This window comes from Amphibalanus amphitrite, unplaced genomic scaffold (assembly GCF_019059575.1).
Source record: "Amphibalanus amphitrite isolate SeventyFive unplaced genomic scaffold, NRLGWU_Aamphi_draft 000263F_arrow, whole genome shotgun sequence".
In the NCBI taxonomy this organism is placed as follows: Eukaryota; Metazoa; Arthropoda; class Thecostraca; order Balanomorpha; family Balanidae; genus Amphibalanus; species Amphibalanus amphitrite.
The window spans coordinates 351,584-637,677 of NW_024881758.1; the positions used below are offsets into that span (position 1 = coordinate 351,584).

Here is a 286,094-nt window from a genome sequence, read left to right on the forward strand (position 1 = left end):
GATCTGTTCGCGGCCACAAAACATGGCTGCCGCGGGCCGGCGCGGTGCCTCGCCATTGGTTACTGGAGCTGGGGAGAGCTAACTGCCGTTCGCCAGACATCGGTTACCGGAGCTCAGCTGCGACTTATACGCCTATCGATCCGTGGTCGAGTTGTTGGAAGAATAATAATTACTGATCTGCATAGTGCAGCCCGGTAAGATGGCTGGTTAGGCAATAGGGCGGGTCATCCGAGAACTTTTTTTCGAGGACACATAATGAAGACCGAAATTCCTACGGAGCATGTCACAAGAAGACTGTGTGAATTTTTTCAATTTTTTTGGTTGAGGTTGCGGGTCGCCGCAGCCAATTAATCAACCGTGTTTTTCGCTACATTTTCACTGCACGCGAGTTTTGAGCACAAATATCATATGATTAATTATTTTCAAATATATACCTCGAAACTTCAGCTATTCCTCAACCTATTCTGCAAGTCTGTTGGCTGTATCTCTTTAACTTTGGCCATGGTGCCATGCTCTCTGCATCGGTTTTCCGCAACTCGATCGCAGCGCCATCTCTTGAGAGGACTTAACCTTGCGTCGACCGAGACAATATGCATTCTGCTGATGCGATCTTAGGACGCTGATGAAAAAAAAAAAACGTAAGGCACAGGAGCATATATAGCGTGAAAGCCGTCAATTGCAATTAAAGTAGCCATGAAATGTACATCTTGGGGGTTCACCTGACTTAAGCACAGCCATTATGCGCCAAGTGCGATAGTGTCCGCTGGACCAATTAGTCATTTGATTCTGCGCTGAGACTTCAGCAGCATTATTTTCAGTTTTGGCTTCGATTATTTCCTTGCATGTAAATTTAACCTTTCTTTTTAAATGCAAACCTAGTGTTAGAACTGAACAGTAGCAGCTAAATTGCAGAATAACTAAATACTAAGTTAGCCTCGTCAACTTAGCCCGGCTTCATCTGACAACAGACTGAGGATGAGTTGCGAGGTATCCTGCTGATCGGCAATCCGCGTATCATATCACTGCCCGAGTCGCGCGTTCTCATCGGACCATCAGATCCTATTTTGATGACCTATTGGGGCGCGGCCACCGCAACAAGCAGTGGAGCATCGAGCTTTGAGGGAAACTGACCTCATAATAACCGCGGTAGTAGCTGCTAAGTGGTCTCCGACGCAATTTGTGATCCCAATCATGTGACATTGTTGCAGTTAGTGGAAAGGAGCCTCCATGTCGACACGGAACTAATGCCGCGTGGTGGTCCTCGGTGACACTTCACATTCTGTTCTGGGATAGGCAAGTGATTACAAAGGAAATGCCCTTCTGCATTTTACGTGCATAAGGATGCGTCGTTTATCATGATAAATAGGATAGCCGTGCTGGGTCATCGGCTATGACGAGCCTGTTGGACGAGCATATTGCTTCAGTAAATGAGCCCGGTAGTCAATGCTTATTCTATTTTACACCAAAATCAGACAAGGGCCAAACTATTAAACAAGTTTACAATACTTGTGGAAAAGCCACTGGACTATAAAGCTGCGCCGATCAGTGGACCATTTACCAAGAGTGCCTGTGCATCGAGCAGGAACCGTTCGTGCCGTTTCGGGCAACGCCATGCAGTCCAGATCAGAGAACACTTCTGAACAGCCCGGAAGCAGGCGTCACGCTCTTGACAAATCCTGAGGTAGCTGTCAGTAAGGAAGCTTGAGCCCTTGAATTTGGTAAAATGGCTTACGTTGGCAGCTTGCAAGCTCCGTTCCGTCGCGATCGCCATCATACAACATATATTGACCAGCTTCGAACTATCACCGAGTTCAATGTTGTTCACTATGTCCCAATGTGGTCCGAAATTACGGAGTAAACATTGCAGAGACGGATTACTCCAAAGCATCCAGCTATTGCGAGACCTCTCAGCTCACCGGTCTGTGTTATTCGCCCAGTGATCGACAGGAATAAGTACCGGGCCCACTATAGGAAACTTTTTTGGGCTGTACTGGCCGATACAGACAGCCAGCAAACAGTGCATACATACACTGCGATGCTTGCTGAACTAAGGAATGGTGATAAGAAGACTCGAGACACTTATGGCAAAAAAGTATAGGAAGCGAATGAGGCAGGAGACATAAAGATATGCGATTCTATCAGCATTTTGCAATAAACAAGTCATGCACTGCATGCAGCTCATAGATCGGTCCAAAGAACGCGTTATCAGAGTCACCAATAGCAATCTCGCTGGAAGAGGGTGGCCTTCTGCAATGCAACGCTCTCATGCCGGCGTTTGAATCAATTATCGAAGTGTGATTTTCTGTCCTAGGACGGTTAGGTGGCTGGCTACATTGCATTTAAAAATGAACATACGGTTTGGACTGATGTTATCTGTCTGCAAAACTTAATTTAACTGATAAACATATAGGCATCGAAGTTAGCATCTCGCTGTTTTCTTTGCGAAATCACTATAGGTATAGCTTCCGGAGCAATTTATGATTCCTGAAGTATTTCGGATCGAATGGGTACAACTTACCTAGTGTCAAATAAGGAACACCAGACACCTAGGAACACCAAAGAACACCATATACCCGACGTGGCAGCGGCTGCGTCAGCTTTTAACGGTCGGAAAGCCGTCAAAATCAATGTTATGCCAAACTCGCTCAATAGATGGCGCTGGTTTCGTTGCGCTCAGAGCGCCGATGCTAATCGCTATTCTGAGCACGATTCTGCCACTGGGGTTTCCAAACTTTGTGAAGAGGTGGGGGTAAGCATGTAGAGCTAGGAAAGTGGTAAATATAGTACCTTTCTCGAATTTTTCCCACTACATTTTGCAAACAACGAGAAAAATTAGCAAAAGTGGTCTCGAAAAACCGTTGACGGCGCGCCCAGTTCCTTTTCAAAAATTCGCAAAAAATATGTTTTAACCGTTTTATGGATCAGCCCGTAGGAAAATCGCTCTTCACTTGGAAACTTTTTCCATCGACCCGCCCTATTAGGCAAGCCACTGCTGAATGAGATCGTGGGACGCTTCGCTAGTTTCTCCTTCATGGCACGACGGTTATTCAAAGGAAATATTACAAATTCGTTGCAAGTGTAGATTTGAATAAGATGATGGGATGACGTCCAGAGATGGGAGGGTATTAGCCGTTTTCACGACGGGCTATCCGGCGAATGCACATGATTTGACCAAATCTGCACCTAATTTCTTTTACAGCAAATATCTTCATTTTATGAAGTTATTTCAGTGTTTTAATCGATGATGCTCTCTGATAATTTATGACAAAGCATGCATATAAGCAATTAGTGCAACCCTATAGCTGATAGCTGCTAAGAGACACACTGAACCTGATTTGACCAAATCTGCACCTAATCTGTACCAGATGTGCACCAAATGTGTACCAGATGGCCGTCGTGAAAACGGCTATTATGGGGAACTACTCGAAAACCAGAAACAGAATAGACAGATTCCAACAATAGAGGAACAAAGACGGGATAAACTCCTATGAGCGACCAGAGACAAGACTAAACTCCAACAATGGAGGAGCAGAGACGAGTGGACTACTGGATGACCAGACAGTGCATAGGTAATATAATCTAATAAGAGGCTAACACGGTAGAAGCTAACTCAGAACCAGGACAGAAACTATGAAACGACAAGCTGGACTCTACCGTATACTATGGGGGACCAGAGATATAAGACAAAGACAGTATGCTCTGATAAGGGACCAGAGGCAGGACAAATTCTAATGTAGGACCAAAGAGATGGTGAAGTGAACTCCAGAAGGGGACCAGAGACAGGATAAACTCAGAAGAAGGCCCTGCCAGGATAAATCCGACGGAAGGATGCCGGAAAGGCCTAAGAGTCAGAAATGGCATTATCACAGAGGCACTGCTCTGCGTTCGGCGCACACGCCACTCTCAGCTCACACAGACTCGCAGGCTTCGACTATGCATGTCATAATGGAGCCATTCTAATGCAGCCTGAGCGGACGGTAGCTCGGACGGAGTGTCAGGACACCTCCTTACCTGGCCTGACGCCGGTGCGTGGCGCGTGGGCCGAGAGCTGTCCTGGGGCCGGCACCTGAATCCCAAGTAGTCACAATGATAATAGCTGGCGTTATGGCAGCGGATTAGTGCCACCGGCGTGTATGCGCGGCAGGGAACGCTGGCCGTCCCATCGAGACAGGACGACCCGTCTGAATGATGTCTGGGATAGTCAGAGGCGTGTCATGTGCGACTAATTTGACTGTTTTGGATCATACATTGGTATCCCGTACCGTATGGTAATCGAAAGAAAACGTCAAGCAAATAATTAGAATAGATGGGTATTTATCTTTGCAAAAAAGATAAGATGTAGAGACGAAAGATGCAGAGCTAGCGAGAAAATCAATCGACACATATCGGCAGCCGCGGTCGGTGTGCCGGTTGATTCCCATCCATCGGCGGGTGCACGGGGCCGGGGCCGTCCTTGGCAGCGGGCTGTTTCTATGAACCGGCATGGCCCAGAGCGGAGAAACGGGAGCGGAAGGTGGCGTGTGTTGGTCCGCACCTCCCCTGGCCCGGAGCGGGTCGGGCTGAGCACGCCACGGGCGGGGCACGGAGCGGTAGAACGGACCGCAGTCTGCTCACCGCTGCATTGGATTTGCACGGCCGATCCGTGCACCCACCGCCGCCGGTGGCCGCATTTCGCCGCCGCCGCGCCGGAAATCGTCTCCGCCGCGAGCTGATGCGTCAGTAATGCCGCCGGCGCGCCGTGAGATCGCCAAAGTTGAATGGGGCCTGCAGTGATGCTGCCGGCGCCGGCCGGAGTCTCGCAGGGCCGATGGGAGCTCGCAGATGCGTGACCCAGGCCAGTGACGGTCCGCGAGGCCCGGCGGCACACCGCCCGACCCTGCCCCGCCGCCGCGCCGGCCAGATCACGGCAGAAGGCCGCCGTCTGCCGCTGCGATCAGCGGTAATCGGTTTAATTTAGTAAGTGGCTCCGACCGCTGTCCGGCGGACCGGCACTGGCGTGCAGTTTGGGCATGATGGGTGTGAGCAGACCTCAATAGCTTCCGTGCGGCGTCAGCCGGCGGCCGGCTATGATTATCCATCGATATCGCTCCATCAGCGCCGCCGGCTCCGGCTGTCCGTTATACGTCTCTGTTCATAGTACAAAGGGTGAGAAACTGCGCACCGTGCGCTAAACCAACAGACTATACAGGTGTGTGCTGAAATGGCCAACCGCGTCACAAATGGAGACACAGCGCAACTTTCAGTCAGCCGGCAGTTCGCCGCATTCCTTCTGAAAATAAATGGCTACCGCCACCAGCGTCGCACTGCGCCATAATGCATGCGTGCCGACCTACGGAAAACAATGCGGTTACGTGAAGGAAGCGCCGAGTACATTAGCATAAGCGCTGCTCGATGCGGCAGTTGAAAACAGATACCCAGGATAAGTGTTAAAGTGACGGAGTGTGCACCCGGGGTAGGCTTTAAAGGGACCCTCCCACCTTAACATTAGATTTGAGTTGAGCTAGCCAAAATGGGGTCCCTGGCTCACAATTACCGGTTTCGGCACTCACAACATCGAGAAATGCCTTAAATCAGAAATATTGAATTTCAAAATTGCAGCATTTTGATTCAGAGGGGCTAATGCTTAGGAATACCCCTCTGAATGTGTGACGTCAGCGCAGATATCTAACGATTTTTAAATGTTTGACTAAAACGTTTTGTAGCACGCGGTGGTATATGCTATTTGCGCGCAACATCTGCCGCAAACGCCGCACTTCTAAAATAAAGTCGCTAGAAACAGCGGAGATCCCAAAAAAGTAAACAAAAGTAAAAGTATAATATCTTGAAAACCGGTGAGTATTTTTCGGTGAAATTTGGTAGATATTCGTTTTCGCTCTTTCTGAACCGAGCGACATCACTTTCATGCCAATTCATAAACTTTTTTGAAGGTGGGAGGGTCCCTTTAAGCAGGTACTTCTTTTATGCATAGCAAACCACTGTGGTTGAACGGTGAAAAAGACAGTTTGACCATCACCCTACCTAACGGCTTTCTTGAAACGCTGAAGAGAGCTGGCATTGGGTAATCTGAGAGGCCTCTGTAACTTGCAGTGGCCCAGTTTTGTCCACGGCACACCGATGCAGTGTGTGAGCGAAGTGAGGTAGCTAGCTCTCTGCAGTGCCGGCCCTTCTGTACCCCTCCGTGCCAGCGCAGCACAATAAACCCCGGACACAGCGCAGAGCCGACCTGCAGTCTGCCACCGTGCTACGCCTCCCCCGCCGCCGAATACGGCGCACTGTACAAATACGGCGCACAACACAACCGCAGCGCACCCGGCCAAAACGGAGCCGCCGGTGTAGGCAAGAGGTGGACATCCTGCCGGGTGAATTTTTTACGTTTGGGTTGTTCCGCAAACATGCGAACTTGTTTTCAATGTAGGTACGTAGTGATGACGAGTGACGCAATCGGAATATGTGACACTCCCTCGATGAAGGAATGAACTTACGACGTTTTCTGGAGAATGGAGTAACGATAACGTATGACATGAACAACAATTTTGGGACGTGGGTAAAAAATAGGCAATGAATATATTGCAGATGTATAGTCGACTACAGAATGATGTTCCACTCCTCAGAAGCTATCAGTTGACCGGAGCGCTAAGTTGTGCCGTTTATCACGCAATTAAGCGTGTCGATTGTGAGCATTGGGACAAAGCTATAACTTGTGAACTCAGCCCGTGTGATGCGGCACAGCCTACCACTCCAGGCAAATAATTGCCTGTGAAAAGTGGAACATCATTCTGTAGTCGACACTCGACTATACCCAAATGCGGTAATGTAAATGCACCATACAACCCTTAGGAAGTTAACATAAAGATAAAGGTAATAGCATAATCCTCTATGTGTTCATAATGCTCCCATACCTAATGACTATATTATTCGGAAAAATTCACAGAAAACGTTAACATTTTAGGGAGGCTGCGAACTGCAAACTACAAAGCTCACACAAAATCATGCGGTTAGGCTTCAGTATGTTTCGGTAAGCCGAAGGTTGTGAGCACTAAGCAATGAGCAGGTTGAGAGACTGTGACCTTTAAAATTCAAGCATCGTCGATATTCTTGAAACAACTACAGCATTCTGCAAGCTAGGACGTCATTAAAATCCCACGTCCCATGGCAATTGCAGCGTCTAAAGTAAAAATGAATTTATCCAGAGTCTTCACCACACCAGAAAAAGTCAGAAACGGCTTTACTGAATTCCCACGTCTGTCAGCGCGCGGTCAGAGTATCGCATACCACACAAAATGACAGCGTCAGCATCTACGTCACTCCGGAGTTTTCCAAGATCGACCCGGCTAGGACTGTGAGTTTGATCACTCTGGAGCCAAACAACACTTTGGAAGCCACTACGAGGGGCATTCAAAGAGTTATCGGCCCAACCATGAAGGAGTTGGAATTTCGGCCTGCAACGCGGTGTGTTCAATGATGTGTTATTGGGATGTCCACTTACGTAGCCATTAACCAATCTGCCCTGTGATTGGTTCAGGCTGCTAATTAATCGTAACATAGTTTGCTATTCCCGGTCAGAATGGGTGACGCCCAGAAGAGAACAGTGATTTGGTTCATGTATTGCAGAAAAATGCACCAAACGTTATTCACGAAAAGCTAGTGCCAACACGTGTTGCGGTTTGTCTTTCTTACAGTAGCGTCAAAAAGTGGACATCTCTGTTCAATTTTGGTCAACAGATCATTAATGGTCACCCCCGCAGTGGCCAGCCATCAACAGCATTGACTCAAGAAAATATGAAAAATAAGCACTTCTTTGTGAAAAATGACAAATGTTCTGGTCTGAAACAACGCAGCAGAAGCGGAGTTGTCTATCAGGTTCCTCAAAGCCATTCTTCGACAGCGTATTAATATGTTTAAGCTCTCTGCAAGATGCATCCCCCGTTTGCTGACTGCAGAGGAAAGGCAAACTCGAAAGGAGGCGTAACGCGAAAATTTTGGCCCCTATATCGAAGATCCAAAAGAGTTCATTGAACTACTTGTTACCGTGGAGGGATTGTGGGTGTCACACATTGACCCTCAGGGCGTGACCGAGTTGCACAAGTGGAAGCACACTGAGTAAAGGCCACCAAATGTGTGCGACGTGTTAAAGTCAGACGGCAAGGTGACACTGACAGTGGTTGCATTTTTGGATGATGGCGGGGCTCTGCTCGTTAACTTTCTAAAACAGGGGCGCACAATTAATGATGAATGCTACACCTCCCTTCGATAACAGTAGCGAGCAGCAGATATCAAGGAGAGACTAGGGAAGCTGACTAAAAGTGTGCGCCTGATCCAGGACCACGTACCAGCACACATGAGCAGGGTGACGATCAGCGAAGCAGTGAGCTGTGGCTTCGAGTTGTTGTCACAGCCACTTTTTTCTTCGTACCTTGCACCCTAAGGTTGCCACCTCTTCCCCAACATAAGGAAATTGCTTAGCAGTGGCAACTTCGCTGACAGCAAGGAGACAAAAGCAGCCGTCTTGGACGTGCCAGATGCGTCCAAAACCCACTTGGCTATGGAGACCCAGGGGCCTCTCGCGAAGCGCAGCGCGAAATATTTTTGTCTGGTTATTTGACTGGTTATTTGACTAAATGAACATTTTTAGTCTAATGAGTCGACGTCGTATCTCTGCTCCTTCATGGTCGGGCCGAGAACTTTTTGAACGCCCCCCGTACTGGGGCGTTGATGGGGATGATCACAACGCTGTTAACCCGCGCCCCGCGGGGGGGCAGAATCTGCCCCCCCTCCCGTTTTTCGCCAATAACTTCTAAACGCGTTACGCCAGCGACGTCAAACTTTCAGTACCTTATCATACATCAATTTGACACGTTCCCTGAAAATTTGAGCAAAATCCGTCGGAAAATTTTTGAGAAATTGACGTTTTAGTGACGTCATGTTCGCCATTTTCGCCTCAAAAACGGCAAAATTTCAAACGCCGCTAACATCTTCATTTTTAAAGGAATCAAGACGTAACAAAAAAGGTTATACGTGATTCTACTTTGTCTATCAAAAGGCTATCTCGGTTTTTTGAAAATTTTGGATTTTGGCCAAAATTTTTCCAAAAAACTGACTTTTTTGGGAAAATATTTATAAAATCCAAAATTTTGAGTTTATCGAAAAAAACCGGAATATATGTCAAAGACGTGGTCTATGTGCACCTACATACCAATTTTTAGAAGAATCGGTTCAAAAATGTGGGAGTTATTCAAAATTTTATGACGTCATGACACACAAAAATTTTGAAAAATGATTTTTTGGAAGTTCTAGACCTCGTACGGAAACAAAAATAGCACCATTCGATTCGCCGTGAAAAACTGCATCGAATAGACACCTTTTTAGGCCTTAACAACCAACTTCAAAATTTGACCTCACTTGACCTGACCTTGACCTGACCTCGACCTGAAATTCATCCAGAGGTGGTCCATATCACTTATTGAGTGTGCCTATTGAATTCCATGAGTAAAATGACCCATAAAACATGTGTCGCACATGCCCTTTTCTATATTTTGTTTTTGGTGACCTGACCTGACCTTGACCTTGACCTTTGAATGACATTGTGTGCAATGAATATTGTCTTGGTAGTCTAAGAACACGTTTTGGGCAATCAGTCTCAGTCCATTCTTCGGCAACTACGGTGCAAGGCCGATACTGTAGAAACTTGTATTTTGTACCCTTGACCTGACCTTGACCTGACCTCTGACCTACTTAAGCAAAAAAAATTGGGCTCTTAAGATCCGCCTTGTTGAGAGCTTTCGATTGCCGTTTTCCCCGTCTTTCTACGACCATCGGTTCGGAAGTTAGACAGGGGGGGCAGAATCTGCCCCCCCCCCCCCCCAGCAGGGCGCGTATGGCTGAATAGCCCAGCGGGGCGCGGGTTAAGTGGTATTACACTTAGCTAGGTTCACACAGCACATCTGACACAGTCGGGTCACTGTGCAATATCCGGTAACACCACACTCCCATATGTGTCATCCCGCGCTAATCTCGTGCGGAGTCTTTCCAATCCCGCACCCTCCCTCCCCAGTGCCCGTCTCTGCGACGGGTCACGTCGGTCGGGGCCGCGTTTCCGGCCCGATTCACCGCTCGCGTGACGGTGTGACGCTCGATCGTGACGGCTGACCGCCGATGATGACAGACCGTCAGCGCCGATCGGTCAGCGCGCCGGATTAGCCGCGCGCGCAGCGCGACCGACGCGCCCGGTTTCCGCGGAGCTGGAGATGCCTGTGGCGGCGCTGTGGTCCCACCTGGAGCGGCCAGTGGTCCCCAACGCGAGCCAATTATCCGACACGTCACACAGACGGTCACAGGAGCGGGCACACGTCACACTGACGTCACGTGCGGTGACGCACCGAGTTTGAATCATTACAGTTGAAACGCAGCAGCTGAGATATTCGAATATCACAAAGATGACTCGATGCAATTTTTCATTGCGGTCTACCTCGTTCATCGTGCTTTTGCTGAAAATGTGAAAGGCACTGAGCAAAGCTGTTACCTATCATGGTTAGTGATCTGACCTGACCTGACCTCATCTGATCGCCAACCTAGTGAATAACCTAGCCATCAATCTAAATTTCACCTTGATCTGATCTGACTATAGGAACGGGCCGGGGTTAATAGGCCCGTCTGTTGACCAATTAGTGACTGTTTTTGTTGCGGATGTGGCCGTTAGGTCACTGTGGTACTTAAATAGCAGGTCACTCAAACCGTCACCAGGCTCTCTACACCACAGAGCAGGCATCGACCCATGCATTTGGAGTCACAGCAATTAGTGCAGTCTTGCCTCCAATCGATGGTGAACATGGCGTATTCGATTTATATATTTACCTAATTTACACATAATATTTCGTGAATATATATTCATATATTCACGATATTTTCGTGAAAAGGCATTCATTCAACGAATTATAAGACCTTATAAGTTGTACGGGCGCCGATTCATGGGTACCAAAACAGTAAACACGAATTGGATGCCTACCGTGGGAAATGCTATATTGTATCATGAATACAATACTGAACTAAAACTACAGCATTGGCTGACCTTACCTCATTGCCGTGTTGTTTTTATGTAATTATTCCGCTCTGACGATGTATTCCAGAAGAACAAACGTCACCGCAGTGCAGCCGTTATGTCAAACTTTATTCTTACTAATAATTATACATGACTTAAGTCCATATCCCTTTTAAAAAGTCTGGATTCAACACTTTCATTCATTAGATTTGTTCGTTTCTTCAGGTTATTGTCTGGCATTTCCAGTTCGCTCGCTCGTTTGCCTCTTCCGTTCCCATGTTTCGTTCGTTCTTCTGGTGTGTTTTGGCGGTTTGTTTTTATACCCCGTCCGTGAGCTCGGTTCGTGTGCTCGTTCGTTCACATGTCCACATGGTGAGCTGATAGAGCGTTGACATGCTATAACCGTTAGTTTGTAACACGCTATAACTGTTTGCCGCCTCAGTTGACAGGTCGGTAGCCAATCATGAATGTTAATACATCCCATATAGCGTGCGACTAGTAAGAAGCCATGGCCGTCCTTCCATATATCAAGGTGGCATATCGACATCTAATAGTCCCCTATAGACTCACAGATGTCCCCACCGAGCCCCGTTTGTCTGTCTGCCTCTCAGGTGCGCTGAAACAGGCATGCCATCAGCCTGCACTCTCACGTAAAGAGTTTCCGGGAGTTGACGTTACAGAGCCCGCACCCGGTCGCACCTGTCTACCCGAGCTGGGAGGAGGCCCAGTGTAACCCCTGGTCCACCATCACCGTCCCATGTCACACTCTGTCACGAAGAAGCGTCCGGCGTCGGGTGACACGGGCCCGCGACAGGGAGAAATCCGTCTGTCTGCTGGTGCGGTGAAGGTCACGGAAACTTCCGGTAGTTGGCGGCAGGGACTCGGAGAGTGCACAGACGTCGAGACAGTGCAGGAGTAATAGGAGTGACGGAGCATTGCTATGGGTGGTGCAGAAAGGGGAAGCACTGATTCTCCTCTAATCAGCACCACCTGTCGAGGCATGCACCCACAGGCCGTCCCAGCGGGATTCACCTCCGTCATCGGCCCAGATGAGGTGACTCACACCCATCCGAGCATGGCCGGCCGGCCGGTGACTCATCCCCTCCTCTCAGTTTCCCACCGTACCAGAATCACGGGCAGGCAGTACGAGATTTCACCACGTCGTGATGAGGGCGAAGACGGCCGGACGCGGTGTGACACAGCCTGAACGTGATCACAGTCGCTCGGGACATGGGTGACGATGTAATCCTGTCTGATGTCGTGTTTTCCGTCTCATCTCACGTCCGGAATGGCCGACACAGACATGAGGTGCCCTCAGCAATTTTTTCGGTGCAGCGAGAGAGTCAGGACGGCTATCAGCCGACGCACGCATCTGAGCAGGCTAAAACAGTCTTCTCCTGAAGCAGCGGAAACGCAGCAGGTAGCGGGCGGCCATTTTTAACTCAGCACGAACGGTAAATGCCGGACGGATGAGCCGATTCCTCATGCGATTAGCGGTTAGCTAGCGCAAACCAGCCTCTCTGGGTAGCGTTGACGGGATAAAGGTCGATTTGAAGCTAAACTTTTGACCAGGACGGACTAAACGTGTGCACAGTCTGCGCGTAAAGTGAACACGACGATTAGACATTATATAACCTATAGCCCGTAGAGGCGAGCATAGGGCAGTGGTCACTGAGCGAGCAAACATGGCGACACTCAGCGGTCGCAGAGCAATTGCATGACTTGGCAGATACACTGCCCATTGTGTGCAGCATGACACCAGAGATGGGAGCCAGACAGATATTAAAAAAAAAAAAAAACTGGGAGAACGGAGCAGTGCAACCCTTCCCTATGCATATGTGTATCATTGTACAACACACACACATATCGGCCCGACATCGGCCCAGTATCGGCCCAGTATCGGCCCAGTATCGGTCCAGTATCGGTCCGGTATCGGCAGGGGGATGACGGCGACCCCACGAGCTGGTGAACAATAGCCCCGGAAGCATGCCGGTCTCACGCGGTCCGGGAGGCGGCGGCGAACGGCAGCAAGGGAAGGAGGGCCGACGGGAGCGAGCCGGCGCAGTTTTTACCGACTCTGAGCTACCAGAGGTCAGTCCAACGGCCGGAGCCGCCTCACAGGACCAGTCGGGTCACATGTAGGGATTTATAATAGGGCCTTGGATTTATAGAGAGGTCAGTCAACAATCCCCGCGCTGGTGAACGGGTCCCAGTTTCGTGTCAGAAAACTGTAAGAACGAGTGTTCGCGGCGAGCTGGGAAGCTTGGTGGCTGACTCAGCCTTCTCTGTCTAAGGTAATGGCTGGTGCGAGTCTGCAGACTGAAACGGTGGGCATAATAATAACAGTGACCATTCTACTATTGACAAGTGAATGAAATGCACGCGATGGGCGGGTCGTATTAAATAAGCTGTGCTAGCTGACAACTTGTTCTGCTCATTCGGACGAGACCGTCTTCCCGACATCGAACTCTACACCGAGCCGTGCAGCGTTGTATCGGCCCAATTAAAGGTAGTGTGCCAGCTTTCCTGGACCGTATGGAGTTAATGGCCCAGATAAGGAGAACCGGATTTTTAGAACTTATCCATACCTTCAAAACTCATGGAAACGTCTTAAATTCTTCAAATTTTGAGTACCCCAGTGCGAAATTCGCCCCGACGGGTTGTCGGTCGTACCCCAACCACATTTCACACCACTATGAACAATAAATGCACACACTGAAATCGCTATTACCGATATGCTCATCCAATCAAGTTTCGATAAACCTGTTCATCATCATCTCCTGCGGTTTCGAACACGCCTGTTAGGTGGTGCGGTAGACCGCGCCCAAAGCCAGGGCCCCGGTAACGTGAGGTAGCCGAGTCGGGGCAGCGTGCGCTGACCCAAGCCGGGGCCGCGCGTCCTCCCGGTGTTATGTGATAGCCCGGGGCTGCCCGCGGGGATGCGGTAGACCGCGCCCAAAGCTGCGGCCCCGGCTTGGGTCAGCGCACGCTGCCCCGACTCGGCTACCTCACGTTACCGGGGCCCTGGCTTTGGGCGCGGCTCCTGCTCATACTTTGTGGTGCGGTGGTGATGCGTCGGGCCGCGCGCTCTGACTTCGGCCAAGAAAAATGCGTCAGCTGATCATTGTCATTTCTGCCACTTGCGTGTGGTGAAATGGGGTCATAACTTAAGAGACGGCTTTTTCATATCAATTATTTTACATAAAATCATATTTCAAACCATAAATAATGTTCGACAGCCAAATAAAAGAAACAATACCAATACAGGCTTACAGTTTAAGGCTCGACATTGTGTTGTCTACGATTAGACAGCTGATAACTCATTCCCGTACGTCGTAACTCTATAATGACCTTTGCTTATTGTCACATGTGCGCCGCATTCGCAATTGTTGCCGACGCCTGTTTGCAGGTGAGCCCACTACAGTTGTTATACATATCGAAAAACCGATAAACTTTTAGGCAAAAAAGGCACTATTCCAGGCCCATTTTTGATTTTTTTGCGATATTAGGTAAAAACAGAAGCTTCTTATCCTAGGAAAAATAAAATGGGAAATCTTTCAAAGGTAGCACACTACCTTTAACGTTGGCCCGCAGTATAAGCCCGACGAGCGAGTTTTTACGTGAGCTGACGACCATCGCCGCGCAGTTTCGAGCGGAGATGAGCTCGGAGTCGGAGCCGCTTCCCACCAGCTCCCGTCAGAATACAAAGGAGGCGGTCTCCTCAGCCGCCGGCGGCCAAACTACTGGTCGGCAGAGGTCATGGCAGAGCGGCCGGCCGGCCGGTGCGAGCGCGCTCAAACGAGCTCATCTGGCCACTCGTTCTGGCCGATTCACAGCTCACTACGGCAAAAAGGAGCCAGGATCGAGGCGGCTTCCAATTTACGGCGCCGCCACCGTGCTCGTTAAGGCGGCGTTACATCATACCCGAGGCGGAGAGGTGCACTGAGAAAACAGTGTCCCGATTTTCGGGCTCAGAGACCAGTTTTCGGGCTAATGTACCATATTCAAAACAGACAGCACATTTCGAGAATACTTTCTGAGCTAGCGCCACATGGGCTCATACGATCCCTTAAATCGGTATCATTGATCGCAGAAACAGAGCTCAGTCAGTACCCATTATCGGTGTCAAGCTCTAAAACTAGTCTCACTATGATACCAGTTTTCAGCCTGATCCCCATTTTCGAGCTCACCTGATTCCAGTTTGAGGGCTCAAATTGTGTGGTGAAGCCAATATTAGGGCTCACGTCATCGCTTTTCGGGGCTTTGGTAAAAGCTGGATTGCGTCAGCTGGCTGGCCAGCTGGCGACGCACGAAAGGTATTTAATTTTAGATATACCTAAGCGCGGTAGTAGGATGGACATAAATATTTCAAATGGCTTTAAATGAAAAATTGATTGGTAAATATTCATTCTTTTATATCTAGCATTGATATGTAAGAAGCTCTGCTAGCGCCACCATACGGCGCCAGCTGGCAAAAAATCCGGTTAATACCAGAGCCCGCTTTTCGTCCGATGCAGCCCCTCCTCCCCCCTCCCCCGTGTCCAGCAGCTGCGAATAAGACGAAGCCGCGGACAAACTTTTTTTTTGCTCGGCCAGCCTAGCGCCAGTCTCGAGCGGTGGGACAGTTAACCGGCAATTTTGGCCGGGATGCAAAAGTTACGTTAAACCGGTTTATGTTAACCCGGGAGCAAATAACAACGTGGGAGCCTATCTTAGGTGTGGCAAAGCTAACGGATTACTTACTTGTTGCCGAGGTGCCCAAAGAAGGTACTGGAACCGAAAACACAACATTGGTTCATGTATTTATTAACATTCATACACACAGTCATACTTGTGCAAGGTGTCAGTGTTCGGTTGTGGGGTGTAATAGCCAGGGAAAAAGTTCTATGAACTGAAAAACCCGGCGCCTATTACTTCGCAACATGGTTGTGTATTCAACATGAACTGCAAGGAGTGCAGACGACATTGCCTGTGCTAACTTAACGTCTCACGGGCAGCGCCGCGCTCTGACACCTTGGTCCCAGAAGCGGCGGCGTTTCTGACCGCAAATCGCCGGAGAGCCGGTCGACGCCGTTGAGGGGACTGAGCAGGCCGCTGCCAGCTCCACCTTCACGTCCGCGCGGCGCAGCTCGGTGTGCGGCGGCGGCTCATCGCGCGGGCCGCACCCGTCCGTCCGCTGCACGAGCCGCTTTTCGATCCGACAGCGCAACACCGGCACGCCATTGTGCTGGCTGAGCGGCGGCAGCGGCACGTAGGCAACAAAACAGTAGAAATCGATGGGCCTGGATCGGCGTTGCCAGCAACGCCGGCAGCGGCGCGGCGGGAGGCGCCAGTGCCGCCGTCGGGGACGTGTGCCCTTCGCTGCGCTCATTCGAGTTGGCCGGCCGGCCGCGCGGCGTAGTCCTTTTGACACGGTGCGAGAAGAGCCGGATGAAGGTGGACTTTTTATTGGCGTTGCTGGTGCTCACGCCGCCGGCGTCCAGTTTGGGCGGCAAGTCCGAGTACCAGGAGTCGGACAAGTCCCGCGCGAACGCCGCCAGCCGGTCGTCGTCACTGCTGGCGGCGGCCCGCCGACGGCGCTGCCTCAGAATCGGACGAGTCGGTGGTACTGAGCACCTCGCGGGACGGGTAGCTGGGAGTGGGCCGGCCGCGGCCCCTGCCAGGCCGCGCCACCTTCACCGGCGCAGCCGCCTTCAAACTGCCCTTGCTGGGCGGCGGGTTGGTCGGCGGAGGCGGCAGCGGTGCCTCGACGTCAGTCCGAGTCGCTGTCACTGGGCGGCCGCCGCGGAGACGGCTTCTGTTTGACCCGCAGCCGGCCTGGGCCGGCTCGGCGCCCTCGGCCGGCGGCGCGCGCCGTTTCGAGCGTTTCACCTTTTCACTGTTACTCTCGCCTGGTCCTCAGCGTCGAGCGGCTCGGCGCTGTTCGGTTTCATGTGGCCCATGCTGCTGGGAAACTCGGGTGGGGACAGCTTTCTGACTGGAGTGCCGTCGAAGATGGAGGAGACGGGGGTGCTCGCAGAGTCCTTGCCCAATGCCCATGATAGAGCCGAGGCTCCACTGGACGCCCAGCTTAATCGGGCTATCGCCGCCCTCCTTCTATGGTGGATTCTTCGGCCCCCTACAGCCACTAGGGCCATCATATACTCCCAGATGGCGGCACCTAGGGGATGAGGGGGGGGGGTGTCTGGGCCACTTGTCCACCTCGTGGCGTCGCCAGCGACGCCTGCGAGTCGGAGCAAATGATTATGGGGTCTTCCTCGAAGGACGGGTGCTTCAGGAGATGTTGCTTTGCCGTTTTGGGCGCCACCATCTCAGATCGGTAAATGGAGCAAATCCTCCCCGCCGCCTCCCGCAGTACCAATGTTGTACTGTCTGGGTGCTCGGTGAGGACCCCAGCGCCGCCTTCCTATTACTCCCCCGGTCGCAGACCCGTCGACCCAGGCCCACGTCGCACGCTGGGGGAGCGCTCCCAGTCACGCCTCCGCAGCACTCCTCCTCGCTGTCGCGGACGCCCCGATCGGCAGCAGGTCCAGGTGGACCGTGACGCCGTCTGTTGGCGTCTACGGGGGCAGTCTCGTGGATAAGCGCGCCTCGGCGGGCAGCGCCACTCCAGTGGTCCCACACCGCTCCTCCGAGCTCTCTCCAGCCGGTCACTGACTTCAGTCACGGTTGGGGGGGGGGGGGCTTCCGCCACGACGCGGCGGGTCCTCCGACGGGAGGGAGAGCGCCTTCGCCAGTAGGCGCGATGCCAGCGCATCCCTCCTCATCTCTCCATCGGCACGACGCCCGCCTCGGCCCTCACGGCGAGTCTTGGAGCATGGAAATCGGGCAGCCAGTGATGACTCATGCCACCATCAGCATCTCCGCCTCCAGGACGCCAAGATGTGTGGCCGCAGCCGCAGGCAGCCACGCCGACCCCGCTGCCCGCATGCCCAAGTAGTCTCGAATCGCTGACACCTCTCCTGAAACAAGAGTGGTGTCGTAAACTTAAACCCCTTGCTGGAGCCCGCCAGCCGCGACAACACCGCCACACCAATTTTTGTGACCCCGGAACTTTCGTCCCGAGCCTTATTTCACGGCACGATGCTACAGTGCGCTACACGTATTGTGGTATTCAGCTTCCATGGAAACATCAACTAATTTGGACGCTCAAACATGGGAGTCAGGAGTGGTTAAGGCCCAGAGCGTTCTGTCTGGTTTATAAAACCTTGGCCAGCAGATGTAAACGTGCTTTTTGTATAAGTGGCTTAATTTTGACGCAAAAGGGCACTAACCTTCGGCGCAAATAATGCAGAAATTTCAGCGCAAATTGCAAAATAGCTTGCGCCGAACTTCGGCGCATGACGGCTTCACGGGCGTCCGGCGTACCATATGGATGTTTTCCAGTTTGGGCTGCAGGTTTTAGCTCTAGGTTTTAGACTGTAGGTTTTGGGTTGGGTTGGGCTGGGCTGGGCTGGGCTGGGCTGGGTTGGGCTGGGCTGGGCTGGTTGGGGTGGTTGGGTTGGGTTGGATTAGGTTAGGTAAGTTGAACTGCCATATTCAAGCACCAGAATAAGTATGGACTTGAACCTTTTCCAGTCTGGATGCCTGTATGGAAGTTGTGCAAAATCATGCAGTTGAAGGTATTGTAACCACAAATAAGAGCTCATGACTCAAGTCTCAACTTCTCCATAATTGGTTATCTTGATGTATACTTGTAGACCCTTCCTCTTACTTGGCACACAGGCATGGTGTCACAGTGTTCTAAAATTGGATTTCAATTGGGTGTCCCAATAAAAAAATCTGAAGACAAAATGAGATAGATTTAGTCTTTCCGCAAAACTGCATAATGCCATTTTTACCTCAGATTTTGTCAGAACCTTCACAGGATCTGAAATGAAATGATGTAGAGTAGATGCATCAACTGTCAAGTCATGCGTAACCTGGCAGCTGGCTGTTGAATCAAACTTTTGACATATTTTTTTTAGCAAAGATGAAATAAAGCCACTTGTCATATTTTTAGGATGAAAAAATTTTCCCCATCATGTATGGTTATTCACCTAAAATTCTGAAACATGGAACACTGTCATACCAGCATTCCATCATGTCAACCAGCATTCCGCAGCATGTTAGCAGAAGCAGCAGCATGTTATAAGTATATGAAAGATCCAAATAGGTTGTAGGTTGGTAGGTATTGGTACTAAGTTTAACTTAATAGGTTAGTAGGCAAGGTTAGGATTAATTTTAGTTGAGCATCAAGATAACCATTATGAACAAGTAACAAAATCCTTACCTACCCTTGAAAGCATCGCTTCAATCACATCATCACGAAGAACCAGACAAAATTTTTGCACATTCTTACACTATTTGACATCCTGAATCCAGATATGATGCTTTCATGTGGCGCAAATACAAGAAAAACGAATAATCAAACCCGTGCGTATTCGTATCAACGGCGCCACAATTGTAGATCAGACCTTTTCTGAACAAATGCCACCACAATTTTAATTGATAAGGGATTAAAATGGCATGAGCATCAACATCTTGATTTTTTCTAAAAGATAGCGATAACTGATAACTAATAACTTACCATTCATTTTGAAATCACGGCGGTAGGTACACCAACACATGGCACTGAAAACAGCAAAAGACGGAATGGCGGAATGTCGTATGGAGCCCTAAAACGCAGCTCGAATTGAGCCCGAAAAGGAAGACGAACTGATGCCGCTTTCGGGGCTAATGTACTTTGAGCCCGAAAAGGGCGCCTAACTGATCCCGATTTTAAAATCATACAGATTTGAGCCCTGTTTTGGCACTCATATGAGCCCTTATTCAAAAATGTTCTCAAAGTGTTTTCTGAGTGTGGTAGCATAAAACCAATAGTCGATTGTGGACACGAACACGGCCAATTTGCGCCGATCGAGACGCGGAGCTGCAGGGAAACGTGCGGCCAGACGAGCTGACCTGCGCCGCTCGCCGAAACATGCAAACGAACTAGCCCACACATCATCCTAATTATGATTTCTGATATCGGTCGTGTCAGGGTTAGGCTGCGCCATTTTGTTTTAGCAGCTTGGGTGTCAATTACTGCGTGGCGATGCAGGTTTTGTTGCGATATTTATTAATGGGCGCGATAAATTTGCCTATTCGAACGAGAGGAAAGTTTGGGAGTAGAGGGTTCAGAGAAGACGTTGAGTCGTAACTACCTAACTACCGATCGATTAGGTGTGACGCAACGTCTCTGAGAAGTGAGATGAGACGGGACCGGACTGACTTGGGTGGACCGGATCGGACCAAATCGAGCCTGGTCCGAATGGGTGGTGGTCCGCCTCAATTAGCGACAGACGCACGCGCGTCAAGGCAGCAGTATCTTATAGATATCATCGAGACGCAAGGTCGTTGTTTGTTCAGTTTGCTACAGGCTACAGTGCAAACAAGAAAAACAGCGAAATTTACAAGTGAAACGTGCACCGAGCTGCAGTTAGGCAGCATTCATGTTTCGTAATCGCGAAATATTTTTTAGAAGAAAAAAAAAATACATGAAAAATATGTTTAGATAAGGTGAGAAAATGTATTTAGCTTCTCTGGAAGTCTCGGTGGTTTTCCTAATTGGTGACAACCGTGCCTGCAACATTCCTACTTTGACCTTTCTGTGTCAAGTGACCTTCAGTGTCCAATGTCCATGTAAACCGTTTGTTAGCGGACCTCCACAAGTCATGGAGTTGCCCGATAGCTGCCCCACGTTTGGGAGCTGTGGTATGACCGCGCGGTCTCCCCGATCTACCGTGCCGCTGTGCCGTGAGAACTGATCAGACCAGACAGGTCACGAACTGCCAGAGAGGAGACCTTGTTCTCGGGGACATCCGTGCTCTGAGTCCGGTACATCGGTCAGAGGCGTTCCCACGACTGTCGACAGCCGCCCCCGCCCCCGCCCGAGCAGCGATAGAAAGGCTGCGGCCCGCCCACCGGGTGCAGGACGCTCGAATTACCTCCTCCTCCGCTCCGCATCAGTCATCTCGATACTCGCAGAGATCACTGGGAGAAATAGCCGACGTGATGATCGTCCAGGCGGATGACCGAACCAGTCCGGTATCTACATAGGAACACGCTTCGGGGATAACCTCGGATGGTCTGAACATCAAAAGAACGGCGTGAGAATCACCCAAGAAGATGTCTATCGTCAGATGAAGATAGCACAAAACATACGGAGATTCTCTTGGAGTCGGGATTCTCTGGGAGTGGAACGAACATCATATTTAAAACCACCCTCGTCTTAAATTCTTCAGGTCACAGTTCAACGGCATACCGAAAAGCAGAATCACTGAATTTCATTGTTTGACGGCGCACAAAGGCGAACCGGAGCAGTTTTAAATCTCTCCTCTCGGTGCGCGGTGCGGACAGACCGGTGTGACGGGAGCGTCTGCCCACCGCGGGCGGGCGTTGGCCCGCAGCAGCAGAGCGGGCGCTGTTTGCCGGTTTTCGAGGCCGGGTGTGTACCGACTCGTGTTCCTCCGCCGGGAGATCTCCGATCGCAATAATGAAGATGGCTCGTCGAACCGGTGCGGCCGGTGGGACGGCGCGCCGCTGCGTGGGAGAGCAGACCGATCTCTGCACAGTCGCATACCGACGCTGCAGAGACGAGCGCAAAAATCGGCCGCCGCCGCCGCTAATCACCTGAAAGGGATTACCGCCGGCCAGAGGACAGGCGGCTGTTCTCCGTAGCCGCAGTTTTTACCACCAGAGCAGGTTGGCGAGACTGGGAGACTTCTGCGAAGGTGCAGGGCCTCTGTGAGATCGGCGACGGGCGGTCACAGCAGGTCAGCGGTCGGTGGTCGGCGGTCAGAAATTCCTGGGTCAGCGATCGGTGGCACTTCGGGTCAGTGGTCCACGAGTCAGTGGTCATCGTTCAGCAGTACTTACATACCTATTTCGAGTCAGGGTCGGCGGAACTCTGAGCTTGAATCCCGATTCAGCGTTCAGCACTATCCCAATTTCTGACCCTGCAGGTCAGCGGTCAATGCGGTCTCCGGTCCAAGCGGTCAAAGCGGTCCCCGAGTCAGCGATCAGCAGCACACCAATCTTTCTCCAATGCCCCGGGGTCAGCGGTCGACTCTCTGCGGTCTCGGGACCCTGTCCGACTGCCTTCTAATTCTGGCTTCGCGGTTAGCCAGACAGATGCAGGTCGAGTGGTTATTTGGTGGCGTCAGTTTTCCCTGCAATCTAGATCAGGGGTCAATGGTCAACCCCGAGTTTCGCGGCACCGCAGTCAGATTACCGGACGGGTTGTCGGAAGTGGCCTATACGAACTGGTTCGGTGAGTCGTCCCTCATGTCGTCTCCTAGTGGTTTTGGAGTCACGGCATTTGGAAGAGCAAATTTGAATTAAAATCTTAGGTACGAGTTTGGGAGACAATGACCTAACTAATCAAAAGCCACATCATAAATTCATAGTAAATGTAATATGAATGTTTAGAATTCAAAGACCGCGGAAAAGTAAAAGGCTAGTATTTTAACTTTATTTTCGACATTTAAGCCTGCAGATTTAATTGAAAATTTGTGCTTAGTGCTCAGCGATATACGAAAGTGGTAGCATTACATTTTTGTGCACAGGTAACAACAACGCGATGGAAAAACTCCACAACCTGCATAAATATAACATTAAAACACAACACAACTAGAATGTCCAGAGATGCACACATCCTCATACAACCGGCATCTGGAGAGTAGAAGATTCATCGAGGAATCATGACAGCCTTCTCCCGCAGAAAGAATTCAAGATTAGCACATCAGTCGTCTTGCACGTTCCGATTTACTTGTGCACGCCCTGGGCTGTGCTCCCACTGATATTTCCGTTTCTAAACATTGCATGTCCCGAACAGGACACTGATTGTCCCTCCTGTGACATTAATGACCTGTCCGGTGACCACCCCGGCTACCTTGCGGTCAATGCATTACCGAGCGGACTTGAGGAAGTAATGTGAGCGTCTACTAATGATGTCAAAGACAGGGGGACGGCAACGTTGTCAGAACCAAGTCGAGAGGTCTGCGCAGAACAGTTCGGGTTAAAGGATCTAATCAGATCGTTTCAAATGGAGGCGCAATGTCCATCCTATGGGATTTTGTAGAGAAGAAACCTTATGAATGCGTAGTGCCCACTATATTCAAATTTCTACACCTTACGCTTATGCCTACAAAGGTGGGAAGATGCTGTCCAGCGCTGTCTGCCTTCGTTCTTCCCTCCTCATCTCCAGGTTAGAACGTCCGCCTCAGATGCCCAGGAGCAGCTCGGGCGCGGCGAGTACACGCGCGTGGCGTGCACACACTCCTGTTCGTGCGGCGGGAGGTTGACTCGCTCCATTTCACCGGGGGGCGGCGCGGAGTCGGCCGGCCGACGGACGCCGCTGGGGGCGACCGGTCCCGGCCTGCCGCTGATGAACTGGTCGTAATTGACTGTCGGGGCTCGGACCAGCGAAAACAGGCCGGAGTTGGAGATCGGCGGCACGGCAGCGACGCCGTGGAAGCCGAGATAGTGGGAGGCGAGGAGAGATTCGAGCCAAGTGGGGAGAGAGCGCAAATTGAACGGTAGCGCTAGGACGAACAGAGTAGACCGCTGTCAATCTATCCCAGACAGAGCAGTGGCTTATCCCGCCATACTGACCCGGCCAGAAGCGGGTTATCTAACTGTCCTGCACTGACTGCTCCTGCTGTTGCGTGCAGTCGAATATCACCGCAGCAGGGTCAGGGCTGGTGCCCCGTTACCCGGACCGCGGCGGCCTGCGGTGAGCCGCTCAGTTCGCCGAGCTCCGATCATCCGACATCAATCCGTCGGCGTCCGGCCGGGAGCAGCGACCCGGTGGACCACTGACCTCCGACAGCGGCACTCGTCGGCAGCTGCGGCCCGTCCGTCGGTACATGTGGGCCTCGTCAGGGCTCGCGGAGGGCACTGCGAGCCCACTGACCGAAATACGCCCCCGCGGAGGCCAAGGCCGGAGGACGGGGCGGCTATTTGTGACCGCCGCCGCCCTCAGAGAGATGGATCGAGTCGCTGGCGACCGGAAATTGTCGCGGCACGCCGCGTTTGGAGACAGGAGAGGGACGCTACACGTGCCACGGTAGGGTGTGCCGCCGAAAACAGACGGGGGCGGGGTGCCTCGGACGGAGAACCGGGGCTGATCGAAGGACAGAACGTCAGAGCAGAGCCCAGAGGGTGCTGGGGCAGTGGGGCACTTGTGTCAGACTCAGCAACAGATTACTGGCTTCAATGACGGGAAGAACTAATTTACGTAACTTATTTCGATAACAAAGCCCGGATCTGAGCTGTACAGCTCATCGATAATTATTATCAAAGCAGAAACGCTCGTCAGAAGTAGCATTTTATAAACATGAGTCACGTATTTACTGTGTCTAATGCACATCGATCGCGTCACCTGTACAAATATGTCAACCAACACTTTGTCTACTTCCATATTATGTACACTGACGGACATCACTAAAAGAATGGACGGCACCAAGAAGTCCGCTTCCAGAGCTCCCAGTCACCATCTCCAACTGGGAGCCTTTTTATCCTCCTACTGACCTAACGTCCGCTGCATCGCCCTGCCTGTAACAGCCGGCCAATTACCGCCCATACGGACTGTTACTGGTAGCTGATACTCCCTGGAGTCTACCCGGGACCGACGCCAGTCCTATTTGCATAGATGCCGATCTGAGTAGCCTGCTCTGTGACCGGAGCCGTCACAGATTATTGGCTCCGGGCCCAGCTGGTGATTTGAAGCACATTCTGGTCGTCGGACGGGAGTCGCCACTTAGCCATTAAATGCCGCACACATATCGGGCCGGGCAGAAGGCCGTCGTAATTAGAGCCCGATCAGATTTCACCGCTCAGATTTCTCAGATATCTGACCAGATAGGCAGAACCTCTGAGAGTGACTGGTGACTGATATCATTGTCAGATACAGGGCGGCATGGAATAATGTATTTTTAACGATAAAACGTCTCACACGATTATGAAGTAAGAAATATATAAATGGGCTGGTCAACTCTCCGTGAATCTTGGAGATTTTAATTTTCAAATTCGTTACATGTAAGTAAAAAGGGTATATTTTATGTATAATACGTTATTGTATACGGGTATACAAATTGTAATTTAAAACTGTCAATAGCAAAGCTGTCATGAGCGACACAGCTGTCTAGATAAGCGACAAAACTGCATCTGGACACCATGGTGTCCAGTCCACCATAAGTGCACTTATTCAGCGGTCGTGATAGCCAATAACTCAAATGAGTCGTTTCTCACCGCGGTATGCCGACATATTCTAGCAGCATTGATCATACACTTCTCCAATCTAACCTGAATGCATTCCAGCGTTTCAAAGGCCACAAGTCGTACGGGCTGGTCTTTACCAGCCGTGTCAGAATGTGAGAAAACTCCGTCGTGTTCAGATCGTTAGCGACAATGAAAAATACGCGGGCAGGATGGCGGTGGTTTTTATCGCGGCTGCGTGCCCACAGGATTGCCGGATGAACAGACGCGCCGGCAGAGTTGTCTGGAACGACAGGGAGTTGTCTGGAACGACAGGGAGTTGTCTGGAACGACAGCGAGTTGCCTGGAAGACAGAGACATTGTCTGGAACGACACTCGACAGGGAGTTTTATGGAAGGCAGGGAGTTGTCTGGCACGACAGGGAGGTGTCTGGAACGACAGGGAGGTGTCTGGAACGACAGGGAGTTGTCTGGAACGGCATGGAGTTGTCTGGAAGACAGAGACATTGCCTGGAACGAACAAGAAGTTATCTGGAACGACAGAGTCCTTGTCTGGAACGGCAGAGGATCATCTGTAATGATAAATGAAAATATTACCTACAAACAAACAAAAGAGGAGCTGGCTGGACGGAAGATAGACAAAGACAAGAACTGTCTGGAGCAGCAAAGCTGTTGAATGGACACACGGAAGGGCTGTGTCTGGAAGGGTAAGATTGTCTTGATTAACGACAGAACAGCCTGAATAATCGCGGCAAAGCTGTCAGGACCGACGGCGGCGGTTGATCGGGGAGGACGGAGTCATACGCCACTATACCTACTATCAATTAGACCTAGCCCAGCCTGTAGCTACCCGGCCAGCGCTATCCCGTCAGCCCTTTGCCAGCCGGTACACCCAGTCCGTCCATAACGTTCGATCAGCGACGCTGGCAGTCTAACAGAGACACCGCAACAAAGAGCCAGACGAAAATTTGAATAGTTCATCAGTCGCGATTGGTCACGGCAGGCTACCGAATTCAACCCTTTGGCAGTGTCGGCCGCCGCCGCCGACCAAACGGCCCCCCGGCCGGCCCGGCTGGTCATTTTTTATGGTAAACCATTTCATGGAGAGCAGGCGAATCCACTTCATTTTCATGGATTGAGCCGATAGAGCAGCGCATAGACCATGTGCTAGAGAGGAGCCAGCAGGACAGCCGAGTGGAATTCAGCGCAGAGAGTGTGTGGGCCGTCCGGTCAAATACCGGGAGTGTCGTATACAGCATATACAGGCAGAAGGCCAATGTATACGTGAAACGTGCAAATGTCGACCAACAATCACTGATTCTTTGTGCTTTCGCTCAAGCAGTCTCTTATTTTCTTTTGTGTCTATGCTGAGACAAAATATTTCAAATAAGAGGGGCATACTCGCACATATATTATTTGACAAACATACATATCTGTCGACAGAATAAAGGCGTAACATATATAAAAACCGACTACGGAAGAAGATGAGTTTGAGATGAACATTGAAAATGGGGGGATATGATAACACGTAAAAAGTCAGGATTTAACTATGAATTACAATTATATGTAATTAACAGGCCAATAGTTAATACCTTTCCATTCAATGCATTTGTGCTGCTCATAGGCTAATTATTATGAAATTTAATTATTATTAAACCTACAAAGAGGCGCCACCACTATCAATCGTGAATCATCTTATCTCGCAGTGTGACTCAGCAGCCCATTTCGTGAAATACGATAAAACAAAAGAGCACAGTTTTCAGTAAAACCCAACAGTATTGCAGATGGCCTCGGCTCATCAGATGTCTTTTGATGGGCATCGAGATAAAGACGAACACAATGGTGCGGTGATGCGAAAATGTGCCTCGGTGGTGGCTCGAGATAAAACAAAATCTGTTATCGAAATTCGTGAGCAGACTAGCGATAACCTACATAAAAGGCATGGCACACAGAAAAGGCATCACACACAAAAGGTATCACACAAAGCATCATTCTCTAGCTCGAGTTGCCAGTATCACAGTTGTTTTGCTGGTTTTCTCGAGATTGGAAATAGAGATTCGGAAAACGGCGAGTTGCTGGCTTACAATCCGCGTTTATTTAGGTACGAAACAAACAATTAGATAATGATAAAAATTTACCGAACTTTATGCTAAGCAAGTAGCCTAAAACTTCAAAACTAATCAAACCGTTTAACTATTGTGCGCCCCGCCAAAGCTTCCCGGGCGCGGAGTACCAGGTACCGCCGGTTCCGGGCCTTTGAGTACACCTGCACCGCACCGCCCGCGGCTACGACTCGTGGCTCGTGCAGGCCGCCCATGGCCCGGGGCGGCGGCGAGTGGAGTGGGCTCACTGCCGGTGATGGTCCCGGGCCAGAGTTCCCACGGTAGCCGCTCGGAGCAGGGGTAGCGCGCCGCCGCTGCAGCCGCGCTCAATGAAGGGTAATGGTTCGGCCGGGCCGGCCTGACCCGGGCAGAGGCAGAGGGGACTGGCCAGAAGGAGAGAGCCGCCACGACCGCTGCCAGCTATAATTAGGCAGATTGATTGCCGACTTCTGGATATCGATAAAGGGGTCATCGCCGCCGTCTCGGTCGCGTCATCCGGGGTGGGTGGAGAGAGGAAGAGAGGGGAGAGAAAGGGAAGAGGAGAGAAAGACAGAGAGAGAGGGAGAGGGAAGAGAGCGAGAAAGAGAAGGAGGAGAAGATAGAGGGAAGAGGAAGAGAGAGAGAGAAAAAGAGAGAGAGAGAAAGAAAGAGAGAGAGGGAGCGGAGAAAAAAGAGAGGGAGGAAAGAGATAAATAGAGAGAGAGAGAGAGAGAGAGAGAGAGAGAGAGAGGGGGGGGAAGGGAAGAGAGCGGCAGAGAGTACGAGACAGCAGGGAGGAGAGAGTGAAAGAAAGAGAGTTTAATGTCAGGGTGCTCTGTTATTAAGACGGAACAAAACCATTTCAATAGACAGGTATACGACTCCTTAAAATAAAATTTTAATTCATTGGTCAGCTTACAAAATTGATGCCTAGACATTCAGGTGCACAGTTTTGGCAGTGCATCGGTTCGATTTCGAAACATGCTTAAAGTATGCAAGACAATAGTTTGTTACATGGTACGACGATACGGTTATTGCCCGTCTCAAATGCGATTGTAATCAGTGTGGCTGTGGATAAGCAAAAATAAGTCAGGGAAGCGGTGCCAGACTCACGCGTAAGTGGACATAAGCTGAATTGGTAAAGAAGCTCGATATAGTGTGATGAAACATCTGATGATATCGTGAGATTGTCTGTGATGGGCGATGGGCGAAATGAAGCCACACCTCCCCCTTTGAACAAAGGAGAGCCGTCTGAAGCAGACTGAAGCATGCCTAGCGAGACCAGAGCAAACCCATTGATCATATAACAGCTCGGCGCGGCGCTGATTGCCGCAGACTAGGTCAACCGTCTGTCCGCGGCCCGGCAGTACAGCGGTGTCCCGCCGGTGGGAGCGGTCAATGGGGCGCCCCTCCGCCGATCAGAGAGCGGCGCCCGGCGGGGGCGCCCTAACAGCAGTGCATACAGATGGCGCGTGACACGGCGCGCCATTATTGAACGCCTTGACCTGGCGGGGAGCGCCGCTGAGCGCCGGTCAACGAGCCACCGTTCAAAGAGAGTGGTCATAAACGGTCGGACGGTGGAATGGGAGCAGGCTGAAAGGGGTGCTGGGAGGTACAGACGTGACCGGAACGACGGCTGGGCACTGAGACAGCGCTGGTCAGCGCTGGTTACCGGTCTGTGGCCATTGGGCGGTTGTTAGTAGCCAGTAGTCTGTGGTGCAGGGGTCAGTGGTCATTGGGCAACGGTCACTGGTCAGAAGTCAGCGCCTCAGAGTGTATTAGGGGAGAGTGGGGTAAGATGCCCAGGGTGGGAAAGACGCCCCACCCCCTCTAGCGGCGAAACAAAGAATCGAACCTGGAAATTAATGTTCTTAGCGTAAAGCGGAAGCCTGCCTTGTTAATTGCACAAAAATTTGCGAAGCTCAGTTGGGCAACGGCTGGCTGGTGATTGCATGTTTTTTATTTGCTGCTTTCAAAAAATATTTTGGTGTCAAAACATTGTAAATATCAAAGAAGGATGATAATTTTTGCGTCCCTTGCTATAGTCGTGATACATTAACATGCGTGTACTGTGTCACAGACAGTTTGTTTCAGGGTGTAGTTTTATGGCTAACAAATTGTACTGATTTAATGTTACTTCGGTACCTTGGGGTAAGATGCCCCCAGTCCCGATGGGGAAAGACGCCCCCCTAAATCCGTAGGCTGTTCTTCAAGCAGCCCGTCAAATTATTTATTACATACTTGTGATGAGAGACAAAAGCCGATATGGGACTATTGAGAGCCCAGTACGGTCGGGTGCTCCCCATGCCGGTCTCTCGGCCCACACAGCGACTTTTTGGGCGGCATCTGACTCTGAGAGCCCTCACGAAGGCCTCTGTGGGCCCCTTTATTGGCTCCAGGGCCCCTCACGACATCCTTTGAGGGTTCCCACGTTGGCTCCACGGGCCGCGCTGGCATCTGAGGTCCCCACGATGGGCTCGAGGGCCCTCAAGCATCATGAGGACCTATAAGGGCCCCACAGTGGTCTCCGAACGCCACCACGGAGGCTTGTTTGGCCGCGCTGGACTATGATGGCCCTAACGATGACCTCTGAAGCCCCTTACGACTACTTTTGAGGGCCCTTACGATGACGTTTGGTGTCTACTGCAGGCTCGAAGAGACTACTGATTCGTTCAGGTGATTCACGTGCCCATTTATGTCACTTATAGTGCAGGGGGCATCTTCCCCAACGCCAGGGGGCGTCTTTCCCACCCTGATGGGTAAGATGCCCCCTTTCACTTCTTCAGGAAAATGCTTAATAGCAAAAAAAGTTATCATATTTCAGGCACGAAAGTGTGACATTTTTGGAGAAAAATGATGTCGGCTTCCATTGAAACTCAAGTTTTTGCTTTCGGATCGTCATTTTCGAATAATATATGACATAGTAAAACCCTGGGCATCTTTCCCCACTCTCCCCTACTAACACCCGAGAGACGGGCTGACCGGTCTGCCCGATCGAGCCGGGTCCGGGTCAGGTCGGTCCGTCAGTCAGTCCAGCCGGCCCGGCCGCCTTCCCATGGTTCGATGGAGCAGCTCGTTGTAATTGGAAACCGCATGCGGTGTGATACAAGAACCGTTAGACTTAGATACCTATAGCAGAGGTTTTACGCTCCAGCATATTAGTTTATCGTGGCTGTCCAGATAAAGAGCAGGGAATGAAATATTGCAATTTTAAGTTAAAACTCAACTAAAGACGAAATAATACTTATACGGTATGAAAACAATGCCGCGCACCTTATAACGGACGTCGTCGGTCGATGCTGCCTCTTCTAAATCGTATTTAACTAATGGCATTTGCTAAGCAAGTATGAAGTCTCGTCTTTTTTACTTTCCCGTCTCGACTGTAACCTTGTAAATGTTTCTTGCTGATTGTAAATGTTTCTGGCGGCAACGCCCCAGCAATTTGAAGACGGTAAGTATTCAAAATTGAAAACTTAATTCTTTGGAAATGCATTTCGGTTCTTTTCATGCAGTTTTATGAGGCCGGAGCACGGAATACCAACACTATAAAACGATAGTGCTTCGTGTCATTAACGAAAGATCAGAGCGATTCAACAGCCAGTCACTCTTGCCTTATATGTAAAGGCATTTATGTATCAAATACATATCAAGGGCATGCGGTCAGATACCTACCTGGCCAGACTATGCAAATATAATGATAAATTCCAGACCACTGACACCTGTTGGCTGTTTGTTGCCCTCGATAACATCTCTGGGCAGCAGATGGTCAAGGACGCCGGAGGACGCCAACACTTTCCTCGTTCTGTTGGCGGAATCTAAACCCCAAATGCATGCAATTTGGCGTCAGCATTAAGAGAATCTCACCCCTCTACCCTATACAGTCGTAGTAGTTTTACAAACTTCCTGACAATAAGCAACATTTGAACGTATGCACGAATATTGCACATACTTGCATGTCATGGGAGAGTCGGAGGCACATTCATAAATCCGCGACTAAATGCTAGTGGTCCAGCCGAACCCATTTCGCTGGAGGAATGAGGTGTGAGCACATTCCGGAGTCGCTCAGGCGTCTGAGCTTCCGTGCCAGCCGGGAACCGAGGTCCCGAGTGCCGCGCCCTGCCCAGGACCGGTCCCTGCCGGGGCTCAGAGGAGTGAGGACCTTCACCTGACCCGCGGTCCTGGTCCCAGACCGGTGGTCCGCGGTCCACACGGCACGGACAGCGACCATGAGCGAGAACGGCTGCACAGCGGCACCGATAGTGATCTGGACGGCAGCACGCCGCTTTCCTCGTGCCGCGCGCGGCGAAACACTACCGCCTGCCGGGACGGTCGGTATACGGACACCGACGGACAGGGGCGTGTTTTCAGGTAGGTCTGTGGACACCTTCCTACGGCTCATAGGTCTCATAAGAAGGCTGGTTACAAATATTGATGATACCATTCATCCATCTTTATCAGTGGTTGCAACCAATTTCGTTATGTAATGTTATAACCGCGGCAGCCCGCCGCGCTGTTCGCCGTCCCCTATCCCTACTGCACGGAGTATTTAGCCGATCAGTGAACGCCCGTTCACCGCCCCAAAGTGCTCGTGGGAGGACTGCTGCCAGCGGTGTGCAGCCGACAGGCGGACACGCAAACACGACACTCATCGTCCGTGGGACGTCGGTCACGCACCAAACTCGGCGTCAATAGATCGATCCGGACCGGAGATTAGTCACACTTACGGTAACAGCTATGTGGCGGGGCGGCCGTACGGAGAACTGTGTAGCGGTGGCAGTCACGGCAGGGTATGGACACTGTCACAGCTGAGGCACGGACACCGTCACAGCAGAGGCACGGACGTCACAGAAGAGGCACGGACACTGTCACAGCAGATATGCTGATGTGTGACAGTGAGCTTCAGAGACACGGACACTACACATGAGTATAGGTATAGTGAGTGGATTTCGCTGACAATCTGCTAATTAACTCGAACGATTTTACTGGGAGTAGACACTTTCAATGAAATATGACATTATGATTTATGAATATACGATTTTCAGCGTTGTAGCTTGTAACAAGCGCTAACCGTTCCGTTTACCAGGACGGTTTCAGCAAACAGCGATCGTTCATACTTAACAATTTATTTCTCGAGTACAGATTTATCTATTCGAGTCAGTAGCGTGGCAACTCGCGCTGATATGCTGACCGCAGCGAGTTGGGTGCGGTTCAAATCATCCCAATACCGGAATCTGAGCACACTGTGTTCATCAAGAGAGCATCCAACCACCAAGTCCACTGGCATCTGACGGCAGCATGTCGATACAGGAATCCCACTCCCGAGGTTCGTCAGATCGGCCTTTCATTGGCCGCGGACAGGTATGCGACCACCGATCCTGGGTATGTCCGTAGAGGTTTCACCCGACCATCGCAGGCGCATTCCATTCTTTTTAACTTTAACAGCAGATTAGGAGACGGAAGTGGCTAATTGTTCCCAGACGAAGACGCGTCTGATATCAGCGCCTCAGATCGCCGCATTCGTCACCGGCCCGCCGCGACCGTCGACAGAGATGCTCTCTCAGAGAAACCGGTCACCACCGGTCAGCGCGCTCCGGACACCTGATTCACCCGGAGGCGGACACACATCAGTTGTCCGGTTATTGGATTAACCAGGACACGCAACAGAATTGTCTGGATATCTGATTTACCAGACAGAGATCTCGAGTCACGAAGATGCCAGAATAAGGGCGGGCTCGTGAAGAACGATTGATTAAGCTTAACGAAATGAATAAACTGAATAACCGTTCTCACTAGTCACTAGGACACCGTGAAAACATTCATCATATTTAATCGGCCTTCCCTTCAAATGTTATTTCCCCTTTTAAGAAACTCAGTCATGACTGACCACTGAGACTGACCATCAAAACTCGCACCAGTCAACCAAACTAACCACATTGAAATAACCGTCCGACCAGCCCGTCGGTCCGTCCGACCGCTGGGGTCACGGACAACGCCACCGCTCCTCAGAGACCGTCTGCAGCCGGCCGGGCCGCGCCGATCCCCGTGAGAAAGTCGAGCTCGTTCCTTCAGTCACTCATCATCACCATCTCTTCGACCGGATTCCCGGCCGCTGCACAGGCCCTGTCGTGGCCAGTGTCACGGCGCCCTTTTTACGGACTCTGCAGAGAGCAGAGACGTTGCGGCGATTGGATCGGATACGGGCAGGTTGGAGTTTTAGATAGACATGGAGCGCGGAGCACTATGACGGTTCTTACATGGGTTCATGGCTGGACAACTGGTATGGCTGCTCAGTGTCCACGGCAGAGCAACGCTGGCATGGTACACTTGACGCCTTAGGTATGACGAATTGCCGTTTTTCTCTTATCAAAAGGTATCATGTGTTCACGGATTATCAACCGCATCGTTTCACGGTCCAAAAAGTTTTGAGTTTTATGGAAATAATTGATACTGGCCTTCAATCATTTCATGAGTTTCTTTTAAGAGCTTCGTTTTCGTAGTCGTGCTGATATTGCACTTTTGAGTATTTTGCTTCCTTCACAACCGTTCTAGTTCACGGCCTCAGGTAATGAGTTAATTCACTGAAGTATATAACGTCGCATTATCTAATAATAAGTGCATTGCGATGAAGCTGTTGACCAACAGCAACATTCATTTCCCAAGTTGCATGTCTCTTGACAAACGGCCACTCTCTCCACCCCTCTCTCTCCCCGCCGGTGAGCGCCTCCCTCCCTCTCTCCGCCGGGGGCAGCTCTCTGCCGCTGCAGACTCTCTCCCGGGCCGTTCGCCGGGTCAGAGGCCGGAGCCGGTGGCAAGGTAAGGCGAGGCTGCCGGGCGCCGGCGGCTCGCGTGTCTACCGACCACTGACCACCGGATGGTGGCGGCGGACGGTCCGGCGAGCGGTCAGCACGGCAGGAGGGGCGTCAGCGGCACAGCAGGGCGGTCAGATCTCACCAGAGGACAGAGTGCAACAGAGAGTAGCCACTACGGTTAACTCCCGAACAGTATATACCATCGAAACAAACACACACAACGAATAGCAGAAACAAATGTATTCACGGTCCTATCCCTCTGTCCCACACACCATCTCCAGTGCAAGTCGTCCAACAAGACAATAGTTAGCGCCGTCATGATCGCACTGCTCCGCTCACAGAGCCCCTTCGGAGGCTGGTCACACCACCCGCCGCGAACGCAGAGGCGAGCTCTCTTTGGTACGGCCTTATCACAACGCTGTCAATCGCTCTATTCCCCAGCCCCAGTAAATCAGCTCAGCTAGACCCCGTCCAGTACCACTCGGCTTAGAAGGACTCTAGTTCGGTCCGTGACCTGTAGTCGCCCTTCTCGCGGAGCCGGGGAACGATACATGTAAGAGACAAGAAGACTGGGCCAAGCCGTCCCGCATCTGTGGACCCACGGCCAGCCGTGTTACAGGTCAATGGTCAGGGTCAGGGTCACAAGTCATAGGTTACAGGTCATGGACCACGGGGCAGGTCCTCCAACAGAGACAGACATTTGGCACGGGCGGCCGTCTTAGACCAGCCGCGAGGTGACTCCGATCAACTCTGCGAGTCCTCGCATTAGGGCATACCGCAGGGGCCAGTAACCGCCACAAACGGCTAACAACGAACAGAGCCCTGATTGAAACCATTTACACATAAATAGACCAGCCGATTGTGATTACACAACATTGCCATCAGTGTTCCTTACCACGGGATTCATCCCGTACGGAAATACTCCACAATTCGGTGGTATGAATTATTCCATCTCTATTATCGGTGCTTACACAACCATTACTTCATCCAGCCGTCCCTGCCATTACAGAGGGACAACTCATAGACATTAAAGCGTCAACGGAGTGACCAATAAAAACACATATTATATGCGATGTCTGCCGCGGGTCCAGTGAACATAGCAGACAATCTCATAACCCCCGACGACAGCGAGCGTCCGTCTGCCACCCGACTGATTGGCGCAGTCCCTATCCGCTCACCGGGCTGAATTGTCCCCATGATTCGGCCAACCTCCAATTCCACAGCGAGCCGATAACGTGTCAGCTAGGCCGCCCACCAGCACGGCGCGTCTCCCAGCAGTACCTCCGGCGGGGCGCCCTCAGGTGAAGTTGCTGAAGTCCATGCTGAGCTTGATGGTGGCGGACGGTGCCTGCGGAGCGACAGGCTTCATCTCTGACCGCCGCGCCTGGGCGGCCTTGAGACTCTGGCTGGCGACTACTGCCTTCTCCAGACGCTGCCGGAGCCCGCCCGAGCCCGACAGCAGCGCCTTGAACTCCTGAGGAACCGGAACACGGTCAGTGGGTAAGTATACGGTACAGCGAGGCATGGTGACAGAGAAATGAACGGGGAAATCATATCCTCGCAAGCTTTGCCTTGAACTAGGTAACTGTTACAACCTTCTATTTTCAAAGAGATTCACTCGATGCAACGAAATCCTTTCATTGAAGCATTGATGCGACACGAGTTACATATGCCTATTATATAATTGAGCGTGGCACTGCTTGATAGCCAAAACATCTGTCGTCTACTTCGAAAGTGATAAAGCTCTCTTATTTGAACAAGAGAGATCCTGGCACCATCTTTTTTTGCAAAGAGTTTCGCATCTATCTAAAGAAGTGAAAGTTCGTTGACAAGAACCCTGCGTATATTGAACAAAGTGACTCGTTGTTTGCAAAAAATAGCAATGCGACTTTTATATAAGTTAAATTTAGACACCATTAACAGAGGTCACCCCACAGACCGCCCCGACCGGACCACCATCCCGCCGCGCGCCCCGACTGCGCGCCATTTTTAACCGCGTAATGAACCCGGAGATATGCGCGCAAAAACCGGCTAGCATGCATGGTTTCTTAATAAATATGTTCATTGTTCTCAGTACACCCAGTCCGGCCATCGTTTCATTACAGCGATAATGAGTGTTCAAATAGCGAGCTGTCCAGCCAGCTGAGCTCATATGACGAGAATGTTTGAGCAGCGCCACCGGCCGTCGAATTCAAACTATGCCTGACGAAACAATAGGCTATAATTGCTCGGCTAAAACACACCACCAGGGAATGCAATACCAGTCATAGGGCTATGCAGAAAAATCGTGAGAAAATAATACATATTAACCCTGTTGGAAAGGCCCGCCAAATGTTTGTTGGTGGTCATATGTTGAACCTGTTTATCGGTGCGCCCGATCTCAGTATTGGCTGATCGTGTGGGCGCCGCGGTTACCCACCGTTCCCAGGCACACATCCAGTCTCGGTCTTTCCACTTTGGTCAATTGGCGGCGATAAAATGTCTGCACCTGGTCTGTTGACGCTACCGTGATAGACAATTTCCAGCGCCGATCTAGCCTGGATAGGCTTCCTCAGTACTCGGGTAATCAGAATACAACAATTGACTTCATGATTCCGAGAACAGTGAGTGCCGCGTGTGAGCTTAATTATTTACAATGGAGAGTATCTTGATCTAGACCATATGTAAAAGTATTTATCTTTGGATAAATTTGTGTTTTGTTTGTAGCACCAACTCACGAAGAACTATTCATAGCCTCTTATCACGTACCACATTGGCCGTTATCAAAGACACCAATTGCACACTCGAGACGGGGATTCTTCGTAAGCAGAGCCATTTTGGGACTGACTAAACACAAACTGGCATCAGACAAAACAAATGCATTATGCCTGCGGGGAAAAGTGATAGCGATGACACACCAAATTATAAGAAATTGGACCGCTGAAAATAACAACTGTACCTTTTATTGCATTACCTTTGCACAGCTATCAGCCCAAATCAACATCAAAACAACGTAACTTTAGCCATGATACGGTTTCTGATTCAGTACTGGAATGAACACACCCTCCGCAGTGGCATCTCTCAGCCTCTTATCAGACCTCGATCACATGACCGGCACCGCTAGGATGCACACCCATCGCAAACGAACTAAGATAGAGTTGCGGGCAGAGACGTTTCTAGAAGTAAAAACGCCAGCACCGGGACGGAGCGCCGCTCACCGCGTCATCTATACGAAATGATCATACTGGCAGTGGCAGCCCGCAGCTCCAACTTGCGTGCTCAGCATCAGCTAGCTTTCTACTGTCCTCGTAACTAGCTAGAATTCAATTGGTTTCGTTTCATTGACTGAATGAGCTGACTCTGCTGCAGTATACCAAGAGGGTGAGCGTCTGTGATGGCCTGATCAGTAACATTAAGACTTCAGCCTCAGGTAAAACACAGGGCGGAATCCCAGCTCAATGCCGTTTCGCTGCCAGCGCCACCTACCTGTGGATACTGCGGGCCGATGGTGTTCAACTTCTCCAGACAGTGCTCATGGCGGGCCTGGACGAGCACCGGCGCTGCCGGCAGGGTCTCTCCGTCCAGGAGGAACCGCGCCAGCACGGGCACGTACAGACCGAGCACCTGCACTCCTGCGGAGGGACGGGAGGAGGGGTCAGCGGTGGATGTTACAACCATGAGTCTCTATGACCATATTGAGTAACATTAGCACTCTCAAGCAAGCCTTTTTATTTCAAACGATAAAATGGCCAGACGAAAAAATGAGGTAGATCGGTAGCATGAAAGAACGTCAGCATCTAGTTCTGAGATCCTCTCATGGTGGAATCGTTTTCAGAGTCTCACAACTTACCCTCGATCTCAGATCCTTGGCAGCGGTAGAAGACATTTAAAGTTGAGTCAACTCATTCAAGTTCACATCACTTACGTGTTAATAAAATCAAACTACCATCCGCAGTTCAACCATCCTATCCATACAAAGATATCTACCTAGCCATTGACGGTATGGGCATCATATATCAGCAGAGGATGCGAAGATAGCTCCCCAAGATAGCTGAACTAAAAGGAAACTCGCAAACAGCAATGGGCCCATCGGATGCTCATTGATGGACACCCGAGGGTTTGTCACAGTTACGACATACGACTTTTGCATTGCTGACTTTTGTAGGTACTGCGTTTGGATCCAGCAACCACAGAAACAAGCCATGGTGACTTTACCCCATACAAAACCCCCAACACATAACGGTTTTCCTGGTACAATAGCAGCCAGTTCAAAAGGGCCGAGCAATGCCAAACCATTCCCAGATACCGATAAATGTCGATGAATGATGGTCAGAAAATGTAACCGAGGACAATCTGCTCGTCAGCAGAGGTATTCCAAGGACCTTCGACCGCAATCAGTGCCGAACGGAAGCGATTCAGTTCCGGAGAACGGGACAGAGCGTCTGCCAACCGTTTCCACCGCACATCGGTGGAATTTACACCGGCTCGATTGAGGTTCATTAGTGGAATGACACTAATCTCGATAAAGACGCGAGGCTCCGGTAGTGCTCTGTCGAGCCCCGATTCAGTCTACAAAACAGGTGAAACATGCTCCGTACATGCAAAAAGGCCAATACTATGGCACAGTCTGAGAAAAATCACCCTTCCCACGTGAGTTACTAGTTCCTCACAGCATTCTTGCAAACTGTCCCGGAAGTTTTCAGCGGAGCATGTCATGTCTGCGGTTTTCCATTCACCGTTGTCGGAATAGCTAGCGGTTCGCATTAGTCGCGCCTGTCGATTTGAGCCGCTCAATGAAGTGTGCCGTTTCCCCGTTCCCACACTCCTCCCAGGGTACTCCTGCCGAGTGTACCCCTCTCTGCCCCCCTCTGACTCACGGTGTGCGGGGTCACAGACAGTGACCAGCTGTTCGAGCGCGGCCAGCTGCTCCAGCTGCAGCTGCAGCTCCGGCTGGCTGGCGGGCGGCGCGGCTCCGTGCAGCTGCTGTAGGAGCCGCGGGGCCAGCGCCTGGATGTAGGGCGTGGAGACGGCCCGGTCCTGGTGGCCGAACAGGGAGCGCAGCGTACGCACACAGTGCAGACGCACCTGTCGGAACGAGGGGCGTCATTGTGGATAGTCGAAGACGCACCTACCTAGCTGTAGACGAGGATGGAAAATGTTACAGGGGACGAAACTGAGTGCATGAGATAGCTGCAGCTAGGCAGTGGACTGCTAAAACAGGACACAAATATGGCAGGGTATAACGGAAAATGAGGTATACGTTGTAACGCTGAAGACGGATCTCCCTCTCTTCCTTTCATGCCTTCTTTCTCCCTCCTACCCCCTCTCTCTCTCTCTCTGCCTCCCTCCCTCTCTCCATACCTGTACGCTCTCGGCCTGTAGACAGGTGGTGAACTCGTTGACACAGGGGTACTGGAGCGCCGGGACCCGCACCACCGACGGAGGAGCGTGTAGAATGAATACTCCCATCGCCAGCAGCATAGTCACCTCGTCCAGTCGCATGTCGTCCGAGCCTGCCAGAAGTCAGACAATACGACGCCTCTGTCAAACGGCAACATAATAGACGACCTCACAATGGGACAATGCACAGAAACATGTTCTCAGAGCCTGGGCGCAAATCCCAATGTTCAATTAGAGGGATATCTTAAGGGCAAGGAATTCACAGTCATAGGTTATGAAAATATAATGGAAAAAACTATCCAAATATAAAATGGAGCTGGACACAAGTAACAACGATGCCACAATCAAACACAACACAACAGGATGTTAAATGCTAACTGCGTAACATTGGGCATGACGGGGGGGGGGGGGGATACTCACATGTGCGCGTCATGTCGATGACTTTGGCCAGGGCGCTCTCCAGCAGCTGACACCACTCGGTCGAGACGCGCTCATCTCGGCCGTACCTACCGAAACACATAGACAACTCTCAGACTGAGACACGCCGAAATCAGACTGCGATAAATGCAAGTTACTATAGTTTCACGCAACACCAGTCAAGGCGAGTCAGTGGTCACATTCGATAAGTGAGAACATTATGCTTCAGCCACAACCGCTAATACACATCGAAACCTTCTGCCAGTGTGACCTCCCCAAGCCTCAAGTCCACATCTCTTTCCCTCTAGATAACCCCAACTCGCTTAATCCCCTAACCTATGTGACACGATGACTCTTAGGGCGAGCATAGCCGAAGATCCCCCTTCCCTCACCTATGTGACACGATGACTCTGAGCGCGCGCAGAGCGGCCGCCACCGCCGGCCGGGTGGCCAGCACGGCCCTCTCGCTGACCGGTTTGGTAGCCAGCTGCCTGAGCACGCTGGTGGTGAGCAGTAGTACCGTGGGTAGCACGGCCAGGGCGCCGCGGGGCGAACAGAGTGACGGCACCGCCTCCAGCACGGCCACACTCTCCATCAGAAGCTGGTGGGAGTGTTCTGAGAGGCCGGCGGAGGGTGGGCGGACTATCCGGGCCGCCGTGCTGCTGTGGAGAGAGAGGATAACACGGTCAGGGACGGTACAGCTGGTGGGAGTGTTCTGAGAGGTCGGCGGAGGGCGGGCGGACGATACGGGCCGCCGTGCTGCTGTGGAGGGGGGGGGGGGAGGGGAGCAGTCAATGATGGTACAGCTGGTGGGAGTGTTCTGAGAGACCGGCGGAGGGCGGGCGGACGATACGGGCCGCCGTGCTGCTGTGGAGGGAGGACAACACGGTTAGGGACGGTAAAGTTGACTCCGAGATGCCAGCGGACGGCGAACGGACTTTCCGATCCGCGGAGCTACTGGAGGGAGGGGTGGTGACTGCATAGTATAACTAGATCGAGAACAACAGAATCAAGTAATTGTAAAATGTTAGCTTACAAACAAGCGCGATACTAGCTTGGGGAGTAATCATTAAATACATTATCTCCCTTCCAGTTTTTCCATTCTACATCAATTCAACAAAAGACTGACGAACAAAAGTCGCCATCCGGTCAGGCACAAGCTTTGCCAGCGTCGCCGTCAATGGTCAATTGTCAGCCGAATATGAGTGTCTCACCTGCCCTGGGCGGCCGTGTTGAGTGCCGGCACCAGTTTGGTGAGCAGGCACAGGCAGACCTCCAATAGTGCAAACACCACCGACTGGCCGGGCACGATGTCCCCGGCGGCGCCCCCCTCGCCCAGCAGGTCCGACTCCGGGTGGTGGCGCGGCTCCCGGTTCGCCGGCTGCAGGTCTGCGGCGAGAGAAACGGAGTGCAAGCGTACAGTCACTTCATCGGGGTGGAGGAGGACGATGGGTGCCCGACCTGCGACGGCGGAGTCAGGGAGGACGCGGAACACTTCCTGACGTCGTGCCCCGCGACGGTCCGCGTCCGTCACGACGTTTTCGGGAGAGAGGACCCGACGCTGCGGGAGGTCTTCGCTGACCCATGCCGGGTTATCGAGTTCCTGCGGCGCCTGGACCGACTATAGAGCGCCCACGGCGCTAGACACTCTGGCGGGGTGCTGGTTCCTCCGGCCCTACCCGGCGTCTGAGTCCGCCGGAACCCGCCCGGGGGCCTGCTGCCTTCCCTGCGCGGACGCCGCAAGTGTCGCCCCCGAGGGGGACTGGGGCCCTTCCGGGCCCCCCATGTGGGCCCACCGGGCCCGACGGCCGGAACGACAACAACAACAACAAGAGAAACGGAGTTAAATAGGTGGAAAAAGTGGAGTACACAACAGCTTTAACCCGGCAGGCGGTGGGCCTACCAGCCACCTTCCACGCGGTGGGGGGGGGGGGGGGCACTTTTTTGCCCCCCCCGTATCTCCGAAACTACTGGACGGATCCGGAAAATTCAAACGGCGTTCGATAGCCCTGTCAAATTTGTCGAAGGAAACCAAATTTCATTGACCTCGGGGTCACCGATGACGTCACAGGTCAGGTCAAAGATGAAATGTTTCACCGTTCACAGGGCTTCTAGGGAAAGCGCTATAACACCGAGTAAAACGCATTTTGTCGAAAATCAGCGATAAGGCGTCAGTTGTCTAGTACATATGTTGCTATTAGAGGTCACTGGTCATACCAGGTCAGGTCACAGGTCAGGTCACCAAAGGTCACCAAGGGTCACCACATGAGCCCAACTTTACTAAGGTGATGTGATGCATGTTTTATGGCCAGTTTTTCATTTCCAACTCAATGGTGTTGGTTATAAGACCGTCAGGTACGGTTTAGGTCACTTTCTGGTGGAGGTCAGGTCAAGGTCAGGTCAAAAAAGGTCAAATTTCAAAGTTGATATTTTTGCATAAAATGGGTATCGATTCGATGCAGCTCGTCATGGGGAGTCTAATGGTGGTCTTTGTTTTGCGCTACGAGGTCTAGAATTGCTAAAAATTGAGTTTGAAAATTTGACGTCATCAATTTTGAAGTTTTTTCGCTATAACTTGGCCAAAAAACGAGGTATCGATCTCAAATTTGGTATGTAGATAGAAGGCGGTAGGGACTATCACATATATTCCGGTTTTTTCGAAATTCAAAAAACTTTTTGGATTTTTTGGCTATTATATTCAAAAAATCTATTTTTTGATTTTTGGGGGTCAAAATCCAAAAAATTCGAAAAACCGAAATAGCAGTTTTGTAGCCCTTTTGATTCCACACCTTTTATGTCTAAAACATTTTTCTGTATCTCTAAAGCTGTAGGCCTGACAGCTCTTCCCGCGAAACCTTTTTTTTTGGGTCGAAAATGGCAAAAATGACGTCACTCTTACGTCATTAGCGGCCAGCCTATCATAGCCTTTGGAAAATTTTTGGTCACCATGTGCGCTAGCTGCTCCCGGGAGGGTACTGAAAGTTTGGTGACGATCGGCGCAGCGGTTCTCGAGATATATCGAAAAAAGTAAAGGGGGGGGGGGGCAAAAAAATGCCCCCCCACCGCCTGGAAGGTTAACCCGCGCCCTGGTGGGGGGGGGGCTATTTTTTGCCCCCCCTCCAGACTTTTCGATATATCTCCAGAACCGCTGCGCCGATCGCCACCAAACTTTCAGTACCCTCTCGGACATCAATTTTACACATCGTGACCAAAAATTTTTCCAAAGGCTATGATAGGTTGGCTGGAAATGACGTCAGAGTGACGTCATGTTCTGCCGTTTTCGACCAAAAAAAGGGTTTCGCGGGAAGAGCTGTCAGGCCTATAGCTTTGCAAATACAGAAAAACGATAAAAACATAAAAGATGTAAAATTGACAGGGCTACAAAACTGCTATCTCGGATTTTTGAAATTTTTGGATTTTGACCCCCAAAAATAAAAAAAATATATTTTTTGAATATAATAACCGAAAAATCCAAAAAGTTTTTGGAGTTTCGCAAAAACCGGAATATATATGATAGTCCTTACCGCCTTCTATCCACATACCAAATTTGAGATTGATACCTCATTTTTTGGCGAAGTTATAGCGAAAAAAACTGTTCAAAATTGATGACGTCAAATTTTCAAACTCAATTTTTAGCAATTCTAGACCCCGTAGCGCAAAACAAAGACCACCATTAGACTCCCCTTGACGAGCTGCATCGAATCAATACCCATTTTATGCAAAACTATCAACTTTAAAATTTGACCTTTCTTGACCTGACCTTGACCTGACCTTCACCAGAAAGTGACCTAAGCCGTACCTGATAGTCTTATAACCAACACCATTGAGTTGGAAATGAAAAATTGGCCATAAAACATGCATCGCACAACCTAAGTACCTAATGTTAGGTTCATGTGACCTGACCTCTGGGCTCTGACCCTTGGTGACCTGACCTGTGACCTGACCTGGTATTGTCAGTGACCTCTTATAGCAACATATGTACTAGGCAACTGACGCCCTATCGCTGATTCTCGACAAAATGCGTTTTCTTCGGTGTTATAGCGCATTCCCTAGATGACCCGTGAACGGTGAAACATGTCATCTTTGACCTGACCTGTGACGTCATCGGTGACCCCGAAGTCAATGAAATTTGGTTTCCCTCGACAAATTTGACAGGCCTTTCGAACGCCGTTTGAATTTTGAGGATCCGTCAAGTAGTTTCGGAGATACGAGGGGGGGCAAAAAATAGCCCCCCCCCCCACCAGGTCGCGTTATAAACAGACCCCACCAGGGCGCGGGTTAAGGGGTCTGAAGAGGTTATGATGGTGGATTTGACTTTTAGGTGTTCAAAGAAAGCAGGACAGGACGGGCTAAACACAGTCAATCAGTCAAACACCTAGCAGCGCATCCCAGTGCGTACCTTTGAGCCGTCTCCGCTGTGCGGCCTCCAGGCTCTCCTGGGCCGCCGTGATGACCTTCCTGACCAGTTTCATGACCAGCAGGTGGACGGCCGGGCTCTCCCTGGTCAGCAGCAGCCGGTGTTGCACGTTCAGCAGCTCGACAGTCAGCGCCGGCGAGCCGCTGAGCAGCCGCCGCGGCCAGGGGGAGCTGACCAGCCGACAGAGGGCGCGGAGACACGTTACCACCACCGGGACGGGCTCCGAGCTGCGCGGGTTGCACAGCGCCTCCATACAGATACCTGACGGCGGGGGACAGGGATCGGTCATAATAATCATGGTGCCACATTGACAACACAAGGTGAAAATAAAAAAACATTTATATGCAACAGTCGTTTCTCAATCATTCGTTAACATCCAGCTGAAGTTAATGAGCTTTTAGGGCAACCGTGAATATAACTGGCAATCAAAGGATGACAGACACATACAATAACGAAGCCAGACAATGAACGATAGAAAACGACAGGCCAGGCACCAAAGAACAAGTTGGACCAGAGAATAGTGAACGGCAGCTCAGAGAACACGATGGTGATATATAACGCACCGAACAGCAGGTGGAAGCGGTCCGTGTTGATGTCCTCCGGACTGCGGCCGGCCGCCGCGTTCGTGGGACCGATACCCAGGTTGGTGCTGCCCTCCACGTCAATACCGACCTGGCGGCGAAGAGATAGCACGGTCAGAGTCAGAGTTCACTACATAATCCACCAGGGGGTGGGGAATGATCACAAAACCGCATACCGGATGTCGTGACAACAAAGTTCACCCTTGAGGCCATATTGATGCCATCAGGTAAATGACTGCAGCTCTTAGCCCCAATCGTCCCCTGTCTGAATTAGCTACGGTCTAGTGCGGTCGTACCTCTAATTTCTTCATATTCTCCCATTGGCCCACTCCCAGTCAGTTCCCAATATGTATCCCATTGGCACCGAGTCCTCCTCCGTCTCTCCCATCCCAGCCCTCTCTCTCTCGCACCGCAACTGACCGGTCCCGCCCCACCCCCTCCGCAGTCCCCCTGCAAACATCTCCCCAGCCATACACCTCTACATAGAATCAGCCCCTCTCACCTACCTTTTCGGTCTGGACATTATCGAATCCGCCATTATCCAGCCATATGGCGGCGGCGTGCAGTACGGCCGGCCAGGCAGTCCGGTAGTACGGCCGGGCCGCCTCCACAGTGTCCATGGTGTAGAACGCGCCGCCGTCGTGCGGCAACTGAGAGTTGAACTCTGACGGGGGGGGGGGGGGGTAGTTAGAGAGGTCTCTGAGACTCCAGCATGGACAATAGAGAGATTGACAGAGATATAAAACACAAACACCAAGCACAGAACGCAAATAGTTTATGGCATGTTTATGGTTACGGAGCGAGCGAAGCGAGCGGAGTCTCATACTGAATTAAGGGAAAATCCTGAGTATGAGCGGCCGGCCGGCCGGCCGTGGGGACGCTCTTCAAAAGCTAATAGGTATCTTAGGAACAGGACATCCGATTGACAAGCGGTCTTCTTTACTGAATGTCACTTGGACGTAAAAGCTCTGTGGTGTGATGGCCACCATGCGTTCTTGCCAACCACCGCACGTGGCGCGTGGTAAAGTTGGACATTTTTTAAGAACCCCCAAATTGCAACCTAAATAACGGCACAACGGTTGGGCCGATTGAATTGAAACTCGGTACATAGTTAGGTCTCCATCAGATAATTCATCTGCATGTGTTAAAGTTGGGGTGCTACAGCACGTGCGCACGTGCAGGGGGCGCTCCCAGATCTCGAGAACGGCTGGGCCGATTGCGCTCAAATTTGGTACACGGTTGGGGACCAGTTAGTAGGGTGCCGTGCAAAAGTCAGTTTGGACCCCGCTTGCACGTGCGCACGTGCAGTGTGCCGCTTCCAGATCTCGAGAACGGCTAGGCCGATTGCGCTGAAATTTGGCACATCGCTAAAGACCGGTTAGTAGCGTGCAGTGCACAAGTTAGTTGGAGGTACCCCCTCGCAATTTCGCACGTGCAAGGCCCATCCTCTCGCTCGCTCCGTTGGTCGCCCAAAAGGCGTTTTACTGGTTTATAGACCCAATGTGATACTGTGGGCCTTACATGAACGGCTGTTACTTAGCAGCGCTGATGGGTACAAACAAGCCCTCATCCAAGATAACTGCTCCCCTACACATGACACAATCCTCATCCTCCCTTTCTCCCTCTACCCAGCACGCAGTGTCGCCCGGGCCTCTCACCTGGCGGCAGTGACAGCAGCGCCTGATCTTTGAGCGCCGCCAGCCAGTGTTTGGCCAGGTTGGCCAGCTCCGGACGCACCAGACTGAGCAGGTCGTCCGCCCCTCCGTCCTCCGGGTCAGTGGAGTCAGCCGGGGAGGTGGGGGAGGCGGGCTCACCGTCAGAGGACAGAGGGTCAGAGCCGCCCTCCCGCATCGCCACGATGTATACCTGAGGGGGAGAGAGGGAAGGAAGTTAAAGATTAAAAGGGATGGAGGCTGGAAATGGGACAATGACATCGCAAGCCTATCCGACCAATGTATCGTAACCGAAGAAGAATTGTCACCATATTAATATAGTAATTGCCGATCAACATATTGATCTACTAGCAGATATAATATTTAAATTCCTTACACCGAACTTCTTTAATAAATTTACTTTGTCTTTGTCTGACAATAACACCTCATTAGGAACCCCACAACATAGACAAATAACTTCAAAAGACAGTCGTTTTTCCACGCACCTCGGCCCAGGCCTTGAGTATTGCCAGCTTCTCCAGTGTCATGGCACTCTCGTTGTAGATGTGAGTGCCACGCCATTTCAGTTTGGCCAGTGACGAGACGAGCAGCTGATGGACTCGACGCAGGTCCGCCAGGTCGCGCGCCACGCCTGTCCGTAAGGTCAGGTCATCAATCAGGTCAGCTAGTTAGGTCAGGGTTAGGTCCGCAAGGCAGGAGGCTAACGGAAACAGGTAAATACTTCGGGAAATTTCTTATTGCAATTAAGAAGGCTCATTAATCAGCGCACTATCCTCATCCTCCAAGGTGTATTCAAGCTGGTTGAACACACCACCATTCAAAAACTTCCTCCAGAGCCGCTCACGTGACTGACCTGAGCCGATCCAGGCGGAGCAGACGTGACAGGCGCGAGCGGTCACGTGACAGGGCGTGTCGGCGGCGAAGGCCGGTCTCAGGGCGGCCGATACCTGGGCCTGGTACTGCAACACGCCCGGAGCGAGAGACGTCAGAGGGGCGGAGCGGTTATACAGCAGCGGGGGCTCAACAGTTCGTCACCTGCTCCAACGAGGCAAGGCTGGACGGGACATGGCTGATGCGAGTGATAATTAACGCCCAAAGTTGGGAAATTTATAGGGGTTTGATGTCTATTTATATCTTTTTTTTTTAGCAAGGACAGTATTTTCTATAATATCAAGCACCACGCATTTGTAGAACAAGTGACTCTTCAACGTATAATATGCTTTTATTAATCAAATCAAATACGGGTGTTATATAGTTGTAACGACAGTGTCAATGTTTCTATTTAATCGCGCGTCTCTCCGCACCTGTTCGAGGAGCAGGTGCCCGGGCACCTCGGGGTCGGGCGCCGCCGAGAACAGGTCAATCAGCTGGTGCAGCGTGTCCAGGCCGGCCAGACGGAGTGGGTCCGAGTCACTGGTGGCGGCCATAAACGCCACGCGAACCAGGTCCGAGAGGTGCAGGATGAACCAGTCGCCTGGAGACAGACAACACAGACACAGTAAAATACAGGTGCAGGATGAACCAGTCGCCTGGAGACAGACAACACAGACACAGTAAAATACAGGTGCAGGATGAACCAGTCGCCTGGAGACAGACAACACAGACACAGTAAAATACAGGTGCAGGATGAACCAGTCGCCTGGAGACAGACAACACAGACACAGTAAAATACAGGTGCAGGATGAACCAGTCGCCTGGAGACAGACAACACAGACACAGTAAAATACAGGTGCAGGATGAACCAGTCGCCTGGAACAGACCATTTACAGAGTCACGGTATACCAGGTCTGACAGGTGCAGGATGAACCAGTCGCCTGGAGACAGACAACACAGACACAGTAAAATACAGGTGCAGGATGAACCAGTCGCCTGTAACAGACAACAAAGATAGGTACACCAGGTCCGACATGCACTGCAATAGACAGCACAGACACGATACACATTACACACGGTCTGACAGGTGCAGGATGAACCAGTCGCCTGTAACAGACAACACAGACACAGTAAAATACAGGTGCAGGATGAACCAGTCGCCTGGAGACAGACAACAGATAAATTAGATGAATCTGATGAAACTCATGCCACCCTAAACCATGCGCTATCATAAAGTAAAATGGCAGCATACCTAACTAGCCCCCGTGCATAATTACAGTATGCTTCTATTTCAAACTCAGTACTTCGCAAATGAAGTAAGCTAGCAGCTGCTTGCGTTGATAGTTGATACTCGCTAAGGGTTTCATACTATACTCACTCTGCGGGTTGGCAGTGTGTGCCTCTTTGGCCAGCGCCAGGTCAAAGTGGGTCCTGTTCCCCTCACAGGTCAGCAGCATCTTGCGAACCATCTCCGCGGCAAACACACTGGGGGCGGGTCAGGGGTCATGTCACCGGGGTGAAACAAAATGGAGGGACACTTTGTGATTTGATTCAAATGCAAGACATTCAACCTCGGCGCAACTCATCACTCATGCAACCCGTGCGCCAAAAAAAAAAAAATCCTACTAAAACGCAGTAATTGGATCGAAACGTCAGCTGTGACTTGACTGAAACGCCACGCTTTCGATCCAACGCCAGCAATGCGAACCCAGTGCCACCAATTCGATCCAAAAGCAAGCCGCTCCGATTTCAGCGCCAGTAATGCGATCCGAACGCCGGTAATTTGATCCAAGCGCCAGTTATTCGACCCCAGCACTAGCAATTCGATCCAAGCGCCTGCAATTCGATTCAAGCGCCAGTATTTCGGTTCAAGAGCCAGTAATTCAATTCGAACGCCGGCCATTTCGATTCCAGCCCCCGCAGGGAAAGGGAAAGGGAGCCGGGAGGTTTTCCCACCATGTCCCCTTCCTTACCGCGTGGGCCACCGCGGCGGGATGGCCGGGTGCGTCTCCGGCTCGCCCTCCGTTGTAAACTGCTGCATATCGTCGTCGCCTCCCTCGTCATTGTTGGTCTCCTCACTCTCCGTGGAAGTGTCTGACGGCAGAGCAGGGGCGGATCCAGAAAATCTCCAAGGGAGGGGCCATTAGAAACCAGGAGGCCCCCCCCCATAATCCCACCTGTTGGAGGCCCCATCTTCCCACTTGTTGGGCCCCCCCAAAAAAACTGCGTCTATTGAGCTTATCTAGCTGTTCAGGCAACATCTCAACATCTGTGCAGGCTTGGAGGCCCTCTGTGCAGGTTAGGAGGCCCTGTAAAAGTGGTCATCTCTGTGAGTATAAGAGACCTCCAAGTTATGAAAAGCTTTACCAATCTTCTAACAAAGAAGTCTTCTCAGCTAGTCTTCTAAGAAATAACTAAGTGGGTAGGTTAAAAAAAAACTCATCGGATTTCGGCCACTTTATTTTCAGGAGGCCCCTTTTCAGCTTTTTAACTTTTTAACTTTTTATTTTATTTTTGAAAAAAAATCGGCCAAGGGGGGGGGCCATGGCCCCCCCCCCTTGTATCCGCGCCTGCGGCAGAGGACAAACAGTGAGGCGACGCTGAACGAGGGAATCCCACGCGCATGCGCAAAAACGAAAAGCATCGCCCAACGTGGGGCTCGAACCCACGACCCTGGGATTAAGAGTCCCATGCTCTACCGACTGAGCTAGCCGGGCATGCCGACATATGGTCCTAAAACGCCTTGTGATCAGAATGGGTTATTGAAATCCCATTCATCCAAAAATTAGAAAGAGTGACATCAACGGCAAGTCCATTCCTTAGCAACACGAACAAAATATTATGTCAAAATCAAAGGAACAAATGAAAAAGTCATCCTAATGTCAGTACGGATATTTGACGAGAATGACCCAAGCACCAATGCTGATGCATTGAACAATACACCAGCTATTCGATCTGAGCACACTGCGCACATAATTCGATCGACGTAATTAGAGATTGACATAATTAGAGACGCCAGTATTTTGATCCCACTTCCCAGCACCAGTACAGCAATCAACAAGCAATGTCATACGATCGAAACGCCTGCAATTCGATATGAACGCCAGTGATCCGACCCCAGCACCAGTAACGCGATCTAAAGGAAAGTAGGTAATTCGAACACAACACCAGTAGGTACCTAAATTTGATCTCAGTATCAACCAATAGATCAAAACGCCAGTATCTCGAAGTAAAGGAAACTATTCGATCCCAGCACCAGTACTTAATTTGATCAAAACGCCAGAAAGTCAAACCTTTCATCAGAATCTAACTCCATAAAAAATTACAGCTAGTAGACCAAAAGCGCCAGTAACTCAAACGAAAATCCAATAAGTCCGCCAAACACCAGAAGTGCCATCATAACACCAGTAATTCCGCCAAAGCATTAAAATCTTAATCGGCACCGAAACGCCAGTAATTCGATATTACGCCCAGCTATGCAGCCTAAGCACCAGTAAACCGAAACGCCAGTAATTCGACCCCTGCGGCACCAGCAGTTCGATCCTAGCACCGGCAATTCGATCTCAGTAGCCGTTGATATCGATTCCGCTCCTAGTCTTGGATGACCTTCTCGGTTCACGGTAAAAGCCAAGCGACTGTTCTTCGCTTTACTTCGGATGTTTACAGCGTGACTGTCCTTCATACCAACCATTTCGCTATCAAAGCACGGCACTTTGCTGTGAGGCACTATCACTCCGCTTCAATCCTGAGCATCAGCCCATTCGAAACAAGTTTTCAGTCAGGGCCATGATATCTGAGCATTATTTATAAGTGAAAATGGATAACTTTTCACCATGACTAACGCCTATGATGGGATGGACTACTGAGGATGCTGGAACCGGTGGAACAAAGCGGGTGATTTGGGCGCCGGGAAAGGTAGCGGGTTCGACGGACACCCCTCTACCGCAGTCTCGAAACGGAGTCGAGCTGGACCCGGGTCAGCCAGCGTGGGTCACGCGTGTGTCAGCGGGTCATCACAGGTCAAAACCACCGCCCACCGTGGGGCTCGAACCCACGACCCTGGGATTAAGAGTCCCATGCTCTGCCGACTGAGCTAGCCGGGCTTGCTGCAGACAGACATACCCAAAAAAACGAGCGGAGAGGACAGCTGACAGCTAAACCTTTGATTTCAAAGGTCAAAATACGTCACGCCCGACCCCCTCCCCACCCCTCCCTCCTGTCCTTACCGACTGAGGTTGTCAGCACGTCCTTGCAGAGTCGCAGCCACAGTGCCAGGTTGTCGTCAATGAGGGCCAGCATCATCGAGTTGAGCGTGTCGTGAATGTCGCTGATGAGCCGCTCGTCCTGCTCCGTGTCGAGCAGACCGAACAGGACCCCAGGGAGGCCGGTGTCGGACATCGTCACACCTGGGAGAGGAGGGGAGACGATCAGAAGGAACACAGGGACCGAGAACAGCCATTGAGGTCAGGAGCATACACTCAGACTTGGCGCAGACACAGACGAAGCAAGGACTCGGACACCAGACGCGAGGAAGACGTTGATTAGAGACCACAGCTGATCATACAGAGCTGCACCTCACAGTCCTTTATACATTCAGAATTTAGCACAAACATCTTCAACGCAAAAATTGGATATTATGTTTATGCTTACCAAATAACGAGGAACAGGGATATTATGCATTATGTCCTAATATGCAGTCGCACCTCACAAGTTTCCTACATACAGATGTCAGAGGCCCACGCGTAATAGCCTAAAACACGGTCCTGCCCAGCCATCTATGTATTCCTCCTCTGCCCCCTCCACCGACTGACCTGGCGTCTCTGTTGCCCCAGTCCCGGCGGCCGGGGCAGCCAGCGAGGCGGCGTGACGGCACACCTGGTGGGCCTCACGCTGGGCCAGCTGACGTAGGCAGCTGATGGCCGCCCGCCGCAGACTTAGCTGGTCACCGCACAACGACATCTGAGAGAACAGGTCACAGGGGGTCACGGGGGAGGTCAGCAGAGGTCACAGGGGGTCATGGGAGGTCGTATGGGGTTACGGGAGGTCACATGGGGTTACGGGAGGTCACAAGGGGTTAGAAAGGTCTTAGGGGCCAGCGAAGACCACGGGTGGTCTTCGCAGAGGTCACATCACATGGGTCTTCGCATGGGTCAGCAGAGGTCACAGGAGTTCACGGGAGGTTCAGGGGCCAATACATGTTGCGGAAGGTCATGGAAAGTTGGATACATGATGTAAGGTGTCAAAAGATCAGTTCACAGATCAGTGTATATTAAAAGGTTTCAGGAGCAGGACAGAGGACCAGAGTAGGTAATACTAGTGGTTGAGGTGGATTGGACACAGGCCACAAAAGGCAAGGATACGGGGTAATCGCAGGTGTCACATAGGGTAAAGGGACATACGACAGGGGTCAGAATGGGTTGGACATATGGAACACGGGGTCAGGGTAGATCAAAAGGGGGTCAGGCCTGACCTTCTAAAGAACTTTAGAAGGTCAGGCCTGGCCGCAGGGCCGTTGAGAGTCAGCCAGGTAGGTGAGAACGGTCGCCGTCAAAAGACTACAGTGGCTAGACGTTTGGTAGCTCACTGAGTCACGCTTGCAAAATGCGAGCAACACGACTCATTATTCATTGAGAAACGATAAATCACGCGGCTTTCAAGCGCGTAAATGTTCATGTGGCCCATGTGCGGAGCTACCTGCGAAAACGACCGCCCAACGTGGGGCTCGAACCCACGACCCTGGGATTAAGAGTCCCATGCTCTACCGACTGAGCTAGCCGGGCTTGGAACAGACAGACATACTAGTCAAACGGAGCAGAGAGCAGCGAGGCCGCCAATGAGTCATCTCAAGGACACACAGCATCAAATACTCACACAGAGCGTTGGCACCAGTGTGGAGAGGTTCACGTGGCGCGGCGCGAACATGTGCAGCTGCTGGAGACAGGCCATGGCGGCCGCGCGCACCTGACCGTCACTGTGGTCCAGCATCACGGCACAGGCGCAGAGCAGCGACGAGCGGGCCGCCGCGATCGAGTTACTGTTACCTGAGACAGGGGGGGGGGGGGAACCGAGTCAGCGGCCAAAATTGTCAATGTTTAGGCACTGCAGCAAGCTATAACAACACTTACACTATGTAGTACAACCAACGAGTACAGAGAATTCACCAACCTCATTAAATGACGTTCTTCAAAACACACACATGGATGCCACCCCACAAATCACAATACGGTCACATGATTCATCTCATATTGCAGAAGCAGATCTAACTAAGCAAATGATCCGCTTCATTCACCCAGTTGCAGCCAGCTGATGGTCTGGCACAACTTGTATGGCAAAAGTCCGCACAAGACTCAATCGTCCCTGTCAGTGTCCAATCACGTCATTCAGCTCTCCATGTTGTGTACGTACTACGCTCATGTGCGTTCAATCATCGAGTATGGCTGTGTCATATGGGCTGGAGCGGCTGCATCTCACCTGACAAGGCTCGAGCGAGTGCAGCACAAGTTTCTGATGTGGTTAGCTCGTTACTCTGACAGGCGCTCTGACGACCTGGACTACTTGGTTTTACTCTCACATTTTAAAGTGCGCTCCATCAAGTCTAGATTCATACAGTACGATATCATGTTTTTATTTCACATTCATCGTGGGAAGCTGGACAATGATGTGTTAGTCGGCGCGTTCGGTCTTGCCGTACCGGCACGGAGGACGAGGAGCACGGTTCTGTGGAACACACCGCGCGCGCGAGTGAACACTGTGCAACGATGTTTGTTTGTCAGGATCCCAGCTGCATGCAACTCATTCTTGCTCCATGACCCGACCACCGACTTCTTTACTGGTAGTTCATACTCATTTAAAACACGCGCTATCGGCTTCACAATTACGCAAGGCACTTTCATGTGATCTTTTACATCATACTCATGTGCTTTACTTTTATCGATCTTGTTTTATCGAACGTTTATTTTATGTAGGTACTGTCATCTTGTGTATTGCTTGTGTGTAACTGACTTCGTCAGTAAAAGGGCGATGGGCCTGTTGGCGATCTAATAAATACAGAATACAGAACACTGTACCAGCACCCCACAACTGACTTTCCCCCTACCCGACTTACCTTGCAGCTCGGGTCCCACAGTCGTGATGAGCGCCGCCAGACACATGCCCACACACTGGTGTACGTCAGCGTGCGCCGCGGGTACCTCGAGCAGCAGGCGGAGCGCCAGAGCCAGAGTGGGCTCCACGTATGTACGGAACATGGGGCCGCCCGACTCGGCGATCAGCGCCAGCGCGTGCAGAGCCCACACCTGGTGGAGAGACAATCAGCGGTTGTCAAGTGAATACACACTGGGGATTTTATGAACAGGCCGGTAAACGCCCTTAACTTTATAGCTAGGATGACGGAGAGCGTTGCTGGTTAGTTCAGCATAGGTGGTCACAACATATAGACAGGGGCAGGGGAGCGGCCACAGCTGACCACGATAATATGCCTGAGTCATCCAATATAAGCACATAACCAGCATAATGACTGAAAAAAACTAGCGACACAAAGTGAAAGTGACACAAAAAGTGAGTAGGCGACACAAAAAGTGAGTGAGTAAAACGACCCCACACACGAACCCACCACAGACGTGGATCGACATGTAACCGACCTGGACGACGGGCGAGGCCATGTCCTGTCCGAGCGCCAGCAGGATGCTGACGCTGGTGGTCAGGTGCTGGCTGCTGCCCATGCTGCCCACGTAGCGGTGCAGGCAGCCCAGCGCCAGAGAGTGGCCTGAGGACAGGAGTGAGGTCAGGTCAGGGGTCAGACAGATGACGGTGACTAAAGGTGGTCAGAGATGTCATAGATTCCTCTCCGGCAAAATGAGCTTGCAGCTTCAACGGAGCACACTACAGCACAGCGCATTCATAGAGCCGCAAGGAAAAACAGTTTGATCACCCGCCGCAACAAGAGAAGCATCAACCGTGATCATCATCTGAGCACAAAGACCATCCTGAGGTTCGCTCCATGGCGGCTGCACTAATATAGTAAACGTAGTAAAACCTAGTGTCATTCCCCCTCCCTTTCTACCGGTCCTCTCTCAAGACATCTCTCCCCTCCCTCTCCCCCCCTTCCTCATCGACTGACCAGTGCGACTGATGACATCCCGCGCAGACTTGAGCCTGTCGAAGCTGTTCTGAGCCATTTCGGCGATGAAGCGCGGGTCGCCCACCACCTGGGCCATTCGACCCAGAGCCTCCCCAGCGGCGCAGCGCAGCGTCGGGTTCGAGTTGGTCAGCGCGCCCTGCCGCGACGGGGGAGCACGGTCAGAGGTCACAGAGGTCAGAGTTTAAAGGACACAGAAAGGTCACAGGTCACATGTAACGGGAGACGAGACCTGAAGAGCCACAAGTCAACGGTGAGGTCATAGACCGTCGGATCAACAAGTCACAAATCATCATGGATCCAAGACCATCAGGTTACCTAGAGGTTATGTATAAGGACACATTGAAACCGAACGTAGGTTTGTGATACAACTACAAATAAGCTACGCCAATCGTAATTTACACCTTCCCTCCGCCCAAACCGGAACACCGCCTCACCAGTATGAGCTGCGTGGCCGAGTTTTTGACGTTGTCGTCCCCGAATGTGGCTTTTGCCTCGGCCAGTCCGCGGAGACCACTCAGCACAGCCGAGAAAATGTTGGTCTGGATCGCCTCCTGACGAATACCCTTGGCCTGGCGACGAGAGATCAACGGAGAGGTCAATGGAGGTCAACGAAGATCACTGGGAGGTCGTGAAAGATCAGCACACATGACTGACTGAACTCAGAGAAAAGGTAAAACATGTGAGGGCTCACTAAAGTCAGATGAGGATCAATGTTTCGCTCGATATTATCCAAGTAACTACGTGCTGTATTTACAGCACGTGTCTTTATGACAATCTTCAAACACACGACACAAAATTAACTCTGGGAGAAAACCATCACTCGTCATCCACCAACAGCCGGCGATGCCCCACCTGTTTGATGCACTCGGCGAAATGGTTGAGCATCTGCAGGCGGTGCTTGTTGGCCACCCGCGGGAACACGAGACCGAACAGGGTGACGGACTGGTCAATGACGGCGACACCCAGCGGCAGCGGGCCCGGCACCGAACGTAACTGAAACATAGAACCGGACAGTGGTCAATGACGGCCGCATCCAGCGGAAGGACCCCCGGCACCGACCGCAGCTGTCAACAACAGCAATAGAACACGTTACATCACGAAACCCAGCTGCTGTCATGGTTCAGCCCAAGATTACTTTATTATTAGTTCAGCCGGCACTGGCAGACATTTTTTTTACCGTACTCAGGCATGATCCCGTTTTATGATAGCCAGCCAGCTTGTCACTAATCACTGATAAAAACCTCGCTGGGTCAGCTGTCTTGTTTCTCTTTCACTAAATTCCTGTTACTTGTAGTTCTGTACACTTAATTGTTATAATTATGTTGACTACCTGTTGTCTGGCGCGGTACAGACAGGTGGAGTCGTGCTCCAGAGCCCCAGAGCCGGAGGCGCTGTTGGTCTGCAGCTGTGGAGTCAGGACAGGAAGAGGCACATCAGTACGTCAGTAACCAGCATATCGATTGACCAACCGGGGAGAGCTAGGACCCCCTGAGACAAGCACTCACACATTAGCTTGAAATGAAGGCAATAAATGACAACAACAAAACTGAGCTGCATTCGCAAGAAAATCGCCCAGCCAAATACAGTCCGGAGATTCTTTAATTCCTCGAAGACCAAATAGAACCCACACCATCCTAATTTATCTAGCCACCATCGCACCTGCTGAACTCACGGCATTTCCTGCCCTTCCTCCCCTCTTGTGTTTCCATCTCTCAACATCTATCCCACGGGTGCACGTCAGAATAGCTAGTGACATTTGAGCTAGTGACTTTTCAGCTAGTGCAAAACAGCTAGTGCCTCAAAACAGCTAGTGACAAAATCGCTAGCGTCAAAATAGCTAGTGAAACAAAATAGCTAGTGCTTCAAAACAGCTAGTGACAAAATCGCTAGAGTCGAAATAACTAGCGAAGCAAAATAGCTAGTGGATCAAGATCGCTAGTGGTAGAATAGCTCGAGTCAAATGAAAAAAATCCCTCTACTGAGATGGTAGGAAAGACATCGCGGAGGGCCCTAGGCTGGCCAAATTCAAAGTCAATTATACACGTGCGTTGTCGTAAATGACTTAGTTTCGTAGATTGTCGGTACCTATGTTGCCAAAAGTTTTTCCCAGAAGACGTAAACGTATACCCTCTGAGACCACCTGCGCCCCTCTAAAGCACCGCGTACAACCACGTTAATCTTGCATATTTGACTGAAACTGAAAGTCACTGGTCAGATTTTTGTCAGATCAGTAGCTTTCATGTCAGATCAGACTTCTTACCTTCGAGCATCCATGCATTTTTCTCCACCAATTCGTCAAACATCTGATCGGTCGCAAAAGTATGATTCGGTCATTAGGTCGTACTTACAACTGCTTCTCCTAGCCTAACAATTCTATTTTTTTCTGGCGTTTGGATTCCTGCTCTAGTAACCGGTTCTGGTGCATAGCCTTCGAGCCTTCTTCTTTTCCTTTGAAGCCTTAAATAAATGTTCGTGCATTTTGGCGCCATGGCCTGCACCTCAATGCCAACGTTCATGTCACAATCTTCTTAAAGGACCCGTCGGGAAAGAATTCACACTAGCTGCTCGCACTTCGTAGGCACTAGCTATTTTGCTTCACTAGCTATTTTGACACTAGCGATTATAGCACTAGCTGTTTTGAAGCACTAGCTATTTTGTTTCACTAGCTATTTTGACGCTAGCGATTTTGTCGCTAGCTGTTTTGAGGCACTAGCTTATTTGTACTAGCTCAAAAGTCACTAGCTCAAATGTCACTAGCTGTTTTGACGTGGACCCCTATCCCACCCCTATCCCCATCCTCACCTGATCTTCGACGCTGCGCTGGTCGGTGTCCTCGAGCCAAGAGCCGAGTATGACTGACTCGTCTGCGTGGCAGAGCAGCCGGAGCAGCGAGGTGGTCGTGTTGGCCGGGTTGTCGGCCAGCGTGAACTCGGCCACCAGCAGACGCAGCAGGTGCGTGTGGGTGCCTGTGATCGTCGCGGCAAGTCAGTTACATCATCACTGCCCATAAGTATGACGACACACTACAAACTGAATGCTGTCATATGGCGTTCAGTGAAGTCTGAAAAACACTGAATATTGGATAGCAATAAAGTTGCCACAAGAAGACGCAGGCTTCAGAAGTCTGAAAAAACACTGAATATTGGATAGCAATAAAGTTGCCACAAGAAGACGCAGGCTTCAGAAGTCTGAAAAACACTGAATATTGGATAGCAATAAAGTTGCCACAAGAATACGCAGGCTTCACGTCATTATTTGCGAATAGATTAATGCATCGTTTGAGCTTCACCAAGACGCGTAACGCACGACACTTCATCAGCTGACACTGTTATGACCAGACACTTCGTCAGCTGATACTGCAGATGCTGTTATACTGTTATGAATGAAAGGTCTCAGGCAGAGTTGAAATTTCAACAAACGTTTTACAGTTACACACATCCAGAGCAGGCAGAACCCTAATTGCAAAGCATCCCCTCACCTTCCAGTGCAGCGGCGGGCAGGAGGGAGAGAGTTTCGTAGAGTCTGAGCCGAACCATGGCCATGGCGGCCTTCAGGTGCTGGCCGTACGACTTGACCACCGTCGACAGACTGATGGAAAGTGGGGCGAGGTCAGGGTAGACTGACGGGGCTGTTACACAGACCCGATATAGTTTACCGAGGACAGTGATAATCAGTGCTGCGTGGAATATTCAGCCAGGGCAGCAATTGTGCCTCAGCCCTGACCCAAGCTTCTCCTGTAAGACTTTGGACTATAAGTGTCTCTCTCCGTCTTCTTCCTTTATTTCTTCTTTCTTTTTCTCCTCCCCTCCTTCCTCAGCTTCTCTACCTCCCTCTTCCTTCCTTTCTCCCTTGCCACACCACTCCCACCCACCTGTTCAGCATGGTGATGGCGGCCTCCAGAGGCACCAGCAGCCGTCGGACCTGGTCCTCGGTGACCAGCTCCGGACAGTGCTGGAGGAGGCTCTGCATGGCTGCCAGAGCGCCAGCACGGCCCTCCAGCGTTACCTGGTGGCGACGAGAAGGGGGGGGGGGGGGCTGTAGTAATGGCAGGTAGAACAGAGATTGCTTTGATGAGTGGTTGAAGTGGAACGGGATGGAAAGTGATATGTAATGAGAAAAGACACAAAAAACGAGCAACATGCGAAAAGTAAGGGCACGGATAAAACAGCTATTTAGAATGTTGACTAAGAGAAGCGCTACCACCTCAAGAACACATGAACAGTTCAACCAGGAGCTGCAGACAAGTCGTCACTGTTTATAGCTATCCCACACTGCTGAACAGGTGCCATTCAGTTGGTCACCCGTCCCCCTTCCTCCAGTGACCGTTTCAGCCTGGTCCGTCCGTCCGTCCGTCCGTCCCTTACCTGCCAGGTGAAGGCGTCGCCGCGCGCCTTCTCTGAGTCCAGCTCCTTACTGCTGCGGGGGAAGGCGTTCCGCCAGAGCAGCAGCATCCGCGGCAGCAGGCCTGCCGGCATCGCCACCGTCACGGGACTGACAGGGGTGGACGCGGCGCAGCGGCGGCGGGGAGAGATCGATGCATGCCAAACGGTTGAGGTAACACCACGTAGCGACAATTGGTATTGCCTAATGATTGGCATGGCTGTGCTCTGACTATGCTCAATGACGATGATGCTTGATGCATTGATCCTTTGACGTGAACCACAATTACACGCGACCTGCCTCTTATCTTGAGACATCCTTGTCCTATGACCTGGACCGGAAATTCTTTTACAATCTTCCCTTCAGACCAAAATAAGATCAAGCTGGACCCCATCCACACCTGTACCACAGTAGGCCACAATACGTTTTGTTTCTGCACTTCTTCTTTTCCACGATTGAACTCAATATCACCCCTATTGTAAGCTGTGACTAATCACCAGCTCTGACGACTGGGTGTCCCAGTGTAGAGACGGCTCCTATGAGCAGCCAGCCCTACCCCTGAATCCGCTCCCCTTCTGTGACCAGTGACCTCTCACCTCTGACGACTGGGTGTCCCAGAGTGGAGACGGCTCCTATGAGCAGCCAGCCGGCCTGAGTCCGCGGTAGCGACAACCGGGAGTTTTGCGCGGCGCTCCGTAGCAGGTCCTCAGCGACGTTAAATATCACCTGGGCGGGACGGAGTAGGCGTAAAGGGGAGACAGAGCCATACAGGTGCCTTGAGCGACGAGAGTCTCACACTAAATATTCAAAGATAGTAGGTTACTTGAACGTACCGGAGTGAAAACTGGGCTCACGCTGCAGGCATACGCACGCAGTGGCACTATACTAAGACATTATCTAACTGGGATATTTGAACTCCTGCACTCATGCCCTTGCTGTGTGGCACCCCCCAGCGGCGACAGATGTGCCGTATAATAGTGACCTTTCTCTGGCAGCGGAAGAGAGGACTAGTGTCTACTGACCTAGCCCTTGCAGTGCGGCACCCCCAGCGGTGATAGTGTACTGCGCAATGCTTCCTTTGTAGTGAGGTACCGACTACTGACCTTTCCCTTGCAGTGCGGCACCCCCAGCGGCGAGAGGTGTACTGCCCCCAGCAGGGCGGCCAGTGCCGCTGTGTAGCCCGACACGGCCTCCGGCGAGTTACGCAGACTGTCCAGACGGTCCGTGCACCTGCAAAATCAACACAGACATAGTAAACTTTCAGGACTAATGTAAAAACAAATCAGGACCAAATCACCGACCTCGAACAGTAAGTTCGACATCCTTAGTTACTTTGCGGAGAGCAACCTCAGCAGAGGTGATATTTCGCTTGCAATCTGACAAACTTAGGCTGACCTTAGACTGGGCTTCGATTAGACTTAGACTTAACTGAAAATAAAACGCTATTACTAAGCACGTCTTCAGCGTATACTGGATACTTCTGAACTTTGTGCACACACCCACGAGGACTGTGACTATGAACTACCATCTCAGCAGTAAAGCGCTGCACTGACCTGTCGATGAGCGGCGTGAGGTGGGACGGCACGGCGATACAGATGCAGCGCAGACACCAGGCGGCCGCGAACCGGGCCGCCTGACTGGGGTGCGTCAGAACCGAGACTACCGCGTCCAGTAGGTCTGAGACAGAGAAAGGAGACACCCGTCAGTAAGCATGTACAGAGCTGATATGATACGATAGCTGTGAACCGGGCCGCCTGGCTCGGGTGCGTCAAGACAGACACCACTGCGTCCAGCAGGTCTGTACAGAGAGGGCGGTGTCAGTGAGGATGCATAGAGTGTGACACGATAATGGCGGGGTGGGTCAGAACCGAGACCACCGCGTCCAGCAGGTCTGTACATTGTGGGAGAAAGCAGTGATCAGTATGGTTTGTATTGAGAATCTGACTGGCAGTGACGGCCGTGCATAAGATTATCATACATTTGATCGGCTGGAAGTACCTCGACTCAAGCGGTTGAGTAATGCTACAGACGAGCTCGACATGCCTCGAACATCGACGATGGCTACGTTTTATGCCAGTCTCTTACAGTCTAGTATGATGTTGAATTATCTACAGAGCTAAGCTCTTCATCCCCATTTCGACCAAGAACCCTCCAACCCCTGCTTCCCTCTCTATCCGGATTATCCGATCGGAATTACTCACTGACAGTGTTGTCGCTGATGAGGTTGCCGGCGGCCGTGCCCAGTCCCTGTACCAGGCCGCCGAGCTGCTGCAGCGCGCACACGATCGCCTGGTGACTGTTGTGCTCCGGAGACTCGCGGGACGCCTCCGCGGCCAGGTCTGGGCGGGATAGAGACAATTATATTGTGAGCAGGAGAACGATATCGGGTATGCAGGCTCAGGTACAGAAACATATAAATTCATATAAACTCAGATCAAATATCAGCAAAATAAAACGATGCGCTGACTCCAGTAGCTCCCAACGATATTGGGTAACGTAATTCAACACGCCATCAAATTGTGTGACTGTACAGATATAGAACGGCAGTTGGAAGCAATATTACTTTGCTGGAAGTATTTGCCAAAAATGCAGGGAAATCACTCCGAAAAAAAACATCTAAAAGAATACCACACAGTCAGCCAGTCAGTAATACCAGTCAGCTATTTCCACGGAGCCCAAGTATGGCTCGGACATGAGCACAATCAGCAATTATCTACACAATCCTCAATCCGTCCTCTCCCGCCATTGCTTTGTCACCACCAACACCTTGTAACCCGTCATCACCACTCACCGATGTTGACTTGTCTGCTGACAACGGCCACCAGCTCTTTGCAGGCGGCGAACTGAGTCTTCTCGCCCAGCATCCTGCCCAGAGTCGAGTGGAGGATGTACAGCACGCACTTCCGCACGTACACTGAGTCCACGTGGGTGACGGCCGCCTGAGGAAGACGGAGAGGGAGAGAGGGTCACATGACAGGCAGCCGATGGCGATCGGAATGTTGAGGATAGCAAACGGCTTTCAGACGCTATGAGAAAAGTTCAAGGAATGGCAATATCATATAAGTCAACTCCAGACAGTAAGTATCAGACTCCCTGTCGGCAACAATATGCCACAGGGACCGATCTGAGCGCTGTGATCTCGTCATACCACCCGGCAGCAGCTGTAACACTGCAAGTACTGACCCGCGGGCTGGCGGCCAGCTCCAGGATGTGTCCGATGAAGGTGGCCAGGTGACGCTCCAGCCACAGGCCTCCCAGCGTGTCCACCAGGACAACGTACGACTGCGGACACAGGGACACCAGATCAAAGGACAGAAATCCACAGCCACAGGCCTCCCAGCGTCACAGGCCTCCCAGCGTGTCCACCAGGACAACGTACGACTGCGGACACAGGGACATCAGATCAAAGGACAGAAATCCACAGCCACAGGCCTCCCAGCGTGTCCACCAGGACAACGTACGACTATAAGAAAGAAGACAAGGATAAAGGTAACATGTCAGGCAGATAGCTGAGAAGCACATCCACAGCCCGGTACAAGCATGTAAAAACTTATAATACATTGTGTGTTGAGAATAATCACCTGTAACATACAACAATGATGTGGTCCTAAATGATGCATTCCCTGGCATAATTGACACGCTCACTTTAGCGTGACCAAGTGCGCCAACCATGAAGTCTCGGCGCTACCATTGCATTAAACCTCCTTATCTCCCCAATACTCACATGAGTGATACCGACGCGGACCTCTCTGCTGACGGCAGGCGCGCCCTTGATCATATCTCCCGTGCCGCGGAGGAAGCCGCCGCCGCCCCGTAGGAACCCCGTCATAAGGAGACCCAGCGCCTCCTCGAGAGAGGTGAGACGACCACCCGGACGACCGGAGCCTGGAACAGAATAGGGGTACAACGGGTCATCAGGAGACCAAGCCCCTTCTCGAGGGAAGTGAGACGACCGCCCGGACGGCCTGAGCCTGCTGCAGGACAGAGCGGAGGTTAGGCCGGGGTTTATCCAGCGGGTATGTTCAATAGCGACGGATTGCGTTATTTTTCACATCTCATTCGCTATACCGTTGAACTTTACATCGAACCACTAATTGATCTCTGTAAGGCACGTCACTTGTGTGTTGACCACCCAGGTATCACATTACAACCACACCAATCCACAAATCAGACAACATCTTGCAATCTTAAAACGGTACCTGTGAATCACATAAGCAAGCAGTACATATGTACATTTAAGGACACACACAGACCAGATTTGTCTATGAAAAGTGCTGTTTCATCAGGTAATGGCGCCTCGACACTAGCATTTTTGGAAATACCAGTCCACTTTGCGTGTCACATAATACACAAACAACGGCGTCTGAGCGGCATTCAACAGGCAACACCACGACATGTAATGCATCAAAACGCCGACAAAACCGACATGAATCCGTGTCCTGCACACGAAATGCCGACTGGAATACATTATACATCCACAACATCTAACAATCTACAAGCCGCGATGAACGATCTACAAGGCAACTCAGTATATTATGTCAGCAAAACTTGTGTAATCTATACAAGCCAACTGTCAGGAACTCCTTGGTTTTCCTTGCGCCGCCAGTCGCCGCAACGCAAGGCAGAGTAGAGTGACGCTCTCGGCACACATACGGAAGTCATTACGTGCCATAATTGCAGCGGTTCCGGGGCGGCCGGGCCAAACGAATTGCCACCGTCGGGCAGGCGGCGTCCGCGGTATATATCGTCACAACGGCCATCTAAGTCTCCGCCGCCGGCCGCGCCAGCTGGGGCCGACAGTGGCTGTGTGGGTCTCGGTCTCTCTCTCTCTCTCTCTCTCTCTCTCTCTCTCTCTCTCTCTCTCTCTCTCTCTCTCTCTCTCTCTCTCTCTCTCTCTCTCTCTCTCTCTCTCTCTCTCTCTCTCACACACACACACTCTCTCCGGGTTGCTCTCCAGAAGACTGAGACAGACTACAGAAACGGACAGACCAGCTGACCGGCCAGCCACATCTATTCCTTAGACTACAAGTCGAGCGACAGCGCAGCAGCAGCAGACGGGGACAGATCCCTACAGAGGCCCTCGCCGTTACCGGACAGCCGCCACACAGCCCGAGGTCACCAAAGGTCACGGTCAGCCGCCGCTGGGGACGGCCGTGGATCGGTCGCAGAAGGTATATCACTCCCAGGAGAGTGCCATACCGCCCGGCCAGGCCGGCGAGCGGCGGCGGATGCCACCCCAACCACAGATCCGACAACCGTAAACTGACAACGTGACCGGGATATACAGCAGCTGGCAGCAGGGCAGGGCAGACTGTACCGCGATCCGTAATAGCTCAACTGCCGCTAACTGGGTAACACGACATGCAATAATTATAACCACGAGTCAAATGACAAGCATCGCGGGTCGCAGCCTCGAGATTCAAGTCAGTCTCAAATGAAGCGAATGACTATCGAATTCCACAAGTCAGACGCCATTTTCGCGGCTCAGACGCAAAATGGCGAGCTAGACGTGGGTTTCACTGGACGCAGATGCGAGTTGTTCGACACTCTCAGCCGTCAGTGGGCGTCGTTCACCCACCTTTGACGTCTTTGGCGAGATGCGGCGGCGGCGGCAGCTGCGTCTGGGCCACCAGTGTGCCGAGAAGACGGGCCACAGCCCGGCGGACCTCGTAGTTGGAGCCGTCGAACGCGCGGAAACACAGCGTGGCCACACTCTCCAGCTCGGAGGTGTAGAGGAACGGCGCGTGGCTGATCATCTCCTGGAGACACTGTGAAGGGAGGAGAAGGGGGAGTCAGGGGCGCCGCATCTCCTGGAGGCACTGTGAAGGGAGGGACGGGAGAGTCAGAGGTGGTTCGTGGGCCGTGACTATGGCTAATTAATGATCGATGATCATCTTCCGAAAATCTCATAAGAAAGGGATACAGAGAGTTGAGGACTGCTGAGGAGAGGATTTGTATTTGTATTTGTATTTGTAAAGGCACGAACTATCCACACGGATGTGGTTTTTACAGTTCTTAGTCATATGAGGTACATAAAGCGAGGGTAAAACGCGACACATACAAATAAAAAAACAAAAACATACATACGCGCCTATTCCTACTAAAATCAGCTTCAAGTGACCTGAGAGAGGAGCCGCCGCTGCAGCTGTCTCTTAAACTTCCCGACTGACATATTCTCGCAGTCGTATGGAAGTCTGTTCATTTCCAGAGCTGCGCGGTACGCGAAACGCCTCTTCCCGGTTTCGGTTCTGACTCTTGGTAGAGATAAAAGATTGTCCTGTCTGGTGTGTCGCAAACGATCGGGAATGTCGCGGTTTGTGGTAAAAAGGTCGGCAAGACTCTCCGGCCTACTGGTGCGGCGGACTTTGTGGAGAAGGCAGAGGGTCTGGAAAAGGAAGAGGTCAGGAGCGTCAAACCATCCCAGCGCCTCCCGCACACTTGAAACGTGGTCGAATTTACGTTTTCCGGAAACAATTCGAGCCGCAAAGTTGATGAGTTTTTGAAGGCGGTGCAGGTTTCCGGCTGCGCCAGAACCGTACACGACAAGGCAGTAGCGGATGTGCGAGAACACTAGGGATGTGATGATTTGAGGAAGGATTTCAGGCGGGAGGTAGTGACGTATGTGGGAAAGGCTGACAAGGATACCGCAGCACTTTCGGGAGACGGCAGACACGTGAGCGTCCCAGGTCAGTTGTTGGTCAAAGATAACTCCCAAGTTTCGCGCCTCAGGACGAGGGGTCAGGGAGGTGTCGCGAAACTTGACAGTGAATTTTGGGAGTGAGCGCAGATTTTGTCGTGAGCCAATGGTAAGAAGTTCAAACTTGGTTACGTTAACTTTTAAACCGTTGCTAAGAAAATAATCTCCAAGTGAGGCAAGAGCGGATTCCATGCGAACGATAAGTGTTTGAAGAGCAGATTTTGGTTCCGAAACCATGACCTGAGTATCATCGGCGTATTGCACGACGAGTGCATCCGCCGCATGAAGACTCAGGTCATTTGCAAACGCGCAGAAAAGGATCGGTCCGAGAGAAGAACCTTGAAAAACTCCTTGATTTATGGGACGTGGAGTGGAAGTTTTCACCTTGCCATCAGAGCCAGTGAAGCTGACACTCTGTGTGTGACCGTGCAAGTAATTTTGAAACCATGAGATGTCGATATTTAGAGTCCGAAGTTTTTCCAAAAGTTTCCCATGGTTAATTACATCGAAGCATTTACTGAGGTCGATCAAACAGAGGAGAGAGATTTTACCGGAATCGATCGCCGAAAGCAAGTGATCACTGATGAGGGTGAGCGCCGTCTCCGTAGAGTGCCGCGGGCGGAAGCCGTGCTGGGTGGGGGAAAGGAGATGGTTGGATGATAGGTAATAGTAGAGTTGGCGCTGGACCGCCCTCTCCACTATTTTGGCGATGACTGGGACGATGGAGATGGGACGGAAGTTTGAAGGATTGTTAGGATCACCGGTTTTGTGAATGGGGTACACGAGGGAATGTTTCCAGGAGGCAGGGATTTCGTTGGATGTGATGCAGGAGTTGACGAGGAATAAAAGAACGTGACCTATGGAGTTAAAGGAGAGCTTCAGGATGCGGATACAAAGGCCGTCCGCACCACGAGCCGGGGAGTTTCGCATGCTTGACACGATGCGGTGCAGAGCATTCAGGCTGATAGGGTGCAGGGCAAACGAACACGCACCCACCCTCGGTAGGCGGGTGGGGAGCGAAGGTGGCTGACCTAACGCTCTCAGTTCATTCGCGACGCTCGAGCCGACGTTGACGAAAAACTCATTCATATCGTTCGGTGACACTGTAGGCAGCACCTGAGCACTGGAAGAACGCTTACTGCCGATAATGTCCTTGGTAGTTTTCCAGCAGCTGGCACGGCCGCTCTCGAGTATGCGAGCGCCGAAGTACTGTCGCCTGTCAGCTCTAAAAGCGGCTCGAGCGAGACGATTCACAGAACGGTAAGATTCCGATCCGTGACCTGACATTCTGAGCGCCTGCGCACGCTGCATGATGAGTTGTCGAGTGTTGTCTGATATAGGTGGTGCTGACGGATTTCGCACAGTGACAGATTTCACAGGAGCATATCTAGAAACAATGGGTGACATGCGCTCCAGAAAGGCAGACCAGGCATCAGTCACATTCGTGGAGGAAAACACAGATGACCAGTCGGTTGCTAAGAGCGCGGATTCGAAACCAAGTAGGTCGAAACGTTTGAAAGAGCGGCAGGTAATGACTGATGGCTTAAAACGCGGACGAGGTATACAAAGAACGGCACGAATAAAACGGTGAGTACTAAAATGACAAACGCGGGTACCTGAGTGTTTAAAGTCACGGTTTGACATAAGAACGTCGAGTAACGAGCCAGATCTAAAAGTCGCTGTGGTGATGGGCTGATTCAAAGAGTAGCTAGAGATGAACTCAAGCAAGCGCCGTTTAGACTGGGAGTCAGACAACAGATCACAGTTAAGGTCACCGGCAAGAACAATGGGACAGTCAGGGTAATGGTTCAATACAAATTGGTACTGTGACTCTAGAGTATCGAAATCAGCTTGGAGAGCGGCTGCTGTGTGACGCGGCGGACGGTACAGTGATGCCACAATGATGCGACCGCTGTCCCATTTGAATAAACACCAGAGTGACTCGAGTTCCGAAGCGCTACTAACTCGTTCCGGAACGACTATGGGTTTGCACTGGTATTTATCGCGATACAACACAGCTACTCCACCATATCCTCGCGGAGGCCAGGACCTGTCACACCTCTTTATACTGTAACCCGGGAAGGTCAGTAATCGGTTTGGTGTGCAAGGTTTGAGCCATGTTTCCGATATACTGATAAAGTCGTAAGCGAAAAGATCAATCTCGTCATATAATTCGACAGACTTTGGTTTGAGCGACTGAACGTTTAGGGCGCACAGTCTGAGCTCGCGGGGGCCGGCCGAGCCGGTCCAGTCACATCGGTGACGTCTGGGACCCCGTTTGCGCACGTAGGAGCGTCTGCCGCGGTGGGTCGGCCGGTCTCGCCGCGCCCGGGCCGCAGCCGCTTGGTGCCGCTCGGCTCTGCTGGTCCGCCCAGATGCTGACTCCGATACATGGGTGGGCCGGCCCGCCTCGCTCGCCGCCGCGACCCGGGGTCGGGGCGGCAGAGCGGCGGGCGCAGTCGGGACGTCACAGTCAGCTGATCCGGTAGAGCGCCGGGAGTCCCACGCCAGCGGCCGACGCACGTGAGGCGGTGATTGGCCGTGAGAGTCTCGGACGATCGTGACGTCACGGCGGGCCGCAGCCGGAGGGCACTGTGTGGCGCTGTCTGGGTCAAGGTCAGCTATCTGGACGAGCAGGGCACCGGCGAGCCGCGGCTGACCGGTCTCAGGGACCCGGACATGGAGCGGCCGAAACAGGTCAAAATCAACTGCACGCGCCCCGCCATCCCTTAGTCGTGTCGACGGACGAGACAGGACGCCTCTGCAGAGTTGAACATCCGGTGGTTGCAGAGCCGGGTGGTTGTCGGAGCGATGTTTAGTCCATGGGTTCGGAGCCGGACAGGCGACGATGGTCAGCAGCCGCACCACGGCGAGGAGCGTCACGTACCGTAAGATGTCCTGATGCATGGTGACGCGTAATATGACGCAGCGGCACTCGCTCACTCTCGCTCACTAACCGACGGTGGTTGGATCACTTCTGTGTCTCAGTCATTCGGTCACAATAAGGCGCACTCACACTCAGGAAAGGCGCGGGGAGGGCTCACGGGGAGGAGAGCCACACTAGGGCGGCGCGTCCGCTCGGGGAGACGCGCACAGCCGGACTGACGCGCACAGCCGGACTCACGCGCACAGCCGGACTGAACGACACATGAGGACGAACGTTTGTCCGACGAACGAGGACAAACACCAACAACATCAAACAAACCAGCCAATGGGCTTCCACACCAGAACGTCCCGTAGTCGGTGGCCCATAGATCTCTAGATTCCCGGCAACGCACTGACCCAATATTCATCTCCCAACGACCGCCTCGAACAGAGACCGATGCTCCCGTTCGAACATCCTCTTTCGCCCTGGTTCAGGCTATGTCTGGCGCGTCCTTCGCTCCACGGTTAGCACTCCTCGCAGTCAGAAGGATCCTCTTCTTTCACTTCACATTCAAAACGAGAGACCCTTGTCCTTGCCCATGGACATCTCCAGCATATGTCCGTAATTGGGACGGCAGTACGTGACCGCTCCGCTCTCTCATCCAATTCCTAACTCATCTCTCATCTCTGCAGCCGTCTCCTTTTAGCACAGTTCGACTCTCGACCTTTACCACTAGCTCCGTGAGCGAACCACTAGCCCCACGAACCTCTGACCAGCCCTCCTCGCCAATCTTCAGTCTACGGAACTCCTCCTACCAGCCAGTCTTCGATCCAAGCTGACAATACCCACTCCACCAATCTATACTCTCCCGTCTACGACACTAACTTCTCCAGCCAGCCAGCCACCAGCCAGTCTTTGACTCAAGCTGACAATATCCTAATCCGCCAATCTGTTCTCTTCAGCAGCCCTGCGACCCGATTCCCTAACCCACCCTGGCCGCCCCCGTTCCCGATACTTACAGCGGCGGCGGCGCATCTGACGGCCATGACCCGGTCGGTCATACAGTGGCGCGCCACCTTGTAGATGTCCTTGTGGACGCCGGCAGCTGCTGAATCCATACCGGCACACAGCTGCTGGAGTGTGCGCATCACTTCGCAGCGCATCAGGGATTCGGCGCTCCTGTGAGAAGGGAGGTCAGGTCAGGTCAGGTCAGGTCAGGTCATGTCAGACCAGGGCACAGAGCTGCTGAAGTGTGCACATCACTTGGCGGCGCATCAGAGACTCCGCGCTCCTGGGGAGGGGAAGGTCAGGTCAGGCCAGGTCACAATGACACAAAACTGCTGGAGTGTCCATCATTTCACAGCGTATCAGAGACTCAGCGCTCCTGTGACAGTGGGAGGTCAGGTTAGGTTAGGTCAGGTCATCAGGTTAGACGGATGAAACGGTGACAGAACGTATAAGTCAAATTTTGTTTTGTTTTGTTGGGTTAGGCCCTTTCGGTCGACAAGACCATTGCAGAGCCGGAAGGATGATAGGAATTAGGGGGAGACATTGGTCTGGGCAGGCACCCTAGAGAGTCGCCGGGGCTGAGCCCGTCCAAATGGACAGGCCGATCAGCCCCCCAAGCACTCTCTGCACCCGGCTACGGGTGCAGCTCCCTCGGGAGCAGCGGTGCCGCTCCAAGGGAGCAGCCCGCATGAGATAAAGTTGCCTGTCCAGCCCGGAGGGGGGTTGCGGTGTGGAGGAGAAGGATTTCTGTTTCCTGAGGATAGAAGCACGGATAGGTGGTAAGTCAAATATACAGCGTCGGTCGTCCTACTGGGCAATGGGAGAGCGCTGATCACGAATCGTACGCCATCAGAGAGTTAAATACCTAGCCGAAAAAAGGAGGAGACAGTGTTACCCAGTGCTTACCAGTGAAGACAGTCGGGTCTGAGAGAACTGGGAGAGATCAGAAGGGACTGCCGAGATGACACCAGCACGGGGGGGGAGGAGGAGGAGGGCGGTAGCCATGACCGTCGGCCATCGATCTTCCCCTCCCCTAACCATCCGCTCGACCCCGTGCCCCCGGGGAGCGTCAGTAAATACACTACGCCCTGCCTACCGCTCACACTTAGCCCGTAAAACACCGCCCTCCGCCCCTCCGACAGCGGAGCCGGACACCGAGCGATCGGCGTCAATCCGACCACCGCCCGCCGCATCCGGGCGCTCACCGACCGACAATGCATCGCGGAGTCTGAATAAATCAGTCACTCAGACATACCGCCACTGCGGAGGAGGAGCTCAGCCATACAGTCAATGACGTGGTAAGGTGTCGTGTTGGTGCCGGATCCGTCCCAACACAGCAGATACCACTCCAATGATGGACTCAGTGTATCCGGCTCGGGATAATACCTTAGGCCGATCGCGGCTCGTTACAATTACAAAACAGTTCGGCCCCATGAGACGAGACCTACCTGCAGCGCGACTGTGTCGGGACTTCCTGTTGGTGGTTCAGAGGGAACAGATAGCCCCAGCTAGGTTGAAGCCCTGTCAGTCCAGTAGTCCCCACAACTGAGTCTGTCATGCAAATGCCTGGAACTTCAGGGTGGTGTGAATAGGCCCGCGGTTCCCCGTCTGATCCAACAGTGCTTGCTTTGACAGAAGCAATGCTGATTGCTGTGAGTCTGTGCGCATGCTTATCTGGGGCGTCCTTAGGTGCTCGGCTTTACGGTGGCCCTAGGGACGCCGCCAAAAGCCAGTATCAACGCGTTCGAGTCGATAATACCGCATATGAGCACCACACGGTCCTAGCCAGGTCTAGAGATAACGCAGCTTCCCCAAGCCTTCGACGCTATGCTTGATACAGTGAAGGGCATTCTACAAACCTGTGGGGGCGTCTGAAGGTATCAGTCGCCGCGCTCTTCCACCCCGTGATATCCTCTATGGGCCTGTGGCGTGCCCTTTGACCGTGACCATGTGGTATCCCCTGTGGGTCTGTGGCGCGCCCCTTTGACCGTGACCCTGTGGCGGGCCCTGTAAGCCGCTGATGAGGTCAAGAGCCCATTTATTACTGCCGGGTCGGCCCCGACCGTGTGCTAAATCCACCGCAATCGATACAAGGCCTGTTCATCGCCAGAGCCACGAACCGACCCACCAGACATTCTTTGTTGCCGAAGAACAGCTAAGCTCGATGCTAAGAAAAATTGACTTAGGAAAGGACGCTGAAGACAGGTCAGGGCAGTGAGGGGAATGTTCGACGTTTGGTATTTGTCATCAAGCACTCATTCAGATGTGTGCTGCAAACAGGAATTACTCCACTTTGCTTCAAACTAGGGTAGCGTTTGGTTCGCTGTTTCGTCTCCCCTCCTCTGGTATGCGGGTCTCTTCGAGCCATTCCTTTTCGGAAAGTTATCCATTCGGGCCGGTGGCTGGACGACATCAATACCTGTCCGTCTGACTCACGACCGTTGTCCTGAGGCACTGGAGCGGGGAACACTGACGGCAGGAGGTTCCAGGTAGTTACCACAGCGGAGACACACCGCAGCCAGGTGAGACTCCCGAAACAGATTACCTATCCAGCAGTCCACCAGTCCGCGGGAAGGCAATCAACTAATGCAGACAAATGGTTAACCGGTTCTCCCGGCAGTGTGGGCCAGGTTTCTCGGGTTAGGGAAATCTCGTTCGCCCTCGCGTACCGTATCATTCGTAGCACTAACAGTGGGCTAGACCCTTCCCAACAGCGTACTGCGTAACTCAACCACCCATCATGATCTCAAGAAGCCAAGCTGTCTGGCGCAAAGGCTGGCCTAAAGATCATCAGTCCAAAGATCAACATCCTGTGTGGCTGGATAGTGACCAATCATGATCACTCCATCCAATCGGCCTCGATCGGCTACTGGCCGCACTGGCAGACGCCGACTTTTTGACCCCACAGAACCAGACCACAGACCCAGACAGCTACCACTGACCCAGACCATCACAGACACCGACCAACACCGATCATTCTACCCGGGTCACGATCGCTGGCTCTATCCCACTCTGTGTGCTGAGAGACAACAGGGCAGCGGCGACCGTCCCGCCCGTCCTCACCCCCTATAGACCCGCCCGTCCCTCCATAGATCCACCAGTGTGACGGCGGTCCATTGTTGGATCTCAACGGTCCGTGGAGAGACGGAGTCCCATGCCAGGCAATGCACTCAGAGGTGCTACCTGGCTTCTGTGTGCCACGGTCCGAGGAGTCGTAAAGAACTTTGAAATGGAGACAGGTGCGCCGTAAATGTCCTCCTCGGTCGGTGCTGCCAAAGGTAAGCCCATCTATTCTGCGGGTCGGACAGACGGACAGGTAAGGGAGACCTGTGCTGTGTCTGTCAGGCATTGGATGAGACAGGACAGGCAGGTAAGACAGGCTCTGGAATTCTGGTAGACATTGGCCGGGACAGAACAGACACGTAGGACAGCACAGGACAGCCCCTGCGCTGTCTTCCTGGCAGCGGTCCGGACAAGTTACGCCGATGGACATGAAAGGCGGTAAGAGTTTGAGCGCTACCGTACCTTGCTTCCATCAGACAGTCAACTGAAACAGACCCTGCATGTGGCCGAGGCAAAAACAGAAATGCGTTACATATACAGTAACATACAATAAGCAACATTTACAGAAATGTGGAGCGGCAGCCTGCACAATGTGCACATCTGTCAAACAAGGCATGAAAGCACCGCAGTCCGGGTGGCTACGGAAGCAGATCGGCATATACGTAGGTCCGTCGGAGGGGACTAATCTTACAATGGGCAGCAGTGCAGGAGTCCTCCGGAGGCTGCTCTTACAATGGCCCACAGGTGAGAGGGTCGTGGGAACAGTCGGCAGGGAACGGGAGCGATTCATCACTGATGACCGATGTCTGCCGGCCCGAGAAGCGACCCAGACGGCCGAGACATGGTCGAGAGAGGTGGCTGAGAGGCGGTCGATGTCGGCAGCACCTGGTCGGTACCGAGACCGACCCTGGGTCACGACCGCTGACACCGACACAGAAAACGATGTTGACACCACCGCCGACAGAGCCACTGGTACTAAAAGTGGCACCGATGCCCAATGGCGATACTGACACACAAATTTGTATTGTTAACCCGCGAGTTGCTGGGGGGGGGGCGTTAAACGCCCCCCCCCCCGATTGTGCGCCAAATTTTGGGTACCTATAGGGAATTGATTGAAGTCTATTGTGACAAAATTTCAAAAAAATCGGTCGGAAAATTTTTGAGATATCGAGGTTTTAGTGACGTCATGATTTCTGAGTTTTCGACCAAAAACGGCATACTCGTATGTTGAAAAAATCATATAAAATCACAGAATAGACATACAGACATGCCGTAAACGGCATTAGACTGCCAATACCATGAACAATCAAATGGCTATCTTCGATTATTGATTATCGTTTCGCATTTGCCAAAATCTTGATCTGAATCTTGGCAATTTCTCGTGACTACTTCACGACCATGATACATACATTTCTTTAATTGAACTTTTTGAGCCAAACACGTACACATATGATAAAATGAATGTCACCATCGTGTTCTACGCCCCAAACTACCCATAAAACATGTGTCACAGGCTGCGAATATCAGTTTTGATTTTCGGGGATATGTGCCTACCGGTTGACCTGACCTTGACTGACCCCTACATGGGGCTGACACTCTTGTAGGCCTTATATGATGGATTGTGCACCGTTTTGACAGAGTTTATGACGAGAGGCGCTCATTGCGAAGTCCTGAAGTCCATGCTACTGAAAGCCCGATTTCAGGTGTTTGACCTGACCTTGACCCGACCTGTGACCTCAAAATTCAACTTAAAGTATTCATCTGAAGCGTCTCGTCGCGTTCTTTCGTTTGCCGCCTCGTGCGTTTCGCTGCGCCCATTGGTTCTCGAGTTATCGGCTGGGGGCGTTTAACGCCCCCCCCCCCCCCAGCAAACGGTGGGTGGCGAAATACCCCAGCAACTGCCGGGTTAAGTCACACACAGATCGGGATAAACGCAGACACTCGCACAACCTGATGATGGTGATAGGGGTGATACGAGATGAATGTTACGCCGAGACGGAAATCGGTACCTGTATCGGCACATTTAAGATCAACATCAACATCAACAGCAACAAGACATCAACATCAACTAATCGCCTGGAATGGATCCAATTTACAACAAACCACCACATCCGTCCGGCCGAACCCTCACCGATAATCCCCTCAATAGCGGGGCCGACTTCCGTTTGATCAAAGCCGTTCGGCCAGCCATCCATTTCTGGCAGAGTGGAGAGCATCAGCGAGGGGTGGGTCGGGTCGGGTGTGTTAGAGAATAACCGGGCGGAACAAACATTAAAACAAACTAGCGCAGACTTTCTTAAGACAGACAAGCAAGGAGCACAGACAACCCTCAGTGGAAGCAGTCCAGCCACCAGCAGCCCAATTGCATCGCCGCCACCGCTCAGGTGTGTGATGAGACCAGCTGATTTCCACACACGGGGCCGCCAGCTCCCCAGTCGCGGCAAACCACTCTCAGTCGGGTGGACCCCGCCCCTCCTCTCTCGGGCTGGCCGGTCAGTCATTAGCGGAGCTCCTACCGTGGGAAGCAGACCACCGCCTTCCAGACGGACCGAGACGGCAACGCCGATAAAAAGGATACACAGACGGACACGACTGAGACGGAGATGTGCAAATAGATAGGGACGTCTCAGCGAACAGACGGAGAAACAGCATGCAGACGGAGACGGTCCGAAGACCCGATTTGCAGTGCAGGTCGCGATGGGAATCACCGCGGCCATCAAGAACACGGCCATACACGGTACGACTAACGTTCAGTGCTATATTCCACTTTATAATATCAACACACCTACCACTTTCGGTACATGAATGCTTACAAGTGCGGATGCACATACACCTAGCCAGATACAATCAGACCCCGCTCAGAGCAGGGCAATGGATGGGACAATGGATCAAACCCGCGTCGCATGCGTCACATTGATACAATAGTGTCTGGGAGCAGAGCTGCCATAGACCGGGCGTGTGTTTCCCAGACACACTCCAGACTGGATGGCTCTTCACTTCTTTAGGCAATACTGCTGTTTATTCAGGGAAATAAGATACAGGATAGTTCTTCATACGATATCGCTGTTTGTTGGGGAAATATGAAACAAACACAAACTTGGCGGAGTGGACCAAAGATTTCTTTCAAAGGAACGTCGAGCGGCGAGCGCTATGGAAGGATTTCAAAGTTCCACACTGATAAGTCAGACGGGTTATCACTATTTGAGCACATACTTCTAGAATGTGCCCTGTCGCATACCCGTAGTAACATCATATCGAATGCTTACTCCAGCATGTCAGCATCGCCAGTCCATATTATGAAGTACTAATTGAACAAGACCATTACAACTATCTAGTCCAAGTAAAACTATTTATATACACTGTGAGTAAAACTAGCATACCCATAAAATCCAGCTACATCTCACAGCCCATTATTCAGCCACCAGCGAATCTGACGTCCACTGCAGTGTTTCCACGCTATGATTGCCTCCCGCTGCCTCCCCCATCGACCGCCGATTGTGACTATCCTATCCGGAGACGGACGACAGCTGTACGGGGTGTGGCCGCTCCCAGCCATGCCAGCAGAGGCGGGGACGGGGACGGGGACGGGGGTGGTCCTTACAGACCTCGGTCCTCCTCTCTCGTGCTGCGACATCGCCAAATATAGAACCGCCCTCATGTGGGAGGGGTGGAGCCAGAATTGGCGACTCCAGCGAGCCGCTCCACACAGGTCGGACAGAACCAAATCGAAGACAAAATCAAACTGCACTTGACCAGAACAATGATAAGACCAGATACATCAGACTTGGCCAAAGAACCATCTTAGACCGCACCAGAAACCAGTCTAGACCATCTAAAAAAGAGGCTGGACAAGAACAGTCTGCGACAACAACATCGGCACCCGGCACGCGGCAGCCAGGACACGACGCTTATGGACGTGGCGAGACGTTTTTGGACCGGCATGTCGTGACTGAAGTAATCAAAGGCGACCCGGAAAGGGAGGCAGCCAGGGATAGAGACCACAACGGGAGACAGAGGGCTGGCTACTTCACTAATTTATAGCTTCACGCTGCCTCCAACTCAACCCAGTGGCTCAGCCGTGGTCGAGCTTCGCCTTTCGCTGCGACCGTGAAATCCAGAGCCCCGCCGCTCGCGACACCGCCGGCCATAAACCGGGCGGGATTCTGGTGACGGCAGCCCTGCTGAGCCGCTGCCAGACACAGGCTTAGCACTGCCGCCGGCCGGGCGACGCGGGGAGAGAAACGACACGGGAAGAGGGTCGGACAAACATTGCCGAGACGAGAACAGGGTGGTGAGAAGAGGAAGATTGTGAGAGGAAAAAAAACGCGATGGAAGAGCGCGAGGTGCACAGGCAAGAGCAAAACAAAACTCGCCTGAACAATAAAATCCAGCGATTAGGTATGTTTTGCACAAAGGTGGTTGCGATGGGCTCGCTCGAAACAAAACAACAAAGTTCACACAATAAGTCCTCTATTACAGTACGACAAACTTCCCATCTCTGGCATTGAGAAGCAGAGACCGGCCAACTGGCCCAACGCCACCGCTGTCGACGGCACCCGAGTAAGCCGGTCATGACAGTCCACTTTGGTCTCTGACGACCGACCGTGCGCCTCATCATAGTGGCGCGGCCGCCGGCTTACCTCATGGACTTGGTGAGAATCTGCACCGTCTCCTCGTAGGAGCGGCCCATCATCCGGCCCAGCTTGGAGTACATGGCGCCGATGCAGCTCACCGCCGCACTGAAACGCGACGAAAGGAGGAAAGGGTCAGAATAATGCGCGGGACAAACGGTATGGACGATGAAACAGATGGCGAAGATGAGTTGACACATAGACCAAGAATGTTTAGATACACGACGATTATGTTGGAATAAGTCCGCATGAGTAGCATGCAATGATAAGGCCTTGCCATGTAACGAAAAAATTAGAGCGAACATTAATTCGTCCTTATGAAAATTATCACAGATATAGCATCAAATGAATGCTTGGCTATCAGGTGTATCCAGCGGAGCAGCCTAAAAAAATTAACGATTCATTAGCGTACAAAGAAAGCATATTGCATGCAGCAATTAGGTATGGAAACCGATACACGATATTACAAATGTTCCGCTCATTATGAGTGTTCCGAGAAGTCGATTGCAAATACCCACGCAACGGTCCACGTCACCTACGCTTATTTACCAGTACGGTCACCTAACCGAGTCCAACTCAGCCAAGACGTTACACGAGATGCCAAGTATAAAGATAATGACGGAATGACCGGATGCAATAATGATCATAAGCCGTCCATATAATTGCGCCATTTCCCACTCATGCATCTATCTAACCCTCAAACCACTCACAGTTTGGTGGCCAGGTAGCTGGGCGAGTCATCCTTGTTCCTGAGGATGTCGTTACATTTGTTGACAGTGTCAAATAGCAGGAAGGTGTCTCCGATGCTGAACAAGGTAGCCAGACAGCGGGCCAGGAGGCGGCGGGTCGGCGGCCCAGGAGCCTCCGTCAGCTGGTGGGTCAGCTGCTCCACCAGCTTCTTGTGGCATTCCTTGATGTCGGCCTGAGGGAGAACGGGAACATCGGTCAGAGTCAGAACCGGTGCTGGATGGCTGTCAACGCAAGGGCGACGGCACGGGTACAGTGGTGTTAAACATCAAGGCATACACGGTTGGTGTGTCTGTAATACTTAAGCTTTATCAAGAAGACAAGTGTGGTCGACAACAGCACTAAGCAGACATACAGGTCAGTCAACATCAAACACCGGTCCCGTCGCCGATACAGCCACGGCCCCATCCCCTCCATCCATTCAAGTAGTGGCATTCCTCACAGCCCAAACGGCGCCACCCACGTCCCACAAGGAGCCAATCATACAGACGACCAATTCAGACGGACCAAACGGCCTACACTTGTTCACATACAATAGGGAACGAGCGGCCCTACGAGTCCGAATGGACGGACAACCGAAGGTGCTGGGTAGAATGGAGCACGTTAGGTGATGACAGATGGGCAGGGATGGACATTGGACAAGGCACGGTACTGGGATGTAAAGATGAGCACCGGCCGGTATTGGGTAGACATATGAGCGTTGAACACCGACGATATGGTGCCGGCCCGGGAACGACCAAATACACACAACCCGTGGACAAGTGTGTACTCTGGCTTATGGAACCTCTCCAGATCGGTAGGAGACAAACGAGGGGCCCACTGGAGAGTTAAGTACAGATTGGACGAGATCGACGCAACTGTTATGGTGTTCGCAACGCTGGATGGCGGAAAAAGATACTGTAAACACAAAATGACAAGAGTATCCATCGCCGTTCCATAAACCTTAGGCTTTCTGATCATGCAGTAATTATTGTACTTACTTTCAGCAAAAATTAACGACAGAACTAAAAGTCTTAAACTATAACCTTAGCCAAACCAAAATGCAATAGCTAGGACTGCTGCGACGAACTAAAAACAGCGCTTTCTTCTGAACAGAGTCAACTGATTCACTGCTTGGCGTTCAATAACTTCAGTGATTATTCGCTACAAGGCGGTAGGTATATCCCACATCATATAACCCTGATGCATATCCCATACATACGCCGCGATCCTCTCACCATAATCCTAGCGTTCATTGTCATTACCAATGCGAGCAGGCCCAGTCGGGTCGCTCCCTGGGGACGCTGGATATGGGAGACTGATCCAGCGGATAGGGGTTGGGGGACGGGGTCGGGGGAGGGGGACCACTTCCCGTCGGTTCCGGCAGCCCGCTGAGAGCCCTTTATCGACGGTGACCGGGCGGCGACGGCGGCAGCACCGCGGGCTAATGTCTTTTGTCTGCACCGCACGGACAGTCTGAAGTATGGAGGCAGGGGTGAAAGGAGAGGTGCCCGGGTTATCGCTATCGTTATTCAGGATCAATCGGAGCCGGACACTTCATGGAGAGAGGACAGTGCGGGGCATATCAGGGCAAGACAGCACAGCACAGGTCACAATATGATAGCGAATGCAACATTAACATAACTCTAGACACCTGACAGCATATGCCCGGTAAGCTGAGTTGAACAGATGTGAGCTTATACCTAGCTTACAAACCAGTGAAGCGCCTCTCTTTCCCCTCGCCCCTTCCCTCTCCCCGTCCCCAGCATGTGCCCAAACCACTGACCTTCTGGGCTGCCACCAGGACCTTGTCGAGGAAGCGGAGCCACTCGAAGACGAAGACGGGCCTCTTGCTCTCGGGGATCTGTTTGAGAGCGGCCTCATTCAGCACCAGGCTGTGAGAGAGCTCCATCATCTTCACAGCTTTGGCCGCCTCCGCCTGAAGACACAGGGAAGGCATATGTGAGGGACAAGCATTGATAGAGCGTAACACTCGCTGGGATTTAACTATACACCGAAATAGAGGAAAACATTCACAGTACACAGGCGGGGTAGACGAGGGGCGTTTACCCGTGCACAGGATCCGACTCTGTTTACAGACAGTACACAGGAAACACCTCTGACGGCACTGTATCGCGCAACATCCGCCGGTCCTTTCTGAGAAGTCGCCATCAGACTACAGCCTGAATGCAGCCGATGCTTTACACGTCCCGACTCCGCATTACATACACTGAGGGAGTGCCCCTGTTTGGCGGGCGGCGTTCACAAATACTAATGTGCAAACGGTGGGTGGAGAACATCAGCGCATACCTTTTTGGGCGGCGACATTGTGACACTGGTGATAATTGAGCAGTTCAACAACGCCGCGCTTATCTGACTGAGGGGTATGGCAATCAGATAGCATGTAACATGGAGGGTAACAAGAAGCACAATAACACACACATGGAGGGAGAACCATTCCCCATTCGGGAGCACACAGTGGCTGCAGCTAAACACTCTGCAAAACAGGGACGGGAGTTCTCTGACCTGAGAACACATTAGGTGTGATAACAGAACACCACGTCTGAAAAACAGACCGCCATGAGATGGACGACCAGCCGCCGTCGCCACCGCCAGAACAGCCCACTGCGTGCATATTGCACGATATTACCACGGCGGGATGGCCGGATGGACGGTGCCATTCTGGGACAGACCAGACTAACGGCCCGGCGCCTGAATAGTTAACGGCGGCCGCCGGCTGTGCCGCGGACACTGCTCAGCAAGGCTGATCGCCAGGCGATTTTATAGCGGTCCTAGGTAGAACGCAGTTCGTACAACTGATCAGAACAGATGTCTTATGTAGGAGAGTGTCAGGGGAGGTGACCAGCGAACAGTTTCTATAAAATAGGAAAACAACGGAAAAAGGAGTTCACAGCCAAAGAGGTTTCTGAACACAAATAACACACACAGCTGGTGTTTACTGATAACTAAGTGATACAGGCAGCTGCTAGAAATAGCGCCGATCAATGCTCCAGAAGCGCTGTTTATCGTCAATCGCCATCGTAAGTTGAGTGCAGCGTGCCGACGGCTGCGGGAGATGTATCCGGCAGCCGGTGAGCCAGTCTAGCCTAGTCAATGCCTCAGCCCTCACTCCTCCAGCTTCCCTTTCTTAGACAAGCTCTCTGCTCTCTGAATGGGACGGGCAATGATAGGCAAAAGCCTCACTCCTTTAACTACATCGTGGAAGTAGCTCCAAGCCCGACACTTCTAAGGCAGCGCGGCGCCACAGATCACCGTGCTCCGTGCGCAGTGCGTTCTCCATGGTCACTCACCTCTCCGCAGTATATGTAGTTATCTTAGCTCCCGTACCGAGTAGCCGCACAGAGTCAATGAACGAAAGAAGGTAAGTCGTTACAGACAGCGCTCGCCAGTGCAGACGCCGGCGGAGGATCGCCCGGCGGCTCGTTCCACCGTCAGGCGGCCGGCTCGGAGCGCGGAGCGGCGCTCTAACGGCCGGTGGCCAAAGGTTACCAGGCTCAACTGCGAGCACAGTAGCGACTGTATAGGTCGGCGAGACTCAGCTAGCCTAGAGCGGAGTGTAGAAGAATCGCTGGTCATTTCGATGGGCGCTACCCTACAAATAGCCTGTGACAGATCTAGGTTTTGTAGGCGCAATTTGTGTATGCATCACACCCGACACTGACAGCAACACCATAAGTCGCCGCAGGTCCGTCCCGGATGGCCGGGCTCGGTCGTACCCTCAGGCCATTCAGAGGTCACCGGAAAAGGCCACGGCGTGCCAGAACACACCCTAATGGCAGTAATGGATCTAGAGAAGTTCACGACCCTCCCAGGCACCAACCGCCAGGGTATTTGGTGGAAAACCTGGTCATCACTCCAGAACGAGAGCGCAGCATTGCATAAATGAGATAAGGCGATGCCTGAGAAGAAACAATAATGTCTGACGAAAGATACTCGCGCAAGGAATAGAATAGGACAGCAGCTGCCTAACGAAAGGGCGACAGTTGACAGTTGTTTCTTTGGCAAGTATTTTAAGACTCTGGACGCCAAAATGAGATCGTTAACGACATAACCGTCTGATAGCAAGCGAACATTGAAAACGTGCTTGTCTGACAACTGAAACAGTGTCCAACTAACAACGGTGCCATGTCGACGGCATATGGACGTCCTGTTCCACTAAATTAGAACAGACACTTCGACGACCGGCTGACACGGGGCGTTGACGAGCTACATTCTAATCAACGCTCCTCTAGGGACGGACCCCATAATACACACAGACTCCCTCCCTCCCCTCTGCTCTCGTTCTGCTCTGCCGTCCCTCCCCACTCATAGCCTCTCTCTGCTCTTCTCCAACTCCTGACTCAGGACGAACTTGAGCCTCTGACAGGCGGATACCACACCGGCATTCGACGTCCCGCCAAGACATGTCTCCTGTTTGCGTTCAATATCACCAGACACAAAGACAGCTAGTGCAATTTGCAAACATAGCTGTGTGCAGCTTTACCAGCTCGATATACCCGGCGCTGGGCCCCCTGATGAGCACCGGCTGAAAAACGCCCGCCTCCGGCCGCAGGCAAGTGGCCGAAATTGATGATGTTGTTGCTCGGTGCTCGTGGTGGAGCAGCTGGCCACGCCACTTGCATCTGCGCCCTACTGGCGACTGGATAATATTGGAGCGGGCCGAAAAACCACCCGTCAGGTCATCGGTCTGCACACCGAGCCAACAGGTGCGGCACACTTGGTGGCGAACGTAAGCATCGTTTGCACGGCACGCTACTTCTCAGTGATAAATGAAGTGACTAGCTTTGATCGGGGCTTGATATGTGGCCAGTCAATACCGCGCCCCGATATCTTCATCAGCTGCCATCTTCTCACACAGTTGATGATTCATTGCACTGCCTTCGGCCGCCAGCTGGGTGAGATAGAGAAAAAAGGAAGCGAATATCAAATATGCCCGCTGCCGAACAGCCCCGTTATGCCAACAGCTGTTGTATGAGTCAGTGTACCCCGTTCCGAGCCACCCCTTCTCCAGCCGCTCTCAGCCCCATTAGCGCCTCTCATTTCGGGGCTCGGCTGTGCTGCGGCTGACAGGACGAGATGGATTGGTTCGTATTATGCGTCCGTTCACACCCGGGCCGGTCGTCGAGTGACCTGGGAGGTCGGCGATGGGAGCCGCCCGGTCTGCCGCCGCTCGTCCAGCACGGTAGTCCATCCATCACTGGACTGAGTGAATGCCGCACAACGTAACACAGAAGCACAAACTACAAAGATGCAGACCATCTGATTGACGGATTCCGACCAAACCGACCAAAATAGTTCCCAGGATCGGAGCATAACAAACCTAATTCGGCCACGTGACTGCATCAAACCAATCCGCTGTCGTGTCAATTGGATCACGCAACAGCCAACAGCTAGCAGCTACCGTTCTCACAACAAATCACAAAATAGAGTCCACCGGCTTCCTGCAGACAAGAACGCAGCCACGTATCAAATCGGAAGGTTGTCACCCCCGGGTCGGTACAGGTATATTCCATCTAAGCTTCTGTTTCCTGAGGGGACAGGACTTCGTTCCGGTTCCTTTCTCAGTCGCCTACGGATAGCTCCCGGGGGGAGTGTGCTCCGAAGGCAATCTGTCCGGTCTTCTCACACTGACTGGAATACGACCAGCGGACGGCGGCTGTGGGAGTGTGGGACCAACGGAGACCGACCCGTGGACCAGGCGGTCCAGGTAGACCATCGTGACCGGCGAGAGGAGCAGGCGGATCAGATAGAACCGCCGGTCAGTCCAGTCCATACCCGACTCAGAGGTCGACAGTGACACTGTTCAATACGTGAAATGTCCAACCAGCCACACAGGCAGCCCTGTGAGCCTAAAGCCCAGACTAGACATGACTATACACCAGCCCTGAATCCACAGCAGACCATAGAAGACCTCTCGGCACCACCCGGCTCTCGCCTGCCGGCCAGAGCAGTCTGCCGCCGCGCCGGCCGGTCGGCAGAGTCGCTCCCCAGAGACGGGTCGGCGATGAGCTCCGCCCGGCCGACGCCGCGCGGCGCTCACTGCATGCCGCTGCCGCTCCCCGGCTCCCGGCTCCGGCTCCCGCTCCCCGATGGGCCCCGGTGGACTGCACCAAATGACGCCCCGTTCCAGCGACACACTGCACGGCGGCACACGGTGCAGGCGAGTCTATCGTCATAGCATAGCCGTCGGGCACACAGGGAACGAGAACGGAATAGCAGCCGCCTCGCATGGCTATGAACTCATAACGGCCCAGCTCGACGCTTAAATAGTTGGTGAATGTTTGAAAATCGATGCATGGTGTGACATGCAATACGGTTGATCAGACGACTATATTAAGATAAAACAAAGGAAATATTGTTCATGCATCAAATAAAATAAACAGCTGGCAGGTTATATAAGCATCAAACCAAAACACGCAACATTAAGAAGCTTCAAGTGGGCCATCCCACGCAAAAAAAAAAGATTCCCGGAATGAGCCGTTGGAGGATCCTGTATTTTACCAGAATACGGCTAACTACCCTTAGTATGCGGCGGTCGCGCCTCCCTCCCTCCCGGACCGTCTGACGGGCAGCTCACCTTCTTCATGTGCTGGAACTCGGAGAAGGTCATGTGGCCGACCGTTTTGTTCCTCATGACGAATGTGTGCGCACAGAGAGTCCGTTTTCCCGTTCACCACCGCGGGACACCATTGAAAATTGGCCCGGCCGCTTTACGGACGCGCTCGCGACGGGAGGCGGCGTCGACCAAATGGAGCAGCCCGGGGCGCCCGGCCCGAGCTGCAGGGCGCCCGCGTTCACCGGGGCGCCGCAGAGGTCACGGGGGCGCCGCAGAGGTCACCAGCTGATGCACTTGTCACTCAAACACAACGTAGAGATAAAGCTTCTTATTGCAATCACTTATGGGTCGCAGTGTTTCAGGTCCGATCTTGTTACCTCTATTCCTATTACAATCTCTGATTGAGGAGGAATTTAAGGTCAGACGGTGTCAGCTACACGTAAACTATACCAAGACGGTGTCATAGGGTGTCATATACGCAGGTCATCCCCTTGAATATCAGGAGCAGAATCAGTCCCCTAAACGGTGTCAGACTGTTTCCGACTACAGCTATAGACGATTTATCTCATTTTCTCCCCTCATTCTACTTCCATCAAATTACTTCTGCATATGCTATATGATGAGACGTATACCATACTTTCATTTGTCTGGTGTCCGTCAGGCCAAGTTACGTAACCAAACCAGGCGCAGGGTTATAGGCAATTAATCTGTCCGGAACAATAACCCACATATTTCACTCATTTTCTCATAGCATTTATTAGACTGAAGGTAATACATCATTCAGGTTACAAGGGAGTCATCACAAAATGAAAATGCCAAGAGCCTAACAAGCTGCCCTAATTAGTAACACGGCGTCGAATATAATTGGGTCGCAATATAATGTTTCTCTTCAAAAGGAAAGGTGGCATGACGGGCGCGTAACCATTCAACAGTAATGTAAAAATATTTAACCAACATCAGTAGCATGCATACTGCATAGCACCCAGATAAATATTAAATACGGTGAGCGGCCAGTGAAAAATGCCCGCTGCCTTCCCGGGCTGGCTCTGACGAAGTGCCATTGGCTCGACCCATATAGCGCAGAAGCCTGATGGAAGTGGGTGTCTCGGGACTCGAGCACGGTTCCCCGAAAAACTCCGCCTTGCGCGGCTGCGTCGGTCCGTCAGACGGGGCGGCGCGTGTGTCAGCCGTGGCACAGAGTGACACCTCGGCGGTGTCAGCACTCCGCGGTGACAACTGACAACCCGGGAGTGTCTGCAGTGCCACCTCAACAGTGTCTGCACTTCTGCAGTCACCGAGTACCTATACGCAATGACAACTTCGCGTAAACGTGCCTACCAAGCGTTCACACCCGCTCAAGTGATCAATTCAACTGGGAGCAAAAAACTTGGATAGCCCTGACTTCTCTCATCCCTTCCTCCAACCCCTCCTCATGGCACCACACTGCAGCATCGCGCTTGCCCCAGCCATACCGTTTCATTGCAGCCTGGAATCTCTAATTTGCCTGTATATCAGACCGAACCAGACCAGCCCACCCTCTCACGGTGGTCCCGGACCATATTTGTGCCGTGGTCAGCACTGGCCAGACGGTCCCGCCCCTCTAATGCCGCCCACACAGTCAGCGTCGGCGGCCAACCGCTCACGGCACGCCACCAGAAAGGAGAGCACCACAGCCGGGACCGGTATGAGGAGAATCAACAAAGGTAGAGGCTTTGGTAAGGTTCAAACCAACTTAACTAAAGAATTACTGGGGACTGATGCTGCTGTGCAAGCATTTGCAACATTGGATAAAATCGGACATACCGTGCTCAGCCGTCACTCCAGCATCAGATCGCGACGATAACTCATGGTTCTCACCGCTACAGTGTGAGACCAGCTTAGGTGCAGATGGCCGAACGGTCACCCTCAGCAAGGCGTATCGATCAGTTCCTGTGAGCTCCACACAGCCAGACCGGGCCCTGTGACGTAGGACACCGCTCTGCTATCCGGTATATGGCAAATCGCGAAAAATGGTCACCCAGGGACAGACGGCAAACCGGAATGGGGCGACAACGAGGGACCGGTGACGGTGGCACATGGCTGAACGGCGCGGTAATGGCGTCCGCAGAGAGGGTCGGGACAGAGGGGAATTACGAACAGGGAGAGAGGAGTGTGGTGCGGATATTGTCACCCCTCCCCACCGCCGCTCGGGCTCAGGCACGTGGATAAGGCTTAGAGGAGAGCACAAAAACGAGGACTAGCGATCCAGAGCTGACAAAGGCACGCCAGTCATTTCTTTCTCTTCATATCAGGACAAAGCCCCCTACCAGACTTGGCCGTTATAAGCGATGAACATCATCGAGCGGACCAACGCACACCCGGCAGGCACAAACTCCACAAGCGGAGCCGACCTTAACAGCACCGACAACCAAAGGTGACACTGACCAGCATTCGACAGGCAGACACGACGAAAACCCTGACTGGCCTCGGCAGTCGGCACTGACCGGCATCATAGCACCCAATTAGTCTGTCGCGCCGGTCTGCCACAACCCGACCGCCCGACCTGACAGACACTGACCCAATACCGGTACGTTGACACTACAAACCTGCCCTTGAGTGTCACCAGCCACTACCGAGTACAGGAGAGCAGCGCTAAAAACTGGCTCTGTGGAGACCGACCGACTGGGCCGGGTCGGGGTGACACGACGCCCGGGGGACAGTGGTGGCGCGGCTGAGACAAACACACCGCTCTGTGCTGCTCCGGGCGGCGGCAAATTGAATTCGGCCAGAGCCCCACCGAGGTACCGTCCGGGCGGGACGGCAGCACTAGGGGGACAGGTGGGACGACGAAAGGGTGAGGTGATGGGATTGGGGGAAGTGATATCGGTGATGGGCCGAGGACAGTGATAATCAGTAATGGGATGGGACTGGGGAAGTGATATCGGTGATGGGATGGGACTGCGAGTGGGGACAGTGGTATCGGTGATGGGATGCTGACATGGTGAGATGGGTATCAACGGATAGCGGCACCCGCCACTGGTGACAGACGGCGTGATAAGAGGGGAAAATGCAGCACCGCATGAAGGAAAGAAGGTAATTAGGAATTAACATTCCTTGCGATACCCTATCAATGTAGGAATATTTGATCCGTAACCCATCATATAAACCAGCCCAATCCGTATCCGCACAGAAACTTGGATGACGCACCTGCTCATGGCGGCACCTGTAGACCAGTATCCATTCCAGTCAGAAGCCAGCGGGTTATCTAAGCCCTATCGGGAGTCAAGTTCCGGACGATCCGTCTCCATTCACGGCGCCCGGTGAAGTTCCCGGTGTCCAATTCCGAGGCGAGCTGATCCTGTCCCCAGCTCGCAGTCAAGTTTGGCCGGCGTGACTGACAGTGATAGCGTCAGGGACTCTGAGCGCAGTCCGCTCGGGACACGGGACAATTTTCCGGCGCGGCCAAATACAGCCGGACACGCGACGAGCGCTGCATCCCGAGCGGCGCCGAGCCGCCATCAGAGACACTCCCGGGAACCGCAGCGACCATTTTATCAGCCGGGCCGCGCACCAAACTCCGGCCTAAATGTCCACTTACACTTACAGAGTTTCCAGCCGGCCAGACAATCCCACAGAGCGGAGATCAAATCACCTTTATCCGGTCGATCCGCTCCGAACACCTCCAATGGGAGCCGCTGATGAATACCGATGGCCAAACACAACACGCGTCCAGGCAGAGTGTGTTCGGCCTTTTCAGGTGGTGCAGCACAGGTGCAGAATAACAAGAGCTCCTCCCGACTGGGTAAACAAGTTCCCTGCACACTTCAGGCAGGACGACATGATGAATTTTTAAGAGAGGGAAATGATATAAAACCAGAATCACCCGTAAAACCAAACAGTGATTCATATTAAATTAATATGCAACGTCACTTCCAGCATTGACCGATAGACTAGGAAATCAGTCAATCAAAATGTCAATGCATAAATGTAGGAGCATTGCAGGTTGCAAAATGCAGAACCCTACGCAATTGCAACACCGTTTCAAGCCACCCTTTTCCCAAGAAGCTTTGTCTTGCTCTTTGTCCATCCCCCGTTGTAAGGTTGAGAGTATCAAAATGGAGGAGGGAGGTGGCACGTGGCGGCACGTAAAGACTCGAACCACAGTCCGACCAACGCATAACCTCCGAGCGGGTCACCGTCCGCCGGCCCGGCCGGTGACGGACGCCAACGACCTGCCTCCGGTGCCCCGTCGTCTCCGACATTTCACAGAGCGCCACACCTGGCGCCTCTGATCTCGTACATCAGGGCGTCTGACAGCGGCATCCATCGCCCGGCCACCTCTCCGCGGCGGTGAACGCCCAGTGGAGCGGCGCCCGTCTGCCGTACGGCTGCCGCCCGGCGCCGGGCCGTCTGTCTCAGTAGCACCGTCACACCGTGACCACACTGCCGAGCGAGCGGCCAGCCGTGAGAGGCAGAGAGCTATGGACCGGTGGCGAGGGAGATCCATTTAATTCGCCGCCCTCCGCTCGGCGAAACGGAGATGGAGTGCCATCCCAGAGGGGACAGGGTTCGGAACTTCAGCAGAGGAAGCCGGCGAGGCGACGGGCCAGGCTGAATTGACCATCCCAACTGAATAAAAACACGGCGTTTCTTAGCTCGCTGATATCATTCACAAGTTCTGCTTTGTTGCGAATTACTTCAGACACATCACAGTGATTCTAGCTGCGACAGCAACTGGGAGCGTGCAACTGAGAGATAGTGCCACGGCAGCCGTTCGCTGTTAGCCGGCGATACCGAGTTGGAGACGGTGTCACTGAGGAGACAGCCATATATTTGGCCGGTCATGACGCGATTTATAGCCAGGATGATATACCGCCAGTTATAGACGAGATCCAGGAAGCCCGAACACCATTGCTATATCGAAGCGGTTTCATTGATAAGCCATTCAATATTATAAAAAAGCAAGCGTATTTCTCGGATCCCATACAAGTCGAGGGTAACTGGCAGGGAAGAATTTCATTTCAATTAAAAAGAAAAAAAAGCATTACTGCAGTGAAGTCGACTTTTTGCTACGATAAAACATGCAGAGAAATTGTGTTCACAAATAAAGATCCATAATAGCATTAATTAAATTTACCAGCTAGAAGAACGCAAACTGATGATAAATTGCACTGGATCGAGTAATTAATGCTTTGGTTAGTAAATACTAAATAATATGATAATTGATGCACAAATAAGCAAGCAATGAAAAGAAAACAAACGACGCACAATGGGCCTGAAGATGAGCGCTGCGGGCAGGCTGTTTGCGAATTCATTGGCCCGTCGGCAGCAAGGCTACAGAACTTCGTCGGCAGTATAAAAGGCCGGGCGGTGGCCGGTGAGTGAGGACCCGTTTGGCGTCGTATCAGCGCCTCACGGCCCAGCGCGCAGCTGACATCAGCAGGGAGGGCCGCTCTCTCCGGCCGTGACCCGCCCCGGAGACCGTCCGGAGACCGTCCGGAGTCCGGTGACCGGCCGATCGACCCGGACTCCGGGGAATCCGGCCGCCATAACCCCCCACCAGCACCACCACGCCGGCCACACAGATGGGTAAATAAACGCCCGACGGCCCCTCCAAATCAGTCTAACCGGCACCAGCCGCCGCCAGCCGCCGAGAAAATGATAACTTATCGCTTTCGGATGGCTGATTTATCCGCCAAACGCAGCGTGTCTCTCTCGCGGGTATCACCTTGGTGGAGGTGGGCGGTAAACAGATCTGCCGCTATCACCGTCCGTGGCGGATGGACCGGAGATCGGATGGCTACCTCGGACGGCGGAGAAAAGGAGGAGCAGGGTGGGGAGGGGAGTGGAGGAAGCGGGGCGAGAGGCAGCTCGGATGACCGCGCCCGATACATGAGAAGGAAGATAAGGGGGCCTTCGGTGATGCTCCGGGGATCATGTTCGTATAGACAGAAGGCGGACACCGACAACGGCGTCTGGCCTCAGCGATCATATATCCGGGACTCATTGGACTGCCCCAGGGGAGCATCCTGTCCCCTATTCCACCCTCCACCGCCACATGACAGCCAACACCGGAGCAATCACCGTCCCCAGTGGGACCGTCGGACCCGGGCGAGGGTCCGGCGGCGCCGCTGAAAAGGAAAACAGCTCAGGCCGACGCCCCACCTTCCTGAGATCACTGCGGCGCCGCGGCAGGATCCGATGGTCGCGCGGACGATTAATCAGGGACTCAATCAGAGGGAGGTGGGAGCTGATTGTGCTGCCGAGCCGCCGGCCAGCCCGCTCCCGCCGCTTCTGTGTGACCGGTGGGGGTGTGAGCGGTAGGCACTTATCAGCATCGGGCAGCACATGAATCGATGCCACGGACATAGGCGGCGGAACGGGGAGGGCACCGGGGCACCGTGCCCCCCTTTGATTTTGGCATTTTAACATTAGCCCTATGGACGTTGCATGGAAAGAATGGGACCAAAAGTCGGCAGTGCCCTCCCTTAGTTGAAGGTGTTCCGCCGCTACTGGCCACGGATTCTAAGCGAACACACATTGTATCACACCGGTGTATCACAACGGTGTAGAATGCAGATGGGGATCAGGAGAGCAAGCCTTGAAAACCACCAAGGGGATGAGGCTGTTCAAATCGAATGCTTGGAACTCGTGAGAAGGATGGCAGGCATACCAGAGGAAAATGACACTAGATCGCTTGAGTTCATGCCTGGATTCACAAAAATCATTGACCTCTTTAGTAACTTAGAGGTCAATGACAAAAATGATAATACGTGAATGCCGTTATGGTTTCGAAAGCTGACGCATTGTAGCTGTCTACCAGCTGTCTACGCTGGCTACCTTCATTATTATGCCCACCCACGTGCCTGAAGTTTTGTACTTGTTTATGCTAATAAGTTCTGAAACAGAACACACATTATGACTGATTAGATGCATTGGAAAGAGCATATTTTGACGCTTGTTAGTCCATATTCATCCTCCACGCCTGCATCTCTGGAAGGCGTGAGCGAGGTTAGCCAATAGCCGTCTCTCAAATATCCGTATTATCTGCACCGGCATAGCTGAAAAACCTGGAGTGAGGCTTCACAGCCACAGGCCTGTCCCGCATTCTCACTCACCGAAAGGATACACCTCTTCGGCCCCGACTGAGGCGCAGCGGTGCCTCTGAAATCCGACAGAAACGCCGAGATACATCCGAGTCTGAGATCCGACTGTCCGTGGCAGCTCCACCCTGCTGTAACAAATGGACGCCGCTTCTGACACCGGAGCCGCCCCGCGCGGCCCACCCGACCGCTCGCCACCACAAAAGTCGGGCTCAGGCCGACCAACAAGGCGCGCGGATCGGCGAACAAGGCGGGACTGATCGACGGACAATGGTAGAGACGGGGATCTGAACCGGAGGCCGGGATCAGCCGCCGCTGCGACCCGGGCTGAGCCGCTGAGATACTCAGGGCAGCGAGAGTTTCAAAGGACGACAGGACTAAGACGGAAGACGAGAGACTGAAGTCGACCGGGACCGATTTGAATATTCCAAAATCATGTTCACTAATTCGATGAAGCATAGAAACTGTGTAACACATGAATAACTGCCACATAAATCACGCAGCCATATTTCCATGTTTCCATGTTGTAGCTATGACTACTTTAGCAGCGAGAAAGATGAATGTATTTGTATTTGTATTTGTATTTGACATATGAACTATGAAACTTGGCTGGACAATGAACATTCCCATCTCTTCTTATCAACAAAGGACACAAATCATACACCCTCTTCAGATTATTCCATTTTTCTTTCAGTTCCCAAGCAAATTTCTAAAACAACCATCACGCCTCCTAGTCAGCGCGCCCTCTGCGGCGCCTCGGCTCTCATCCTCTGACCCGTCCCGTCCCGCCGTGTCGCCGGTGTGCTGTGCAGCGTCACCGCGTCCGGTCAGAGACAGGCCATGAATGGAGCGGCGGGCCGAGCTGCCCGGCCGGCTGGTGACAGCGGGGTAATGGCTCCTGCCACTCAGCGCGAGCCGCGACGACATGGAGCACGGAGAACAGGTGACGCCGCCGAGAGGCGCGACCGAAAACACTGACATAGGTCAAAGACGGACTCGACCTCAGGTCAGGGTAAATACAGAACATGTAGACATAGAGGAACAGAGGACATGCTCGGTTATCAGTCCAAAGACCCAACCGCAGACCAACAGACAGACCACAGACGGACCGCAGACCACCAGCGCTGCGGCAGGGGAGTAACGGCCTTCCATTACCACCCGTCGCCGGCCTCCCTTACTCGAGGCGGCAAATACTTCTTAAACACCCAAGACATCAAACCCGACGGGTAATGCGGCGGCAGGATCGCAGTCAGGGTCATAGTAACAAACCATAGCGTCAGACAGCGATCGCTGTGGAACGATCGCTAGTCTGCTGACCCAATCGACGATAGCCAGTCAGCTGGTTGTCGGTTTCACTAAAAGGTGCCCTCAGATTTGTATTGATCACCTGAGCAGAGAACAGATGCGGCCGGGTCGTTCCGACTAGTGGTTCCGCGTTCCCTTGAAACTCCACTCTTCATCGGAAATCAATCCATCTAATCCGCCGCCGGAAGCATTCACTGGCTCCAAAACACCACGGCAGTATACAATAGACTGGACCAGTGAAGGCCCGCCAAGCATATGCCGTTTAATTAGTGGGTTTCCAGCTGCCATATCTCAATCGCGAAATTCAGCGGCGATTTAGGAAGGACGTGGTGATAGGCACGCACCACACCATATCACTACGCCAAAGTTCTGACAACTGTTTTGGCAGAGTGAAACGTGAAGCAAGTTCGGTCCTAATACTTGTGAAAACTGCAGTCCGAACCAGACATACGTGGACAGATGTCCATACTGGCGACAGCGACGCTTTGACAGCTACGTCTCTGGAGATTATCACAGCACCCTGAAACACCGCGGGTCTAAGGATTCTTTCTGGTGCACTGTCCGTTCCCCGTCTCTGCGGCTATTAGTCCGTCACATCACGTGGCACAGTGTCACGTCACGTCACCTTACGTCCGTCACAGCAGGGCCAGTCCGATTAATAATGCAGCACACATCGAAATGATAGGATGCAGTCGGAAACACGAAGACAGCTCTAGACGTGAAGCAAGATCAACCACTGAACGCACTCCTCGCCAAAACACTAGCCGGCAGGGGCGTAGGCAGGGGGGGGGGCCACTGGGCCATGGCCCCCCCCCCCTTGGGCGCCGAAGGCGCCCTTTGCGATTGGAGGGCGCCGAAGGCGCCCTCCAATCGCAAATGCAATTGTGATATAATCGAATCGAAAAACAATCGCGACTGGAGGGCGCCCTCCAATCGCGAATGTGTTTGTACGGCCCTCCATGGGTCGTACAAGGAATGTGAGCCCTCCAAAATACGGTTGGAGGGCTCCCTCGGGCGCCCTCCAACCACATTTGTAGGCTGTAGCTCTCTAAGCGTAACGGTGGTCGCGTAAGCCGCTGTCCTGTAAATAAGCGCCCTCTCACCCGAAGGCGCCCTCCTGTAGGTCGCCACCCTGCTACACATTGCCGCCCTTTTGCTGATCGGCGTCCTCATAATTATTGGCGCTCTCCTACCTATTGCGCCCTCATGTAAAATTTTGAAGGCCGCCTTTCTCCCTTTTGGCACCCTCTTGTTCAGTGCCGCCCTCCAGGGGCGTAGGCAGGGGGGGGGGCCACTGGGCCATGGCCCCCCCCCTTGGGCGGCGCCCTCCAATCGCAAATGCAATTGTGATATAATCGAATCGAAAAACAATCGCGACTGGAGGGCGCCCTCCAATCGCGAATGTGTTTACAGGGAAAATACGGATGGAGGGCGCCCTCGGAGGACGCCCATTCCAAATACGCCCTCCAAATACGGTTGGAGGGCTCCCTCGGGCGCCCTCCAACCACATTTGTAGGCTGTAGCTCTCTAAGCGTAACGGTGGTCGCCTATGTAAGCCGCTGTTCTGTAAATAAGCGCCCTCTCACCCGAAGGCGCCCTCCTGTAGGTCGCCACCCTGCTACACATTGCCGCCCTTTTGCTGATCGGCGTCCTCATAATTATTGGCGCTCTCCTACCTATTGCGCCCTCATGTAAAATTTTGAAGGCCGCCTTTCTCCCTTTTGGCACCCTCTTGTTTCAGTGCCGCCCTCCAGGGGCGTAGGCAGGGGGGGGGGGGCACTGGGCCATGGCCCCCCCCCTTGGGCGGCGCCCTCCAATCGCAAATGCAATTGTGATATAATCGAATCGAAAAACAATCGCGACTGGAGGGCGCCCTCCAATCGCGAATGTGTTTACAGGGAAAATACGGATGGAGGGCGCCCTCGGAGGACGCCCATTCCAAATACGCCCTCCAAATACGGTTGGAGGGCTCCCTCGGGCGCCCTCCAACCACATTTGTAGGCTGTAGCTCTCTAAGCGTAACGGTGGTCGCCTATGTAAGCCGCTGTTCTGTAAATAAGCGCCCTCTCACCCGAAGGCGCCCTCCTGTAGGTCGCCACCCTGCTACACATTGCCGCCTTTCTGCTGATCGGCGTCCTCATAATTATTGGCGCTCTCCTACCTATTGAGCCCTCATGTGAAATTTTGAAGGCCGCCTTTCTCCCTTTTGGCACCCTCTTGTTCAGTGCCGCCCTCCTACCTATTGGTTCCCTAGTCCTTCCTGTTGAATGTTAATCGGGGCCCTTCTCCTATTGGCGCCCTCGTGTAGATCGCCGCCCTCCTAACCACTGGCACCCTCCTGTTGATCACCGCCCTCCTATCCACTGGCACCTTCCTGTTGACCAGCGCCCTCCGCACAGACGCCCTCCTGTTCGTGTGATCCTCTTGAGCAAAGGCGCCCTCCTCACCATTGCCACCCCCATTTTAATCGTCACCCTTCCGCTCATTGGCGACTTCCAGTTGATGACCGCCCTCCCACCTATTGGCGACCTCTTGTTGATCGCCACCCTCCTATTGGTGCTCTCCTGTTCCTCGCCACCCTCTTACTTCGTGGCGCCCTCCTGTTGATTGTTGATCGGCGCCCTCCTACCTATTGGTGCCCTCCTGTTGATCGCTGCCCTTCTATCCATTGGCGCCCTCCTGCTGCTCGCCAACTTCCTACCTATCGGTGCCCTACTATCGAAACTCGGGATGTTGATCGGGGCTCTTCTACCTATTAGTGCCCTCCTGTGGATCGCAGCCCTTCTACCTATTGGCAACATCCGTTGATCGCTGCCCTCCTATCATTTATTTACTCCTTTGGCATGTTTTTCAACTTAGTCGTTCTATTGCACATAGTTGATGTCTTGCCTGTGAAAACTGCCACAAATGAACGTGCATTCAGCACAATGAATGAAGTATCTATACCTACCAAAACTATCTACGCTCTACGATGCATAAAACACGTCTTTGGTCTTAACGTATTGATCCTACTTTACGTGCATCATGGCATCTATATGGATTACGATTAAGTATTGTCAACAGGTTCGGGCGCAACAGCAGGCATATGAAGTTTCGGTGATTGAAACTGGTTATGTGGGTACACTGTATGCATCTGTGAGAAGGCTATGAAGGCTGGTCTGAGGTAATTTGGATGATGTTTACGCATCTCGCGCTCCGGTATCAATCCGATACGGTGATCTGGTGCGTAGATATGCCACCGCCAATAAACTTTTATACATCGACACCCATGAGCCAAGCTTTCTGTACAGTTTGTGTGGCAGCGGCCCGACTAAACCTTAGGTATTTTTTACACCTTCAAATTTGGTAAAAGAGCGAGAGGAGCTTTGAACAGTGATCGTATAAAAGGCGTGCCTAAAAAGCGGAGGAAAAGGTTGTTTTCAAAAATTTCGCGCGCCTTCGGCGCAGCATTTCAAGAACACTTGACCTTTTGTGACCTGGAGTATAAAGAATACACACGATGCAAAATCAATGCAGCACGACCTATACGAGGTTACGCAAAAAAAAAACTGGTGGCATGGTAAAAAACGCCTCCCAACCCCCCAACCCCCACTGAGCGATTTTTTATCTCGCGACCGTATGGCGCCCTCCTTGGGTGAGGTGGCGCCCTCCAAACCCTTGGCCCCCCCCCTTCGCGATTTTCTAAATACGCCGCTGCCGCCCTCCTACCTATTGGTTCCCTAGTCCTTCCTGTTGAATGTTAATCGGGGCCCTTCTCCTATTGGCGCCCTCGTGTAGATCGCCGCCCTCCTAACCACTGGCACCCTCCTGTTGATCACCGCCCTCCTATCCACTGGCACCTTCCTGTTGACCAGCGCCCTCCGCACAGACGCCCTCCTGTTCGTGTCATCCTCTTGAGCAAAGGCGCCCTCCTCACCATTGCCACCCCCATTTTAATCGTCACCCTTCCGCTCATTGGCGACTTCCAGTTGATGACCGCCCTCCCACCTATTGGCGACCTCTTGTTGATCGCCACCCTCCTATTGGTGCTCTCCTGTTCCTCGCCACCCTCTTACTTCGTGGCGCCCTCCTGTTGATTGTTGATCGGCGCCCTCCTACCTATTGGTGCCCTCCTGTTGATCGCTGCCCTTCTATCCATTGGCGCCCTCCTGCTGCTCGCCAACTTCCTACCTATCGGTGCCCTACTGTCGAAACTCGGGATGTTGATCGGGGCTCTTCTACCTATTAGTGCCCTCCTGTGGATCGCAGCCCTTCTACCTATTGGCAACATCCGTTGATCGCTGCCCTCCTATCATTTATTTACTCCTTTGGCATGTTTTTCAACTTAGTCGTTCTATTGCACATAGTTGATGTCTTGCCTGTGAAAACTGCCACAAATGAACGTGCATTCAGCACAATGAATGAAGTATCTATACCTACCAAAACTATCTACGCTCTACGATGCATAAAACACGTCTTTGGTCTTAACGGATTGTCACCGACGAAATGGAAAGCCAGTTTGTGTTCTCTCTCCCTCACTTTGCCCTTTGTCCGTTCTCACCATGTTTCACTCGCGGTATCGCTTTACACTTGACAGCAACGCGTGACCTATCGCTGGGTTGGTCGTTCCCAGTGAGTCTGGACCACCTCTTGTGTTATTTCTCGTCTCATGTTTTAATTGCCTACAATTTGTCACTCGCGCTATCGCTTCACTTGACGGCTGGGCGTGCTCGCCGCGCACCGTATCCTTTTACCGAACGTGCTGTGTAAGCCTTTTTCTGACTTTTCTCACCGGTTTCTAGTTTCGCTTTCTGAGTGCTTTTAGATGTACGACCTGACTGTTCTCTTTGTCCGCGGCGGCTTCTCGAGTCGTTGCGGGCAGTCGTGTTTTGAACGCCACCGAGTGCAGTTCTCGGCGGCGGTGCGCGATTCCGCCGGCGCCCCGAAGTGCGCCGGTGCTGTGAACAGTGACGGAATCGTGCCACCGAGCACGATTCCGACGGCACCCCGTTCGTGTGCCCAGTGAACGCCACTGAGCCCAGCTCAGTGGCAGTGCGCGAATTCGCCGGCGCCCCGACGTGCGCCGGCGTTTGCGAGTGAATCCGACGGCGCCCCCGTCCGCGGCGGCGCCGGTGTGTCCGCCTCGGCGGACAACAGTGACCATCGACAGTGCCTGTGTTTTCTCTGGTCTACCTGTCTACTCTGCGTTCTTCAATTCACCCTCATCTACCGTTCGTCATCATCTATCGTCCGGATTTCTTCAATACATTCTTCAAAATTCAGCGAAGTTTTTCCTCCGCTACAATAAATGTCCCGGCCCCCATCAGAGGCTCGTCAGGGTCGGCGACATTTAATGGTCCTCCGGGCCGGATCAGGCCAGAAGAAATCAGAAGCGGAGGAAACTTCATCGAAAATGGAAGAACAAGAAGAGAGACCGCAAAGTGAAGGCGCTGTCGGCGGAGTTCCTGTGACGATAGAAACTGAAGAAACCATGGAGGTTTCGACGCTGCAGCAGCCGCGCCCTGACTCGCGGCTGGGTCACGGTTCAGTCCGACGCGCGGCGTCTCAGGTGAGCTCCAGTTCGTCAGCATCCCGCGCATCCGCTGAGGCTCAGCTCACGGCGCGAAAAAGGGCTCTGCATGTGAAACAGTTGGAAAAACGACTGGAGATGGAGCGACAGGAAGCGGAGAGAAAGCAGCAACAAGAAGAGAAGTTGAGGCGGCAGCAAGAGGAGTTGAAGCGCCATGAAGATGAAGTGAGAAGACGACGTGAGCTGCAAATCGCAAAAGATGAAGCGGCACAAGCTGAGCTCGAGGCACAATTTCGAAGTGAGTTTGAACTTGATCAGCTGAACGCCGACAGAAGGAACGACTTCTTAGAAGAAAACATCGAGCCACAGGACATAGGAAACGAGAATGAGAGACAACTTACACTCCTAGAGCCTCCTCAACCACAGCTGTCACTTCACCGCCCTGTCCGAGCTGTCCCAGCTGACCCGGTCCAAGCTAGCCCCCAACGGAGCAGGCAGTCATGGATCGATGAACTCCCCAATGACCAGACACCGGCGCAGCCGGTAATGCGACCATCGGTGCACGCATCTGCGTTTGCGAAAAGTATACCGAAACTTCAGCTTCCGGTGTACACAGGAGACTCCTCTGAATGGCCGCGGTGGATCGGCCTGTTCCACGCGCTCGTCCACAATCAACCGTCGCTCAGTGATGCGGAGCGAATGGCCCATCTACAGGCCGCTGTGGCGGGAAGGGCGAGGCAGGCGATTGCGGGCATGCTGTATGACGGAGCCCTGTACAACCAAGCCCTCAGGACTTTAAAAGACCGCTTTGGCCAGAGTGGTGAGGTAATTAATGCCCACCTCAATGCCATCTTCAGCGCAGATGCACCTTCAGAAGACAATCCATCATCGCTAGAGAACTTTCAAGCCACTGTGCACTGCGCCGTACAGATTCTGCAGTCGCAGGGCTATGAAGCAGACCTCATCAGCACTCAAAATCTCCGCCGCGCTGTCTCAAAGCTGCCACCGCATCTGCGCAGAGAATGGGCAAAGGTGACGCTACAGCTGCAGCCCAAAGAGCCCACCTTGATGGATTTGGACACGTGGCTGGAAGAACAGGTGAAAGTGGCTCTTCTCTGCACCCCAGATGCCGTGAAAAGTTCGCACAGGAAGGAATCAGCAGCGAGGCGAGCCGCCCATGCCACCGGAGCGTCGGCCGCCGTGCCGCTGAAACTGTCTTGTGTGAAATGTGGAGGAGCGCACATCCTCAACCACTGTGACAGTTTCAAATCGCTTGAGAAGAGCGAAAGAATGATGTTTGTGCTCTCTAAAGGTCTGTGCATGGCGTGCCTAGACAGAGGACACATCATGCGTCAATGCACGCGCACCAGGACCTGCGGTTTAGACGGGTGTCGGCAGCGCCATAACCGCCTTCTCCACGGCGCGGCGCGTGTGAACGCCGCCGCCCAGGCGCCCTCGCCGGCGGCCGGCACCAGTCGGGAAACCCGAGAAAAGGAAAACAAACGAGAGAGGGAGCCAGAACGGGGAGGAGAGCAGACGCGTGTGGTGGCCGCCTCAGTCTGCTACGGCGGCCATGAAACCGGAGCACTGCTGCAGGTGGTCCCCGTGACGGTGTATCTGAAAAACTCTCCCCATCAGACATTCGCCCTCCTCGACCCCGGGGCAGAGACGTCCTTTTTAACAGACTCGCTTCTGGACAAAATGGACAAGAAAGACAAGACTGAAAAACTGAACCTGAGAACCGTTGACGGTATCAAAGAACGACCAGCAGCTCGTGTCTCTCTCCAAATCTCAGCCATCGGCGACCAGGCAAAAATAACGGTTCCAGAAGCCTGGTCGATTCCTGAACTGGAAGTCAACCGACCGCGAGTGACGCACGAGCAGCTGCAGAAAATGAAACACCTCAAGGATCTCGATATCCCAGACTGCACCGATGGGGAGGTTGAGCTCCTACTGGGAGCAAATGTCGTCGAGGCCATTATCCAGCGTGAAGTGAGAGTGGGGCAGCCCGGCCAGCCGATAGCTGTTCGAACGGCGTTCGGCTGGGCGCTGACCGGGCTGATGACACATCTGGCTCCGGCAGCCACTCGCCTGGCAATGTTCATAAGAAAGGACAGCGTCTCCCCAGAGTCTGAGTTTGAGGCAATGCTCAGGGAGTGGTGGAGTACAGAGTCATTCGGAACCAAGTACGAAAAGAGTGTGACGCAATCAATCGAAGACAAACGAGCTCAGCAGATTCTGGAGGAAACAACCACCAAAGTGTCAAAGAACCGATACCAAACAGGACTTCTGTGGAAGAAAGACGACATCAAATTGCCGGACAACAAGGAAATGGCAACCAGGCGTCTGATAAGCACCGAAAAACGGTTGAAACAGAACCCAGAAAAGGCTAAAGCCTACAAGACCACGATTGAGTCCTACCTGGAAAAAGGGTACGCCAGAAAACTGACTGCAGAAGAGGCAGCCGAGACAACAAACCGCTGGTATCTCCCACACCACTCAGTCAGCAACCCGAATAAGCCCCGGAAATTCCGCGTGGTTTTCGATGCCGCTGCTCAGGTGCGAGGCATCTCACTCAACAACCAGCTACTCGCCGGGCCAGATTTGCTGAAAAATCTGACCGGCGTCCTGCTACGATTCCGTGAAAAGGGTGTGGCCTTAGTAGCGGATATCCAAGAAATGTATCACCAGGTGAAAATCATCAAGCAGGACAGATCGGCCCAAAGCTTCCTCTGGCGAGACCTGAACGACGGACAAGAACCAGAAGTCTACGAGATGCAAGTCGCCATATTTGGGGCCAAATCATCGCCAGCGTCCGCTAACTTCGTGCTGCGCAAAACAATCACCGATCACGCTGCAGAAGTCGAACTGGATGAAGAAACTACATCCGCGCTTCACAACAGTTTCTATATGGACGACTTCCTCCATTCAGAACAAACCGTGTCAGCGGCTCGAGCAGTGAGAAAGGGTGTCACAGATCTGCTGTCCAAGGGTGGCTTCCGGCTCGTGAAATGGATGAGCAATTCGCGCGAGGTGCTGGGCAGTATCCCACCTGAGGAGCAGGCGCACCCCGAGCTCGACTTTTACGGCACTCATCTCCCTGCCGAAGGAGCCCTGGGTGTTGTATGGGACGCTGAACGAGACTCGCTCAGTTTCCGGTTTCGAGACAGTGAGACGCAGGCGACCAAACGAGGAGTGCTCAGGAAAACGGCGTCAATCTTCGACCCCCTGGGCATCGCCGCTCCTTACCTGATCACGGCAAAAATCCTCATGCAGAAGCTCTGGATGCTGCAACTCGACTGGGACGAGGAGTTGGAAGGTAATGAAAGGCTGCAGTGGGAGAGCTGGCTCCAAGAACTGCCGAACCTGAGAGAAGTCTACATCGACAGATGTCTGCTCCCAGCAAGCAAACCGACTGGGAAAAAACAGCTACACGTGTTCTGTGATGCTTCAGAAAATGCCTTCGGTGCGGTGGCCTATTTACGCACAACGGAATCAGACAATCAGACACATCACAGCGCGTTCATCATCAGCAAAACGAGGGTTGCTCCACTGAAACAGCTATCCATCGTCAGACTCGAACTGCAAGCGGCAGTGCTTGCCGTGCGACTGGTGGATGCAATGTTGAGAGAGCTCCCGTCCATGGCCCAAGCAGACGTGATCTACTGGAGCGACAGCAAAGTCGTCCTGGGATACATCTCGAATGAGAGCAGAAGATTCAGCACATTCGTGGCCAACCGTGTGGCTGAAATTCAAGACATGTCAACTAAGAGACAATGGAAGCACTGCCCGGGCAAACTGAACCCCGCCGACAAGTGCACAAGAGGCACGACAGCGTCCGCCTTGAAAGATGACACCGTCTGGCTGACTGGCCCTGCGTTCCTGACAGCCGGTGAAGAGGCGTGGCCGGCTCAACCAGAAGTCAGTGATCTGTCATCTTCAGACCCGGAAGTGAAAACAGACGCAGACATCTACATGTCAGCTGTGTCCAAGAGAAGAAGCTGGCTCCCGGACCCGTCAAAGTACTCGTCATGGACAAAGTACAAGAGGACCACAGCATGGATGCTGCGATTTGTCAGGAACTGCAAATCAAAGGCAGACACATCTGAAGTGCAGCAGACTGGTCCGCTCCAGGCTGAGGAGCTTCAAAAGGCAGAAGACGTCATCCTGTGCGCTATCCAGGACGAAAGCTACGGCGATGAGCGCATGGCGCTGAAAAAGGGACGACAGATACAAGGTGGAAAAAAGGCCAGCAGCATCGCAGACCTCTCACCATTTCTAGACGACAGAGGAATGCTGAGAGTCGGCGGAAGATTGAGCAACTCGCCACTGCTGGAAGATGCTCGGCACCCAGTGCTGCTGCCCCCTGACACCGAGGTGACGAGACTCATCATCGAGGAGGAGCACCGTCATTCACTACACTCAGGAGTCGAGCATACTCTGAATGAAGTTCGGCAGCGCTTCTGGATCCCAAGAGGTCGGGCCCAGGTAAAAAAGGTGCTACACAACTGTGCCTTTTGTCGCAACAGAAGTGCCCGTCCAAGCCAACCCCGAATGGCTGACCTGCCAGTCGAGCGCTTTGATGCCTCGCATGCATTCAGCACCGTGGGGCTGGATTTCTTCGGCCCACTGCTGGTCAAGAAATTCCGACGGACAGAAAAAAGGTTCGGGCTACTGTTCACCTGCCTGGCCACAAGAGCCATTCACTTGGAAGTGACGTGCTCAATGGACACGGACAGCTTTGTGATGGGACTGCGACGATTCATCGCAAGACGCGGACGCCCGATGAAAATCTGTTCTGACAACGGAACCAATCTGAAGGGCGGCGAACGAGAACTGAGGGAAGCGCTGAGCAGGCTCGATCAGCGGAAGATATCTGACGAACTGACCCAGCGTCACATCATCTGGCGCTGGAACCCGCCGGCCGCCCCACACTTCGGCGGTGTGTGGGAAAGGCTGGTAGGATCAGTGAAACGAGCGCTTTCAGTCGTGCTGCACAACCAAGTGACGACCGACGAGATTCTCGCTACTGTCTTCTGTGAAGTAGAAAACATGGTGAACAGCCGGCCAATCACTCATGTCGCAGACGACGTGCGTGACCTGACAGCCCTCACGCCCAACCACTTCCTTTTGGGGAGGGTCAACTCGGCCGCATCCCCAGGAGACTTCAAAAATGACACGTGTTCCAGAAAGAGATGGCGACGAACCCAAGCAATCGCCGAGCACGTCTGGAGCCGATGGAAGAAAGAGTATCTGCAAACACTCATACAAAGAAGAAAATGGCAGAAGGAGGCCAGAAACCTACAAGTCGACGACGTGGTCGTCATGAACGAGCCTGGCACACCGAGAGGACTCTGGCCCCTCGCTCGGGTAACAGAGCTCCTGCCAGGACCGGACGGACGAGTGCGCGCTGTGCGAATCGTCACAACGAATGGAGCGACCTACACACGGCCGGTCACCAAGGTCGCCGTCCTAGAAGAAGCCGTTCAGCATTAGTCAACGGGCTCGCCGCCACAGTGTTCCCACATCCTGTCAGCTGTCCTTTCGACCGTGCTCCTACTGACTCACTGAACCTGGTTTTAGACCATTTCTGTAACTTTATTCCACCCTCCGTCCCGTGGAGCAGACCCCAAACTCGCCGAGATTTATGTCTTTTCCCGTGTCCCCCTCCAGTCCGGCTCGCCACATGGACCGCCTTCCCCTCCCCTGTCCGCGCAGCCGGCCATCAGGCACGCGTGACATCTGGGAGCGGGGGGGCTCAGCTGTCTGGCGCGTGCCACCCCGCGACGCCGGTGACACTGACCTTGACTACCGAGGGGAAACTGAGACGGCGAGGGACCCTGCTGACCTACTGCGAACGGCGACCGATCAGCTGACTGCTGGAAGGACAACACATCAGCTGTTCTGGTAGATGACAACGGAAACCGACAACAGCCGTGCGAACATTTGCGTTTCTAGTGTAGCTGTACACTGGGCGCCGGACACTGACCTAAAGAGTGATGACAGTGACGCGGTCAGTGGACTGATGTGTAGCTGACCAGGTCAACGTCTAGCTAACACACTGAACTATCGTCGAAGGTGCCGAAAGTGATTGTCTTCGTCATGACTTTGTGATTGAGTGCAACGTGAATCTGTATATACTTGTGTAGTTTTAGAAAGAACTCGCGAAAACCTTCCAGTGAACACGTGAATTGAATGTACACTGTACAGAGTATTCCGTCGGTGTTCGATGATAATGTAATCTCCTGTCTAGTCGATCACAGGGGAGGAGTGTGTCACCGACGAAATGGAAAGCCAGTTTGTGTTCTCTCTCCCTCACTTTGCCCTTTGTCCGTTCTCACCATGTTTCACTCGCGGTATCGCTTTACACTTGACAGCAACGCGTGACCTATCGCTGGGTTGGTCGTTCCCAGTGAGTCTGGACCACCTCTTGTGTTATTTCTCGTCTCATGTTTTAATTGCCTACAATTTGTCACTCGCGCTATCGCTTCACTTGACGGCTGGGCGTGCTCGCCGCGCACCGTATCCTTTTACCGAACGTGCTGTGTAAGCCTTTTTCTGACTTTTCTCACCGGTTTCTAGTTTCGCTTTCTGAGTGCTTTTAGATGTACGACCTGACTGTTCTCTTTGTCCGCGGCGGCTTCTCGAGTCGTTGCGGGCAGTCGTGTTTTGAACGCCACCGAGTGCAGTTCTCGGCGGCGGTGCGCGATTCCGCCGGCGCCCCGAAGTGCGCCGGTGCTGTGAACAGTGACGGAATCGTGCCACCGAGCACGATTCCGACGGCACCCCGTTCGTGTGCCCAGTGAACGCCACTGAGCCCAGCTCAGTGGCAGTGCGCGAATTCGCCGGCGCCCCGACGTGCGCCGGCGTTTGCGAGTGAATCCGACGGCGCCCCCGTCCGCGGCGGCGCCGGTGTGTCCGCCTCGGCGGACAACAGTGACCATCGACAGTGCCTGTGTTTTCTCTGGTCTACCTGTCTACTCTGCGTTCTTCAATTCACCCTCATCTACCGTTCGTCATCATCTATCGTCCGGATTTCTTCAATACATTCTTCAAAATTCAGCGAAGTTTTTCCTCCGCTACAATAAATGTCCCGGCCCCCATCAGAGGCTCGTCAGGGTCGGCGACACGGATTGATCCTACTTTACGTGCATCATGGCATCTATATGGATTACGATTAAGTATTGTCAACAGGTTCGGGCGCAACAGCAGGCATCTGAAGTTTCGGTGATTGAAACTGGTTATGTGGGTACACTGTATGCATCTGTGAGAAGGCTATGAAGGCTGGTCTGAGGTAATTTGGATGATGTTTACGCATCTCGCGCTCCGGTATCAATCCGATACGGTGATCTGGTGCGTAGATATGCCACCGCCAATAAACTTTTATACATCGACACCCATGAGCCAAGCTTTCTGTACAGTTTGTGTGGCAGCGGCCCGACCAAACCTTAGGTATTTTTTACACCTTCAAATTTGGTAAAAGAGCGAGAGGAGCTTTGAACAGTGATCGTATAAAAGGCGTGCCTAAAAAGCGGAGGAAAAGGTTGTTTTCAAAAATTTCGCGCGCCTTCGGCGCAGCATTTCAAGAACACTTGACCTTTTGTGACCTGGAGTATAAAGAATACACACGATGCAAAATCAATGCAGCACGACCTATACGAGGTTACGCAAAAAAAAAAAAAACTGGTGGCATGGTAAAAAACGCCTCCCAACCCCCCAACCCCCACTGAGCGATTTTTTATCTCGCGACCGTATGGCGCCCTCCTTGGGTGAGGTGGCGCCCTCCAAACCCTTGGCCCCCCCCCCCTTCGCGATTTTCTAAATACGCCGCTGCTAGCCGGCACTGAACAGCACTGCTGTCACTCACAGAGCTCTGGCGCGGAGACGCAGCCTGCAGCTGGCCAGGGGACTGACCGCACACAGGCCACAGCTGCCCTGCTCCAGAGGGGACACGTCAGACCGCATACATCCGGCTGGTCGGGCTGGACGGCATGCGTCACTGCGGGCGGACGCAGGCAGGAGAACGCCGGATGCGACAGGTCACTGGACGCGGCAGGTCACTGGTCACAGCTGGGCAGGAGATAAGGCAGCATCGTCGGCAGTCCAGTATTCAGGACTGAGATAGAAAAGTCAGATCTCACTCCGGCATAGGACGTGGGCGTCAAATTCCCGCCAGTCGTCCGTAATCCGTATGCCACCGGATCAGCTGCGCTTTCGGAGAAGTCACGACTCACGGTCAGGTCTCCGTGCCGTGGATCTCATAATTCGGGGCAGAATAACTGATGGTTTACTGGAACATATTTTCAATAAGCTGATGCATCGATATCTGTGCAGGTGGTGCAGCAGATAAACAAAAATAGCAGAACTTCATTCAATTACATTTCTGGTGTCAGTCGTCAAACAGCAGATGAGATAACCCTGCAACCGTTTGATCGTTACGTCAGGCTTTGTCAATGGATCTTAGTTACGCAACAATTACGTAGCAACCGAGTCTACCGTTTGATGTGAAACTGAACAGTTTTGTGTTCAATTTACAGTGACGGCAAACAAGAGCGAGCGATATCAAACAGAGCTGAGACAGTTCGGGAACTACGTGCTCCTCGCCCGGAAACAGTCTGCAAACAGTTGGTGAACTGTCTCAGAGTTGGACGACGGGAGATCGATCGTTCCATTACAGACCCGCTCCGCTGACTGTAACCAGTCCTCCATTCGGCATCATTGGGCCCAATGAACACGATGACACTCGCGAGTCCAAGACCTTGTCTGGGGCCTCGTAGGTCTCTCCGAATACATTTCTGAAGTCAGCCCTATTCAAGGGCCTCGGTGAACGGTCACCAGCTCGTAACCAGTGACACGACCTCAGCTTCGACATTCAGTGTTCCGATCCTGATCAGTGATCACATGCCTGAGGGTCCTGTGATCAGTGCTCACTAATGGTCCTGGATATCCAGCGGTTCGTCCCAAAGCCTCCAGATATGGCTAGGTGGCCTGTGCTTTGCTCATCCACCAGACCTCTATAACCCCGCCCACGGCCACAGTATGACCAGCACCTTTCCATCCCACCGTCTCTTCCGCCGCGGCGGCCGAAAGCCGGATGACCCGCTGCTGGTCACAATATCCGACCCACACCAGCCCAGTGCTCTGTCGCCGCCGTTCCAGACGTGCCAGACGCCGGCAGACGCTGCCCTTATTGGAGGCCAGGCGACGTCAGCCCGCAGCCGGTTCGTACGTCACCGGCGCAGTGATAAAGGGGATGCTCTGGTTCTGACCAGAAACTTTAAACAATTACTTGATGAGATTATAAGAATCATAAAACCAATGCTCGTTCAATGCAAGTATTTTTTTTGCATCCATGCAGCGACGATTCGCCAAAAGATTTCGGACACCATTCACAGAAATATTTGCAATGTACCTAGCTGCTCTCCGATTGAACGATTACACCAAGGAAATACATCTTTTCTCAGACCGCTATGTGACCATGACAGCAGGGTTGGCATTTTTGCCAGTAAAAACTAGTTTATGCCATTTGCCGGTTTAAACCGGTTTTAACCGGCAAAAAGTGGCAAAAACTGGCAAAAACTCAGAATATCACAATGCTATGCCTAGACATGATTTTGAACAGGAAACATTTTAAGGAGAATTCGGTGAAAGCTTTATGCTTTCAAACAGAAGTGACATTGACCATTGAAATGTTTCATACCTAACTCAGAAACATTTTCATGGGCTATCCATAAGGAGCTAGTAAGATGTCTTTTGGGGGTAATAAATGAGCCAATGCAAGGGTGACTGGGTGAGTCCTGCACAATCAGAAGTGCGAAGAGGCATCTGCCATTGATATGCGCACGGCACCGCATGACACCCTACTTACCGAGGCCGCCTTGTCCCACTCTCCCCTTACATGGAAATACATTCCGTTGTGGATGTCTACCGACATGTATAATTGCATAGACATTTTAAGCAGGGATAAGTAATGAGGCAACTTCAGAATGTTAAGTGCATCTATATAACTACCAGAAATGCATTAAATGCATTTCTGTACATTTCAAATCCATTCCTAACTAGAAAAGTTGTAGGTTTGGCCATCTGATTTTTTGCCAGTTTTTGCCAGTTTTTGCCACCAGGGTTTCTGCCAGCCGGTTTAAACCGGTTAAAACCACTGGCAAAAACCAGTTTTTGCCACCCCCTGCCAACCCTGCATGACAGCCAACCGTATTTGGAAATAAACCTTTCGCGACCACCCGACCGGTCTTCTCTCAATATTCAATGGACCTACCAGAATGCTACCGTCCGGGGGGGGGGGGGGGCAGACCGGTCAGTCGCCGGAAGTGGCGCACCCACCTGTCTGCCGGAGGCACGGTGGAATCTCCATACGAAACTCATCTATCTGATTAGCGGACCTCCGGGGCGCCACCGAGTGCCGGCCGGATCCAATTTGTGTCGGCTCGCGATGGCTCGCATTCGATTACCGCTAACAGGCACACTGACCGGTGGAGTGTCTGTTAGAACCCCCGGGACCGAGGGCCCGACGGAGCTGGGCGCGTTCATGACAACAAGATCATGGCCATGATGGTAATTTCGTGCATGCAGCCGGGGGAAACTATCTGAAGAAGTAAGGCCGCAACTAATTGGATGTGGAAAAGTTGGATCGTAGAACGAGGGATCAGGGAGACCTCGGGAGTCGCCACCTCCCACGAGACAAAGTTGGGTAATACTTGATCTTGCCAACAGAGAGGAATTGAAAGCCAATCATTAAAAACGCAGCACCAATCAAGCAAATACACATTTTATCTCGAAGCAACTGCCGTACCTCATGTTGCTAGCGCTGCAAAATAGGCCGATAAGTTGATCTTTACAGCCATAACTCATTGCTAATGTGACCTTCATAGACATAACTCATCGAAGACCACCCACTTCGAATATACTTTCCGTTACGGAGGCATAATTATCGTTTCATCTGCTATTTTGCATGGACTGAAATGGACTGATAACTGAACGATACCTACTGACTAAATAGATACCGCCGGCAATATTTACCTAGCCGACCAGACGGTTGATAGTCATGACACCAGCCATACCTCACATGAGCGGTAAAAACACAGTCTTTTGCAGTGGCAGCGAAGTCAACTGAAGATCTGATAACCCGCAGGAGTCCTGATCGGAATATAATGCCCCACTGCCGGGCTATCTCCGGCGCCAGTACCCCTCCGTGACGGTGCAGCGAGCCACAGTGGACCTATTTGCTGACGCTCATGCAGAGTTAGTTGATCTGATGGCGCTCCGTCAGGGTCAGTGCCAAGTGAGAAATGAGACTGCCGACCGTGACCGAAAAAACGGAGCCGACCGGCCGACCCTGGCCAGGACAGCATGACCAGTGCAACATGGGAGGTCAGCAGAGCCGGTCCATCAGCAACTCTCATTGTTAGATTGCACCAGCACCTATCTCTCAGCGCCTACAACAGAGGCAGGTCCTTACAGATGGTCGCAACTCCCGACACAAGCTGGCTGATCTCATGGCTCTCTCCTGCTTAGTCCTCTGCGTCATCTAATTTCCTACGTACAATTATCATATACTCTTTAGTCATGTCTAGTCTGACACCCTCCATGTCACCTTTCTTATACGTTTGACACCTTCCCGACACCTTATCTGACCCGTCTGACACCTGTCTGATATAAAATGCCACCAACCAGACATCATCTGACACCAGTCTGACCCGTCTGACCACCGCTGCTGCCGCAGCTGGCACCGTCTGACCTTGATCTGACCCTGCAGCTCTCCACTCGGATCACCCTCCGTTCCGCCGCAGTCAAACCCTCTGCTCCGCAGCAGTCACCCTCCGTTCTGCCGCGATCACCCTCTGCTCCACAGCCGTCACTCTGTTCCTGACGGCTCTCCACCGCCGTCGGCACTGTCCGCGGTCGGTGACCGTCACGGCAGCGCGTCGGCGGACAACTGCCCGACGTCGGCGGCGACGGATGCTGCCCGACGACCCCCCCCCCGCCAACACCCCTCCCCATCGATCCCTCTCCCGCGCCGGCCCGGCAAACTGACCGGAGAGGGCAGGCGGCGCATTAGGTGACAAATATAGACGGAATGAGGTGGAATTATACCATGGACTCGATGATTTTAAAACAACCTGCAAGTGTGATCGCATATCTTGCGGTCATTGCCTAATGAGCATAGCATCACCATGGAACCGATGGGTTTTAATCTCATTAGCTGATAAATTCAGATATAACACACCCTCGTCAGTGATGATTTCATCTCGAATTCATCAAAACATAACCACGAAAAATTTAGCGATGAGGCAAGGGCATAAAGAACTTCGGTGCTAAAACCTGCAACTTTAAAGCCAGGAGGACGAAGGCGGGCGAGCATCTTCCATGCACTATCAAAGTACAGTCAAAGTTTGCGAGATTAGAGAGATCACCTAGGAACAGGCTAGCTCAAAGTACCTCTCCGCATGGAATAAGCTTATAAGGAAGCCGCAATGAAAACAAGATGTCAGACATTTTCCAAACTTCAGATAAATGGCCACTCACAGGAGCAAACCCATTTAAACATACATCAGCCCAACAGCAGGGTTAAAACAAACACCAAATTCGCCGCTGAGAGAACTGTTTGACATCTGACTACTACAAAGGCCGTCTCACGGCATACGTGGTGTTTGAATTGCGCCAGGAACATCTATCAAAGTCCGGGTCTGGAATGCGCAAGAACTCGGTGTAACGCCATGGCTTGGTGTGCGACGTTACGCTTTGGAGGGATGTGACGGCTATCGGCCTCTGACATAAGACCGGAGCCCATTCATCGAGAGGATGGTATGCTGCTCCTTGGCAGCGTTGACAGCGCTTATCCTTACTGACAGGCCTAAGACTGCAGGGCGTAGGCGGCATGACTGGGCACTTAGGCCATGGGCATTGGGCAGGGTCACAACGGCCAGACATCTGCTCATTTCATCTATCAGCTCACACCACAGCGTAACTATGTGCATTGCCCACTCCTTGCAATGTACCACTAAAGCCTCCGCTGCAGCAGCGCCAGCCCCGCGCACCAGTCATACCGTCCCAGTCAGATGATAGGGGCACACCCTATTCCACAGCCCGCTGCGCGCAGCTGCCAACCGACGCGACTGATTCCATTAATTCTGCCGGCAGCAACGCCAGACTAGCTGAACTGATCATCGCGGCTCATGGTGATTCACGATGGCTCACATTGGCTCACGATGGCTCACCATGGCTCAGAGATGTTGGGGTACCTCAGAACGAATGCTGAAACTCTGACGTACTCGGATGGTTTAGTGACGAACTGAAAAGCTCGGATTGACTCTTCTCAATTCGGCGTCACTCTGGGCCAGTAAAAGTCGACAGCAATGTCCTAAAATAGTCCCGTCTCATTCGTGATGGCTCAGAATGGCTCATGATAGATGATGATGGCCCAATTCCACCGGATCCAGCGCATCACTCGCCATCAATTGCACTATGCAACAGTCATTTTGTTCCTGAGTAACGACCGATTTTTTTGGACTCATTGGGTCCCATTATAACCGAAATGGGGATTTGTTTTGATCTGAAAATGTTTTTCCGGTTTTCAGAGACGATTTTCGATTTTTGGCCCCGAAATTCGGTTTTTGGCGCACTGTGTCCGGTGTAATTGAGTAATCGACTCGCGGTAACTTTCATCGCCCTTCCTATGCCACAAGCTTTCGAATGATATCCGGTTTTGCATATTTGCGTGTAAAAATAACGTCATAAATCTATGTTAAAGTAAGAAAATATTGAAATTTTGTAAAAATTTGACATTTTTTTCGATTTCATTTCAAAAAAGAGAAAAACTAAAGGCCCTATCCAAATTCTGAGCCCAGTTCCTTGAAGAGCATTCAATTTCCGTTCGGAAGGTACTATTCTAGTGCATTTTATCGGTTTACTGTGGCGTCCAGATTGAGTCACTTGAAAAACGGGCCCCCAACAGATCAAGATTCTGAGCGACAGGACTGCTCAAAAGTAAGTTCCTGCGTGTGACCCGAGGTCACAAGGGGTCAACAAAATGACCTCAGTTGACCCCTCGTTGATCCTATGGCGTTAACATACGTTATCAGGTTAATGCTATGTGATATGACTTAGGATATGTGTTTAGGTTAACTCAATCTGGACGCCACAGGAATCCGATAAAATGCACTAAAAAGGTACCTTCCGAACGGAAATTGAATGCTCTTCAAGGAACTGGGCTCAGAATTTGGATGGGGCCTTTAGTCTTTCCTCTATTTTGAAATGAAATCGAAAAAATGTCAAATTTTTACAAAATTTAAACATTTTCTTACTTTAACATAGATTTATGACGTTATTTTTGCACGCAAATATGAAAAACCAGATATCATTCGAAAGCTTGTGGCATAGGAAAGGCGATGAAAGTTACCGCGAGTCGATTACTCAATTACATCGGACACGGTGGGCCAAAAACCGAATTTCGGGGCCAAAAATCGAAAATCGTCTCTGAAAACCGGAAAAGCATTTTCAGATCAAAACTAATGCCCATTTCGGTTATAATAGGACCCAATGAATAAGAAAAATTCGGTCGCTTTCCAGGAACAGAAAATTTTTCATTTTTTGTTGCATAGTGTTGGCGATGTTAGGACGGATTCCGAATGGCTGGTCAGGTCAGTTCCGGCTGGGCCGCGTTTTCCAAAGCAGTAGGAGAGATGGATCATGTGTCACAGCATTGAGACACACCCCGTCGTGCAGCTCATATGTAAATGGTGTGAGCGAGTATGATGTATGGAAACAAGACGTGAAGCTTGTGACTATTCATTTGTCATCTATGGTTGGTGTGGCGGTACATACTGAAATGAGGAGCCGCAAACAAACATCATTAACAACATGACCACATGACAATCCCAAGGGGAATCTTATTAATACAGGACTGAATGTGAAGAATGGCGAGCAGCATGCGATGTCATCTTTACTTTTTCCACCCTGTGACCGGAAAGTGATCCCATGGATAGAGAAGCACACCCGCTGCAACCCTAATGTAGATGATAAGCCTCCTACTGGATAAGTGACCACACGTGGAGCCCAGCGTCAGAGTGGGCCACACCCTCTGCCAGTCTAGACAGGTGACCAGAAATGAGGCCAGGAGGCAGACGGAAAACAGCAGGAGCCCGTCTGCACCTTGCAGCTCGCGACAGTCTGACAGCGCCCGCCGCTGCCGTCATCCCGACCAGACAGAAGACTGACATCCAACACGGCCTCTGTCAGCTCTCGACCAGCCTCCGTGAGTGCGAACACTGCCAGCAACATCAGCAACACAGCCAGCTGACGAGACAGACTACCTTTCTACCTTTCCTCCTTGATTACCGACCCACCGACCGACACACGCGTGAGCCCGGCAGAGCCGTGCCACCCACACGGAGCCAAACCAGCGTACAACCACCCACCCACGAGCCGACTCAGGTGAAAAACAAAACACTTCGGCGTCCACGCTAACCAAAAACACACGCGTTCTGCGCCCGTTTTAGCGTCGGATGCAGCCGCGGAGTCGACCACCCAGAGACGAGCGACGAGACGAGCAACGACGAGACGACGAGGGACGACAAGACGACGAGCGACGAGACGAGCGAGGACTAGATGAGAGACGAGAAGCGACGGCCAGCGACGAGCGGCTGTCAGCCGCCCTGGCGTACCGAGCTCGCCCGACGACCGTGCAGCGTCCCGTCGGCATTAAAAGTGCACAGGCAATCGGGCTGGAGCCACCGTCCACTGATGAGACAGAGGAGGGTCAGAGGGGTTCACGGGGTCCCTCGGGGCGCCCGAGAGTACAGGAGAGGTCACGTAGATGGACGCTGGGTGAACTGCATCACCCTATACAGCCCGAGTGTCTCTTTGTAGAAACCCGGATATAATATGGGTCAAACATATCAGGACACATAATTTCCGGTGAAATATTAGCAGTTCAGGGTGAATACTCAACAGGTGGTGAGCGCCTCTACTAGACGATGAACAAAGTGACCACTCATGGGTAAAAGGATAACTCATTATTATCCTCATCAATCCTGCGCGCCTTCAGACCCCGGCTGGCGGAAAGGGACAGAAGTGAAAAACACAGTTATTTTGAACAGAAACTGTGTCCACCAGACACTATCGCTGGAGCCCGTTACGAGGACGCAAAAGTCGTATATTCTCCCATTTTTCATGTTAGCTCCACCGCTATTTCGGCTGAATCCCGGTCGCTGGTGGGCAGTAGGGACGGACAGCAGAACAGGACTTCTCCCGACGGACCGGCGTTGGCAGTATGGAGCAGACGAGAATGAGATGACCACAGAATTTCCTGTCTCAGTGTCCGACGGTATGACTCCGACGGGACGGAGCGACGGAAGTCCCGTGCCTCAGTCTGGCGTCATATAGAGAAAACATTGTGCTGTATTATTTCACACGGACGTCGGACAGCAGAGCCTCCAGTCTCGTACAAGACGTCCAATTCGGAGACCAGCGGTGCGGATATTGCTCACCGTTTCGTCATGGCCCGTAGTGAGCTATATTCACCGCAGACTTCTACTGCATCATGACCCGTCAGGAAAACGAAGGTCGGCGTCTGTCTGATGCCGCTATGATCACCACACTATCACACACGAGCAGCCGGATATCGTGTCCGATCTAACACCCACCCGGCACGCCACGACAGCTGCTCCCGCATGTTCGCAGCTGAATAAAGTCGTACCATGCAGCCCCCCCCCCCGCGGTCCCGACGCGTCTGTCGGGGGGGGGGGGGGTCATGGCAGACCGGCTGCAGACCACCTGCGCCCCTTTTACCCCTCCCCTCCCTCAAGGTCGGTCGTGGTGTGATGGAGTCGGCTACCACTCCCCCAGCGATTCACACAACCCAAACACCTCTGCCACCACAGCCGGTAGCGTGGTCCGTAGCGGTGTTACGACTGTTGGCAGCGGACGGGCGCCGGTCACGAGAGGAGTCACCTGCCGCCGCCGCTGTCATCACCTGCCGGTTGACGAGTGCCGGACGGGGTGGGTGGAAAGAGTGACAAACGAGCTTGAGACGGCGGGTGGATGAGTGGAAGGGTGGGTGCGGCAGGGACGTCCATGCCCGAGAAAGAACGATGGAGGCACGCCATTCGATTTGTACCAGTTTAAATCCCCTGATATAATTTAAGCCTCGCTCTTCTAACTCAGGCCACAAATGGCCCTGGAATCACCATAGCAATCTCAGATGGCTAAAACTTCACTCAATCCCAGTACCACAGCCACACGGAGCCATAACGTACCACACGGTACCAAGCGACCTTCTAAAACCATGTTCGGACCACCATGGACCACTAAGGACCGGACCAACTCTCCCGGTGCCATCTGATCTCACAGACCACGGCCTTCATCCCTGCGTCTCCAATCACCGGCGTGTCTCCAGGATCACTATCACCCGACAGCCGGCACAATGCCACACGACGGGCGCGTGCGGCTCCGGGCGTCCGGCCGCTCGGCGATCGGGAATACAAAGCAGTCGCCAGTCGCGCACGGCTCGCTCCGATCTCCGATTGCCATATACGGGAGTGCGCAGTCACCGTCGCCGCCGCTGGGTATTTTTGGTGAGGTGCTGGGGATGGTCGGCTGGTTCATGGAGTTGCCGTTCGCCTGGCTGATAGTCGAGCAGTGTCCGGTTTGGGAGCTGACAGCGGCCTGACACGGCCGTCAGATAGCCGGGCGGAGGCTGATAGAGCACGGCCAGTGGCGGCGCCGAGGGCAATTCGCCGGCCAGGCCGGTGGGTAATACCGTCCACTGGCAGCTCACGGCAGCGGAGGAAGGTTTGGAAAAAGGTATGGGAATGGAATCGTTTTTATATGGGCATATGATATGATATTGGCTGGGTCACGCTAAAATGTCTACGTAACAACTTTATGTGCGAAATGAGAGCAATCAATATGTGAAATTTTTAAATGACTTAAACATTTTAACCAAAAACTTCTTCCGAATTCCTTAAAACCTACACATACATAATCTAAAAACTTGTTATCATGAGACTCTAATCAAACATATTCCATCTGTGTATTTCCACACTATCAAATGCCGCTTACAAATGTAGCACTGCTGTCAAAAAACAAGTCTACATTTATCAAGTCTCGACCTCCCGACGAGCTAGCCAACGCTACACACACAGGACAGGGCCATCCCCGCTCGGCCAGTCAGCGCTCGGTATAGGCAGGATGTGACGCCGGACAAGACGGGTTGTTGTTGCACGCCAGCGGATGTGCGCCGCCGTCGCGTCTCACAGGCGCCGAATCAGCGCCGCCAGCGACACAGGCTCCGGCGGGACAGAGCAGATTGTGGAACTGAGAGGTCCGCGGGTTGGATACGGACAGCACAGCCCGCGGGAACCGGTAACGATGCCAGCCCACAGTCCGAACCAGTGCCATTTCTGTCCGTGTTTATGTCGCGTGTAAACAGAGGACGCAAACCGTGACGCCAATCGCCATGTTTCGCGCGATTCGGGCAGATGGTAATTTGGGCGGCTTTTCTAGACAGGTGGACACCCAGCCCTTTGTATCTCAGACGAGGTTCATTCTCGTCGCCTGAGGTCTTTCCAGACAGCAAACGCAGTTCCAATCTATGCTGCATATATTCGAGCCGACCACCTCGATATTGGCGTAAATCTATCACCGAAGCTAGTGGTGATATTACGCTGCCCCTCTTCTAGCCCCGGGGGCTCTGCGCCCCTTGCAGCTCCCCATCCAGTCCCCTCACAGACACCAGACAGGGCAGAGCGGGGTCCGCGCGGCGGCTGACTCACACCGGCTTTGTTCGCAGCCGCATCACCCCATGACGACCGACTTCTGATCAGCCCGCACACAAACATCAGCGCTCAACGACGCAACTTCAGCGCCCCAGAGGCGCGATGGCTGCCTTTATGGTGCGGAGCGAGCTACCGGTACGGAGAACAGATGCGAGCCGTGATCCTGTGGGTGGCTGGGAGGGCTGGGAGGGCTGGGAGGGATGTGAGGGGTGGCACGGGGGACGGGACTGAGGGTAGTGTGAGTGTAGCAGGGTGGGTGGTGAACTTGGTGACTTTGGAGGTAACGGCAGGGTGGACTGTGAAGTGTGAATGCGACAAGGTTGAATTCGAGCTCCCAAGCGTAATGAGAGAGAAGGATAGTTTGTAGGGACATGTCACCCCGCGGCGATTAGTTAACTACTCAGTGATTACTTTGCCACACCGGAATGATTCTCGTACTTCATATTTGCCTGTCACCGCCGCCTGTCGCCTATTTTGCCCAATTACGGCCCACAGAACCGGTATAGACCGGGCAGGTCTCCCAACCATCCGAGAAACGACAGACGGACTCCGCTGTCGCGTGACCAACAATAGCCGGCCCTCAGTTTTGACACGCGCTTCGCATTCAGCCGGCGCGTTCCGCGTGATACAGCGGATTTCGCTTTAGGGATAATGTTACCGTCGCCGTGATGCGACGCCTTCTACAGCCACAGAACAAGCGTCTGCAATTAAGTGCGATCCGTTGAACGGCGAAAAGCTTAGCCGGCAACGGCGACCCGCACTGCTGCTCGGGCAGACGTCTATTTTACCAGCTCGTCGCAATGCAAGAAATGCAAGTAATCTACGAGTATGCCGGGAAGAACGAGGACCAAGTGACAAGGACGGGAAGCAGCTAGACCAGAGACGGCGCAGATTTGGCTCAAGTCAACATGTTCAGCACGAAGCGATTCCAAACTCCGTTGCCACCCGTTCCATAACGGCCCATCGGCCCATCCGCCACCTTCCGCCCGTCGTTAGACCTCACAGTGACGTTGCAAGCGACGGCCAATTCACCATGCGAACTGCACTGCGATGACAGGCAAAGCACAAGGTCACGACAGGTTCAGGATTGGCAGAGTGTGGCGAGCGTTCCCACACCCACGCTCAATAACTGGACTCAGTCAGACCTTTACCTATGGTTCCTCTCAGTTCGTCACAAAACAAGAGCCGTCACTTGTCTCATACGGCACCGGCCGGCTGTCCAATAACTCATCTCTCAGGGCAGTATCAGCCACCGCGCACCCGGTCAGACCAGGCTAGTGCAAAGGCTAAGAACTCATCCTTAGGTAGGGACACCTTGAAAGATGACTTGACAGGATGGCACGACTTGTCATTACCACTAGCCTCGTCTGGTCAGGCACTGGCCACGCAGAGTCCGACCTGTAGTAGAGTGCCCCTACCGACCCCGACCCGAGTTCAGGCACTCCCATTAGCAGCGCGACCCGTCACAGGGGACCTCTGCGATCCTCCCGGCTCCCGTCTAATCGCCGGTACGTCCTGTGCCCATCCCGACGGCCCGAGCCGAGCCCAGCTCCGGCGCCACGGCTGCCATCACCGGCGGGCGGGGGGCCCAATCGGTAGGCCGGGCGACGAGCGGGGATTAGGGAGTTGGCTCGGGCAGTGCTGAGGTGGGGGTGGGGGGGGGGGGGGAGTGACACGCTGGTGAGAGGAGAACCTGGGCGTGGGAGGGGAGGGAAAGACAGGTAGCGATGGTAATTGGATGGGTGATCTAAGCCTCCAGATAGGTAAATGTGGAAAGGTACCATGCAGTCATTGGTGTAAACTGAAAGAGCATTTGATGAACGGACAGGTGTAGGCAAGGATTTGAAAGAAGCAAAACTGCACAGACTGACACCAATAACCAGTTTCAGACATACATAAATCACCCAGTCCCTGTGCGATGCGGTTAATTCCGGTTCACAGCGGGACGGTGACCGTTTGGGTGTTATCGCCGCCGCGATTAGTGTCCGTGTGCGCGCGGAACTAACCTCCTCGGTGGACTACAGCCTAGTGGAGCTAGCCTGCTGTCTGTGTGCGCGGGGAACTAACCTCCTCGGTGCGCCGCTGCTGCTCGGCTCGTTTGGCGGCGCCCTGGGCCTGGATCCAGGCCTCGGTGCCGCGCGCCACCCGCTGAGCCGCCTGGGTGACACTGCTCCGCCACTGACTCCACGCCATGGCGACGGCAGCTCTCCGACACTGACACACTGACACCGAGTGACACCGACACTGGCCACTGGCAGCTCTGGCTGATACAGGCTCGACAGAAAACCCCGCGTCACTCCGAGCCGAATGAAGCTAATTCAGGTCGTATAAGATGCACTGCGGTATCAGGCGACAGATGACTGATGACACAGTCTTGCTTCAGCCGAAACGTCACTCCTGGAACTTGCTAACGACTGGACTTCCAACACTTCCAAATCCTCTCAGCAGTTACCACTGCCCACACTAGGGAAGGCCAGGACCTCAGCGCTACCCGCGTCTCACTGCCAGCACCTCAGCTGCGATCTCACCACGATTCGCTCTCACTAACCACGGCGGCAATAATCACAAATCATGAGCATCTCCAGTGGCTACCCACAGCCGTGTGTGTGTGTGTGTGTGTGTGTGTCTCAGACTGTCCACTATAAGCTCACTCTTAAGCGCTCGCACGATACACACTGACGGGCCAGACCGAGACGTTCCACACGCGGGTCACACGGCGCCTCGACTGGGCGTCCCTGTCACACACAGCGCCGCACGTGCGGCTCCCGCGCGGCCGCCGGGCTATCACTGGAGTCGGCCAGCCGTCAGACCCGCCTCGCCGCGCCGCCGCCCGCAGCAGTGCCAAGTCAGGCGTCTGGGACCGGCCTACCACCCACCGCCGCCGCCGCCACGGCGTCCCGGGACCATTTGTCAGCGAAACATCAACAACCAGCCGACTGGGGGGCGGAGGCGGAGCATCCGCGGAATGGCAGGCCGTGCTGATAGCGGTGTGGACAGATGAGCCGCCACCACCTGTTGCACTCACACGGGCTGACCTGGCCCGCCCCTCTCGCCATTCAGGTGACCAGTCTCTCACATCAGTTGGCGGTGGCGGTCCTCAACAGTCAGCACTCAACCGCATCCTATCTAGTACATGCCTGCCATGGTGCTGCCACCAGACAACACAATCGTTGAATCTCAGACGTGCCGTATGCGACGGATAGGCCGTACTGTGAGACTGAGGTGATTGGTGAAAGGGGGTCGGTGTGACGTCGGCCAGGACAACGCGTCCGGATAATCCCGGTGCCGTCGGCGAGCTTGGGGGAGAGGACAGTCCGCTACCCCACGCTGAGACCGCTCAGTGCAGCGTGGCAAGCTGACGTCGGCTCAAAATTGGAACTAGGGTAGACCGTCTCGACTGCCAGAGGCTGATGTGACAGGTGACAGTTTTTTTGTGACAAGGTTTTTTTTTCCAGACTCGCAGTAGGTACCGACCGAAGCGGACATTCATAAGTCCAATAGATATGACGTCACTGCTCATTGTTCGACAACTCAAACCGTGAATCCAAGCCGACCCCACACTTGGAAGGCCGGATTGAGTAGCCCCCACACCACTCGATCCATCCACGAACTTCACAATGCCGATACCGACCTCTCGTGGGAGGCTGTCAAAACTCAGCTTCATCCAGTCGGCACGGGGCGAGGTAGACTCCCGGATCCCAAGGAGCGCAATGCGATGACCGCGCATAAGATACATAGCTCTCACCTGTGTTATATCCATGTTTTGATCCTTCACATTTAAACTAGACGAACCGAGAGCAAATCCTGCGACCAAATGAGCAGCCTGTCGTTGGATGAGGCTCACCGAATGCCACCACAAATCCAGGAAAGGAAGGCCGCTGGTGCACACAGCGCCATTCTTCCCGGTAAATTGCGATAAAACGGAGCCCGGAATGTGCACTGGTCAGACTCCATGAAATCCAGGGAAGGTAACAATGCAAATGCAGACCACGGTCAGGGCAATTACAACACGAATGATTCTCACCAACCACGTAGCGGCTGACGTTAAAAACAAACGATGGCTGCTGTGTAGCCATTCCAATGACAACCTTTGTCAATGTAGCCCCAATGTAGCATCTCATAAGCCATTTCATGAAACGACCACCCTCATCAGCTAGAATATACACGTTTCACCGTGATATCTCCTTCATACCGTCCCCAGTCACTAGTTTGACGACCTGCATCGAGGCGCAGAGACGCCGCTGAGCCCTGATAACTAACCAGCCGTCCGGAGCCCGGTGGAGGTGGTTACAGCAGCAGTAGTGGTGGCCGGGCGGGGTAATATGACCGACGTGCTGAATCAGACATCCGGCAACCGCCGTGGAAACGTCATGGGTCGGTGAAAATGCTGCGGCAGCACAGCCGAACGGTTACAGCCGGCAACTTCCGGCCAATACCACCAAGAAAAACCGACAGTCGGCTGCCGGTGCAGAGCAATCGCGGAGCTGGAACTTGTATTAGAGGAGTCTCGTCGCTCAGGAGAAAAATAAGCCTGCTGAGAACGGTTCAGGCCTCACTGCGAATAAGCCCATCCAAGTCTGATTGACTGATACACCTATGTGACAACTATCCATACGTTCATGCCCGATGAAACATTTCGAATGTTTCGATGGCGCCTTATCGCCGGAAATGTGTGACAAGCAGACAGGTAGGTACTAGGTATGTCGTTACTGCTTGCCAAATTCAACAGGCTAAGATATCTACATGCCAATCCCCACCCAACTTTGTTTCCATCCATCAACTTCGTTCTTGCCTTTCCTATCCAGGCTCAGTTTCTAGGTTCCATTCCGTTCATATATCTCCCAGGTCCAGTGCGGAGCAACCACATGTGACGTCGGCAGCCAGTCTCTATCGTCTGGAGACCGAGCTCTGCAGTACGAAGTACGAACAGCCTACCTCGACGGCCGCTGGAGACCGGCTGCCGGCCATTCAATCTGGCCACCGTCGGCGAACGACGTCCCTTGGTACCGACATAACGCTATACAGGGCCCGACAGGCGCAGCACCAGCCAGCAGCTGCATTGTGGTGAAAAGGCAGCCACTGGACGAAGAGCTGGTGGGTGAGGTGCTGGAGAAAATAACTTACCTGGAGTGGAGGAGGCCAACTATCCTCTGCTTCTCTTCTTGCTTTCTTCTAATGGCTCTTGTGAGTCAGGATGGCTCTTGTGAGTCAGGATTAAAAAGTAAACATATCCAAGGGACATGTGTAGCTACACACCACTTGATTGACTTTGCAGGGAGTAGACTGCTTGACCTGAAAAAGGATATGTGATGTGAGAAAATACATGAAAACTTTGCAGTGTCCCAAAATTGAGTTTTGTCTTGGGTGTCAGAGGGGAAAATTACCCACCAAAAATAGGGGAGAGAGAATGAAAAACTGCTGATTTGATTAGATCCAAAAAGAGTGAAAAACAACAAAAAGCATGCATTTGATTCTAAGGTGTAGGATGCTTGATGCTAAGCTGGGCATCCACACAACTGCTCTTTCTACAGGCAAAAAATCTAGATTTTCTTGGTTGGGAGTGGAAAATTGTTCTTAAAAATTGGTGGCTAGAGTGGAAAATGAATTTCATTTGGATGTCTTTACCCACCCAAATCGACAAATTTTGGGACATTGAAACTTTGCAGGCACAACTGGATAGATGCACCATAAATGTGCACTGCATACTGCATTGTGCAGTACCTACCTATTCAGAAATATTTATTCATGCTTCCAATCAGCACTATCAGTCTTCCTATAAATGGGGTGTTGTGAATGTCACTTATTGCATAACATAGCTCCAGATAAGTAATCCATCAATATATTATGAATCAAATGGCAAAATAAAGCTAGCCAGCATACCATTTGACTCATGGTGACTAAAGCACCCATCACTGGTTATTAAACTGAAACAGGTTAAGTTTGCCAGGCCTTTACATTGAAAGCTTCCAATTTCCATTGTGAAAACTGAAAATACATGCTCCAAATTTCATCTCATAAGTAGCAAAATGGAGAGTTAGGTATTCAAAATATTATTGTGTTGAGAAATGATCTTATGCTCATGTAAATTAAAATTAAAAGTACACAAAAGATGAATCAAATTAAAATCATATAGATTTATACATTAAGACTTACTTCTTTTCAATCAAGCAAGACTGCTCACTAACTGGAAGACCAATTTAATAAATCTTGACTCAATCTATGAGGGTCCATTGAAATTTTTAATTCCTTCATACTGTTCCTCTTGTGCATTTGACATGAACAGTATTGGGACTTGATGATTCAGATTGGCAGGTGCACCAAAAATGGCAGTAGTTCATTACACTTATAAGTAATAACTACACTAATAAGTAATAACTACAAAACCATTCGTACAAAATATCAATAGTTGGTCTCTCGCAAGGCAAAAACTGACTTATAAATTTACGTGCTGACTCTTAAGTCTAGACCCAATCTAGACTGAGACATGACGAACCTTAATATCTTGGTACCCCACAAGAGCAGATAACCAAAAAATGAGCACAAAGGGTTTTGATTAAAAAGTTAGAGCTTCAGCTAACGTTGAAAATGGCGTTATACATTATTTGGCATGTTTTGCTGTTTATTTCAACTTTGACTTGAATTTCTTTTAGGAACAATACAAGAAAGATGAAGACAAGCCTTCAAGTTCAAGCCAGTCGTCAACTTACGAAGAATTAATCCGTTTAGATACTTATGATCTCCATTTTCACGAGCGGGATGTCATTTTTGTTGCTCAATTGTAAACCAATATTGATATTTAAACCAACAAACCAAAACCAACAACAGCGAGGTACTTGCCATAAACATTAGAAAGTACTTGGAAAGTACACTGACTTTTTAGAGGTGGTTCTCCCAAGCATGTTTGTACTTTTAAGCAAAGAGTTGAAATTGTTACTGTTTTGGTTCCTGTGTTTTGCATTTTGATAAAAACAAACACTTTCTCAAATCATAATTTTCAAATAAAATGGCATAATCAGACCGTATAATTTTCGAAAAAGTAAAAATTACGAAGGTATCTGAGGAGGAAGTACTTCAAAAGTTTCTCTCTATACTCTAGAAGACATCAGTGACGCAGCTGTTACAAAGTTGACGCATGCCATCATTTTCGGCATTGCTGTTTGGTAGCGTGTGTGTGTGAGGCATTTCAATTTATGTATTTTATTGTTATTTCATGGGCTTTTGCAGATAAAAAGTTAGTAGGTAATAGGTATTCATCACAGATGCAAACTATTTAAAGGGACACTCCCACCTTAACATTAGTTTTGAGTTGAGATAGCCAAATTGGTGGCCATGGCCTGCAAATACCGGTTTGGGCACTCACAACATCGACAAATGCTTTAATTCGGAGATATGGAATTTCAAACTTGCAGTTTTCGGATTCTAAGGGGCTAGTGCATTGGTATGCCCCCTTAGAATTTGTGACGTCAGCGGAGATCTAACGATTTTTAAATCTTTTACTAAAACGTTTGGTAGCATGCGGTGGTATATGCTGCTTTGCGCGCAACAAATGCCGCACTTTCAAATAAAGTCGCTAGGAACAGCGGAGATCCCAAAAAGTAAACAAAAGTAAAAGTCTAATATCTTGCGGTGAATATTTTTCGATGAAATTTGGTAGATATTCGTTTTCGCTCTTTCTGAACCGAGCGACATCACTTTCGTGCCAATTCATTAACTTTTTTGAAGGTGGGAGGGTCCCTTTAACTTGGACTTAGGTGTGACATGGACTTAGGTGTTTGCTCAGTGTCGTCGGTTTATATAGCCTTGGTGTCGTCTTGGTGTCGTCCCAGCTAAAGCAGGGATTGACAAAAGGTTCGGCAGTTTTTCCTGAGCTAGAATGAGCTAGCGTTTAGGTCCTTGCACCTAGCATCTTTTTATTTAGAAAGAAAACTTATTCCCTCCCACTGCTCAAATTTCATGAAAATTAAAAATGGATCAGAATGTCTAATGGTATATGAATAGATACTTTGCTTGAGATAATCTTTTCATTAGCAGAATGAGAATGCATTATGACACATTTTGGGATCCTGGACCCGATCCACCTGTATCTAATATATCTTTTACTTAAGCACCTATCCCATACACTGCAAGTGTCAGATATAATTGTCTATAATCAAAGATGAGCATGTTTTGCTCTCAAGTGCACACAGTTCAAGTTGTGTTTCAGTTTGCTACCTAACTTGCCTGTCAGGACATGACTGACTTTAGCACAGAGGGGCAATTGTTTGATCAAATTCAAATATCAATGTTTTCCATTCTAGCAATTACCAAATATATAATGAAATGTAGTGACTAGCCTGTATGCTCTGCCTGAATCTGAATGCCAGTGAGCAGTTGATATTTTTACATTCTCAGGTATCAGTGCCAATATTTGGAAGAAGTATACCTAGCTGGTGGAACTGGAAGTATACCTAGCCTTGCTTTAATATTTAATTTTCTTTACTGCTTTGATTTGACTTTTGATATGGCATCCCGTAATCTCAGTGGTAAGTTTTTGAATTCATAATTCATATCTTAAACACAAAGTTAAGCATGTTCATGGTAGCATTTATTTGATGATGAATTTGCGCATGTGTGTGTTTAGCTTAGTAGCTAATCTACCATCTGTTGACCTAGCTTTTATTGTATTTGTTTTCTTTGCTTGAACTGTATTTGGTGTGCCTTTTAGATATGTTTCAAGATATTAAGTCTCTTGATTGATATCACATTTGTTGTTTACTCCTCATTTCATAGGTGCTTTAGGAGGAGCTCTGTGTCCTTTCACAGCACTAAACTGTCATTATGTTTTTTCTATTCTATACAATTTAAAAGTTGAAAATCTGTTATGTAATGTATAAATGTTGACACAAATCTACCACCCTGCATTGCTCATCATATCAAAACAAGCGATGTAACAAGCAGGGCAGGAGCAAAATGAACAGCCTGCACTCTGCAGCCACTGTAATTACCAACATGTTCTGTCCCGGTGTCCCACAGACTCCAGCGATGATCCGGACGATCCGGGACCGCGCCGTCCGGCGTTCGGCAGCTCGGCCAAGCGCCGCGCGCCGCCGTCCGGTCCGACCCGCTCTCCGGACCTGCAGATGCCGACCCTGGCCGGCGCTGGGGGTCGGTCGTTCTCCAGCGACGATGACGGCCCGGTGCCGCCGCCGGAGCAGCGCTGGCCGGACAGTTTCCCTGCAAAGAAACGACACCACTCGCCCGATAGAGAGGATTCGCAACTGAAGCTGCCGCCCGTCAAAAAGAAGAAAACGGTGGCCGAGTACAGCTCGGTGGCACAGAAAATGATGGTGCGTGTGTAAACGAGGCTCATTGTTGTTGATAAAAATCGATACAGAAGATCTGAACGCTTGAATTGCAACCCACGCTTTCGACCCAGTTGGTTGACCAGGCATGCTTTTCCGTCTTATTTACGAAGTTATGAAATCATGTTTCAAACAGTCATGTGCTTCACGGAGTTTTACAGATAGTATAATGCTTGATTTACCTCGATATCGACTACAGTAATCCGAAAACGGCATCTAGTGCTATATCCTGGCGATTCTGGCTCTATATTGTGCTATCGCGCCAGTCCCCAGTCTTCCTCTGACCACCGCGTCGTTCTCTTCCTCCCCAGGCGGGCATGGGTTTCAAGCACGGCAGCGGTTTGGGTAAGTCCGGCCAGGGCATCGTCGACCCGGTGGAGGCCTCCACACAGCGCGGCCGGCGCGGTCTGGGCCTGCAGCTGCCCGGTCTGGAGCCGGCCACCGACCTCGAGTGGGACCCCGCCGACGAAGTTGTGGAGGTGATTTGAGTATTGAGACGTTACTGCTTTTTGTCCAACTGTCTGTGTAGCTTGGCGGAGTATGTGGGTTGTTATTGGCGGGGAAGTTGAGTAACTGATATGTGTACGTTTTACACCAAGTAACGTCCCAATAATTGTTTTTTCAGTTTTTTTTTCTTCAACACAGATCGTATATTGAATGTCCACTTACACCGCCAGGTGGAGGAGAGCATCTCGTGGATGCCCTCCTACGACCAGGAGATCCCCTCGCTGGAGACGATGCTGGACTGGATGGAGGAGGGACCTCGGAAAAAGGAGCTCGATGGCGAGACAGAGTTCTGTTCGGCCAAAGTCCTCTCAGACGTGCTCAACTGCAAGGTACGGATAGTGTCCTACTAGTGTTTTGATGTATCGGGGCTTGATTTTGACCGGCATCACCTGAGAGGTTCTCGTGGTCCCCTGGGCCATACATTGCGTACCTATCTATTTCGTACATCGATAATCAATATTGTGATATTTCGTTTAGGCAAGGATGCTATTACTTTTTGTATATTTTGATTTTCGTTGTACAGTAGTTTCTGTCTTTGCCTCCCCCCCCCCCCCAGACCGCGTCTTGTAAGCGCTTGGTTTGACACCTCCTTACACTTAGAGTGAGTTTAGACAGATGTCGCTACAGCCCGCTACAATGTGTCCAACCTATCGCGGTCGTTCCGCAGAGCGTGTTCGACCAGCTACAGCCGGATGAGATGCGGCGCGCTCGCAGCCGCTCCAACCCGTTCGAGTCGATCAAGGGCGTATTCTTTCTGAACCGAGCCGCCATGAAGATGGCTAATATGGACGCACGGTTCGACTTCATGTTCACCAAACCTACACACCCGGACGGGGTGAGTACAGACTCAGTTTTAGATATGCCGTTGCACGCAATGCCCAAACTTGTTTCCCTCTGACGACCCTTTTTAGCGACGTGATGTTGCCGCATTACACAGAGACATTCAGTCGTGTTTACTTTCGTAGTTCGAACTTCAGCAGTTGCTATGCTTTTATAGTTATCCACTCAATATGTGCCAATCGTATACAACTTAGGACGTAGTATGATATTCTTGCGACCCTTGATTCCATAACCTTGTATCCTCAGGGCGACCAGCTGGGCGACAACGACATCCTCTATTTCGCCGACGTGTGCGCCGGCCCGGGCGGATTCTCCGAGTACGTCCTATGGCGCAAACGGTGGCGCGCCAAGGGATTCGGATTCACGCTGAAGGGAGAGCACGACTTCAAGCTGCACGACTTCCACGCCGGGCCGGCCGAAACGTTCGAGCCACACTACGGTAAGTGCAGGTTCCGATCAGGATGACGTACGAGATGCGTATCACGTTTTTTGTGTTAGTGCAGTGACTGATGGCATGAACGTCACATTTGGTTTATTAATCCATTAAGGCTCTTTGTAGTTTTAGTTGCCTATCATGTTGATTTTTTTTGCGGATATGTCAGATGCAATTTATCAGCTACGCATAACATTTAGTTGCGCATCAGTCGCACGACGCACATGTTACGAATGTCAGATCACGTCTGAATGGAACATGAAACAACATAGAGGTCCGACATGTATTTCTATGTTGCGCATACTGGTAATGCCCCGTGTTATTCGACAGGTGAGGGCGGAATCCAGGGAGACGGGGACGTGTTCCGCCGGAAGAACCAGCAGGCGTTCCGCAACTACGTGCTCAGGCGGACAGGCGGACTCGGCGTCCACTTCATGATGGCAGACGGGGTGAGAGCTGGTTCCGCCTGATTTCTGTTATGACGGTCCGATAGTTGGTATTTCGTTTCGTTGACTTTCGGTTTTAACACTTATGGCGAGGTGGGACAGGATATCTGACTAATAAGCCTTGTATGGAATTGGTATTTACGATGGCAAGTCTCGCACGCCAAGTATTCACCTTCGGGGTCACGCTTTTATGTATCGTAATGTCTCTACTCTCGCATCGTTTGCTGAATGTTGTCTCCGATTTCTGCAGGGTTTCTCGGTGGACGGACAGGAGAACATTCAGGAGATTCTCTCCAAGCAGCTGTATCTCTGCCAGTTTCTCACTGCGCTCAACATTGTGCGGACAGGTGAGTAGTGCGACACCAGTGACTTTGAGACGTGCCATAGATAACATGAATAGATAACATGGATAACATGAATCATGTTACTATGGACGTGCTTAATGCGTATTGTCTAAAATGTTGAGTGTGTCTGCGTGTTTGGTTGACATTGCTTTTGTTATGCATTTATTTGTATTGCATATAAATTTTCCCGCTTTTCCGTTTCCAGTTGGCCACTATATGCCGTTTGTTGTGTGATTTATTGCATATGTCAATGTTTTATGTTACTTTCAGTTTCATTATCAGCACAAACCGGATATCACGATACGATATAACATCTTTCTGCTCCCCTGTTTCAGACGGCCACTTTGTGTGCAAGCTGTTCGACCTGTTCACGCCGTTCAGCGTCGGTCTGGTCTACCTTATGAGCATGGCGTTCAGGGAGGTGTGCATCATGAAACCCAACACCAGCCGGCCGGCCAACTCGGAAAGGTGAGTGTCTAACACGCAGGGTGGTCTTTAATTATGGATAAGGGGGTACTGTAAGCTGAGGAAGGTATGTAAACTAGTAATGAAATCCATCACCAGCCGACCGATCAGCTTGGAAAGGTGAGGACTTACACTGAGGGCGGTCTGATTCGGCAAACTATGGATAGGGACGCTGTGAACTTCGACTGATGGAGGCCCGTAAACTCGTCATAGAACCCAGCATCAGCTGACTGGCCAACTCTGAGTATGGACGACGCATTGGATAAGGAGGTACCAAATGTCTTTGATGTTACCCTAGGTCCTATATTATTCGGTCGAGGAAGGTAGGACCCATGCTATGTTGGCGCATAAGCATTTTTAGTTTGTCATTGGTTGACTCATTCATTCTGAGCCTGGTGAGTGTGTTCCGCCTCTATCAGCTTCAGCATTATAGTGACCCGGTAGCAGCGTTTCGTCCCCCCTTTACCCCCGAACTCCCCCCGCCAGGTTCATCATCTGCAAGTGGCGCCGACCGGACACGGACGACATTCGGGAGTACATGGACCGGATCAATCAGCGACTGGAGCAGCTGGGCTCCGTCTCTGCCGAGGACGTCACCAGCATAGTGCCGCTGAACGTGCTGAAGGAGGACGCCGCCTTCTGCGACTACATCACAGAGTCCAACAATGTGTGAGTACTGAGTCCAACAATATGTCAGTACATCACAGAGTCCAACAACGTGTGAGTACTGAGTCCAACCAACAATATGTCAGTACATCACAGAGTCCAACAACGTGTGAGTACTGAGCACACCCGACACCGTAGAGTTCAGTAACGTGATAGTAATCGTACATCACATAATCCAACAGGCATTACAGTGTGTTGAATTCTGTGAGTGCGTCCCATTAGAGTCTAGCATCGTGTAAGTGATGTGCTAGGGACTTTGCCACGGCCGTTAAACAGTGAAGACAATGTTTAATTGTACTGTCAGCGCATCACTGGGTACTCAATATGGCGGAATGGGAGGCAATGAAAGCATGATACTAGCATCCCATGCACTCCATCTATTATTGAACACCGTAAGTTGCGGGAGTGTTATAATCTGGCCGAGGCGATAGCGTAATCACATCTTGAGCTGAGGTCATCTTTGATTCAGGAATTACAATGGTTTCAATCATCCGATAAGCTGTCAAACTTCAACAATCTACACTTGAACACTGCGTTTCGTTGATGCACTTCGTTTTGCTCGGTTACATGTGTACCGATTTAGATTCGTTCGGTTACATTTGTACTGCCGACACCCGGCGGCAATTGTAATTGTGTGATGGGGTCCAATAGGAGGTGATACATTTAGCATCTTTGGTAGTTCACTACAGCTGATTACAGTACGAACTTCATCTGCAGCTAGACGATACGAAACAAGGTAAAAGTCAAACACTGAGTTTCGATGGGGTTCAGTGGCATCCAATTTCGTCCGGTTTCTAATTTGGTCGCGATCGCCTCCCTAGTTTGGTGGCACTGTGTGAACTTGGACAGCAACAACAGCTGGACGGGCGCTCTGTAGCCCAGAGGAGTGAGAGGCACTGTTCCCTCAGCGAGTGGACTAGTGTTGAACAGCCTCACTTGATTTTACCGAAAACGCTGATGGCGAGCCTGTCCCGCTACGTTCAGCCGTACGAGTTAGTCTTGCGGCACAGTATACCTGTTCAGGCTGACAGTGGCCCGCTATCTAATGGGATGAATGTGAACTAAGATTATCCGACGCGAAATGTCACAGTTGTTTTAAAGCATCGGTAATAAGCGTTTCAGAAGCTAATGACGGATTTTATGCTTATCGTGTATCTTAAAACTCGTTTAATAGTCATCGATAATCACCATTACCCTCCCTTTCTCAGTCTCGGCGAGCGTCAGATCACCGGTCTGACCAAGATCCGCACTTTCTACCGGGACACCTCTCTGCGAGAGGACCGGCAGCAGGAGCTGCGCCAGCAGTGTCTCTCCGTGTGGAAGGTACCGGATCGAGCGCGCACCTCCCGGCCGCCGGCGCAGCGCCCAGAGGCGGCGCTCCGCCAGATGGGGGCGGAACACGAGCTGGAGGCGGCCGCCGCTGGAGGAGTGAGGCTCGATCAGAAGACGCTGCTCAGTCATGTGCGCTCTCAGTTTGACTGGAGGGGCATGCTGCTGGGGGTGGAGCCCGATACGCGCCGAGACAGGTTCTTCGTGCTCGGTGAGTGATGGAAAGGCATTGCCGTGATTTTCGATATGTGGTAGGGAATGTGGATAAGCATGGTAACGATGGCGGCTAAGTAGGAATCCGATTTGTGATGTATGTCCCTTTTTGCAGTATCTGGTAGTTGTTGAATGTTGACTATCATTTATTGTAATATGCCTGGTCAGTGATTAAGTATCTTCTCGACAGATTGTATACGCTTCTCTTCTACAATAGTTGACTCGCGAGGCGAAAAAAAACATCAGGACGTCAACAACTTAACCCTAACCCCTCTGCCCGTGTCTCAGGTCTGGGCCGTAAGAACGTGTGGCGGCGCGGTCTGACCGAGCCGCAGTGGAGTAAGCTGGACGGCGTGGAGCTGCCGGCCGAGACGCTGGCTCTCGCCGAGCTGGTTCCCGAGCTGCGCGGCCGGCTGGCACAGCCCCAGGCGCAGCGGCGCGGCCAGGCGCTCCACCTGATGGACGCGGCGGTGCTCGGCGGAGAGGACGTGCGTCGAATGCCGCTGCCGCGCCGACTGGCCGCCTGCACCGCGTTCGCCGCGGCCGTCAACAAACCCACACGGTCGGATCTGGCACCGGTGCGCTGCAAGAAGCCGTATAAGATGGAGGAGCTGCGCGGGCTGCTGGAAGGGTGAGTCGGGGGAGCGGAGTCATTGGGAGTTCAATGGACCACAACAGTAACTTACATCACGTTTTTTTCTGAATCCGACTTCACTTATTTGGTATCCATGAAGTACTCTACGAACTAACAGCTGAAAGTTAAGCTTGTCGGCGCACTTTAATAATGCTTGCCTTTAAAGGAATCCTCGTTTTCTGTTTCCTCTGTGTCACAAGCTACTGCCGCGATCGGGCGTAACTGTGTGTCTAACCATAGTACTGTCGGCTTAACCTCTGGTCTGCGCTCTGCCGCCAGTTTCGAGCGGTGCCCGGTGAAGGGCTCTCACGGCCTCCAGCGTCTGGTCCATGTGGTCGATGAGGGCGAGGGGCCCGACGAGGTGGTGTTCTTCGTGCCCACCGGTCTGATGATGCTGCGCAGCACCAGAGGTGAGAGACGGGACTACTGATTTTCTTGTTATGAATGCTAGTAAACATTGCTCATACCTAGTATACTTCTACAATCTACACTAAGCATTGCTCATGATTGAAAGAAGTGTTTTACTTGTCAATGCATCATGGCTTATGCATAAAAAATATTTCAATTTTAGTAAACGAAAGAAATGAGAACATCGGAAACTACCGATGAATTTGATTGCCAATTCATAGATAAATGCCTGACCGTGAACTCCGTCGACAATCTCTGACGCCCCCTGTCCCCCCCCCCCCTCCACCAGACCCGTGGACGGTATCGTTCAGCCGCACCCAACAGCGCCACTACTGGTTCGACCGGCACCACAACAAGAGCTCCTTCACCGTCCCGGACGGCTCTGTGGCTGAATTCCGACACTCGTTCCGCTCGCGGCTCGTGTGGCCGTGGAGGACAGACGGGATCGGGGTGGCCGAGCCGGCCCCGCCCGAGTCGCCCGTTCTGTGCAGGGAGGCGGTGCTGAGCCATTTGGCGCTGCCTCCCCACTGAGGGACGGGAGGTCAGTGGTTCTGGCGCTGCCTCCCCACTGAGGGACGGGAGGTCAGTGGTTCTGGCGCTGTCGTCTCACTGAGGGACGGCGAGAGGTCAGTGGGCTTAGCGCTCTGATGGACGGAGAGAGTCAGCAGCGAACGGGCAGAGCTCCAGACGCCAAGCATGAATAATTCGTCCCATGGGGATCGGCGGCTGGATGGGTTAAACTACTGATACATCACCCCTAGGCGCCAAGCAGGGTCATTTTGTCCATTCGGCATGGGAACGCTTCCATTTGAGGCATGAACTGTCATGAGTCAGTCTGCCGTCGAAACCACTCGGTCACGAGAGAGAAACTCCGTCCGCTTACGTACAGAGGGACTTCGATAAGGGGTCAGTTAGTCCTGATGGTACCCTCTACTCTCCGTGAGTCTTCCCTTATTTGCGAGTGAGGCATTGCTCCAGGATAGCGTCCTGTCCACCGACTGTTCAGAAAAGGTGAAAGATGTGATCGACTCCACTGCAGTGTCTGGTAAGGGATGTGGCGATACGGTATGGGTTGATCGCGGCAGGGTCTGGCTGTGCGGGGTTGTGCCGAAACGGTTTTCTGAGGGCGTGAAACGCTGGAGTCTGTCCGTTTACTTGCCAATCGGAAATGTGATCGTAGTAAGATTTGCTACGTTAGGAAACCTACTGCGTGATGAATGATAAACTTGTTTTGATAGTATAGACTTCTGCCTGTGGTATTTGATGACCGAATGAATGTCATTTCGACGGTGTGACGTATGGAACGTTTCTACGTCTGAGGATCTCGGCAGTTGACATATGCTGTAAGGAGTTTTGTCCGGTGTCTGCTCTACTGAAGGGTTAGGAAGGGCGCGGCCCTGTTTACGTTGTGATTTGTTCCCTGCGTTTTTAACCGATGTTGGCTGAAGTGTTTGATTCTCGAGTTGTAGGACGGTGTGTTTTTTTTTTTGCTGTTTAGTTTGGAAAAGGCCTGCATTGTGCCTTACTGTGCCGATGTGATCACTGTAGTGTTGATAACGTCTCACAGAGTATGCCCCTTCCGTTGCGGGTGATACGCTCCAGTTACCTGCCATCGCTTAGTGCTTGTGTCCATTGTGAATCAGGGTTATCACTTATCGTCTGACGTTTTCCTTAGCATGCTTCTTTTTCAGGGGGAAGACCGTTAACCATGGTGTTATCAGCCAGTTTGTACAGTGCAATGGCTAATAAGCTTTTTCAGTGATTTTGTGTACTGAAGATTAAAGCCGGAGTTCAAAATGCTTGGTACATTTCGTATGACTCCATGTAGCTGGGCTTCACAGCAGGGGCGTCGACACCGGTCCGACTTTTCCGACTAGTCGGACCACTTTTTCGACTAGGCGGTGCCCTGCTGTGGCTCGCGGGGGCCCCTGCTGCAGACCGCGGGGGCCCTACTGCGGCTCGGAGGGCCCTGCTAGAGACCGCGGGGGCCCTGCTGCGCCTCTGGGGCCCTGCTAGACACCGCGGGGCCCTGCTGCGGCCCGCGGGGTCCCCTTCTGCGGCCGCGGGGGCCCCTGTTGGGGCTCTCGGGGGGCCCTGCTGCGGCCACGGGGGCCCCTGGGGGCTCCCACCGGTGGGGGCCCCCCGAGAAAAAGTCGGACCAGTTTTCCTTACGCGTCGACGCCCCTGCTTCACAGTCCACATGGCGCTAAGCTCCAACTCGAAATTTAGCACTGCCAACTGTGCTTTTCTGCTGCCAAGGACTCCTTGTCGACCGCCGTGATGTGTTTAGAAATGTACTGGGCGACGGGTTTGCCACTTGTTCCAATACACGTCCTGTGTCGCTATGGGTTGTCGAGTTTTCGCGAAAGGGGAGGTCGTGAGGTGTTTGTGATAGGTACCGATGTCATCTTGCCTTATGCAAGGTAGACAGGAATGGCAATGCATTCTCATATCTGCTATTGTTTTTCGCGTTCACGTGTGTGAAATTCCGTGCTCCAAGTGTCGTGCCGAGCTGGTTGGGGGACCGTGCCGCCCGGCTCCTCGGCCTCGCGCCTCACACCTGCGCCTGTTCGCGAACAGAGAGCTGAATGAGCCGGGCAGGGCACGATAAAAAGGCGTCGCGCTGCACGCTTATTGTGAAAACGAGGTGTCCGCGCGGTTTCCGCTTCTCCTGTGACCATCCGCCGAGATCTCTGTTCCGCCTTACCTGGCCGTGGGTCTGGGTGAATTGGGTGCATATTATGCATACGGCGATAGATTGTGGAGCTGCTTTACCGTACCGAATGCTTTCACCGGCTGGACCGCTGACGTCACAGCCAATCGCTTCGCCAGCCGCCGCTGCATTGTGCGCATGCGCAGTCGACGGTGCTGATTTTTCTGCGGTGTTATCGAACGCCATCTTGCACTTTTAATTGGTATTTAGACGCTTACGTTCATCTTTGTCGGTGCCTGGGCGTCCGAAATTCAGGTGAGAAGTTGATTGTTCACCTAACTGTCTCCTAACCGCCTAGAATAGGCATGCAAACCTGTCCGCTTATCGTTGCGACGATTCCTGCGCATGTGAAACGAAAGCTTCATTTACACTTATATGGGTTTCCATTCATTAAAATTAATTTCATAGACAAGCATGCTGTTTTCTATATTGTTTGTTGATACCAGTTAATCTGTCTGGTTAGTCTCGATGATTCAGTGAGTCTAATTTCACCTCCTTTGCTTTTTGTTTTGATTTCACTGGTGCTTGCATGCCAATATAACATAACAATTTCATTATTTACAACCACCAGGGGCAATTTGTTTATGCCAAGCAGATGGATGCTGGTAAATAAACTAATGAATTTTTAGAAATGCAGTTGAGTGGTTTCAAAAGAAATCAAACTGTCAAAATTAGCTAAATTGAAATGTTAACAGTTTCAGTTTTTACCTACTCCTTGTCGTGTGGGGTTCGTATAAATCATAGATGCATTTTAACCTGCATGGTGGGTGTGTTAAAGTACCAGCATTACTTTTTGATCATATGACATGAATATTTAATTTTGTTTATAAATTATATATGTGTTCTTGTGCCCTAATGAGGAGTTATTTTGTCTGGATTTGACTGGTGAAATTTATCTTTATTTTTTAGATGATTGATTATGTGCTTTATATGTTATAAGTTATTCTTAAGAACTGTTATTTTGTTCATTTTTCTTTGATGCTCATCTTGTTATTCTTAGCACTAACAGGCTACAGCTTTTGTAAAAGTATAACCATTGTTGCTGTCAGTTGTTTTATCCATGGACCCTTTAAGGCCGTTGTACACGGGCAACTTCCGCCGGCAACCCGAGCGGGCGACCCGAGCCGGCAATGGGGCCTGGGGGGGGGGACGGTCCCGCACGGCTTCTCCGGCACTGATCCCCACCAATAAATCAAAATTAAGACCAATATCCAACCAGTAAAAATCCCTTTCATATATCCTGACTAGTAATCGGCAAAGAGGACGGTATTTTGTAAATATCTTACCTATTTGCTGCTCCATAGCTGCATGCTCGTACTGCAGTACCATCCAGCAACACCTCATCGACAGCCAGAAAGTTCAAAATATTCAACTTCTCGGCGATCGAGAGCAACAGCTCGTTCATTGGTTATAATTATCGTGACGTCACGCTCCGCGACCGTCGGCGATCGTCGGATGTTGCCGACATATTGGGCAATTTTTGAACAACCCTGAATAGCATTTGGCAGCACTTCAGCAACCCAGAGCAACAGAAAAGGCTGTTGCCGAGCAACCAATTGCTGGGAATTGCCGACGGGAGTTGCCCGTGTACAACGGGCTGGAATAACACATTTTTTGCTATACAATGCATTCATAACATAACATAGCATGTATAACATGTAACAGTAGGCCATTTGAACCCAAGCCATGCATATGTGCTGTATAGTTTTTCTTATAAGTTCTGCATATTGTTGTGCATTAGAGGTATTAGAACTAGTGATTGCTATGGAACATAGAATTGATTTGTATTAGAACACCTTACCTTACCTTGCCTAGTTTCCTTACCAATACAGAATTTTGAGGCCTATAAGGCCCGTGGGGATCTGATCGACTCTGCAAGCACCTTACTAGTGGCAGTCATGAATCTTGGACTGGGAAGTCAAAGGATGCACACTTCTCCTGCCAGAACAATTATCAAATTGTTTCTAAATGGATTGCTGAAGTCTTTTTTCAGTTTGTTAATTGAATCTTATGTGATAAAAATGTTTGAATTGTATGGTAATATTGTTCATCCCATTTTCTCAAAACTGAACTGAATTTTGTGCTTGACTTCTAGAAGAAGTTGGATCAGTGATGCTCATGACATCAGCTACCAGTGTCACTTTTTTAAGTGCCACAAATTGTTAACTTTTTTTAGATAATAAACACTTAGGCTAGATCTGGACTATGACCTTATGTTAGATGTCTGCCTTTGCCTTTGTTCAATGTAACTGTGTTTTCATGGTATCAAAACAGTCAAGATTGTAATTTCCCCAGGTTTATTAGCTACTGATGTCTGATGAATTGATGATAATTTCATGTGCATTGCTTAAGAGCAAACAACTCTTTTACCAAGCTATCATTCAAGTGTCTTCTGCTAGAAATGACAGATTTTGTTCAACTTTGTCATTTCAAGTAAGATATGATATCTGGCTGGTGTTGCTGCATTTTACAATGGTTTTACCCAAAGAATCACTTTATTTATTCAATTCATCCACATGTTTGTAGGTACTTCGTATAACATTTTTGACAGTCTGTGTCGTGTTTTCAGAGCCCATTGGCCGCAGTTTCGAGCTGAATTTCGTCACGGCACTCTACTCTGCCTCCTCCTCCCGTCCGTGTTCACCCTCTGCTCTCCCTGTTACGGCCCAGTCACTCTCTGCCTCTCTCCCAAAGCACCATCAACCCTATCTGCCACCTTCTCTCCCCCTCTGCTGTCGTCTGCCGGCCTCCCTCTGCCCCGACCGACCGACCGACCGCCGATGAAGAGTCCCCCCGCCGGCATGGCCGCCAGCTGAGCGCGCCACCACCGTCGCCGCCGCGTCATGTCGTCGCTGCGACCGTCTCCGCTGATGACCGTACCGGAGACGCTCATCGCTGACCATGCCGCTCCACCTGCCAAAGTCAATAAGGTGAGTGATGCTGCTGGATGCGGCAGGATGCTGGGTGAAGTAGGATGTGGGAGGTGGAAGAGCTGTATCGGCACTGATGACTGAGATCGTTGTGATAGTGAGGGATTTGGGATAAGATGGTCTGTAAAGGACACTGCCTATTCAAGAAGGTCAAACAGGAAGGCAGTGCGGAGGAGAGCCCTTAAAGGCTAGTGCTGGAGGCAGTGTGCCTCTATGCTGTTCATGGGTGTGATTCTTCACCCCTAGGTGGTGCTGCAGCTGCTGCCATCCGGCCGGTTGTTCCCAGCTAGTGTGATTTTGGCGTTGTGGCTCGGTGTTCGGGGCTAAGTCTTTGTTTTAGAACTGCAGGCTGTCACCAAGAAGTGGCTGAGCAGTTTGGTAGGCTGGTTGGTTGGCTGGTTGACATGTCCTCTCAGCCTGGGTCAGCTGTGGGATGTAGGACTCCGGCTCAGGTACGAACGGTACCCGGCGGCCTAGGCCGATTCCACGTCATTTCGTCGCAAAACTGAAGTGCGTCCATGCATGCTTCCCAGAGTATGGAGGCGAGTCCGCCAGAGGCTAGGACAGCACAGTGAAATTGCTATGAGTTCTCCGCCGTTTACTGCACGCCAAGCAGCGCTCGGCTGAACAGATCGTGCCGTCACTGGCAGAGGAGCCCACGGGCAGGACAGTGAAATGGCAAATGATTGACTGGGTACCACTGAAGGGAAAATGGCCAGTAGATTGAAATCAGGCTTTTTGGGTTCAGGTAGGAACTGGTACCCGCCTAGAGATTCGCTCAGGTTTGGTTTAGAGTGGCATATTGTGACGTTGAACGTCTGATGAGTCGGTCTGGAATCTGAAGGACATCAGTCCACCCGAATGGCTGTTGTGATCCTTGACCATATGCCATTAGAGACTCCTATCTTACAGTGTCAGACTGTGATATCTATCACGACTTCGGAGACTGATGTCTCGACAATAGCGGGGTCTGAGATAAATGACCCGGACTGTACTGCTGCCTATGAGAATCACGAGAACTGAGACCTCGTGACAGAGGCTGAGGTCTGATCTGGGCGCCACATCCCGTACACTCGCTCGTGGAGCGCCTGAGACCCCCTGACAGTGTCGGAACTCTGAGCTGAGTGTAGGGGAGAGTGGGGCAAAGCGGCCACCCGGGGCAAAGCGGCCACCCATCGTTTTAGCCCTTCATAGCTGGCGTCGGTTCCAATTTATGGTTTCCAATTATACTTCTCTTCACGGTCGTTCGAATGAGCCAGACCGGGGTTTCAGGCCCATCACCATTGTTCTGTGAAACACGGAAAAGCATTTCTTGCCAGGTTACCAACTATGTTTACAATTTTTAAATGTTATGTTATTTCATAACCGTTTGGAATTTTTATAAGCGTTCTTGTCCATGCATTGCATGGTTATCGTACATGTATTCTACCAATTTTAATGTTTTTTACCCCACTGATAGCTAAGCTGAAATATTTTTGTCTCGGACGGTATGCGCGGGGCAAAGTGGCCGGGGCAAAGTGGCCACCCCCCAATTGGCCATAAGTTGTTTCCATCTGGATAAAAAACATTATTTATATTCAAATGTGTCGTCAGGCATTCATCTTGGCCACTTTTCAGTTGCATGAGTTACCAAATAATGCAATTAAATGTTTTTTCATGAAAATCTCTTCTTCGCTTACCTACAGGTGGGATGATGACAAAGCAAACATCCATCCTCGCTTAAACCTTGTCACCATCAAATACCGTAGTCGTACATGAGGCAACTATTTTGTTTCTCATATCGGGACTTGATAAAACGCCGGTGGCCGCTTTGCCCCAGGGTATGGGGCAAAGTGGCCAATATGCATAGGCTTAAAGTTTTGTCAATATCTTGAATATGTGAACGCCTTTGGAAATAAAACGCAGTTGAAATAAAAGGCAACTTAATAGGGATCACATTGGTATAGAAAGAATCTTTCCAAGTTTAAAAATCAAGCGTTGGCATCGTGAGAAGCGTTAGGGTGGCCGCTTTGCCCCACTCTCCCCTACATCCTTTACACCCGCTCGATGGGCGCACGGGTAGCCTGAGACCCCCTGACAGTGTCGGAACTCTGAGCTGAGTGTACATCCTTTACACCCGCTCGATGGGCGCACGGGTAGCCTGAGACCCCCTGACAGTGTCGGAACTCTGAGCTGAGTGTACATCCTTTACACCCGCTCGATGGGCGCACGGGTATCCTCAGACCCCCTGACAGTGTCTGAACTCTGAGCTGAGTGGCACAGTCGTGACACGCGGCGGTCGGGTCGAGCAGAGACAGCCGGCCGTCGAGTGACGCACGCGAGTGGCTTCGGTCGGGACGGCTCCGTGGATAATGCATGCTGCATGTTTTATGCAGGTCGGAAGCGGGCTGCGAGGCTGCGTGATCTCGCACAAGTGTGGGCCAGACTGCAGACTCAGGCTGCGATGCACGTGGTGATTGTTGCATTACTGCGCTTTGGTGGGTAACCTAGAACACGTCTTTGTTACCTACTTGTCGGGATATTGCGTGTTTTTGTGCTATCCTAGATAATACTATTCCGTGATACGTGTCCATATCCATATGCGAGTTCGAGAACCTTGATTTTTCAGCTAACTTTGAAGGCTGTCGTTGCTTTCTTGACACTGTATTTATACGCGAGGGTCTCAGCTGCCACGGCTCCCAGTGCGCGGTGTTCTGGGTCGGATTGCTGCGTCTGTTTTTGGTGGGCGCGTGTTGTCCGCTGGTGTGACATGTTACCGGCCTCGGTTTACCGGCCGGGCGGCTAGTTTACCATCTGGCTGCCGAACAGAGGACGGCGCTGGAAGGCTGCCACAGCTTAGGTTCTGAGTCACCTGCCGACGCTGAGGGTGGCCCGAGGGACGCGCCGGCGAGCCGCCGAGCTGCGTCAGCCCTCAGGTGTCCGACCGAGCCTCGTGGACCCCTCCCAACCGCTCCCAGCCTGAAAACACTGCGTCGCCCGTGGTGCCCGCGCTGACCGGCTAAACATAGCTCACGCAGAGCCACACCCGCCACAGACACCTGTCTTTGTTATCGTTTTTGCGGCTGACGTCCCCGCTGTCTGTCTGTCCGCGACACTTGGCGGCCGGCTCGGTGGTGGGTGCTGCCATCTGGTCGATGTGTTGTAACTAGAGGTTATCGCTCTGTCGCTAGATGGCGCAACAGGTAGCTGTGTCGTTAGCGCTGGATGTCCGGTGCTGGAGCGACGCGGCGGTACTGGCGTCCGAGTGTGTTATATGTGGCGCAATTAGTGTGTCTCGGGCTGGATGTCAGCTGATGGCTGGCCATCAGGAGTCGCGGGACGAACCGCCAGCCAGGACGAACCGCCAGCTATTTCGGTCGGCGCCGCGCCGCTGCACCGTCTCTCTCTCCATTACATCACTGTGTGCTGGCTGGCGCCCGCGACAGATGTGACGCAGTTTGTGTCGGGCGGCGGCAATACTGGCGTCGAATCAGCTCCGCCAGCCGTCACCGCCGGCTGGGCGCTGTCGACCTCCAGCTCACGTAATAGACCCGCCAGCTGTGGTGTCCGGGGCCAAATCATCATCTGCGCGATGGAAGTGACTTGTCGTCCGCGTTCAGCGTATTCAGAGGGCACAGAGCTGGAGCGCCGCCTCCTCCCCCTCCCCGGGACTCTGTAACGCACTATGGCGCCACAATCAAACGCACCGCGCAGCTTTCAGACGCACCGCGGCGCCGCGCAGCACCAACACAGCCGGGTCGCCGAGCTCTGGGCTGTGTAAAGTGTCAGTCTGCCTACCATCCACGGCTCGGCCTACCGTGTCGACCTGTCGGTGAGAGGCCGTGCGCCGTGCCCTGGGGACCTCTCCGCCGGCCGGTGGCTCTCGTCTCGCGCGGACGGTCCGTCTTGCTGCACCCGCGCTCCAATTTCCCCACGTCAGACGGAGCCGAAGGGCGCTGGGTGAAAATATCACCGCTCACTGCCGGGCAACTGACGGCGCGACAAGAGCTCTTGTATGCATATCTCCTGGACGAGAGCGCGCGTGGTGGCGGTCACCAGGATCGTCATCGGGGAAATATGGCGAGATGTGCGTCACTCTAGCCACGCACTGGAGTCTGCAGGACTTCCTTCTCTCCCTCCACACTATCACAGCGGAGGCTGCTTGTTGTAGCCGTCGACCGGTGTCCCACCCCGTCCGGACCGGGCGGTTCCATACCGTGTCGCTGCGTGATGCCCGTGGGAGATGCAGCGGGCCAGTGACCCGCTTACCGTTCCGCAGGTAGCGCCTCAGAGTCCCTAACCAGCTCCGTTACTGTGTGATTGTAATTCCGGGACTTCCCATCCAACTTCGTCACGAATGTGTGATGAGATTCGTCTTGCGATACGTTTATGGGCACATCGGTGTTGGGTTTGAGGGACAGTAGCAAACTGTCAGCACGTTATAAGGAACGGACAGCCAGTTGGATGAATGAACAGCCCATGGGAGAAGGAGCTTGAGAGGAGCGGTGGGTGAGAGGAGCTCGTAATGAGAATAGCTGTCAGTGAGAGGAGAGAAATAAACGGCGGGTCGGTGAGAGGAGCGGACGGACAGCCATGAGCGGACGGTGGCGTGTCGTGCCGGGCGGCCGTCAGCCGGCCGCAGCAGCTGGCGCTGCATAACCGGACATCTGGGTCGACCACTGACTGCACGCAGCCGTGGAGTGAGGCTGGTGGGACCTGACCGCAGACTGAGACTGGTGGGACCTGATTACAGATTGAGCCTGACTTGTGATTGCACAGAGCCACAGACTGAGACCAAGACTGACTTTACACTGAACAGAGCCACAGACTGAGACTGACTGCTGACCGCACCGAGTCTGACTGAGTGACTGCGCACATCCGCAGACTGAGATTGACTAGCAGAGGTTTGGCTCGCCTGATACAGGTACTGGCTGCTGGTTACAAGCCACTCTGTATAGCAAAATAAAGATGGAGACTGACGACACCTTACTGCAGACCGATACCGACTGCTTGTTGGAATATTAGACTAGGAGGTGACAGAGTTCTGCTTTTGGCCAATGACCGCACCGAACTGGCGATCACAGTCGGATAGCTACGGGCCTACTGGGCATCGTAACCGGATACAATAGACCAACTTTTCACTACCCACCGTCCAGTGTCCACTACAGACTCGATGGTCGGGACTGAACGTCGTTCGGTGTAGTCCGGAAACCTTGGAAAGCCAAAATAACCATTTAACTGGACCCTGTATAAACCCGCCTCGCCACCGTACCAGCCACATACCAGCCACCAGTCCGCCCAGTGACGGACGTGACGCGTGCCGTTGGCGTCATCATGGAGAGCGCTGACGGGATGGCTTGCCGTTGTTGTCATCACGGTCGGTGACAGGGAGGACAATCCAGTGAGACCTCGCGATGACAATACAGCGGTATGGTGGACGAAGGGGTAGATGTGGTCGTGCTGGACTGTCTCTCCTGTATAATCGATGCGAAGTGACCCCTTCCTACGAACCTCCACAGATAATATTCGGCGCTCTAGCCATGTCCCGGACACAGACAGACCCAGGGACAGCCGGTAGGCGTCTCTCAGAATTGTCTACAAAGTCTTCTCCTTGTCATGGGGCCGGCCAGCATGGCCCGAGCACGACCTAGGCACGATGCCAATGTGGCCGTACTACTCGGGATTCGCCGGGCGGCCCTGGTTGGCACCCGTCCCGACCTGACCCGACCGATGGGGTGGCGTGTGGCGCAGTTGGGCTCACTGCCCTCCTGGGCACGGGAAACGCCGCGGCTGGGTGCCTCTGGGAACGGCCCGGCCCGCCCGCCCGCGCGGCCGGACGGGCTCCACCTTGGCATGGGCTCGCTGCTGCAGCCGACGGGATATGTGGGTCGGGGTAGAGGACGGGAGAGGGAGAGAGAGCAGCGGGCGTGGCCGTGACCGTGGCGGGCGGGAGACCAACACAGGGAGCCGTGGTCTGACAGACCGACACCGTGGTCTATGGGACTGGTCCGTGGTCTGTGCGGCTGGTCGATGCTATGTATTTGTAAGGTCCCGGTCTCCGCCAGAATCCCGTTCCATGATGCAGTGGCCTGTGGACTGTAGACCATGCACCGCGTGACCGGGTATGCCATGTACCACGTGACCGTGCGACCATGAGCTCTGAACCGCGTCCAAAGTGGAGTGTCATTTGAGCGCGACCCGGTCTGTTTGTTGCAGTGCTATGGGGTCGTTTACATCGGTGAGCGCAGGCCGGAGCGGTGTCACGAGCGACCGGGGTGCCGGGGACTGGGGCCGGACCCCAGCACTCAGCTATCATATGACCTGTATTCCGCCCTAAAGACCGATCCCATCATACCTGAATGCTGCGTAACTGGACACTCCCCGGATTACCTGCGCAGTTGCCTGCTGCTGTCAGCAGCTAGGCCATTAGTTCATCTGTTAACTTTCCCGTCGCCGCTCTCTGAGAGCTGTTACAGCCACTGGGTGTGCTAATGGCGGACGGAGGGGTGTGTGTGTATGGTCGGGGAGCTCTGTAGGAGCAGCGGCGGCGTCCTGTCGGCCCCGGTGGAGCTGCAGAGCTCTGTTTATCGGCTGGTCGGAGGATCAGCACCGCCGCCGGCCGCGCCCCGGGCCCGTCGGATGAGAGCTGAAATCTGCCGAGCCGAGCCGGACCAGACCGGTCTGCTGACCTCCATGTGCCGGGGCTCTGAGCTAGCTATAGTCGGCTACCATATAACCACTATCACCAGTATTATCCGCCGACAACGCGCCGCCTGTATAGGGTGGACGGAACGGATGAGTTTGTGAGAGATGAAACACCGGAGATGCTCGTTGTCGCCAGCCCTTTTGGCAGTATCAGTCTCAAACGGTTTGCCAACCTTTTTCTGGGTCGGCGGGGGCAGGGTGTGGCCAGCCCAAGCCAAAATTCACATAAAAATGTCCTCGTGTGCTCGTATCCCGTATCCGTCTGAGACGACCGAGTCTGGGTGCCGCGCCGGACATCCTGATAGCTGAGACAGTGTCCCACTAGAAAGCGGTTCGGGGCGTCGATTTATCTCCCGTCCGCCGATACGTTGTGTTTTCCTCCGTTCAAAGACGGATATCTGCGCTGTGGTGGGCCGGTCGTCTGTCGTAGACCGCTCGCGGGGGCGCAGCAGCTCTCTAACGCCCGGTGTGTGCCTGCGGCTCGGACCTGTCGGCGGCTGTGGGCCGCTCGGAGGGAGCTGCCTCGTCCCTGACCGATGTGAACTGGCCGCTTGGGCCGCCAGAGCCCGGTTCTGTGTGCCGTGGGTCCGCTGATGGCGTATCCGTTACCGCGCTGCATGGCTGCGCTGCCGGCGGCACGCTGCAGCCGCATCACCGGCGCGGTCGGTCGCCCAGCCGTGACCGCTCTCAACAGACGGACTGACGGGCTAAAGCCGTGGCCGCACTGAACAGACAGACGGACCACAGCCGTGACCAGACTGATCAGACGAATGGGCCTTGACCGCACTGATCACTGATCAGACGAACGGATTGACAGACAGACGGGCCGGCCACAACTGCCATGGCACTTGGCGCACGGACCACTTACTGCCGTGACTTCACTCAGCACTGCCTAGACGGACCAGCAGACAGGCTGAGTGACCACGGCTGTGCCCACTCGGTTCAGCAGTACTGCGCCACTCGTGCCCGGACGTTCACTGCTGCTGCTGTCCCGAGATGAGCGTCCGACACCGGGTGGCTCTGATGGGCTGGCCGCAGATGCTGGTAGACCTCGGCCTGAGCGCTGCTAGATGGTCTGCAGATGACAGACCCTTCAGACTGTACAAATGACGAACCTGTCCAGCAGGCTACAAAGATAAACTGTTGGGACTGGTGCTTTTACGATCCACCAACCAAACTTTAATGAGGAGGATTAGGAATGTATTTTTGGGTAGATCTACGAGCTGCTTTGCAGCGAAGCACTCGTTATCCTGAAAGGATATTCTTGTTTTCCTATGTGTGGAAGCGCCCATAATGGTGACGAGACAAAGACGAGACGACACCTTTTCCATTAATTCTTGGTGCTGTCCACTGTCCATTGTCCAATCCGTGTGTAGGTGATAATATAAATGTACAGTTAATTATATCAATTATATCATATTTCAATTGAATTGGTTAGGTATAATAGGCGGTAGCAATTACAGCTGCAGTGGCTGTTTATTAATTGTCTCACATATCTTACAATATCCTGGTTGTATTATTTATATTTTCCTAGGTTTTTATGTCAAACTTTATGCTAATTCTGAGAGCCTCACCAGGCAGCTTGGCGCGGGTCTCACATTCATCAGCTCGTCTACAGTTACGACAGGTGCGGGCAACTGCTGCTTGGTGAAGGACGCAGAGAATGGGAGCGTTTGGGAAATGGGAACTGCTCACGGGGTGGGGTGGGGCGGACGGTGCACTGCATGCTAGACGTCAAGGTCGGGAGGTGTGAGATGTGTGGGCGCATCTGATGTGGTTGCGCCGGTAGTGGTGGTTCACTGAGTTAGCGGAACGAGCTGTGTTAGCAGGATATGTTGCCGGCATATCTGGTTTCTATGACGCACGTCGGTTGCGTTAAGCTGGATTGTTGTAGCATTGTTTTTGTTGAAATTCTCGATTAATCAACTGAGCAGTTAGCTCAAAAGTTCAAGGGAATCCATTGTCTTAGCCAACTTGTTCTACCAAAGCCTTTGTTTTGTCACCGGTAATACCAAATAACTGATCTAAATCCTCCCTAATGGCTGTTCAACTTGTTCCTTTTTGCTAGTTCTGGCATGTAAAGTTTTACCAAAGAAGTGGGTGCGCATTAATTCAGGGAATGCTGGGCCTCATTCTGGTTTGTTTTCTTTTGTATGTGTTTGCGGTCCGCCTTGATTCATGGCTAGCTGGTAAGCGCCACAGGTCCCTCCTGTTGGTTCGCTCGGCACTGAGAGCTCTCCCAAACAAAGGCGGCCATGTGAGCGTGCGGTTTTCGGCGGTCGGCGGCCGATCGGAGGCCGGACGATGGTGGAGACCACCTGGTGCCTACCGGCCACCGCAGCACTGGGCCTGGTACTCGGACTGGCCAGTGGTGGTGCAGAGCAGCGATCACTCTCCCAACTGGGCGTTGGGACTGGTTCACCGGTCTGTGTGGTGCTGTGCAACGCTCACACTGACGCAATGTTGAAGATCGATGCTTCTCGAGATTACCTTGCTAATGTCATTGCCGCCGTGGCGCAATGCCAATATCGGGGTTCCGGATGTCCCGTGCCGCCGGAACTCGACACTCAAGCGTCGAGCGGCAGGCTGGCGGTCTCCCCGCTCCGCCCCCGCCGTCGCCCTCGTCTGTTTTGCAGTCGGAACAATTTCATTCAACGCGCCCTCATGCCATGACCGCATCGGTCGCAGTGAATAGAGGAGCGTCTTCGCCGGGCGTAATCATACCGCTGAATGACGTTAATCAGAAGATAACGGCTTGCAACTGCGTTACGCCCACGACTACTAACCCGCACCAGATAACAGCAATGCTAGTGGTTCATTTCATGCTTGTAGCATGCCGTGTGGCTATCATTTGCCATTGTTTGTTTTATTTGTCACCAAGATAGTCACAGTGGCTACGTGAGGCCAATCCGGCACGTGGAAGGGGTTGAGAGATGCCAGGTCATCGAGTGTCTGCACGACGTAGTGCCTCAGAGGGGGAGAGGGGCTGCTGTCGTTGTCAGTCAGCAGTCGCGTGGACCGGCCGTCGCCGTGTCACTTTGGGCAGACACAAATAGCCGACATTTGAGGCCAGCTCTGACCCGACGCCCGCGACTACGGACTGCTCTGAGCGCCGGCCGAATGGGTTACAAGGTCTGCCTGTTTGGGTCCGGGGCCGGAGACCAACTGCGAACCTGGCTCCTGCGCTCTGAGACTGGTCCTGCGCTAGATCGTGTGAGGCTCGCAGTCGACACTGTGAGCCTGTGATTCTGCGACCTTAGTCAGAGGTGTCAGCCGTTCAGACTCACATCGACTGTGTGTTGAATCTCAGTGGGGCGGCGGTGCGCTGTGCCGTCCTACTACCACTGAGCTGTAGCAGCTCGGGGATCGGGCGGTGGGAGCTCGGAGAGTCGACGGCGGGAGCTGAGGCAGCCGACGGCTCAGCTATGCGGTGTTTACCGCCGACGGGGCGCCCTGCCGACGGCGCTGCGCACGAGGGCCGTGTCGGCGCCGACGGAGGGCGGCACCCAGCGTCGTTTGGGGAGGAACGACGACGCGCTGGTGGTCGGAATGACCCCACAAAGCCGGATGTGGATCGCCGACGACGGCCGCTCGGGACGGGGGCGGGCCCATCCGGCCGTCTGGGCGGCCGCCGAGTGGCGCAGTATGCCGGAAAACGCCGGCAGATTGTTTTCGTTTGGAGTGTGGCGACTGCGGTGACGCACAGAGGCGCGTCTGTGGCTCGGCCGCGGCCCAGAGGAGAGAGGCCTCTGGGCCCGCTCTGCCTGCCCGCCCTACTCGCTCTCTGACCGGTCGGGTCGACATTCCTTCCCGGCTGCACACGCTACCTGTCTGGCCCGGCGGCGCCATGCAAATGTGCGCCCGGCCGGCCGGCGGCGGCCTCTGGGCTGCAGCGTCCCGGACCGACCGGCTCCACACCGCCGCGCCGGACGGAATGCAGCCGTGCCGCCTGACCTTGGCTCGGTGCGGCCCGGCCACGCGGCCGTACAGCTCCCGACGGGTCGGTGGCGGTGACGGCTCGCGTCTGCGTCCCGTCTGCCCACTGCACCGACCCGTGGCGACCCCGCTGGCCGGCGCGCACTGGACAGTACCGGTCCGCGCCGGTCTCGACACTTGTACACTGTGTGTCGGTGCTGCTCATTGCACCATATCTGCCGGCAAACTGCCCTATCGATCCTAACTACTCGCTCTCGACACTGGCTCCGACTGACCCGACTACGGGGAACTCCACTGATTGAGCTCCCTGAAATCGGTCAGTAGTCGCCTCTGTCTCTGCGAGAAACCCGGCTATAACATTGCACTGGCCGTCTTCCGCTGATGCCTATGGTGGCCGTGGTACGTGTTGTTGTTTTTCCTGTCTGCTCTTTATTTTCCCGTTTTGTTCCTTCCCACCTCTTCATGCCTTATTCTGTTCCACCCTGCCCAATCTTGCTCTGCCCTGTCTTATCCCTTACTGCCCAGTCTCATATCCCTATTCCGTCCTGTCTCTCCCTCTTTCGCCCTGTCCGGGTCGCTTGGTACGGTTCCGGCGCCACCCATTCAGTAATATCCCATTCATCTGGCTCTGATATATCCTGTTATCTTGACCTCCCCGGACGTGCGACACAGACCGGCGCTACGCACTCTGCATGCGTGCACCATCATTCTGCGTGTGACACAAGTATGTGTGCGTGTTTATTCATCGGTGGTGTGTGTGTGTGTGTGTGTAACCACAGCGGGGCTCTGCGGTCCCGCGCCGACAGCCGCCGCTCGGTCACGAGCTCGGCTGCGCGTGGGACGTGCCCGACGCGCGACAGCGATCCGTGATTGAGTCGACAGCTTCTCTGTTGCATGAGGATTGGACGAAGGTTTGGCACGCAGGCCGTCAGAGGTGGTCCCTCTCCACCAGAGATGGGTGCATGTAAAGGCAGTCGCAGCTGGTGTCGTGCCGAGTCCGAGACTGACGATGATGCTATCCTTACAATCTCAGGCCATCCGGCTGTGAACTGCTCTGAGCCATACCTTGCGTGACGGGTACCACCAATAGCCAGTAGACTGACTGCTGGTAGGACTTTACAGGAAAGGCAACATATGATACCTTATTATCCTCTCGGACGGTTTTGCCATGAGATCCAACTGGTTTACCCGCAGATTTCTGGGAATTCTCGCTGAAGATGATGTTATGCTTTTCCGACGTCCTTGTCTAACTTACCCGTTGTCAATTACGGCGCATTATCCTCACGAACATCTTCCGCTTGGTCACGCTGTCTTTTCTCATAGTCCAGCTGTGTGAGGAAGGCTGTTCGGTTGTTGCTTCCAGCCCCAGCTGTGCCGCCCTGACACCATCTGAGGCAGCCAGTGAGCTCAGCTATGTGACACAGACTGTCAGATGGCCCCTGCCAGCTCCACCTGTCCTGCCCTGACGCCCTCTGAGACAGTAGGCTGTTCGGTAGTTGCTTCCAGCCCCAGCTGTCCTGGTCTAACGCCCTCAGAGACAGCCAGTCAGGTCAGCTGTGTGCGGTGACTTCTGCCAGCCCCAGCTGTCCCATTCTGACGCCCTCAGAGACAGCCAGTCAGGTCAGTGGTGTGCGGTGGCTCCTACTCCCCAGCTGTCCCGGACTGACGCCCTCAGAGACAGTCAGTCAGGCCGGCTGTGTGGCGCAGGATGCTCGGTGACTCCTGCCAGTCCCAGCTATCTCAGCCTGACGCCCTCTGAGACAGCCAGTCAGGTCACCGGAGGCCGACGATGTGCGATCGGCAGTCGGTCGGCGCCCGCCGGCCTCCTGATGAGAGCCGCCCCGAGGCCGATCGAGCGGATTACGGCACCGATTTCCGACGGACGGCGCCGCCGGGATCGTGCCGGGTCATCGGGTCAGCGCCGCGCCGCCGCCGAGGTCACAGGGCGCGGACAGGTCACAGGACCCGGCGGCGACGGCCGTGACGCGTGGGGCGGGCCTTAGGATGTGTGAGAATGTGTGACAACTGTGGACGCGATCCTGTCAATCTGTGGGCTGTTAAAAGGACGACATAGACGGCAAGGGAAACACATCCAGGCTTTGTCTGTGAATTGGTGTCTAAAGTTGTGGAAAGTAGCGCTCCTCAGAAGTGGCCTGGCCTGTAGATGTGTCCCCGTTCCTCTCTATGTAGATTTACCCTGTGTATGGCCGCCTGACGGATATCCCCGGATCTGTGAATGCCTGAGGACTGAGTGTGTGCGTGCGGACGTGAGTGGGGCAGCCGGCGGCCGGGTTGTGGTCGGCTCTGATCGGCCCGGGTCGGGTCCGATCGGCCCTGTGCGTGCCGCTGATGGGCGGCTGATGGGTCGGAGTGGGCCGACCTCGGCGCGGAGCCGGCGCCGGGTCACCGCCGCTCGGACGGGTCGGGAATTCCGACACACAGCCCGCCACTCGGAGGGAGAGAGCTGGGCGGCCCCAAACAGAATTGGCTCTCAATGAGTGAAAACGAGGCGGACTTCCAGGCGGCTCACTCTCCCTCTTTCTTCCTTCGTCAGTCACTATCGCTCCGTTCGTTTTTGTGGTGTTTCTTTTGCTGTCACTTCCGCTCCAGTCAGTTCACTACCATCGGAGGCTGGTTCATTGTATGTGGTGTACCGAGACGCTCGTATCTCTAAGCGCCTGTCGGTCTCGAGCACCTCCGCGGCTGACTCTGTACCCCCCCCCCTCCCATCCAGCTCCCTCCGCGCCCCTCTCCTCCCGCCGCTGATGGCCCGCCGCGGAAGCCGGTCCCGATTGGTGTCCGTCTCGCTGATCCTGGTCTTCCGGTAGTGGAATCGGCACGAACAGAGCTGCGCCACCCTGAGCAGCCCCCAGCCGGTCTCTGCCGGCCTGTCCCGACAGCCGGCCCCACCGCGCCGCCGCCGGCTACTGGTCGCAGCTAACGAACTACCGCCAACCGTCACCAACCGTCGCTGATAGTAACGGACGCCAGCCGCTGTCAGCCACTCCCATCGACCCCGACTGTCGGACTGAGCCCCATTGCGTCCGTGGGGTTCTACGCCATCCACCGCGTTACGCAACCGCTGCGAAACTTAGCTCACTCCGCTGTTCTTTAGTGTAGGGACTGGAGTTCTTCTTACCAATATAGACGTAACATTCTATCGGAAATGTAATCCGGTGTTTATTGATCCGGCGACGCAGATGGTTGAATGAACCACGCCTGTTTCGTAACTCAACTGCGTAACTTTAGTGCGTCAGCACTTGTCCAATCATGTGTAATGAATGAGAATAAGCGGCTCAGCCGCTGGGGACTTACGGCTCTTGCAATGAATGCTGCTACTTTTTTCCTGTTATACTTAAATAAACGCTGCGTTCCGTGGAATTAATTCGTGGAGAGGGTGCGTTCCCCGTCATTGATCCCTCTGAACAAAGAACGCTGACGCGACCTTCACTAAAATGCGCCGGCATGCGACACTTTACCGCGGGATTGAGATTGGGTTCTGTCTAAATCGACGTCCGGTGGGATTTCAGAACATGCGGGTTGGAACGTGGGTGGAATATACTGCTGACTGACTGACCCAGGAACAAACATTGCTCGCCGCCAGCCCAGTTACGCTGACGTAACAGATTGCACCGCCCTCCGCCAGCCAGTGATAGGCCGCCGACCGAGTTTTGTGTTTGCGTTTCTCCGGAAGTCTGTATGATATCTTTGTGGTTGTGAGGCGCCGTCGGCTTCTGTGTCCAGGAAACGGACTCTGTGATTGGGGTCGCTGTGTCCGGTGTCAATCTAATGTCAGCCCGCGGGGTGATTCGGTGACACTGGATGTCACTGGGCGATACTTTGATACCAGGTATTGTTTTTGAGCACTGGATGGAAGTATAGTTATCTTGCTAGTTGCTACATATACACAACACTGTCAGGCTAATTGTAGATGACAATGACTGGCCATTACTGTCACTCACATCACTGCGTGGCTAAAACTACCGAGTGTTGATGCTGCATATCGCTGCCATCACCACTTACCATAGCCGTCAGCCTGCTATGGTGCGGTGATTCAGGGCGGCACATGACCTTCCCTGAGACAATGGCGGTCCTGGGCCGGGCAGGCGACATTCCCTGCTGCCCGATACCATCACCCGGCACCGGCGCGTCAGGGAGCTTCATTTTCCTGAACGGGCCGGCCAGGACGACCTCCAGAGCTGTCCTCTGCCGGCGCAGGTGGCCAGGTGCGCCTGCAAACTGGGACGCTATCTACGTCATCGGTGCAATGGTGTGGCGTCAGCGTGCCCCTGGCTTACGTAGAGATCACTCCATATACAGATTTGAGTAGGGGAGATGCTCCTGCTTTTGACATGTTGAAGAATGTAGAGCGGAGGTGGAGTATAGCAGGGTAGTACAGGGCAGAATGTGGCAAAGAGAGAAAAAGAGATAGTCGATAGGGAAAAAGAGGGAGGGAGAGATAGAGACCCACGGCGAAGAGAACAGCGCGGTGGTCGCGTCGCTCCCGCGACCTCCCGTACCCCTGATGCTGTGTGCGCCTCTGCGCGTCCGTCGTTGACGGAGGACGGTTTCCTGGAGGCGCTGATTGTGTGAGCCGCGGCCGCCACCGGACTGGACTGCCGGCAAACGGCTGGCATGAGCACACCGGCTCGGCTAGGAGCGACCATAGCCGCATTTGTCGGTCAGAAACATGGAACTCTGTGGCCAAAACCGTGGGGCTTCCGAACCGAACGGCTGCGCGAATGGTGCTGTGGGGCATCGAAGCCAGATATATGACTGGAGACTGGCTCCGACGAGTGGACGTCAAAGCGAGGAGTTGTCGGAATGGAAGTTGTATGAATGCTGAGAGGCTGAGTGTGTTGCCGGTGGCCTGGGCGCTCCATATTGTAGTCTCACCGGGCCACCGGCGCCTGAGTCGTCTCTGCACCGCTGACTGTTGATCGGCGTGCGATCGAGCCAACTACCGACCATCATCGGATCGAATCGAATCAGCGGCGGCCGGCTGAACGCTGGCGCCGGCGGCAGCGTCTTCGGAGGTGGCCCTGGGGAGGGGAATACCGACTGCCGGTTTGAATCGGGAGCGTTTGGGTTTGCGCTGTTAGAATCGGGAGGGCTGGGACTGTGCATGCTGGGGTGATTTGGGAGACAGCCACCGCTCATATCGCTTCCGGGCAGGTCCGGTTCGTTTACAGGTTTCGTTTTGCATTCGATCTTCAAACACAAAACATCTCGAATTGTCATCCTCCGGAACGAACAGAGTTTCCTCAGCAGTATAAGGTAATCCGGTCAAATATAGCAACCACTAGACCGGCTCAAATCGCTAGACGGTGAAACCCAGAAGTGGTGCACGCTGCATAGCGATCTGATGCCGATGCGGGCCAACCGAGCTACCGATACCTGCACATTTTTGTTGAATGGTCGTTTTTATCCGCGTATTTTCCTCCAATGTGACTGACCTGTGCGACGGAATATTCCACGCTATGGTGACTGAATGTGAGCTCTGAATGCCGAACTCGAGTGGGTTAGCCGTATCCGCTGTCTATCTCGGGTGACCTCGTGGCGTGTTTGGTCGACCTCCGGCCCCCCGCACAGGCACGCGGTGCGTCCGGCCGTGCTGATCGAACCTAGAGAATGGTAGCATCCAATAGAATCACGCATCGGCTCGGTCTTCTGTATGAACTATTTGGATTTGATATTTATTTGAGATCCCAGGCGGGCGGCTGTGATTGCGCCCAATATTGGCTGGAGCCAGCGACCTCGCGCCCACTTGGCGGCATCAGATAGCTGATGGGTGGCGATGGGCCGAGCGCTATCAGCCGCCGACCGGCGGCCGCGTTATTGCCGCGATGGCCAGCTGGTCAGACCGACTGGGGCTGCGCCGGTTCTCTGACAGCAACGAGGCGGATCTATAGACACTGCTGTTCATCGGTGACGCCTATCACAGCACAGCTGAGCTGAGGGGCTCCTGAGGTTATGGCGGAGAGGAAGACAAAAGCTGTCTCTCCCCCTCTCACCGGTGACCTGTGAATGGGAAGTGGGCCGATGGCGTGCCTCTCGCCGTCCCCGTGTGGGCGGGGGTGGGGGTGTGTCGGCGCCCCAGCTGGGCGGCCCGAGCACCTGTGTCGCCCGGAGCGGCCGCCGGCTGACGGTGCGCTCCGCTCGGCTCTGCGCGCCGTGTCCGAGCCGGCGGCGGCGGCGCGCCGGCGCTGGAGCGGCCGCGGCGACCGTCCGGCGGCCGGCCGTCAGTGCCGCTCCAGCCGTCCGCTGCGCCGCCCGCCGCGCCGACCGACTCTCCTCGCCCGTGTCCGCCGGCCGCTGACACGGTGCTCGACGAGAGGAGAGCCGTCCCAGCGCGTGGCTCAGTGTTACCCGAACAGCAGCGTCGGCGGCCGCTCGTGGCCGCAGTGAAGCCGGGCCTTGCGCCGCGGCTAGATGGGCATCGGCGCCGACTTGTCAGTCATGCTGCCCGAGTTCCTGCAAAACTCGCGCCTCAAAGTGTGGGCGCAGCGTATGTCGGGCGGCGGCCGCAGCAAGCCGGCCAAGAAGACGGCGCCGCGCACGCCGGCCTCTCCGCGTCGCGCGCCGTCGGCGCCGGCGGCCGGCTCCTCGGCGGCGCCGGCGCACGGGCCCGAGCGCGTCTCCAACTACCGGAGTGTGCGGCACCACCGGCAGCCGGCTCCGGCCGCCGGCGGTGCGCCGCGCGCCATGAAACCCACCCAGCGGCAGACCATCAACCTCAACAGGGCCCGGGTGAGTGCTGCTTCCTGCTGACCGCACCAGGCCGGCAGCAGGACCGGGATGTCGTGTTTGGGACGGTTGGTCGCCTGTGCTAAATTCGATTACCGATATTCAAACCGAGAGCTGCAGCGGCTCGTTGACCTACCAGGCCGACAGCGGGACCGGCAAGTGTCGTGCTGCTTGTTTATGACGGTTGGTCGCCTGTGCTAATTTCAACTGCCGATATTCAAACCATGAGCTGCAGGGGGCTCGGTGACCCACTGCAGTTCGCGGCAGGGTTAACGTGAGCTCAGTTTATATAATCTCCAGTTGATCCCCTGACTGTGCTGCGCTTTGACTATCCTTTTAAGGACTGATGGCGTTGACCCGGTATACCGACCCCGGCGTCCGAGTTAATATTCAGTGGATTCGACTGTCCCATTCATAACAGTGACACTGCCTGGACTGCGTTTGTGCTGAGTATGCTGATGCCGCCTCAGCACATGTCAGTGCCCGGCCGTCCTTGGTCCCAATGTGCTGTATAAGGTTTGCAATGCAGAGCGCGCTGCGATTGTGGCTGATTAGTCGGGGCGAGGATTACTCAGGCAGCATTACCAAGTCTACACCTGGCTGATCTCACCGGAGTGAAAACCGGATTACTGGTTTCGTCAGGTTGTAGCGGGTCGCGCGACCGCGTCTGATAAAATATCAAAATATTTGTAGCCCAGCGTGAAGGCTGCAAGGCACTAGTTTGGCCTTAAATGAGCTCAAACCACGTTCTGTATTTTCCGTAGACGTTAGACCGCTTACGTCTATTTCGTTTGGTTCGGAAAATCCCTGTGTACATAATTTGTTTTTTTGTGCTCTATACACTTTGATCTTTAGTTATTCTTAAATTCGTTAACTGAGCGGACTTGTGCTTGGTTTTCCTAAGTGACCTCGTGACAGTGGTCTTATTACATCATTAATTTACTGACTCATTAATAGTGCCCGGGGCCCATCCAGTGCATCATAATCATGACAAAAGTTCGTTTATCACCGTCTAATGACTTGTGACCAAAGGGACTGTCCATGAGGAAGAATAAAGAAATAGATCAGGCTTCCTTCCTATCCCACTTCAAGCTTATTCAGCGCGAACCGTTATAGTTTCTGAATTGAATAAGCATTTGTCTCCTGTCGAAGAACGATACGGATCTGTGAATTGTTAGTCCAATTTGTGACCATTGTTAAGGTTGATTGTATCTATTCATTCGCCAATTATTGCTTCCACTGATAAAATGAATGGAAAGTTAACTAGAGATGAATCTAGTCTTGAGAAGTGAAGCGCCGAGAAACGCACGATTCTCTGGGACATTGTGCTGAGTTATCTGGGAGGATATAGGTATGATGAGACACAGCTGTCTCAAAGACTGATGAGACGATGTCTGGAAGAATGACTGATAAGACAGAATTATCAGACACAGGTAGCATATGTGAAGTGAAGGGCTGGTGAGCCAGATCTGTTTCCGCATCCTGTGTTGCTTTCCGTGGCTTGACTGTCACGGCCCCATGCTGGGCGAGCCAAATGTTGCCCAGCAGGCCCTTACCGCTTCTGTAAGGTAGCGACTGCCACGGCCCCTGCCGCGGCGCCGTGCCGACCGGTGGTGTGACGTCACCCCGCCGGCCGAGACAATGCCGAATGTGGGCCGGCTGCGGCGCTTTGTTGGCGATCCGCCGTGAAAGAGCGCCTCCTCACGGATCGCCAGCGAACCGCACTGGTGGCCTGCTAGCGCAGCTGCACCGCACAGGAAAAACAGCCGCCGTCTCGGGTGTTAAATGTAAACAGACGGGAATTGAAGAAAACCCACACAGCAAAGGTCACTGTTCGTTCTGAACTGAACTGCTGTGAACAAGTGTCGTCTGGTCTTGTTGGCCACTGACCGGGACCTGTGGGTCTGTTGGTGATGTTTGCCATATCATTGAGTGACATGATATTTACTCAAAGCTCGTGGAACGCGCACGTGTTCTTCAGTTTGATTAGATGACTAATGCATGCTAATTTTTATAAACTGGTAAGGGTTTCTGTATGCTTTACATTTTTGTATTTATTGCTTAAGCCCGTACGATATGTGACAGAGTGTATGGTCACGTGTCAGCTGACTGCCATCGTCTGCCCCACACTGGCCGTCACGGAGTCCCTAGCCTCTCGGTACGGTCACCTGGTCTTCTGTTGTCCTTGAGAAAACAATTAGTTTCAGACGCACTGGAAGCCCGCTTGGACAAGTTACAGGAACTGGCACCTTGATGTCAAGTTTGTTTCGTTATTGCCTGTGCGCGGCCGGCTGTGGCATGCGCAAATCGCATTAGTTGAGCGCATTTCAGGACATCAAAGCGATGGGCGAGCCATGCTCATTGTTCTGTGAACTGCCGGCCTTTGTTTTGATGAGTGGCCATCACAAAAACATGTGCACCGCACAGGTGTTGCAGATTGGGGAATCCGGTCCGCTGTGTTTCCTGGGAAAGCTGTCCGGCAGCCGGGCACTTTTGTCCCGTCTGCGTTTGATGCTCCCATTTCAGCAGCGCTCGTTTGCGTGCTGTGATCGGTTTTCCGGGGGGATGGGGGCAGAAGTGGCTAGCTGCCGTTGGGAGGGCCTCCCGGCCCAGTGATGAGAGAGCTCGCCGATGGGAGAGCCCAAAGATAAGATGCCCCAACGATGGGAAAGGACCAAAGATAGGAAACTCCAACCATGAGAAAGGTCCATTAGACTGGAGGGCTCAGCGATGCGGTGGTCCCACGGACGGGAGTGGGTCTTCCAGCGGCGCCTGTCGCCCGGTCCCCACCGCCGGCTGGGCCCGATCGTTGGGAGCCGGGACCCGCGGTCTCTCCAGTCTCGGATGGCTGTTGTGCACGACTCGGCCGTATGCACGCTGCCGGCGCCGCCGTGGTGCGCTGCCGGCCACTTTCACCAACAGATTGCCAGTCACACCGTGAAAGGTGAACTCCCGACGCTGGAATGTTGTTCGACGAGGGCTCGAAGAGGTGCTCCGATCCGCCCCCTCGGCCACCGAAACATCGACCTCGCGGGGCCGGGCGCTCGGTGACACTGGACCGAGACGGGCCTGACGACAGTCGGGGTGGCCACTCCGAAAGGCCGCCCAATTTACGGCGGACGCTGTATAAATGGCCAGCTCTGGCTGAATATAGCTGGCCGGCCGGTGGACCCGGAGACAGGGTGGACTGTAGTTAGTTGGATCAAAGCCGCGTTGGAAGGGTTCGTTAGATCGGTTTCTCAATGAGCTAGAAGGTAGTTGGTAAACAGGTGTCCCGCTGGTGGACTGGTTTTGGTAAACTCTTTTCCTGGTGACTGATGATGGGCATATCGATGTCTCGGCGGTAGACCGTTGTTAGATCGGCGTCTCGTTGACCTTGTTTTCCTGGCCGACATCTTGACGGTTATATGTTGGGTGCTTCATCTGGCGTTTTGGCGGACGGATCGGACCAATGACGTTATCTGGGAGCTGACCGCGACCTACATCGTCGCCAGCAGCTGGGCTGAGTCAGTGAGTCAGACTCCTATCTGGCGACTCCCGGCGGTGGGCGCGTGCCACCGCGTCCTCTGAGTCACCCTGTTCGCGCCGCTGTCAGCGCTGACAGCCTGGACGAATAGTGCACGACCGGGCCGGACCGTCGCTAGAGGAACACGTGACGGGAGAAACGGCTGACTGTGGTGACGGGAGAGGAGAGAAAGAGGGAGAAAGTTGTATCTTCGGTCGTTTTTCTCTCTCTACGACGAGCAGCTGTATGAATGATAGCCCAACAGCTCTGTCTCAACTACTCTACGATCGATATTTCACCAGCAGTGTTTGTGCTTTGTGTCTCCTTCCACCGGTTGGGTAACCGGCTCAGTCGTTTTCGGGCGGCACTGCTGGCGCGCGGCCCTCGGGCGAACAGCCGGGTGACGGGACATCCGTCTCCGGAGTGTCGTCACACTCGTCACTGCGCAGTGACGGGGTGTGTCACACAGCGGCTGCGTCACAATGTGACGGTGGTGGTTCAAGTCCGGGTGATCCGTAAGTTTCCATGCATCCTCATTCCTCATGGATGTGTCTCAATAATGCTGGGTGGTTAGAATCGCAGACTTGTCGCCGGTACTGGCGCCACCTCGTCAGCACGACCAATCATACGAGTACACGAGTAGACGATCCCCGTTCTCCGACGTTGACCTCTGAATAAAGTACCGTTCTGATCCCCTAGCAGCGAGTCCTTGCTGGGTTCTGCGGTCTCTCACAGAGCCTGTTTGTTGCCCCGGCCCTGCGCCGTGCGTGTTGCCCGTCTGTGTTGTTTTCGTCTGTTCTGCGGGCTGTTTTATTGCGATGCGGGCGGATTTCGCTGAGCCTGTCTATCGACTCAGTGGCATGCCATTACTCTGATGCGCTTGGGCGAAGGACGGCGTTTGGTACTTATATCGAGTACTCGGGTGCTTCGCATTGCGCTCCGGTCTCGGCTGAACGGACGCTGAAGTAACGCACGCCTGGTCCGCTGTCGACCCATCCAGCCGGCTCAATGCAGAGTGGGCTCATTATCTGACGGATGTGAATCATCCAAACGACCGGAGGACTGTGCCGCCCGGCCGAATTGGACCCGTAATCTCTTATCCGTAACAAGCTTGCGCTCAGAAAGCGATCTTCACTGTCCCATTGAGGTTGTGCATAATTAATCACAGGATTGTCGTCTCTGGTCGCTTTGATGGATGCAGTTGGCTTTATTACCTAATGCCGGGTTCGTTCTGCTGTTGTGGAGCTTCTCCAATGTGAGTGCCTGCTCTCCGTGCTGTATGTTGGCGAGTCGCGGTGGCCTGTAGGTGTCGTGTGCCGTGCCCGTGCGGCCGTGGGTCGCCACAGCTGCCGGCCGGCCCACGCTCCGACTCCCTGATCATCTGATGACGTCACGGCACCTCTGCCCGGCGGGGAGGGGGCTGTTGGCAGCCAGTGAACGCCACCCTTCCTGGGAACACCGGCCCGAAACGGCAGCCGCTGCCAGCCGGCCCGGTCAGCGCCAGGAATAGTGTGTTTTGGTGGCGGGTGGGCCCGATCGGGCGGAGGTCGGCTAACTTCGTCCGTCCGGATTTACCGGCCTGACCTTCCGCCCGGAGCTCTGACCTCATAGCGGCATTCCAGACCTTTCAAAGGCCAACTTGACCTTCGAGAGGTCATGCTAACCTTCGAGAGGATATGCTGGCTTCCGAAACACCATCCTAGCCATCGCGAGGTCACACTGGCCTCTGAAAGGCTATCAAACTTCAGATCGGCTGTCTCTGTCTTTCAGCGGCGCCCTGACCTCGTGCGGAGCGCCCTGACTAGTAAGCGCCAAGCCCGACCCAGTGGGGGACTATAGACGGGTATTTGAAGGAGTCCAACTAAGACAGGGCCGTCACCATTCTGTCACGGGTCGTTACGGGTGGCCGTGACACCAGCTGGCGGCCTCTGCGGCTGAGAAAGAGCTCGAGAGTCTCACTTTGACTCCGTTCCGGCGCCATCACCACCACTGATTGTGCCTTCCTTATGGGAGCAGCCATGCCAGCCTTCTCGGGCCGGGCGCTAAAAAATAATTAGAATGGCCTATTGTGAGCTGTGTCGGTGGTGGTGGCGCCAGGAAGCGACTCTCTATACCACGACCTTCGCCGGTGTCCCTGCGCTCGGTAAAAGAGAGCCTTGTGCGGCGTGAAAGGAGTTGGAGCCGCTTTTCGTGCGCAGTTTATTGGAGCCCAGCTGTTGCGAGTGTGTCTGTCGCTATTAGTGTGACACCGTCCTCTCGAGTGTGTTCGTTGTTAGCACTAGGCTCCATACCACTCCGGCCGATGATATCCCGATGTTAGCGTATCTATCCTGCTGTAGGCCGCTCGCGCCGGTATCAGGCCGTCAGAGGCGTTATGATATAATGTTTTTCAGTGATGTCGCCTGGCCGAGCGGTCGGCTCGGCGGTGTTTGGCCTCACGCGCCGCCCTCCCGCCCCACACTGTCCCCGGCCGCGGTTGCGACACCGGCCGGGGAGGAGATCGGTGCAGCGGGGCCGACGGACCACCGCCGGATGGACGGCTCGCTCACAGAGACCCGCCGACCCGGCGGCCGCGGCGGTGCGTCCTTCAGAGTGTCCTTTAGTGGAGCCCTGCGGTCCGGCGGCCGCGGAGGGCTCCGCTCCCGACCGGCTGCGCTCCGGGCCAGTCGTGTCTGACACGCTACTGCAGCGGCCGGAGCCTGCACACGGAGTCGGCATAATGGCCTGATTAGCATTCAGGGACCGATACACGGGGCTGATTCGGTCACCAGTCTCGTCCCCGGTCCCTTGACATCCAGGGACTTGTTCTCTATGCAGCGATGCAGGCGATCTGCCCTCGACGTCGGCAGTGGTGCTCTTTGAACCTTGCCACTTTTCGGCGCCTTGCGCAGTTCGGGCTAGAGCTATCACAGCATCAGAGGACAATCAAAGCCAGATAAAGGCTGATGGAGGAAATAATGTTGTCCGTCAGCTGCCCACCTGGTGTTGCCCGTCCGTCCGTCCGCCGGCAGCGCCGCCTGGAGCGCCATCTGTTGGCAGCGGCAGAACAGAGGGCGCTGCCGTGCCATGGGTTGTCCGAATGGGCCGGTTAGCTCTGGCTTGGCTCTGGTCTGGTTTGTGTCCCATACCATGAGCGCACTCCACAGAGGACAGGAGAAGGGACCTGTGAAGTGCTTCTCGCTTCTTCCATAGACTGTTGGGTACCTGTGATGTCATGATCTATCTTGGTTCTCCTTTATTCATGAGTGGTTAAGCATGGGAGGCCGTGGGAGTTTGTCTCCGCTTTACCATGGGAGTGGAGGACGGACGGCTTTCTGAGATGGACTGTCCCGCTGTGTGGAGGGACGGACGGTCCGAGTCCGCCCCCGCGCCGCCGGATGCAGTCGACTCGGCTGTCGGCCGAGTCACCAGGGTGACCTTTCTCACAGCTCGGAACATGCTTGCGCAAGACGCCTGTGAGTTCCGGAATGTATGAGCCGTATTCAGAAATAGACTTTCATGATATCAGCGTAGGCAATGTGAAGTTCTATTGAAGGTGACTCTTATGTGAATTTTAGATTTGGATGTGTCAGTGTGTGTTTCGGCGATTTTGATGGAGCGATGTGTGTAATGCGTGTATTATACGTTTTGTGAACTCTCCACCGGCCATAGCGCACTGTCAGACGAAGTTTAACACTCCGCTGGTGGGGCCTTTTGTGGATATCGATGTTGCTAGCTAACCCATCGATGACAGCATTCGGTTTAAATGGCTAGAGTGGTCAAGGAAAATGTCGGTTGTGGTTCAATGAGGACGAAGAAAGTGAAATGTGTCCTTGTCAAATATGGCTAGGAAGTAAAGTGAAAGGAGTGCCTGATATTATTTAAGTAGTAAAGTAAAGTGAAATCTCTCTTCCGCCGAAACGGGCTCAGTGTAGCTGGCTTCAATAGGCGGCTTGATCACTCCTCTAGGATGTGATCAAGCCGCCTGTTTATTTCCCCGAATGGGTCATACCGGCCCCGGCGACCGCTCTCAGCCGGTGATAGAGCCCTGCGGCCGCCGTTTTCCAAAGTCGGCCAAACGGCCGTCGGTGGCGCCGGCGGCCGTCGGAACCGCCGGCGCCGACGACCGCGAGCCGTCGTCGTCGCCGATTCATGACTCGGTCAACGGCTGGTCATATTTTCCGTGACGTCAGCCGGTCGGCCGATCTGATCGCCGGGCAGATTCTCGTCGACGGCTGCCATGATTGAGCGCGCTTTAATCGGACGGTCGACGTGACCCGGTGACCGGGCGGCTGTCGTGTGGGAGGCCGGCGACCGCCTCACCGACGCCGGACCCCCTGGCGACTGGTCAGTCCGCTGGCGATTAGCTGTCCGTCTGCCGTCGATTCGGCATTTGATGTTTGCCTGTCGGTCGACTATTTTTAGTATGAGCGCTCCTGATCGTTGCATGACTTTCACCGCCGAACGGTTTCTGTTCTTTGGTTGTTACTAAGCTCTGGAGCTCTACATTTCGAGCTGAGAGTACTGCTGAGGGTGGGTCGCTGAGCGGCTCCATCTCCCTGTATCGGACACTTGAAGCTGCAGCCTTGAAACTGAACTGAACCCGGAACTGCAGAAACTATATAACGATAGCTATGAACTAGAACCACGACTCCGTCTGAATATCTCTTGGCGGAAACTTCTGAAGCTTTACGCAATTTGAATTCAACACTTGGGAACTGGTCCATTTCCGGAGTATTGTTGCTGAGTTTCGCCATCTTCTGCATGTCTGAAACTTTGTGCCGCGCCTCTGTCATTAATATGTGCGGTCGTCTGGTGCAGGATCACTGAATGGGTGGCAGGCGCTGGCTGGGTGTCTACTCTCCGGTGTCATTGGCTTGCTGGAGCGTGATTTCGGTGGCTCGATGTACTGCCTGTGGGTCCGTCGCCTTCTGTTGCCTTAGCTCCAGGGGCTGGAATCGTGGCGTCTTGTCACTCGCCTTGCAGTCCGCCGCTACGTCACTCCGGGCCCTGTGGAGCTCATCGCACGCTGAACAGTGACTCCTGAGGCCGAGCCGGGGACCGAAGCAGCAGTGCTGCTCCCCCGGGTGAGCGGCGGTGGTCAGTCCGATGAGCGGCGGTGGTCAGTCCGGTGAGCGGCGGCGGTCAGTCCTATGAGCGGCGGTGGTCAGTCCGGTGAGCGGCGGCGGTCAGTCCGGTGAGCGGCGCCCGCCGGACGGCCCCGTGGCGCGGCTTTCCTGTCTGGCAGCCACTGGCCAAGGCCGTCCGGCGGCCTGTCGCGTCTGCCCACCGCACCGGTAGCGGTCGGGGGACCGGCCAGACTGGCACGGTACGAACTGATCGCCAGGAGGCCCCCAAAGGGCGTCATTGTTCGCCTCTGACCTGACCGGCTGCTGGGATTTACTCAGGTCGGCACAGAGCGACACTTGACACTCTAAGCTAAGGTGTCGTCGGGGCGCGGTGCGATTGACAGAGCTGTTCTTACCTCCCTGCAGAAGCATTTCGCATCCCATTCATTCATTCATTCATTCATTCATTCATTCATTCATTCATTCACCTCAGCTGTTTGGGAAAGCCAGCGTCAAAGCAGCTTTTTGTGGCAAATGGTGCTCCATCACAGCTGCTTGATGGACCAGCTGGCTTTTGTTACTGTTCTGTTAGAATTTATCGGCTGTTTGTAAAGCTTCCGCGGCCCCGATGGGCTGTCGGTCGGACGTTCCGACGGGGAACTCATTGTCATTCCTTGAGCGGCGATCAGCCTGTGTTGATGCCGGTAGTGACCTTTACTGCAGGTAACTGGGGGATTTGGAGTCCGGAAAGGCGATGTGTGGGTGTTGGGAGATGGCAGTATTTCTGGACTCCTCACTGTTCCGGCCCCGCTCTCCGGCGCCGCGATAGTGAATGTTTCTCGCTGCTTCCGGGGCTCGTTTCCGGCACCGTCCTATTTCGTCTGAGGTCGTGCGGCCGGCGCCGGGCGGGGGCGGGGGCGGCCATTGACTGAGCTGAACTGCGCTGGGCGGCGGTGCCCCTATCGGCCGCGCCCGACGCCCTCGAGTAACGAGCTGTAATGGCTCGCGCCGGGCGCCGCCACCGCCAGCCTCTCTGTCCTCTAATGACCTCGCCGGTGTAATTGGGCGAGGGCGGCGCCGGTCGCCGCCGATACGGAGGTCAGCCGGAACCAGGGCCGGCCCGCTCCTCCCTCCTGCTGACGGTGGCCGGACGGACCCTGATGGCCACCCCGGACCGGACCGGACCGTCCGGCGCGGGATGACGAGCCTCAGCCCGGCGGCCCGCGCCCTCCCCGAGTTATGGATGGTGGATCTGGGACGGTGCCAGACGCCATCGGTCGGCCTTGACCGAGCCGCTGCCCCGCGGCGCCGGTACGCGTGTGTGCCAGCTCGACCGACGCTGGGGGAGTGGGGGCTGTCTGGTGTACTAACCGCTGACGACTGTGCTACTTAGGACCTCGTGTGACGGCGCCAAACTCATCCAATAGCTAACATTTTCTGCGTGCAGACTGCAGAGCGATAGCTGTCAGCTAGTCGCTCTCCTCCTGCCCTCTCCTCTCCCTGTCCTCTAACGTCAAGGCCGCCTCTCTGACACGCGCGCCTCTCTGCGTGCGGTGACCGAGCGTACTGTGTGACCCCTCCTACCCGCCGGTCCCGGGGTATGTGTGTCACCCACCCTGCGGGCGGCGCTGTCCACCAAGTGACACGCGCCGGGCCACTCCGGGGGTCGTCCGTGGCGGCGCGTGTGCGATTCCTGCGGCCGAGTGGTCGGAGTTCCAAACTGCCTCGTCCAGCGGGCACCCCGCGTTGCTGCTCTGTGGACCACTTGGCACCGCGCTACTGCAGGAAACCGCACGGAGACAGCGAAGTGGCGGCGAGACGCTCGCTTCATTATGGTCCCGGAAATGTCTGGCCACGACTGGGAAGGGACAAGAGTGGAGATTGGATAGAGCCGGCACTGGAAAGTTGATGATATCATGGGAAAGTTTTCTCCCAGGATTGCTGGCTGTTGTTGCGTCGTTATCAGCAAAATGTTCCAAAACTAGTTACTTTTGTGGGAGGTTTTGGCTAGTGAACACGACGATTTCAACATAGTCGCGCTGAGCTGAATTGTCTGTAGTGGCAAATGGAATCTATCGAGCGTGGTTTTCTCTCCCTCCCCCTCTCCTCCCTCCCCTCTCCTCTCTCTCCCCTCTCCCTCTCCCTTCCTCCGATATCCGGCGCAATGCCCCTACCTGTCTCTGAGCCGACGGTCACGTTGCGGCCCGTACGTTCCATGCTGCTGTGTCGCGGCTGTCACCTGCACCTGTCTGCCGGTGGCATGGCCGCCGACCGCTCCCAGTGGCTCCCGGAAGGCAGATAGGCTGACTATACAGGGCAGTCATGCTCGCACAGATGCACAGTCGGCTGCCGCCGGTCGCCGAGCGGTCGGCTCCCGTGTCTGCAAAGACAGACAGGCAGACAGACAGGACGGACAGAGGGTATGGGGTGGGGCCGTGCAAACACGGGGGAGAGCACGCGTCCGGTCGGTGACAACAGCTGCCGACGGAATGGGCGTTGCATGTGAGGGGCATGACGGGGAGCTGAACGTGGGGTGGGTCAGCTACTGATGCAGGGTGAGACACAGTGGCTGGTCTGAGGTGGAGACATGTCACTCGCGGACGGACTATGCGAGTGGCATTTGGAGACAGCGATAGGTCATCCATAGAAAGCACAGTACGGATGACCTGAGATATGAGTACTGATGTAAAACAGGATTCTCATACGGCATATCCAAGCAGTTTCTGTCGGTCGGTCGACATAAACTCTATATCGTCCTAGATATGGTCTCGGATTGGGTAAAACATCATGACCTTTCGAGCTCTATGTCCAGAGTCGGGCGGCCAATTCCTGCCACAGCCGCCTGTCGGCCGAGGCTGGCCGTGTTAGCTGCCGCAGCCGCCTGGCACGGACGGCACACAATGGCGGCGGTGACGTCACTGACCCTGGTGATGACGTCATTATGTGGCAGGCTGCCCGGGGCCAATGTCACCGCCCCGGGCGCGTCTGGCAGAGGTTGTGGTGGTGGCGACGGGGTGTGGATGCGCCCCTGTAGGCGAGGTGTGGCGAGATGAATCCTTGGGTGGCTGGGTTAGCTCGGATTGACATCAGCGACTGCCACCGCTTCACCATTCACCATATTGCACTGAAACTGGGCGTACCGCTACCGGCGAAGGCGTGTTCACTGCAGTGTCCCGAAGCGCCTCCTGATTACCCTCCCCGCTCATCCACTACCCTCTCAATCACCGGCAACTCTTGGTCAGTCGGCCCGGCGGCTCGGCCGGTTTTTCTGCGCCGGTGTAAACAGACGCCTCTGTGCGCCCCCTGTCCACCTGTTTACCTGGCCGGGCCGGCGCCGCTGAATGGCGTGCGGCCGCGGCGAACTGGAATGTGACCGGATTGTGCCGAGCAGATCCCGCGCGGCCTCGGGCGGCGACACTAGCGCCGCCCAGCGGCCGGCCCGCCGTCTCGCCGAGCTGAGTCACACACAGGTAGTGGCCGGCCAGCGCCAGCTGACGGCGCCTGGCCGCAAAAACGGCGCATGCCGCCCGTGCGAATCGTAACGGAACGGCCACCGCCGCCGCCGCGCCGCCGGTGTCGCCGCTGCTCCGGGGTTATAGTTCAGTGTGATAGCGCGCCGGCAGCGGCCGGCCGATTGGCCGGGGCGTGGTGGTGACTGTGGCGCAGTGGTGAGCGGGACGGGAGCGGTGACGGTGGTGCAGTGGAGGTGCGCTGGTGACGGAGTGGTGACGCTGTGGGATGTGCAGCACTGTCTCGGTGTGACGAGGAGCGCTGTGACGGAGCGCTGTGACGCTGTGACGGTACCTGTGACCGGGTGCAACCCACCCCGTCGCCACGGGTCCGGCGCAGACGAGCGGCGGTGAGCCGACGCGGCGCGGCGCGATGCCGGCCGTGGTGAGCGTCGGCCCGCCGTCGCACCGGTCGGGCCGGCCGCCGCTCTACGGCACCGGGGCCGCGGCCGTGCCGCGCTCCGCCAGTGACGGAAGCGTGGCTCAAATCAAGGTAAGCAGCAGCGGCGCGGACCGACGACCGGCCGCCGCTGGAGGTCGGCCCGTATAAGGACGCCGGCCGAGCGGACCGGACCGGCCGCCCCTGAGTCAGCGGGCGCACCGACGGGCCTTTGTTCAGCGTGGGCAGGCTGCGTGCCGCCGCCACCGACATGGACGGCTGGCGGCACTGATGACGCCGCGGTGGCGGTGGCGGCGGCGGCCCCGCCCGGGTGCGACTCACCGGTCGTAGACCGCACCGATACGGTACCTTTGCGGCGCGCGGCGGTCCGCTGACGCCGCCGTCAGGGAGTTGGCGGCGGCCTCTACTGAAACGATGGCGTAGTGCCGAGATCGCAAACGCAGATAGGCGCAGAGTGGATACATCGGACTTCGCATTAGCAGCGGAAGGATATGCCGTCTCTGGTAGTCTCTCCCCTATACCTCGGCTGGCGTTCCCTGCTCGAGGCTAGACCGTTGAGTGAGAGCCGGTGGAACTGTTTATCCGTCTCTGAACGGGGTTGTGACCGTGCCCAGAGCTGCGGGGTCACGGCCGGGCCGAGGGGGCGGCGCCGCGCCGCGCGACCACGGCGTGCGGCCGGAAGACGCGACTTGGTCAGGTGTCGGCCGTCGCCGCCTCGGCTCCGCGGCGCCACGGTCGCCGGCTGGCCAAGGTCAGCGGCCGGCCACGGAGCCGGCCGCTGCGGCAGCTCGGCCGTCGAGCGGAGCGCCGAGCAGCGCGGTCACCCGCCGAACGGTGGATCTAACAACGACGGGCCGCCCGCGTGGCGCGGTAATGTGAGTGGCTGTCCCGTTCTGGCTGTCCCACCCTGGCTATCCCGCACGGCTGTCGCGCTCGACTGTCCCTCTCTGGCCGTCCCACTCTGGCTGTCCCTCCCTAGCTGTCCCATTCTGGCTGTCCCGCTCCGGCTGTCCCTTCCTGGCTGTCCCTTCCTGGCTGTTCCGCTTGGACTATCCCACTCTGGTCACCACCGTGACGGTCAGGGAGTCGTCAGCCGGCTCGGCGACTCGGCGCTGCTCCGCTGACCGCTGCACTGTGTCCCAACTCAGACCCGTGTCCCCTGTCTCCGAACCTCTCTGTCTTTGTGTCGATCTCGAGACACGACTGATTGCGATTCGCACGAACACTCAGAGGACCGGACGTCGAGCGGGCCCCGCGACACGTGTCTCAGTTCCTGGTATCCGGTCGGCAGGGTCGCCACGTGAGCAGGTGGTCCAAGTGGGCGGTCCTCCCGCCCGGCTGTCTCCCCGGCCCCTCCCCGGCCCCCTCTCCGGCCTCCTCTCCTCGGTGCCTGGCGTTGGCCATTGAGAACTAGCGCTCAATGAGCCGCCACCGACCATCCGGGGGAGGGGGGAGGGGGGAACGGTGCAGCAGCGAGCTTCGCGGCCGGGCCCATGGGAATCTGGGCGAGCTTGAGCGGTGGGCAGAGTTTGGATGAACTCATTGTTGAGATGAGATGAGCGTCATCAAGCTCAAGCACAGAGATGTAGGATGAGATGAGGATGTAGAAAAACGTTCTGATCGCTGTGGTGCGGTGCAATGAGACGCATGAACGGTTGTAGGAAACTTATGTACAGAGGAGACTTTGGCTGAACGTTTTAGAGGATGTCGTGCATTGAGATGGGCAGACGGGTTAACTGCACATCGAGACAGCGAACCACTCCAAACTGGACCTGTCATGGCTGAACGGACCGCGTCTGTCAGTCGGCGGGCCGCGGGCTGCCACTCCGGACAGGCTGATGGTGTACTTACCACTGAGACACAGTCGACAGTTGTGCCGCAGTCTGTCGGTAAAGACCGGCCCGTTACCCCTCGCCAGTACTTCGGCGGATTCTCCGGCAGTAAAACTGCGGATTTGTCATCATTAAGCCCGGACGGCTGTCAGCACTGAGGCGGCGTATCGCTGAAAGTCGACTGATCTGTCCCCACTTAGCGGCGGCGTCATCGGCCGTTGCCAGCTCGGTGCCAGCGCTGAAACGGCAGCCTGTCCCTAACTATTGGCTATTGATCAGTTTCCGCCGATACAACCTTGAACTACGGTCGGTCGTACCGAGACGTTGGCTCGCGGCGAGCGGAGATTCGTTGGTGGACAAAAGCGGCGCTGTTGTTATCTGCTATCAATAGATAGTCGCTAAGGGCTCTGGTCATATGGTGTCGATCGATAATCTCGGCGATTGTCACCCATCGCTCCCCACAGCCTCACGCCCCCTCCCCCTCCCGTTCCTGACTGGTTGTCTTGTTTGTCTTTTTTCATGCCCCCTTGTGTAGTGTGTACCTGTGTTGTGTGTTCCGCCTCTTACATTTTGTTCTTTTTCCGTTTCAGGAGTCCTCACGGACGAGGCCGGACTCTGAGCCGCACATTGGCAAGTACCAGCTGCTCAAGACCATCGGCAAGGGCAACTTTGCCAAGGTCAAGCTGGCCAAGCACTTGCCGACCGGCGAGGAGGTACGTACCGCCTACTCCCGGGGTGGCCCGGGTCGTGCGATATCGAACTGACCTCTGTGACCTGCAGTGGCGAATACAGGGCTCCCGGCAACAGGGTACAATGCTAATTACGGTACCTCGAGATCCGCGACTTGTGAAACACGCGACATTAATTATAGATTCCGCTGCCATTGAATTAATCACGTCATTAAACGCTACCTACGTTTAACCCTATTCCTGGCGGGCTCCGCCGGGACAAGAAACTGGCGGGGGGGCCGATTCGGCCCCCCCTGAGATCTCGAGAACGAAGCAAGATAGCGACAAGCGGTAAACGGCATCGGATACGCACGGCCAAGATCTACAATTTTTACTAAGGTCATTTTCAGGTCAGGTCAAAGATGACGTCACAGGGGTCGAAAAAGTCAAAATGGCGGCGCTAGATATGGAGAGAGTTTTTCTCGAATAACTTTCGAAGTAGTCAAGATAGGAACAAACTAAGGGCATCATCGTGATCCTCTCGTCAATCCGCATCGAATGATATATATGTTGACCTCGAAAGGTCAAGGTCAAAGGTTGACCTCAGGTCACGTGACCTCGAGGTCATCATGTATATCATTCGATGCGTCTTGACGAGCTGAACACAATGAGACCATCCACGCGTCTGTATCTTGTTCCTGTACGGAGTTATTGGCCAAAAACCTTTGGTGACCTTTGATGACGTCACATGACCTCACAGCTGCCCAACAGCAAAACAGACCTCAAGGTAGTGAAGGTTGATCGTATATGAAGTCATGTATGGTATATGGGGCCATTCCGACCCGTTTTAGTGGTAAAAACAGGGAGTTGATTTTTCCCCCATTGACTTATAATGGGGAGGTCGCGAAATTGACCTGACCTTAGGTCACCGATATCAAAATTCCGAGATATACAAATTGCACATACTGGTACCCTAACTAAACTCTGAAGAGAAGAAATTGATCGGTCAAAAACTCTAGCTCTGGCGTGATTGCAAACTTTTCTGAGGTAGCGTCACCAAACCGCCTCTGGTGACCTGACCTGAGGTCAGATCAACTCAAAATTTTCAGACATGTTGCGTAGAAGCCTTTTAAGAAAAGTCAGAAAATTTGAGCTTCCTAGCTCAACGCGTTTGGGAGATATAACCAAAAAACCTCAGGGGGGGCTCCTGAGGCCCCCCCCCCCCCCCGCCAGGAATAGGGTTAAGTTCTGAATGAACGTAAATGCTTGCAAAACCTGTCCTGTTTATCGTGAGCTATGGACAATTTTGGAACTCGGCTGGTGCTGCCAAATTCAACTTTCGGCACTTGTTTAGACTTGGCTCGGGAGAGCTTCGCTGGCGTGGTGTCGCCATTGACGTCAGGGTGGGTGGCTTACTGATTCGCTGACGCGGAGCGCCCGCACCCGACATGTCCTGTGCCGTGCCGTGCCTTGTCTTGACGCATAGCACCGTTTCGTGCTGCCAACCAGTGGCCACACCGGTGTGTCGTGCCAGGCTTTTGTTCATGAGTGCCAACTGGCTGTGGTAAGACCTCAGCAGCGATGCCAAGCTTCGCTGGACTGCCCCGCACGGGGTGGTGTATAATTCCACTGACCGAGGTGGATGGCGATTTGTTCTCCACCTGTTGTTGAGTTGAATCGGTCCCGCTGTCGGCTGACCTCGCCTGCTATCACAATGTGGTCACGACAGATACCTCTGAATGAAACCTGACAGAGTGCTGTGCCGGTCGGAGCTCTTATCCAGCTTACATCGATCGGAGGAGGTCGACTAAAGCTGCAGGCAACGTCCAAGTCTGTTAGAGGGCTGCTCACGGTTCACAACTCACAGCGGCTAGCTCATTGGACACAGTCTACAGCTCATCGGACCACAATCCATAGCTCTCAGTACATCATACAGCTCGCATATCGCAGCCTGTTGAAGCACAGCTCACAATTCATAGCTCACTGTCCACCGTACAGGAAACAGTTCACAGTGTGTCGGATCACAATTCACAGCTCACAGCTAATCATACAGAGCACACTGCCCCAGCGTCACACGGCAGGTCATTGCGGATTACGATCAGCAGTGTTCCAATCAGCGTCACGGGATCTGCTGAGAGCTCTAACCAGCTAGCAGTGACGCCTGGAAGACTGCCGTGACGCCAGCCAGCCGAGCAGGACCCACGTCACGACCACGTCATGGTCACGACATGGTTCGTCACGGTCACAGCGCCGCCCGAGAGCGGCCCCGTTTGCCGCCGCTGTGGCCTGGTTTGGCTGGGAGAGACTGTCTTGGCGTGTCATCCTCGCCCTCCTATGTGTCAGCGACTCCACCTGGTAGTCTGTCGCTCCGCGCTGCGGCGTCCTGACCCGTATCTTCTCGGCACGCGTCCTACTTGAGCCCGTGGACTCTGCGGTGCAGAGAATCTACCGACCAAGGCCGCGCGGCATAGCTGATTATTTATCCAAGACGGGCGCCGCACTGTCGTCTCGACACGCTCTCAGGTTGTTTGTTATCGCGTCTATTCGGAAAACATGTGCCACTCGGAAAACATCAGTGCGCTGACGGTGGTTTTTGCGGCGGGTGTTCGGAACTGCGGTGAGCGGCTCCGTGAGCTGCCGTCCGCCAGCGCTCACGCACGCAACGGTGACTGGGAGGCTGTGATTGCTGGATGATAGAAACTACCGTCAGCGTTCTCGCTCCGCGAAGGGAGGCTGGTTCGGTTCTGACTCCAGGCATCCCGTCCTCCGCTCTGTTCGGCAGACCCCTTGGTATGGCGTCACGGTGTTCCCTTTCGACCGCCCCGAGGGTGCTGTTGCACCGAGAGCTGACGCAGTGCCGATGTTGATCCGTCCCTGAAGTACACACTAGTCTGTACACAGCCGCCTCCCGACCTCGGCATGCACTGCGCCGCGGACGGCACGGGGCGGGGCGGTTTTCCGAAACTGACTGCGTCACCCGGAGATGCTGCCCCCTCCCCCCTCACCGATGACGCACTGACTTCATTCGCTGGAGGGAGGAGGTGATCTGTATAGGTTACTCTAGGTCGACTGGAGGCGAGGAATGTTGATGATCCCGTCTTTGGCTCAGATCCTGGTTGGCTCGGAACACTTTCGCACTCTGGGTTGATGCTACGTCGTTCAGACCTTTATCACCACCCTCGGCGTCGGTTTTATTTGAGTACTGGCACAGGGCGTTATGATGTGGCATCCCGGAGACGACAATGCTCTCGGTTATACCATTGCGCTCTATGTTGAGTCGGCTTTTTCAAGGCTGACATGGCTGATGATAAGTGTATTTTCAGTTAGAATTTAGAATGAGATGAATCATATCCTGGCAGAAGTAGATATTTTTGGAGAAATTATCGTCTACATTATGTAATTTCTGCAAGACGGTTTGAGCCGTGGCGCATTTAACCCAGACCCCCAGCCGGACATGGGAAGCGGGCAACGCATTGAGCCGCGGTGTGGGGCGGGCCCTGTTCTGTCAGCGTGGCCTCACTCGCCGCCGCTGCCGTCACGGCTGAACTCGGCTCTGTGTGTCGCCCACCTGTTCCGCCGTGTCTCGCTCAATCTACGCTGTCCGTTTTCCGTTCTCACCACCTGCCTCCTACCTGTCTCAGTGCCTAAAGTGTCTTACCACAGGTCTATTGTCTCGGTTCCTCTTCTTGAAAGTATGCCTCGTCTCACCAACTGCCTCCATGTTGTGTCTCAGTGTCTCAGCACCATTCTTCGTTTTGTATCAGTGTCTCATTCAGTTGTCTTCGCCCTGCACTCGTATCTCGTCACCTCAGCCTCATATCTCACCACTCTGTCTGCTGTGTTTAGCAGTGTCTCACTATTCGTTCTGTCCCACCCCAGTCCCGTTCCCTCTCCCATTCTGTCTGTCTCGCCTCACCTGACTGCCTCCATTCAGCCTTCCTCCGTTCCTCTCCCCAGCTTCTCTCCCTCTGCCACCGGGGCGGGCTGCCGATCTCACCTTTCATTTGATGAACGCTCCACCGGAGTCTGATTGGTCTCTCCCGTTCCGTTTCAGGTGGCCATTAAGATAATTGACAAGACGCAGATGAACCCGGGCAGTCTACAAAAGGTGAGAGAGAGAGAGAGAGAGAGAGAGAGAGAGGGGGGGAGAGAGCGAGAGAGAGAGAGAGGGAGAGAGAGATAGATGAGATGGTTAGAGGAGGGCAGGCATGGCAGGGCGGCTAGGGTTGATATGGTGACTGGACCGGAGGGTGATTTAGAGAGAGAGGAGGTTAGGGGCATGTGTGATGACTGGTGCAGGATCGCTGGGATGACACGGGGAGTGGTGGTAAGGGGTCCCTGTCTCACACACACTCGGCACGACTGCTGTGAGGAGGCGGCACAGGTGTACCCACCGAACAAATCGATGACTGTGGGACACCGACACAGGCTGAGTGGGTGAGGGGTGAGGGAACCCGGCCCCAATGACCCGGAGATTACGAACGGTCACACAGTGCTGAAAATACCGGTCCCGGACGCTCCTCAGGTGTAGTGAGGCGTGGTGACCGGGAGAATAGAAGTGCTGTCGACATGTGTAGGGATCCGGATCTGTACATCCTCCACCGGGCTAAATCGGTCCGCGACTTCTGCCGGACTAAATGTGTCCCCCGACCGCTGCTCTCCGGTCGCTCTAGGTCGCTCTAAGGTCGCTCTCCGCCATTTTCCGAGGCGGTGGCGCCGCCATTGTCGCAGCAATCAACTCGGCTCAAAGTCCTCGGCCGGTGTCATCCAGGCGCCTATTGACCTTTCGTTGTCGGTATCACCTGCCCTCGCTACCCCTCCCCTCCTCCACTCCCACCCGGCCGGCTGGTCTCTGTTGCCACGGGCCGACCCGGCACCCTAATCTGCCCTTGGCCTGTGCCGGCTGGCCGAGCGGGCGGGCGGGCCGACGGTGTCATGCAAATGACCGGCCCAGTGTGTGACTGCTGCGCCGGGCCCGGCCGAAGCAGCCGGGCCCGGCCGAAGCAGCCGGAGCTGGTCCCTGATAGACTACCAGCAGATGTTGACTTTGCATTTCATGAATCCGCCGGCTGATATGTAGCCGGGTTTCTGTGGTCGGTGAGCCGTGAGGTCGAGTCCGGATGCGGCCGGTCCCTCCGCTAGCTCTCTGTCCCGGGCGAGTTGTCGGCGTGACGACCGAGCCGCGTCGTTTGTCTAGTAGAGCGTGACGGGTGTTCGGCTTGGTGGGATCGCGATGGGATGGTGGTGGTGGGTTGGTGATGGGATGGTGGCTGGATACTGTTAAGATTGCGGGGCCTTGGCTAGATGGTTTGCCTTTGGGACGACGTACAATGTTGTTTGTCCATCCATTGCTGTGAAAATATCTGTCTTGAGTGGATGGTGGTTTGAACAATGCCATGCCACACATTTCAACAGTGGTCAACTATTGTGTGATGCTCTCCAGCCCCAGTTCTTCTTCGATGCTCCAGAGATGTAATGGAGCAGTTTGGACTCAGTTCAGGGTCATATTTGGACCAGATGTGCCCAATGGCGGCGGGCTGGGTCGTCTTTGTTGCATAGTCAAGAATTGTTTGGCTGTGATTGATGATAGCTGCCATATCAGCATTATTTCTGAGAAAATTTGTTCGAACGTCGCAATAATACTTGAGTCACTGCGTTGAATGGAACGTTTAAAGATTAAACGAAGGGTAGGCTTGGCCGAATTTCATTCTGCATTTTGAAACAAAAATTATTTTAAATTATGGTTTGCTTACGTCGTCTTACGTGATAAGCTTTGGTGCATTTTTGTTTTGTTTTTCAGCCAAATGGTATTACTATGCATTTCAGACCCCATGAGACCCTGTTTTTTGGCGATAATTTATTTAATATTTGTCCAATTTGCTTCAAATTTTCACAATGGACATTCCAGCTCAAGCGCCAATTTTCATCAATATGGTCTCTTAACAAAATATTAAACTTAAGGGTACTTGTCGTTGCCTCGTAATGTTAAAATCGGCTCCGTAAATCCGTCAGTGGAGTAGAGGCTATCCTTGCGTACGCATGACGTCACAAACACGTGACCATTAAGCTCCGCCCTCCCGGCGGACGGGGCGGTGACCTTGGCCGGTCAGTCGGCTGTGTGGAGCGGGCGGTGGTGGCTGCCGCACCGGGGCGGCTCGCATGGAGCGTAGCTGCCGTGCAGACTGCAGTTGTTGCAACCGTAATTTCATCGAATGAGCAAAAAAAGCGGGCATAAGTAACGCACTAGCTGAAGCCCTTGACTTTGTATTTATCACAAATGTACGTAGGTACTTCCTGTTCAGTCACAAAAATATAAAATTCCACACAAGATTCGGGGCTTGTGAAAAACGCACATAAAAGACGCTGTTGATTTCAAATGGTTGCGTAAAATTATGTATCAGGTCAGACTAAGTCCAAATTACAAAAAAAATGTGTTTCTTAATTCTACACCTTTTATGTCGGAGCATTTTTATGTATCTAGAGCGCTGTAGGCCTGACAGCTCTTCCTGCGAAACCTTTCCCGTATAGTGCTGACCGTTCCCGTATAGTGCTCAACATCCGCCTGACACATTCCTATTTCTTTTTGTGCACGTCTTAACAATATAACACATACAGCGATAAAGGACGATTCGACCACACATCACACATCACGCTTCTGCTCCACCCGGCGCCCCGCACTGCTTCACGAGTCACGAATACGGCCGTCTCGCTAGAGTGATGCCCCAGGCAATCGGCCGCGCCCGCGACATTAGTCTTCATTCTACTTTGTTGCTTTCTGCGCCTTCCTCAGAAACATTTATTGAAGCTGCCAAATATATCAATATTTTTGGGTCATGTGGAGGCTTACGCATGATCTCACAGGTAATCGGGTATAGTGATCTGACCCAACCTGACGATCAGATAGGTGTAACTCCGGTGTAAATAAGTGCCCAGAGTCCAATAGTTCATCTATCTTTTCTTTTACGGCCGGTTCGGTCCTATAATTGATCCTACTCTGACTCTGAGGCCAGTTTTACCAACAGAAAAATAGCCGCCTGCCGGAAATTTTCACCTAAAGACCGCTTCACATACGGAGCGTAAACGCGATGGGCACGTAATCAGATAGGGCTTTGCTTTTTACGCTCCGTATCTGAAGCAGTCTCCGCAAACAGATTCGGCAGGCGGCTATTGTTCTGTTGGTAAAACTGGCCTCTGATCATTATGAAAATTATGAGCTGGTTCGACGTTAAAATACCAAAATATGGAGAAGAGGACACCGCTGCCCTCGAACGGATAATTTTTGGGCTTTCGTCCCGAAACAACTTTGCCAGCTCCATTGTCTCCAGTATGCGGTCCTGATGCGACCTCTCCGCGGTGCTGACGCCGACTGAAACGGCATAGACCCATCGCGGTCACGGCCAGTGGGCGGAGTTAAGTTCGGCCCGGCGTAACGTGATTGGCCAGCGCTCCTATCCAATCCGGTGCGGCAGCGAGCGAGCCTCTATCCGGGTGCAAAAACTGATTAACATTACGAGCCAACGACAGGTGCTCTAAATTTTAATATTTTGTTAAGAGACCATATTGACAAAAATTGGCGCTTGAGCTGAAATACCGTATGCCAAAATTTCAAGCTGATTGGACAAAAATTGGAGAAATTCTCGCCGAAAAACAGGGTCTCATGGGGTCTGAAATGCATAGTAGTATGGTGGGATAATCTTCATACCGCCTTTGGCCCATGGAACCCCGTCTCTCTTGTAAGCCAGCCTCTGAGACAATACTCATGGTGATGGGACGGAGAGGTCGGAGCGACCCACGTGAGTCGTTCCAGCGCTCCGTCTCTGTACCCTGCCCGCGACTCGGGGTCAGGGTCGGGCTGAGGTTTGCCCCCAGACGGTTACAGTCGGTGGTGCGGTGTACCCCACAGGGAGTCAAGGTCAGGCCGCAGTGTGCCATTTAACTTCGGCGGTGTAGTACCCTCAGGGTCGCATGTGCCGTGACCCTTCTCCCAGGGGCGCCGTTGCGGTGGGCCGTCTTCTCCCAGGGGCGCTATTATTAAGCCCCTTTCCCTCCAGGGGCGCCGGTGAAGTGTCCCCTTCCCCCAGGGGCGCCAGCGCGGTGTGTCGGTCTGTGAAGGGGCGCCAGCGCGGTGTGTCGGTCTGTGAAGGGGCGCCGGTGCGGCGGTGTCGCGGTCAGATCAGCCTGCTCTCCGCCGCCGCACTGCGGACCGGCCTGATGAGCCGATGGCTGGCAGCGGGCGGATCGGCCGCCGCACCGTCACTCGGTAATCGCGGCTGAGTGCCAGATGGCCAGCGTCGAATGGAGGTCCGGCCGGCCGACTAACGATCGCCGGGCCGCCCGCGGGGAGCTGTGGGAGCCAGACTGGGAGGACAGAGCTGCGATCACAGAGCTGTGGGAGCCCGGCTAGCAGGGCAGAGCTTGCAGTGAGTCGAGCTGCGACCACTGAGTTATGGAAGCTAGGGCAGAGCTGTAGGAGGCCGTCTGCCAGAGATCGAACTGTGAGAATGACTGCCGTCTGCCAGGATAGAGGTGTGGAAGCCCGGCTGTCGACACAGAGCTGCCGGCTGTCGACACTAGAATGGCCGGAGTCGAGCTGTCAGGACACGGAGTTTAGAATGCAGCATCTAGGTGACCTTCACTTGTTTGTTTGTTTGTTTTGTTGGGTTAGGCCCTTTCGGTCGACAAGACCATTGCAGAGCCGGAAGGATGATAGGAATTAGGGGGAGACATTGGTCTGGGCAGGCACCCTAGTGAGTCGCCGGGGCTGAGCCCGTCCAGAGGACAGGCCACCCAGCCCCAAGGCACTCACTGCACCCGGCTACGGGGTGCGCTCCCTCAGGAGCAGCGGTGCCGCTCCAAGGGAGCAGCCCGCATGAGATAAAGTTGCCTGTCCAGCCCGGAGGGGGGTTGCGGCGTGGAGGAGAAGGATTTCAGTATCCTGAGGATAGAAGCACGGATAGGTGACCTTCACTTGACGGACCTTTCGTGCCGGTCTGGAGACAGCAGAGGATGCAGCCCGCCTCCGTCCACCAGCCCTGCCGCCGGTGCCGCCCCCGGTCCCTCCCGTGCTGCCGGTGCCGGTCGCCCCGCTCGGACCGGCCTGTGGGCGCTCAGTGGGCGCTCGGTGCCGACCGTTTCCGCGAGGTGGCACGCCGCGGAAGTGGTGGCGCTCCGGCGGCGGAGGTGGCTGCCGCCGCTCCGGTTCCGACCCATTACCGGCGCCATCCGTCAGCCGGCCGGCCGGGGGCGACTGCCGCCCGTGCCGCCGCTGCCGCAGCCCCCCGGAGCGGCAGAGATCCCAGATAAGCCGCGTCGAACCGACGGATGTTGTTCGAGTGTGTTTCCGCCCGAACGGGCTGATCTAGTTCGTATTCATGTTTTTTTTTCGACTGATTTGGAAATCCTCTGTCGAGATGAGTTTCTCCTCCTCGCTGCGTGGCGGATGCTCCAGGAAAGGTCAACCGTCGGCTCTGACAGGCAATGAGAGGTGGGCGAAAGCCGTATTAAAAAGTGACTCATTACTGATTCCTCTTATGTACTAATGGGGATTATCTTTCAGGAAGCAACATGCAGTGTAAGTTACAATATGCTCCCCATACCCTTACACTTTTACATCCAGCCGCATGGAAAGGGTGATCATTGCGTTCGGAGGGCTCATGTGACTGTTTCTTATAGCTTCGATCTTCTCTGCAAGTGTCACCTTTCGGTGTGTGAGTGACGGGACTCCATACCAAGCACGTGGCTGGCCTGGATGTCCATGTGCGCGCTGCGTATGGGGTGTCCGTGTGGGCTATAACTGTGGGCGGCTGATTGACGCGATGCCTCTCCTGTTTCAGCTGTTTCGGGAAGTGCGGATAATGAAGATGCTCGATCATCCAAACATCGGTGAGTGGGTGGGATTGGGAGCGAGAGTCACATGGCTCAGCAATGTGACCGGGGGAGTGGGGGATCTACCCGACCGCCTGTCCGATGCGTGTCTTTGCTGTCTTTCCCCACGTCATTCGGTGTGGTGACGCTGCTCTCTACTCGGAGCAATAGTTGCCCCACCCTGAGCAGGAGCCGCCTTCGCCCTGAAAGTGAACAGTAGCCGCCCCACTCTCAGCAGAAGCCGCCCCATCCTGAACACCAGCCGTCTCACTATGAGCAGAAGCCTTTGAGCATCATCCGTCCTTGCTCAGAGTGGTAGTCGTCCCACTCTGAACAGAAGCCGCCTCACTCTCACCATAAGCCGTCCCATTCTGAGCAGTAGTCGCCTTGACCTTATATCACTGCAGGGCGGAGCGGTGATGACGTCGGTCGACGCTCGTTTGTCGCAGCTCTGCCCGGCCGTTTGACGGCTATCCTGCCGTCAGTCAGTCGATGAGACGACGGTTCGGCGCGGCGGCTGGCCCCGCGCCGGCCGGGTCGCCAAAGGCTGACCCCATCCATCAGCGCCCGTCATCTCCGCCGACCTGCACCCTCTCCCCCTCCCCCGGCGGGCCACTCTGTCTGTTTCCGGTCCTGACTCGGAGACGGTCGGAGACTGACACAAATGCGCCGCCAATGACCGGCGAGCTCGCTGGCCGCCGCCGGCTCGGTCACAAAAACACCGCCCGGCCGACCGCCGCCGCTGCCAGTTGCCAGGGTCGCTGATTGATCAGACTGTGCGGGAACGACGGACACAGGGAGGGAGAGCCACGCGCCTGGGGTTACGTGGATCCATCGCGGGCGCCCAGCCACGATCTAGGATCTCATTTTACTAACGGTGGTTTTCAACAGGAATTGGCAGCTCTGTCCGGAATTTAGTTACCGCTAACGGCCAGTAATTACATTTTCTACCACACATTTACGCTCATCCAATCTTGAGGCTGCCTGAGGTGTTAATTAACGTTAGCTTTCATACACCAGTGTATTTATAGGTGTTGCCAAGCGAACACCGCAGCACGACACTGCTGGGGAACTTGGTTCTGAATTGGCGTCAGACATTTCGTAGCCACCAAGCCGAAAATACGGTTAGAGGAGAGCGGCGTCTCGGCCGGCGCGCCTGCCGCCGCCGCCGTCTGCTGCTACCTCGAGCGGCGGTAGCGCGGTCGGACCGTTTTATTGTGTCCAGATATGATACAGAGCTGCGGCTCCCCACGGAGCTGCGGGAGTTCAGCGGCCGCCGCCGGCGGCGGATGCTGATGTGCGGCGCGGCGGCTCCTCGGCCGTGGTGATAAATGCCGACTCCGCGCCGCGGACGGCAGCGGAATTCAGTAGTCGGCCGGCCGGCGGGGCCTGGCTGAGTCCCACTGGTCTGCACGGCGCCGGGGACGGAATTAAGCTCGATCTGAACTGAGCGCGGGCCGGGCCGATGGTCTGCGTCCCCCGAGACAGCGGTTGACACCAGTCAATGGTTTTTGCTGTCGCCACGAGAGCGAAATGGAGCGAGCCTGTGGCAGCGGCCGCTCCCCTGCCAATGTCTGGGTCGTTTTCTCTCGACTGTTGTGTTGTTTTGTGGCCTGTCTGTGTGCGTATGAAAGCGTCGTGCTTGTAGAGCTTACAGAGCTCTTGCAATATCACCGACTTCAGCAATCGTAGCGATTTTGGCTAATGATTAGCTCACATGAACTGAATCTTGCTAGCAACGTTCCCAGCAGCAACCTAATTCAACAGTATGGCTCTTGTTGGACCGTAGAATATGCACTGATCCCCGCCAACCTCGGCCCGTCCGCAGTGAAACTGTACCAGGTCATCGAAACCAAGAAGACGCTCTACCTGGTAATGGAGTACGCCTCGGGCGGCGAGGTGTTTGACTACCTCGTCTTCCACGGACGCATGAAGGAGAAGGAGGCGCGACTCAAGTTCCGGCAGATCGTCTCCGCCGTCCAGTACTGCCACTCCAAACGGATAATACACAGGGACCTGAAGGTGAGAAGACATGGTGGGGGGAGGGGAGGGGGGGTAGGGTGGTCAGGGGCGAGGTCAGTTGCCACAGCTTGAAGGATGATGTAGTCAGTATGTGGAGGAGTGGTCAACGAATATGTGACCTACTTATGTAGGTGAAGAACGGTTAGTTGGTGATGTGGCCACTGGACACTGGACAATGTGCCAATGTATGAAGAGAATAGCCATTCTATTATGTAGCGATCTACTGCCGCTGGCTGACTCCTCACTGCTCACCACACAACACCAGGGCTTCGGAGGGCGACACGCTATGAGCAGTGTATGTCCCGAACAGCCCACCGCCACTGCCACCCTGGGTTCACGGGGGTCATACGGCACCATCCGCTGATCGAGTTACGGGCCCTGTCGACACCTCTGTGATATCATCGGTGTCATGGTATCTCTGACACACTGCCGATGGTATGCCCGTCGTATCATCCCGCTGGTACTGCACCGGCCCAAACAAACACCCAGTCCGGGTCGGTATCGTACAGGAATGTGCGGCCACCGGCGGCCGGCCGTCAGGGACGGCACGCGATGCTCCGCCGCACCCGTGTAATCCCCGAGACGGATGCCGCGCGGGTCGGTCCAGTCACGACACGGGCGCGAGGTGCTTGGCGGAGCTCTGTGGCCCTCATCGGGCCGGCAGGCGCCTATCTAGACCCTCCACTTAGAGGAGTGAGGAGGGGGTCGGCGGGGGGGCTATCGTGACCCCAGCCGACCCGCTGATGCCACTCGAGTGTCCACCGTGTGAGAGATCGGCGGAGCTCGCCGATCCTCGGCTCTAATACTCGAGCAAATGCGCACGCCCGCCCGCGCTGCCTGGTTCGCAGAACTGCCGACACGGGGCCGGTCGGCACACAAAGCCCGGTGATTGGGCCGCCGCCCGGCCCGTGTCGCTGGAATTCAGGCGACCAACCGAACCGAGCTGATCCGAACCGGGCCGACCTTCGCTGTGCCGTGCTCAGCTGGGACCTGCCCGTTTGAACAGTCGCCTTGGGGAGGGCGCGCGTACAAGCCTCCACTGAGTCGGCCGGTCTCTCCGCCGGTTTTGTTGTGACCTTTACGCGGCCGGGCGGCGATCAGCTCCCGTCTGTTGTTTGTCGCTCGTCGGCGTCGATGGCACGGCCGCGTCGTTTGCGACGTTCCCCGGGGTACCGTTCAGTTCCGAGATGGCCGGCAGTGCGGTGTCGGGGGACAGACAGACGGACGTGGTGTGGGAGGGGAGCTGGGGATGGGGGCGTGTCAGGTGGGGACGGGGAGACGTCGGAAGTGGAACTAGGTGTTCCCGAGTCTAACTCGTAGGGGATATCGGACTACGTGCAATGCACAAAGCCTGAGTGCCGTGGGCGGTGGACTGTCGCAGGCTGAATGGTGAACAGACAGCCGTCGCCGGTTGTGGGGCAATAGCGGAAACTGAAGACGGTTGATGGTAGGGATTATTCTGACGTAACCGTTCAGCCAACTGCACTCATTGGCCTGTACTGGGGACGGGAAGGGGGAGGGGCGAAGTTAATACGGTTTGAAAGTGCCTCAGATGAAAGTACGGCTGATTTGGGACTGGCACTGGGGAAATATAATATGATAAAAAGTAAATTGCTTACGTTTCATATGGTATAACTTTTCATCGCAAGTGCCCTTCAGGGTCAGTATAGAAACATCTGAACGTTTGTTATGGAGAAATCTCGGCCTTGGGTTTGTACTTTGTATAGCCATTGTTGGCTGGCTCCTATTACGTTGGTTGTGCTTTGTTGGCCAGTATCAACCATTGTTCTAATTTGTACCGGTATTTCAATACATTGCCACATAAGAAATGTGGTGATTTTTGTCGCTGGATGTTTATCTGTCATTGTCTTATGCCATGGTCCCTGTGACGCTGCCAAGGCCATCGCCGTTGCGTGCTGTTTGTTGGTGTGTCGGCGGCCCCGAATCTGACCTCGAGCCCTCTGTTTCAGGCGGAAAATCTGCTACTAGACAGTCAAATGAATATCAAAATAGCCGATTTCGGCTTTAGTAACGAATTTACCGTGGGCAGCAAGCTGGACACGTTCTGCGGCAGCCCGCCGTATGCCGCGCCGGAGCTCTTCCAAGGTGAGGTCTGGGTGGAACCCACTATGAGCTAAAGCAAGACAATGCTGCCTATTCCAACCATGGTATCCACTGGCATCCATGTGATAAGGACTTGTATCGATAGAGATGTCGCCCCCCCCCCCCCTGACGATTTCAAGCATCATGTCATATTTATCGCTGCCCGAGTCTGGGCCTACGCGTTGCTGCTGAGTTCTGGTTGGCCACTGGCTCAAGGGAAGAGTGTAAGACAACAGACGGACTCGGCTGTTGTACAGTGTACAACAGCCGTGTACAACAACAGTGTACAGTGTACAGTGTACTGCTGTCCGCACTCCGCAGCACACCTGTCCTTTCAATCCCTGGCAGGGACGGAGCCACCACTGTGCCAACTGATACAGCCGCATAATGACCTCGTCTGGGACTCTCCCAAACACAATCCGTGCCAAGTGTGCTAACTGCACGGCCGCCGCCCACCCAGTCGGGTGATAGGAGAACTCCGGCCGGTCGGGGATAATGAGCGTGTACCGAGCGGCGGAGTCCGGTCCAAGTTGGCAGCGGACTGGCGTGGGCCCGCCGCCCAGCCACGCTCGTTGACTCGGCCGCAGCGCTGGAGCCGCGACCGAGTGGATATATCGCGCCGCCGCCCGGCCGCCCGGCGGCGCTGTCGGGGTCTGATCAGTCATGCAGGATTTATCGGTGTTGTCTGAATGTGCTGAGCAGCGCAGAGTGCTTCAGATGGCCTGCAGTGGCGCCGTCCCCGCCCGGACAGACTCGCAGTGACAGGCACCGACGGCCGGCGCAGATTCGATGGTACGGACTGAGCTCCTAGCAACGGGCACGCTGGAGAAGGAGCATGACGTCATAAGTTATCATTCGCGATGGAGTAATGTGACATGATGGCCAGTGACTCAGTGAGACTGATTCGTGAGTAATCGCTAGATACACTGGCTGTTGTAGACACAGGCATGACAATGCCTGGAGAACGAATGTGGAGGTTGTAAAGAAACTGTATAATATTCACCCTACAATACAGCCATAGATCGTACACTGCTCCCGCCGCCACTGTTGAGCTCAACCGACTCGTCCCATCGGGTCGAACAGCTGCCGGCGGCGTCACGTCGAGCTGGCTGTCCGCCGACGCCGTCCCGACAGGAATGTCGAATAGCTCCGGACGTTGGGCCTGATACGTGCTGCAGAATCCAGCAGAAAGGTCACCGAACCAGCGCTCAGCTGATGGCTCCGCCGAAATCGAGTTATGGTCTGTGACATTGACTCTCGGAAACTGAGGTGGTTGATCGTGTTACAGGGACCGGCCCGCGTCATCAATACCGGTGATGTTTTATCTAATCTTTGGACTCCGGGCTGTCAAAGGTCAGGTGTGGCGTCGAACCTCAGCTGTGAACGGCTGATCGGACGTGCGTTCTAGCCCCGTTTGAGCGGATATGCGCGGCTCTGAGGCGTGTGTCTGGGGTGGACCGTGGGCGGTGAGGTTCGGACGGCCGAGGAGGGAGGCCGGACCGCTCTGAGGTGCGGATCGATACCGCCGCTCGTAAACGGCTCCTCCAAACAGCTCATCTGCGGCCGGGATGGTGGCCCCGCCGGACCATCCGGGCCTGCCTCTATCTGGGTCTAACCCTGACCCTGCCTGGAGCCCAACACTGGCTAAATCCTGACACTGTTTACATGTATTCAACCCTGTCTCGATCTTGACTCGCCTCGACTCCAACCCTACTCAAACCCTGACCCTGCCTCTTGCCCAATCCTGCCTCGATTCCGACCCTGCTCGCTTCTTCTAGCTAGGACGAGCTGGGCCGCGACTGAGCGGAGCACGGTTGTGTAGGCGCGGAGGGGGACCCAACTCACCACCCCTTGCCGTCAGCCCGGAAAGTTCGGTGAGCGTGGGAGCCCACCTGTTCGATCGCTGTTCGGACACGCACGGCGGGGTAATGTTTTATCGATACGCCGACCGCTGGTGGTATCGATAAGCGTTGATTTGTGTATCGATCGTATCAGCGATACGGACAGACGGCGAGGCGGTGGTCTGTCTTCAGGGCGGGCATGTGAGGCCGTGAGGGTCCCGTGGCTACCTATGTGTATTGGAAGTACTGGAGGTAGTAGGAAGGATCAGCATGGCAACTGATCGGCTGTTGACATATGTACACCTGGCTAGCCAACTGTCTCGCGTATGTTGGCTCAGTGCGAACCTTCCGTTCTCTCAGTGCCGTATCAGTATCAGCTCTCCACTGTCTCACTATTAGCTCACTGTTGCCTTGCTCCAGCCTCACTGCTGACTCTGTGTTCCCCAGTGTTGGTCTGACCTAGGCAGCTGTAAAATATCCCTCTGACCTTTGGAGGCCAATCGAGCGTTGTGTCGACTCCCAGCCAGCCAGCCAGCTCCGCGGCGTCAATGGCTAGGCTTACACAGACTGACGTCGCCAATCGCTCTGAGAGTTTGGAGCCGGAGTTATGAGTCGGTGTTTGAATCAGATCAAGACTGAGTCGAATGAGATCTTAGACAATATCAGTAGGTATGAGTGAGAACTGAAAACCCATGATTGTGGACAGGGCGAAATAGTGTTCGTCGAACCGGATGGAGGCTATAGGGCTATGTCTGTCCATTTGTTTATGTGAACTGCCTGCCGCAATGGATGCGAGCCATTGAGATTGGGCACTGAAGAGCACCACGGAACGCAACTGTTACCAACAGCCCAGCTTTTCTCTATCACTGCGGGCAGCAGAAACATTATTCCTTCATAGTTCCATGCCTCTTTACTTCAGGTCCCTCGGGGTTCCATACCAGCACCGCCACTGTCACCTCAGCCACAGTGATATATCCCCGCGGTTTTCCCGGGTACTTCCCTAGCCTCTGGAGCTGAATACTCCATATTACTTTCAAAGTAGTTTTATCCCCCGAACTTGTGGAATTAAAGCCTTGTGATGACGGATCTTTGATGTATTATTCATCAGACGTGGTATCATCCAAGTTGAGTTGAGCATCTGTGGGCCCTGTGGTCTAGTCGCCGTGTCGCCGTTTGATAGCGCCGATTGGATTGGAGGCGGCTGATAGTGCCGTATCTCTGCTGCGGGGAAGGCTGGGCGCCTCCCCCCGCGGTGGTACTCGAGAGCGGTGACATTGTGGACGTCCGACCTGCCATCTACCGGCAGTGAGTGGAACTACTTCATCCCCGTGACCTGGCTGCCACCTACCGGCAGCTGGCCGAACCTCGTTGTGCTTTGCTAACCCGCAGCAGTCGTCCAAGAATGGAGACTTCCCAATGGTCAATGCTAAATGATTGCAGACCGGCCGGTCGACTCTATTCTGGCTTCCGTTTCCGTAAGGCTTTCGGCGAGCTTGGATGTAGTCTTTGCTAATTTATTAGCTGACTTTCGAAGATTTAAAACATAAAAACCTTAGGGAAAAAAAAAGAAGAAATAATCGTTTCGCTCGTCCCCATCCCTCTCTGGAATACATTACACGAAGTATGGTTAATTTTCTTCAGTAACATTCCTAGCTCATTACATCTCTGAATAGGGATCTAATTAACACCGGTAATATGAGACCTGATTGTCCTCTAGTCATCTGTGGTCCTCCGATGACCGCCCACTCCAACCCTCTCTGAGTTCCCCAGTGACTGGACTGGCCCGCGGGCGTAGCGTCGCTCCTCGCCCGGCCAGGATGACGGAGTGGCGGGTGGATTTCCGTGGGCAGTTCAGTGGCTCTGTCGGCCCGCTGATGGGGTGGTCCGACATGCACTGTTGATGGAACGGGAAGGGAGGAGAGGGAGAGAGTGGACGGCATGGGAACAGGGAGGGAGGGAGAGAGGGGAGGAGGAATGAGTGGCATAGATACAGGCTGACTCTGAGAGAAAGAGAGGAAGGGATGGTATGGGTGCTGGGTCAGCTGCATAAGGGAAATGTCTGACAAATTATGACTGGTGTAATCGATTAAGTGACTTTTTTTGGTGTGACGTGCAGACTGTGGCTGATCATGACTATTTGGGCGATAAGGCTGAGTTATATGACTGTTTAACCTAAATGGTCTTAGACTTACATGCCGTGTCGAAAGTACACGCTTATAGGCATGGTGGCATTGGTGGGTTACATAAAGTGTTCTAGTAAACTGTGTGCTGACATTTTAGCTCGTTGCTTGAGCTGTGACAATTTATACCCGCGCCGCGGCTAAATGAAAATGGCTGTCTCAGGCTGGTGATGTAATTAAGCTAATTGCATTGTCTCTGTGTGATCTATGGCTCTTATATAACAGAGCTGCAGCTGAGGCTACAAAGCGCTGTTGTTTTTGATGTGTCAGTAATTTTAAACCATCTCTGATAAGTGGAAACTCCTTCCGAGTCTATCTCACTCACAATTCCCTGTATTCAACTCTTCTGTAGTATTCGCACACTCCCCTGTTCTGACTCTAACCATAGGCCACTCTAATCACATTTGTGCACTACATGGGTATGTAGTGGGCAATGCTCTAACACCTTATATCTAACCGCCTGCCTTTCTCATCTCACCAGGTAAGAAGTACGACGGCCCGGAGGTGGACGTCTGGTCCCTGGGAGTGATCCTCTACACATTGGTCAGCGGATCTCTCCCGTTCGACGGCTCCAACCTCAAGGACCTGCGCGAGCGGGTGCTGCGCGGCAAGTACCGCATCCCGTTCTACATGTCCACCGACTGTGAGAACCTCCTGAGGAAGTTCCTGGTGCTGAACCCGACCAAGCGGGCCAGTCTGGAGGTGAGACAGAGTGGGGGAGAGGGAGAGATTGATAAGACCTTTCCAGGACGTTGTTGGGGTGCTGCTAAATTTCTGGAGGGCGCTAGGAGCGTTGATAATGAATTGAGCTTTGTCGTAACGCACTGCTGTGAGTTCGGTTTGTTTTGGTCAGTTGTCACCAGTATCTCCACGGCACTGTGGCTTTAGCTCATGACCCATGTCCTTGTGTGGGGTAAGGAATGCACCGGTACACACGATAGTATGATGTTTAGCGGCCGTGCCGGCGGCGGCGGCGGCACATGAGCGTAACGCCTGCTGCGCCGGTCAGCCAGCAGTACTGGCCACAGCCGACAGTGAAGGGTTGTCTGGACACACGTGGCCAGCGCCGGCGGTGTCTATTTTTGGACAGAACGCAGTGTCTGGCGCGGTCAGGCGCACACCGGCCCGTCTGCTGTCCGTTCTGGGAGCTGTTCCTGTCTGTGGCACACGACCGCTCACCCCCTCACATTCCTCGTCACTCGAGTGTGACCCTGCGGGTGTCGCACCGGCCCGGTCCGGGCGGCCGGCGTGCCGTGCCATAATTGACCAGATTCTATAACGGGCGAGAGCGGGCGGCTGCCGGGGGCCGATAGACGCCAATTAGGATCTGGATGTGTGTGCGTCACTGAACTTCCTGGTAGTGTGCCGCCGTAACGGCTGGAGCGATGAGGATTGGTGGTCCGCTCTCCACACGGCGGGCGGCAGAGGGCTAGGGTGAGCTTTAGCGGAATCCAACGCTCTAGCTGTGCCTGAGACTCGGTAGAGGCCCAGGCCGGCCGCCAACGCCAGTTTACCAGCCCAAAGGTCGCTTCATTAGCTGGCCCGGGCAGCTGACGTCATTGTTACGGCCCAGACCCAGCGCACTCGGGTCGGGGTGTCGGTGGGATGGGCGGGCCCCGAGAGCGGCGCGACTGGAAATGGTAGAGAATTTCTGAAGTGGAACGGCGCTTTTACACGGGCGGGGTCGCATGGCCAGTTGTACTGAGGAACCGGTAGCTCGGAATTTCCTGTGGATATTCCCCTGACAGATCGCTGAATTCGTGTGGTGAAAGTGATAGTCTTTCAGACTCTGACATCAATAATTACTGATGGTTCTGAGAGATACGCTGTATGCTCTGGATTTGCCTTGAATGAAATCCGCTATGCTACCCGATCGCGAGTACCGCCGGTTGACTTACCTGATCGTGGCGAGTCTCAATTGTACCTTCCGTTAGCCAGTGTGACCTTTGGAGGCTGGTCTGTGGGTCTCAGCGCCCGTCAGATACTAGGGAATCGTGCAATATGACTGATATGCAATGGGCCTACCCAACGTCCCGCCCTTCGACAGTCCCCGACCCTGGGTACACACTACACCCGCACTGTGACGGTGCTCCGTTTTCAGCAGGCCATCATGCGGGACAAGTGGATGAACTCCGGCTGTAATGAGGAGGAACTGAAGCCCTACGTGGAGCCCGAGCACTGCTTGGACGACCCGCGAAGGATAGAGCAACTGGTCGGCATGGGCTACGCGAGATCAGATGTCGAGACCAGTCTCAAGGAGGGAAAGTTTGATGACATCTATGCTACCTACCTGCTGATGAGCCGGCGAGCAGCTGATGTGAGTGATCTGGGGTTGCTGGGGTGGATGGGGGAGGGAAAGGTTGGGAAGTGGAGGGGAGCTCGTCACACTTTGTCGTGTCTGGTGCGAGAGTTGTATGGATTCATCTTGTTGTGCTTTGAATAGCCGATTTTAGTTTCGCTCCTTTGAAGTTGCCAAGGTAAATGAACATTTCATGTGACTGTGCGGCGTTTGAAGGTGTAATTCCCCTAATTAAATTGTGGTTGGGCTTCTCGTGATGGTCCTTTGAACCAGTTGACGGACGGCCATCGACCCACGGTTCTCTAACCCTCCCGCGCCCCTCCGTCCCCAGCTCGAGTCTGACGGCTCACAGTCTGGCTCGTCCCTCTCGCTGCGACACATGGGTCCGGGCGCGCCCACACCGCCGCCCACCAGTCTCCAGTCGCCGCCCCACAACAAGGTGCACCGGTCCATCTCGGCCACCACCAACAGCAAGCCCAACCGGCGCGCATCCTCGGGTGAGCACTGTGAGAGAGAGAGAGAGAGAGAGAGAGAGAGAGAGAGAGAGAGAGAGAGAGAGAGAGAGAGAGAGAGGGGGGGGGGAGAGAGGGAGAGAGAAACGGGAGAAGAGAGAGGGAGGGAGAGGGGTGAGGGACGGACGGGAGGTCGGTGGACGGATGTAGGAATGGGTGGGAAGTATTCAAGCGGCTCAGCGAAGTGCTGCTCTGCCATTTTCGATAGCCGTGCCATGTTCACTTCATGGTTAGTGGATATATTATGTTCAAGTCAGGGAGACTGAGACTCGGCCCACCGCTTATTGACCTAGACCGGAAGCCGTTACCAGTCTCTCAGTACACAGAGATTGTCCATTTGATCGTTCCCGGAACAAAGTTTCTCGGGAATGGCCGGTATGAGCGGCCGGCGAGCGCTGGACGTCTCAATGGTATGCAATTATGATCATTCCTCTCGGCTGACGAGTGGTGTTCATTGAGCGGCTTCGAACTGCGTCGAACCGTCCGGGGCGGACACTGCCGGTCAGGTAGAGATGCCGTGTTCTTGATTGCCGTCATCTTGGCGCTGGTGGGAGGGATGAGTGCTTGTTCCCCTCATGTTACCCCTTGACACTACCAGCTTGATGTCGTCTCGTTGATTTCACCTTTCCCATTGCAGGCGTGAGCACCACGTCAACACGACCGGCAGCGTTAGCCAACATCAACAACTTCAAGCGGCAGAACACCATCGACTCGGCCACCATCAAGGCCAACACGGCCAGGATCAGTATGGGCAGTCGGCAGGCGGGCGGCGCCGTCTCGTCCGCGGTCGCGCCGCCGTCCGCCGCCGCCGGCGAGTCCGGCAAACCGGCGCACTGGTCGGCCAAGTCGGCCGTCAAGACCACCCCTCTGAGGTCAGCCGGCTCGGCTGCCGCGCGCACCGTCGGCCCGGCGGCCGGCGCCGACGCGCTGCGGGCGGCGCAGGACGGTACGGCGTTCGCAGATTTGAAGTTGAACTCAGAAGAGTCGTCGGCTAAGGCGACGGCTGACGGGGATGCCGGTCGGGGATCGAACGTGCGGTCGGTGCGACTGGACTCGGCGGAGGAGGTCTCCGCGGAACCCAAGACGCCGAGCTCGGCCAAGAAGGACTCGACGAGGTGAGAAGGGATGGGGAGCGGTGTGGTGGCCGGTGGTTGTGTCTGTCTGTGTCTGAGTCTGTGTCGGACTGTGTCTGAGTGTCTTGGTTCGGCCTATGTGTCTGTCTGTGTTTGTGACTCATTGCCAAACCACGCAATCTTTGAGCATCTGAAGTTGTGATCTTTTGGTCGGATCTGGGCCCCTGTTAAAGTACGTACCATGCTGAAGTGTGTAGCTGGTGGGGAGGGGAGCAGTGTGATCAGTTGGAAGTAGGCTGTATCTGGCTACTGGTACCTTATTGTGTGAGTCCGGCGTTGGTGGAGGGTCTTGTGCTACCACCTGTGCACAGCTGCTAGAACCTAACAGAATCACGTCTTTCGGGAGTTCCTCTTATAAATAGCGTTTACTGTGCCTAGAATCTCCCTGCATCAGATTGAACTAACTGATCTTCGCAAATGGTGTCTGGGCTGTAATCATTTCCATTTCACGTAACACCTGTTTCTGTCACTGACATGCTAACAAGGGTTGTGGAATCTACAAGCCTGTATCTACCATTTCATTGTGGTGCAGCATTGAGCATCTGTTATTAACACGGCCATCGTTATGTTAAGTTATCAGGACTAACATTACCGAGGTGATGGTCTGTCTACTAACCCCTTCTCTGTCAATCTGTGCTGCACCTGATCCGACTGCGGTTGGTTTTTGCGCGTAGCTCGGCGCCGCCGACTAACCGCACACCTACCAGCACGGCGTCTCTGACGGCGACGGGCGCCGCCCCCGCCACCACCGCCGCCCCCGCCCCCGCCCCGGCCGCCGCCGCCGCCGCCGCCGCGTCGCCCGGCTCCCTGCCGCGACCGGTCAAGGTCAAGTCGGGCTCCGTGTCGTCGGCGCAGGGCTCGGCGCCGCGCCCCTCCTCGGAGCTGCGGCCCAGGTACCGGCCGCGAGCCGTTCATTCTCTCTGCTGTGTGGGCTGTCTCCCTCTGCTGCTGACCCGCCTGTACCCCTGCCTGCTGCATGTCGCCTGTCTGCTCTGCTCAACACCAAGCCTTGGTGGCTGCCAAACACACTGCCACGGGCTCTGCCGCTGCCGCTACAGAAAGATACCCAATGGCGCCGCTTACTTACAATCTCCCGCCGCTTATGTCAAGCCGACAGAAGCTCATCCGGCTGCTCTGTGCTTCATTGCATGCCATTATTTATCCTGTGGGCTGATTCAGAGTGGTCGGCGCTTTTCTGACGACGGCTGGTTATGAGGTGACTGGAGCGGTCGGCCTGAGTCGTTTATCTCTATCTGAGGGACTGGGTCGAGGGGGATGGGGTGGTCCGGCTGCGTCCGCCGGCCACTGGGACAGGGGAGGTGGTGTGCTGACGCCCATCGGACTGGGGAGAGTGTCTGTCCAGGGGAGGGTGGTGTGGAACAGGGGATGTTTGTTCCTGAAGGGTAGCGCTGATCCAGCTGACTGGAAGTGTTGCTGTGACTGCTGTTGGGATGAAAGGAGCACAACAACTTTGAGGTGTCAGTCCTCAGATTGTGTTTGCTCAATGGAGGACTATGAGTGACTGCTGCTGATTTCATTGTGTGCGAGTGCTGTGAAGATGTGCGCATGTGTTTTGATCTGTAGCTTGTATGCTTGTGGGTCTGTGTTCCCTATTCTGCGTTTTTCGTGTCTCATTACGCTGCTACATGCTCCCTTTGAATTCCTTATACGTTATTTCATTCGTTATTTATTCGCTTTATGTAATGTCCGGCCATCAGCTGATTGTGTTCCGTGGCGTGTTTGCAGTTACCATGGTGTTATGTCACCCTTTGATGCTTGTGTATTATTTTTTATGTTTGTAAGGTGAGTACTCTGTAAGCAGTACTTCCCCTACTTCCAAGCCGAGATGATTTGCTATTGGTATCCTTTGATCTACCTTTCTTACCAGTACGTGCTTTTTGAGAGGTTATGATATTTTGCACTTAAAAGTAACATTACCAACAACCAGGTAGCTGAAGCCAACAGGATACGCCTCAACACAATTGGTCACCCATCCCCCTACCCTGCCGTACCCTTCCCTCCCCAACGCCCCTCTCTGCCCCTCTAACTTCCAAGCCCCTGTCGGCCCCTGTCTAACCCTCCCCGCTCGGCCCCACAGCAGCGCCGGCCGCGCCACCGCGCCGCTCTCGGCGGCAGCACGAACGGCCGGTCGCGGTGATCCGGCCTTCAGTCGCAACATTCCCAGCCGCTCGACGTTCCATTCTGGTCAGACGCGCTCGCCGGGCTACCGACCCGCCGGCGTCGGCGGGCCGCACGACGCCAGTCGCACCTCGTTCTTCTCAAAACTGTCGTCAAAGTTCGCCAAACGGTGAGTTATGCGGGATGGCGATGGCTGTTGGATTGTCGGCAGAAGTGTGAGTGAGTGATTTTGGCCGTTTGATACGGCGTGCAGTCGCTATGTGGTCAAGTTTGTAGTTTTCAGCCGCATGTCATGCATGGCAAAAATAGTTTGTTTTAGTTTTGGCGTGATTAGAGTGATAGTTTTGCTGTGATCGCTTTTTTGCCGAACTTTGCTCAGCTATGGCCATGTGCGGTAGATAGAGAGCCTAGCTTATTTGATTGCGAGTGTGCCTGATCACTTTGGCCAGCTAGTGTGTGTTTTGGACTGAATCTGCTATCACTCGTGGCCTTTTCATGACGAGTGTGTACGCCTTTGCCTCGTAGTTTTAGCACAGCCTCTCTGCTTTTTCTACTTCACTTCGCCGGTTTTCCCTACCCACAGAGCGCGTCGGCTTAACGAAACGCCATTTGATTCTATAGCGCCTAACCCTTTTGTAGTTAACAAGTCCACCATTTCCAAAAAGACGGGACGACGGTGCTCAAATTTGTCCGAATTCTGTGAGCGGCGTCCCATTTTACATTAGCGTAATGAGCGGCCGATTTCAGCGTAATGGACGGAGATTGCCTCAGCTGGCGGTAAGCCGATCTGCCCCGGGCGGCGAGGCCTTATCCCGGACCTCTCTGAGCTACATGAGACGAACGTCCTGTCCAAAATGGACCGTTTGATCTGAGCTGGCCTCCCTCCGCTGCGTATGACCCGGTCATTGACGGTAGCGTGGGACCGGTAATGAAAGCTGTGTAATATTAACTCAAATGGGTGGAAGCCACCTTTGTAAACCCGCTCACTCCCAACCCGTCACGAAGAGTTTCACACTCCCAGTCCCCGTAATAATACCCCAGCCATTCGGCCCTCTCAGCGCCTCTCTACCTGTCTTTGGTTCTGATCTCTTCGGGCGCCTCCCGTCTCACTTCTCTGTGTGGCCCGCCCTGCCTAACCGCGAGCACTAGCCTGTAGTGGGCACTAGTCGCCTGTAGTGAGTAGTACCTGTAGAGCTTAGTAAGCCATAGCCCGCAGTAGATGCTTTGCTGTCGCAGTAGCCACTCTGCGCCGCGCGGCGCCTCGCCTGAGCTCGGCGATCATGGGGCAATCAGCAACCCCAGTTTCTGCACTTGAACTCGGCTAGAGAGACGGCATCATAGCTGTTCTCGGCACGGGTCGAGAAACGTCGGCTGTTCACGTCGGCATAGATAGCTGACAGGCGCAAGACCACGGGACAAAATACAAACACACATGAGGGCACCGCCCTAGCGACATGAAGATGAGAGGCGAACGACCGTAAGGCAGGCGCCCAGGACGTTCAGAGTTGACGCGAGGCTATGGCGACAAATGAACTGAGATCGAAACAACCATAAGGAGCACATCGAGCGAGGCGTGCGAACGCATAAGTGTCAGACAGGTGTCACACCCACGTCAGGAACGCCATGGTCGCTCTGAGTTTTCTCCCAGTAGCGGGTCTTCGGGCCGGCCCTCCCCGCGGCGGACGAGCCGCGCCGTCACCTCCCTGGCAGTGCCATCTCCCCGCGGGCCGCCGAGGTGCGTCGGTGAGGCGACTCACACGCCGCGCGCCGCCCCATGTCTGCTGCAGCCCGCCGTCTCTGTCGCGGGACGAGCGTCCCGTGGCGGCCAGCCCTGCCGCCGGCACCGTCAAGCGGGACACGCCGGCCACCGCGGCGCGCAAGTCGGGCAGTCTGCGACGGGACGAGAAGCCGCCGTCGGCCAGCCTGGCGCTGCGCCGCTCGGGCAGCGCCGCCGGCGGCTCGTCGAAAGCGGCCGCCGCCCGCGCCGCCGCCATCGCCGCCGCCGCCGCGGCTGCCTCGTCCAACTCGGCCAAGTACTGACTGCGCGCGCGCGCGCGCGGCCGAATGGTGTGACTGTCCGGGACGCGGCGCGTTGTACAGGGTCGACACTAGGACGGAGAGCCTCCGTGCCTGTCTGCACACACGCGCGAATGCACTCGGCTGGACATATGGCGCTTGGCTGCCCGATGGGAGGGTGTCCATGGTGTTGGTCGTCCCCATCCCTGGGTGTGGTTTGGTGTGGTTCTCTGGCGTGCATGCTATATTCTATGTCCGGATCTGAGAGCGGCTCGCCGTCCCGGCGGCCGTCTCTATCCGCCCGTGCCGTCCCGCTAGCCCCGTGCCGCGGCTGCGACCCGCCGCTCCCCTCCCGGGCGCCCACTAACCGGTGCTTGTGCCCCCTCTGTGTGCCCCGGCAGGCCGGGAGACATGGCCCCGCTCACCCCCGGCCGCACACGACCCGCTACTGACGGGTACGTTCAGCCGCCGCCCGTCTGCTCTGCCGACCGACGCCGCGCGCCTCAGACGGCTAGCTGCATGTGCCTGCTCGATTTGCTGTCTTGTCTGTCTGTTTGCCTAGCTGCTTTTCAGATTTAGGCTGTTTGTATGTCTGTTTTCTTGCCTTTCAGATTCGGTGTCTGTTGTGGCTGTGTCTGTCTGTCTGTCCTAGTACGTATTCTGCCAGCCGTTTTCATTTCTGTTTCTGTTGGATCCTCCCCAGTTTCCGCTCTCTCAACTTGACAACCATCGATAGGCTCAGAGAGCTCACAGAATCCGTCCAGTCTCCACCCAATCCCCTCCCTGTACGTCACTCGCTGTCAGGGGGCGTGTCCTCCCCGCCCTCATGGCTCCTCCCTCAGAGGACCGGACTGATCTCTCCCGGTCCGACGCCGCCTCTCGGTCTGAAATGGATGGCGGACCACCGTCCGGTTTCTCTGAGCCGTCTCCGCCGACTGCTGAGCTACGAGAGCCGACCGAGAAACTTTTCGGGTTAACTGTGACGAAGCACTTTAGTGGAGGTGGAACTTTATAGGCATTAAATCTGGCTGTCCGGGTGGGATGGGGGAGGGTTCCCTCGTGCCACCAACATTGGTGGGGTCTCTGGTGGTCCATCAATGCGCTCTAATCTAGTTTTATCTCCTATCGATGGTGTTTGCATCCTGTGGGGCGGCGCGGTCACGCGGGTGGGTCGTTCGGGCCCGGATGGTCGCCCAGTCAGTACGTGCCAGACACACCGGCATCGGGCTTACGTGTCACGTGGTCACCGGCACGGCACCCACCACCGGATCACATGATCGTGCTGTCCGTGACCGAGCTGCAGTCAGCTGTTCGGGGGTCACGTGATGGCCCTGTTGCCGACTGGAGACGCCCCAGGCCGGCGCCGGGCCGCCCCGTCGCTAAATCGCCCCCGAGCCAGGCGGCAACACCGACCGGCGGACTGGGATCGGCGGCTGGCGGTCGGAGGATCAGGGGAGCGGTGGGTGGGGATCAGGGGATAGTGTGACTCGACTACAGACGCCCCGACAGTCTGCCCTGATGTACTAATATGTAGTTCGGCTGGGCTGTCGCTCATTTCTCCACTACCTGCGGGGAACTGTGATTCATTCAGAGTTTGGTCTGGGAGGTTATGTTAGAGGTAAACTTGATAAGCGGTACAATAGTGGAAAGTATGCTGGATTTCTGTGGATGTCGTGATTGACTGGCGTATACCGATGCACGGGATGGACGTCCTCTCCCTTTCTGTGATGTCCGTGTGCCATTACCGCGATCCGCCTGGAGAGTCACTCTGTATGTGGCCGCCGTGGGACAGACCAGGTGGCACCGTCACCGTGTGTGAATACTGTCCAGAGAGGAGAGGAGAGGAGAGGAGAGGAGAGGAGAGGAGAGGAGAGGAGAGGAGAGGAGAGGAGAGGAGAGGAGAGGAGAGGAGAGGAGAGAGAGAGAGAGAGAGAGAGAGAGAGAGAGAGAGAGAGAGAGGGCTCGGTTTAGAGGCAGAGTGGCTCCGTTGGGGACGCATTGGGTGGGCGGAGTCAGTGAATGGGTGGTCACAGGACAGTATGCAAAGTGACGTCATTCAAGTGATGTGATGTGTGATGTGGTTGCCTTGCTGTGCCGGTGTTTGTAGAATTATGCATGGTATTTTATTTTTCCTTCCCTTTTTGGAGCTCATTAGACGAAGATTTCTTTGATTTGCGGGTTCTATTTACTTCTGTTACGCATTATGCCTATCAAAAATCGGTTGTGTATTTCGGCTGTTATCTTTCATGGACAGTTGCTTGTTCAAGCCTGTCTCATCTCTAGGTATCTAGTGTCTCATTTCTCGTCCGTCGTCCATTTCACCGGATTCTGATGTTCATCCTTCCTCCGTTGTTTCTCTGGCTCTGTATATCGAGTATGTAAGCGTGCGGTGTTTTTCTGCCCGCGAGAACCCATCGTATCCTACGTGTTTGGGGGCTCTAAGATGAGCATGGTTTGCTGTCTGCTTACCAAAGCGACCCTCTTTTCCTGTTGTGAAGCATTTGAGTGCTACGAATGTATTCTAAACTTTGATTGGGTTGCATCCCTGGAATATTTCCCGTTTGAAGAGGCTGCCTTTGGGATCGTTTCCATACCAAACCTGGACTATTTCCTTGATTCATCTAGGCTGATCTCGTTCTGCTCGATGCGAGGAAATGGCTGCATGTAAACCACTTGCATGGAACATACATGCATGGCATTGGTGTATGCGAAACATCTGAGTGTGCATGAAAAGGATGCTGCGATTAGATCATGTATGACTCGAAGCTGTCGTGTCCCACCCTATCGTCATGTATCGCCTATCGCGCTAGCCCCCATCCCTATCGACCCACTTGTATCTGACACTCTGAGGCGTCCGTGCAGTTAGCACTGTGTGCCGTGCTAGTGAGACAATCAGTACTTTATCAGCGCTGGGCCAGTGTGCGCCCGTGGGCGAGCTAGACGGCGGTGTGTGCTGTGTGACTGTGTACACTGAAAGGTGATTGCAATCCGGCACTGGTATTCCCCGCTTTAGCTGGGGGGGGGATGAGGCTGAGAAATGCTTAGGGTGTCTCAGGAGTCGCGCTCTGGAGTCCTAGTAGTCATATTGATGTGAGGCTAAGGCAGGAATGGGTCGTGGAATTTCATGTTGTCGATGTTTTTAATGCGCGCTTGCTCGTTTTACATGGAGTAGGCAGGTTACTACGAACCCTTCCTATGCCCTCCCGACCCCTGTGTCCATATACGGCCCCGTTCTGACACTGTATCCGGTTCTGTGTGTGATTGTCGCTCGGCAGGCCGGGGGACACGCCAGCTCCGACGCCCTCCCGACCAGCCGCTGACCGGTACGTGCTGACATCTGTTGGCGATTTCGGGAACTATGGACGTAGTGGGAGAATGGAACTGCCATGATCTCGGGCTGGGCGTTGTGGCATATGTGGCTATGACGGCTTAGATGTTTAAATCTAGCACATGGCGCTTTGCATGACGCAGAGCTTGTAGCATAACGTAGTGTAATCCAGACTGCCATAATTATATCATGTGGGTTTTCGCCCACGACTTTCCAGTCAGCAGGTATAACTTACCATTGATGATATTGTGCTGATGTTGAATGGTGATTGGTGATGTTCCCATTCACTATTCGTTTACGTAGCGTTTTCGTTGTGACTGGTTTCCCGTCTTCCTTCGCTCTACCCCAATGATACCCGATGACGCTCGCTGACGTCTGATGACGCTGGTTGCCGCCGCAGGCCGGTGATGACGACCCCGATGACGGCGTCCAACGGTGAGGCGGAGCCGGTGAAACCGCGCAGCCTGCGCTTCACCTGGAGCATGAAGACCACCTCGTCCCGCGACCCGCAGGAGATTATGGACGAGATCAGGAAGGTCAGTTGCCCCCTCCCGGCCCCTGCTGCCGTCAACGGCAGTGAAAAGTGGCAATATGTTTGTACTACGTTGTACGGTTTCTGCTGTGGGTTTTAAGATAATGCTTCCTACAACCAGCACCAGACACGGTTCAAAGGTGCTCCTATCGTCTTATCAATCTGCTTACAACTGTTAGCTCATCGCGAGGACAGGTATTAGTCGAACTTTGATATGTGTCTTAACTGGTCATAGAAGGGACGTTATCTTGAATCCTTAGCTCAACATGGTCCGCGTACTGATAGCTTGGTGTTGGTTTTGTCCCTAGACTAGCTGTAGATAGAAGCCCCGCCCCTCCCGGTAAACGCTAATAACCGCTTGTCTCTTTCTGTCTTCTATTCTCGTGGTATTTTGTTTCTTTTGCGCTTACCATGCGTTAACCTGCTCGTATTGTTACTTTTTTGTCATATTTCTTGGCTCCGTGTTTTATTTCCCCCGCCTGAACGTTCTAAAGCCCGCGTTTTGCTTCCTTTCTTCTACCTGGCTCCTGTCGCTGTCAAGTCTGTCCATCTGTCGCATCTGTGTTTCTCACGCCGAGTCGCCAGCTTCCCCGCCTCTGCCTCTGCCGTTTGCGTCTGCCCGTCCGCTCTGTCGCCTCTGTGACGTCATCCGTCTGCTCTCTACACTCTGTCTCGTCTCCCTCTCGCTCTCTCTCGCTCTCTCTCCGGTCGACGGTTCTGTCGCTCGGCACCCACAGTCAGTCTCTCTCTCCCCAGCTGCAGCGCGACCGCCCCGCCCTGAGGACTGAGCGCGCCCCCCGGCCGCCAGGCAAGTGACTCGCGTGCGGGCATGACTGCCGGGTGCTCCGTCCCTCTGTTCCCGCTCCTCCGCTCCCTCTGCCCGGGCGTGGGCTCGCCGCATGCTCGGTGGTGCTGGGGTGCCTGCCTGGAGGGCCGGTGTGTGTGTGGGGGTGGGGAGGTCACAGCCTCTGACAGCGGCCGCTGTTCTCAGGTGCTGGACGCAAACAACTGTGACTACGACCAGCGCGAGAAATTCCTGCTGCTGTGCGTGCACGGCGACCCGCGCACCGACTCTCTGGTCCAGTGGGAGATTGAGGTCTGCAAGCTGCCGCGCCTCTCGCTCAACGGCGTCCGCTTCAAACGCATCTCGGGCACCTCGATCGGCTTCAAGAACATTGCCAGCAAGGTGGCCAACGAGCTGAAACTGTGACCCGAGGCCGGCCCGGCGCCGGAGTCGGAGCCGGAGTCCGACCCGCAGGCGCAGTTCGAGGCGGCCGCCGAGCTGCCGGCAGCGGCCGGCGGCGCGCGGTGCCGGTGCCGGCCGGAGCCGCCGCCGCCGCGCCGCCGTCATCCCGCCTGCTGAGCTCCGCGGCGAGATAGCGAGAGAGAAAGCGAGAGCGATGGAGTGCGTGTGTGTGAGGGAAAGAGAGAGTGAAAGAGGCGTGCGTCGCCGTTGTTTTCCTTTTATATCATTGTTACGTCTATGCGCGCGCGCTCGGGCGGCGGAGTGGCCTGCGCCTGTGGTCCGCGGCAGCCCGACCGGCCCGGCGCCCACCGCAGACAATCGACACGCGACAGCTGTGATCGCCCCCCACACGTGGACCCCAGAGTGCGCGGGAGGAACGGGAGGGAGGGCCCCGAGTGACTGGCACAGAGGTGGTACGAGTATGCTCCGTAGGTGGCCTATCCACCAGTTGGGCCGCGTATTCGGCGGCCGCGCGCTAATTCTAACATTTTGTGGATGTATTTATTAGTATTGGGCGCCGCGAACCGACCGGCCCTGCGTCGCCGGTCGGCCGGCCGGCGCCGTCTGTTGAGATACGTTTATCATATTCATCGCGGTCGCCGCTGGGCGCGAGGCTCCGGCGGCGGCCGCCCCCGCCCCCGCCCCCGCCGCGGGCGGGCGGGCGGGCGGACGCTCGGTCGTCTGTTTTTATGGAGTGGACAGTGGAGAGTGCCGTTTGCACAAGGCCGGACGGCGCGCGTGTCTGTACATAGGAGCGATGTGGTGCTGACTGGGCCGCCGGCCGCTGGGTCGGCGCCTGTGTGATATGTGTGCGCCGCGCCGGCGGTCAGAAAGGCCGACCGACACAGAGAGAAAGAACGAGAAAGAGCGCGACCGATTCCAAACTAAACCCGACTATAGTGTTGCGCGATTGGTCAACGAGTAGTACGGTCGCGTGACACGCTCGGGTTTCGTTACATCTCTCTGTACAGAATGCTAATAGCTCTAAAAATACATGTGATAAAAGGACGCGGCGGCGTTTCGGTGTGAAGTTTCTGATTGCGGCATCATTTATTGACGTGCGGACTCGATTTTTGTCTTTTGACTGGTCTGGCCAACAGAGCTGTTAAATTCGGCACAAGCAATCCGCTTCACGGCACATTTGACGATAGTGGTGCGGTGTTGTGAGTTAACAACTTGGCTCGTTTCAAGCATTTGGCGTGATGCACAAACTTGTTTGCGCGATCCGGTTCGCGTCAGCGAACTTTTGTTGCTATGGGTCTATGGCGCGGCTGTTATCCTTTGCTTGTAAAGCAAAGAATAACAGCCGTTGAGCTACTTTTAAACGCACTTGGGGTCGGGGAAATCGTAACAGTTCAGGCGTACGGCGAACTGCCAGCTGATGAGGGAAATGGTAAGTGCGATAGACCTCGCTCATGCCTTCGGACTTCGGGGTGACTGAAGTGCCCCAGAGGTGCATGAACCTTTGATGCTCTAAGCGGGCGTGAAAAGTGCGTCACCGACCCCTCATCGTGTTCGTCGCGGATGTCAAGAGGCCAATAGGGAGAACTGTGCGCGCAATCTTTGCCAGTACATCGCATAGCAACATATCTGCATGACTTATCTCTAATCAGAGGTCGCTTTAAAATCGACCTATCACATCGGCACTACCTTTGATCTTCATTGATATGAGGTCGGGTTCAGACAACTTTCAACTGGTCGATTTCAAAGGCCAAAGAACATCTTGCAGCGTTGCTACTTGGTACCTACGCTAATGCATCTGAATGTGATGAATGCGACCCTTCTGATATAAGTTTGTAAGCTTAACCGATCTTTCATGTTGCATAGAAACCGAACATATCGTGTTTTGACTCTTTTTTGTAGTGTAACTTTCATGCTGTAGGGAAAGACTATCGGTCATCTTAATATCGGGACGCGCATCGGACAGTGATCTTGAGATTCACGGGTGAGATGCGGGCATCACTGCATGTTGAGCCTCGTTTGTGGTATTTGTGGCACAAATTTGTAGCACTCATTGGATGATTGCTTTAGCGTAAATTAGTTGAAAAGTCGAAATTCCGAAATCAGGGACAAGCGTAAGCATTGCGATGAGTTGATAGCGCCTAACCCCACTCGATCACGGCCTCACTTCTGCTCATCGTCAGTTTTGCATCTTTAACTGGCGTTCTATTGACCTATTCTGCGGTTTCAGGTGCCATGGTCGTCACGTCGGTTCCTGCACACTCTTATTAAAGATAAGCATTGCTTCCTTCGCAGACTAACCCAACAGGCATAGGTTAAAAATTTTGGCATGCTTTATTGACAATTCAGAAATTCCATGACAAGCGGATCACATAAAATGAAAGCCCAACAGACACTAATAACGGGTAGATCGGAGCTGGCAGAGCAATAACACACAAACAAATTCATAAAGCGAGAATACGAGTAATGGTGAAAAACGACTGGTTGTGAGTGATAATAATCGGAAAAAAAAAGATTGAAGAAATAGCGAATTGCATGCAACTTTGAAAAGTTTTGCTGTTATTTCGCGAAATCACGCCGAAGTAACTAAACGAAATTCGGGCAATATTATGAAAATAAAAGTGAATGAAATAGGATGAAACAGCAATTAAAACAGGCCCAGTGACGGCAAAAACTAAGTGCCGCAGTGCCACGCTCACTGCTGCAGCTCTAAAAAAAGCCAGACTAGAGTATCATCACTAAGAGTCGCGTGACGCGTAAGGCACCACCTCACCAAGTGCCCTATAAATTAGGTATATTATCGCTAACCACGTATCACCCTCCTTTAGAGCCTTACACTCCCCGTTTAAAGTACACTTGGGTTCATTTTCCGTTGGACGCAGTCCCCGTCCATCCCATCATCTGCGTCGTCATCGTCCCTCGCCAGTATGACAACCAATATGGACAGTGTCACTATCCCTCACAACGGAATGACGTCGTCACCACACAAACCTGTGTACTGTGACTAGCGTCTTGCCCCTATTCTTCCCTGGCTATGCTCTCATCACTCCTGACTGTCCGAGTCAAAGCTGATGCCGGAGGCGGTGGGTCGTTTGCGGGCGGAGGGGTTGACGATACTGCGTCCCGGCGGTCGCTTCACCGGCCGGCGGCTGGTTCGGACTGAAGGTACCAGCGGGGGTCCGGTTGGCAGAGCTGCCACCGCCGCCGCCGCCGCCGCCTCCGCGCGCTCCGCCTGACGACAGATGGCGCCACAGCGTCGGAGGGGAGAGGGTTTAGGGAACAAGGACGATAATCCTCTGAGACAGCCGGAGTTCTGAAGCTATGACTGATTAGATTACATGTGTCCCTAATGGAAATGCGTAATGCTGAAGGAAAGTAGAGCAGCTTTGTAATGTTTTACGGAAAAGAGCCTGCCGTGACAGTAGCTTTCTCGCAGGCGAATGGTAAACTCCAGCCTGTGCGCAGTTCCCCAGTGGTAGCCCCAGCCAGCCTCCGACCCTCTGAGAGGGTATCCCTCTCTGCCCTCACTTCCCCTTCTAGTATCGTCTCACCTTCAGAGTGGCCCGCGCCAGGGCGGCCACCAGCGCGGTGGTCACTGCCAGCCGGCGGTCGGCGGTCGGAGCGACATCCAGGGTCACCTCGTGGCCGTCCGGCTCACGCAGCACCACCGACAGCGGCGCTGGGGTGACCCGGCTGACCTGGAGGTCAGCTGGGTCAGCCGAGCTGGGCAGGAGCCGCTCTGCCAGCTGGCCGCTATTTACGTGGAAACATCCCAGGGTGCTGTTGGAGACAGGACACAGGCATCAGTCATAAAAAATGGAAATAGGCCTGGGTGTTTAGAAGGAGATGAAAGATATCCTTAACTACAATGATCACCAGTTAATGTTGGATTGGAAACGTTTGGCTTGTTTTATATTAACATTTAATTAAACTTAACAGTACTGAGGGTCACCAGTATCACCTTCAGCTTTGGTATTATTTATTATGGAAAGTAAGTGACAATGAATGCAACTCACCCATCAGAGGAGCCAGAAGCCTGAACTTTGTACACCACCACTTCAGAGTGGACTTTCAGCTTCATGTGTTTTGCAGGGATCTCCATGGCTTGGAAATTCCTCAATCCTCACTTTCTGTCAGCCCACAGCCACTCTTCCTGTATTGTAGAAACATGCTGTTTTCAAGCTATCGAGCATAACATTTCCTTTTCCAGCACAGATGGTACAGTTCATATGTACCCAAGGCCATATAAGTATGTACCTACCATCTTGGTACCTAGTACCTACCTACTCCCCAGTCTCTTTTCACAAGAAAGAAGGCACAGTAAGTAATTTGATTTTTGATTTTTTAATGAGTTTTTCCTTTGAAATTGCAATAAAAAGTAAATACTATATTTACTTTTATCTACTTTTTAATGCAATGCTTACAGCCATCGAGGAAATGGTCATTCAAAACTCAAGATAATCCTTGCAAGAGCCAAGAGCACAACATATCATTTTGTCAGTACAGTAGGTACGTACCTCAATTTCTGACTGATGGCCAAGAACCACAATATCAAGGCTCACTTTCAATGTAAAATGGCATGAAGAGAAGAGCTATGCAACTGGTCAAAATAGTTCTGGGTGCAATTGTTCATAGATCACATGAGAAAATGTGCCTTGCGTGGCATGCATTGCAACTTGAAACACTATGATATGATTTAATAGCTTTTAGTTTTGTCTGAATCATTGTCATCATAGCAGTATTTGCTTAGGTATCTGCAAGCCCAAATCAGACCAACCATGGCACGTGCCTCATGCCAGTATTGGTATCGAGATTCGAGGCAATCTGTATCTCATGATACAGATTGTAGCATATCTATCTGATCAAAAGAGTATCAGTATATAACGAATATAAACAATGACCACATAACAATAAGGACCAGGGCTATTCGCTGATACCTTGACCTGCAAGTTGCAACCAACCTGCAACGATGTCTTCTGATGCTTTATTGAAAATATAATTAATTTAAACACCACAATCAAAGCCACCTATGTTTTAGGGCCTTGAGGCCACCTAAAGACTTAAAAATACCTATCCTAAATGTGTACCGCACCGACCGCACCGACCTCAACCTGCGACTTCTGCCAAAACAATTGAAGACCGGTGTTCAAAATCCGATCTAGCAGTGCGCACTTATGTAAAAGATGACGTCTAACCAAAAGTTCTAGCGCACGATTGCGTGTTGGGATCTCGTGAGCATCTATCGGCAGTATTGACTAAACTCTTGAACACCTGCCTCAAAAGTTGGAAATGAACAGGCTGCGCCGTTTGTGCCTTTCTGAGTGGCTACCATATTGAAAGGAAATTGTGGCCACATTTAGGCTTTTGTGAATTCTTGCATTCACGGTCTGCATCGCCTCACATTTTAGCCGGTGACTATCGCTAAACGGATCGAAGAAAATGGAAACCACATTATATTACAGCCCACAGCATATCAGCATCACTCATCAAAGGACACACATTGTGAATGAGATGATGAGTTCATAGGCAGGTGATCACATATACCTAACTGACGCGTCGCCCGTCGGTTCTCGGCAGTGCCGACATACCCTGGTGCCGACTGCGGACTGCTGAGCCCAAGGGCCGAGCCCGGGTTCGAGCGCCGAGGGGTTCGAGTCTCTTCGGAGCTGAGTATATGTATACCTCGGAGTGTATACCTCAACTAATATGCTAAAACATGTGAGGCCCGGCGTTATACGGTTGTTATGGGGGTCTGATGGCGCCGACGGGCAGCAGCTGGAGCCACTCTTGAAGTCAATCGAGAATTCGAGAGGGAGGGGCGGAACATGACACGCTAAATTTTAGCATCAAAATTCTTCTGATAGCAGTAGCTTGGCGTCCGAGGGTTTGAGTCCGGCGGACTTGCCCGTACCGATCGCACGGTGTAGGGGCCAATATACTCCGTGAATTACTAACTTACCTACATTACCTAGTAGTTCACTGACCACCCAGACCTCAAACCTGTGGCTGTCTTCATCCAGGGGCACATGCCCTCCGGACGACTGTGATTTTAGCAGCTGAACGGTTCTCCTCCAGGCAATAAACGGGGTGTGCTCAGCCGCTGCGGCGCACCAGCGATGGCGAACTCAGCCTGAAGTCTCCCCCTTGTAGGGGAGAGCGGGGCCAGTTGAAACACGGGGTCAGATGAAACATGGCTTTATTTTCAACAGTATGCAACATATGGCGTTGCCGACACCACTGCGCATCCGCGCTCGACCACTTCCTTTGTCAACGGCGTTTGGGCGGCAAACGGACGGTAATTTTGATTTGACACTTGTTTTTGTGTTTTTGAGTGGCGTTTGGGAGAAATCGTTTTTATGAATATTTTGTGATATCTCATATACCCTTGTTTGCTGAAAGAAGAACTCCTGGCTCCGGAATAACACCTTATTTGGCCCTTCATTCAGCATGATGTCGTCCCTCCAGCTCGTTTGACATGTGCTTTACGGCGCGTGCGAGATGGCGGGAGCGGATGGGGTCAATTGAAACGCTTCTCTGAGGGTCAGTTGAAACAGGGCCACAGGCCGTTTCAATGGACCCCGGTGACCTTTGCAATGGTTATTGTTCAGGGGCTGTAAACATTAAAGGAAATAGTCCACCTTTGAAATGAGCTTTTAAACTGAAATAGTAGATTAATAGAGCTCATTTTTTTGACCTCTTTTTCTCCAGCCTTTTGCTTGAAAGCACACTATAGCCTGAGATATTTCTCATTATCCTCATCCGCCCATTTTACCATAGTCTATGTCACGGGTGGAGAATTGTGCTGGACTGGGGGTGCTCGAGCTCTCCCAATTCCACGCCGGCTTGGCTTTGGAGCCGCGGCCGGGCGGCGCGGGTCAAGGTCACCGCTAGGCGGCGGCGGATTTGCTGCGCCCGAGCACCCCCAGCTGGTCACAATTCTCCACCTATGGTATGTACTTTATGTCACCTATTATGAGGAACTTTGCACTTTTAGCTTTCCAACGACCTATTGAATGTAGCATTTGGAAAAGTAAACCGGACAAAATATGTCCTTAAGAAAGTGGCCTTAAAGAGGAAAACATCCCATTGTTAAGGATAGGTGCAATTGACCCCATGGGCTGGTTCAATTGACCCTCGCATCGGGGTCATTTGAAACGGGCGTAGAGCTGTTTTATAAGCATGCGTTTGGCACCAAAATATGTTTGAAACATAATTTTACATATCTTAAAATGAAGCCAAAAGAGCATATTTTTTCATGGCATTGTGCATTTTTCGTTATGACAACTAGATCTCGCTGTGCATGTCAATATATAAAAAGTGGTTCAACTGGCCCCGCTCTCCCCTACCCTATCCTCAGTCATTCCACCTTCATAACTCATTCACTGCTAAAGCAATAAGATTTGCCATGGTCGCACCGAAGGATTAAATCTACCGAACGCATTTACCGACCACAGAGTGACCGATCAGACCGATGTATCACTTGCCGTGACCCCGCTCTCTGTAAACATCTCGGCGGCGCCCACGGTGCGCACTGCGCAGGCTCGGGTCCCGGTCGGACATCCGGAGGCCGGCGGTACGGGCCGGAAGGGACGATTCACCGCCCGGCGGCGCCGGAAGACGTTTGGCGGCACGTCACCGCGGCGTACGGCGGCTTGGGGCACCTCTACGGCGGTGAGATCACCCCTGCTCCGCCGGCGGCAGTGCAGGCCGCGACGCAGCGGACAGTCACCGCCCACCCGGTGCTGCCATCTGGCGGGAGATTGGCGAACTAGTCAGCTGGCATCGGGAACGGCGATTGGAGCCAGCTGGAAGAGTTGGTGGTTCCTATTCAGTTCGGAGGGATCGAGATCGAAAGCATGTGATCGAACGCCCTTGAAAGCTTAGCGAGTAGCGCCGGAACTACGCTGAACACAATCATTCGCTGCGCTCTTGTTGCCGAGATCCAAGCCTGGCCTCTTTCGAGAGTTAAGTCGCTCGCACAGGGAAGCCGTTAGTGAAGTCCTGGGTACAATGAGTTCGGCCCATCCCCTCGATCTTTCTGATCTATCCTCAGGAAGCACATTTTTTCTCCTCAGCCTCAGGCCCCCTGTTCCTGGCTGGACGGCCACCATCATATGACCCTGGCTCTCTCAGTAGCATGCCTTTGCTCACGTGCCGTCGTGTAACGTGTAGTGAGATTGGGTGGCCTGTCTATCAAAACGGATTTAGCCCGTGCGGCGCACCAGGGGACGGCGTCCAGAACAATGTCTGCTTCTAATTCTTAGCATTTTTATGGGCCCTTCCGGCTCTAACCATACCTATCTCATCAGACTCTACGCTACAAAATAAACAAAGAAGCAAGCAAAAAATAGTGAATGAATGAACAAATGAATAAATAAATAAATAAATAAATAAATAAATAAATAAATAAATAAATAAATAAACGAACGAACGTACGAATCAGCGAATGAACAAACGAACGAACAAGGGAACGAACGAACGAACGAACGAACGAACGGGCGAACAAACGAACGAATGAAGCTTCCCCGGTGACCTGCTCAGACTTTAGTGACTATCAGTACCTATAAAGTATAAATAGTTTCCTTTTAGCCATTATTAGGAGCCAAGACAAGGACTTAGTGTTGCACTTTCTAAAACATTGGATTTCATTTACAAAAATATCTGCCCGTCAATATGATAGGCATCCCTGTCGGAGTAGAACTTATAAGACATTCAACAACTAACCCTCGAATTACGATCCGCGATTTGGCCTCTGCGATGACCACCAATATCCACCTGTATAGCCGATGTGAATGATGAGCATGCATCCAGCACCGGTGTCTTGTGCGCCCCGCTTGGAGGAGTCGAATAACCAATGAGCTAAGAGGCTGATAATTGATTACGGAGCGAGCGAAGCGAGCGGAGTCTCATACTGAATTAAGGGAAAATCCTGAGTATGAGCGGCCGGCCGGCCGGCCGGCCGGCCATGGGGACGCTCTTCAAAAGCTAATACGAGTATCTTAGGAACGGGACATCCGATTGACAAGCGGTCTTCTTTACTGAATGTCACTTGGACGTAAAAGTTCTGTGGTGTGATGGCCACCATGCGTTCTTGCCAACCACCGCACGTGGCGCGTGGTAAAGTTGGACATTTTTTAAGAACCCCCAAAATTGCAACCTCAATAACGGCACAACGGTTGGGCCGATTGAATTGAAACTCGGTACACAGTTAGGTCGCCATCAGATAATTCATCTGCATGTGTTAACCCGCGCCCCGTAGGGCTACCGGCGGACCCTACCACCCGTAGGGGGGGGGGGGGGCGTATCGGCCCCCCCTAAGATCTCGGAAAGTTACCGGCCGATTTTCAAAATTCAAACGGCGTTCGATAGCCCCACCCGGGAACTACCTTGTGACCAAATTTCATTGACCTAGGTCAAACCGATGACGTCACAGGTCAGGTCAAAGGTCAGATTTTCACCGTTCACAGGCAATTCAAGAAATGTGCTGTGAAAGCGAGTAAATTGGTAATTTATTGAAAACCATCGATGGTACATTGTTCGTCAAACACATACTTTGCTATCTGAGGTCACTGATACCAGGTCAGGTCACAGCGAGGTCAGGTCACCGGGGGTCACAATATGAATGTGTCGTGTGATACATGTTTTATGGTCCATTTTACATGACAAATGCGATTATGTGGGTTAGGCAGCCTTTGGGGCCAGCCTAGGTCACGTTTTTGTGAAGGTCAGGTCAAGGTCAGGTCAAATTAGGTCAAATTTCAAAGTTGATATTTTTGCATAAAATGGGTATCGATTCGATGCAGCTCGTCACGGGGAGTCTAATGGTGGTCTTCGTTTTGCTCTACGAGTTCTAGAATTGCCAAAATTTGAGTTTGAAAATTTGACGTCATCATTTTTGAACAGTTTTTTCGCTATAACTTGGCCAAAAAACGAGGTATCGATCTGAAATTTGGTATATAGATAGAAGACGGTAGGCACTATCACATATATTCCGGTTTTTTCGAAACTCAAAAAACTTTTTGGATTTTTTGGCGAATATATCCAAAAAAATGCTTTTTTGATTTTTGGGGGTCAAAACTCAAAAATTTCAAAAATTCGAGATAGCATTTTTGTAGCCCTGTCAATTCTACACCTTTTATGTCTTGATCATTTTTCTGTATCTTCAAAGCTGTAGTCCTGACAGGTCTTCTCGCGAAGGTCTTTTTTCGGTCGAAAATGACAGAACATGACGTCACTCTGACGTCATTTGTGGCCAACCTGTCATAGCCTCTGGAAAAATTTTTGGTCACAATGTGCAAAATTGATGCCCGGAGGAGTCCTGAAAGTTTGGTGGCGATATCTCCAGCCGTTTTGGAGATATCGACCGAAAAGGACAGGGGGGGGGGCCGTTTCGGCCCCCCCCCTACGGGGCGCGGGTTAAGGTTGGGGTGCTACAGCACGTGCGCACGTGCAGGGGGCGCTCCCAGATCTCGAGAACGGCTGGGCCGATTGCGCTCAAATTTGGTACACGGTTGGGGACCAGTTAGTAGGGTGCCGTGCAAAAGTCAGTTTGGACCCCGCTTGCACGTGCGCACGTGCAGTGTGCCGCTTCCAGATCTCGAGAACGGCTAGGCCGATTGCGCTGAAATTTGGCACATCGCTAAAGACCGGTTAGTAGGGTGCAGTGCATAAGTTAGTTGGAGGTACCCCCTCGCAATATCGCACGTGCAAGGCCCATCCTCTCGCTCGCTCCGTTGGTCGCCCAAAAGGCGTTTTACTGGTTTTCAGTTGCAATGGACCGTCCAAAGGTCCCGAAAGGATAGAGCTTGTGTGTGGCTGTATAGTGTATAAGGCTGGTTTGTGACATTGGCGCTCGCTGTCCCTCTAGCTCTGGATACACCAACAGTACGGTGCAACGTGATTCATCATACGGTGTTTAGTTTACTCACCCCATAAGCTACACAGTTCCGTGCGCACTTGTTCGTGCATAGGTGTGTCTCAGCGAGGTAGTTTCAGCTTAATTACCTCTTTTCTCGTAAAATAAAAATAAATTCGCGTTTCTATGCTGCATTCAATCAAAATAGGTGTATCTAATTTTGCTTTTTGCACGAAATTACACCAAAGTAGCTCGAATTTGGACACAATCACACTCATGTATCAGCATGTAACAGAAATATCTCCCTAGTCATGGCAGCGAACTAACGTTTTAAGGGGATTGCCTTCTGGGCGTTGGCTAACGTAGTTCTGGACGTTTGCACATTGCATATCCACCTACATGGATTAAGCACCGTGTAAAAATGGCGTAACGGTAAAAACGCATAGACAGGTACACAGAAACCCGTTTTGTTGCGAGCTTGCGGACCTCTATTCTTATAGAACGATACAACTTCAGCAACCTGTGGTATTCTCACTGTGCGGAAAGTGATTTTAACGTACGGTAGGCACTATCCGTCAGCGCTTTTAGACATTCTGGCAAATCGATAGACCCTGTCGGCCGTTACGAAGGATGTTAATTGGTACAGTAACTAGTGGTCAAACTGTTCCCGCCCCAGCGGCTAACCGCATCAAGATATACGGATTTGTTTTTGACTGGCATTTGTCTTTCAGGTGTCGCATATGTGTGCCTTGCCTCTGATAGCTGACTACTGTGCTTGGTAGCCACATTGACTGCACGCACGACCACTCACAATCCCGGACGAAGTGAGTCTCACTTATATCTCTTCGATAGGCACTACTGGCACTGGTTAGACAGCGCGGTACTGTGTGATTGGATTATTTAATCGGCCAGTCTGGTATATTTAAACGAGCGGTGCTTAGAGTTTGAGTTCAGTTTCTTAGTAACCAACATGATCTGTTCGCTCGTTCATGTGCTACCCCCTACTGCGGCGATTGGTTATGTGCCGGATGTATTACACCTTTCGTTCGTTGTCCCCACAGTTATAACGGTCATCACGGTCTGCGACTACTGTGGGCCCACCGACTACAAGCCCTGATCACAATAAATCTTGTAGAACTCTGCCCTGGTAGTTTTTTCCTGTTGGCCGGATCAGTTATAATTCTTCCACCTGTTGTGAGGTGGTGGTGTTGCCCATCAGTAGAGTGGTGACACAGTAGATTGATGTTCACGGCCAGTAGAGATGATCCCCACATTTGATCCTAACCTGAGGGCTGTCTAGCCTGACATCGTGTCACTCATTCTTCATTATCTGGAGACCTATTTGTAGTTGGAAAGGCAGTTGTCTACTAACGATTCAGGTGCAGTGGAGTGTAGACCTCAACTAACTCCCAGTCCCCCTGAACTATACGATTATGGACGGGGAAGAGAACCAGGAACAGACATCTGCAAGTAGACGACAGGTGCGCCTGACTGAGGCAGGAAGAGAACACCAGAAGGAGATGAAGACGAAGGTGTTCAAGAGGCAGCTCAAGGAGCTGAAAAGGCACACTGAGAAGATGGTGGAGGACGATGGCACTATCGTCCCAGACTTGGGAAAACCAGAACTGAAGGAGTGGACCCATTGCTATGTGAATCTTCTTCAGACTCTGTCAGACCTGAGAATCCTGCTGCCATCAGACGAGGTCGCCCTCCTTCAGAGAGACATTGAACAGTTTCAAGCACTCAACTTGCAGATGCAAGAAGCCCTGGAGAAACTGAGGAGCACAGAAGCCCGAGCTCCGTCGGTGACCGGTCGCAGTGGGAACTCTCGGACATCGACATCGGTTGCTTCTGTTCGAGCCTCCTTGAAGATCCTGCAAATGCAAGACGAACATCAGAAAGCAGCCCTGCGAGCGAGACAAGCGGCTGTGCTGAGAAGACGAGAAATCGAACAAGAGAAACAGGCCATCAAGTGGAAAGAGGAGGATCTTGAACTGGAAGTGGAGCTCAGCACTGTGGAAGAGCAGAGTAAGGCACTGCACAAATTTGAGATGGAGTTGGAAGACGGAAAGACCTACAGACTACCTGCGGAGAATGACGTGACAGCTCCAGCGGAGTCAATCCAAGTAGGACCTGTTCGAAGTGCAGGTGCTCCTGTGACAACCAGCGAAGTTCGCGGCGATATATCTTCCTCTCAGCGCGCCAGCGTTTCGCTCAGCGTGGCAGATGCCGGAGCAGCGCCTCTGTCATCTGCGCAGGGCGGCAGCGCTCACATCAGCGTAGCTGACGGGCCTGAATCGACTACACTTCATCATGGGCTGAACCCTGGCGCACGTATCTTCAGGCCCAGCGCGATGATAGAGCCAGAGGAGCAGCTAAATGTAGAACGTAGCTCCGGGACGCTAGCTGCGGGACCCACTAACTTATCAGATCTGTTCGCAGAGCAGCGAAGAGGCCAGCTTCCAGCGCTGGAACCGGAGGTCTTCCAGGGAAGCGTCGAGAGGTTTCATCCCTGGGTGAAGGCCTTCGAGAGCTTCATCGAGAGCAGAACGTCATCGGCGACAGAACGACTGCACTACCTCTCCAGGTACACCGGAGGAGAAGCGAGAACAGTGATTGAAGGATTTCTTCTCCTTAGGTCAGCAGACGCGTACAATCAAGCGAAGAAGAAGCTGTACGACCGCTACGGAAATGACTTCATCGTCTCACGCACGTACCGCAAGAAGCTGAAGGAGTGGCCACCGGTGCGCGCTGGTGATGGGAGCGGTCTAAGACGATTGGCGGACTACCTGGATAGCTGCCTCGCGGTCTCACATCACGTATCGGGTCTCGAATCTCTTAACGACTGCAACCAGAACAACGAGATCCTGCGGAAACTGCCTAAACACATCGTGGACAAGTGGAGGCGTGTCGTCGACAAGAGACTGTTCGAGCCTGACGCGGGGACTCAACCGGGCTACCCGCCGTTCGAAGAGTTTGTGAGTTTCCTGAACAGGGAGGCTAGGATCGCCTGTGGACCGGTCGACGGCACACCAGATGTATTTTCGACTTCGGGTCGAGACACACCAGCCAGAGGTCGTGTCAGCCGCAAGGAAAGCGCTCACACCTTCATTTCTTTGGCAGCATCAGATGAACCGGCTGACGCCCCGAAGCACCGAACTCCACCGTCAGCGAAGCCACGGCCTCCTTGGCCATGCAAGATCTGTGGACAGCAGCACTCTATCGAGACATGCAAGGACTTCAAGGCCATGACATCAGAAGAGAGGCACGAGGCGGTCAAGCGACATGGACTCTGTAGAGGCTGTCTCCGCCACGGTCACATTTGGAAGGAATGCCGAAGCAGGAGAAGATGTGAGAAGTGTGGTTACTCTCACCCAACGCTGTTGCACAGCGACTCAAGAGAGAAGAACACGGCGTCGACTCCGGTGAAGAGGCCAGCAGGCTCAAGCGACGGCACTCCGGAAACTCGTGCAACCACATTCAAGGTGGCGGTTGAGGGCGATTGTCAGAAATCAGCCTGTCTTCACACCATGATTGTTCCCGTCATTCTTCGAAGCGAGGACGACCCTAATCGACAGGCAATCGTCTACGCAGTTCTTGACCCGCAGTCAGATGCGTGTTTCATGACCGAAACAACGCTGCAGAAAGTTGGAGGCAGAGGAGAGAAGATTGCGCTTCAACTCAGCACCATGGCTGGAAAGGCAACGGTGGACAGCCTCAGAGTGACGGGACTTTCGGTCCAAGGGCTCACGACCACCGACCGCATCAACCTTCCAGCCACCTACACACGGGTCGAGATACCAGCGGAGAGACACCTCATCCCTCGAACAACCACGCTGCAAAAGTGGAAGCATCTCGAGCATCTGATGGAAGATCTTCCTCCTCACCTACCGGACGCAGACATCGGACTACTTATCGGTATGAACTGCCCCCGCGCAGTGAAGCCGAGAGAGATTGTTCCAGGAAGCGGCGAAGACCCATGGGCAATCAGAACAGAACTGGGATGGAGCGTTGTGGGATTCGTTGAGGGATCCACATCTGCTCCAACATGCCACTGCGTACAGGCGGCAGAGTCGAAGACGTGTCACTTCGTACTCAAAACTCAGGCACGAGAAGTAAGTCCACTGGAAGTCGCACGCATGTTCGAGGCCGACTTTCGTGACGAACACACGGAGAAGAAGGTATCACAAGAAGACCGACGATTCTTGAGGATAATGGAGGAGAACTTCCATCAGAGAGCCGACAAACACTTCGAAGGACCACTTCCTCTGAAGGACCAGAATGTGAAGTTCCCAGACAACAAGAAGCTGGCATTGAAGCGGCTTTTCTGCCTGAAAAGAAGACTCGCTAACGACAAGAAGTTCAGCGATGACTACAACAGGTTCATGGCCGACTCGTTCAACAAGGGATATGCGGAGCGGGTGCCAGAAGACGAACTGGGAAACGACGATGGAAGGGTCTGGTTCGTCCCTCACCACGGTGTCTACCACGCAAAGAAAGGGAAAATCAGAGTCGTCTACGACTGCAGCGCTGAATACCAAGGATTCTCGCTGAATAACAGCCTTCTCCAAGGACCAGACTTCATCAACAATCTGCTGGGCGTAATCATCCGCTTCAGAAAAGATGAAGTGGCGATCAGCTGCGACATCCAGGAGATGTTTAATCAGGTGCTCGTGACTGAGCAGCACAGGGATCTGCTCAGATTCCTGTGGTGGGAAAACGGCGACTTATCCGGAGAGCCCGTCCAGTATCGGATGAAGACTCATCTCTTCGGCGCGGTCTCCTCCCCCGCATGCGCGATGTACGCCCTGAACGCTACGGCAGACACGTACGAGCAGAAGTACGGGAAAGAAGCGGCAGATTTTGTCAGACACAACTTCTACGTGGACGATGGGCTCATCAGCGTTCCGGATGCCGACACTGCTGCGCGTCTAGCCATGGACACGATCCACCTGTGCGCAGATGGAGGATTCAAACTCAACAAGTTTGTTTCCAACGACCCCTCTGTCGTCGCTAGCCTTCCCCCTGACAGTGTCTCTAAGGCAATGACATCAGTAGACGTCAGTCTGCACCACCCTACTTACGAGCAAGCACTCGGACTGAAGTGGAACACCGAAACAGACACACTGCACATCAACGTGGACCTTGCAGACAAGCCCATTACAAGACGGGGCATTCTGTCGACGGTGAGTTCACTGTACGATCCAGTCGGTCTGATATCTCCGGTAATCCTGAAAGGCAAGCAGTTCGTGAAGCTCCTCTGCTGTGACGGCTATGACTGGGACGAACCTGTGGCAGAAGACGTCGCCGTGCGCTGGCTGCAGTGGAGGGAAAGTATATGCTTGCTTTCCGACATCTCTGTCCCCAGACGCTACGTCTCCAACAAGGGCAAGATCAAGATTTACGAGTTGCATCACTTCTCCGATGCAAGTACATCTGGCTACGGTCAGGTTACCTACCTGCGAACCATCGATGAGCTTGGACACGTCTGTTCGGGTCTCGTGATCAGCAAGGCGAAGGTGACGCCCAAGCGGGCAGTCACGATCCCGCGGCTCGAGCTGACCGCGGCGGTCCTCTCCGTGAAGGTCGCGAGCTTCTTGGACAAGAAGCTCAACATCCGGAACCTGCGCCACTTCTTCTGGACCGACAGCATGGTCGTGCTCGGTTATATCGGCAATGAGAGCAGAAGGTTTCAAGTTTTCGTTGCTAACCGAGTTCAACAGATACGGGAACACACTGTCCCGGACCAATGGAGATTCGTGAAATCTGAGGACAATCCAGCAGATCTGGCCTCCCGTGGCCTCGATGCAAGTGAGCTCAAGAACTGTGACCTCTGGTGGCACGGACCCAAGTTCTTGATGGATTCGGCAGAGCTCTCAGCAGAACCACGGTTCGTCGAGGTACAAGAAGACGATCCAGAGGTGAAGAAAACAAGAGTGTTGGTCACCAGCAGCCGACAAGACGACGCCAAGTTTGATCTGTCAAGCCGACTTGTTCCCTTTTCAAGCTGGTTCCGCGCCAAGAAGGCAGTAGCGATCTGCCTACGATACAGACGACGACTCCTGAACCGAATCAGGCAAAAACGGACCTGCAGCACAACCACTGAAGGTATGGAGGAGAGCAAATCGCTGACAGACATGCCCATTGACACAGATGAGCTGAACGACGCAGAAGTGACCATTCTGAAGAACGTTCAGGAAGATGAATTCGAAGAGGAGTTGGTGAACCTGGCAACTCAAGAGGATCCGACGACAGATCGGAAACAAGTCAAGAAGCGGAGCAGCGTGCGCCGTCTGGACCCGTTTCTTGCCAGAGATGGACTCTTGCGAGTAGGCGGACGGCTGAGGAGAAGCGATCTGCCCCTGGAGACGGCACACCCTGTGATACTGCCAAAGGATCACCACGTCAGCCGCCTCATCATCGCGCACTTCCATGAAAAGACCAAGCACTCAGGCCGAACGATGACGCTGAGCGAGATTCGGCTGTCCGGATTTTGGATTCTTCACGGAAGAACGGCGGTATCTCGGTACATACAGAAGTGCGTCAAATGCATCAAGCTCAGAGGAACACCGTGCGGCCAGAAGATGGCAGACCTGCCGGAGGAGAGAGTGGGACAGATGGAACCGTTCACCTATTCCGGATGTGACTGTTTCGGACCCTTCATCATCAAAGAGCGTCGCAGCGAGCTGAAGAGATGGGGCATCGTGTTTACGTGCATGAGCTCGAGAGCCGTTCACCTCGAGACTCTGAACTCGCTGACTGCAGACGCTTTCATCAACGCCTACCGACGTTTTGTTAGTCGGAGGGGACCAGTCAGAAAGCTCTTCTGCGACAACGCCACGAATTTCATCGGTGGCGAGGGATACCTCATGGCAGCACTCAACGAGATGGACCGAGATCAGGTCAGGAGGACCATCCTGAAGGACAACTGCGACCTCGTGGAATTCGACCACATCACCCCACGGGCTAGTCACATGGGCGGCGCCTGGGAGCGCCAGATACGGTCTGTTCGCGCCGCTCTCAACAGCCTGTTCCAAGATGTGGGACTCCAGATCGACGACGAACTTCTTCGAACGGTCATGACAGAAGCCGAAGCCGTAGTTAACAGCCGCCCCCTGTCCTATGCATGCATGACTGACTCAGATGTAGTAGAGCCTATCACCCCTAGTCAACTACTCACCTTGAAACAGAAGGTAGTTCTCCCTCTGCCGGGGAACTTCGACCGCCCGGACCTGTACGTCAGACAACGCTGGAGGAGGGTCCAGTATCTCTCCAACCAGTTCTGGCTCCGCTGGAGGCGGGAGTTTCTGCCAACTCTCCAAGAGCGTCGCAAGTGGAACCGGACGGAGCTGAATCTCGAGCCAGGCGACGTCGTGATCATCGTCGACGCTGACGCCCCGCGATGCAGCTGGCCTCTGGGCCGCGTGGTTTCCACGTACCCGAGCAGTGATGGACTGGTACGAAGTGTCCGAGTGCGTATCGGCCGTGCTGAATATGACAGACCGATACACAAAGTCATCCGCATGCTGAAGTCGTAGGGTGATTCCCAGTCGAGGAGCCTTGTTTATTTTCCTTGCGTTCGTGTGCGCTGCGCAAGTTCCGGTGACAAAGTGTCATCGACACTATTGTGATAATGTGTCACAGTGACGCCGTGATCGATTTGTGACAGCGTGTTGTTGCTGCGAAATGTGAATCACGCGTGCCATTGTATAACAGACTGCGTTTTGTATATAGCAGACAACGTCTCTGCTATTCACGTTCTGTGTGGAAAAGTGATGGAAAATTAGGTATAAGTACCGTAATTTTGGGGAGCCATGTTCCCGCCCCAGCGGCTAACCGCATCAAGATATACGGATTTGTTTTTGACTGGCATTTGTCTTTCAGGTGTCGCATATGTGTGCCTTGCCTCTGATAGCTGACTACTGTGCTTGGTAGCCACATTGACTGCACGCACGACCACTCACAATCCCGGACGAAGTGAGTCTCACTTATATCTCTTCGATAGGCACTACTGGCACTGGTTAGACAGCGCGGTACTGTGTGATTGGATTATTTAATCGGCCAGTCTGGTATATTTAAACGAGCGGTGCTTAGAGTTTGAGTTCAGTTTCTTAGTAACCAACATGATCTGTTCGCTCGTTCATGTGCTACCCCCTACTGCGGCGATTGGTTATGTGCCGGATGTATTACACCTTTCGTTCGTTGTCCCCACAGTTATAACGGTCATCACGGTCTGCGACTACTGTGGGCCCACCGACTACAAGCCCTGATCACAATAAATCTTGTAGAACTCTGCCCTGGTAGTTTCTTCCTGTTGGCCGGATCACAAACCTTTGTGCTACTAAGAATAAACTTTTGAGATATTAGGTAAATGCCTATCCCCTGGATACCATTGCCTTATAACTTCAAGCTCTTTTATCTTTGTCGTGTCATTTTCCCCCTTAAATACCGAATACACGCCCACGTTTTTCTCCCGACACCTCCCCTCAAGAAACCGTTAGCTGTGGTCGTTGCCCTGGGCAGCGGGGCCCCTCTGACCCCCTCACCGCGAGTACCTGGTGGTAGCTGCAGGCTGTCCCGCTCCACCGCTACATGGCTCAGCCAATTACGGCGACCTTATCTGGTGTTTCCGCATTGCTACTGTTACAACCGCGGCGGCTGAATTTTACTGTTCTGCAGCGAGTGCAACCGGCCGGCCGGCGGCATTCCGACGGGTGCTGCACCGGCTCTGCGGCAGGCGCGCCGCGTCACCGTGTCGTCACATCACGTCACAGTGACGTCTGTCCGCTGATCACGTCACAGCGGCGGCGACGGCGACAGCGGGGCCATCAGTGATGTGATCGCCGCGCCTCCTTCCCATCCACCGTCATAGAGATCGTATATAGTAGTCGGACTAGTTCTGCAGGGAGGGGTGATGGGGGGGGGGGCTAAGCGGCTCAAATCGACACCGATCCTCTCATGACGAGCAGATCCGCACGGTCACGAGATTCACTAAAGGACTTCCGCGAACCGGACGAATTAAACATGGAGATTGTTAGATCGAGATGAGATAAAACAGGACTGGCGGCATTGCATTCTTAATTTGGACTGCTGGCATGACCAGCCCTGAAATGGCCAAGATATCTGCGTATTCATCAGCCAGGACTGGTCGCTCGTCTAACGGGCACACTCTGGAAACCGGCTGGGCTTTTAGCAGCTTCAGCCGAGTGCTGGCACTCAGAGATACAGGTGTTCGGTTTTAACCACTGACGATACTCGAGTTAAGTGATGCTACGTGTCGCCACGGGTGGTCTACGCCAAACACATGCCATCGGTGTATCATAAAAGCGTAGCGTTCATACATTACCCCATCGAATTCCCGGATACAATGCCATGAATTATGCATGCAGACAGACCTATATCTATTAGCCCGCGGCCAGGTGCAGCTCTCGCGGAGAGGGACGGCCCGTGCCGGTCAGGCTAGTCGGCTGTTGTCACGCTATGCTATATGGGTGTGAGCGGCGGCGCCTCGGGTGTCTGCTGAGGCACTCGCGCTGAGGAGACGGGTATGTCTGAGGGGCTGAGCAGGCGTCTGTCTGTGCACAGCAGGCTGCTGCAGACGGTATGGGGGCGGGAACGTCACACCAGGGTATAACTGGACTGCAGAGGGACGACCTATCCTATCGTCTCATGCTGTTTCGTCATGGCCAATGGCCATGAAAACTGTCAGGTGCTCAGTGATCTGAATGATATAAAAAACACATAATTTTTCAAAAAGTTAATTCACTAAAATATTTTTGGACTATACAATCGTTCTACGCATTGTCACAGCAAATAATATATCAATTAGCTTGCGTTATAAATCAATAAAAAGAAGGCACTGCATCAGGTCAATGATCCAATTCTATGAGCATACGACTCAACTCTGCTGCAAAATGCCAGCTATTTGTATTGAATAGGGCACAGACGGTGCACCGGCGGGGAACTTTAACATAATAAAAAACCTGAGCAATGAGTTCCATTATCTGACGTTTTTTTCTTTCATATCCAAGTGCGTTTTTGACTCTGCATATCCGTAAAGGAACATAAAATAGCCCCCATAATTTCTGATGTCTGCCACGTCATTACTCTGCAGCAGCGCATTCACTTGTTATAATTTCCAGAGAGCTGTTTATGAAAGCTGACTCTGACTCTGACGGTGAGTCATCCACAGTGAGTCATTTCGAGTCAGAGTCTTCTGGATCCGGCTGCATATTTACGTCTGCAGTACATCGCAGTAGTCCCTCCCATTCCGGCGGCAGATGACGTCACCGAGCGACGTCATCTCGTGACGTCACCTGGGTTGCCACGTCATACCGGGCGCCATACTTGGACGGCGTTCACGAGCAGTGGCTGCAGCCGATCAGTGTTTTATACATGCAACAGGATATTGATTGGTGGCATGCAACGTTTGTCACGCGACAGACCTACGCCGATGCCGTTAATATTAGAGGGCAATCGACGTTCGAATCAGTGAATGGGAACAGCTCACTACAGTTGCTCCCATCCTACCTACATATTCCTACCTGTGCTTTTGTAAGTGACTCATTCATTTGGTGAGTAGGCTCATTCAATCTAATTCGGTCGGATTTTGTGTCAGCTTGCACTTGGACGAAAGGCAAATTGAACTTCTGATGAACGATCATACCGGTATTTATGCACACAATTATCAACCAGTAAAACGCCTTTTGGGCGACCAACGGAGCGAGCGAGAGGATGGGCCTTGCACGTGCGAAATTGCGAGGGGGTACCTCCAACTAACTTGTGCACTGCACCCTACTAACCGGTCTTTAGCGATGTGCCAAATTTCAGCGCAATCGGCCTAGCCGTTCTCGAGATCTGAAAGCGGCACACTGCACGTGCGCACGTGCAAGCGGGGTCCAAACTGACTTTTGCACGGCACCCTACTAACTGGTCCCCAGCCGTGTACCAAATTTGAGTGCAATCGGCCCAGCCGTTCTCGAGATCTGGGAGCGCCCCCTGCACGTGCGCACGTGCTGTAGCACCCCAACCTTAACACATGCAGATGAATTATCTGATGGAGACCTAACTGTGTACCGAGTTTCAATTCAATCGGCCCAACCGTTGTGCCGTTATTGAGGTTGCAATTTTGAGGGTTCTTAAAAAATGTCCAACTTTAGCACGCGCCACGTGCGGTGGTTGGCAAGAACGCATGGTGGCCATCACACCACAGAACTTTTACGTCCAAGTGACATTCAGTAAAGAAGACCGCTTGTCAATCGGATGTCCCGTTCCTAAGATATTAGCTTTTGAAGAGCGTCCCCACGGCCGGCCGGCCGGCCGGCCGGCCGCTCATACTCAGGATTTTCCCTTAATTCAGTATGAGACTCCGCTCGCTTCGCTCGCTCCGTAATTATGCCGTTTGTGCCTCTGTATTGACGCACAGTTCATGTTAATTGCAATTACCAAGCTTTACGTAATTCGAGCTGAAACGCTGACAGCCTCTTATACCATTGCCTGGAGACTGGCCCTTGGGAAAACCTAATGAGCGTTTGGCAGCGGGCATCGATTTGTTACTGTCGCTTTCTTGGCAATGGCTTACAGTTGATACCTAATGGATGGTGGGTGAAAAAAGTTGCGAAATAAAGTATGAGTTAGCATAACCCGGACGAGAAAACAGTCTGGCATTCATGACATTTTTCGGTATATGAAAAAACATACCAAAATGTAAAATGTATTCATATAACTAGGTATGTTGACTTTGCTTACCAATAAAAACTCCCATCGATGCCTTGGAAAATGAATGAATATGTATGGACCTACTCAAACGAACTTCTTGAGCCTTGCGCTAGGTTCCAGTAGGGCTCATCAAATACTTATTGCCAAGGACTGTTGGTAGGTGCAGAGATTATTTCTAAACGTAGGGCAAGGCTAGTCGTTGCTATTTTTACCTTTTTTAAGTGCAGAGATAATCGGAATCGTTATGCACCGTACCTCACACCCACACAAATTGTGTACGAGCAGTAACAAACAACATTTTATTAGCATTTCATTCTAACAACCAGTTTGCCAGCGTTTCATGTTCAGCATGATGTACCGACTTAGCTGCACGTATCTTAAGTTCTACGAAAAGTATATCTAAGCAAACTTAGGCTCGTCTGAGCCGTGGCTTGATAATCACCGATTGAGCTAATAGCAAAACCAGTTCGCGCTGACAAATCCTGAACATGATATGAACCGACTTAAACGCTTGATCTTTTCCACGAATATTTCTAGGGACCAGGTAGCTCAGGGGCTTATATTTAGCCTTCAGTGCATCTCACGGAAAAATGAACATAACAATTGTAGAGCATGCAGGAACGAAGCAGTACAAAATGTATTCACAGAAGAAGGCTTGTCGACTTGTGACCATCTACAGTTTAGATGAAAACGACTTCGAAGATCTAGCTCATGTGTCCACTCCACTCACGCCGAAGCCTTTCTGGAAAAGCCAAACTCGTGTATTCGCACCTGAGTGATAAAACGGCCGCGTTGTTTCCCTGTTTGGCGCGGTGTAACACCAAAAAGTACGTCACGCCAGCCTTCCAGAGTGCCCATACACGGCCGTTGGGCAACAATGGCCTGCCGGGTGTGAGGAACATATTGTCGTCCTTGTGCCCGCGGCCTCTGGGCCGCCCGTGTCGGGGCGGGCTCTCGTCGCTCGTGTCCGCTTTCTTTCCTGGTTGCGATGTCGCGCGCTCGCGCCGACTGAGTCAAATGCGGCGCGACACCCGCAGAAACGACCCTCCGACGACCAACACTAGGAAACTTCCCGACTGCCGTCACCTTTGGACTTCCATGGAAACTTGCCGGTCGACTTCCCGGCTGTGGCCCCTGCGCTGGGCCACGGGGATTCGTCAAATCGCATGGCAAGGTGTGAAAATATGGCTGACTTCATGGTGATTGCCAACACATCACTATGCGTCATTACCACCTCAAAGGAAACCGCTCTGAGATAGTTTGTTTTCCGGGTCTTTTTATGTTGGCGGCAAGTCAGGTGATACGTTTAGCAGGGCATTTTGTCACATTTATTACTTTTATTCGTGTAGAGGGATTTCATGTTTTGGCCGGTATGCAGGTTTTACGCTGTGACGATGGTGTCGCGTCAGTTTCCAAGTGTCGTCATAAGTAAACGTAAATTATTATTTGCTTCAATGCTAGGACGAGTACCAAACTCCTCGCCATACCTGCTAAATGCACTCACTGCTCACCGTAGTTCATAAGTTATAGAACTTCAGCAACAAATGCAACATTATATTATTTTCGGCAACGCCTACGAATATCTCGCAACCGTGAACTGGCACAGATTACGTGAGAGGTGTCAATGCTTTGGATCCGTAACGAATGTCGTTTATACGACATCGTTGTCCACGCCCGACTAGTTACTATTGCTCCCGATAGATGTCAGGAGTCGTCCGCCTGAAGCGGTAGACTGTACCGCCGGGCGCAAGCTGCTCATAGTGTGGTGGTTATGCTGTACCGCAATACACAAGCGGCTGGTGATACCAAGCGCGGCATAAGACTCCGCCCATTTGACAATTAGATAATACTTTCGACAAATTACGCAATTCCATGCTACGTTTCCTTACTACAGTGATGAGAACCCCATCGTACATGCCAATACATAAGAATAACTGAGCAGAGAGCATTATATTTATTGGTTCAGCTGTTTCCCCCAATTTCAATCACACATTGACCTATGTCTAAAAACACATGCGAACTAGACCCGTGGTGATGTTGTTGTTCGATTAACTGTTGAATTAAAACCCGTTTAACCTGTCCAACACAATAAATAGGTTATCTGCTTCCTGGCATTTACCGGTAGCACTTTCAGAGGACCAGTCTATCGTTGGCACGCTATTGAAAATATTTCGACATACCGCAACTGTACGGTCTATCTCTGCAAGGCCATGCACACTGATGCTCCGACACCAAAATCCACTATCATTACACAACCGCCGCGGCCTCGAAGGCTACTCTTCACCGGTCCAAGCGTCCGTAGCAACGCCGAAAGCGGCTGCCATCGTCGGCGCCAGCGTGCTGCGGCCTGGCATCACCGAGGCATCGCCGCTAAAAATCGCCCAACACCTGAAAAATGGCCGGCTTAGATGGTATCGGAGCGGCAGGAACGGGCTCGCGCTAGCGTCATAACTGGTCGGAGCACCTCTTACCTAGCCATACGTCATGTGACGTCGCGTTCGGCGAACGATTAACCGGGCGACGGTGCGGCCCGCGCTCGAAATCATGGCCTACAGCTGATGTCACGCGCGGAAGGAAATGGATCACGGTCTGCACATGAACGTGCCGAAATTCAGTGACGTACGGATGTGTAGTTGCACGAGGAGTTCCGCCATCGTATTTTGTGGTGTGGGAGTGCGAGCTGGGAAGAGGAAGGGAGAGATATATTTTAGAGATGTCACTGACTGACTGACACTGACAGATGGAATATAGCTAACGATTTGTTGGGAATGTGATGATAGCAGCCACCCATCACGATAAAAGACATTGGCAGGCGCTCTTTTCCAGACAATTCAGCAGATAGCTAGCCCATTACCACTCTCTATAAATGTCAAAAGGCCATTTAATTATGAAATATGCTCATTTTATCGTAGACTCATACCTTCACTCAAGGCCTTGTAGCATATTTACGCATATCAGGACAGCGCTTTCATGTCCTGTACCCAGCAGATCGTTTTGGTTATACCCATGCCGTGACAGTGTGTAAAACCCCTCGATACAATATGGCGTGCAGCTGCAGATCTTGATAATAATACTTTGACCACGGTGAAGTTGTTTTGTGTGCACCAGGGAGTATTAAACACGTTTTGCCTTGCTTAGTCAGGAAACATTTTTCTTCGCTTACATATGTAACAAAATGGCGCTGTTTGCTGTTCACTGCGGCTTGTTGCCGTGAGTTCGCATCGAGCTGGTTTCTAAGGATGTTGTACCTACCTACTACATATTGAACGCTTTAAAGAGAAGGCGAAACACCGCCTTCATTTGAAATGACTGCCCATTAAAATATACAGGCAGGGATAAGGCTGGGATAAAATACATAAATAGGCTGGGATGCACGAATTTTGCTTTCATTCACAGCAATCAACAGGTCGGCATTCATCGAAGGCTGTCATCCTATGCACCAGTATAACGCCTTTTGGGGCGACTAACGGAGCGAGCGAGAGGGTGGGCCTTGCACGTGCGAAATTGCGAGGGGGTACCTCCAACTGACTCGTGCACGGCACCCTACTAACTGGTCTCTAGCGATGTGCCAAATTTGGGCACAATCGGCCCAGCCGTTCTCGAGATCTGGAAGCGGCACCCTGCACGTGCGCACGTGCAAAATGGGTCCCAACGGACTTGTGCACGGCACCCTACTAACCGGTCCCTAACCGTGTACCAAATTTGAGCGCAATCGGTCAAGCCGTTCCCGAGATCTGGAAACGACCCCTGCACGTGCGCACGTGCAGCAGCACCCCAACTCTGGCACATGTATATGCAGTGCCTAGTGGGTACCTACCTACATGCCAACTTTCAGCGCAATCGGCCAAGTAGTTACCGAGATATTGCAACAATAACAAAACTGACACCTCTTCGTTTTGCACGTGGCACGTGCATAAGGGGTCACCCACATGCATCGGGAATAGTCCAATACTTGGTAGAAGGAATGAAGCTACCCTACAAAAATTACCGCGTGTAAATCGGTCAAGTGGTTGCTGAGATATAAGCCTCGCAAAAGCGTGACCACGGCCGGCCGGCCGGCCGGCCGCTCATACTCAGAAATTTCCGTTAATCTAAGGAAAGACTACGCTCGCTTCGCTCGCTCCGTAATAATAATTTTGGTTTCTTTTTATCACATGCTCATTATCTCTCACCTTTCATCAAATAAAACTATTCAATTTGCAGCCGTCCTATCTCTTCTCAATAGCGCGGTCGTTTGGCTGCCGTTCTGTTTTGATTACGTAACTGACCGACCTTTCTTTAGCCGCTGTTACGTCGCTCCACCGTCGTGATCGTTCCACACGTCACCGGCTGTCCGTGCCAACAACCGACCGGTCTGAATGACACCCACGCCCGGCGGACGGCTGCGTCACCCGTTCCGCTCAGTTCGTCACTCCTTCCGGCACCGGCCTCACCACTGGCTGCTGTTGCATAACTGACGTAACAGGTGACGTCACCCAGGTGCTCCTACCTGGACGAATGAATGGCACGAGCGAGCTACGTCGGGGAGACCACTAGCCGGGTGTTTTGTGTCAATTCTAGGCCACTCTTTCGTGTCGTGTTGATCTCAAGAGGTGAAGCGGATACACCGGAAGAGTCGGGCCCTAAAGACGTCGCACGGGGCTCGCGTACCTGGCTACGACGGGCTCCGACACAACCTGTTTACAAATTACCCGAGCAGCTGGCCAGTCGACCGGGGGCGGGCCGACGCGAGCGAGCGCCAATCGCAGCGCGCGACACAGCCGCTCGCGAGCGTCGGCCAACCACAGGGCTCGAGGTGATGTCAGTTCTATTTATAGAACAGCGTTATATGTATGCCTGCCTGGCTGGGTGATGGCCAGTCGGTGGCGAATATCTGTGATGTGAGGGCGTGTGTGCGGATCGGATACAGTCAGTGGAGGCACGTGGCTTTACCGAGAGGCCGGAAAGCCGAGGACGGTGGAGTCCCGCAGTGCAGGTGGCCCTGGGTAGGTATCACCGGCTGGGAACCGCTTGCTTGTTTAATACGGCTATGCGGCGGAGTGTGCCGAGCAGAGGTGAGCTACCGGGACGGGTCTGCACCCTCTCTGTCTCCTGCACTCGGCTTGGTACGGTGGAACAGCTCTGACTTTGTCTGCTGCTTATCTCACTCGTTCTGAACTTACTTCTCTGGCTCCTAACTCTGTTCTTGGCTTCGAAATCTGTCCTTTCGCGATCGCACTTTGTAACAAAATGTATGTCAATAATGTTGCCTGACAGTTGCCTTTATTGTAATTAAACTTAACTGATGCATATCAGCACGCATGTTTCGGATGTGCAATAAAACCAGCTTTCCGATTTCAGTCATGCAATTTGTTTAGCTAATATTTCTGTTTCAATCACATTAAACGGCATTCTCGTGTGTTTTGCATGTCCGCTTTGCCGAAACAAGTGTAACATTGTCAGCATTGTTCTGTTGATTATTGTGCCATTAAAGCATTCTCAAATGATGATGTTGTGTGCTTCTACATATTCCTTGTGCCGTCTGTTGTCATATATGTCATTAGTACCTACAACGTCGGACGTCGCTGATGCCTACTTCATGCTTGCATTGTTTTATTTTGTTATCAATTAAACCATTGTTTTACATAGACACACGGCATTGTCACCATTCCACACATTAGTTCTTGTTGATATGTCGTATAAATTAAGCAATGAACTTCTGCAATGCGCGTTTAACTCTATTGGCCATATTCGGGTGTGAGCGTTTTGATGCTTTTTGTCAGCGCTGCTCCGCTCGATGCCACCGGCAAAACGAATCAAATGTATTGAAAATATAATAATTGTTGTAAAATCACTAAGAAGCATGCAAAGTATATAATTCCTGATATGATTTTTAAGTCAAAAATCATGTATGCAAAAGTAGCAATGCCTTTCTGGGTGTTTTTCCAATGAACTGTTGACTTGGAATACAAAAGCTTTGAATACCTACAGTTGTCAAAGTAGCTATAAAATCAGCAATAACAAAAACAATACTGCGCAATGCATGCAAACATTTAATTGCGCATGAATACCTATCTTGCCTGGTTACATAACCGTAGACAGCCATTAGACGGCCATCGGTTAGGCTGTTTTGCTCTATTATCCTATTTATGAAACTGGCCTTTACGTTTATGTAGTGCGTTAGTGTGCTGCACTGAGAAGTTCTCTGGCTTCTCCAGCTGTCGAGCTCGAGCTGCGTGTCTACGCCCTTCTGCGAGGCCCCTCGACTCTCTGGGTGGCCGGTCGGTCTTTGACGTCACTAGCGGCCTCCTGCAGCCGACTCGAATGACCTCGAGTCAGCGCGCCAGGGGAGAGTCATGGGGCGGGGGGGGGGGCGCTGCAGCGCCGCCAACTGATGGCCTCGACTCTGCACTCGGAGCGGGGGGAGTCATGAGGGGGTTCGGCTGCGCTGCAGCGACTCGGATGACCTCGACTCGGCGGCGCCGAGTCACGACTCGAGTCAACCGGTTGGCTGACGACACCGCGGATTCGGACGGACGGGCGGACGGTGGAACAGGCCATTAAATTCGGCACCAACTGCTGAAACAGCGACTGAGACCTTGTGTTCACCTAATGGCGATACATTCGACATTTGCAACGACATGCAATGTCGACTGTTGATTTGGTCTTATGTTGCATTAGATGCGCTTTTCAAGCTTTGTCACTTAAATTGACCCCAGTCTCTTTTGTTTTTCATTTAGGATAAACTCATAGAATCCTTAAATTGTCCTGGCGCCTGGTCAATCAGTATAACCCTGTCTGGCCATTATGTTTATGTACTGTCCAAACTGCGCTGGCTGTGTCGGTTATGCCCCCACTAGTGGCCGTTATTAGTCCTTTTCAGTTGACAGACGGTCGCGCGGTTATTGAATCAGTCTGCAGTGGTCAGGGTCGCTCGTAGACGGGCCATCAACAGCCTCCGTCCATCGTACAGCACTAGGCAGCGCGCTCTCGGCCCCGGGTGGGTGTCGGGAGAGCTGTAATTGACTGGGGATCGGCCTCTCGGCGCCAATAGGTGCGTGGGTCGACGCCCAGAGGTTCCGGTCGTTGAGAGCGCGTGGGTTCCGCCCCCGCTCCGAACGTGCCGTTTTGATTGATGCTTGCGCTTCCCGCGGTGGCCGCCTTATAAGGAGTGCCGACGCCTGGCGAGGGCCGGGCCGCGCCGCGGGGCCGCTGCAGCCGCCCCCGGCCGGACCGCCGCGCCTGGCTCGTGTCAGTGGCAGTGCGGCCGGCCGCGCCGTAGATACCGGTACTATCATGTGTGCCGGCGGGCCGCAGATGTACCGGCCACTGGGGACCCCGCGGTGCGTGTCAGCGTGCGTCCAGTCGGCACTCCGCCCCCGCGCACCGCGGCAAGAGAGCAAAACTTCCGGCAGAGGCGCCCCCGGCAAAAACAAACCATTTGTATCCATCGCTGCGACCAAGACGGCGATGGCACGGACAAATGCGCCACAATCGTGTGGCCGGCGCCGGGTCGCGATCGTTGTCGCGCGCAGCTGATGACAAACGAGCACTTTGGCAGCGGCGGAGCTCGCTGGCGGTCGGGTCTCTGCCAAACAGGCGTCTGTTGTGCGCGAGCGGTCGGGGGAGCTGCAGGTGGTAGGACGGGGTACGGTGGCTGTCACCCGGGACAGCTCTTGTCATCGGTGACAGAAGATATCCGTTGGAGGTGACGGAAGTGTCTCTTACGAACAGCACGTGACAGTAGTCTTCTGTCTCCCCGGGAAATACCGTCTCTGTCGTCAGAGAGTATCCGGAGAGCGTTTACTACTTTCACCGAGTGCAGAGCGTTTTATTCGTCCCTCTTAAACCAGCCTGGGTCGTAACTGTCGCTGTTAGGCCACTTCTGTTTATTTAAACAAGCTCCGTTTCCCTCTTACGGTAATGACATGCAAGCAGCACTGTCTCACTGTCTCTGTGACGCAGTATGAAGCCATATAAGGCCGTGTGGCCACATGACCCTACTGTCAAACCCCGCAGCTCGAACGACCGACTGAGGCGCGTGCTCCGTTTGTTGCAGATGTCCTGCGCTGGCGCGTGAGATGTTTGTCCACACGCCCGACTCGCCCACACTCCACGACGACAATGGGTGAGTGTCGCGTCGACATCGACACACTTCCAACGCTGGTGTGTGCCCGTTCCGCCCCCGTTCGCCCTCCCCCCGTCGGCACCGGCCATGTCCAGTTCCACCGGTCATGGGCCGCCCACGCCCGGCGCCATTTTGTTTTCCCCGTCGTGCCCGATATCTATGCTACCGACGGCGCTCGTCCGGTCGGCTCAGGATGCAGAACGAGCGGAACGGAACGGAACGGTCCCTCCCGTTGAGCGGAAAACATACAACTGCCGAGTTACGCCGGATGAATGTTTATGCCGTTATCAGAGTGAGCAGTGTTACACGTCTATGGAGAACAGGGTAAACCAATCAGAGGAGTTGTGACCTCAGTGGTTAACCGCACCATCGGCTAATCCGCAAACTGGCTAACTTTCAAAATGGCCGACATGGGCCTGAACCATTGTATAACCTGCCGATTGAGCTAGACCTCAGAATACTGTCGGCAGTGTGCGGTCCTACTATTCCGTCTGCCGTTTTGTCTACCGGTGGCCGTAAGGGCGGCTGCTCCCCCTGCCTCTCTCTCTCTCTCTCTCTCTCTCTCTCTCTCTCTCTCTCTCTCTCTCTCTCTCTCTCTCTCTCTCTCTCTCTCTCTCTCTCTCTCTCCCCCTCTCTCTCTCTCTCTCCCATCTCTCCCTCTCCCCTCTCTCCGCTCTGCCGGCGCAGAAACGCGCTAATGAGTGCCGCTCCCTGAGTGCCGTCTAATGAGTGCCGCTCCCTGAGTGCCGGCCGGCGGCAGTGTTCGGCCCAGATGGGCTGCCTCGGGTTCGTGCAGCGGCCATAGCTCACCGGCTGACCCTGCAACAGAGAGCCGCCGTGCGCACCGCGGCCGGTCCTCCTCAAAGGCAACTGAGATCTCCCCTCGCCTTTACTCCCTCTCTCTTCCTTTCTCCTCCCTATCTCCGCTACCATTCCCTCGGACAAGCGGTACCTATACAAAAGGAGCTGTGCCGCCATGCTAAACAAAGATGTGCCGATACCTACTCAAATTATTCATGCGCTGAAAAATGACCGGCCCATATCGGTTGATCTGCTGAACGGTCCAGCGCCGGCAGTGAGGATGTGTTCGGCAGACGTCGTGACGTCACGGAGGGGTTCTGGCCGAATGTTCTGCCGTCGAGTGGCTGAAACAGGTGCAGGGAGCTTGTCTTTATGTTGGCGGCGGGGCTGACACAAAAGCGGAAACACGACGCTGGGTGACAGACGGTCGCTATTTTAAAGTTATGATATGACAGTAAATTAGTGCCGTGACGTTAAGGTCATGGCTTAAGTCGGTTATGCTTTAAGAATTAATGCCAGACAGTAGACGTGTACGGCGGGCACTGTGCATGACCGGAAGTCAGCATTGTTTTACCTAACAGGGCTGACCTTTTCGTTTCACATGTCTCCGTTATCAGTGCGGCTTTTCGCCGGCGCGACTTTTACCAGAGCTGCACGGTAGCTTTGAAGGTCGTGAGACAGCAGCTCACTTATTTCCAGCGCTGGTGTCTGTTTTACAAAGAATCCGCACTATTTTACCGAATAATGTTTATCTAGTGCCAACAGTAGCCTGCACCACTTACCTTATTTCCTGTGCCGTACTGTTTCGTCGATCTTTGCGCCCTGCCGGGTGCGACCCCACCTAACTCTTTGATCTTAGGAAAACCCGAGGCTTTCGCTGACCGGTCGATCCACCGTTTCAGCGCCACGCCATTGGAGCTCGGCGGGGAGGGCAAGACGCTTCACACTCCCGAGCTGCTCAACTCTCTGATGACGCTGGCGCCGCCGTCGTTCCCGTCCTCGTACTCGCAGTACCAGGAGTCGGCGAGCGGCGAGCCCGGAGCGACCCCGTCCCTCCAGCAAACCACCTCTTCGCTCATCAAGGAAGGTCTCAAGGTGTCCATTAGGTCTCGGCGGGCTTCCACCGGCCAGGCACTCTTCACTGAGGAGAGGAGAGAAATCAAAACTGAGGTGAGCGAGAGGAGAGAAAGAGCGAGAGAGAGAGAGAGAGAGAGAGAGAGAGAGAGAGAGAGAGAGAGAGAGAGAGAGAGAGAGAGAGAGAGAGAGAGAGAGAGAGAGAGAGAGAGAGAGAGAGAGAGAGAGAGAGAGAGAGGAGGCAGGGAGGGGCGTTGGGTGGACGTTTGCGGAGCTGGTAGCACCTGTAGCAGAAGGTGTGATATATGATCTAGTTATTTGAGCTGAAATCCGATTTGTGTATGAGAACAGCACGACGGGGGTGTTGGGCGTGTACGGGTCGAGACCCGCCCACCTGTCGCTAAGGACGGGTCAGCTGTTCACTACGGCGGTGACGTAGTCGGTAGTATGACGCGTCGTCGAGAGTAGCTTCCCACCTGTCCGCTGACTCTCTGCCGCTCTTCCGCCACCCACGCTCGCCTCATCCGCGGCGTCACAGTCGGAAGCTGCGTCACCGCCGCCCGCTGAGAGCTCCCATTGGTCGTGGCCGCGCCGCGGTGAGGTCACCCGCACATATGACGTCGCCCTCGGACCACTGAGCGCGCGGCCGGCGCGGAAGAGGCCCGCCACCGGCGACCGGCCAAACAGGATACGTGACGTCAGCGGAGGCTGACATCACCGGCAGCCAGTGGCGGCGCGTGTAACAGCCGGGAGACCGTACGTCACACTGTGTACTCAGCTGCGGCGCCCGGGGCCGATAGCGGCCGGCCGCCAATGACTGCAGGACACGATGATGTCATGAGCGGCCAATAGCCGCCTGTTGCCGGGCCGCGCGGCACGTGACTGGCTCTACGGACGCGCCGCGCGCCTCAGATGAATGGGAACGGCGCCCTTGGTGGGGGAGGGGCGGCGGGGAGGAGGCCGCCGGGTCGCACACCCCCGCCCGGAGGACCGACGCCCGCCTGTCTCGCCGCTCAGACAGCTCGGTGGGGACGCCGGATGCGCTGTGAACTCGCCGCCGCGGAAGTTGCGGTCGGGCCGTCCGCCGGCGCCGTAACGGACGTGATAGAGCCGTGTACAGAGGCACTTGAAGCGCCCACAATCATAGACCCGGGAACAGGGGGGGCAGCGGGGGCGCTTGCCCCCCCAACTTGAGAGCCGAGGGGGCGGCGCCCCCTCAACATTGAGGCAGCGAGAAAAGATCTTTCATCCCTTTTCCGGACTTTTTTCCTTCTTCTTTCCTTCATACATCTACGCATCAACACATGGCATTTTCCTTGCCATCTGAATGGTTTCTGCTGATACAGTAGGTATCGATTTGACAACATCTGCTATTGACTATTGTCATCCCGCTTTGATTTGGGCCTGATCGTGGCCATAAGTTTGGCAGGCCAGATTTTATACTGCACCAGCTTGAGTCAACTTTAAGAAATACATAACGTACAACGGTGGTAAAATCGTTGCTATTATAGGTATAACACAGTTTACCCGCTCCGGATGTGATGGAGGGGTGTGGGGCAATGAGTGCACTGACGTGGCGCCCTCGGAGGGCCGGTATGGGATTAAAGCTCAGCGACACTAAGGGCTTGTGTGGTGCCTTCGGTTATCGGTAGCACCCTTAGAATCTCCGGCGTAGGGTCCTCAGAGCCGCCGGTAAGGGGCCTTTAGAGGCACTGGTGTGGGGCCGCCATGCAGGTGCCGGTGTGGGCGCTCAGAGGTGCTAGTGTGATTCTCTCAGAGGCGCCGATGAGGGTCCTTACAAGTTACAGGCGTTGCTGTGGATCCTCATAGACGCTGATGTGGGGCCGTTACAGACGGGTGTGGGACCTTTAGTGCTGCTGACGCGAACTCTCTACAAGCCGGCAGGGAGTCTCAGTGACCGGCACGGGGACCTTACGCCGGCAGAAGAAGTCCTGTGGGGTCCTTAGAGACAGGCCCTCATAGGCGCCGACGAGGGCCCCACAGTTGCCGTTATGGGGCCCTCAGAAAATTAAGTGTGGGACCATCACAGGCGGGAAATGCCCCTAGAACTGGCACCTCATAGGCCGGTAAGACCTCTCAGAGGCCAGTAACGGGCCTTTGGAGATCACCGAGGTGTCCTTAAAAGCCGCAAGAGGCCCTCAGACGCCGGCGTCGGACCCTTATGGAGATCTTAGTGTGGCTATTTAGGGCCCATGAGGTGCTCTGACGAGCCCCATGGGGCCCTTCTGAGTAGAAATATGGCCATCGTTAACCCTCAGCGGTCAAATGGCGCCGCAGGGCCCCTCGGACCCGAGGGTCCCCTTTATCCCGATGGGGGGGGGGGGGGTACGTGTCCCCTTAGACCCCTAGCTACGCCACTGTTTCATATGCATCATGTCAGGTATTTTAGGCTCGCCCCCCCAACTTGAAAATCGTTCCCGGGCCCCTGCCCACAATGGGGCCTGTTTTAGCCGCCGACAATGTTTACTTTCGGCGTCGTCTGGCGGGTGTGGTCGGTGTCATCAGAAGATGTCCTCCGGCCCCGTGTCGGACGGTCCTCCAAGCCCCCCCCCCCCCTGTAGGACCTCCCCTGCCCCGTGGGTGCAGCCAGACCACTACTGAGGGCCTCTGACTAGCCGTAAACATGCTACGGTGCTGAGCACTCCTTGTAAGGAAATGTCGGCACGATGTGTGTTGTGGCTGAGCGTAAAACAGCGATAGCACTGTGGGCCGGACATTGCGGATTATGTTTCCGATGTCGGACCGTGACGGGAGCCCGTGACTCCCGTGTTGTTCCATGGCGTGCAGCACGCTCACACTAGAACATGTACAATAACTAAACATACCTGACGTAGTGACGTACCTACGTCTTTCACGTCACTGAGATAGTTCAGTTGCCGTATACTGACGCCTCTGAGTTACCGATGTATCTGGCGCCTGCTGACGTTACTGATGTATCCGGCGTATACTGACGTCCCTCTCTGTCCTGTTTCAGCTGACGTCTGTCGATGAGGCGCGTCGCCAGCGGCGTCGGGAGCGAAATAAGGTGGCCGCCACAAAGTGTCGAAACAAGAAGAAGATCGAGACACAGCACCTGATTGTGGTGAGTCTCGGGGAATCAGCACCAAGAGATGATGGCTGTCCGTGGGCAGGGTGTAATTCAGACAGGCTTGTTGTCAGGTGTTGTTTCCTCCGTAGCGAGAGGCTCTGAAACCGAGGCAAAAACAATCGCCCAAGGTTCAAGGCCGTGGACACGTGCTGCCGAATTGGCCGTGCTCCTACACCTCACACCTGGCGTGTTTTATCCTTGCATCGCTCTCTCTCGAGCCGCGTGCCGCCTCTCGCTGCCAATCCGCCCACCCGCGTACCCTACCGGTCACTCCACTATCACCCCTGCCCCTCCCCGCCCCCCAGACCGCATGGGAAGCCAGCCGTTCCAACGGACGTCCTCCCGCCCCTCCCCGCCCCTCCCCGGCCGGCAGTCGCCCCTGTTGACGTCACTGTGACGTAGGGACCGCAGACCGCTGCTCTGCCCCCCCCCCCCTACCTCCCCCCGACCCACCGAACAGGTTGCCGGACGGGTGCAGCGGCCCACGCGTGGCCTTGGCCGATGACGTGATCTGGAATACTAGTGACATCTGGTGGAGGGGAGTAGGGACACCTGGCGGCTGATGGACGAAACTATAGTTTTGGGATCAAACGTCTGGTGCGCCCTGGTTCAACTGAATCCGCTCATTCTGGGAATGCACTGTGGAGCATGAGATGTACATTAAGGGTTTATTCTTATAGATAACGATGGATTTTCTGGCTGTCGTTGCAAGAAAGGTGTTAGTACGCCGGCCCCACGAAGTGCCTGATAAGCTGTTTGCACTCACTCGAGTTAGTGTGACTTGCTAGAGCCATGCGTTGGAATTTGTACCCCAGCCATACGGGCTCAGCCCCGGCGACTCACTAGGGTGCCTGCCCAGACCAATGTCTCCCCCTAATTCCTATCATCCTTCCGGCTCTGCAATGGTCTTGTCGACCGAAAGGGCCTAACCCAACAAAACAATAAAACAAACCCCAGCCATAATCGTTATCTAGAACCAAACCGAGTAGACACGTGAGCCACGTGACTGGTATACTGTCGGATGAAGCCTCTTTTAGTGCGACCTCCACGTCATTGTTACCTTGCTAGGCTCCAAGTCGCGGTAGACCAATGAAGGTCCCTCTCCTTCGTCCCCTTTTATTGTTTCCCATCCCTCTTATACGAGCATTCCGACCGTTCCCTCCCTTCCTCTGATCGTTTCCTCCTCTCCCTCCCATACCAGCCCTCAGACTTTTCCCTCCTCTCCCTCTCGTGTCAGCCCTCTAACAATGCCCTCCCCTCTGTCTCCACAGGACTCGGAGCGCCAGGTGAACCAGCACAACTCGCTCCGGCTAGAGATCATCCAGCTGCTGCAGGAGCGCAGTCAGCTGGTCTCGGCACTATCCTCCCACCTGCCCTGCTGCACGAGCGCCTGCGCCGACAGCACGGCAGCTGCCCTGTCGCGGTGTAACCATACCCCTCCGCCGGAGGTGCCGCGGCCGCTCTCTCCGCTCACTCCTCTCACCTCTCCCGACTCGGAGAGGAGGCCGTCCGGCAGCAGCACGTGCAGCTGGAGCAGCGTCGGCGAGATGGCGCTCGAGTCGGCGGCGTGCGCGCTGCCGTTCGGCGGCGGTGGTGGATTTCCGTGCGGCGGCTCGGTGATGGCTAACCCGGCCATGACGCCGTCGCCAACCGCCTCGGTATCGCCCGGGTACTGCGCCGGCGCCGGCGGTCGGCCCGCCAGCACCTCAGGGTACGGGCTCTACAGTCCGCCCGGCAGCGGCGCGTCCATGATGCTCTCTCCGCCGGCGTGCGCCGCGATGGTGGCGCCACACAGCGGCCAGGGGGCGCTGCTGTCACCGGCCGGCCAGCACCAGCCCGTGAAGATGAACATGGGCAGTCCTACGGGCGCTGGTTGCGCAATGTATGGAGGCCAGGGTGGCTACATGCCGCCCCCGGTAAGCCAGCCGGACGGCTATGGGTACTACAACTGTGGACCGGTAGCCCCGGCGCCTGCCCAGACACCGTACCCGGCCGGCTACGGCCCCAGCTACGGCCAAAATTATGCCGGCTACGGCCGCATGTGCTAGCGCACGGACGACGCTCGAGCCGCCGGTCGGCCGATCCTGATCGCAGTGCGAACCCGGCTAGCGCCGCGCCGCCCGGGCCTGAAATAGTGTGTGCCTTACGCGATACTGTGTGCCTCACGAGCGTAGATCGCTCCCGTGGTGATATGACGTCACCAACGTGTGGTGACTCATGACGTCACTACCTCGTGGTGATGTGTGATGTCACCACGCCCACTGGCTGTGATTTCTGTGGCTTCCAATGGGTGCGGGCCCGCTGGGGCAGGCTGGGCAGCCGGCTGCCCCGCGCCTGTCAAACGCAGCTTGTTGCCAGCGATGTGATCCTGGCACCGCAGGCCTCGGCGCAAAGTCTGACTAGTTCAGATCCTCTGACCGAGCCTGCGCGCGTTACTGAGAGTTGCTGTTTTGGGAGGGTTTGTTAGGGTCCACCGGCTCCACGGATCTGCGAACTCCGGGAGCTCGGTGGCAATCTGAACGCTTAGAGCTGTTGACATTGAGCCGCTTCCTCAAATGTGCGGTGCCGGTGCTTTCATGCTACCGCCGCCGTCGGCGCGGGCCTGGGCGACCTCCCGCAGGCAGCGAGCCTCGGCCGCCGCCGGTGCCTCGCTTCTCACGGGTGGTCGGGGTCCCGCCCGGCTCTGACTTCTGCTTACAGCTTCGTACGCACGGGCTACCTAGCAGGGGATGTTTGCTCGCGTAAGCACTAAGTGCTGTCAGTCTCTGGCGGATGGCTGACATTGTTAATACATATGTGAGAGATCGCTGTCTGGCTGTGTATCGTTTATTTGGGTACATCAAAGCCGGAGAGGGCGGACCAACGGCCTGTGGTCTCCACTGAAGTAGTGTGTGACGCGTAACGGGTGACGGGGTGACGCCGTCTGCGCCCATCCTGGGTGCGCGGGTCAGCGGAGTGCGGGTGGGGTCTACAGTACACTAACACCGAAACAGAGGGAAAACACCGATACAAAAAGAAATAAGACATCGCGGTGGCAACGCGTCTTCGAAACGCACAGGAGATAATATCTGTCCTGTTCAGTTCAATATGATTATCCTATTCTAAATCGGCACAAAAGTCGGCCATCCAAGATGAATAGAACGGCCGGGGCCAGGTGGGCCGTCCCATCTAAAATGGAGCTTATGGACTATCACTAAAACAGTCACCTAGTCAAATGTATCGGAGACTCGCATTCGAGCAATGCAGCAGCTGCCTAAAATCACATTTCCGTTCGAGCTAGCCTCTTCACGCTACTGCAGCACAACCAGCACATTACAACACAATATCCAGCACATTACAGCACACTATCCAGCACATTACAGTACACTATCCAATATCCATGCATTATCACCACGGTTTGTTCCACATAGCCTACCATTCAGCACAGCACATTTCACAACATATCTGCTATCCCTCCTCACAAGGGCAATTAGCACATCCAAACGCACGTTAGCATCACTCGTGTTATTAATGGCTTGTCATTTCCAGCAACCTTTACTACTAGCTACCTTAGTGTGCTACTTGATGGAGCATCGCCGAAAGTATAACCTACACGATTGAGCATTCATTTCCAGGACTTATTGAGAACGGGGACAAATTGCTAAATCCTTGCCTAATATATATATTGCTAAAATACCAATTTTACCTTTACCAAAACCGTAATAATCTGCGTCTAGTGATAATGCATGCCGATCTGATGAGTCGAATATAAGTTCTGCAAACCGAAGTAAAAGTTCATGTAGCCTACCGAAACGCGATGAAAGGTCACACACCGGAGTAAAACAGCATGCACCGGCTACCTAATCCTATCTTTATCTAGCGACATGCCTCGTGGATACAATATTTAAGGTACACATGCAGGGTCCGGCCCAAACAGTCGCTGTGTTATCTTGTGACGTCCGGCAGACGGCAACCGCGGCAGCACGGTCCGGTGACTATTTCAAACAGCTCTGACCGCCTCTGTACGCTGCAGCGGCCGCCGGCACGGACCGTGTCCAGAGTGGATCCGGGGTTGATGTTTATTTGGTGGTAGAAGACGTAGCAGGCCTCTGGCGGTGCTTTTGCGAGCGTGACGCGTCTCCGTACCCCAAGGGAGCTGTTTCACGCTGCCGGTGACGCCGCCGCCGCGCCGGTCGGCACACCGGTGCCCTCTACAGGTGCGTCACTTTGGGTAGCTGACGACGGAAGCGGCGGGTCACCAGGGCGTCTCGCAGGTCAGAGGGCAGCCGGGCCCTCAGCCAGCGGCCGAGCCGGGCGCCGACGCCCTCGGTCACCTGGTAGGCCCTCAGGGGGCGCCGGGTCAGCAGGGCGTCCTCGAAGGCAGCGCACACGGTCTTGGGGAGGGGCTGGGGCGGCGCCGCGGAGCGCAGCGTCAGTCCGCGGCTGGCTACCGCGTCCTGGTATGCGGAGAACCTGTCCACCTCGGCAGCGTCCGGCAGGGCGGCCCGCATGGCGGCCACCTCCCTGGAACAGACGGACACTGCGGTCAGAGAGGGGACGTACCGATAAACTGGTCAGGGAGGGCACAGCTGGGCACAATGGTCAAGGAGCGACGGTTTGGAGCACTATCTACACTGGTCCTGACGGAGGTAAGGGAGGACCACAACTGATGGGAAGTGTAACATTTCACTGGTGAATGGCGATGTTTTCACCACACCTCCGCTAACAGCCTGTCGTTGACCGCGCATAGCAGGTCATTAGCTGGCTCTTAACATTTGTCATGAGCTCGTGTCTGATATCGTGGGAATAAAGGAAACGGTGGTCGGTAGGGAAGTGGGGCAATACGACCAAAGTCGAGTAACATGTGCTGGTGATTTGGTCTAATATCATCGGACTCGGCTGAGATGGCAAGTTATTCTTGTCCAAATGTAATTTCAGAGTTTCTTTTGAAGCATGGTTTGACAGCAAATATCAGGGGCTCCATTGACGGTCGATAAGTTTAAGAGTCGATTGAGACAGACTAGTGACTACTAAAACTTCAAGCTTAGTAGCGAGAGGTGCCACACCCTGTTCGTAACCCGGTTCATCGACCCCGTCTGTCACGAAGTAGACATGCAGGCGGCTGGAGGGGTATCATCAGCAGCAGGCGTGTCGCAGCGGCCCGCGGGGCGGCCGAGGACGAGGGACGAGGGTGTCCCTGCGGTGCTCGTGTTTTGAATGGAGTGCAGCCGGGGCGCGCCGTCGGGCCCGTTTGTTTGGAGAGGCCCCGTGACTCACTGAGGCCCCTTGTGCCGCCGCAGACGTGAGCAATGATCAACACCGTGCACCATGTGTGCTGCGTGATGCAACTGACCCGGCCGCTCCCACTGTGACCTGCGCCTGGGACGCAGACGCCTGAAATCCAATGCACCGGGGACCTGTGCTATCCGCAGGACGAGCTGCTGTGTTACAGACGGCTGCGGAATTTGGCCACCCAGAAGGTATGTGATGAGTGCAACTGTGTGCTGATCGGGTTGTATCACGCATAAAACGTAATACGTAAATTGTCAAAGGGTACGGTAAGGTGTCATTTAGGTCGAAGTTCTAAAAAGTATCACGAGCTAAAGTGCGATGTGTAACCCACGACTACCGCTGTTATACGAGAATGAGTTACGTACTCCTTGCTGTACCTTTCAATACGAGTATGGATGACCTGCAGTGCGCCCTTTGATTTGTCACTGACTTATGACGCTACATATGTAGCGACCTGTTACTGACCTGTGATGTTCGCTGAGAAGACCGGTGGTCAGACTGAAGTCTCCCAGTCGAACCGTAGACACCTTGACCTGTCCCTGCGCCTCCAGTCTCAGGCAATCAGCCAGGGCGTCCAGTGCGGCCGAGGTGGCCGACAGGAGACCAGCTCCCGGCAGTCCGCCATCCGTGAAACATGACGTCACAAACACCACACGACCTGCCGGACACAGAGGAAGGCTGTTAGATCAGCGACTATCATCGTGATTATGGTGACAAGACAACAGAAAGATAGATTGAGAGAGTGAGAAGAAAGAAACCGGCCTGTCGTTAATTATATGACCAAGGCGAGCTAGTCGTGAAGGTAACATAACGACGGGAACGAGTCTAGATTGATAGATGGTGCCGAAAATTGAGGCAGTTACTTTGACAAGTTCACACGGACTACAGTCAAAGTTATGGCAAATAGCACGCTCTGGGCATCCAAACAAATGTAAAATATGACTGATTATTTCCCAGAGCGTTGTTGGATAAATTAACATAACGTAACGTGACGCTGATGGATTCGCGAATAATCCACTCGATCATATGCTTTGCCAGCAGTTCACAAATGCAGGACTTAGTGTCAAACATATTTGAAGCATTCATCATTAATTCCAACAGATGCGTTAGACCAATCATCAGGGGCAGTTCTGCGTTACAACCTATCGACTAGGGATGAAGTCCAGTATAGTATACCTACCAGTCAGTGGTGTAGTGCGGTACAGTCTACCAGTCAGGGATGCATTGCGGCACAGTATACCTATCAGTCAGGGATGTATTGCGATACAGTATACCAATCATGGATGTAGTGCGGCACAGTGTGCCTACCAGTCAGTGATGTAGTGCGGTACAGTATACCTACCAGTCAGTGATGTATTGCGGCACAGTATACCTACCAATCAGTGATGTAGTGCGGCACAGTACACCTACCAGTCAGTGATGTAGTGCGGTACAGTATACCTACCAGGCAGTGATGTAGTGCGGTACAGTATACCTACCAGGCAGTGATGTAGTGCGGCACAGTATACCTACCAGTCAGTGGTGTAGTGCGGCACAGTATACCTACCAGTCAGTGATGTAGTGCGGTACAGTGTACCTACCAGGCAATGATGTAGAGCGGCACAGTATACCTACCAGTCAGTAATGTAGTGCGGCACAGTATACCTACCAGTCAGTGATGTATTGCGGTACAGTATACCTACCAGTCAGTGATGTAGTGCGGCACAGTACACCTGCCAGTCAGTGATGTAGTGCGGTACGGGTACAGTATACCTACCAGGCAGTGATGTAGTGCGACACAGTATACCTACCAGTCAGTGATGTATTGCTGCACAGTATACCTACCAGTCAGTGATGTAGTGCGGCACAGTATACCTACCAGTCAGTGATGTAGTGCGGCACAGTATACCTACCAGTCAGTGATGTAGTGCGGCACAGTATACCTACCAGTCAGTGATGTAGTGCGGCACACTAAACCTACCAGTCACTATTCAGTGATGTATTGCGGTACAGTATACCTACCAGTCAGTGATGTAGTGCGGTACAGTATACCTACCAGTCAGTGATTTAGTGCGGCACAGTATACCTACCAGGCAGTGATGTAGTGCGGCACAGTATACTTACCAGTCAGTGATGTAGTGCGGTACAGTATATCTAGCAGGCAGTGATGTAGTGCGGCACAGTGTACCTACCAGTCAGTAATGTAGTGCGGCACAGTATACCTACCAGTTGGGGATGTATTGCGGTACAGTATACCAGTCAGGGATGTATTGCGGCACAGTATACCTCCCAGTCAGGGATGTATTGTGGAACAGTATACCTACCAATCAGGGATGTATTGCGGCACAGTATACCTCCCAGTCAGGGATGTATTGTGGAACAGTATACCTACCAATCAGGGATGTATTGCGGCACAGTACACCTACCAGTCAGTGATGTAGTGCGGCACAGTATACCTCCCAGTCAGGGATGTATTGTGGAACAGTATACCTACCAATCAGGGATGTATTGCGGCACAGTATACCTCCCAGTCAGGGATGTATTGTGGAACAGCATACCTACCAATCAGGGATGTATTGCGGCACAGTACACCTACCAGTCAGTGATGTAGTGCGGCACAGTCTACCAATCAGGAATGCAGGGCAGCAAAGCTTATCATTCATAAATCCGCCACGATATAAGGACTTTCCAAGGATGCTGTGCGTTTTAATCTTCAAAGAAAATGGGCTTTACGTTACTTTTGTCATTACTCCATCTTCATGTGGCTCTTATTTAATGACATGATTTTCTGCAGTAGGTACCTATAACACTTTTTCATCTGTGTCTGAAGTAAACTAACTATGAGGTAGTCCCGCAAAGTCGACGTATTTCTGCACCTTACCTGAAGGTGACCGACGATAAATATCGCCTCACCTTTGGCCTGTTGGAGCAGCGGCAGGAAGGTTTTGGTGATGCGTACGGCCCCCTCCAGGTTGACCTGGATCGACCTGTGACACTGCTCCCAGGTCAGCCACTGTAACTCCCCGGGAATGCAGACGCCGGCGTTGTTGATGACGGCCCACAGCTCTGAAACAAGAAATTAACAATATTGAGGATTTGTCAGGTTAACATTTTAAGCGTCATTATGAACAGCATGCAAATGTTATTTAACTCTCGCATGTGTGCGGCGTTTGCCAGCTTCTAATGTGTAGGGGGGGGGGGGTCGGTTGGACCCCCCTTGCCGTTTGGCCCCTGATTGAGCTAGAGCTTCGCGGAAAAAACGAGCGTGTTGCCCGTGACGAGAGGAAGCCGATGATACCCAATTTTAAGGTCCTAAGTCATCGGGTGACCTTCCAGGTCAGGTCAATGACCCGAAAACCGGGAAAATCGGGACCTGTTAGAAAGTCGTAAAGTGTGGCAGCTATGTGGTTTTCCGGGGCGCTGATCACGAATATCGTGTTAGTTTTGATCACAGATGATGTCTTTAAGCATTTAGACCAGGTCGGGTCAGGTCAGGTCAGGTCAACCAGTAGGCGTCGTGACGGGTATTCGTAGTACGTGTCAACCGCCTCTGACAGCTTCGTAACATGTTACGAAGGCACCAAAACTACTTCGTAAATGTTCAAATGGTTGCTAAATTCGAATTCAGCTCCAAAAACTAGCCTAGAAACATGTACAGCTCGAAAAAGTGAACCGAGGTCACCCGAGGTCACCAAAGGTCAATGACCTGACCTGACCTTCAGGTGACCTTGACACCCACCCTAATGCATGGAAGCAACATCAAATCACATGTTTGAACGTTTGAAACCACGAAAAGCTTGCAAACGCGCGGCTAATGTGAGCCGACATACGCAGAATCGCGATTCCGGCCAAACATGGTCTCGGAAAAGAGGTCACAGGTCAAAGGTCATTTGGGTCAGGGTCATGAAATTTTCAGGGTAGGTGTAAAATTGATCAATGTGAGGGTACTGAAAGTTTCGTCGCGATCGGCCGCTTTTTACGCGAGTTATTCGCGAAAACCATGGGGGGGTCCATCCGACCCCCCTACACATGCGAGGGTTAAACTTTAAAGGATTTTTTGATAACAACACGTTATTATAAACGCATGCATGGAAACTTCCAAAAAGGAAACAATTCGAAATCAAAAAGTCGCTGTAAACATTTCGAACACACAGGGAAGAATGCCACAGTTTATTATTCAAAGACACAAGCGATGCAATCCTACACTCGCCCTAAACACTAACCCAGTGTTAACTATAAACTGCTTGCCGATCGCTAGTGTTTCCACTGACTGCTGGCAATAACAGATATACATCATCGCGGGTAGGTACGTGTCAGTCCATCTGTCGCTGAAAGCTTGTTCACTGGAAACCCCAGCGCCCCATGGTTTACGGGCGCCTGAAGTTTGTTCGATGTCAGCCGCAAGTTTGATGCACCAACATCCGCTGCCTGCTGCCTTTTGCGCGTGCTACGTGCTATGTCTGTGATACATTTGTATCCGGTCGGACTTTGGGGCCGGACGGCAGTGGTAGAGGCAGCGGGGGTGGAGGCGTGGGCGGCGAACGGATACCGTTCTGTGTCCAGTGAGATCACCTTCCGCCACTGGCGGACGGCTGGACAGTGTCTCGAAACTCTAACCTCGAACTCGAAAACGAAAACTCGAAGCATGACCACCCGAGGGTTACGCTACAGACCGCAGTCGAATACAGAAATGCATAAAAAACAAGTGGACGTTCTATGAGATGGCCAAGCCACGTGCCACGTCGCAACAGCTAGCTGTTTCTTATCATTATGACGGATCATTCTGCGAGACGACCTCAATCCTGCGCTATCGATATTCTATTGCAGCGGCGCGTATGGCGATAGGGTTGATTTTCATCAGCTTCACGCGTCAACAGAGGTCGCATGGAGGTCACAGGTGCGCCACAAGGGGCGTTAAAAGTCATGTGAGGATAGAGTGCAGCAGCGTGTAGATTACTGCTCGAGTTTCGTTCACCGATCAATCAAATCTGTCGACGAGTCACCTTGCCAGACCAGGTCAGGTGGCAGCTCTCATTACTTTACTGGAGACACGTCACTCCCTCAGGTCGACAGGGAACGCGGACGCAGCAGAGATAGTGAGAGGCCAGCCTCCGTGTGTCACTATCGCATAACAATGAACAGAAGTAACTAACGCTACTGGCATCCGCTGTGGTCAACTGACTGTCAATCGGAGTGATGGTGCTACTTCTCGGAGTTAGGAATTGCCACTGGGCTTTCCAAGAGGAAGATGACGTATTTCTTCGGCGACAATTACACAATCGACCATTGGAAAAGGGAATGGTAGGAGAGAATGTGCAAAGTGTTTCTGAAAAATGAATAGTGACATAACTTTTCGAACAACAAACAGCTATCTCAATGCTGTAACAGAATTTACAGCTAATTATGTAGTCCTATGTGCAATTTAATTCAGTAGTTCTATCGCCGAATTAAATTGATCAGCAGTCGTACTCAAATAGCAACAATCATGCATTTGTTTATTGCTTACGAGTATTCATACCCATCCGACTAGATAATGTGCGGACTTCGAGGCTTAACGACATTGGTTGAATATCCACGACGGATTGGATGATGATGTAAATAATAAACCATATTACTACAAATGCATTCACATACCTATGTTCAAAAAGACACACAAAGCTTTCGGTTCATGGAAACAGTGATCAAGGTTCCATGAACCGAAAGCTTTGTGCATCTGTTTGAATATGTTTGGATGCATTTGTAGTAGTTGATTTACTATTTACATCATCATTAAACGATATTTGTTGCAAATTCACACATGGTCTATCTAAAGTCATAAATCTTCATTTAATTCTTTGATTCTTGTTAAATTCAATGAACGCTGCCAATCATATCACCCTAGCCTTGGACCCTGCTGACCTCTCTGGCCTCAACTGTGGCTTTCTGAGTCACTCAATCCTGCACCTCAGCAGCAGCGGAACCGGGAGAGGGCGGGAAGGGTCGGTGGGGTCGCCCGGGGTCATGGTGTCACACCCGGCGGACCAGACACCGTGGCGCCGTGCAGAGGCTCCGGCCCCTCCCTCCCCCCAGGGGGTCCTTCCTGTCGGTCGAGTTCGATACCGATGCACCGCAGAGAGAGGATAGTCCACTGAGTCAAACATCTCAGAGCTCAGTACAACACTGTAAGTGCAGTTATGCAGTTGTACGTATGATTGATTCTAGAGCAAGTTTTATAGTGCTTGTTTGCTTGTGTAGCTTGAGATGTAAGGCCAGGGACTTCCCTATCGGGTCCCCTCCCTAAACGTTACCGAGAGCTATGGATTGCCTCTAATACCGACAGGGTTCGGCCCTCCCCTGACCCATGCCGACGACTCGGAGCCCTTACAGTCCCAAGAGACCGGTGGTTCCCGAGCTACCACATAAGCCTCTGTTTGAGCTTTGCTGTATATACCAGCGGAAGGGTATCTCGGGAAGCTTCGAGTCTAAACATTCGTCATTCGTCATTCACGAGCCCGACACTGGGTGATACATGTTATACGGCAATGCCTTCTGAGGCGTAGGCATATCACATGACGTGTGACTTCTAAAGATAGCAACAAAGGCGTGACGTCATGCAAAGGGGATGCCTTTACGTTGATATAGTTATTACAGCCAGCTCAAGCTGACTCTTCCCAATTGATTTTCAGTGCATAGGTAGGTACTTGTCATCGTCATCTCACTTGGCAACAATGTAGTAAGTTCAAAGCTCGCTCCATGACTTGAAAAAGTAACATTGATGAATAGATTTGATCTAACGGTTAAAGCCGTTACAGCTTCACTAATATGATTGCAAATTTAATTCTCTCAAATGAGACATACCTACGCTTTGAGCTCCCGGAATTTTGAATGCTGACGAATTGTCTCCGGTTCGGTTCGACGCTGTCAGTGCTAGGTCAGACCGGCGCGGCGGTGGTGGCAGAAGCACACCCACGGGATGATTTCCATTCTGAACCGTTATGTGGCCGGCCTGACCGACCGGCAATCGATGGAGACGTACCGGGGGGGGGGGGGGGGGGAAGGTCAGGACAGAGTGACAGGGCGTCTAACGGTTCTCTCAGGTCCCTCGGTGTCATGACACCCAGGACTGCGTGACATGTGGGTTTGGGGACGTTAATTTTGAACATCTGCTGAATATGTGAATGTCGAACCTGCTGTTAATTTCATACCCAATGCCCATGCTCTCTATCAGCATTATGTAGAGGAAGAGACAGAGGATGAGGGGGGGGGGGGCGGAGGCGGGAGGAGAGAGGATGAGAGGGGCAGAGCAGGAGGGCAGCTGCAACTCGTAAAACTGAAGCCACGCTGTCTGCAGGAGCCACGTATGATCTGCGTGGTCTGCAAGCGTGCAGCGAGCTTCACGGGAACTGCATTTGAGCACGGGCACTCAGCTGGAGGCACGGCCCATGTAAAAAGCAGCTGCGAGAGATTATTCGGCTCGTATGACCAATGAAGAGCACACCGCCTAATTAACGTGACTGACGAGACGATGTAATTTGTTGGTGTGTCATTCATTTATCCCAGCATGCATTTAATTAGCATGTACCTAAATCGAATTCGAAATAATTATCTGTTGTAAATCAGATCCAGCCTGCCAGATCAGTTTATAATGCTCCATGAAACTTCATACGATATCTCATGAAACCCGGTGAAATTAGGGTGGACCTATCCTCAGGAGAAATAACCATCTTTGTAAGAACTACTCTTGCCAATCTTTATAAAACTCCTCAGTCTAAACAATCCTTCGACTGCAGCTCTGAGCCCCATGGCAGCCTGTGACCTGTCTTCGGTCGTTCTGGAGCGCTTGCTGCGTGTAACCGTACTCGGTAGTAGCCTGGTGAAAGGTGTTATCAGTGTCCTGTCGACTGGGAATGCCACTCCGCCACCGCGGACCGCTCGTATCAGGGTAGGGATGCTGGAGATGTTGCAGCGCCCGCTGATGAAGTCATCACCTCGGGTCGCGGGTGGCTGGGACGGGGAGGGGGCAGGCTTTGGCCGTTGGGACTGGAAGGGGCAGGAGTTGGTACGGGAGGGGTAGGCGCTGGGACTGGAAGTGGTCTGAAACGGCCAAAGACCTGGAATGGATAGGTGCTGGGACGGACTAGGTGCGGTCAGTGCTGGTACAATAGAGGGGTTGAAAGGGGCAGGAAGGGGTGAAGGTGACATCTGGAACTGTGAGTGGTCAGGATCGGGATAAGGAAACTTTTAGGGGTCACCGTTTGTGTAGACGAGAGGACGGTTTGATATATTTGAGTGGTGTGGGAGGTTAATACGAGTATGTCATCAGCACTGCATCCGTGGAGTCACTGAAGTGCGCCAAACATGCGGTTTCAGCTCGCAGAGGCTGGTCAATTGCACCGTTCATGGCTCAGACGGTGCACTCAGCATACTTAGGCGCCATCTGGCGGGCGTGTTGCACACCTCTAGTGCCGGTCTTGCAAGTGCAAGATCTGACCACCAGAGGGTACTCACTACTCAGCAGCCCGATGCCCGGCTGAGGAGTCCGTCTACTCTGCGCATCCCTAAACCTTCGGGTACGTACTGTTTTGAGCTCTGTTAGCCAGGCGATGACGTGCTTGGGTTGTCTAAATTTGTGTTGGTGTACTGCACAATAGTTATGTAGGTACGCAGTGGCGCAGCCAGAACTCTGGCGACGGGGGTGAGAGACGTTCGTGATGGGCCCCCCAGCAAAGTGGACCCCCCTCAACCTAATGGGGCCCCTTACCAACAACGAAAGGTCAGATCATTGTCCTGATCATTACCATACCAGCCAAATCGGGGAAAAGGACAAATATCTCTTGATCTGAAGAGGCACGTAAAAAACAACAGCATATTTACAGAAACACGACCATTCTGCTCATATTTGATGGACAGCGTGCAATTGATGGCCAGCGGCCACTCAAATGGTCGGGCTAGGTCAAAAAGCTTTTAAAAGAGCTCAACATCAGTTTTTCGACTATTACTTTTGATATAGGAGACGAGGTAGAGTAATGAAATTGTCTTGAAGGTGCTAATCATCTATACGGATCAGTTGATGACCATCATGAACTTGTCAATAACCTAACCTAACCTAACCTAACCTAACCTAACCTAACCTAACCTAACCTAACCTAACCTAACCTAACCTAAGCTAACCTAACCTAACCTAACCTAACGATCTGCGGTCACATTTAGAAGTTGAACTTTTTATGTGAAATTATAGGTTAACATTCGATGCATGTTAACAAGAGAATGATGACAAAGTAAATGTCTCATATTTTTTCTCACCAAAGTTCTTGCAAAAATTCTTAGCAAAACTATTTTGGTAAAATGCGACTATTTAGATGGTTTTGCCCTCTGCTCTGTTGCCAAACCATTGGCATGAGGCATTGAGGTCAAATCTTAAAAGCGAAAGCGTTTTGAAAGGCCTATCGAATGAGTTGTTTCGCGAAGCTCTTAGCTCTTTGGTTCACGAGTTATACGATTATTTGTGAAAATATAAAAACATGAATTTTTTCGTCGTAATCTTGTCTTTGTGTTTATCATAATTTCATCATAATTTCATCTTTAATGACCTCAGCGATGACATAATCGAAAAATGACCTCTGGCTCTACGATTCTGAAACATCCTACAGCTATCTGTTGCTTTTCTCGTCTTTCTAGCCTTCTTAAATTATGATCGGGTTTGGCCGATACGCCCCCCCCCCATGGCTGATTGCACGCGTTAGAGAGCTATCGAACCCACTTTCAGCGCTTTAGCTTATACATGTAAGCATGTATATGTCCTCGAGTGTCGAAATAGGCGAAACTTCTCCTTCGATGAACATGATGACGTGGGCTTTGGTGTGAACTGCAACATGACTGAAGTAATTTCTCCATGATTTTCGACGCTCTTTAGAAAGCCGCCTACCGCCGCACTTGTCGCTACGTGACCCTGGAGTCAGGTTAGAAGGGAATATTCAAACACCCCTCAGGGGCGTAAAACTGGAAAACCTGGGCCGCTGCTCTGCGGGGCGCTGTCGAGCTAGTCTAGAGCCAGTTCGGGATGTTTACAAGCCCACGTAAAGCCATCAAGAATCTGCATAGAGCACAGACCTTCCAAGACTTGGAGGTTTAGATATCAACAATCGACATGGTCTTTTGAGACCTGCGTGGTGGCTATCAGAGGTCGGTGGGCCCCTCAAAAGCCGGTGCAGGAGCCTCAGGTCACAGGTGTCAGTTTGGAGCCATCATGGACCGGTGTGGACCGGTGTGGACCCTCCCACACATAGGATAGGATGATCCTTTCATTCCTGGGATGAGTCTTCTCAGGCCTGAACTGGGCCCTCTCAGACCTGAAATGGGCCCCTCTCAGGCCTGAAGTGGACCCTCTCAGACCTCAACTAGGTCCTCTAGGGCCTGAAATGGGCCCTCTCAGGCCTAACATTAGCCCTCTCAGACCTGAAGTGGGCCCCTCTCAGGCTCTCAGGCCTCAAATAGGACCTCAAGGACCTGAAATGGGTCCTCTCAGGCCTGACATTAGCCCTCTCTGACCTGAAATGGGCCCCCTCAGCCCGGAAATGGTCCCTATCATGTCGAAAAAGGGCTCCCTCATACCGTAACTGGGCCCTCTCAGGTCTGAAATGGTGCCTCTTATGCCTGAAATGGGCCCCTCTCAGGCCTCAAACGGGCCCTCTCTGGCCTCAAACGGGCCCTCTCTGGCCTCAAACAGGCCCTCTAGGGCATGCCCTCTCAAGCTTGAAATGGGCCCCCTCAGGCCTGAAATGGCCCCTCTGAGACCTGAAATGGGCCCTATCAGGCCTCAAACATGCTCTCTAGGGCCTGAAATGGACCCCCTCAAGCCTGAAATGGGCCCTCACAGGCATCAAATGGGCCCTCTTAGACCTGAAATGGGCCCCTCTCAAGCCTCAAACAGGCCCTCTAGGGCCTGAAATGGGCCCTCTCAAGCTTCAACTGGGCCCCTTCAGGCCTGAAATGGGCCCTCACAGACCTGAAATGGGCCCACTCAGGCCTGAAATGGCCCTCTCATGCCATGGAACGGGCCCTCCTAGGCCTTGGATTAGTTCAATCGGGCCTTGGATGTACCCCCTTAAATAATAAAATGGGACTAAAAATCCTAAAGGGGGGGGGGGGCTATCATGCCTGAAGACTGTTTTTCAGTCCTATGACGGACCTTGACATTAGTGATAAAAAATTGTCAGGCTGCATAACGTTACAGTTCGAATCGACGGTGGGCCCCTAGGATGAGAGACGGGGGTGAGATCTCACCCCTTTCACCCCCCCTGGCTGCGCCACTGTAGGTACGTACGTATAATGTCCACTCAATGGCGCCCTAGTCGTTCAAACTAAATGCAACGTCAAGGCAAAACGGTCGAGGGAATGCGTGCACATACTAAGATTGATCAGCAATATCTAAAGAAATAAAGGTAACGGCGAGTTTATTATGCACTTCGTTCCATTCACTGCCCGGAAAACGACTAGCCTCTTTTACCATGTGCATTTTGATAGCTTCTCTATCGAAGCAGAATTACGCTAGGCACCCATCAGAATAGCGAGACTAATGGAATGCATCCGTCTTTTGCCAAGTTTCAGACTCTCATGCATGTGAAATGAAGTCGGCAAATTGCCCGCTCCCCCGAATTCCTGAGCCCGTCGACCGTCCAAGTTGACCTTGGGTTTCGCGGTCGGCTGAAGACACTCCTCAGTCCTCTGGTCAGCTGAGGACACTCCTATCTGACCGGCTAAGAGGACACTCCTCAGAGCAGCCGAAAAGACACTTCCCACTTGAATTGAATCGGACCAGCATGGACCATGGCTAAAAGATCTAAGAAGTTATGAGTGGGCTGAGACCGAGCTGTACCATCTCCTTGGAAGGAGCTGGTGTCCTCTGCAGAGGCCTCAACTCCCATGAAATCTTGACCAGCCACGCGTCCATTTCGATGGATTTCAACTCTCCCTGAGACATCGCAGTGACGGTAGCCTGTCCCTTCATTCACTCAGCGGAGTCGGTCCCACTGAGCAGTTGCAAAACGACCCGCGCCATAATCCACGTCGAGCTCCTATTTACATAAGTGAATGCCAACTGCCGTCCAGCTGTGTCCGTCGACTGTGGAGGAGACTAGCTGGCCGCCGAGGCCGCCGGCCGTGCGCCGCCCGTGTGCCCGCAGTAATGATAGCTAATGGTCAGCTCCGGACGCCCACGGAATTTCGCCCAGAACCGCGGGCCTTGACGCCACCGCTGCGTCAGCCACCGAGACCGCATACAGTCACTGTCGGATCAGTCACCGCTGATCAGTCATCAGTCACCGCCAGCACGACAACAGCTAGTCCCTGTCCATCCGCCATCAGTCGCCGCATCCGCCACTGTCACAATCAGTCACAATCGCGTCAGCCGCTGTCATCGCCACCTAAGCCGCTTCAACCATTCCTGATTCACCGCTTAACTATACCGCAGTGCCCGGCATGATCTCCCCGAAGCTCCTGTCACATGCGTTCACAAACCACAATCTTTTACCGCATTGCCAGCATCTACATCACAGGCCGCGTCTGCGGTGTTTGCGCGGCCGCGGACACAACATAATTCGGTGGAAAGTGGAAACCTGGCCCGGTCAGCAGGTGTCTCCACACTGCCCCGTGCCACCGCGGCGCCGTTCTGACTTTCCCTCTCGCTTAGTTCTCATAGGAGGTCTCTCGATGGCACATCCTCGATTGGTATCGTGTATTGGAAGGTCCGGCTCGTGGCCATCGGTAACTGCTGACTGAGATTGTGATAATGAACTCTGAGGGATGGCTGAAGCGATATGAAGGCACGGAGAAAATGGGAACGGCGAGAGAGCATCGGGGACCGTGTGTAACTTTCGAGATCATCTGAGGGTAGTAATGAGAGTTAGATGTTATCCACCATCGAAGATCACTGTCACTTAGGACAAGATAAACCACGTTTAGATCGATGGAGACTGTGATAGTAAGGACTTAAGAGGTCTTTTTATTTGACCATGGATACAGGGGCACAGAGAAGCAAAGCCCTGTCGTCGAATGTCTGTCAGCACTTAAATACAAATCCGTTTCCTACGAAGACAGGAAAACCAGCGAATGCCATTAGACCGAACGGAGAGCACTGGCTGCCACTGGAGACCACTCAAACACTAAAAGAGATTCAGGAGGTCAGCGATGAGCGCGTAAAAGATAAAGGGGGTTGGACGTCCATCGAGGCCTGCTTTAGTACGCGTCCCGGCCTGACAAGGTTGTATGATGACCGGATAAAGCGAGACGCTCACAAAACAACACAGCTGTGATCGGAACTCGGATACCGAACTAAAGAGAGATGCTTCCGCCGTAAGAACTCTGTGCAAAAAGGTAAATGTTTCGAGCACCACCCGAGACCACTTCCTTATGACGTTTTATAGATGATATCCAAACAGGCGAAGTCTTTGCTAACATCGGTCTTTTAACATCGCGATTTGGAGGAAAGACCAGAACTGTAGCATGTGAGCGACTGGAACGGGAGACTGTTACAGAAAAATAAGCTTCATACTATCGATTGACCCTTGTCATTTACTAACTTAATCACTTAATCAGAGATTGGGAAGGTGCCTTCATTGTGCATACACTACGGGCTAATCACAGCCCTAAAGCCTGATCAAGGGATAAAATGACCATACATAATGGAATCACATTAGCTCTAATTAGAGCCTCGGCTTTCCAGCTTCATGGTCATATTCAGGGGCCAGAAAATTACAGCTTCGGGTCGGCTCACAGCGCAGAGACTCCATTACCAACCAATCGCCGTATAAAACTTATAGTCTGTGACGTAACCTGGTCCTCTGGAGATAGGACTTTGTAACTCTCTGAGGCTGCAGCTGGACGTATGACGTCAGCGCGACAGCTGCTCAGCAGCTGCAGCTGTCCCGGGTCACACCGGAGCAGCTGTCTCGGGTCAGACAGGGGCAGCTGTCCCGGGTCACACCGGAGCAGCTGACTCGGGTCAGACAGGGGCAGCTGTCCGGGTCACACAGGAGCAGCCGTGCGGGTCATACCGGAACAGCTGTTCGGAGCCAGCCAGCTGCCAAGACGGTATCCAGCTGTGTGAGTGCCAGTGAGCAGCTCTTGACGGCGCAGCCAGGTGAGGAAACATGGTGAGACGGTGTGACGCGACGCCCAAAACGATTGCCAACGCCGCCCGCCGACCGGGTCCGTCTCGAGTTCCAGGTGACGTATATGGTGATACATGGATTGGGGAGGATGACAAAATATCGCCAATGGAGTTGCTCAAGACAATCTGTGTGTACGTGAGCTGGAATACATTTCAGTCAGTTGATATGGATAGGCAGACGTTTGGTCACGCTGTGAAGGTAAACAGCTCAGGGTCGCTCAACAGCCTGGGGCGAGTTGAGCACCGTCCAGCGCCTCACGTCACATTTCGTGATCGTTTCTTGCCCACTAATCCGTGACATCCGCTTCAGCATACACACCTCCGCACTCGCGTGCCGACGCACACAACACGCGTGTGCTCACTGCTTCTAATCCTTCACAGCCTTCATTCCTCCACCAGCCAGGCCCGCCGAAGTGCCTTCACGGGACGGCGGGCCTACCAAGGTCGCCGTGCCCGCCCGTCCGTCGGGCCCAACCGAACCGGCGCCCGACCTCACCGCTGATTTGTTCAACGAGCTGAAAACGGTCGGAACAGTAGTGGCGGGACAAGCGCAGTGGCTGTGGCGCAGGCGGACAAATTCGACCGTTTGTCTCTGCAAGAGGCCAGCGGGGCTGTTGAATGGTCAGACCGGCTGCTGATATTACGCGGGACTAAGCGGGGCAGCAGAGTAGTGTGTGTGTAGAGGGGGAGGAATATAACTGCCCAGTGCCCATGTCCGTTCTTAGTCTAAAGCTTCGTCAGGAAATACTGCGCAGTAGTCCAATCCAGGCCCTCGTATACCACCCGCTCTGCGACCAGCCCTCGTATGCCCATTCTGCGACGGTCTCATAAGGTCCAAAAGCTCTGTCCAAGCAATCCCATCCAATAACCGTCCCCGACCCACCCATAGCTCTCCTGAAGCTTGCTTAAGCCCACTCGTAATCCATTCAAGTCTGTCTCAACCCTCCTACAGCCCCACCCGGCTTAGCCCAGACCGGCCCAGCTCTGCAAGCCTAGCCAAGCCCAGCCAACCACCCCAAACTAGCACACATGACACAGCCCTGTTCTACCCTGCACAGTCCAGCACAGCCCAGCCCTACAGCAAGGCTCAGCCCAGCCCGGTACAAATCAAACCTCAGTCCAGCCAGCCGTCCGACTGGTCAGTCGGCCCAGACCAGTCCGTGCCATATCAGGCCGACGCTGTGGAAACACTCGTCATGCGGCGGCGAATTAACGTGGGCAGCAGCCGTGTCGGTGGCCACAGGTTTCGCAGGGCCTCTCTCTCTCTCAGCCAGTGCGGTGCAGCTCTCGCCCCTCTCTTTACGGCAGCGGCAGCACCCGAACGGCACGATTAACTGAATCTGGACAAGAGTGAGTTTGAGTTAGCGGTCGGTCGACCTTTGCGTGGACAGTTGCACTGTCACTAGGCATCATCCTGAATAATGCCGCCATTGACCTGTGAAGAGTTTTGGTGACGAATGACGATGCGAGATGAATTGGAGAGGAGTTATGCAAATATTCAACCATGAGTCAACTGGACGGAGCTGGGCCAAAGTCAGGATTTAAGGAATAAATATGCTGAGTTCAGTGGAGGTGAGTATGCTTCGATCTCCTTTGTACAATACGAGTATAACGGTCATAACAAATGAAAAATTGCGGCGGAGGTCGGAAGAATAATCAGAAATTTGTAAACGAAAGGATATCCTGGAAATCTTCACGTTAAGCTTCAAGCGCCGTGACTGGCACAACTGCATTCCTGGGTGCTCCTGTAGCACATCGGACAGGACAATGATAAGGTGTGGTGCCATCCTCAAGCTCACGAGGGGCCCCGGACAAGTTAAGGTCGGATGCACGTAACTACACATCCTCGAACATCGGACAAGAACTTCAGTCACGCGTTCACTGCGCTCTGGTAACAGGAAAACTGAGCATTGATTAGAGAGCTCGAGCAAATAGTTTGTTCGTGACTTTGAGTTAGTGAGACGTTGCATCGTGAACTCTCACTGAATGCCTTCCATTAGAGGGACACCACGAGTGGCCGAGCTACCGTAAACGAGCCGTCCGACCCTGCGTGACGGCAGGTCCAGCTTCCGTGACGGTCGTCAGTCGAACGACCGTCTCGTGATGAAGGCTGATGGACGGGTTTATGGCTCACTCATGGACCGGGGAAGTGTCGGGAAAGAGCGGTTTGAGCCGATCATTAAATAAAGGATGAAACGGGGAAAGCGAGTCGATGTGCGAAGGAGCATGAGAAGGTTTAGTTTGATCGTTTCAGAAAAATGACGTGGATCATCACGTCAATGATAATTACCGTCTACAACGCATGTTTTCCGCTAGCTCCAAGGACAGTCTGCTTCAGCCCATCTATCGCTCATCAATCAGTTTCACTTACTCGGAACTTCAGTACCAGGAATATGCTTCGCTTGACGTCAGGAATGCAGGTACCATCGCCAAGCCTGCCACTTTCCTCGACAGTGCCCCTCCTCCCTTGACCCATCCCCTCCTAAACTGACGGCACAACTGTTCGTGAAGGTCACGAAGCCTGCACCGATGTTCGGCAGTGAAACCAAAGCCTGTCTGACCTGTCCCTTCAGGATTCCTGGCCATCGAACACATTGTTTGCCGTGGCATTTGAGCATAAACTCACAACGAGTGTCGACAGTAGTACTCACACGTGGCATCAGCGAGTGAGTATATACGAGCAGACGCTCGTATCATTCAGATAGCCGAGATCCGTGTACTACGATGATAAGGTCCAATACTACGGAGCAGTTGCCACGGAGCGCAGTTCTCTGCCGGACCGTGTTGACAGAGGGTTGGCTCTGGCCTCCAGCGAGCCCTGCAGGAGCTGGATCAGTTAGAAACGGAACTGTCAATATCGATTTGAGAACTAAACGAATCTGTAAGTACCGAGCACGCTTGGCGGCGAAACAGTTCACTTACAAGTTAGAAGAGTTTGCTGTCGATATACCTACACGATTGCAGGCAAATAATGGGGTCTTCCAAACTTGCTATCGCATGGACTGGAAGATTAGCCGTCCTTCAGTGTACCTATATCCTCTCTCGAGAAATAATAATTGTGTCTGTTTTAGATCCAGGGATACCTAGACACGACTGAGGACCAATCAGGGCTCGAAAGCCGTCTAGTATGTGAGCAAATTGATAGCTCAGTTGTCGCTCTAAGTGAACACGAATAGTACAATTACTTCGCGCGTCGTTGATCAATCGTCTTCAGTAGATCCTTTGCAGCTCTAATGGGCTTCCCGAGTCATTCAGCTGCCTCGTCGGCTGTTGACGCATGCGCAGTGAGCAGCGTCGATCGATGAAGCCCCGGCTGTGCGGAGCCGACGTGGCTCCACGCGGGGTAGGGACGCTCATACTTGGACCGAACGGTCATACTAACGGTCATACCGCGCGGTTATAATGCGGCTGTCTTAGTTGAGCGGTCCGTACATTATGCTGAGTTTTGCTACAGGACTGAGATCTGTAGTCCACTGGTTCGGTTGTTCTTGATTAGCTTTGTTTTGTGAGCTAGCTTCTGAAGCGATATCATCGAGGTGACAGTGCTGCACAATGCAGCTGCCAGATGAGGTAAGGAGGAGGGGACTCAGGGAGGGGGGGGGGGTCTCAGCCTGTCCCTTCATTCGGGGCATGTTTCTGATGCATGCTGTGATTTGGTTACGTTATTTGATGCTCGAAGTGAGGAACGTGTTAGCGGTTTGAGCTACCATATTATTTAGTTTTGTTTAGGACGCGGCTTTTAATTAGTACATAATTATATGTGTTGCATAACAAACGATGAGAGGCTTTATACATTTGACAAACAGGAATACATGTATACCCGTATTTGTAAAGCTTGTCCCATTATTTACCCAAATACAATTGCGTTCATGTGTCAGTAAAGAGAAGCAATTTAATACAGGTTTAACTTACAACCAGCGACAAGTCACGTTACTGCACAATCTTGGCTCTCACACGCCACTCCAAATGGTATTCTAGAACAGGTCACACCTCAGACAGAAGTTCCTAATTCAAACTCTCGGTCATTCTTCTCGGAGCTACCGCGCTAGTCGCCCGCCCAGTCGTCATTCTCTTCCACAACTTCTGCCTCATCGTCCACACCCCTGTCCATCTCTTCGTCATCATCATCACCCTTGGTCGCGTCCGAGTCCAGCAGACCCATCTTCTCCCGGTGCTTGGCCGCCTTCCGGTCGATGATATCCTGTCGTCTCTGCTCCCTCATCCCTTTCCTCCACTCCTTCTTCTGTTCCACCTCTCGCTCCAGCTGCTCGTCCAGCTGACGCTCCAGACCCTCGTCCGTGGCGCCGAAGATCCCCGAGGTGGCTTCCTCGGGTCGGTAGGTGATGGCCGCAGGAGGAGGCCGCTCTGGCATGAAGCCGGGCTTGGGACAGAACCATCCACAGCAGCGTTGCATCAGGTACCCCCTCGAGGGTCCGTCGGGAAACCCAGAGATCATCGCCTCGTTACTGGCCGAGTCTAGGTACTTGGCCAGCAGAGCGATCAGTAGGTTCAGCCAGCACATGACCTCGGCCACGGCTCCCCAGTCAAGCATGGTGTCGTAGAAGCGGGTGACGTAGACGCCGACGGAGCAGTTGACGGCGTGCATCTTCATGTGCCGGTACACCTCCCAGGTGCGGGCCTGGCCGGGAGACGGCAGACAACGGTGGTCGTTCATGTCTGGATTACAGCAACTCCACGGCCGGATAGTTGGACAGTTGAAACATATATCAATGCTGCGGTTGGCGAGGGTCTCCACAATACGTCTACTGAGCGAGCTGAGGAACAGATGCTGCTGGAGGGTGCGTTCCGCACGCCAGGATCTGGAGTGCAGCTCCCGCTGGACTTTCGGAGGAAGATAATCCTCGTCCTGCAGACCCACCCAGTCGATGATGTGCCAGACCCAGATGGCCGAGCCGCCGCAGCACCGGTTCTCCGACTGAAGGCGGTCGACTTCTGCACGAGCCTCGTCGCTGTAGCGGTAGAAGAAGATGGCGTCATCAATCTTGTCCCCAAGTGTGTGCACCCAGTCACGCACTCCGCGGTACAACGCCACGTAGATCTCATGCTCGCAAATAGACATCACCAAGAACCCAAACACCATGACGGATATGTACTCGTTGAATCTGGCGCGGGTCTGCCATCGTGAGGTGTGGTAGCAGGCGACGGCGAACCAGATGTACACTGCCACATGAATCGCGGCGTGGATCATCGCGATGGCCGGAGGTCGGAACATGTGCTCTGAAGGAGGGTAGAAGTAGCGGAAACGGTACATGATGCACGCGACGTCGATCGACATGATGAAGACACCGGCGGTGAGCAGGAGTCCGACCATGCAGAGCAGAACCAGGACCAGACCCAGGCAGCGGCGACCGGTCTCGTTGAACGGAACCGGACACCACGGTTTTACTGGGGTCAGGTAGAGCATTTTGGCGGTGATCAGAGAGGCTCAGTGGCCGGCCGAGGCTCTTACATCAACTGGAGAAGGGTTTGAGTGCCCTTACAGAGTCCGCCCAGGGTCGTAGTGTTCGAAGGAGAGTTGTGGAATGTCCATTCAATCGCCCAGGCATGTCACTGCGGTGGGCTTTCACTGTGTTCACGATGCTGGCATAGCCACGGCTTCGCGTCTTGGCGGCTCCGAAATTCCCGGTGATTATTGAACTTTACTGCCACTATTGTGGCTTCTGACTGGACTGGTGCGGTCAAACGACGGCGCTCGACGGTGATGAAGAAATGCGTTTCGAAATGCACAGGCTTACTGATGTATAACGAACCAAGCCAGAGGATGTACCAAACTTCACACACATTTTCTCGTCTCTTTTTGTGGAGTTATCAGTGGTCACCTTCTCTTGTTAACGGCTTTTTAACGATACCAAAGACATTGTGTAAACACAGACCACAAAACGCTCTGTTTTGCCTAGGGCTCCTTCGCCGTCGTGACAAACAATGCAGCTTGTGAGCCTAGATCCCGCTCCGGGCAGAAGCATTGGGCTGTGACGAAGACCTTGGAGTGCCGAGGACAGGACAGCCATCATTCCGGCTTCCTGAAATCCCGAGTTTCCCACGCGCAGGCGCGTATTCAGGGCGTTTGCTCACGGATGATGGTGGGGAAGGAGCGTATATAAATCTATGTAGAAATGGGAGCACTGTGAGCATCAAATACCCACCGTCCCTGTGGCTGACAGGTGCGATAATCATTTTGTTGGCGGCACCGCCCAGAATTGACAAGGAATGGTAATTTTCTGCAGTATTGTCTAAAATTAAAATAAGCCTAAATTAAACTGCATGGGACCATCGGTACTGGCCACGGTACCATCGGTACCATCGGTACAAGCATCGTGGCTTACAGTAATTTAACCGAATTTATCAATATACCTATTGTCTGACGCCATTCGTCAAATGGTTCAACCCATGAGCCGAGTTCAAAGTAAACGTCACGTACGTAATAAAACGTAACGTAATAACGTAATAAAACGCCCAGCACAATCGGTAGCAACCACCGAGCACCGGCACATCCAGTGTTTGACGAGCCGGAGTTACAGGCCCTGAGGTGCCTTTTAACCTCCTGAGGAGAGGTCCATAAACTGTGTGCTTGCTCTGAGAGACTTACCCGGCCGACATCTATTGGGTCTATTTCGGTACACACGGCGCGCGAGCGTAAAGCGTTGCTAAGGCAGAGCTTGCTTCAATCTCTGCTACACACTGTGCGGTGCGACGGGCGCTTGGACGGCTTCCAGTTTCAGAGCCTCGACATTTCTTTTAGTGATTTCTTTCGTCTAAGGTTATTAATAGGGCTCTGCGATACCTTACAAGCGCCAAGGTCTAAGACGTCTTATGCTACAGAGCTGCCTTTCAGAGCCTGTCGTGTTTTGTACAGTATGACATGTGCGCCTATCAGCTTATTCATGATATGTTATGATTTTGTGTTTTTGCCCGCCCACGATATCGCTTAGGGGCTACCGCGTGCATCGTTGCCACAGCAACGGTCTCTACATTTTCTGTTTTCTGCTGCCAGTCGAATAGGTATCATTTTCATTTGCCTCGATCGTGGCCGAGTCATTTAGCATAATGAAAAGGGCAATTCGCTAGCTAATATTCCAATTCCCAGCAATATGTTTTATGCAAACACTAAACAATAAGCAATGAAGACAAAAAAAATGCAGAATGGACGTCACGAGGCGTGGTAGTTGTACATGGAATGGACAAGATAATGCTGGTTGACAAAACAAAAACAATGTTTTGTCGAAGAAAAGTTGGCGTAGCAGAAAGCCTACAGCGACTCAGAATCAGCGTCTACCACATTTTCACGACAAACCCCGGGGACCGCGATGGGCAATGGACTGCAACGTTGCATTCAGTTGACAAATTGAAATCACGCGAGAATTCGCATTACACACCATGCATGTCTGAGTCTCAGCAACTCTATTCAGTGTGTCAGTGTGTCCAAACCAGACTGGAGACTGTTCAGAAAATATGGCGAGTGTCTGCCACGCTGTCTTTCGCGTTTTTTTTTTTGCAATACTCATCCCTATCTGACCAGTGCCGCTAGAAATTTGCGCTCGTCACGGTCAACACCTCCGTGCACACTGCACATACAGGAAGTCACTTCTCACTGCTGACCGCAGCGAATTCTCCGTGGGATCGGTCGAGCTAGCGACCTCCCCCTCGGGCGGTCGCGTGAGAGTTCTGTCGGATCCTCCCCGAGGCAAACTCGTGTGAGCTTGGAAGGTTTTTATATACCCGGGAGAATTCGTGAGAGCATCCGAGTTTATGGACACAGACTACGGTTATCCAGAAGCGCAGCGATTACATTATTTCATAAGTCAATCATAGCAACTCAGCTTACGATAATTTGTTTAAATCTGACGCGAATCACAGCACAATCGGCGATGATTTGATTAGCTTAACCTCACGGTACTACATATGACAGCCCGCCTTATCGGGGCTGTTTAGACGTTTTGGGCTGGTCACCAAGGAAAAACGTCGAGCTGTGGGATTTCGGTATAATATTTACATGCTGCCTGAAAAGGCACAGCAGTGAGCGGTGCAGGTAGCTTGCGTGCCGATGCCGGTATCTCTACCAAAATAAAATTACAAAACAAAAAACTGTTGCACCGTCAAAGCATGGCTAGCGATGAAACATCGTCAACACTGGCATGACTTCAAGCGATAGCGTCTTGTAACAATAAATCACATCCACACAAAAATTCTAAACTACTAAGCTCCAGTCCGTGTTTGTGAGTGTTTGCACGTTTTTCAGGAAACAATCTCTGAAATTGATACGATTACCCGCCGTGCCATTGTTTATCGGAATGGAAGTTCTACCACCTGTCAGGGCCGGCGGGATAAATGTTTACTGGTGCACCTACTGCGTGAATAAACATGGCAGCTTATTTTGTCAGACCGTGTTTCTAAACGCGACGCCAAACAGGACATTGAGAGCAGGAAGCTGAGCCCCTCGCGGTCTCTACCGCCTTGGGGCACACGGACAGACGGACAGAGACTGACAGACGGACGGACAGACGGACAGACGAACAGACGGACAGACGGAAGAACAGACGGACGGACGGATGGATGGACTCGGACGACCAGACGGACGGACAGACAGACAGACAGACGGAAAGACGGAAGAACAGACGGACAGACGGACAGACGGACAGACGGACAGAGACAGACAGACAGACAGACGGACAGACGGACAGACGGACAGACGGACAGACGGACAGACGGACAGACGGACAGACGGACATACGGACAGACGGACAGACGGACAGACGGACAGACGGACAGACGGACAGAAACTGACAGACGGACGGACACACGGACAGACGGACGGACGGACAGACGGACAGACGGACGGACAGACGGACGGACAGACGGACGGACGGACGGACGGACGGACGGACGGACGGACGGACAGACGGACAGAGACGGACAGAAGGACAGACGGACAGACAGACGGACGGGAGGACGGACGGACAGACGGACAGACCAGCAGTGAGCAGACGGACAGACGGAAGAACAGACGGACGGACAGACGGACAGACGGAGACGGCCGGCCGGCCGGGCGCGGCGCGGTACCACGTTGTGTCAGCTCCGCCCGTGCCGAGCTGCCGAGCTGCGGGCGACAGCTGAACCGGCCTCTTCACTGGTCGCTGAACTGGCCTCCGAACTAGCTCGGACTGAGGATTATCTGGGCTGGGCCGGCGCCCCGGGCCGGCTGGCGGCGGGCTGCGACCCGGTTTGGTCGGCTCCTTACATTCCGACTCCGCCCGGGAAGGACAGGTCTCGAGGTCAACCAGAGAACATGGCTCGTCTTGGAGACAGAGCTCATTACACGGATGGACAGGGCGGTCAGATATGGAGACGTAACAAATGGGACGGGAGTCTCCAGAGCTTCCTGAATCAATTAGGAGGCAACAGCTCTACATGGTTTATTTATATCACTGATGACCGCTAGTAATTCTTCATCTGAAACAAACGGTTTGCTAAATGTACTGTATCAACTTTTTTATTACATTTATTTGCTGCGTATGGTTACGTTTGCTTTATGCTTGTTGATCAGCACGTTTGCTCAGCACGTTTTTTTAAGGAACGATATCATTACACCCTGTCACCGTCTCCTCTTTATAAAAAACCTTGGTGCGCCCCTACAAAGAGTGGTCGGTGGCAGGAGCTCCCGACAAAGCCGACTACTCAGATGGGATCAGCCTTGAACCGGATACTGAATCAGAGTAAGCTACTTGGGTATAACCCGGCAGTTGCTGGGGTATTTCGCCACCCACCGTTTGCTGGGGGGGGGGGGGGCGTTAAACGCCCCCAGCCGATAACTCGAGAACCAATAGGCGCAGCGAAACGCACGAGGCGGCAAACGAAAGAGCGCGACGAGACGCTTCAGATGAGTACTTTAAAGTTGAGTTTTGAGGTCACAGGTCGGGTCAAGGTCAGGTCAAACACCTGAAATCGGCCTTTCAGTAGCATGGATTTCAGGACTTCGCAATGGGCGCCTCCAGGGACCGCGGATTCCGGGGGGCAGGGTGTGCAATTGCACACCCTGAAAATCCTGAGGGTGTGCAAACACCTATTTTTGCACACCCACAGTTCGTTGTGGGGGCCCATGCGGCCCTGGCGCTTGAGTGTCCCAAGCCGATTCTCGAGGGCCCCAGCGCGAGCCTGATGGTCCCGCAACGGTGCCTGAAGGCGTGAACAGGTTCTAGTGTTATATCAGGGGTTATCTCAGAACCCCACCCACGCCATTTTGAGCGCTCCCACCGGCTCTTGAGGGCCCAGGCCGATGCCCGAGGGCCCCAAGTCGATGTCTAAAGGTCCCACGCCGGTGTCTGAGTACCTACATGGCTAGCTCAGGGATCCACGCCAGTTTCTGAGGGCCCTAACCGGCTCTTGAGGGCCCCTGCCCCCTGCCCTCCTTAACCCTCGCCCGCACATGCTATTTTCCCATCCTAGAACGCACATGGGGGGGGGGTGGTTGCCACCCCCCCGCGCCATTTCGTTCCTGTTGGAGATAGAGCTTAGCAGTAAAGACCAAAAAGATTCTTTGGGAAGAGACAAATCCAATGATACCCAGTTTTACCTTCTCAGGTCAGTCATTGACCTTCCAGGTCAGGTCAAACTAAAAAATATTGCTGTTTTGGGTCACCGTTGGATATCAAGTGCGCTGCTTATCAAACACCGATGACGATGCTGTTTTCTGGTGCCAAGCCAGCTAGAACCTCTTTGTCACACTACCCGACCAGAATTTTACTGCTGAGGTCATTTCAGGTCAAGTTAGGTCAAGGTCAATTATATGTGTTTGTATGTCTGTGTGTGTCTGTGTGTATACTGATGTGTGCACCGATTGTTTTTGGGTCCATATTACATGAAATCATGATCTGAGAAGCTTTTACCAAAAATGCAGTCAAAAAACTTCACAAAAAGTAAATTCAGCTTGCCTAAAACGCAATTATCTTAGATGACCTAGGTTGACCTTGACCCTGACCTTGACCCCTGTACATCGTCGAACAACATGTTCCATGATAGGTGGGAGGTAAGACTGGCAAAAAAGGCCGAAATCAGGGTGTCAAAAGCTCACAAGGCCCATGGCAAGTGAAAGATGTTGAGAGAATTGGCCATCTGGGTCATGACATGACCTGAAAAACAAGGTCATATCTCCGAAACCAAAAATCACAGAAACTTGAAATTTTCAGTGGACATCAAGAAAGGATAGAGGAGCAGCTATACGAAAAATCAGCCTTCTAGCTCTAAAAATGTTGAGTGCAGAGCAGAAAGACTACCTGGGGGGGGGGGGTGGCAACCCCCCCCATGTGCGGGCGAGGGTTAACCCCCTCTTGGGGCCGATGCCTAAGGGTCCCGCATCAGCACCTGAAAGCCCACAGAGTTATCTCAGGGCCCCATACCAGTTTTTGAAGGCCCTCACCGGCTCTTGAGGGGCCCCAGACCGATATCCAAGGACTTCTGGCAAATGCCCGGGGGCCCGGGCCGATGCCCGAGGGCCCCAAGCCGTTACCCGAGGGCCTTACACAGCTATCTCAGGGTATAATGCCACTTTCCGAGGGCCCTAACCGGCTCTTGAGGGCCCCAGGCCGATTCCTGAGATCCCCAGGCTGATGTGAGAGGGCCGACCGACTGAGGCGGCCCCTACGTCAGTTTCTAAGGGCGTCCACGACCGCCGTCTGGTCAAAGCTGATCTCTGAGGGCCCTACGCAGGTTTTTAAGTGCACTCAGCTCTTGTTTAGGATCTCACACCGGCCTCTGAGATCGGATGGCTTATGCATGCCGCAGAGGAGCCCTTACCGGCTCCTGAGGGCTCCGTGCTGATAGTTGAGGGCCCCATGCCAATACTCGAGAGTCCCATTCAGTAAATCTCAGCGCCCTACACCAGTTTGAGGAACGCCGTTCGGCCAAGGCCGACCTCCGAGGAAAAGCCCTTTGCAAGCCTGGGAGTGCCCTCACTTTTTTAGGATCTCACACCAACCTCTGAAGTCGCAGGGTTAAAGGATGCTTCTGATAACCCTCACTAGCTCGGACCCAAATCGATGCATGATGACCCGACAGAAGTGCCTGAGTAGCCCACACAGTAATCTCAGGGCTCACACCAGTTTCTGAGGGCCTACACGAACGTTTTTTGGCCAAGGTTGATGTCTGGGATCCTATTCAGGCATCGAGGCTACTCGGGCGCCAAGAGACGGTGGGGGACCTCCAGGCGAGCTCAGTGGCGGATCCAGGGGAGGGCAAAATGGGCATTTACCCTCCCCAAAGCCAAATCGTGTGGGCAAGACTATCTTTTTGCCCCTCCCAAAGCATGCAGCGATGAGAAAATCTAATACGGCGTCGATGCCGATATGGACGAAAACCAGGGCTTCTTTCCTTGACGGCCATTCCGAAGGAAGGAGCTAACCACTGGCTGCTGATATTTTGGGTCGGTATGCTGATAATATACATAGATGGAACTCCCTGAACTGAATGCATGCATATGCATTATGCAGTGTGGCCATGGTGTGGGGTAACACGGGGCAAGATGCCCAGTCGCGTAAGACGCCCACCACCCTTTTCGAAACTACCTAAGCAATCCACAGTTTTGTCGTTTGTTGGGAGCCTCAGCGCTGTGGATCGTTCCGCGTAAAAAAAAACGGCGGCGTTCCGAGCCGCCGTTTTCTACATTTTTTTTTCATGTGTTCTGAAAATTTTCAGACCAAGGTCTCTCAAGGTCACGAAGTCACTAAGTCACGTCAAGTGACATAACCTAAAAACAGTTCCAATGCTTGCCATAGCTAAACCGAGTGACGGATTGCTTTGAAACTTTCAGCAGTTTATAAGGGCAACAGTACCTACCTATGTATAAAATGTTAATCACATGATTTTTTATATCGATGACCTAAGGCAAGGTCAATTTTGCGACCTCTCCACTAAAAGTCAAGAGAAAATTGAAAGGCGCCTGTTTTGGGCAACTGTCCGTTAGCTCAGTTGGTATTTGGTAAAGCAGCAATGGAGTCCCGGTAGTGAGAGCCCGGGTTCGAGACACGCTCCGGCGCTCGATATTTGAGACTCGTGACGGGGATGGTCTGCGGTTGGTGGGAGCAGCCGCAGCCAGTTGAAGTCAGTCGAGTGGGACAGGCCGTGTCTGGCTTTGAAGGGCACGTTAACTTTGGCAACTAAATTCTCCCGTCACCCGGAATTACGCGATCGGACGGTAGGGGGTGGGCTCTACGCAACAAGCTCTGCTTAGCGTGGGCTCCGGCTACGTCAATCCGTCCTTTCAAACATTCGTGCTAAATTTATAAAAAAACGTCATTCTTAACAATACCGAGTTACAGCCTAAACAGGACACAGTGAACCGGAAAATGGCACCCGTGACCCCTTCTTATGTCCCTGAGGTCATCTCAGGTCACGAAAGATGTGCAACAGTTTGCAACAGTTCGCTAATAACTTTTGATAGAGGCAATCTAGAGCAATAGAAACACATTAGATGTGTTCAGCTTGACAATACGGATCGACTGATATGCAACACGACCTTTTCCGGTCAGGTCACGACCTTGACCAATTGTCAAAGGATTAAGTGCATTCTTTAAGATCAAATTATAAAGTACTCATTCGACGCGTCTTGACGAGAGGAGCACGATGTCGGTAAAAGTAAAATCTTACAAGGTTTGAGTCAAAAGTTATCGCAGAAAATCCGTTCCCGTAAAAATCGTCTATTTTGGCAGTTCCCCTAGAAGCTAAGCCATTCATCTGAGGTCCAATCTGAGGGAATTATCCAGAAAGAGCAATAACAGGCCTCAAATCAGTTTTTCTGGGGTGCTCTAGCTCTATTCGTTTCCGAGTTATGCGCCAGGTTTTTCAAAAGTTGTCGAAACTGGACCTAAATATTGTCAAATTTGGCCTTTGATGACCTCTGGTGACCTGACCTCTGACCTGACCTTAAAAGTGACTGGGGTTATTTGGTCATTATGTTTGACGATCTTTCAAACGCCACCTACCGCGTTTTGCTACGTGGCCCAGGAGCCGAGTTAGAAGGTAGATGGGTGTTCAAACATCCCCCAGGGTCGTGAAAATCCAGAAGCCCCAGCGCGGCTGCGCACGGGTTAACATAGGACATTTTACACCATCTTACCCCGTATATGGGTAACATGACCTTTTGTAACTCTATTTGTAAATCGCAAAAATGAACAACTTCTCTTCATCAGGAACACTGAGTTCTTGCATACATTCAAGAATCAAGATAAATAACCAATTGATAAAATAGCATCACAAACTCGTTTGTAACAAGGAAAACGTATGAGATATATGCATTTTCTATTGAGGTGGGCGACTTGTCCCGGGCTACCCTACTGGCGTTGTAAAGTCACTTGGTCACTGGCGCGGTGGTGGGTCGGAGTCGCCGATGGTCGGCTAAACTTTTGCCCTCCCCAAACGGATCGGCTGGATCCGCCCCTGGGCGAGCTTGTTCGGTAATGGTAGTTGGTACCCCATACGGTGTCAAAGAGCCCGGTGTGGGGGCCCAAGAAGCGGCGTGGGCATCCATGTTTCTATGTACATGAGGTATTCCAGAGGCCGTTATGGGACCTTCAAAGACCGTGTGCGGTGCGCCGGTGACCCTTAGAATTGCCGGCGTTAGGTCTCAGGAGCTGGCGTGCGGCCTTTATGGGGCCCCAAAGCCAGCGTGTGGGCCGTAGAGCAATGGGGAAGCTAAGGGGACCGGAGGCCAGACCCCCATAGGTCATAGGGGCCAAATCGATGGGCCCAAACATCCCGCCGGCCGTGTTTTTATTTTTAAACTAATTGATGTAATCCATGATAAAAAGAAGTGTGCCAACATCAACTGTGCAAAAGGGCTCTCTGAGGCCCGTAGGGGCCCTTGAAGGTCACTGTAAGCCTTTAGGGGCCTGCTTGGGAAAATCGGAGATCGATTTGGATCACGTTGCATGCATGTATGTGCATTTACTCTGCTCATGCATCTCCTGACCGTAAGATGCTCGCTCAGTCATCTTACGACCGTCAATTTTGAAGGTTTTCCCGCCCCGCTTCCCTAGAACCGGGTTATTCCGGAACAGTGGCGGCGCTGACTTTTTGGAAGGGGCCCGGCGTGAGATGGGGGGCCCAATCGCCACATCTTGCACACCCTACGAGAATTTGAATCCGCGGTCCCTGGGCGCCTCTCGTCATAAACTCTGTCAAAATGGTGCACAATCCATCGTATAAGGCCTACAAGAGTGTCAGCTCCATGTAGGGGTCAGTCAAGCATAGGTCAGGGTCAAGGTCAGGTCAACCGGGTAGGCACATATCCCCGAAAATCAAAACTGATATTCGCAGCCCGTGACACATGTTTTATGGGTAATTTGGGGCGTAGAACACGATGGTGACATTCATTTTATCATATGTGTACGTGTTTGGCTAAAAAAGTTTAATTTAAGGAATGCATGTATCATAGTCGTGAAGTAGTCACGAGAAATTGTCAAGATTCAGTTCAAGATTTTGGAAAATGCGGAACGATAATCAATAATCGAAGATAGCCATTTGATTGTTCATGGTATTGGCAGTCTAATGGCGTTTACGGCATGTCTGTATGTCTATTCTGTGATTTTATATGATTTTTTGAACATATGCCGTTTTTGGTCGAAAATTCAAAAATCATGACGTCACTAAAACCTCGATATCTCAAAAATTTTCCGACCGATTTTTTTGAAACTTTGTCACAATAAACTTCAATCAATTCCCTACAGGTACCCAAAATTTGGCGCGCGCCGTTTTTATGCTATGGCCCGGCGAAAAAAGTGGGGGCGTTTAACGCCCCCCCCCCCCCACAGCAACTCGCGGGATAAGACGTGAATAGTATGCGCGCCAAAGCACATTTATGTCGCCTACGGCATCTATCTACACAAAAAGCCAATTTTTAAGTACATATCTAGCTCGTTCAAATGTGGAAGTAACATTACTACCGAGGAACTAAAAGCAATAGCTATTACCTTCACCTGTTGAGAAATTCACGAAGGTGATAGAGCATATCGAGATTAAAATCAGCAATGCAAAACATAAATCATGTCACTGTAACGAACATGTTTTATTTAACAGTAACACCAGCCCCACATTGATTTGATCTACACTGAAAATAAATTCACACCCGCTCCTGGTGTTTACACCTTTTTAGGAAATGTTTACACCCCACCGTTTTTGAGCACCTGCACCGGTGTAGTTTCAACACCAAGCTTTGGTGTAAGCATACACTGAATCCTGGTGTAACACCAGGCACATACACTGGCGTATGGCGTTAAATCACTGTAAGTACACCAGTTTGTGGTGCTACACGACGTCTTTACACCATAAAAAGGTGCTACACCATTAATTTGCACCTTCTTTACGGGTACAAAACAAATACCCTTACACCAATGTGTGGTGTTAGTAGCCAATTGGGTACACCCCCTTCCGGTGTTGTCAAGGAGATACACCGGTGTTTGGTGTAGCTGCAGCTCGATGAATTAATATATATATATATATATATATATATATATATATATATATATATATATATATATATATATATATATATATATATATATACGTGTGCATGCGTCTGTGTGAACATATGTGACAAGTCCATATGGGTATACTGTGGCTTGCCTAGACCCCATACAAAGCAAAGCATTCCTTAAATAAAGACAATTTATTTTGTAACGTCCGAGACGAGCAATAAACAAATGTTATTAACAAAAATTGCGGCAACTGTGAGTGGCGCTTTCTCAAGTGCACGGGTGGTCACCGGACTCTGCTGACAACATACCAGACCAGACATTTATCTCACACTTATTTATCACACTTATTTATCACACTTATTTATCACTTATTTATCTCACACAGGGCTGCGGAGTCGATGGATTTTCGGCAACTCCGACTCCGACTCCGACTCCGGCTTTCAAAAACCAGCTCCGACTCCGACTCCGACTCCGGGCAGAATTGTCGACTCCGACTGACTCCAACTCCCGACTCCGACTCCGCAGACCTAGCAGGGCTGCGGAGTCGACAGATTTTCGGTGACTCCGACTCCGACTCCGGATCGGGTTTCTAAAAGCGACTCCGACTCCGACTCCGACTCCGGTCACAACTGTCGACTCCGACCGACTCCGACTCCGACTCCGACTCCGCAGCCCTGAATTCTCACACCACCTCCAGTCTCCACACAGCCCCGCATCACTCGACTCAAACTGAAGCGCGAATCAACACGCCGCCGTTCATTTGAATTTACGCATGTGCACGCGCAGCCGCTCGCGCTGGCCGGCGGCCGGCTGACCTTGAATCCAAGGCCATATCCGATCCATGGTAACGGTGCTAGTAACACTGTTTAGAGATCAATGAACTGGGAGCTACACCATTGTGTGGCGTATGCGATATAACGTCTCTGTCACGGGGTGTTGACACCAAATGGTGGTGTTATTTATCCGTAGCGTCGGTTGGTCTGAGGTGGCATTGGTGTTAATTGTCGGTGTTGATTTTGAACACCGAGTAATTGCACCATTCTTCGGCGTTACACCCCACAGTTACACAGTTGAGTTGTGTTACACCCTACCAAAACGCCTCTCATTGGTGCTTATTTTCGTGTCACCGGCACGCGAGTGTTAATTTATTTTCAGTGTAGCTTTATTAATAGAACGCAAATCTATCTATTCGTGATATTATCTCACTTTTATCATGGACGTTCATCGACAGACAAAGGTCACTATATTTGTAGATAAAAAATAATTGATAATCAGAACTAATTTCTACTCCACTCACTCTCCATCAGATAACCGATCTCAATGGAAAAGACCCAGGGGCCGATCTGCCCAGCCATGCTTCTGGAAACGCCCGGCCAAGATTCAGGTCTGTGGCCGACAATGGTCCTGTGTCCCCCGCGATTGCGGCTGGTCAATGTGATAATCTCTGTCGACGGTCCCGCCCTGCTGAGCGGTCGACAGTGCCGACCGACCGACAATTTACGGGGTCACCTGCACGGGCGGGCCAGCGCGAGGCGTGGCCACACCGAGAGGCCTGGTGGGAGTTAGTGGGATTGCGGTGTCACTGAACATGAAGAGCTTTCAGTGGAAGTGACTGAAGTGAGCGCTGGGTGTCTCGTGGGAGGTGTGTCGGCGTCCAACATCTCAGCCATCAGGTGACAAACATGACCTGCGCGGCGACCTTCCTGGCGCAGCTGTGTTTTGTCGCTTGTTTTCGAGTGGCACCGGCGCCGTCCATGAATGCTAATGGAGTTGGCACAGAGCTGGCGCATACCAATGCTGCAGCGGTGTCGCAACTGCCACGGGCGCGCCACCACTGTCCCCGGACGCAGTGGAAAGTGAGGTCCATTGAGCGGCTCTGGAGACTGAGCCGGTCTCAGCGAGCTAGCTATGCGGTGAAACGGCTTCTCTATAGTCAGTGTCACTGCAGAGATATATATAAAGAGATGTGTGCTTTAGAAATTCTTCCGACAGATTGTTTGTCATAGCACTCTCGGTCGAAGCTCAAAGCTAATAAGCTCTCAGTCAATGCTGCAGGAAATGTTAAAGGAAATAGTTCACTTTCACGAAATTATTTTTTTGCAATGGATTTATGATTTTTTATGTTCAAAATGATCAGCAAAGAAAATAAAACCTATTTATAACAAAAGATTATTTTCTATATTTTGATATAAGAAGAACTTTTCAGTTTCTGTAAGGCACAGGCGATCCAGTATGAAAAGAGCATGGGTTCCGAAAATTCTTCAGAAACTAGAGAAATTATCGCGGCCACCGGCATTTGGGCGATCTGCTGCTGCTGAATGTCCTTATTGATCAGTACGAGAATTTCTCTTGAGTTCTCGTAGATAATTTCACTAGTTTCTGAAGAATTTTCGGGACCCATGCTCTTTTCATACTGGATGCGAATATATGCAAGGCACACATCCTCAACGCAATACACCTTTTTCGGGACGAGAAATAGAATATCTTTGCCTAGGGTGATCGTTGGGCTGTAAAAGCTCCTGATTTATGCTCGTCTCAGCCCAAGCTACGGAACTGCTATTCCAGTTCAAAACCCATGTTAAAAAGTGAACTATTTCCTTTAAGGAGCGAACAGGAGCGCTTTACATAGTGGCTAACAAAGTTCAGAATGCGCGTTCATGTGATCTATACAACAAGCTCTTTCATCCGCCAGGCACCACATTAACTTTTCTAGTGTACATCCGCCACTCTAATGATGTCTTCCGAGAAGCACTGTCGCAATAAATTTCAATTGTCGCTTCAAGCCGTCAATATTTCACGACCTCTGACATCTTTGGACCTCGATATTTGCTCAAACATCAAATGACCAGTTCTTCCCATTGACAAAACTGCGCTGCGCTAACTGCTGTACTAAGTGAGGCTAACGTACTTTTTCGAGCTTCTCAAAGTCTCTACCGCTTGTACAACACAATGTGAACATGTCACATCGGTAGCTGAACGTACATACATCACATGATGCAGCTAAGTATGCGCCTTGTTATCAGCGCGGACAGATGTTCACAAAGCGGTAAAACGATCTTCTCCGCGATATAACCCTGAGTGCTTCGCTGAGCTCAGACACAGCACTTACAACTGTACGGATCCATAATGACGAGCTATTTGTGGCTTCACCTAGACTAACCTTGGATGATTACTGTTCCAAACAAAATTAGACTTGTGGCTCACAGGTCGCCACAATCATTTATCAAATTGATTGGCTTATTTAATGAATCGGTTCTGTATCATCATCATACGAATTGCCTTTCTGATGACTCGACGAGAGAAGTCGTGGCTAATTATTGTGTTATGACATCATCTTAGCCATCAGGACGGTGGCTGGGCCTGTGGGGGACCCGGTGACCCATTCAGAGTCACCGGCTGGGACTGCCGCAGGATACCGATGACTGTCTGTGACGGCGGGGTGCCGCTGACTTGGTAGAGCTCGTGGGGTGGAACTCGCTGTGTCAGTGTTTGGGTGTGGCCGGTGGCTGTAGGACTATGCAATTGGTGTCAGGTTGTGTCACAGTCGTAATCAATGGACTGTGTCGGCCGTAAGGTTCCTAGGCGCGGCCGGTCGACCTGTGGTTCTGGATCTCGCCGTCGTTATCAACGGTTTTATGTCTACTGTAGGGTGTCAATGGCTGGGTGTGGCAGGTTTGGTGTCGGTTCTGTGTCAACTGGTGGTGTCAGTGTCTCTGTATCGGCCGTAGAGCGCCACTGACTGGGCGCGGCCGGTGCTGGCTGCAGGCGCGTGCCGCTCGGCCGGTCAGCCGGGGCGATGGCCAGCCGCCAATCCAGGCCAGCCGAGGTCAAGGTCAGCCCGCCGCTGCCGCCGCCTAGTGTAGCTGCTGCGGGCTGTATGCCGCGCTTAGCGGCAGCGGAGGTCGAGTGTGACTGGTGACTGGCGATTGGTGCTTAACTGGTGGTTGGTGCATAATTGGTGGATGGTGACTGGCGAGTGGTGACTATTGGTTCATGGCTGGTGATCGGTGATTGCTGCGTACGGAGGGACCGACAGAACGGTGAGGATTGAGGAAAATAGTAGACAGTAGACACCCCGCATCTACCTCAGTCGTGCAGCGGATTGGTAGGCAACATGTATGGTGATGTGTCTCTGTCTATCCAGCTCGACATTTTGGGTAACAGATATATTGTCTGTAATCACAAATGAGACACCTTATTAAAATAACACAATAGCATGTTTCTCATGAATACTAAGCGATTGGCAAATGCTATTGTCTAAAAAGTGAATGTCGTCTGCCGGCAAATCCATATTTATCTGATCTGCGGTGCTCCACAATGCAGATTGTTGCTCTTTTATGAAATATATTGACACATGGTAAGCAGCAACCGCAATAATCAAAGCCATATTGCGCTGAAATCTTGCAAAATAAAATGAAAGGAAACTTGCAACAGAGATCGGCAATGTTTTGCTTTGTTGTGAGACGCAAGTAGATAGTCGAAGATTGCTGGTGTAGAGGAATAACCACAGGGAAGATTGCTGGTGCTAAATGGGCTATTTTTCATGCCCTCGTTTGCACTTATAAGTTATTTGTTTGGATGGCTAACTTGGGGTAAATGCTTTACCTCCAAGGTAATTGAAGCAGGAAGGATGTCTCACGGCGTGAGTCCTCAGGATAAGCTCATTAAATGCGTTTGGTTTCCACGCATGATTGCTCGTTTCTGAGGGCATTGGGCGGATTGATGTGACCGTAATCAGTTCAGGCAATCACGATAATAAGTCAATTAGCGCGAATATCCGTCCAAAGGAAACGGGAGTGTCGCGCCGGCTGTGGGACCCAGGAAACGCCCGCTGCTAAACCAGGATAATACCAGCGGATCCGCAGAGTTTTGTAGGAACGGTTGACGTCCCCTCGGTGCACCGTTTCCTGATACTATGCTGCCCACAAGGTGTGAGGAATAGATGACGGCGCATCGCCCTGGCTCCCGGATATGGGGTCACGACTGCAGAGGTGGTGCCGTGATTCAGACAGGATCGGACTGATGCACAGAGCACGGCAAGCGCTAATGAGCTGATTAAAAACAATCAGCTATTTGGGATACAGCATAGCCCAATAAGCGCATTGCTTAATCGGCGCAGGTCAGCCGTCCTTTCATTCGTGCAATGAGAAATCACATGCTATGATTTATCAAGCCTCCGCAGTCAGCAAAGTCTTCAGCATGTCACGGCGTCACCAGCGTAATTGTTTTACAAATTAGCGGGAGCCTCCCCAGCCCTCACACTTAGTCCTCTCAAATCATTCATCCTCCATGGTTAGCCAATAGCCATCCTCCCAGCTCCCTATCGCTGAGGAAATGTCCTCGCATCTCGCTGAAGAGTCACCCTCATTTATCGCTGAAAAGCCACCTCATTTATCTGTAAGGAGCCATCCTCTCCACTCATCGAGGATCCAGTCTCACCTGTATCGGTCTCCTGTAGCTCTCTGCGCACCTGGCCGGCCGCGGCCGCCACGCTGACCTCTGAGGTCACATCCAGGTCCACCAGGCGGGTCAGCACTGAGGTGCGAGCCTGCAGCCGAGCCGCTCCGGCGCCACACGGCTCGCGCACCCCGGCCAGCACCCTGAAGCCAAGAGAGTCGAGGTGGGCGGCCAGCTCGAGCCCCACGCCGCGGTCACAGCCGGTCACCAGCACAGCGCGGCCCTTGGAGCGCACCCGACGCCGGCAGACCAGGTGGCGGAGCAGGAGGACCCCGATGGCCGCGGCCACGGCGCTGATAACCAGCACCTGAGCGGCCACCACCAGGATCAGGTCCGAGTGCATCCTGATTGCTTGGAGAGCGCCGGGAGAGAAGAAGGTTCTGGTGCTGAGCTAGTGAGCACGACACCACAGCTCTACGTTGATCACTTCGGATTGTTTTGGGTCCACTGCTAGTCCTCGCACTGTCACTCCTCCTCGCGTCTCGCTTTTTCTCACTGAGCGCTTCCACAGAACCGCTAGGTTCGTGCTAATGTCTTTTCAAACGTCCCTGATACACAGTCCTGCGTTGTCCTTCCAAAAAAGTCAATCACTCGACCTCCAGCGAACACTGTCTTGCTGATTACAACAATCTCCCAATTTACACTCGCACCGCCTACCCCCTCCTTCAGCTGCCTAATTACCCTCGATGGCGTCCAGCGTCCTCTGTCGTCGTCTCTCACTCTCCGTCGTCGTCGATCACTGACGGTCACCGGCCGGCGGAGACTGTCCAGAAGCGCGCCCGTTCCCGGCCGCAGTCCCGGTGCGACTCGCCGGCCGGCTGGGCCGACGGTTCCACCGGTCGGCCGGGCCGGGCTGGGCCGGTAGGACAGAGCGCCGCCGGCACCGGTCGCCTCGCCGTCAGGCGGGCGGGGACATCGGTGAAGGTGGTGGGCCATTCGATTTCTCTCATCGTGAATTTTCAGAATGGCTATAAAACGTAAAAAATTAAAAATTTGTAGCAAAATTTTCGAAATAAATCGCGTTTTACCTCATCACTAATAATGCAAGAACTTCTTTCTTTTTTGACCGATTTTGAAGAAACTTCTAGCGACCCTTCTTCATGAACTGGGCCATCATATATATTTCGGTATTTTGGATATTTCAAAAATCATAGGCGGATTCAGGTAAGCTAACTTGGGATGATGTTTTGAGTTTTTGTCATGGTTTAGGTATCATGTGTCTTACGACATGATGTGTCATATATCATGTAAAATATGCAACGTGAGCACAAAATGCACGTTTTCGTTAAGCATAGGTGGATTCAGGCACGCTAAGACGGGGGGCAGTAAATTGATATTACCCCCCCCCTTCTCAGGTACCTGGATCCGCCTATTCCAACATTTTTATTGAAATGACATCACATAGTCTTTAGGTGCATACATATGACGGGTGGTGCCACTGATCACCAATACAAACCTAAGTAAGTCGCTGCTTAGCGGCAAATGTCGAAACAGTCAAATCTGGATCAAAATTACCCCCGAGGAACTCGCCCTGGAGACGTCTCTGCACAAGATAGAAACTCAAAAATTTGACATAATGTGCCCAATGAATAGCAAGGAAAAGTCACCGAATTTCGAGCTCCTAGCTTAAGCGGTTCCGTCGACAGCAAAACAAGAAAACTACAGGTGGGGGCCGATTCGCCCCCCCCCCCCCCCCCCCACCAGTAATATGGTTAATATCTTTTTTTCTAGAAAGCATATGGGTATAAAAAAACAATACTGGAACTTGAACTGATGAGTCATGTAGATAAGGAAATGTAAGGAAATGTCGAATATTTACACACAATTAATCTACAAAATAATATTTATCCGTATACATTCATCTTTTGCCGTCCACATAATCAACATTCTTCGGGAAGTTTGCGAACCAGTATGCATTATATGAAGGGTTTGATCTCGATATTGCACTGAATAACTGCACGGAATTGTCTTACGCTCCGCTGAACGAAACCTTGAACACGGTCGGCTGGTGTTGAGAATGTGCCCCTTCTGGAGGGCATACAAGGATAATATTTTACTTACTGATCTTACGCCTTAAATCACAACGAACACATTGCATGTTGTTAATCTAATGATAAATGATTACGTAAATTCACTTGTTGAACCATGGACAATATTTTGACAGAAATAGACACGGCGGATTTGGAACTGGTCATATGATGTGAACTGTCGGGCTCATCCGCCGTTTACGTTTATAACATTATTTCTGCCTTATGAGCAGGTATGGGTCGAGATGAAGCTATAGCTATAATTGATTTTTCGTAAATGTTCCGATGAACATACCGTTCACCATGACGGGCAGCGCTACGGTGCCTTGTCATCCTTTTCAAATGCCCCACAAACGGACCTTCTCGCTCGGAAGATACCGGGCCTCTTCTCAGCTATACTCGGTCACTATAGTGTTCATTACGTGGTTATCGGTCAGCGATCAGCGGACAGTGATCAGCAGTCAGCGATGGTCCAATCCCCATCAGCGGGCCGTCCTCCCGTATCGGCCGGTCCCATCACCGGTCCTCCCACCACCCCCATTACCTATCCTCCCACCACGGCCTGGATATGATCTACAATCTACAAGGCGCCGCTCCGGTCCCGGCTACTGTGGGCTGCTGGGCGGGCAGTGGAGCCTATAACCACAGTGGCGGTCGGCCCGGCCTGGCCTAGATTCCCCGGGAACCCTGCGGCTCAGATACGGCTACAGGTGCACATACAGACACACAGTCATTAGGAATGGTCATACAGACACACAAACACTGACGTCGATAAACAAACCTACAGGTGGACATACAACAGACATTGGATGGAAGCCATACTAACACTGACGGCAAGCTCAATTATGCGTAAGTACAGAGTCGTCAGACACTGATAAATAAATACAGACTGGCAAAGTTGCATGGTCGTTAACAGGCCTAGGAACGCTTATGAGCGTGCTTCTATGCATTGCTGGATGTAAAATGACGATAATAACTCAAGTTTATTGTACAAGACAAAGCTTTCGATACATAAAGTATCTTGATCACTGTCAATGAGATGTGTCACCACATCTCATTGACATCAGGACATTGACATTGACATCATTGACATTGACATTGACACTGTCACATCTCATTGACAGTGATCAAGATACTTTATGTATCGAAAGCTTTGTCTTGTACAATAAACTTGAGTTATTATCGTCATTTTACATCTGTCATGGATTCGTTACAATTGCTGGATGTGCGTATGCCTCCGTTATGGTTTGTACATCATAAATGCCAGAAACGCTTTGACACTTCTCAAGTCTTTGCACCATCAAATGCGCATTGCGATGCAAGCCATCTCAGTGGGTCCTCCGATTCGATTTACTACAATACGGTCAACCTTAGGCTAACGGTACCAAACACTGTCCGCGCTGCTAGCCAATTCCTCCCGTCCAATTTGTTTCCCATCAGCCGCGCTGTTGTAACTCCATCAAAAAACGTCATCCGTTCATTCCTCACAGCCTTGACCGTCCAAGGTAAATTAAACAATTCCTGTCCGCCGGCGCGGCACTTTCGCAATGCATCACTTCGGAAATAGCCCACGTTCGAACGCACACAGCACAGAGGCGTACAAATCACAACATTCCTTACGACCTGATCTTGACCCGGCGGCTGTCGAAGGATGTAAATGTTTGATTAACTTGACGGCCCGTTTCCGGGAAGACGTGCCGACCTCCACTCCTAGTTGTTCTTCGCGCACACCCAGACCCGGGGTCATGACCTTTATAATAGACGAGGAGGTTCCTCAGTCCTTTATGGGCGAGGGCAGGTGGGAGGAAGGCGTGACTCTTGTCGGACATAGACGTGACTATGAAATGGTGTAAAGCCTCATTCCGCATCGAGAGACTCGGCGATAGGCCGGAGTGGGATAGCTTTGGGTCGGAGATTGGCACCGCATAAATGACTCAGATACAAAACATTTGGCTTCAGTTGAAAATACGAGTGTCTAATGAAAAGGAACACGATTAATAGGAAACAGCCGGTCGACTGAGTGTAGCATATTCGTTCAGTACGAGGCAAATGACGCCTACTTATATATATGCATTTTGACATTGTCCCTACCAGATCGCCTTGGGCTATCAAGGAATGACTATTGACTGCAAATATATGGCGACAGTTCAATTTATGTAGCGACGGATTGGGTCCTCGGCCGTAGCGAAATAGGGTCAGAAGTCACGAGCGGCTTTGAGAAAATAAGGTGCCGCTCGATATTCGCAGGTCACCAAAAAGATGACAGCTTTTAGGCTGGAAAGGACCCTACGCGCCTCTACTGTAGGCGAAGTAAGATGCATTAGGATGCTTGAAGCATCCTAAGAAAAATAGTAGGTAACAAGGTTCTCGAAAGTTGCCCTCCCCTTTAAGCAACGCTATACGTCGTCCCAAAAAGTCCAATTCGCAATCCTTACAATTCTTGACATAGCTTAGTTTTTGTCCTGATCGAATCAAAGAACAAACGATCGAATCTCATGATCGAATTATGAATGAAAGGCAATGCCAAAACACAGATATCAGCTGAATACAGCGCATTTTGTCAAGGAATGATGTGGTGAACTTTGGCCGTTGACCTCTACGGTGAGCTGTCTTGTTGGACGTATGCTAATGCTTTAAACCGGTTTGAGTCCAGTGTAGGCGCTGCGACCTGCGTATCATTTTCAGCAAAGCCAGCCGGTCTGTGGATTTGACATAAGGCTGCAATAACCCGAAGCATAATGGTCAAGACTCATGGTCGTGAAGTTGGTCAGGTTAAGAGACTCCTTGCTATTAGATTAAATAATATTCAAACATCGATCGGCCCCTTACCTTCAATCCCGTTTCTTACCATACAACCCCATCCATTTCACCCCGTGCCCCTTCTCTCCGGCAGATGCTGCACAGCCAGGTGGCCGATCAAAACAAGGACCTCCTCCTGGCCGCCGTCCGTCAGCTGAGCCTGCCCTCCGGCGGTCACGTGCTCGAGATCGCCTCGGGCACCGGTCAGCACGTGACCCACCTGGCCGCCGGCCTTCCGGAGCTCACCTTCCATCCTTCTGACGTGAATACCCACATGTTAGCCACATTGCGAAAACGTCTGGCCGACGAGCCGCTGAACAACGTGTGTCCTCCGCGTGTCGCCGACGCCGCCGAGCCCGATACGTGGCCCGTGCCGGGCGACACGTGCCGCACGTGTTCTCCGGACCGCACAGCGCGCTGCGAGGCGTGTCGAACCCGCGCGCACGTCCCCGGCTGGCTGGACGCGGTGCTGTGTATCAACATGACACACGTGGCACCTCCAGAAAGCTGGCGAGGGCTACTGACGGGTGCCGGGCGCTGGCTGCGGCCCGGTGGAGCGCTGTTGCTCTACGGGCCCTTCCAACGGGAGGGACGGATTCCAGCCAATCTGGAGACCTTCCAGCAGCGTCTCCAGCAGGAGAACCCGTCCTGGGGTCTGCGGGACGTCAGCGAGCTGTGTGAACACGCCGAGAGCTGTGGTCTGCGGCTGGAGTCGGATACGCAGCCCGCGCCTAACCAGAGCCTGTTGGTGTGGAGGAGGAGGACGGCCGACCCGGGTAGCTGAGGAAATGGAGAAAAACAGCAGCGAACTCTGCTGACTTGGAGATGACGAGCGCCCTTCGAGGTAGCAGGAGAATGGAAATGACATTGTTGGTTTGGAGATAGTGCGCGCCAGGCCTGTGTGGCTGACGGTACAGAAGAGGATCAGATGGAAACCACTGTTATGGAAACGGCAGAGAAGAGACCAACATGCTGAGGACATGAAGGAAGGCATGGACAGATGGGTTATGTTGGCTAGGGGATGACTTCAATGCGTTGAAGTTCAGTGGAATTGATCAGTTTCAGATCTGATGGACAGGGCTCAGGAGATGAAGGGGTGAATGATGTCAAAACCGTGCACGGTTCTGACATCATTCACCTTCATGAAGGTGGTTATCTGCGAGATAAATCTTGCTAAAGAGGAGCCTTGTTGGTGTCACGAAAAGGGTTGGGCATC

At 53.1% G+C, this 286,094-nt stretch overlaps 8 protein-coding genes, 1 long non-coding RNA gene and 3 other non-coding genes across 39 annotated transcripts in view; 6 read left to right on the top strand and 6 right to left on the bottom strand.

Moving 5' to 3' along the window:
- Nucleotides 1–34,389: 34,389 nt before the first annotated feature.
- Nucleotides 34,390–125,109, bottom strand: LOC122386810 (HEAT repeat-containing protein 5B-like). 3 transcript variants are annotated; one of them, XM_043376450.1, is made up of 43 exons: nt 124,988–125,109; nt 123,405–123,572; nt 80,803–80,955; nt 79,001–79,212; nt 78,300–78,398; nt 70,608–70,767; nt 65,604–65,793; nt 63,750–63,910; nt 63,209–63,307; nt 62,817–62,964; nt 62,227–62,364; nt 61,579–61,702; nt 61,129–61,255; nt 60,622–60,751; nt 60,010–60,110; nt 59,517–59,650; nt 59,124–59,233; nt 58,448–58,611; nt 56,976–57,050; nt 56,498–56,638; nt 56,080–56,214; nt 55,625–55,781; nt 55,146–55,270; nt 54,611–54,800; nt 53,377–53,546; nt 52,317–52,464; nt 51,732–51,911; nt 49,479–49,599; nt 48,884–48,990; nt 47,937–48,106; nt 47,486–47,591; nt 47,118–47,263; nt 46,618–46,825; nt 45,466–45,623; nt 44,942–45,050; nt 44,361–44,639; nt 41,176–41,350; nt 40,354–40,623; nt 39,965–40,050; nt 39,506–39,657; nt 39,022–39,229; nt 37,631–37,776; nt 34,390–35,639 (listed from the first exon to the last, which is right to left on the bottom strand). In XM_043376450.1, the coding sequence occupies exons 3-43, from the start codon at nt 80,929–80,931 to the stop codon at nt 35,463–35,465; spliced, it is 6,165 nt and encodes a 2,054-aa protein (XP_043232385.1). In that variant the 5' UTR covers nt 80,932–80,955; nt 123,405–123,572; nt 124,988–125,109; the 3' UTR covers nt 34,390–35,462. The 3 variants fall into 3 exon arrangements, with proteins under 3 accessions (XP_043232385.1, XP_043232383.1, XP_043232384.1); XM_043376448.1 differs by lacking the exons at nt 123,405–123,572; nt 124,988–125,109 and adding an exon at nt 120,348–120,874; XM_043376449.1 differs by lacking the exons at nt 123,405–123,572; nt 124,988–125,109 and adding an exon at nt 85,615–85,963.
- On the bottom strand, nt 50,150–50,222 carry Trnak-cuu. Its single transcript has one exon. It is a non-coding gene; the product is annotated as a tRNA-Lys (tRNA).
- On the bottom strand, nt 51,536–51,608 carry Trnak-cuu. The gene has a single exon. It is a non-coding gene; the product is annotated as a tRNA-Lys (tRNA).
- Trnak-cuu lies at nt 53,213–53,285 on the bottom strand. The gene has a single exon. It is a non-coding gene; the product is annotated as a tRNA-Lys (tRNA).
- Nucleotides 125,110–126,672: 1,563 nt separating the features above from the next.
- LOC122386797 (cap-specific mRNA (nucleoside-2'-O-)-methyltransferase 1-like) lies at nt 126,673–136,251 on the top strand. Its single transcript, XM_043376390.1, has 14 exons — nt 126,673–126,802; nt 127,293–127,606; nt 127,933–128,100; nt 128,299–128,457; nt 128,796–128,963; nt 129,215–129,407; nt 129,732–129,850; nt 130,098–130,194; nt 130,527–130,659; nt 131,143–131,325; nt 132,531–132,862; nt 133,153–133,495; nt 133,778–133,908; nt 134,196–136,251. The coding sequence occupies exons 1-14, from the start codon at nt 126,781–126,783 to the stop codon at nt 134,435–134,437; spliced, it is 2,604 nt and encodes an 867-aa protein (XP_043232325.1). The 5' UTR covers nt 126,673–126,780; the 3' UTR covers nt 134,438–136,251.
- Nucleotides 136,252–136,742: 491 nt separating this feature from the next.
- Nucleotides 136,743–204,102, top strand: LOC122386798 (serine/threonine-protein kinase MARK2-like). Of its 19 annotated transcripts, none has more exons than XM_043376396.1 (17): nt 136,743–136,874; nt 139,189–139,549; nt 171,801–171,923; nt 175,933–175,986; nt 181,712–181,760; nt 183,571–183,764; nt 185,735–185,870; nt 190,370–190,590; nt 191,990–192,205; nt 192,519–192,684; nt 193,337–193,814; nt 194,507–194,725; nt 195,931–196,140; nt 197,759–198,004; nt 201,263–201,310; nt 201,716–201,851; nt 202,839–204,102. In XM_043376396.1, the coding sequence occupies exons 2-17, from the start codon at nt 139,463–139,465 to the stop codon at nt 203,055–203,057; spliced, it is 2,802 nt and encodes a 933-aa protein (XP_043232331.1). In that variant the 5' UTR covers nt 136,743–136,874; nt 139,189–139,462; the 3' UTR covers nt 203,058–204,102. The 19 variants fall into 19 exon arrangements, with proteins under 19 accessions (XP_043232331.1, XP_043232335.1, XP_043232336.1 ...); XM_043376400.1 differs by lacking the exon at nt 197,759–198,004 and adding an exon at nt 198,389–198,442; XM_043376401.1 differs by lacking the exon at nt 194,507–194,725.
- Nucleotides 204,103–205,369: 1,267 nt separating this feature from the next.
- Nucleotides 205,370–208,181, bottom strand: LOC122386792. 5 transcript variants are annotated; one of them, XM_043376378.1, is made up of 5 exons: nt 208,016–208,111; nt 207,572–207,646; nt 207,071–207,207; nt 206,606–206,834; nt 205,370–206,286 (listed from the first exon to the last, which is right to left on the bottom strand). In XM_043376378.1, the coding sequence occupies exons 3-5, from the start codon at nt 207,154–207,156 to the stop codon at nt 206,098–206,100; spliced, it is 504 nt and encodes a 167-aa protein (XP_043232313.1). In that variant the 5' UTR covers nt 207,157–207,207; nt 207,572–207,646; nt 208,016–208,111; the 3' UTR covers nt 205,370–206,097. The 5 variants fall into 5 exon arrangements, with proteins under 5 accessions (XP_043232313.1, XP_043232314.1, XP_043232315.1 ...); XM_043376379.1 differs by lacking the exon at nt 207,572–207,646 and having other exon boundaries at nt 208,016–208,181; XM_043376380.1 differs by lacking the exons at nt 207,572–207,646; nt 208,016–208,111 and adding an exon at nt 208,160–208,177 and having other exon boundaries at nt 207,071–207,349.
- Nucleotides 208,182–214,577: 6,396 nt separating this feature from the next.
- Nucleotides 214,578–215,051, top strand: LOC122386813. Its single transcript, XR_006257437.1, has 2 exons — nt 214,578–214,733; nt 214,971–215,051. It is a non-coding gene; the product is annotated as an uncharacterized LOC122386813 (long non-coding RNA).
- A 2,997-nt stretch (nt 215,052–218,048) lies between these two features.
- On the top strand, nt 218,049–222,203 carry LOC122386819. The gene is made up of 2 exons (XM_043376460.1): nt 218,049–221,886; nt 222,124–222,203. Exon 1 carries the CDS (start codon nt 218,049–218,051, stop codon nt 221,445–221,447), a length of 3,399 nt encoding a protein of 1,132 aa, XP_043232395.1. The 3' UTR covers nt 221,448–221,886; nt 222,124–222,203.
- An 8,285-nt stretch (nt 222,204–230,488) lies between these two features.
- Nucleotides 230,489–241,528, top strand: LOC122386793 (proto-oncogene c-Fos-like). 3 transcript variants are annotated; one of them, XM_043376384.1, is made up of 5 exons: nt 230,489–230,612; nt 233,666–233,734; nt 235,438–235,705; nt 238,605–238,712; nt 239,990–241,528. In XM_043376384.1, exons 2-5 carry the CDS (start codon nt 233,688–233,690, stop codon nt 240,764–240,766), a joined length of 1,200 nt encoding a protein of 399 aa, XP_043232319.1. In that variant the 5' UTR covers nt 230,489–230,612; nt 233,666–233,687; the 3' UTR covers nt 240,767–241,528. The 3 variants fall into 3 exon arrangements, with proteins under 3 accessions (XP_043232319.1, XP_043232320.1, XP_043232318.1); XM_043376383.1 differs by having other exon boundaries at nt 230,498–230,681; XM_043376385.1 differs by lacking the exon at nt 233,666–233,734 and having other exon boundaries at nt 230,494–230,612.
- LOC122386795 (D-beta-hydroxybutyrate dehydrogenase, mitochondrial-like) lies at nt 241,529–280,928 on the bottom strand. Its single transcript, XM_043376386.1, has 4 exons — nt 280,035–280,928; nt 246,882–247,034; nt 244,455–244,647; nt 241,529–243,221 (listed from the first exon to the last, which is right to left on the bottom strand). The coding sequence occupies exons 1-4, from the start codon at nt 280,393–280,395 to the stop codon at nt 242,909–242,911; spliced, it is 1,020 nt and encodes a 339-aa protein (XP_043232321.1). The 5' UTR covers nt 280,396–280,928; the 3' UTR covers nt 241,529–242,908.
- LOC122386796 (methyltransferase-like 26) overlaps nt 261,265–286,094 on the top strand; it is a 25,733-nt gene continuing 903 nt past the window's right edge. The window contains exons 1-2 of one of the 2 annotated variants that reach the window (XM_043376387.1): nt 261,265–261,684; nt 284,973–286,094. The exon at nt 284,973–286,094 is cut by the window's right edge and continues 903 nt beyond it. In XM_043376387.1, coding sequence (XP_043232322.1) covers nt 261,667–261,684; nt 284,973–285,662 — 708 coding nt within the window. In that variant the 5' untranslated portion in view covers nt 261,265–261,666 and the 3' untranslated portion in view covers nt 285,663–286,094. Of the gene's footprint in view, nt 261,685–278,329; nt 278,636–284,972 lie in introns of those variants that run through there. The other variant, XM_043376388.1, reaches the window with a different exon arrangement.

What these genes read in the sequence shown, in the direction of transcription:
- LOC122386798 (XM_043376391.1), top strand. Translation starts at nt 156,602, where the DNA reads ATGGGCATCGGCGCCGACTTGTCAGTCATGCTGCCCGAGTTCCTGCAA. An exon ending in TGAGCCGGCGAGCAGCTGAT is followed by an intron (nt 192,206 to 192,518) that starts GTGAGTGATCTG and finishes CTCCGTCCCCAG; the next exon opens with CTCGAGTCTGACGGCTCACA. An exon ending in TCCTCGGAGCTGCGGCCCAG is followed by an intron (nt 194,726 to 195,930) that starts GTACCGGCCGCG and finishes TCGGCCCCACAG; the next exon opens with CAGCGCCGGCCGCGCCACCG.
- LOC122386792 (XM_043376379.1), bottom strand. Translation starts at nt 207,156, where the DNA reads ATGGAGATCCCTGCAAAACACATGAAGCTGAAAGTCCACTCTGAAGTG. An exon ending in GCTTCTGGCTCCTCTGATGG is followed by an intron (nt 206,835 to 207,070) that starts GTGAGTTGCATT and finishes TGTCTCCAACAG; the next exon opens with CACCCTGGGATGTTTCCACG. An exon ending in TGGCGCGGGCCACTCTGAAG is followed by an intron (nt 206,287 to 206,605) that starts GTGAGACGATAC and finishes ATCTGTCGTCAG; the next exon opens with GCGGAGCGCGCGGAGGCGGC.
- LOC122386819 (XM_043376460.1), top strand. Translation starts at nt 218,049, where the DNA reads ATGTTCGAGGCCGACTTTCGTGACGAACACACGGAGAAGAAGGTATCA.
- LOC122386797 (XM_043376390.1), top strand. Translation starts at nt 126,781, where the DNA reads ATGGCATCCCGTAATCTCAGTG. An exon ending in AACGTTCGAGCCACACTACG is followed by an intron (nt 129,408 to 129,731) that starts GTAAGTGCAGGT and finishes GTTATTCGACAG; the next exon opens with GTGAGGGCGGAATCCAGGGA. An exon ending in GATGCTGCGCAGCACCAGAG is followed by an intron (nt 133,909 to 134,195) that starts GTGAGAGACGGG and finishes CCCCTCCACCAG; the next exon opens with ACCCGTGGACGGTATCGTTC.
- LOC122386795 (XM_043376386.1), bottom strand. Translation starts at nt 280,395, where the DNA reads ATGCACTCGGACCTGATCCTGGTGGTGGCCGCTCAGGTGCTGGTTATC. An exon ending in GCTGCTCCAACAGGCCAAAG is followed by an intron (nt 244,648 to 246,881) that starts GTGAGGCGATAT and finishes TGTGTCCGGCAG; the next exon opens with GTCGTGTGGTGTTTGTGACG. An exon ending in CTTCTCAGCGAACATCACAG is followed by an intron (nt 243,222 to 244,454) that starts GTCAGTAACAGG and finishes CGTCTGTTCCAG; the next exon opens with GGAGGTGGCCGCCATGCGGG.
- LOC122386793 (XM_043376384.1), top strand. Translation starts at nt 233,688, where the DNA reads ATGTTTGTCCACACGCCCGACTCGCCCACACTCCACGACGACAATGG. An exon ending in GGAGAGAAATCAAAACTGAG is followed by an intron (nt 235,706 to 238,604) that starts GTGAGCGAGAGG and finishes GTCCTGTTTCAG; the next exon opens with CTGACGTCTGTCGATGAGGC. An exon ending in AGACACAGCACCTGATTGTG is followed by an intron (nt 238,713 to 239,989) that starts GTGAGTCTCGGG and finishes CTGTCTCCACAG; the next exon opens with GACTCGGAGCGCCAGGTGAA.
- LOC122386810 (XM_043376448.1), bottom strand. Translation starts at nt 120,473, where the DNA reads ATGGCGTGGAGTCAGTGGCGGAGCAGTGTCACCCAGGCGGCTCAGCGG. An exon ending in TCTCGCCAAAGACGTCAAAG is followed by an intron (nt 63,911 to 65,603) that starts GTGGGTGAACGA and finishes ATTCTGTTCCAG; the next exon opens with GCTCCGGTCGTCCGGGTGGT. An exon ending in TACAGGCCGAGAGCGTACAG is followed by an intron (nt 39,230 to 39,505) that starts GTATGGAGAGAG and finishes TCGTTCCGACAG; the next exon opens with GTGCGTCTGCACTGTGTGCG.